General features: G+C 37.1%; 1 protein-coding gene across 2 annotated transcripts; it reads right to left on the bottom strand.

Moving 5' to 3' along the window:
• Nucleotides 1-147114: 147114 nt before the first annotated feature.
• CDH9 (cadherin 9) lies at nt 147115-247212 on the bottom strand. 2 transcript variants are annotated; one of them, XM_074576147.1, is made up of 12 exons: nt 246939-247212; nt 216244-216559; nt 192336-192630; nt 172575-172694; nt 170130-170297; nt 166066-166253; nt 164395-164648; nt 162267-162403; nt 160767-160888; nt 151573-151690; nt 151226-151477; nt 147115-147957 (listed from the first exon to the last, which is right to left on the bottom strand). In XM_074576147.1, the coding sequence occupies exons 2-12, from the start codon at nt 216472-216474 to the stop codon at nt 147470-147472; spliced, it is 2373 nt and encodes a 790-aa protein (XP_074432248.1). In that variant the 5' UTR covers nt 216475-216559; nt 246939-247212; the 3' UTR covers nt 147115-147469. The 2 variants fall into 2 exon arrangements, with proteins under 2 accessions (XP_074432248.1, XP_074432249.1); XM_074576148.1 differs by lacking the exon at nt 170130-170297 and having other exon boundaries at nt 246939-247211.
• Nucleotides 247213-288358: the final 41146 nt, after the last annotated feature.

Here is a 288358-nt window from a genome sequence, read left to right as displayed (position 1 = left end):
ATCAATTTTCAGTTAACTGAGAGGGGCGGTAGGTAGGATTAACTGGGCACCATTGCTAGAGGAAGAAGGAGTTCAAGAGAGTGACAGAGGTAATTTAAAATCATAAATGACGGGAAGGTCAGTTTAAAGATGTATCAACTTCACCAATCTATATGATTTTCAAAGAACAGAAATTGAAGAAAGAATGTCACAAGAAGTGACTAAGTCAAATTACTGAGTATGAGAACTAAAGAACAGTGCAACTGTGAAAAGAGAATCAGAAAGTTGAAGCATAAACCAAAATGCAACAAATAATGTACAGTAACTATAACAAAAGAATAATTTGATATGCATGCTTAGAGTAAGGGAAAAGTTGAGACTGGTCCCCCCATTATGTGTGGTCCCCCCATTACATGTAGGAAATGGTTCAAGAGTAGTCAAGAATGCTTTTTATTATTATTAAGCTTTATTTTAAATGTTCATTTATAAGCAGATGGCTAATGTAAATGCAATCCACTTTGAAAGGTACAAAGATGAAAGAATAAGTTAGAGATTACTCACATGGTATTTTTGACCATTGAGATCTACTATAAAATACTTACAGGATCATTTAAGTGTCATTCATAATTTTGTATTATGGAAATTGTAGGGGATAGACATATCATAGAGTCATAGAATACTTTAGATTGGAAGGGACCTTTGGAAACTGTGTTGTCCAGCTGAGTCTTAAACACCTCCAAAGATGGAGATCCTACACCCTCTCCAGTATTTGATCACCTCACGGTGAAAAAGCTTTTCCTTGTATCTAATTGAAATTTCCTGTTTTGAGGCTTAGGCCTGTTTCCTCTTCTGCACTCACTGTGCACTTCCAAGAAGTATATGATTCCACCTTCTCCATGTCACCCAACTTGGTGGGTGGGAAGAATAGCCTTCTCTTATTATGAATGAACAAACCCAGCCCTCTCAGTCTCTCCTCCTTTCAACGCCATCTCCCGTAATGTTCTTCTATCCAAGTTAGGACATAACAGTGGATAACAGTGAACAACTAAATGGTTAAAAAATGGGTTGTATGGTCAGGCTCAGAGAGTGGTGGTTAATGGGTTGTACTCTAAGTGGAGGCTGGTAATAAATGCAGTACTGCAGAGTGCTGGTCTGGGACCTGTTCTGTTCAATATCTTTATCAGTGACCTGCCAGAAGTGATGGAGGAGACTCTAATCAAGTTTGGAAATTGCACCAAACTGGGGAACTAGTTAATACATTGAAGGGCAGGACTCAGCCTGGAGGAGACATCGTCTCAGGGGTGCTTAAGAACACCACCCCAGTACCCATGAGAGAATTACCAAGAAGTTGAAAGGGGTCTCTTCCCAATGATGCAAGGTGGGAAGATGAGAGACAGCGAGCATAAAGTGAATTCAGGCTGGTTATAAAGAAACTCTGAGAACAGGCGGGCAGTGGAGTAGGCTGCCCACAAAGGCTGTGTGGTCTCTGTCTCAGGATGTTTTCAAGACCCAACTGGATAAAGCCCTGAGTAACCTGCTCTGACTGCACAGCTGACCCTACTTTGAGCAGGGAGATGGACTAGACAATTCGTGAGGTCCCTTCCAGTCTGCATTTATGATCCCATCTCTGTATATGTGGTTGAACTCCTTTAATACAAGGACACACTGCTGACTCATGTTTAACTCATCCAGCAGGACTTCCAGGTTATTTTTTACAAAGCAAGAATACAGCTTCTTTTAAAAAAAAGGGAGAACAGGAAGAAGTACAGATAGAGATCCTAAAGTTTTATAAAAAAATTAGCTTAAATTTCTGGAAAGATAATAATAAAATCTATGTGTTAATATTTAAAAAAACATAAGTAAGAGACAGCACAGAATTATTAGGTATTGTACTTATTAATGATTTATAAGAGCATGGAATAAATTATATGAACTGTTCTGTATTTGGACAGAATTGTATTGTTTAATACTTTCCACCTTATTATTTTTCCAGCTAAAAAATCTCTGTTCTCAAAAATTTTAAAATTCCATCAAGAAAATGAAATTATAGCTTTTTGACCGCATTTCTTGAAGAATTATTTGCTTCCTACAGAAGAAAGCCATATTGTGAAGATGCTTTCTATCAAATAAATGACAGGCAAAAAGAAACCTCAAGCCTAGTTTTATGGATTTTTTTAACTTTTCGTCTAAGTGTTGGATGTATATTTTTCAAAAATATTTTGCTTTGTTATTGTTTTGTTTCATTTCTTTTCATGATGGATTTCTTTGTCCAGCCATTTCTTGTGTCATATGAGCTTAAGATCTGTCACTGCCTTATTGAGCTGGACACTAAAAAAGCTTTCAGTTCTGTCCTCACCTGAGAAACCTTTTGAATGCATTTGTGCTCTATCAGTATATCTCTTAAATTCTCTTTCTTATGGATTTCAATAGTGAATCTGTCCTGTGTCTGTGTGCAGCTAAGGTTTTAGTGGCAGCACTCAAGCGCTTTGTGTTCTTCCTCCTTTCCATTTCTAGGACTAAATCATGCAGGATTGATTCCTAAACAGTTAGAACAAAGGTATGTCCAGTGCCCAGAAACTCCTAATAAGTCAATGAAAGTGCAGTGTGAAGGACATAAAACATCATCAAAACTGTTAAAAACTGAAGCTTTTATTGCCATTTTTTATTATTACTATGGCTCTTTCCTGTAGTAAATTAGAGGTCAAAGTTTCAGAAATACACTGTAATATGAAACAAATATTAGTCAAACAAGCCATGTAAAGTAAGGCCCAAGTATGAGCCTCTAGAGCTGTAAAAAAAGTGCTTTCATGGAGTTTCCGTAAAGGATTTCAGTGAAGGTTGACGGGAAAGAGACTGCTGAATGGTTTTACAGATAGCAAGAGTTTCTTTTTTAATGCAACATAAATTTTATTTTACATGTCACTCTTCTCCAACTTTTATTGTTTTAATAACACACAGGGTGAGATTACCAATGGGATTTGTATGCTCAGTTCTCATTAATTTTAATAGGAACTGGTCATCAAAACCCCTTAAGCAACCCTGAAAACATCAGCCAAAATTTCCTGCTGTGTTTGAGAGCAAACTGCAAAATCAACAAAGCCCAGAAAAGCTTTCCCAGTTGAAAATTTGTGAGCACGTTTACTGAGTTTCCACAGCACTGAATTGAGCATAGAGAGAAGGCTGAATCCCTTTTCAGGGCCCTGACTCATGAAGAATGCAAACAGAATGTAACAAGCACAGGTAACACAAAATACGCACAAAGCTGAATTGTCTTCCCCACTGCTCTTGAAGCATCTTGCTGTATTTGACAAATGCAGAATGCTTGAGAGTAAATGATGAATGTGTTTGAGGTATAAAATAAAGCATCATCAGACAAATTTAGTAAATCAGCCTAAGTTTTAATTTGCCACAGTGAAATCCCTGATTTAGCACTCAAGATTTTAATGGGGCCTCAAGAGCCTGAGACTACATTGAAGCCTCACTGAAGTCTCTGATCATTTGGTAGCCATTAAACTCAATAGGCAGCCTTCCGTAATTCCAGGGTATGCTGCATCAGGTCACTGGGTTAAGATCTGCTTTTACTAGATACACCAGCTGCATTAATAAAGTATTTCCTCTCCATGTCTATAATAACTCCATGTCTATAACATCATGAAGTCATACTTTCATTAATGTATTGTATCCCCTCATCTCTGGCTACTAGAGTTCAAATTAAGGTTCCTGCGACAAAATAAATGAGAATGTAAATATAGTAAATAAAAATTATGAATCATTTGTCTAGAGCTGAGATGGACTTGTTTTGTTTAACATCAGACATCCTCTCAAAATGTCCACACATACTTTCATGTTATTAGATTGGTAATTCATTGCAGTTCTTTTTCAAAGTAAGAAAATCAAAAGTAAGAGTTTTCCCAAGATATGAGCAAGTGTTTTGAGAGCCAAAGATATCGACATAATAAAAATTTGTTATGATAATAGTGTTCATTATTCATCTCCTTCAATAATTCTGTGGGAACGTGTGACAAAACTCATATCTCTCTGTTTTCTTACTTAGTGGAATTGCAAATCTCAAACAGTAAGTTTTTGCTAGTTTTAGAAGGCCAGGTTTTAGTCAAGGGATTAAATAGGAGTTCTTGTAATACTGGGTTCACATATTTTTGTCCAAAGAGCTCTTAAATTTTTTAATGACTCTGTATATCAAATTAAATTTTTAAAAAATCCAATCCTAAATAGATTAGCATTTTCAGAATTGCCACATTATAGAAATTGTGCATCCTGCTCTATTAGTTTTATATTGTCTTTAATTTGTAAATTTCAGTTAATATGTTCAAGTAAGCAAGCACCTAAAATATGTTGTGCCGGAGAAGTTACCTTTTTCCACTAGTAAAAAAAGAAAACAATTTTTTGAAGTATCTTTATAGTTTACCATGGAATACAGAACTACCAGGATTATCAAGGCCACAAATCTTTAACAGAAAGATCATGCAGTTATCTTTCCAGAAAAAGTTAATTTGGAATCTACTCTTTGATAGCTTGATGCCAGTCTTCATCTTCCTAATGTTACATTTATTTTATTTTACTTTCAGAAGGGGGGAGGGGAGGGGGAGAGAGAGGCGAAGTGTAGCTGTGTTGTGTAAGTGAAATGCAAGGGAAGTACCACCTTTGTAAACAAGAAACTTGTGATGCCATATGATAATAGATTCCATTTTCCACTTTTAGTCAAGCAGCTTCATTCTTCAATTGATTGCAAAAGTGCAGCAAAATAATTTTTGCTGGCTGTATCCCAAGTCTGCTTTTCTTGAACCAAATGTGGAAGGCCTGAATGAATATTTTGCTTTAAATAATTCTGGCCTACAGATTGGCATAAAACCAGTAAAGCCATTAAATCTCTCCTTGATATAATCAACTGTCTCCATCACTACTGAAAGTTCTTATTTCTGCTGAAATCTGTTGTCAGATAAACTAGAAGCACAAAATTGTATCATAAGTATCTTAAATGCAACATTTTAAGGACTAGAATGTGACGTTGAGGCTAAAGACAAAAGTCAAGGAAGAAACCCCCAGGAAGATCTAGGAGGGATCTATCCAAACACTGGTTTTCGATGAGTAGTCTGAGAAAGTCTTTGGCCCTGTGATTACTCCTTACTAAAGTCTTGACACTAAAGGCAAAATTGGACATGGAATTTCGCAGTCATAATTACACCTGTACTTGCTGAGTGAAAAGCTAAACTGGTATTCAGACATGTAACACTTGGATTCAGGACAGCTCTAAAGGATTATTCCCTTGGAGCAGAGATTATGGGAAAGGACTGGTTCACAGCCTTGCTAGCATGAATTAGAGCAAATACAGGCTTTTCATCAGGTGTTCCAGGGCTCAATGAGAAATGGGCAAAGCCTTGCTGAAGATCTTCCTAGGTTTAACATGTTTACCCTATGTTGTAATACTCTAGATCTGCTCTCATGAAGCACGTCAATTTTCTAAGGGCTACAATCTAACTTCTACAATCTACTTCTTAACCGACAGTATCCTCGGTGTCTTCAGATGTGTCCTCTTTCCCTTCACTTAACTAATTTAAGGCTCTTCTCGGCACTGCAGCCCCATTGTTGAAGTTGAATAATCATATTTAGGAAAGTCTTAGGTTTTGGTATTAGACTGCTTCTCAGCTTTGATGTGTTCTCTATCATGGTCTCGACATAGCATTGACTACAATGCTTACGATAGGGAAGCATGAGGGATGCTTCTGATTGCCTGTTTTATGCATTTCCAGATCTTTGTGCCTCACCAGCAGATGTGCGTGCAGTTTGTAGTCCCCCAAACTGTTCAGCCCATTTGAGAGTGTCATGCAGTTGAGAAGCGTTATGCTTTGATTTATAAAGACAATAGTAGTCTGTTTTGAGACAGCAGAAACAAATTAAGCAAAGTAGAGGGAGATTGGGGGTTATTTACTTGTCGTTTCTGTCAAAAAAGCATAGCTGTGAAAATGTAGTGCATCTGACAAAGTGTACCATTATTTTTGTTGACAAAATGCAGAATGTCTTCAGTCTCATAACGAATAGATTTAAAATCTCTTGGAGACAGGAGTTACAGATGGACATTGCTCATCTCCTCTCCTTCTTATGAAGAAGATATGAACCATTGCTGTCTTTTCCTGAACTCAGGCACATTTTGTGCTTGACTTCTGTTGTCTTTACCAAAGTGCAGCAACAGAGAATAGCATAGCCAGAAGAAGAGCTATCTACGTGCTACCTGTGCATTTTATGGCTATTAAAAGAAACTTGTTCTTGCCTATTGCCCCAACCTATCCAAAGTACATGTCCAAAAAAAATATTAGAAGGAACTTACTGAAGTCATTTGGACTAAATCCTGAGCTTCTGAGCCAGAATGTAGTAGATCAAATTATCAAGGCTTATTTGTAACCATATGAAAATTCTGAACTCCAGAATAGAGTGGATTTAAATGTTACCGATTTAAACGTTTCTGAGAACTATCTGTCATTCTTCAGGTTAGTGAAAGTTCCCGTTGGCGTGGTGCGATGGTTGCTAATGTTAAGAAGATATTTTTTATATAGATTGTTGAGTTGTTCCTTTTACCGAATGTTGGTAGGAGATAAAATAAGGAAAATAGTAACTTTTTAGCCTGTGTAGAATAGCAATTCCTGCAGAATTTATCTCAGCCATTTGGATTAGTGAGTTCTGAGCAGGAGCTTCTGCTGTGCTATGTCCCCCCGTGGGAAAAGATTCCAGCATACACAAACATTTTGCCAGAATTCGAGACTTTATAAAAGAACAACCAGAAAACTAACCACTGAAAAATCTAAATGGAATCCAGTTCTTAACTTTTTTTTTCATAGCATTAACTGAACCTCCTCATCAGGAATGTCACTGTATTTGCACCACCAACTATTTTTAGACAGGGACCAGCCCTACCACTACTTTGAACATATATCATTGTGGATTTCAGAATGGCTACACAACTATTCCATATTGAAAGAATAAGAAACGACAAGCTGAACAAAACCGTGTTTTAAAGAAAAACTTGGTTTAAAATTACATAGCGGCACAAGTTACGTGACTTTCCTGAAAAACAGAGCACTTGAAATTCCTAGGAAATTCAAGAGGTACAGCGAAATATACTCTACAGCCGAAAACCATGAAAAAACTGGAAGGTCCCACATTTTAAAAGTATATTTTCAGAGCTCTCACAGCCCTCCTGGAGCCCTGCGTTAAGCAGTTATACTATTCCTCATTGCTGGCTTGAGACTTCTCTTTTAAATTAACTTTCCAGAATGATTTAGTGTCTAGAAGCGGTGTTCAATTTGGAAAGCTTCATTTGCAGGTTTTCCTGATCAAACAACTTCAGAGTATGTCTTTGGTCCACTTTTGCTTTTAATTTACAACTTACCAAAATTCATGTGAGAGAGATTGTGTCCTGCACGGAGATGCCCCGGTGCCGGCGGCGGGTGCTGCGGGGCGGCCCCTGTGTCGCCGGGCCGGGGCTGCCCCGTGCCGGACACAGCCGGTTCCAGCCGGCTCCAACGGCCCCAGCGCAGGGCACAGCTGAGCCCCTCAGCCACGGGCGGGCGCCGCGGGGAAAGCCTGGCTCAGAAAGGGCAAAACGCTGCCCGGCAGCCAGGGCTGAGGGAAACCGGGTGAGAAACAGCCCTGCGAGCCCCGAGGGGAGAGCGGGAGGAGGGGAGGAGGGGCTCCGGGCGCCCCCGCGGAGATGCCCCCGCCGCCCCGGCAGAGACCCCGCTGGGGCGGGGGTTTCCCTGCAGCCCCTGGGAAGGGCCCGGCCTGGAGCAGGGAAACGTGTGAGGAGGCAGGAGCGGCAGAGAGGGGCTGCCGTGGGCTGACCGCAGACCCCCATTCCCCATCCCCTTTCGGTGCTTGGAAAGAGGAGGTCAAGGAGTCGGGAGGGAAGGAGTGAAGGTGAGCCTGGGGAGAAGTGAGCGGCACAGGGAGAAGGGGTTTTTATTTTTGTCTTTGTTTCTCATCATCCAACTCTAACTGGGAATAAATTGAAATAATTTTCCTCAAGTCAAGCCTGTTTTGCCTGTCACGGTAATTGGTAAGTGATGTCCACATCTATATCTTGACCCATGGGCTTTACCAGCTTTCTTCCTGTCCTGTCTGCTCTTGAGTAGGAGGGTGAGAGCGGCTGGGTGTGCGTTTGGACCTTAGCCACAGTCAGCCCACCAAGGTTAGTCAGATCTTTTTTCTGACTGAACTTTATTCTCAGACAAAATGGCAATTTTTGCTGTCAAAAAATACTCATGTATTATATTGTCTTCAAGCAATCCAAAGTAGCAAACATTTCTGTGGGAACCATGTTTTTGTTCCACACATATAGTAATTTTAAATCGTATAATAAAGGAATTTGTTCACGTTTTGTTCAAATAAACTGCTGGCTTTTCTAAAACTTTATTACTTTAGTGAGATCAACATTTCACTTTGTCACTCTAATAATCAACTTGGAAATATATGTCTTTGTAGCTAACCTGTTCTGATTTTAATGATTATGAGTGCATCTGTCTTCCACTGGACTTCATCAGAAGATATAGAATCTGAATACTTATGAAAAAGAAAAGATTGGGTTGAAAGGACTCAAGTTTTGTAGCTACGTGTGCAAATGTTAGAATAAATAGCTGTTTGTGAATGACATCAAAATATTAGCAACTATTGTTGGACATCTATTTCAAAATTTCTTTATGAAATTTCTTTTTATTATTTTATGTTTATTATTTAGAGACTGAGTGAGTAAGACTCGCTTTTTTTTTTTTTAGGGAAACATTCTAACCAGATAGTGCTTTAGCACTTCCCACAGGACTTAGTGCAGCCTATTACACTTATTGGCCCCTCACAGTAGTCCTACAGTGAAATTTCTGCTGTGTCTTTTCTATTGCAAGAAATGTATTTTTTTCTGAATGTGTCAGATGGAAGAAGGCTCGTGTCAGTGTGAATTTCATTTGCTCTTTGAAAGGAATGTCAAAATATGGTAAAATCAGGAACATAAAAGACCAATTAAACAAGTGCTTTTATATTTTTCAGATCACTGCTTAAAATTTTGGGAAGATTCACTGGACTTTGGACAAGGTCTTGAGTCTCAGGTAAGTGACAGCCTGAAATGCCACTGTACAACAGAATGAGTATGTGAATTTCACCAGCAGTAGGAAAGCAAAAGTTAATGAGGAGGAACCTGTCATGAAAAGAGAGCTACCATGGGTGAGAGCAGCAGCAGAAGAGTTGACACAGGGCCATGACACAGTCAGGGGTTCCTGATTTCCATCATGCTGAAGCTAGGCAGAGAAAGAAAGCAGCTGGACTTCTGTGTGTGGCCTTTCTTTCTGAGATTTTACAGGTCATTAGGGGATAATAGTACCTTTAAAATACATGACCAGTAGGAGATAGGAGAGGCTTGCTTGTTGAAACTTCTGTAATTGCTCACTCATGTAGGGTTCCTTGAAGAAAGAAGTGGAAGGAGTTTTGAGGTAGCTGACCTCTCCTTGGAGAATGGTTTGTTTTCCACGGGGGAGTGCACAAAGAATTATCTTAGGAGTAGTGAAGTGAATACATAAGGATTAAAATAAATCTCTGCAGTATACGGAAAACTAAATACTTCGTGCAATTCTTACTTTTCACAGCCCACTACCGTTCTTAAACCTTATTGTATATTTTGCTGTAATGTTTATTTTTTTACTGAGATGCGTAGTAAAGTGAAATTATAGAAAGAACATTATTTCTTTGAAAATACCAGCCTACAGTTTTCTTGCAGGTTATAAGAATATTTCAGTTCAAGTGGTGAAGACTGGTCTGATTACTGCACTTAGGAGCTCTTTCAAATGAGTATTAGCTATAGCTACTAAGAAAGATCAGCTCTTTGGTTTTCTGCTCTACAACTATGGAGGAATTAATGTTGTCCCAGTAACTTTGACATTCATACCATTTTGTACAGATATCATTTTATATTGTTTTGGGATTTCATTCTCTCTGTCTTACAGCTTGATAAAGAGTTTTGTATTAAAAAGGACTTTAGCACATTCTTCTCTTCCTTTAGGTTGCAATCACCAGGGCATGCGTTTTTGTTTGGTTGTGGTTGTCTTCTGTGCATCACCTACTTTTTTCCACGCAAATCATTAGTCTTAAGTATAGATTCCACAGATATATGGCAATCAGTGGCAGTGATCATACACGTGACAAGCCTTTATTTTCCCTGAGTTGGCTCTAATGTGGCTGTGTTTTTAGCTCACCTTGGGTAGTCCATTGGGAGGGTGTAGTCTTAACAGCTCTTAAGGTGTTAATGTAATTATTCTATGCAGCAATTCAGTAACTGTGCAGCTTGGCTTCTCCTTGAAACCTAGGCTAAGTCTTCAGCAGTTCACCTGAGAATAGATAACTGAAATTGATGATGCACTATGGATTCTCTGAAGTCTCAGGGTTTTAGACATTAAGGTGCATGTTTGTGGTTGATAAAGATCTAGAAAGAAATGTGACTAGAAGAGTGCCAGCAGGATCAAGACCATGATGATCAATGAAATGAACAAGAGATAGGATGTAGAAATCTGTGAAAGAGAGCTGTTAACAAAATAAGATGATCTTCAGGATATCTCCAAGGGAGTTAGCTCATGGACCTTGTGTGCTTTGTAAGTTAAAGTATAAAGATGAAAAGCAATGAGACTATGACGACAAAAGCAAAAAAAATGGCTAACACCTGTCTTTGCCTCCCTGCTATGAGATTTTCATATGGAGAAGGATCATGGCATTTGAAGGTCTGAGATTAAATGAACTGGTGTGTTACAGACCACACTTTAAAAAAATAATTGTCACATTAAATTACAATTTCATTAAACTCTCCATACAACAAAGTATAATGTGACAGAAGAACTCATTTGTCCTAATTTTGTGTGGTTAGAAATGAAAAAAAAAAAGATGAAAAAAAGGATTCTTTTTCCTCAGAATAAAAATTATCAAACTTTAGATAAATTAAAATGTTCATAATGTTTGGGGTTTTTTTAATTCTAACTGCTTGGATTCTCATTTTTAATATAATATTTCATTTTTGAATAAATATAATTGTTTTTTTTTTCTGGAACTTGTTCTTGAATTTTACTTTTTTCTCCTTTATATCCTCTTTCCTTCCCAACTTTCTTTCACCCCAGATAAAAGAACAATTTGAAAAGTTTGGAATGTGGAGGGGAAGAGTGGCTAGCTGACTGTTACAAGAAAACCAAAAAAAAATCTACAGATCTTTCTCAGAAATCCATTGAGCAAGTAACAAATCTGCATATTTAAGACTCTGTTCCTGAAGAAGGCTGGATTATGGCTTTACAGAATTTTCAGTAGATAGGTTAGGCATTCAAGCACTCTAGACAATCTTACAATTCGTTCATTTACAGGCATGCTGTAGAGAAATTAATTGTTTTATGTCACACCTAGAATGTCAGTGCTAGTTGTGTGGCTCGTGGATGACTGTCACAAAACGGACTTGAGGCCTTTCTGATGTTTGTGGGAGTTTTGCCATTGACTGCAGTACAACCAGAAGGTTGCTCACAGCTGTTACTATAGTGATTGGAACTTATTTTTGTCTGACATTGTCAGAGAGTCCTTGGAAGTCTTGTTCCAGCTGATTTCCTATATGCAATTTGTGATGTTGTTGTGATAATTAATAATGACAATATTGCTGATCAGCATTGCACCTATAGTGAGAATTCTCTTGGCTTTTTTGTGTGTTGTATGACTTAAATCCAGTATAAACATAGTGAATAACCTTGAAAGTGATAATCAGCACTAAGACAATAGCCTTTGTCTTTTTAGAATATCAGATCTACAAAGCTTTCTCTGTCAGAATATTTGTAAGGCTAGATTCGAATAAAAACTTATTTTGAAATCCTACTGGAAGTTTTTTCCTGCTTTGATCAAGGAGAATATTTACATTGAAACAAACAAATAAAACAGTCCTTTAAGGATTGGTTCACTAAAGAACTTTTGTTGATGCTGTTGATCTTATTAAGAAAACAATAATGAGGGAATTAAGGTTGAACGTACTACCTATATTGTACCTAAATGCCTCATATTCTCTAATCGCTAAGCTACCTATTTTATTCTTTCTGAATGAGATGGAGCTCCTACGGATAAAAACACTATGTAATCAATGAGTTAAAAGAGAACATCAAAATATTGTAGGAGATGAAATTCCAATGATAGTGGTGTTTTCAAACTATTTTCTGGTTTGTCTAATTTTTTTTTTCCTGTGCAGTATAGAGAGACACTTGTGCAGATCTGAGAAAAGTTGTATGGTTTTCCAATGAGAGCAGACACATCCTTTAAGAATGTAGTGAAAATTGTATGACACATTTACATGTTATTTGAAAATAACCTGTTACACTGTGACCAGACTGTATTATGGAACTTGCGTAGAGGGACAGTTAAGGTTAACTTTTTAAATTTTAATCTGGTATTTCTCTTTTAGAAACACTGATCAATAAACAACTCCCATACACTACTGTTGTATTTTTTTATATACTGATAATTTCCATTGGGTGGAATGTCAGAACCACTCCATATGTATGTAACTATGTTGCCCTCTTGTGACCAGCTCTCTAAAATAAGAAGCCATAGACCACTTAAAGAACACAAATTGATTTAAAGTAATAATAAAATGAATTATTGATAAACTTATGTCACTTTTGCATTTCTTTTATACTAAACAGAACAAAATTTTTATGCTTTCTAAACACGCAGTTAAATATCTATCATATGTATACTGTTTCCGTTCCTTTCTGATCCTAGTGTCAGGTTTTGTGGTTTTCTCTTCACATCTCACTGTCCTTAGGTGCCTTACTAATATAAAAAAACAATATTCACAACCAGGTAGGAGCATTTTATGTGTTGACTATGATGTCAGGAGATTAATGTTCTTTTTATTAAATATGTATGTGTACACGCTATCAAGCATCAAGTCATTCTGGTTTTGGTCCTTTATCTCCTATGTTTCAGATACTGGTTGTTGCAAGTAGGAAAAATCACAGTGAAATTAATCTGTCACTCATTTCGCATGTAAATCTGATTAGGTTCTCTTCTGGGCTTTGTCATTTGGTTTTGGTTTTGTTTTGTTTTTTCTTCTTATATACCACTCATTTTCAAATTGATTCCATTTCTTTTGATGAATATATTGCTCACTTGGGTTAGTCAGTATCTCTTAAAGATTTCACTTAAGAAGGAATTTTAAAATGGTAACTTTGACTATAGCCAAGTGTAACTGACTAGTGAAATGACGGACTAGTTATGATAGATGGACCAAACTCTGAAAACTGAGAAACAGAACAATTAATTGGATATTAGGAATAATGCACACATTGTAAACACAGATTGTAAACATCCTCTGAAATTAGTTACATCTTCAGAAATCCCAGATGTCTTTTCATGTTAAGCAGAAGTCATAAGCAATGTCAGGTAATTTTCTGACTTCCTGTAGTATTTTCCGAAGTTTCTAGACACAACTGGGTCTGTTTTAATTGTCTTGCTGTGATTCAGAGGTTGCATGAGAAGACAGACTCTTATCTTACTGTGTGTTATGATATGAAGTGGTTGTAACTCTTATTTACTTTAAAATATTTCATCCGTGTCTAATGTGACCATTCAAAAAATATTGAGTTTAAGACAACTAAATTGGAGGCACAAGGGGAGGACGTGCATGTGTATACACACTGACATATGTAATGCTTTGGATGGTATTGACCTCTAAAAACACCACCGTGTTTGATACAGAAGACACTGGAAATCAAATGTATCTTTCTCTTTATAGGCAAATACTTAGGGGATGAAGCTACTGGCCTAGAAGGCTGAAACATTCTAGCAAACTACACTTTCCTTAAATAAGGATGACTCTAAGGGAAATCTGAGCAAATTAAGACCTGAGAGTTAATTTACCTATAACGGGGATTAACTCCCATTAGACTAGAATTGGTGAAGCCACCCCAGGTTACATTTTAATTAGAATTTTTTTTGCAGCTTTTACACAGAGAATGCTTGATTAAACAATCTGCTGTAGAAAAGTATAAAATCCTTCTTCATTGTACTTTGGATTCACTCCTTAAATCACAAAAATATACAGACTCGAGATCTTGTATATCACTCTCTTAATAGTTGAAAGGAAGATAGTAAGTGAGCATATTTTTTTTCCTACATAAATCTAGATACAATAATTTCTAAAGAAAAAAAAAAATCCATGATTTAGAAGGCCAGAACTCCAAGTACCAGGTAGCTGCTTAATGCTGCTTTTCCAATCCAGGAGAAAGGTATTATATAATTGCAGTGGTGAAATATGGGTATGTTATCAGTTTATTTGGAGTTGGACCCAGCAGCATCACCGCTCGGGTGGACAGAGTATCTCTCTGCCAGCAGCTGAACTGCCCTCTCTGTGTTTTGAATGAACGCCCTCCATTTCTCTCTGAGGCAGCACAGGAGAGGGCGTCCCTTGATCCCCGAGGCTTTCAGGAGCACACTAAGCACAGTAAAAGTGTGCATCCATCACTGTCATCTCCTCCCTTGCTCCTTGACAAATAGTGTAGTGTCTTCAAGGCTTTTGTTTATTCTGTGAGTTTGCCTGCTTATTGGTGCGTATGCAGGGAGTTGAAAGGCAAAGCCCTTGGCCTACCTTTACTTCGCGAATTACCATCACACCTATGGAAATGGTGGCTTTTGAAAGCTTGTGTATTTTTACTTAGATATCTTATTACAGTGTTCCAAATCACCAGAATATCTGGAGCTAGGACTTTAGACAGATAATCCTAGCTCAGTTCTCTGCTATCGTGACTACTGCATAGTTTTGCACAGGCAGGTTGAGAGGAAATCTGGAAATCCAGTAATACTAAAAGAAAGTAATCTTTGAGATGGAGGGCAGAAATTAAATGGCAGAAAGTGTTCTCTGCAACACTGTGTGGATTCTGTTACAGGACAAAATTGTGTGAATTTACAGAGTAATAGGCAGGATATTATTTTAAATCTTTCCACAGGAACTGTTGGATAACAATTGTGTATCAGCATGTTATTACGTTATGCTAACATGTAGAAAGAAGCTTTTTTCCTTGGAATTTCTCAAACCAATAGGAACATTGAAATAATTTTATGGTTAATTTCAACAGTTGTCCTTTTGAATTTTTCTTGGTTGTTGGTTGATTTTTTTTTTTTACAGTTGTCTTCATCTGATACAGTGGTTAATGAATGAATATAGTATTCATGTGTTTCAGATTCACCCAGTTTGACAGAGATCTTTAATTGTTCATGTATAAAGTGTGATACCTGTGGCTTAGAATAATACAGTCTAGATATAAATATAAATTTTTATAGCTTGAAGAAGTCCTCCTATAAACATCTTTATTCTACCTCAGGAGTATTACAAAAATTTTGTACAGTTATTCATAGTTTAAGTGTTTAAATGGAATCATGCTGAGACAATATGAGCCATTGTTATTATTTATATTAAATATGGCTACTCATGCTGCCTCTTAATTGGCTTTTATGTGGGATAGAGAGAGTTTACAATAATTAAGATGTAAGTAGGAGTAATGGGTAAGCCAGGACATGCCTACACATTACATTAGCTACTTTTTAAAGGTTTTACTCAGTTGTAACTTGTGAGCTTAACTTCACACAAGTGAAGGGGTTCAAGAAGGAAAAAAAAAAAGATACAGTAATGAGAAGGATCATATAATAGAGAAATTTTGGAGGATAGCAGAATGGAGGTGTTAAAAACTGGGAGGCATGTGAAGGAAAAGTATTTAGGAAAAGCAGGTTAACAAAGTGGAATATATGATATAAATGGACATGTGATCATTTTATTTTTTAATTGGTCTGGGTCATAGAGGAAATAGTATACAACTGTATAAGAGCAGATGTAGCGGGGAAAAAGGATTCTGACAGCAGTTTTGGTGGTGCAGATTTCAGTTATGGTATATGGGATCTGAAGCTCAGGCCTGACTTTACTGTGTTCCTCAAAAAAGGTACCTTAGATTCGCATACAAGGAACACTTTGCTAAGGGTATATGCTACTGTTAACTACAGAACGGGTGTTATGGACCTGCAGGACAGTATAATCTGGGATAAGAGTTCACATTTCCCAGCCCTTCAGAAAATCTTTTATGCTCTCTTAGTGAATCTGTATTTGTGCTCTGTAGAAGCCTAAAATTTATATTTGAGCTCCAACTGTTACATAAAATTGCAAGCATTGTGTGTGATAATCTAAATTAATTTCTGCTTTAGTCCTTCAAATATTATTTAGAAGTTTATATTACCAAAAGGCAGTTGATTTAGAGGACATTGCCTATGAGAGTTCAAAGCACGTGGCATGATTCTGTTGGGATACGATAATTGCATATATTCTTACAGATGGTTAATTTGTTCCCCAGTTGAATATTTGGAACTGAACAATGTGAGTTGTGCTATATCCTATTTGACTTGGAGGCGTTGAGATATGACACTTTTCTGATAGGCACAGTAGATGTTTAACTTATATAAAATGTGCCAGGCGGTAGAGTTTTAAATACGTGTGAGACCTTGGAAAAATAAACCAATTATATTTCTTCGCATACAGAGTGTAATTCTTGTCTGCCTGGTACAGCTGGAGAGTGAGAAGGAAAGATAGTTGTATGCCCCTTTTCCACACTGCCAATGTCATGAGTTTCTGGGGACTAACTTGTACTTCAGCTACAACTTAATGCTAGTCTTTTAAATACTTTGTGACTAACTCCCAATTAGCCAAGCAGATTTTGCTCTGGAATCCCTTCCCAGTCACATAAAAAGGAAAATGTTAAGTGAGTGATCTGAGCTTTATACTGTATGAGAGATTTCACTCTCAGCATGTGACCTACAATAGGTATGCAGAGTCTTTCATCAAATTATCTGTCAGAGGAACTTAATGCTCATTATTATACCTATCTTATTGGTGGCAATGTTAACGGAAAAAGGAAGCTAAGGAAACTTCTTATACAAAATTCGGAACCAGAAAATGCAGTAGAATTTAAGCCACATCTGTTCCATGTTAAATTCTAGACTCTGCTAAAATAAAATGCATTTAGGCTTTGAGAACACAAATATAACTACACACAAGAGACTAAATTCTTTTGTCCTTGTTCAAGCAAATCCTACCCCCAGACTGAATTGGGAATTTAGATTGAGTGAAGACTGCAGAATTGAGCCCTAAAGGAATATGGTTTACTGCAATAAAAGACACAAGAGAGTTGGAATAAAAATACTGCTAGCAACATGTAACAATGGAGCAACATTACTTAGGGAAACATTCAAATGGGATGGATTAATTAGAAACAAGACTTTGATCTAATACTTAAGACAGTATTTATGTTCAATGTAACCTATAATTTGTATTACCTCAACTCTGTCATATACTTTTTCTATTTCCTAAATAGCGTTTGCCTATCCTTTACCACTCATGAAAGAAAATGTTTTGTGCTGTCAGCATATTTGTTTGTTGTTAATAAAAGATTATAACTAAAAATATAATGATGTGTCAAACAGAACTAACCCTCCAGAGAAGCTAAGCAGATGGAAATAGTGTTGTGAAAATGAATGCATTGTGATTCAAATCATTTGCTTTTCCACCACAAATTATCTTTAAGTCCCACCCACAACATAATAATGATGAAGCATAACAGGGGCAAGCTTATGGATTGATTCTGCTATCCTTTACATTTGTATGAAACCTATGTAACACCATTTGACATCAACAGAGTTATTTCAGATCTACAATAACATAAATTAGGGCTCAATAAGCAGAAAATGAGTAAAGCTAAGTGCTTGAAGTACATTTTAAGCTCAATGAAAGGTCTATTATCTCACTGATGAGCTCTATCCAGTTCCAGTTTAAAATCTGCTAGCTCTCAGAGAAAGATATGGATTAAGACTGCTTTGAAAACAGATCCATATTCATTTAAGAGACACTTTTAATTTCCTTTTTTAATGCATATTTTCATATTCATAATATCTGAATCTCTTTTTTGCATAGTTTATTCTCAAGCAAATATTTGTTAAAATACAGGAAATATTTGTGCTCTAAGACATTATTTATTTATTTTTAAGTATAATTGAGTGTTTAGGTTGAATTTGCAACAAGAAGACTGCTCGATTTTTAGTATTAATCTAAAATGAATTCTTCCATGTGAAAACCACTAAAGTATATACCCATTATAGCATTTATTCACAAAGTTAAGGAATCAGTCATGCTAAGTATGATGTTTGCATTAATATATAGAAGCTAACTGCAACTTCATTTATACGTTTCCTAACCTAAGAAACCTTCATAAAGGAAGGCTACTTTTTTTTTTCGTGGAAACATAATTCTGCCTTTCTTGCCAGAGTCATCTAAAATCCATTCCTGTGTAGGACTTATAAACATGGGCTTTGGTGTTCATGCAGAGCTCTAGTGAATAAAGCTCAGGGAATTATATTGAGCACAATTTCTTTCAAGAGCTAGTAGATTCCATCTTTATTGCTTGATATGTCCATTTGTTCTGACATTTTGCTGAGTGTTGCAAAGCCAAGCATAAATTATTTTCAAAACTGCCTTTGTTTCTTTTTTACGGAAACTTTTAGCGCTCTCTCCACATTTCCCACTCCTCTTTCTCTCAATGACTTTTAATGAAATTCCTAATTGAATTCTGAAACTTTACTCATTAATTCCAGGCAGATGTAGCTACAAGACTTATTACAGGAAACTTCAATGCTTATGACATTGCCATGGGGTGAAGCCTATAAAAAGCAACTCTCACGTAAGTGAGGCCTGAACTCCATCCTACATCTGCCCACGATAAAGGTTACTCCAGTATAAAGAGGAAAGAAACAAAGAGAAGGAAAGAATCAGGAATGAACTTTGTTAAATAACCATTAGCATCATTACCTTCCTGTAACATCATTTCGGTGTGAGGCCAAAGAGTGATAGTAACCCAAGTAAGAACTGCTGGTTGGCCTTAGGTATGGGGAAAATCACAGAAATAGTGCTGTGGTTACATGGATAGTGGGGTTATTTGTCATTTATGCTGACAATATGTTTAAAAAAAAAAAAGGCAATAAATAGTTCAAAAAGTAGCCCCTTCGGGCAGGTTGAATGCATTGCCTGGTGTGGAACTGCTCTGGGCTGCCAGCCAGGACTTGGAAACATTGAAGTGATCTAAACTAGAGATCAAAGTTCTAGGTTTTGTCTATGTTTTTGGTTTTAGAAATGTATGAATGCTGCAGGATAAAAATCTTAAAATAAAAAATTGCTATTCATGTTTTAAATCTATTCTGCTTAATAAATCAAATTTAGATTAAATGTCGTGGAGCGGTGTGGTTCTGCTCTTGTGCCTCTCCATCCAAATTTCCCTGTGAAAGACATTCTGTCCTGATTGGGAATGGATCCAACCCTTGGTAAGAGAATTAGACTTGTATTGAGGCAGGATCTTTTCCTACAGCCAGTCTGCAGAAAAAGACTTTTAAAAAATTTACGTTCACAGAGACCTACTAAGATGAAGAGCAAGGTCTACAAATAAGGATTGAAACATTAAATGGCCCTGATCTCATTCCACTATAGAACGAAAATAAGATTAAATCTTTCTTTACTGCTGAGTAAAGTTAGAGCTGAATAAAATCTTTTCTGATAAACTAGAGATAATTTTATCACCTTTAAAGGTGATAACGAGAACTTAGTTCTTTTAATTAAAGATCTTAAATAGAGGGGCATAGCTGGTGACTTACTGGTTTGGACTAATCAGTTGATAGACTGTAAGAGCTTTATTTATTTTAATATTTTATAGTAAATCTTACAAAATTCAAAGTACGTGTTTATTAGCAAAAAAAGCAACTTTGAATATTTTCTCTCCCTTGCAACTATTAACATGCAAAAAATAAATATCCTTATTTGGTTGTTGAGTTGCCAAAAAAAAAAAGAAAAATATGTACCATTTATTCAAGGCTTTGAATCACCTTCACTAAGCAAGCAACTGCTGTTCTTTGAGAGAGCTCCCAGGCATTTATTATTGCCCCTCTTCCAGATGTTACTGTTCTAGTAGTAGAGTCAGCAGAATGGAGTATGTGGGGGTGCTTCAGCTGTTCAAGTTTAGTTCAGCAAATTAGCTTTAATCTTTGATTAGGGGACTTGGGTCAAGAGTCTGGGCTGAGAATGAGAGTTTCTTCAGGCTTAGCATATGTTGAGTTCCTCCATAAAATAAGAGTTTGTTATGTAGGTACTGCAATGTCTTAAACTTCTGCAAAAAAATCACCAGATCTCTCCTGTCAAAGATCTTAGAATTTGGTGACTAATATTTCTGTCAAAATTAGCTTTATCAGTTTGGAGTTACTTACTTTTTTTTATTTGGCAAAATGATCTTGACTTTATAAGGTAGAGCTGAAACAGTGTGCTTCAAGGATGTTCTTCCTCTCTTCTCAAGTTAACACAGGTCTTTTTGAGCTTCAGGTGTGGCCTGCTGCAAAGAAATCTGTAAAATAACTTCCTAAAGAGTTGTCATCTTTTGTGTGCCTGCCTTCTCTGTTGGTGCTGCTGCCCACTGAGTTTCCTTTACTCATCTGCTCTACCTCCTGGAAACGTGGTTATCTTACCATGCTTCAGATGACAAATCAAAGAAAGAGTGTAAAAAAATCATTTTATTTCCTGGAATTTACACGGAATTTTTCAGAGTTGGAAGGGACCTCTAGAGATCATCCAGTCCAACTCCCCTGCCAAAGCAGGATTGCCTAGAGCACATTACTCAGGACTGCATCCAGGCGGGTCTTGAAAGTCTCCAGAGAAGGGGACTCCACAACGTCCCTGGGCAGCCTGTTCCAGTGCTCTGTCACACTCACCATAACGTTGTTTTTTCTCATATTTGATTGGAAATATTTTTTTTCCAAAAAAATTTCCAAAAAATTTTATGGAGTGCTAAAAAATGTTTGAAGCATTGTTATCAATTCCTCATCACTACTTTGCATTTCAGTAACATAAGAAAGTAATTTACAATTACTGTTAGAAGTATGCATACTCTACTATACAAATATTTATGTGTAGAATAGGTGTACTGGTTGAAAACATGGGTACATATTAATAGAGTGGCCATTTAACTCAAAAAGTTACAATTGTTTAGCATAACAATGAAACGGAGGAAATCAGAGCAGCCCAATCCAATGTGATCTATTCAGGACTTAATAGGGTATGGCAGTTCTTACATCCCCATATAGCAAAGAGTGTAAACCAGCAATAAATGCACAGCGTGAAAAGCTCATCGGTATTTCCAGATGGTGTGATTATGGTGGGTCTGGAAGTTCTGCTTAATTGTCTATGTAGGCAGTTAGAGCAGGCAGTTAGAGATAAGAGGAAGGCTTGCTGTTAGTAGTGATATAGGTCACTACTGGAAATTTACCACATTTTTCCTCCCTGGATTGTTCAGGTTTAATCATGACTTGATCACAGCTGCTGGTTATCTGCAATGTAGTGTATTTATTTATTTTTATTTTATCATAGAATCATAGAATCATAGAATTGCTGAGGTTGGAAGGGACCTTTAAAATCATCGAGTCCAACCTTTAACCTACCCTGACAAAAGCCACTTCTAAACCATGTCCCTAAGTGCCCCATCTACCCTTTTTTTAAACACCTCCAGGGATGGTGAATCCACCACCTCCCTGGGCAGCCTATTCCAATGTTTAATAACCCTTTCAGTGAAAAAATGTTTCCTAATATCCAATCTAAACCTCCCCTGACGTAACTTGAACCCGTTTCCTCTCGTCCTATCACTTGTCACCAGGGAGAAGAGGTCAGCCCCCATCTCTCTACAACCTCCTTTCAGGTAGTTGTAGAGGGTGATGAGGTCTCCCCTCAGCCTCCTCTTCTCCAGGCTAAACAACCCCAGCTCCCTCAGTTGTTCTTCATAAGGTTTGTCCTCCAGACCCCTCACCAGCTTTGTAGCCCTTCTCTGGACACGCTCCAACACCTCAATGTCCCTCTTGTAGCGAGGGGCCCAAAACTGAACGCAGTACTCGAGGTGGGGCCTCACCAGTGCCGAGTACAGGGGGATGATCACTTCCCTAGTCCGGCTCACCACACTGTTCCTGATACAGGCTAGGATGCTGTTGGCCTTCTTGGCCACCTGGGCACACTGCTGGCTCATATTCAGCCGGCTGTCAACCAATACCCCCAGGTCCTTTTCTGCCGGGCTGCTTTCGAGCCACTCTGCCTCAATCCTGTAGCGCCGCATGGGGTTGTTGTGACCCAAGTCACAAACTTTATATTAAAAGTATAAAAACTTTATACAAACTTTATACTAAAGTAAGTTTGCTAACATATTCTTTTATAATTAATATAAATAGTAATATATTATTTTAAATTAAATAATTTTTAATAATAAATGATTTAATAATAAAATTGCAAATCCACACTTGAAGTTTTGTAGGAGGTGTATTTTCAAGAACACTAGAAGTTAACAGGAAGTAGTCCAAAAATTCTTCTGCCTGTACTGAACTAAATTAATTCATATAGTATTTCTGGGCATTTTTAACTATAATAGATGCCCATTTCATAATTGGTTAATGAAGGTATTGTTCTGTAAGAGAATAATTATAGAGAATAATTTTATACATGCTGAAAATATTTTTGATGTGTTTAATTTGTTGAAAATTTTAACATAATTTCACAATTTTCCTTATTTGTGTACCTACCTCAGGCTATCAAATGCAACTCTTAGAACCGGGCTCATTTTTTGCAAGTTCCAAAGAACAGTTAGTAATCATTGGGCTCTCAGTTGATTTCTGTAGGGAAAAAAAGATTAGGTGATACTCAGTACACTTTCTTGATGTATAATTGTGTATGATCCTTAAAGAAAAATGAAAATGTTAATCCATTCCTTCATTATAGAATCATAAACTACAGACAGCTCTGGATCACTTTCAGCTTTCCATTTGATCATAGCATTTGTTGCTAAGATTCAAATATGTAATATAACTCCTACTCCAGTTGGATTACCTTATGACTATAGCTAATCATCCCCAAACCATGATTCTAAGAGTTTGTGGTGATTGGGATGCTCTATTGATAACGTTCACTTTCTCCTGACTTATACTTAAGCCAAGTATTTAGCAATAGTTCGCTATTAAGTCTGTGAAGCATTAAAACTCTTCCTTCCTTTGTTTGTTTGTTGTAAGACAATGTTCAGTCAGTATTGCAAGCACAGGGTGCTTGTATTAAGTCTATTAGCTTGCTGTTCATGTAGCAACAGGTACTGGGAATGCTCGGTAATATCTTGGTTTGTGACTTGCAGCCGAATAGCAGGTTCAGTTGTCATCTCAGGCTTTTCCCTGTTTACACCAAAATAAGCTCCTTCTTGCATTCACTGTAATTTTCTTCTCAGCTCGGTCTTTTAGCCTCCATTTGCAGAGTGCGAGACCTGTAAGGGCTGAAGTTCTTCCTCTACCTTTGGCTGTGTTGTGAATTACTAAACACGTTTTGCCAAATTAAGAAATTTGTCCTGCTGTACTCTGAACATACTTTTTTCCTCCTGCGTATTATAAGGTTTGTTACCAATCTAAAGGGCAAAATCTCTTTTGTCCAAAGTTAAGATGATTTTTGCATGATGTTGAAGCTTGATGATATTTTCTGGTTTATAATGCCACTGATCTTTGACTAAATTCTCCAACATACTCTTTCACACCAGCACATTTTCTTGGTCCTATTTTTCAATTCCTTTCTTGAGGAAAATCCTGGTTTCCGAATTCTCTACTGCTATACACTTAGTGTTTCAAACATGAGAGAGAAATGGTGCAGGGTTCTTTCTGGATCTCGGTAAGAAGGGCCGGACAATAAATGGTTTAATAAAGTAGGTGTTTAAATAAGATAGAATAAAAAGAGGAATATAGGTATCAAGCAGATCCTATGTCCCTTCAGATGCTGGGCACCCTCCATGCATGCAGCACTGGATGGTCCACAAATGGATTTCCCTAGAGTGCGCTGCACAGATCCCATCCACAGAGAACTGTCCTCCATTTTGGTCATTTGAGCTGTATATATAATTTTCTTAACGAAAACAACTCTGGTACATCATTGGTGCTGTCAAACAGGATGGATGTTTGCATAGGAACTTCTTGCTGCACAGTTAGATAAAGGCAAGGCTGAGCAGGTGGTGTAATGGCTGGTACTGAGTGTGTGGCAGCTCTGCAGGCTCCTTAGTTAGAACGAGCTGGCTGAGTTCATCCTGTGGCCAAGAATTTGTGCAGCACAGTGGAGACCTGAAGGTCACCCTGGACATAGAGCACAGCCCAGCCCAGTGCAGCGCAGGCCTGTGCCTGCTCAGGTTAGCTGTGATGTGGATCACTGACTCCTCCACGTACAGCAGTCTCCAGATCAGGATGATTACGTTGCACCCCGTGATCCACGTAGACTTTACTGTTCCTGGAGATGTTACAAGTTACAGATTGTGTTAGGAAGCTGTTCAATTAACAGAAAGTTTCCTGACAGGCTGGGATGTTATCTCTGTCGTAACGCCCACCGGTGCAGCACAGGCTGGCATGGGGCATGCCAGCAGGTTCCCCTACAGCGACTGCTCATGCTAACGTACTCAAGCTCTAAGTAGCAGGAACAATAGAGAAAAAATGGTCTGTTCAAGGTTACTAACTCCTCAATACAATGTCTTACACAAGGTTCCCAATACAGCTTTTGAGGAGGAATCTCTTACATAGCATTTCCTCCCACACCATACTCTCTAGTAACTTTAGATTTGTACTTACAGTATAAGGAGTGAAGGCATCAGTAAGAAAAATATATCTTTAATAAGGGAACAATGATTGTAATGTCTCCAACCATATAGGGGAAGGAACTGCAGGGCTATCTGAGAAAAAAGAATTAAGCAGAGCCAGTAAAATATTTCTGTGAAATGCTTTTCTGTTGGAAAATCTTTCTTCAATGAAACAAAGTGTGGGAACATTTGCAGAGATGTTCTTGTGGGAACATGTCAATTGCAATAACTTTATTCCTGTGGCAGGGAAAAAAGAGCAGAATGGTAAATCTGAAACAGCCTGTTTCTACATGTTTTGCTTGAAGTATATAGATTTCTCAAACTTGAGAACACTTTCAAAATATTCCTTTGACTATCTAAAGATGAATCGGTACTATTGTCAAAATTGAGGAGTAACTGTATATAGCTTGCTCTTAAATTCACATTTTCAAGTGATTTCAAAATTATTCTGTTATGTTCTATTGTCTTTGAGAATGGTTGAGCAGGCATAGATGTTGGTTAGACAGAATTGTGTTACGGTAAGTGATGGACAGTCTCAGAAGGTCAGCTGTTTTGGTTAAGTTCAGATGCTTAAGCCAAAACTTGCCATACCTCCTCCTAGACCTGTAAAACAGGCCAAAAATCTTACGTCAGCAGGCTCGCAAGAGCCATTCAAAATGTGATATTAAAAACATATTTGACTTATGGAGATATGAAAAGTGAAGACACCACCTAATAGAAAGTAAAAGGGGAAGAAAATAGGTTAGCCCAAACATGTGGTATACTGACAGAAACGTCAACCTATTCTTCAGCTTTCTGTATAGGAAGGCTCTCAGCAGTTGTCACAAAACCAGGCAAGAGTGCGGATATTTTCAACATGACGATAGAGGTGACACACTTGCACAATGCTAGAAAGATGGCTGTTCCTAGCCACATGGAGACTGTTAACACCAAAACTATCTTAGTGCTGTTGGAAGAGTTTTCTAAATACCTTACAAAATTGAAGCACAGATTTGAAGCTTTCTGCAAAAGAAGGCACTTTTTGGGGTTTTTTTTGATTATTTTTTTTTTTTATTAGCCAACAAGGAAACTGGGATGTAGTATTAAAGTATGAAGATGACATTTTGAAGGCAGTCCAGAGAAAAGCATCAATGAGCAGGAGGGCAGAGAAACTGGAGAAAAGATTAAAGAAGGAATTTATAAATGTGGTTAGGTATCACCAATGTATTCTTTACATTCGCATCCTTATAAAACAATATTATCTCAAAGCTGCCATTACAATCATTTGTAAAGGAAAGGCTTAGTATACACCTGATGCATGACCCTTTCAGGTACTCATTTTAGTAGCTTGATTTTTTTTTAGCCACTCTGATTTGTCTGTGGATTTGCAAAACTGAAAAGGAGCCTTTCGTACACCGTGTCTTTTCTTAACATGTCCCTGTAGGGCCTGCCTTAGAAATTATACTGTGGACAACTCCGTGGGAGGTATGTCCAGCAAGTAATGCCAGTATGGCAATCCTGCGTGAAGAAGAGCTGTCCTTTCCCTCTTCACTCCATCAACTGCAATCTTTGCACTAACGTTCAACATTAATTTAAAGACTGGAGTGATACATATGTGTAGAAAGCTTCTAATAAATATTTCTAGATGAAATATTAATGCCGCATATGTAAGTACAAAAACCAGAGAGGCAAAATGAAGCTTTAAAACTCTGTCTGCACTTCTGCAGTACAAGCAACATGGGAAAAAAATTACTTATCTGCTTTTTAACATCCCACTGAGTACCCCCAACATGTGGTATCAGGGGTTTTGGAAGGAATGTACAGGCATAAAGGATTCTCAACAGAGAGTCCAAGTAATGTTTCACACCACTTAGAGCCCTGAAAAAGCCTGCATAGCACGGATGAGCTTTTGGGATTGATGAAGGTATATTGTCAAGTGGGAAGCAGACTAGACTGATTAAAAGGTATAAATGTGGCTTCAAGTTTTTCTAGCTCCTATTTCCTTATGCATGTTCAGTTCCAATTAGGTTAGTGCAGAACTTTCCTCACATGTATTTGGAATTAAACATGAATCCAGTTTCACATTTGAGGTAACTATTTACTGAATGTCTCTGTGGCCTTGCATTGTAAGGCCCAGGTCAGACATGGCATTTCCGATAAAGAGCGTTTTTAGAAAGAATCATAAATGTTCAGTTACGGATTCTTTTGATAATGTTGTACATATAATATATAATTCCAAATGAAGTTTCATTTGTAGTTTTGTGGGTTTTTTTTCAGCACAAATTAAAAATATTAAGCTTTTTATTCTTTATTTCATATTTACTTTCACCATTCCCTTGTTCACTCCAGGCTCATGGCATTGACTTCTTTACCAAAGTGAAGAAAAAATATCTAGCAAAAGGAAGGACATTCAGATGCTCCTTTTTTTTTTTTAATTTTTAATTAAACATCAAAATTCATAAGCTAGCTTATGTGTAAGGACTTTCTAACCAGATAAAGCTTTCAGACTCCCACTTCTGTATGACTTTTTAGCTCTAATCGTTTGTAATAAAGTGATTTTTACTGAAGTGCACCACAATTTTATTTTAAGACCTACTCAGTTCATAAGATATGTATGTTTCCTACCTCTGAAAAATCGATGTAAACACATCAGCTCTGGCAGGTTGTTATCAATGTTTCACAGAACTTAAAATCAGCCTAAAAGATAACCTTCCAAAACTCAGAGGAAAAGACACACTTTCAAATTTGTCTGTCAGTCTACCTCAAAGGAGACAAAGCCGGAAAAAATGTCGTTAAATGTGATGGTCTCCTATGATCTATTTCGAAAATTGTGTTTCCCATTGGATAGATCTTTTATCAGAACAAGACAAAGCTTTATGCTGTCTTGTCTGACAGTGAAGCACATACTTTATACAACTTGCTGCAAGGGTTATCTCATTTAAGCTACTCTGTGATCAGTAACTTGTTTCTCCCATGGGGCTCTTCAAAGGTGGCTAGTACCCAAAACATAAGAGGAGAAAATAAAGCATTTGAAACTACTTTTTTGACATTTTTCTGCATTGGTTCCATCTCTCTTATGTCTTACATGTGGGGATCAGAATTTCAAACCACCCAGAATCTAGAAGAGGCCAGTCTGTGGTTCAGCACATTCATAGTTTTAGTACATTTTGTAAACACACCTCTTCATTATGCATCCAAGGTGAAGCCAGAAAAAGGCACTTTGGGATTACATTCTTCAGGATGTTGGGTACCAAAGGAAGTCAGACTGTAAAGAATCTTTCAAAATGTGTAAGAAGTAGGATTCAATGTATGTCCCTGTTGTGTCTCCGAGGAAAATTCCTTAGCATAATATTGAATAATAAGAAAGCTGCTTGTAATTTAATCCATCAGAGTACAGTTGGACCTTAATCGTAAAAAAAACCCCAAAATTAAGCCAGACACTCCTTTGTTCCTGGGCCACTCTCAGTGGAATAATTTGGCTTGTTTACTCCAGAGATGAAGGTTCAAGAAATGGGGCAGAAGGGATTGTTGCACTTATACATTGGTGGGGATGAGGGGAACTGGGTTATGCCAGTTGTGTCTTTGTAATAGTAGTTGAATAGTAGTTTAATAGTAGTTTGAATAACAGTTGAATGTTGCCAGAAATAACACGCTTCAGCTGATGATGATCAATCCTGAATAATGGCTGTATAGTGGGAAGAAGTCTGTGGAGTCCCAAATAATATGAGATAATTTACAATGCTCTGGAAGCATGAGCGAGTCTGAAATGAATGAGAAATACCTATGTGTTAATGACACTGGCTTGAGGCTTTCATTCCAACTGAACTGCCTTTAGGACTTTAAAGCCACCTGTGCTATAGGGTACAGGATCACATTTCAGGACCTTCTGGACATGTTTGACATTCACCGCACTTTCCAGAGTCTAGATGGAGGGTATGGGAAGCTTTGCAGTGTAACAGGTGGTGCACTGGACAAATATCTCCACAGTCTCTCCTTTACTGTATGGAATTTGCTTCTTTCACCATTAGAAAAAGATCAAAATAACTGAAAATGAGGCTGACTCAAGGTAATTAAAGACTTCTACCAAAACAAAACAATCTCATTTGCATCATTTTTTGTAGTACACAATTCTGTGAACCTCTCTCCTCTCCTCTCCTCTCCTCTCCTCTCCTCTCCTCTCCTCTCCTCTCCTCTCCTCTCCTCTCCTCTCCTCTCCTCTCCTCTCCTCTCCTCTCCTCTCCTCTCCTCTCCTCTCCTCTCCTCTCCTCTCCTCTCCTCTCCTCTCCTCTCCTCTCCTCTCCTCTCCTCTCCTCTCCTCTCCTCTCCTCTCCTCTCCTCTCCTCTCCTCTCCTCTCCTCTCCTCTCCTCTCCTCTCCTCTCCTCTCTATGCCATATCATCTTTCTCTGTGCTATTATCTTCAGTTTTCTGCTCATTTCATTTTTATCGATACAGTGTAAAATTATCAGATTTAAGTACCCATTAGCTACTAAAATTTGAAACCAGCTACGGCACAAAGTAAAATAAAATATCAGAGTCTCAATTTTCTTCTCAGTGCTAGTGCTTCTGGCAATCCCATGTGAGCTGTTAGTATGATGAATAAACATGCATTGAACTGGTTCATTAGGGTGGAACTATAGATCTCTCCTGATGTTTCCTTTATTTTTGAAAAAGAAGCTTTATTGTTTCTATATATTTGGCTGTTACAGCTGTGATGTTGCGAAGTAAAACAAAGTGCCATACAACAAAATGCTTCTGCTTATAGAAAATGCAAAAATAGGAAGCAGAAAAGATAAACATGATGCAAATTGAATGCTTTATCTTGCTGATTGCTGGGCTTATTTACTTGGAGGGAAATTCTTCCATAAGTTGTGGAGTTACAATGACTTGTTGGAAATATGTTCTCATCAAAATCACAACTTAATATTTAAAGATTAAAGACAGTTTAATATATGTTCTCCCCTGGAATCAGATATGATAGTATTACTTCTTTATAATATCTATCACTCCCCATCTGAAGCTGTCTGAAGCATTTTAGTCAATTGTGCTTCATTGCACATCTACAATGAGAAAGTTTACTCCAGCCATTGGGCAGGTGGAGGAACGTTATGGACAAACATTAAAATGCCTTTGTCTGAACATTCACTGGCAATATCCTCTTCATTTCAGTGATCTTTTTCATGAGGAGTGTCCTATGGCACTGCTTGTCTTTGAAATTAAAGTAACATTTTTGGGTTTTTTTACAGCGTTAGTAGATCACTATGAAGTTAATTATTTTGATTTATGTAGTGCCTAGATAGCCTACCAGATGCATGAAAATCCCACTGTTTGCCTGATCCATGCTGAGAGTCACTACCTCAGACAGCTTATTTGTTCCAATTAGCCAAAATAAGTTTGTGAAACAGGAGAAGAAATTTTCAAAAGAAAAATAATCCCCTGATAGTTATAGACAGGAAATGCGCATGTCCAAAGCAGTACAAAAAGTTAGCTCAGTAGCCTGAGTCCAAAGCAGGTCCCATTATTCTCAGCTAAGCATTCTAGCAGAAGATCACATGTACAGATTCCAGTCTTTTTACCGATGTTTTGAACCAGATGTTTGCCAACGTATGAAACCAGTCATACTCTCAAAGCAAGAGGTATGTAATTTTTGAAAGTCATAAGCATAACCAATATTTGAGGACAATCTTGTATGAGTATCAATAAGGACAAAATGTTACCCGATCTCTTTTTCTTTCCCTCAGATAAAAAGAAAGTGAGAACATAGTCTGGCTTTTCAGTTACCCGTAAGTGGAATTACACACTATTAACAATGCTTTTGCTACCTAGGACTTTATGTAGTACTTCTGCTTTGAACAGGGATTTTTGGTTTGATACTAAAAATGCCGTACACATTTCCACGGCAAGGTATATAGCATTGCTGCCAATAGAGGATATATGTAGCTAACATGCAGATGGATGCATCTGAGTCTTGGTTTCTGTATTTCCGTGTTCTTCATATTATTCTGTAGAAAGATATTCCCTAAAATGACTGAGCAGCCTGCTTCAAATGCTACAATTCTGCCAGAACTTTATAGGAGATTCTGTAGCTATAGGCCAGTATTCAAGGTTGTTAGTGAACAAACATTCACTCTAAAGTAAGAAGGTACTGTCCTTCGTGGAAATTTTCATCCTCATGAGAAGTAAAACTGAAACCTAATTGTGTTCCCTGTTGATTTTGTAAAAAGTTGTTGTTTTTTTTTTTTATTATAGGAAAGCCCAGCAAATTATCTGCCTCACAAATTCCAATTAGACAGAATTATACCACCATTCTACCTAATTTTTCACACATAAATCCTGTTGCAGGTGGACAGAGGGGTTTACCTTTCTTTGACTTAAATATTGTATGCTATATGTTGTATCAGTCATTGTGCTTCATTCCAGATATACGTACATTTTAGCTGATGAAAGAATACTTCATTTATACTTTGACCAGTGCGCCAGGCTGATGAAGTGCTCTGTCTTTTTTTTTTTTTTCTGAAATTTTTTGGTTGAACATAATAACATTTTCACTTATATTTTTATTTTAAAAATATTTTCCACAAATACATAGAGAAATGAACACAGAATCAGAGAACTGCTTGCAGAACAAACCAAAAGCCAGAAGCATATGTTGATAAAAGTTTTTCATTTCTGAAATCATTATAGCAAATAAACAACTGAAATACAGTACAAAACATTTTAACATCCCACTCTGACACTGCAAAACATCAACTGAAAATATTCATATGTACAGTTGCTGTATAATTTTTTCCTCTTGATTATCAAAACCAATGTTTACAATCATGTGATTATAAGCTTATGAATGCCAAAATGTGTTACTGTTGCACTGGATTTTGTGAAGGCTCACTGTCCAAGAGAGAAGATCCTTTTAATTTCCAAACTGAAAGTCTGTTTTTGCTATTTCGGCAACTGTAGTGAATTTATGAGAGGACCAAATTAACAATTTAATCTTGATTGTAATAACTTCACAATAAAAAAACCCTGTCTTCATCAAGATACAATGATCTTTAACAATAAAATACCAAAAAAGGATCCTAATATTTGGTCTAGTGAGTGATATTGGTTTGTCCATTTCACCACTATTTCTATAACTTCTGCAAACTCTTGTAAATTGACATTACATGCCTATGAGTTTGGCTCATTAATGATTGTTGTTGACTATTGAAAACCAAAACAATGTAGAATCTGGTGTTTCCAGCTACATTAGTATTTATAGTTTCAGTTCTAAACAAGTTGCACATTCGGTCTTTGATGACTGGGGTGATGCGGGGTCAAGTGACACAGCTTGATTACAGTATTTCAATAGAAGGTTTATTCAGATGTGCCTGGAAATTGTAGGGGAAAAAAAGCATTTTAAAAAGAGATTACAGTTTACTAAACGGTATGCAAAAATGAGTATGATTAATAGGAACAGTGATGGAAAAGCTTTCCAAAAAGTTGTTAAGCACAATCATACCAAATACTCCTGGTTTACAGCTTACAAAGTGAATTGCTATGAAATGCAAATGAAAAATCCTGAGAATCAGAGTGTAAAATCTAAAATATGACTACTGTGACTACTTAATCAGTGCACAGCTTGTGCTCCAATTAAGCACAACATTACTGTTCAAAACTTTAAGATCATAAACAATAGCATCCCAAGAGTGTCTAATAAGCACTAAAATAATGACTGCAATAGTTTTCCAACCCCTGCACCTTCTTGATAAAGCTCTTCCTTTCCATGACTAAGACTTGTTTCTGCTTTTCTGCCTTTTTAATTTTACTTCGAACATAAGGTAATTCTTGAAACACAGGTAAGGCAATACACTGGGGAACAGAGGGTAACCTAATACTTCTTTTTAACTTGCTTTACAAAGTTGCAGTTAGAACAGAATTTTTTCCTGTGCCAGAAAATCAAACATTATATATATGCCACTTAAGTCCCACTTATCCAGACAAGAGTTGCACAGTACATAGGTCTTACTCAGGGATCATTTTCACTTTGAGTCTGCAGTCTTGGAAGAATTATTTTCACTTTGCAGATTCCATGTAATCTCATTATCTTCAGGCTAAACAACTAACATCAAAGAAAGGTCTCTGTCCCCATGTGAATGAATGGAATGGACTGTGAAGAGAGATGTTGGCTGCAATTTTATTACATGACATAGAAACACCTTCCCTGGATATGCAGACATTTTCCCTGCAAGCAGATAAAGGCAGCATGCTCCAACATTGGGACCCACAACATAGTAGAGGGTATGGCTTGAGCAGCAGCTAGGAAGAACTCCTACATTTTGTTTCATACACCTTGTGGCAGCTTCTTCAGCTTCCTATGCTTGGCATGTGGGATTGACCTGGAGAGAAAAGGTATGGTGGGCAGGTCATGAATGAGTCATGGCAGGTCATGGGCAGGGTGGCTGACACAGCAGAAGGCTGTGCCATCGTACAGAGAGACCTGGACAGGCTGGAGAGTTGGGCGGAGAGGAACCTAATGAAGTTCAACAAGGGCAAGTGTAGGGTGCTGCACCTGGGGAGGGATAACCCCATGCACCAGTACAGGTTGGGGGCTGAGCAGCTGGAGAGCAGCTCGGCGGAAAGAGACCTGGGAGTCCTGGTGGACAACAGGATGACCATGAGGCATCAATGTGCCCTCGTGGCCAAAAAGGCCAATGGCATCCTGGGGTGCAGCAAGAAGAGTGTGGCCAGCAGGTCGAGGGAGGTCATCCTCCCCCTCTACTCTGCCTTGGTGAGGCCGCACCTGGAGTACTGTGTCCAGTTCTGGGCTCCCTGGTTCAAGAAGGACAGGGAACTGCTGGAGAGGGTGCAGCAAAGGGCTACCAAGATGATTAGGGGACTGGAGCATCTCTCTTATGAAGAAAGGCTGAGGGATTTGGGTCTCTTCAGTCTGGAAAAAAGACAGCTGAGGGGGGACCTTATCAACACTTATAAATACTTAAAGGGTGGGTGTCAGGGGGATGGGGCCAGGCTCTTTGCAGTGGTGCCCGGGGACAGGGCAAGAGGTAATGGGCACAAACTTAAACATAGGATGTTCCACCTAAACATGAGGAGGAACTTCTTTCCTTTGAGGGTGGCAGAGCACTGGAACAGGCTGCCCAGGGAGGTGGTAGAGTCTCCGTCTCTAGAAACATTCAAAACCCGCCTGGACGCGTTCCTGTGCAACCTGCTCTAGGTGACCCTGCTCTGGCAGGGGTGTTGGACTAGATGATCTCCAGAGGTCCTTTCCAACCCTACCATTCTGTGATTCTGTGATTCTGTGATTCTGTGAGTGAGATCAGGCATTGTAAGCAGTGCTGGACATGGAGGCTTCTGGAAGCCTAGACACAGGAGAGACCAATAGAAACATAAAACATCTTCCAGCTTTCCCACTAATGTCACCAATGCATAACAATTAGTTTATAGTTTGACGTGTATACATTATGGAGGATGAAGTACTGTATGTGTAGGCTCTCCTTGCCATCTTGGTTTTAGATTTAATATGGCATGGGTATTCCTTACAGCAGGAAGACAGTTATTTGCAGCGTGTTGCTGATAACATAATTTTTGCTTTGGCCGCAGCCAATTTCTCAAACAAATACCCTACACAAGCCAGGACATGTGGAAATCTCATGAATTTTGCACTTACTACCAAGCAGAAAAGTATATTCAAACACATTTTATTTTTTATTACTGTTGCAAAGCTTTCAGAAGAATTGAAAGAGGTCTCTTTGAAAGATTTCCTGTCCCACACTGTTGTGTTGTTGGTCCTTTTACACAAATTAGTAGGAAGAGAAAAACATAAGCAGACTTTCAAGAAAAAAAAAGAGTTTACCATTTTTCTAGGTCCTTTAGAATATATTTCAATTTCAGAAAATGCTTTTTGAGGTGTAGTAAAACCACAATTGAATTGAAATAGTTTTTTCAAGGTATATAAAACTTATTCAGGTCAACAGAAGGGCCGTGGCTATTTCAAGTTAGTTAATAAGAAAACAACAAGAACCACAAACCTCCCCTCTGCACCCTTCTGTCTGTAGCACTTGTGTTAAATGTTAGGCCAAGGCAACTGTTTTTTGCTTGCAGACATGGGAGAATAGAAGCAATCATAAGGAAAAGAACCGTTGAATGAGAACAATAATTAACAAGAAAATATGGTAATAATATGTCAGTTTTAATGACCTACATTCCAGCAATAGTAGTTATTATTCTCTTTAGAAATGGAAAAAAAGAGGAAGGAGCAATCCTGATCAAGGTCTGGACATAATCTGGAGTGAAGCAAGTTTCCACTTGCATTAGACCAGAAATGCTCTCTATATTTTTAATGTTGTCCTCCAACGTTTGTCCAGTCAGCTATCTGCACAGTGCAATTGCCAAAAAATACAAGTCAGTACCAGATAAAATAAATGGGACTATCATTGAGATCTAAAGCATTAATACGTACAGGTGAACACTGATAAGACCCCTTCCTTTCAAAGCAGGGAGGAGATTTTTTTATTGTTCTGATGCTGGTTGTGCTGGAGGAGAAATAAGGACAGAGAATCTGAAGAGCTTCATCTTCAAGAGCTGCTCTTTAATTCTGGAGCGTATTTGATTTCGAGGCTGCCTTATTGGTAGCTTGAGTAGCCCTGACGTTGTCATGTTTTTCCTTTCTTCCTGAACAGAAACTGCCTGTCTTCTAAAAGGTAGAAAAGGAACTAATTCTGCCTCAACCACTGTCTGCCTTGTACGTAGCTAGAACGGAGGAAAAGAGAAAGGCTGTAATACTTCCTGCCCTGCAATGTCATCCTGTGTGTGAATGAAATGGCAAAGCACTAGGAAAGCTTTCTTGCACAGCGTCATACACGGTTACACATACACCTTTTTGGGAAAAGACTTGCCAAAGGACAGGTGAACTTCCAGATATATCCATCTTCCTGATCCACTCTAACATTTGTGCTTTTACCCATCTTAAGAGCTGAAATGAGCTAGCATAACCTCAATGCTAATAATAATACGCAGGCAACAGAACAGGTAATACATCCCATTATTTTAATACTACTCAAGTGACTAGTCCTTTCTGCCCTACAGTACTTTTTCAGATACATTAACCAGGTCTAAGAATTGTCTACTAATGACTCAAGTGGTCATCGATAATTTTATTCCCCTTTCATTGTAATATTTCTGCTATTTTAAACAAAATTGAGCCACTGGGTAGCAGAATATGTGAAATAATTGCGTTCATAGAATTGGAGTATCTGAACTTTGTTTTTAGAAAAGTAGAATATGGATCTTGAAAAACACTTCAAAGATACACTCTGAGACATTACCATGAAGTCTAGCACAAGAATACTAACTTAATTAATGTTTATTTGTAAATAATGTTTGATTTTACTCATAAATGTTAATTAATTTGATTAATCTTAGGACTAAAAGTCAATCAGTTATTTTAAACACAATGTGTTTCATGCTGTTCCTTCCGTAAATCTGGGATTTGGCTTGCATTTCAAGTAAAAATATTATTCAGACTATGGATTGTTTTCCCTCCAGGAAAAAATATAGAATATGTGTTGGTTGGCAAATGATCCATTGCCCACATAACTTTCTCTGGCATCTGTCCATTAGCTCAAAAGGAAGAATTAGCATTGTCCTCGTGCTTGGCAAAGGAAATTAATTAGGATCAGAAACTTGGTTGTCTCGACTATTACAGAGCTTCCACAATTACAGCATAAAAAATCACACAAAAAACCCCACCAAAATTCCATTAATGAAAAGAGAAGCCATTGAATTTTTTTTCTCAAAACCCATGTTTCACCCAGCCTACTCAGACACGAACAATATGCATGCATTCCATTCCTTTATTAGCTTGTGCCCAGTATCTTATATCTTTTGGTCAAAAAGGATGGCAAGCGAAGTGCAGATGTTGTCGCTCCTTCCAGATTTTACACAGGCTGAACATTCAGCCTTGACTCACATACATAGCTCCCCAAAAGAACAATGAACTGAAAGTGGTGTCCTCTGTTATCACCCAAAGGCGAGGATTCTTACTCTCAGCCAACAGAAGCAGCAGACTGCTGCCCTCTTCAGCAAAGAGGATGCAGGGACTAAACGGTGAGTCTCCTGAGCACCACCCAACCCCCACGCTACAATCCTCCTTTGGGTATGTTGCAACAAGCACTGGACTTCACTTCAGGCAGCGTATGCTCTCCAGCTCTGTGCACTCCCATCCTAGTAAGCAGAAAACAGCACCTCTGCTAAGGAGAAGACACTTCTCTTTATGAAATGTTCTGGTGCTCACAGCTTAGCTACGTTTAAATAAGGCAGGCAGTAAAATTTTCATGGGGATTTCTTTTAAAAAAATAAAGTGATGCATTGAGAAAGAAATTATTTGCTGGAGTGTCAATTAAAAATGAAGTTGACAATTACAAACAGTAGAGAACAAACAAAAGAATACAGGGTATTGAAGAAATGAGTTATTTATCTGACAGAGATTTGCGTAGGGGGGCAAGAAGTACAGCAGAATGAGCTGCAGTGCCATCAACTTTGACCCACTGAAAGCAATTAATGTGATACCAGAGTCAGCTGGGTTTATGACCAAAGGTAACCTCTCTGACCCAGTGAGATGAAAATAATGACCAAAATTTCTGAGGTGGTATAATAATTCAACTGCTAAATACTCTTTGAGGGACTGTAAAGGTTCAATTCATATCAAAGTCAGAGGAAACAGAGGTCATTTAGGCCTAGACACTCAAAGGTACTTGAGGGCTTAACTTTCCTTCCCCCCTGCCCTCAGCAACATTAATGCTTTTCTGTATCTGATCATCAAAATCATGTGAGATTAGGATCTCTAACATCAGTAAGATTTTATTAGCAAGTAGTAAGCAACAGCTTGACTACTGTTGGACAGGTAATAGGAGACCTGTACCTGATTGTTGTTTGTGTATTCATCAAAAAATGAAATGTGAAAAATGACCTGTTGGCCAACGTACCATTGAAATGTCTTATATCAGAGGGATGAAGCACCTCTTCTATGAAGACAGGCTGAGAGAGTTGAGATTGTTCAGCCTGGAGAAGAGAAGGCTCTGGGGAGACCTTATAGTGGCCTTCCAGTACCTGAAGGGGTCTTATAAGAAAGATAGGGACAAACTTTTTAGCAGACCTTGTTGTGATAGGACAAGGGGTAATGGCTTTAAACTAAAAGAGGGTAGATTTAGAATAGATGTGAAGAAGAAATTTTTTACAATGCGGGCAGTGAAACACTAGAACAGATTGCCCAGAGAGGTGGTAGATGCTCCATCCCTGGAAACATTCAAGGCCAGGTTGGGTGGGAGTCTAAGCAACCTGATCTCATTGAAGGTGTCCCTGCTCATTGCAGGGGGCGGGGGTTGGACTAGATGACCTTTAAAGGTCCCTTCCAACCCAAACTATTCTATGATTCTGTGATTTTGTGACTAAGCAGAATTTGTTACAGATACAGCCCTGGTAGTGACTAAGCTATATCAAATTCCTGTTCTGAAAATAACTTCTGTTTTTGGAATTTAAAAATAAGTTAATGTGGACATTTTAAAATTTTTGTGCTCATACAGGGACAATATTTTCTGTTCTACCATTGCATTGCAGTGTCTTTTCTTTTCTTACTCTGTCCTTCAACAAGGCCTGTCAAAGAGGAAATGTGAAAAAAATTCTGATCTATGGAAACCACTGTGTACTTGGCACCAAGTATGTAAGTGGAGGCACTGTGTAGAATCCATGCCAATCAGTTAATCTGTTTTTCCTATTTAGGGAACACAATGGACTTCAGAATCCCTTTAACTAAACTTAGGTTTGAAACCTTGTTCAAGTGTCTCACTCATTTACAAGTGCTTTCTGAATATATTCTGCTTCCAGATTTGTCAGTGGTAATTTCAAGTCATTTTGTTTCCTTTTCCTTTTGTTTCACTCTCTTTAAAAATGGTTGTCACAAGGAAGCTTGTAGAGATGATAACATATTTGCAGTTTATTTTGAGACCTTTGGAAATAGAATTTGTTTCTCACACTAATTCACATTCTTTCTCTTTTATACTTTCTACTTAAGAGATTCACCCAGTTACATATTTTTGCTGTAAAAATCCTCATGAAAGTCAATGGAGCAAGAGTGCTTCAGGGACCAAAATTTAAAGATAATGCCCCAAACTTAGGGACTTGGTTTCTCCAGTGATACTTGAAAATCTGGTGAATAAATTGTGTCTGTGGACTCTTTGCTGGTGTAAAACCTTAGCAAGATAGGACCTCCCTGACAAAGCTGTAACCTCCTCATGCTTAACTGTACAAATAAGGCAAAGAGAAAGTGAATGAACAAGACTAGTCTATTTTTCTTGTCAAACCAGAGCTCTGCTGTACAACATCTCAATTTTTAAATGTTAAAATGGCAGCTTATATTGAGGACAGTCAGATGTAACCAAGATAATTCAAATGCATTAGTTATCTGAGCTTATGTATGAAACCAAACCTAAACAAAAATGCCCTGAAACATGCTTAGATACATATATGCACAACATCTTTGGGTGATGAAAGACAAAGAAGCATTTTCACATTATTCTTGCACTGATCTTGTGAATCAAGCAGGCTAATCACAAGTCAGAATTGCGGTAGGTCTCCAGGTCAAAGCTGCTCGCAACAGCTATCTGAGCTTGGGCACACAAATCACTTCCTTGTGGTAGTCTGAATTTGGACATGCATGCAAGAATTTTGTTTTAGAAAAATCTTTTTTTATTCTTATTTTTAGCACAAGAAACATAGAGAACAGCTTTTCATTGCAACATGTTCATCAGTACTTCTTAGTCTAGGTAAGAATTTCTCAGGGCATCCAGAATTCCCCCATGGAGCTTTTTCTTTCTTCCATTCTTTGCCTAGCCAACTGCTTCACTTCTTCCTTAGCTAGCCCCATAATTTGAAAAAAAAGTTGGAAAGCAGGCAGTCATGTTTCTCAATATACACTTTCTTTTCTGCCAAAAGAGAGAACAGAGTCTATACTCACAAAATAATCAGTGAAAGCCCCTTTCCATTATATCTCATGTTTCTGGCAGGTGACTTCTGAACGCTCTCACCACCTCATTAAAAATTCTCTTCACCGAATTAGTTTGAAAGAAATGGTTCGTCTTTGTTGTCATCTTTTGGTCAAATACGCTCTGTTTCAACACGTGGTCTTCAAAGGTGCTGTTCTTAAACCGAACACAGTAATTTCTCATGCTCCCCTTCTCAGTCTCCCATTCAGTAAGGAGGCAAAAGTCAGGAAAGAGGACAGATAATGTGATAGAGTTCACAGGTGAATATAAGAGTATAAATACAAAGAGGCTTATTGGCAAGTCAGATTCTTTGAAGAAAATCCACGATATCAGCATAGAGAAATGAATATGTTTTGCAAACAGTCTGCAGTAGAGGTATCTGCTTTTACAACATTGTTAGAGACTCTGCTGAATGGATGTTCTGACTTCTGCAGTAAAAAATGTTACCAGCATCAAAAACTATATTTGTGTATGAGTATATAGATCAAGGTTTACATCAAAGAAAGCTGTGCTTAGGTAATTTGTTGTATTTTGTCAAGGGATATGGACAAACATATATTTTGCTTCTTTCAATGCTAAGTTAGCGCACCATAGTTAAGTAACAAATAAAAACCATTATTTACATCAATTTTTTTAAACTACTTTTTTTTTTGTTTTTCCCCCAGAAAAGTCAGGTGGGCATATCTTTCGAACATTACGCAATCTGTATTCATTAGAGTACACAGATTAGTTTCTGCAAAATGAGGTACTTATTCAGCTGGCAAGAAAGTAGGCAAGCTTATAGAGAAATTAAGGAAGATGGTGGGATGCTGATAGTTAACAAATACAGGAAGATTTGGAAATGAAAGTATTGGGGGAAAACAAGGGGTACTTTCTTTTACACAGTCACATTGATACAGTGTTTTAACCATTTGTGTAGGAGCAGCATAAGTCAAAATTCCAAATTTAACATTTCTTGACTGTTAGTTGTTACTTCTTGTATTTAATTTTTTCCCACCTATTTGGGTGGCAATGATTTAGGGTAAAAACAAAGACTTAAGAACCTGAGACTGTATTTCCAGTTGAATTACACACAGGAAAAGGAAGCCTCAAAATGTGAAGATGTTATTCAGTATTTTATTTACTTGTTTTATTTACTTTGTTTGCATTTTTTTTAGCCAAGCATAACTAACATCAGGGGTATTTTTTTTTGTTTGTTTGTTTTGTTTTGTTTTGTTTTTTTCCTAATATTCCAGTTAGCTTAACTAAGGAGCAGAAGAGCAGCTCCAAACATCAGAATTTAACAACTTCTTAAAATGTTTCAGGATCTTTTTAGCTTTTTATTCTAAGTCAAAGATTTAGACAAGATTTCATAATGAGCTAGTGAGAAAAATAAATCCTGTCAATATGTGTTTTTCTATCTTCAGCTTTTTCATAACTTATCAAGGACCCAAGAACCTACAAACCACTGCTTATAGCATTAGAGCCGATTATTCATATATTATCCAGTAAGCTAAGTGAAGAAACCATAATATTGCAAGAAGAAAAGAACTCAGATTTTGTATAAAATCTGTTGTGTTTTTATCATTGAAATTGAGTAATTCTTCCTTTTCACTTGGAATTTTATTATTTTGCTAAATATGTGTGCATCTTAGAAGACAGTGGGGAACAATGAGAATGACTTATTTTGTTAAAGTATTGACAAAATGAGGGAATGATACAGTATTGTAATTGCACTGCCACAACAGAGAACAGTATTATTTATGATATGAAAGCAAAGGTAATGCGTTACATTCTCTCCCTGCAAGCCTTTTTCATAGATGTAATTCTCTCATTGAGAAAGGCAAAGGTCTGACTTGTGTCACGAAATTCAGCTGTGATGTTTCCCCTTTTGTAATTTTTTTTTTCCTGTAGTTTGCGTTCAGAGGAGATAACTGCCACCCTTTTCAGAGTAGGATAGTAGGAAGCAATCAATATTTCCAAAAAAATCTTAGGGAACATACTGCTTTTGTGTGTTTTGTGTCTTTTGATACTCCTGAAGAGTGTTTGTTCTCGTCAATAATCTAGCCAGAGACTTGACCCTATCATTCCTTTAAAATGAATGACTTCTTTAATTCCTCTTTTCTGAGCACTGTTGTGTGAGAGCAAACGCTTTGGGTATATGTGTTGACTGAAAAGGTTCCCAAAACTCAGAGCAAAGGAACTGCTTCTTGTTGTTTGCTTTGTGACATGTTCAAGAAAAAAGAACTTTAAATTCTTTGCAAATACAGAGGATTGAATAAAAAATAAAGGACAAAAACAGTTCTCAAAACACCTAACTCCACATTCAATTTCTTCCTTAATGGAAGTAAACTGCAACCTAATCACAGGTATTTTAAAGAGGAGTTCTTCCTGTCCTATTGTGCATTGACCCAATTGTGAAATGCTGAAGCAGGGTAAATTAGCACAAGTAGAAAGCTGCTGTTATGTAGACATGCTGCTTCTAGCACCAATCTTTCTTATTTAGAGTTACCCAAGATACTACTGTAAGGCTCTGTATTGTGAATCTTAAGAAACCACTTAGCAATATCAAAATGAAAAAAATAAAATGTATTTAGCACCAGAGGTATTCTTATATCAGAACCTTATCTAAATGTGATTTTTATGTTAAAGGTTAAGGTCAACAGTGTCAAATCTGATTTCTCAAAACTGCCTTTCTGAGTTAAATGGGAGAGGCAAAAATTTCGTATCATTGAAATAAAGCTATCTGTATTTACCTGTCTGTAATCTGCATAGTGCATGGCTTTCTTCAGTAGGTAGAAGGTAGAATTTCCACTAGTACAGTGTTATACTATTATAAAAAACCTCTTTTCCTTTAACATATTGCTTTTAAATATGACAGAAACAAACAACTGTGTCTGGAAAACCATTAGATGATCACTCTTGCTCTTCTTTTCTCTTAAGTTGGGTGATGTCTTCCTCACTACCAAAAAATTCTCAAAGTTTAAATGGGATTCTGGGAGCCTTCATCTAGGCAGTTAGGTTAGGAAAAGCCTTTTTTAGAACTAGATATGGGGGTTTGTTCTCTTTGTGCACATACATAGATTGTAGTGGAATGTTTACTTTACTAATAGATAACTCAGGAAAATTATTTTTGTGCATGTGTGTCTTATACCTATTTAATCAGAGGCAAGTCTATGAATTTCAATTTTCCATAAGTATTGCCCAAGAATGTACCATCCTGTATCTAAAACAATATTAAAAATCCATAAAGGCTGAAAAATCAAATCAACATCTTACAAGGTAAAACAGAGCTTCCAAATGCATCTGCTTTGGACAAAGCAAAATTTTCACTGAAGAGTGGTTTTCCACCAAATATGCCTTTGAATGATTTTGAATAGATCTTGTCCAGCTTTCTGCTGAACTTTCCTGAGGGGATGGGTGCTATAAACCATGAGTTATGGACTTTACGCAATCTGTTTGTAGATCCGCCCCTGACTCAAGAACCCATGAAGCTGCAGCTTTGCTCCTTCTGAGGCAAGCATCCGGCATGGATCTATCTCTAGTTGGATTCTGCAGGATACCTGTCTCTAGAGTGGCCACACCTGATAGATCTTCCCGCTTTTACAACATTTCTGTAGTTCTGCAGTGGCCTGTTGGATGCTCATCAGCTTAACGACTGTTAGTAGCATGAGAACTGTCACGATCTTTAATTTCACCCAGCACTTACAGTATCTAAGGAGTTTCTAGTTCACTGAAAAATTACTTCTGTCCAACTTAAATTGAAACCAAATTAAAAAACAGGACAAAATAAAACACACTGTAAACAATGACAACTGTATCAAAGTAAAAAGTCTTTTTAGAGCAGCTATTCATAGGAAACAGTGTTCATATGATCACTTTTTTTTTCCAGAGTGCTCTAACCTCATTCATCAGATGAGTGTGGCTTTGATGTTCTTATTTTTTATCTTCCCCTTCAATATGTCATGCCAAACTTCATTTAATACACATTACCCAATCTCTGCACTGAATAAAAATATATTAATTTTCTCCCAGGAGTTTCCATAGTAATCTTATTGAAAATTTTTAAAACATTAATGACTGTTTTGTTTCAAAGTCCGTGTAGTATGGGTTGGTATTATTATTATTTCAAATCCATTGCTAGGAAACTGGAGATTCAAGACACCTGATGTCAAAGTCACTAATTTCTTTCAGTTTCCTAATATAAGGTATCCATATAGAATCTGATTTCTTTAAAGTTCCTACTGTTGGTAGTGCACAGAAACAGCAACAAGGATATTAGGGTATGGAAGACAACTCTACCATCTAATTTAACTGTCTAGGTTGTCAGCTGATTTTCCATTGTCATAATATTGTCATAGAACCATAGAATCAAAGAATATCTCAAGTTGGAAAGGACCCATAAGAATCATTGAGTTCAACTCCCTGCTCCTCGCAGGACTACCTAAAAATAAACCATATGTCTAAGAGCATTGTCCAGACGCTCCTTGAACTCTGACTGAATTGGTATTGTGAGCACTTCCCTGGGGAGCCTGTTACAGTGACCAACCACGCTCTCAGTGAAGAACTTCCTAATGTCCAATATGAACTCCCCCTGACGCAACTTCGTTCCATTTCCTTGTGTCCTGTTGCTGGTCATAGAGAGAGGAGATCAACACCTTATGCTGCCCCCCTTGAGGAAGTTGTAGACTGCGTTGAGGAAACCCCTTGTCAATACAGACCAAGTAGATCCTCCAAAGAGACAGAAGTCTGAGCATGCCTGTTTCCTTTGCCTGCAACAGTTATTCTAAAATGTTTGAGTTTATACTATGTTCACTTTCCTTGATAACACTATGTTAACTGGTGTTCAGAGAAGTCCACCAGTTTCTGTAGAATATGTAAGTCAAAATCTAGCTACGTGCAAGCATTCAGAAGGTAAGAACATATCATTATCAAATCACGCACGAGAGACTAAGTGATTTGGCATGATAACACAAGCCAAACAAGGCTTAAATCCAGATTTTTCAGGATAGCACCTAATCTTGACATTGAAAGTATTTTTTTCATTCGTCTGCTTCACATACTTCACGCTTTTCAGTGTCTTCAGAAAAGGAGGCACAGCTGATCCAGCTCAATTCTCTGTACAGTCCTTATTCATTGCTGAGTACCTTACATCCAATTCACAAAATAAGCCAGGAATTCAAAATGTAGTAACAGCCTAGAGATAGGCTCAAGGCTTTAAAGGAGACAAGCAACTAAAAGACTGTATGTGTGATCTGAGTTCTAAAATTTAGAAAACTTCCCAAACAACCTCAAAGGTGCAAAGGCCCAGACCCACATAAGTGACCACCTCATAAGTGATCGTAACCTTCCTCATCTGCTGTAGCTGCGTAAATCCCAGTAGGCCAACAAATTCTTGCTAGGGATACTGAGGTACCATACCACTGGGTTCTTCCCCCTCCAGTCTCAGCTCTTCATTTCTGCTTCTTCCATTGGTTTAATCTGTTCTTTCATGGTTATTTGAGTCACTCTCCTGCTGCTGGGGTTCCAAAGAAGTACAAAAGCATTATGGATTTAATTACTAGCCCTTCTCAATATATGAAAAACTAAAGTTCTTTGACATTTGAAAGCATTTTTTTTCTTGGCATATTCTAGAAAAGGTTGCAAAGAGTGTTATTTTCCACAGAAGAACAAGATTTATCTATTTTTTCCAGTCTTTTCATTATTAAAACCTCAAGAAAAATCACTGTATCTTAAAATAGATGTAATCTACTAAACAGAAGCTTTTTTAAATTTCTGCATCTGAACCTGCAAGCATTGTTTTTGTGTATAAAAACATGATAAGACTGATTATAATAGAGGGAATTGTTTAGATTTATGGCCTTTGAAGCAGTTTTGTGAGCTATAAGGGCTATCAAAAATGTGTACAGCTGCACATGATTTAGCAATTAGCAGTGTCCAAAGCATCTATCTCTGGCAGATGTTTCAGAAGCTGCTAATTTTAAATTGCATCAAAAAGAATTTTGCATGTGAGAGAACACTCAGATCTTGTGAAATATAAAATGATGAGCTTAACTTTTAAAGTGTTTTAAAAGGATTTTTTTTTAAATAAAAAAAGTGTCTGAATAAGCAAAAATCTGTTATGTCAATAGGAAAATTAAGTAAGGATGTATGTTCATGCTAATCAGTGTTTGAATAGTGGTTTCTTTTGGTAAATGAAAGAAATATTATGCTTTGAGGCTTTATATACTTGATTGATGTGTCTATCCCTAAACACTGTAAAGCATCTCTGTGATTCTAAGTCTGACTCTTTCTGAAGTATACAAATGTTTGTGAACATTACAGACAAACTTCAGGCTCAAATAATCATTTCAGTCTGTCCTCAAGAGACTGCCTATAAGTCTCATGGGCTATGACCTTTATGCAAGAAATAAATGAAAAAGAAAATATTTCTACAACTTGAATTTCCTAATGGTAGTAAGTTTCCTGAAGGTTTCATAAAGAAGGGAAAGATGTTCTTACTTAAGTAGTTGCATTTTATTCCAGTGTCATGAGGCAACTTCCATTCTTCATGTGTACTTACCTATGAATTTTGACATCGCTGCTTGCTGGGTTAAATCCAACTAACATTAACAATGTTAAACAAGGTTCATCAAGGCAATTATACAGTAATACTGCCAGAAAACAACTTTAAAAAAACAAGTTTTTATACTCCGGTGAGTCTTTGGAGCTTCTGCTAATTTATGCTAAACTAGCTACAGCACTATGTATGAAGCTAACATTTTTATGTACTTTAGGGCAACAGCAAATTCTGAAGTTGATAGTGTATAGTAAAATATTTACTTTTATTTTCAGATTTTTTCAGGACATCTTTAATGATAGGACACGGGGTAATGGCCTCAGACTGAAAGGAGGGTAGATTTAGATTGGATATCAGGAAGAAATTCTTTACTGTGAGGGTGGTGAGGCAGTGGAACAGGTTGCCCAGAGAAGCTGTGGATGCCCCATCCCTGGCAGTGTTCAAGGCCAGGCTGGATGGGGCTCTGAGCAGCCTGGTCTAGTGGGAGGTGTCCCTGCCCATGGCAGGGGGGTTGGAACCAGATGATCTTTAAGGTCCCTTCCAACCCAAACCATTCTGTGATTCTGTGATTCTGTAATATTTTATGGCTCCAAGTATATTATTACAGTTCAATACAGGACATGTGAACATAGAAATCAACCATTTTCAGGTCAGAATAAATGGCAGGAAATAACATCAATTTTTTTATATACAACCTAATTTTCAAATTTTTGACCTGACTTCCCTCTGGATATTAATTTCTGAATAAGAGAGGAGAAGGGTAGGAAGAGTAGAAGAGAATTAATTTCAAAAGGATTTAAGAGTACCTTTCCCTTATGAATCACTAGTATTGGAAAAGTGTTACCTTAGCTCTAGATTGCGTCTTTCTGAGGACAACCTTTAATTCAAAGAATTGTGACAAACCATTTGACTAATTAACTTAACAGTGTTATATTAAACATGATCTTTTTTTGAAAACTGGCAATTTATTAATTTTCTTCCTGTTGAAAATGGGCCTTCTGACCCTGTTAACAGGACACTCAGACCATTTGTGTTAAACCTTCCCTATCCATTCTTTTATTAGCTATTGTAAATTTCACATGTAATATGGTCTGTAGATCAGGTTTATTTTCTAATATAGTAGGCTGCCAGCAAGTAAAAAAACAACCTCCAGTATAACCTATTATAGAATCATTATTATCTATCTGTCTGTTTGCAAAGGCAATCAAGTTCACACTTAGAATATTTGGTCACTTTTGTATTTATTCTGGTTGATATGTAATGAAATTAATCATGTTCAAGAGGTAAAATGTATGTTACTTCATATGGGATGTTCATTAAACATATTATGATCAAGATATGGCACATTTAATTTACACTTTGATAAATCAGAAGTAATTTTATTTTAAATATATGAATTACACTGAGGTTAACCCAGCCCCATGCATAATTCAGAGCAGGGAATTGTATAAAACATATGCAGTATGAACAGCTCGTATCTTTAGTAGACTGTGCATGGCTTGCCTATGCAAAATGTTTTATTTTACTTCTGTCTCCTTAGCTTTTGTCCTGAGTTTGCACTTCCATTATGCTTTGCTGTGTGCTGTCTTCCAATATGGGGAGTGAAAGTGAGAAACAGAAGCTTAATGGACTCTGTGCACAACTAGCACAAGCCTTCAGCTGCAGAGTGGATAACGTTAATGGTAATCCTTTGGCTCTGGTAAGAGCTCTCTGCAGATCCACAGAAACCTTAAGATAACCTTACTAAAGAATATCTCTTTCATCTTTGTTCTCTCACATGAGTTGCAGAGCTTCTTTAAGGACCATGCTGTCTTTGGTTATGACCCTTACAGTTTAGCCAGCCTCTCCAGAGAAAAGGTGGTAAATAGAATTATCTAAAATGTCAACAGGGGATCTACAGAGCTTCCTTTAAAAATACAGAATATAGAGAAAGTGGTATTGCATGAAAAAATCCTAAAGAGATTATGCAATTTTCTATTAAAATATGTAAATAAGAAAAAATATTTAATTAAGTATATTAAAACTTTTAAATAAAGATAGCAGTTAAACTTGCAAGGCTAATTTGAAGGCAGTATTTTGTGTAGACCTGCCTCATAGGTCTTTGAAATCCCAGAATTGGTATAATTTAAACTCTGCTTTCACCCTTCAGTTTTTCAAAAGCATCTATTTTTTGCTTGAGGGTTTTTTGGTGTGTTTTAGAGGGAATTATGTTGTCCTTCATTGTCTTTTACAACACTTATGTTGCCTTAGAACCAGCATAATTTTTTTTGTTGTTTTCATTTCATATAAAAATATATATATACACATTCTGCTTTAATTTGAATGTTAGACTTAAGAATATTCAACATATCAAAAGAAAAAAAGGGATATTTTGCTGAGCTCCTGACTTATAAGAAAACCTGTGAATCTTCTTCAGTTTTCCTGTGAAAACTGAACACACCTCTTGCTATAATCAATTATAGCAGTGGCGTCAGGCAGGTTGCAACACAGATAACACTGACTAGTTACTGCAGCTACAATAGTGTGAACTTTATAGCATTCTCATGCAATTGTGTGAACATCTGCTTTTATTACTCTTCTACTTCCCTGCTTTTCAAAATGCGAACAGTTTTTTTCCTATTATGTTCTGTACTGAGCAAAGCCATCAATTTTAAGCATCTTTTCCACATTTGCTGCAGAATGAAATCATTTTCCTTTCTCATCAAACAATCTGTATAATTAGAGTACTTTATAGCTATCTGTATCAAACAATTAGTGTATTAATTGCTGGGGGTTGGACTATACTAGTTAGCATGTAAGCAAAATTTTATAAATGTGATTACATTGTTGAAAGTGTAACAAACAGGAATGGCATTTCTATAGACAATGAATCCTTTTCTGTAGAACCCAACAACAAAGCTTTCTGATTTTCATTATAGATAGTCAGTTGTTTATCCTCAGGGAATATTTCCCTTTTCTATATCTCAAATTTTCTCTTTAGATTTGAAAGGCCTAATTCTGATCTGGTTTATCTAGGTTTTATTCTAAAGGAAATAAATTGATTTCAAAAAAGTTGATCTGTATTTATGAAGCCATAGCTGGTAGCTTAATGTGTCCCAGAGTCTTTCGAGCAACCTCTGAAGGTTCACTGAAAGTTAGACTTGTCTCACTGCTGTGGTTCCTTAACAAGATCCATAGTAGCAATTTGTCTGAGTTTGTTGACAAGTACTTAGCATATTATTCTAATCATTAGGGGGTTTAGAACGTGTCATGTGTGTCATGCTTTTGTACGTACAGGGTCTGTTAGTTAAACTGAGCGGGCCGTATTCCGCTTTGAGAGAGTTATTCTAGTCTTCCCTTGCAAATTTATTAACAGGTCCATCACCTTCCAAAAGTGTGAACTGTGCAGTCTCACCTGTGACAGGTCAGGTCCACAAGCAAATACTCTTGAGACAACACCTTTTGCTCACCATGCTGATAATGTCTGATTTTTAATGCAGAAATGCCCAGCTACTCTACAGTAATACTGTGACTGGCTTATGAAGAGAAAAAAAGTGTATCTGTCTGTCTTTATTGTGTCTGTTTTCACTGTATATACTTTTTAATTTTTAAAAATGAAATTATCTTGTTCAATTTGAAATATGGAATACATTAAACATGCTAATATTTATTTATCACAGAATCACAGAATCAGAAATGGTTCAGGTTGGAAGGGACCTTAAAGATCATCTAGTTCCAACCCCCCTGCCATGGGGCAGGGACGCCTCCCACTAGACCAGGCTGCTCAAAGCCCCATCCAGCCTGGCCTTGAACACTTCCAGGGTTGGGGCATCCACAACTTCCCTGGGCAACCTATTTATGTCTTCCTGAGTTAGGGACTGGCAAACTGGAGCTCTTTACCATGTGGAGTGGAGCTCTGCAAAGGTAGTGTCAGGCAGGAGAGCATAAAGGATACTGTACTCCTCTCTCTACCTCTGTTTTGATCTCACAAAGTGTGACAATTCAGCTCTAGAGACAGGTAGGTGGCCCCACAAGCAATCTTTGCTGTGGGACCTAAAAACATTAAGCTGATGATGCAGATCCATGTGCCTTAGGCTCTGCATTGAGATGAGGCAGAGTTATGTCCTATGCTTTCTTGCTTGATGGGTTCCCATGTAGATGACATTTGGGTGTCTAGGTTAGATAGAAATTGTAGAATATTCAGAAAGGTATTAATCTGAATGAAAAAGGGAACAGCGCTGTGAAAGATGCAGAGAAACAGACCTAACCCAGAGGGAGCACACAGTCACAAGGACTCTTACAAGCACAAATAAAAGCATCTGATAGTATGCAGTGATATAAAAAAAATATTATCCTCATTACATTTAAAAAGAGACTGATACAAAACTCCTGTGCCAAATGCAAACTTGCTCAAACTAAAGAGAATCACAGCATCTGACAGAAGTCATAGTGTCGTGGTAAAATAAATAAAAAATTAGGTTGAGAGGCACGTGTCTAAAAGAAATGTAATTTGGAAGCATTTGCATCATTTCATGAATCCCTGCAGCTGGACACAGTAAGCAATTTGATCCTCGGCAAATATATGAAACCCCTAAGGACATGGTCCGGAAAAGCTGTTCTATTAAGATATTGGTCACACTTAAAACCTTTGTTAACTTTATTTTAGGATTTGAAAATGATGGAGTCACCCAGCCTCTGAATTTACTCAATAACTCCGCAGATGTCTTTTTTTCCCCCTATTTTTGTCAGTGAAGCAAATGGGACTTAAACACAAAAAGCAAACAAACAAAAAAACCCCAACCCCACTGGGTTTCATCTCATCACTTTCATGTTGTAAATCTTAATAAAATATCACATTAAAATCTAATTTCAGGAAGTAGAATGTGTCCATTTAACAGAAAATGTTAGTAGAAGTTATTAGGAGATTATACCTGAAGCACTAAACACCTGACTAATGATCCTGTGTTCTTGGAAGTATTTCTTGTGCCAGTCAACGGACTACATATATATTTTGTGGAACTAGCAAGCACTTACCTGCTTAAAATTGACAGGGTTTATTTCTCCTTGCTTTGTATTGTATAATCTATCATAACCAAAATACGTACTGTGACCAAAATATAATAATTTGGATTTCCAGAAGGATTATGTCCTGATGCCTAAAACAAACAGTAATCATTCTGTGTTTGGTTTTTCTCTGTGTCATTGATTTTTTATCTTTATCTATAGTAATAAAAGGTATTTTTAAATATATTGATATTAAAATTAGGAGCCTCAGCGAAGTCATTTATAGAACAGTATCTGTTAGGCATGATTTAAACATTTTGATGAAATGTTAAAAATGACTGCCAGTCTGGCACTCAAAGTAAACCTGTACGAGCACAGCAGAACTAAGTGATCACACAAGGCAATTTCTTGACTAAAGACAACTTTTAACAGAAAAAATATTTATGAAACTCTATGCTTGTTTTTACGTTGCTTTGAAATTGGCCAGTGAACAATAACAGAGTAGGAGAGCACACTCAAATGGACGGACCTTTTCTTTAGGAGTCATGATGAAAAGTATTCTAATTCTGTGGGAAAAAGTAGCAACTGAAAGTGAGACAAAACCCACCAATATTCTTGGAAAACTTTCGTCACTTTTTTTTTTTCAACCATCTGTAATTTTTAATCTCTATGTTAATAGTTTATAGGGCAGTGCAGAGCCTGGGGTCTTCTATCAGTAATAGAAAAAAATCATATTTACCGGACTACTAGCCATTAAAAGGTTTCCTGGAGGGACTTCATTCTTTAAGTTAATATGCTTCACCTGATTAATTATCAATAGAGAGCATTATTTAACATTTTATGTATTGTTCAATATTTTAAATCAAGATAGAATTTATGTACATTTTACTTTATGTATATTTTATTTTATCATGTGTAGTTTACATTTTTCTGTTCATATTTATTTCAATTCTTCTGTAGGATCTATGTAGCAAGGACCTCCAACACATACAAAGAGTCATTGATAAGTTCTTCCATAACACTTTGGGAACAGCAAGAAAAAAAAAAAGATATTTTCTGTCATATCTACTGTGCAGTTGAAAATATTCTCACCATCCCTAAACCAGACAGAACCATGTGCTCTTATGAAAACAACCTTTAGTTGAAATTAAAAAAAAATAGGTTTTTAATGCCACATGTAACTTTATCGCATGATACTTAGAAGTTCTAAGTTAACTGTACAGTTAGTGATAGCATTTTATAGTCATCATGACTATAATAGCCTAATATTTGAGACTCATTCAACAGCTTTTTTTTAAGAATTTCATTGTGTACTGCCAAGATCAGTTTTATGTATATAGCTGTATTAAAAGTAATTTCGTTAATTGCATGGCATAACTTTTTTTAATAGAATATTTTCTATTATTCCCTTCATGTTAATGATGTCAGAATGTTTAATATTATTTGTCTCACTGGTTTCTTTCCTTTGAATTTTATTGGAAAATTATTTTGAAAACCATTATTCTTAGGAAAAGATTCCCACCCATGAAAAAAAAAAAGAAAAGTGGTTTTTTTTTCAAAGTATACGGAGTTTGTGAGCTGTGTTTGGGTTTGGTTTGTTTTTCAACAGGATTTACTATGCACAAACCACAGTCATAAAAGCATATAATGGCTTAGTAAAAGCACTGCAATTTATCACAATAGAATTCTGTGTCCCATGCAAGTAAAATTTTATTACTGCTGAGTTAAGAAATGAGTGCTCCCTACCGTATTTCACCGTTACCTATGATTCTGTTTAAGGAAAGCTGAATTACTGTTATGAAAAGCAGGAGTTGGTAAGTCTCACGACAGTAAAAGAAAGCTAATGCTACATAGATTCTAAATCTTCCTCTCTCCTCTACACGAGAAGTGTGTTTCTAAGCTGTTAATTTTGCACGGTGTCACAGAAACTTCACCATACAATTCTGCACCTCTAGACACTGCAGAAGGTAGTACACAGCAGATAGTGGAAAGTAAGTAGCTGTCTAGACTGTTTGCAGACAAAGCACAGAAGACGAATATCCTTTTTATGGAGACAGAGACTGGATGCAATCAGAGAATAAATGTTTAGTTCAACAATATGTAGAACTCTGTAGTTAAATTTGGAAACAGGACGTACAATGTTTCAGTCTAATGCCATCATACAAAACATATCTATTTTTTTCTGTCCTTGCCAAACTAGACTTAGTGCAGTTCTGTTGTGCTGTGCAAATTTCACAAGGTCTTAAGACCTCTCGATGGAAGCTATAGAGGTCCTTGTTAATAATTTATGTTCTAGGAGATGTTTTAGCATACAAAAAGTAGTTGGGCTTTCCTGTTCTAGATGCTAAAAAGTACTTGATTGTAAGGGAGACTAGGAGAGCTCATGGAAAAGAAATCTGTTGGGGGTTTTATATATAAAAGTGCCATTTCTTGCTAAGTACATCCCTGAGCTACAAATTGTTGAAAATTGGGAGACCACTAAACAACTCCAGCATTTTCTTTAAGAAGGTAAGGAAATACTTACAGGTTTCTCTAAACTGCAAGTGCTGGGCTGGAGCAACTTCTGGTCTGTCCCCAGGACTATCCTCCTTACATTGTTATTGTACTTGAAAACCCATATGAAATAATACTATCGCTACATTTGGACTGATAGATATCAAAATATATTTCTTTCTGCATAGATGGCAAATGGAGAACAACCATCATTAAAAGTAACCACAATCCTATAAAAATTATTAGCTCTGCTCTGCTTTCCTACACAGATTACAAACCAGTCTGAAGAACATCCCCACTAGACGAACGGTTGTCTAGAAGCAATATTAGAAGAAACTTCATCAATAATTCGGACAGCCTGAGTCTTGAGAAGGTTTTGTATTTTTGTATTTGTAAAGAAGGAAGGTGAAGCAGAAACTTCCCTTAGTAAGGTTCTCAAGTTCATTATCTGCGATACAGCAAGTATTATTGGTATGGCTAATTCTCACAAAGTGTTCTTATGAGCTTAAACTGTGAGTTTGAACTGAATAGTTACATGTGATAGTAGTGAAAATAAAAGTGCACAAACTGACACTGGTAATGTTTTAACTAAGTATAAATTCATACTTGTGTTTGTCTGCCAGGCCATTTCTTCCAAACCAACTTAAATTATGAATTTACACCCTGTTTACCTCTCTTCAGTAGTGAAATTTTTCAGACAATGCAAGGCACACAATAATTGCAAAGTTCCTTTCTCTGCTTTGTACAAAAAAGTCAGTGTAGTGTAAATTCACATACTAGCCTACTACAGTTAACTTGTTTGTATGGATTATAGTTGAAGTAGCAGAATTTTCTCATGTTGGCAGGTTCTGAGTTTTAGTAAAGTTTCAGAAAATGAGTTTCTTGATGTCCAGAATAATTCAAAGCTTAGTGAGGTGAAATATCCCTACAGATCTAAACCTCGGGAAGTCAGGCCTCAATACCTAATTGGAGTTACCCCAGCTATTTCAGGGAACATAAAAATATACAGTCCTGATTAAGTAACTATTTTTCCCAGCTGATATAAAATTGAATTCAGATCTTGCCCCTATAGGAAGATATAGACTGTGCAGGTTTGATATAATTCAAAACAATAGTCCTGTAACTACCAACTGCAGAATGCTGAGATACAGAAAATTTTCTTCCCTTTTGCAAAAGTTGTGTGGATTTTTAAAGGGGTTTGGATAACTCCCAACAAAAAAAATATCGATAAACCTGCCTTTAAGATTCTGTAGAATTTAGTACAGAGAAAAGTTTCTGTGGCAATTACGGCATTCTAGAGAATTATAGATAAGTAATATCATTAAATTGTATATGAAAACACTCCCATAAATATATAGTGTAAGTACTATTAAAGGTATTTTGCGTGAGGGTATCACTAAACAGCTGATTTTGCAAAATTCCTTACGGTTCAAAACAGAAGGATTTTTAAGTTTTCCTTGCTGTTCAATATTACTGTAGACCAGTGAATACAATTTCTACCACTCCCAGCAGAAGCTGCAGGGCTCTGAGGGGCAGAGGGTCAGTGGTGAGGGGCTGGCCCAGTCTGGGTGGTGCTGGCTGCCCTGGCTGCCTGGGGGTGAGGGACTCTCAACTCCCTGGGGTGCCCTGGGGCTGGGTGGTACCATTGGTGGTGTGGGCTGTGCTGAGGAAAGACAGGAAGATAAACCTAAGCAGGCCCAAGACTGAGGAGGAAGGGGTCCCCATCACGGGCAGAGGGGGCCCCTGGGTGAAGTACTTGAGACACTGATGGTTCACTGAGGAACACTGGAGCTGCCAACAGCGGGACGCTGAGGGACAACGGAAGGGTGAACGTCACACCAGAGAACAGGGAGGTGGTGGCAGGGCTTGCTTTATTTTATTTTTAATAATTTTAAGGGCATTGTTACTATTAAGGTTTTCATTGTCAATGGGCTATGGGTGTTAGTACTATTGCAACTGGATTAATAAAGAATTTGTTAGCTTTTGATTAGATTGTCAAAATTAATTTGACTAGCTGTAAATTCTTGGCTCCATCCCATACCAATATTTTCAGTATAAAATTATGTCTGGTTTATCTTCATATAATTATTTATTTACAGTTATTTTCTTAAGTGAAGTATTCTTAGTGGGTCTAGTGCTTCACATAAAGAATTTTCAACTTGGCTAACATATATTTAATCTGAGCAACTGAGTTTCTACTGTAGAATACATGCTTTCATTTTTTATATATATTTAAAAAAAAAAAAAAAGTATCACAGATGTTCCCTGCTGGGAGACATACCTTCCTAAAGTGCTCATTTGTCATGATGGGTGTTTTATGGTTCATGATGAGGAAGAATGTACGTTGTCAGAAGCATCCAGTTGTGTGGGCCTCATCTGAGATACCCTCTGGCCTTAGTCAACACATACAGCTGGTTACATTATTTTCCAGTTTATCCGGAAGCTAGAGGAAAAGACAGGATGGTTAGACGCTGTTTTGCAAAGGTAAACCTATAAACTTAGATACCTCTCAGAAATTACTGCAACATTATTCGGTGAAAAAAGAAGTCAAATTATTTCATGGACACATTTTCACTTACTGTGCTTCCCCTCCCACCCCCCTTTCCCCTGTAACAGGCTTAGCAGGCCAAAAAATGGCAATGAAAACAGAAAACGTCTAAGTGACACAGGGACAGAGGAAACTGTAAATACAGGGTTCCTCAAATGTGCAGACAAAGCCATTTCTAGTGCTTTTTCAATTTTGTTGTAAAACAATTAACAGGGCAGGCAAAAGGAAGAACTGCTCCAAACAGAAAATCTTTCTGAAACAGGAATAGTTGGGATTTTTAGACTTCTTCAGGATGCAGGCAGTGAATTCAGTAAAATGGAACGACTTAATTCTGTTGTTTGGAAGAGAGAGGACAGAAGGTTAGGCTGGAGAATTAGATATAAAACAGTCAAAAGGGATGATAGTTCTTTCAAGTTTGCAAGAAATACTGTGACCAGAAAGTAACAAAGAAGGTGGTATTTTTTTCTCTGGCACTTTTGGTAATAAATATTCCTATTTTGTCTTTTCATATCTACAGATAGTCTTTGCATACTCTTAATTTGCTGAGCTAAGACAAAATATTTAGAACATGTTTCTTTCAGCCCAAATTAAACATATGGAGCCCATATTGCGAAATATTATGTAGTGCAAGGTGCACACATGCTAGGTGTTCATTTGTGAAGCTTCTCTGGACAAAATCGTGGTAAACTGTTCAGGTTAAACTAAATAACACTTAGTTAAAGCCATTAATTAAAGTTTTCAAGAAAGTAATTCAGTCCTTTTTCAATACGGGTAGGTGCTTCTGAGATATGTTTCCAACTATTCTTAAAATTCTTCTTCCCCTGACCTGTAACTCACACTCAGAAATTCATAACTACTTTCAATACAATATTTAATTTACTTTTGCAATGCACTACACCATTTGGAGATTAAAGTATGTTATTAGAATTCTAGAATAATTTAGGTTGGAAGGGACTTAGGGAAGGCACGTGGTCCAATCCCAGACTTTCAGTGAAGCCACCATCAATGTAGTTCTTTGGAGTATTGTTGAATCAAGTTTGTGTCTTCCACAGTCTTTCTGGGCAGCTGATTCAGTGTTTGATCACTTTCACTACCTGCATTTTTTCCTAATATTTAGACAGAACTTTCCGTGTTGCAACTGGTGTCTTCTGCCTTTTGCCCTAGAGGGGCAAGTTGAAAGAGCTGCCAAATTGCAGTCAACCCGTTAAATCTGCAGTTCTCTATTACGCAAGTAAATCCAGAATTCTATATAGGCATAAAGTTTTATTTCCTATTACAGTTAACAGCTGTCCTAATTAAAATAACAGCTTGCTGGTATTTAATTCACATTAAAATTAATAGTAAGAGAATTTCAGCACTTCCTGGAGGTGCACCTCTGGCTTTGGTTTCAGTAGTTATAGACAATAAGAGATGCCCCCATAGTCTTCTTGTCTTGAGTCTGGACAAATGCAGTTCTCTCACCCTCTCCTCCCATGTCATGTGCTTGAGCACTGACCATGTTAGTCACGCTTTGCTGGTCTTGTACCAATATGTCAATCTCTCGTAGATGGAAGGCCGAAATGAGACATAATATTCCACATGTGGCCTCGTAAGGGCCAAAGAGCAAGAAAAGGGCCATTTTCTTTGACTTGCTGCTAGGACAGTCCAGCATGTACTTAGTTTTCTTAGCTGCAAGGGTGCACTGCTGGGGTGACCCTGGACCCTCCTTCTTACACTCCTTGAAGATGGGCTTGATGTCTGCCTGTTAGGAAGGAAACCTCTGCAGGTAGGAAACAGAGGCAGAGAAAGCTTTATTGACTAGGTTATGAAAAGTCATCAAACAGTGGCAGGCTTGCGATTATAGTCTGTTACTTTTGATTCCTCAGCCTTGGTAGAGATCATTTGAATAATTGTGGTGGGTTGACCCTGCCTGGCAGGTAAGCCCCCATCCAGTCACTTGCCCACTCCCCGTCAGCAGGATGGGGGAGAGAATCAGAAGGGTTTTTCTCACTAAATTGAGAAAAAACCCCAAACCAAAACAACTTGCAGGTTGAGATAAAGACAGTTTAATGAGTGAAGAGGAAAGAACAAAAAGAAACAAGTGATGCAAAAATGATCGCTCACCCCCAGCAGACTGAGGCCCAGCCTGTCCTTGAGCAACGGCTACTTTTGAAAAACGTCCCCCCGCCTTTTCTTGCTGAGCATGATGTTGTACAGTAGGGAATATCCTTTTAGGCAGTTTGGGTCAGCTGTCTCAGCTGCGTCCCCCCCAAAACTTTTGCCCACCACCAGCCTATTTGCTGTGGGGTCAGAGTGAGAAACAGAGAAGGCCTCGACACTGTGTAAACCCTGCTCAGCAGTAGCTAAAACATCGGTGTGTTATCAACACTGTTTTGGTCACCAGTCTAAAGCATGACACCATATGGGCTGCTGTGAAGAAAACTAACTTCATCCCAGCCAGACCCAGAACAATAATCTTGGCCAACGCTTCTATGTTGATGGTTTCCCATCCTCTTCTCTACTTAAACTATTGTACTGGAAAAACACTGTGCCACTTGCTAGACCAAATTTCATGATGCAAGCTTAAAATTTCAACTTTTGGGTGTATATCTCTGTTGATCATCCAAATGTTCGTAAGATTGCCTGTCATGTGTCATGCCATAGACTAAAGAAGCCAAAAGCTGTCATAGGCTGATAAAAAATTTCCTCTCAGCTGTTCTCTCTCATTGTATTCTGTGTCTCTTCTTTTTTTTTCCTCTTTCCCTCAGTAAAATCTGTCTGCCAGGCAAATAGAATCAGAAATTTACCGGCATCCAGACAGCTGATTAAAAGAACCCTGGACTCTCACAGTAGAACTACATCTGCTGAATCAGCAAACTATGGAAACATAAGCCGTCATCACATGGGAAAAAAGGAAAATCTGAGGAAGGTACTGCAGATATGTACCTCATGGAAGAGCAGTAGAAGCCCAGTCTTATTTCTGTGCCTGAACTTGGCAAGTACCCAGTGCAGCATGGAAGAGAAAAGAAAACTGCATAACAGTCAGAGACTCAAAAGTAGGGAAAGAAAAAGAAAGAAAGAAAGAAAGAAAGAAAGAAAGAAAGAAAGAAAGAATCAGAATCAGCATAGAATCATAGAATTGTTAGGGTTGGAAGGGACCTTAAAGATCATCTAGTTCCAGCTGGATCCTTAAAGATCAACTAGTTCCAGCATGCTCCAGACAGAGGTTCCAGAAGGATTCTGGTGGTCTCTGCATGTCTTCAGTCACACATCTCTTTCAGTGACTTAGCCTGGCTGGCAGATTGCAGAGCAAAATTTTGTAATTGAGTTTGATCTTGACTGCAGTTCCACTAACACGGGTGTGCACTTTTCTGTTTAGTGTTATTTATTCACTGACTTTTATTTGGTGTGTTTTATTCTCTTGCTATTAATTTTAATGTGAATCAAATACCAGTAGAGCTGCCATTTTAATTAGGACAGTTAACTATACCAGTAAATAGAACTTTATTCCAATATATAATTGTAGATTTACTTGTGTGATAGAGAACTGCAGATTTAATGGGGTGACTGCAATTCACAGCTCTTCCAGCTTTTTATCCTTTGCAGTGTGCTTAAAGTCTTTTTTTTTCCTGAAGTTTCATATATTCCAAAATAACCCAGAAATTGAAATTCAGTGCATGTCTTTCTGACACAGTGTACTTCTGTGTCAGAGATTCTTGCACGAGCTTGTAGCAGGCTGGTACAGCTGCATCGCAGGAGACTTCAGCTGTGACGCAAATGACAATAGGGTCGTGTCCCTGTTTTGAGTTAAATGAGGGGGCGGACTCTCAGGATGAATTTTAGTAGGAGAGTAACATAATTTTCAGTCCCTGCACAGCAGCATAGCTTTATTTTTCTTATATCTAGCCCATAGCTCTGAAGTCTCGGAAACAAAAGCCTCACCTAACCTTCCTAGTAAATCTACACCTGGGATATGTGCTGTGTCGGGGCAACCCCAAGCAGAGGTACTAGTTTAGGCCTTGAATTAAAACCATTTAATGTGTCACTTAGGCAGATACATTGCTGTCATTGTAAACAAAGATGGGAACGTCTGCACAGCACTCTATCACTGCAGATGTGCTCTCTGTTTCTGCCATCTGAGAATTTTTTCCTATTTTCATTGCTATTTTCTACCCCAATGTCACTAAATGACAAGTAAACTGAAAAATCAGAACTTTTGAAAATGTTTTGAAAATGTTTTGAAGAGACTGTCTTTGAGAAGGCTTAATAGGATCTAATTTTCACAGCGAACGTGCCTTTGGTTTTGTGTATTCAAAACCATTAGCAACTTAGAAGGTCAAAATCTTTCCTCAGAAGCAGTCCTGTCACTGAAAATTGAGTTGTCATTTGAAGTGTCCCCTCATATGTAAGGTTCATATTGCTCCTGTTTGTCACATTTGTTCATGTTTGTCATATTTGTTCGTTTGGTTCATATTTGTATATAAAATTGTATATAAATATACAAAATGGAAAAAAAAACCTAGACCAGTAAGAGTTTATCTGAAATACAATGTTTCTTAGACTCCTGAAAAAAGTCCCTCCCGTGAAATATTGAGCGTCCTCATGAAATACTCATTTCTTTTATTCTAGAAATATGAGTCCTCATGAAATACTCATTTATTTTATTCTAGAAATACGAGTACACTTGCGAACAGAAACAGAATTGGCTGTGTCAGTCACAGCTTAGGAAAATAAGGTATGAGGACACAGAACATATCGGTAAGATCATAATATAGGAAGAAGAAACAAGAAGTATGTGAGCAATGCCTTGCAAGTACAGAATACATCATGGAAAGTCTTAAACATAGTGTCCATTTTTAACTTAACAGTGAGCAGTGCGATTCAGCAACAAAGTTTCTGTCCAGTGGGGGAGCAGAACTCTCCAGATGTTAGTAGCATTATTTTCATGTAGATGAACAAGTGAAATATGAATAAGAAAGAGATTAGCTCCTTATTTTGAGAAATTTATTTCTGAAGAACTTAAAAAACATTTTTGACTTGGCTTTGTCTGCTTTATCTTCCTAATATTTCTTACAGTTTTCATTAGTATTGATTTACCTTTCCTTATACAATTTCTCTTAATTGTTCTATTTAGCCTTAAGCTGTGAGAGGCTGCGTAAATAAAAACAACCTACTGAAACAGCAAGAAGAAAAAACATAGCAAGAGAGGAGTAAAGCTGACATGGCTTTTAGTAGGAATATTTTAAATTGAATTGAATTGTAGAACACTAGAATGAAAAGTTGAGGAAAAGAGTGTAAGCAATTTTTGACTCAGTTTCTCATCTTCGGATGAAGTAAAATACATTCAAAATATTTTAGCACTAGGAAAGTGTTTTAAATATTTCACTAAGGTTTTAATGAAGTAAATATTGTACCTTGTAAGTCTATTCATCATCTGCAATATGATAATTTTGAGTTCACATAAATCATTACTAAGAAGAAATTACTACTTTAAAGCAAAATTGAGATAAACGCTTGTGTTTAAGGAGAGATACATTACAATCATAATGGAACCTGCTACCACAGTTTCTATATTCAGTGATCTCTGCAGAGAACCAACGTGTATGACAATCATCATCAGATTAGAATGAAAACTTAATACAACACTACATAGTGGTTCAGTTCTGACATATTCTTATGCCACAATCTGGTACTTAAAACAAATGACTGATTTATATTTTAATACTTTTTTTCTTGTGATAATACATTATATCTATAGTAGGGATCCTTATGATCTCATAAGAAAGCTCATTTAATCCTGCTGGGACAAAATATTAAAACAAATTATGGCCTATTTTACTTCATTTTTTCTTGTAATCGGAGGATGTGATTTGTGATACCTTTTTGTGTTCGAAAGGATGATTTATTTTAGCTTTGAAGTAACTGCTTGGAAAATAAAATTACTCTAACTTCATTTAGAAATATATATCCAATTCTGTTGTTGACAGAAGGCAGCTATTATTTAAGAAAGTCATCCTTAATGAGAATGACAATAAAGTTAGAAGGTTAACTGTTATGAACTTCGCTACAAAACAAAGAAAGAGTTTTTATATAAGTGAAATTTTGTGGAATATGGGGTAGAAACTGATCATTCAAAGTAATTAATAAAGAATAACATGCTTTCAATATCAGGAGAGAATTTTCATTTGGTTTGGCTTTTATAGAAAGCTATCTTTTATTGATTAATTGCTTATTAGAGAACCATTGTACCCATGCTTTACATGTAGGTTTAACAGAATTCAAGTGAGTAATCCCTGTAGATATTAGTGTAGGTCTTCTTGTGTGTAGAGGAAGGTAAGTGTGTATTTAAAGACGGCAATCCAACATAGCATATAAATTTATGTTTTAAGAATTTGAACTTTCAATATGTGCTTCAGATCAGAGGTTGTGTGGGTAAATGCAGCCTGCATTATTACTGCTGTGCATACTTACACCTACCTGGAGTCCCACCTGGGAAGGATCACACTGGAAAATTCAGAATGCTCCTGGCGAAAGCATTATTGTTTATGTTATATTGCATAGGGTTTTAAGCCATTTTATTAGATCTAACTTATTAGGAAAATGTGTTTCTGAAGTAGACTTCTTTGGTATAGTTGAAAACAAAAACCTATTAAAAATTGGACAAAACCTATTAATTTTGATACTGTTTCAAGGCTTACAACATTTTTATTAGTTTAAGTGTTTTTACATTTCCATAAAAAACTCCCACACATGTTGTGTCTGGTAAGTTTAGTGCTGTCCTTCTACAGGTATGCCTTCATTGTGCTGAGTGGACGTTGGTCAAGAAAATAGTATAACACAGAAACAATTGGAAAAAAAAAATCATATGCCACTTTGTAATTTTTCCCCTCCTTAAATTTAAATAATACAAAGTTTAGTATGTATAAAACCACTTGAATGCTGCAGGCATACGTTTTTAAAAGGCAATAACTCAGTGTTATTTTTGAACAAAACCATATAATTTGACCAAAGGATTTAATTCCTTTTTCACATGCTGTGGAATGACAGCCAATTTCGACCTCTCTCCGAAACTCTCCATGACAAATCCATTAGAATCACTGCGGCAATGCTTTCAAAGGTGTATCTCTAGCCAACCAATCACTCTGTATCTTCAGATGGAGATTATCAGAACGACTCGATTTGAACATGGACTCTTCCCAGCCGATGATACCCATTAGACCTGCTGGACAAGCATGTACTTTCAGCTTAATGACTGCAGCCATGGCCCATCTCAACAGCTGGCAGCTGCAACCACCTGCTCCACTTAAGACAGTGTCTGCGGTTTACTCAGTAACGGACTGCACACCCAAGAACCGAAAAAAAAAAAGAAACCAACCAGTAAATTTTTTTTTATTGTATCCAGTTTATGCTGTTCCACTTATTTGATGTAGTCTTCTAAGAAAATTAAACATCAGAATTAAATATATATTTTATAATTAAAATAGTTAACCCTCTTATTAAAGGAAGTATATTAAAGTAATGAAAACAGTAGTTCAGTTACAGAAATTATTGAAGATTCAAATTACTGAGGAGGCAAAACTGAGTAATGATATCACTAATTAAATCAAATGTCTTCTCTGCTTTCCTCTCTGCCATTTCCTTGTGAGAAGGGCTTTCAGAGGAGTTCCCTTTTATAATGTAGGACTGCATATAAAAAAATTGTACTGAAGTATGAAAAGTATGATAAGTAAGGACTGTATTTGGCTTTTGCTTATTTTAATTCAAAATCTTATCAAGGAGATTATTTTCCTATAAAACAACTATACTGATACTTCCATTTAAAAATTCTTCCACCTAGAAGAAAAGTGATACTTGAAAAAACACATGATATTCTCTCAAAACCCAATGAAATTGTTATAAACATTATTCGGAACCAGTCACATCATATTTTCCACTAGTCCTTCTAGAAGATAATTACTGTTTAGTTGCTCTGCTTGAACGTGAGTGAGCTGTAACCTGCTTCAAGGTCAGCTGTTGGAAAGAAACAAAATAATAACAACGCTCAATTACAGGCCTCATTTTCTCCTCCCTAGAAGGCCAAGTCTAAGAACATCTATTTTGAATATTCTGAGTGTTGCATTCATATATTTATATACGTACATACATACACACACATTCTAATAATTACATTAAATTCTAGTTTTTTATATATATGAAGAACATTTATATATATATATAATTTTATTTATGCCAGTCAGCAAGAGATTCATTTAAGAAAAGCCTGTCAATATAAATAATGTGAGATAACTACTGTAAACTATACACGTAATGAGAATTGTAGTATTTAATAATTGACCAATTTTATTTAATAATAATTTTAACATAGAAATACAGCGATTTGTTAAACTGGTTTATAAAGGTATTAACTTCAGCTTTTGTAAAAAGATTGTGGTAAAATGAAATTCACAGAATCACAGGTGAATTGTGATCTGTTTTGTAAGAGCCAAAGTGTGTTGTATCTACAATTCATTGTTAAAATCTCTTTCTGTGTTGGTTTTTAGTCATTTTGCACTTTCACAGCATCAGTCTTTATTGTTGCTAACACTCACTTTTACTACGTAAAATTGAAATATTTCGTCTTCATTGGTACTTCATACATTTGAAAGTTCACACACTTAGATATCTGAAGAAGGAAATGCTTGGAATAAGTAGGTTATCTTTCAAAATGCAACTGTTCTTTGAGATCCATGATTTTTCTAACACACCTTAAAAAAGCAGACTTTCATTTGTCAGTCTGATGTAAGCACTTGGTAGTAACAAGCATATAGGCAAGCTGGACTGGAAGAGGGGTATACATATCATGTTAACACCATACTAATTTTGCTTCATTTTTGGCAGCTCCTATACCTGAAACAGCATCCTTGCCCTAGTGGCCAGCTATGTTTTAGTCTCTCCATCTTTACACTTAGCTTATTTTATTTAGCCTTAATGTTGGCCAGTTGTCTATTCCTGCTTTTTAATCATGACATTAAGGTCATATACTTCCAGAGACACCTGAATGGTGATAGTCTAGAGATTAATAACACAGATACAGGCTGTAACACTAAGGATGAAAACTGGGAGTAATGTAACACATACATGCTTACTTGTTCTCCTTGTTTCCTTGTCTCCTTGTCTTTTCTGGTGTGCTTGGAAGAATTACTGCTTTAAAATCTAATATATCACATGGATTTTTCTTCCATATAGGTAAGATAAATGAAAAGAATTATGATACAAAAACCTGCAAACCAAATGTATTTTCTTATGATATGATTCTTACTTATTTTTCTATTCCAATAATCATCTATTAAAACCAGATGATGAAAAAAAAACCCATATTTAAATACATACACAAACAGTCTGATTTCAAAATATCCACCAGCAACTACTGACTTCTGTGGGAGTTAACAGGTATGTGGAAAACTTGCACCAAAAAAATTGCAATCTCAGTTCTTATTTTTGTCCCATCTTAAAATTGACAATTTCAAATACTTATATTTTTCTAGGAAAAAAAAGTTCAAACATTGCTTTAGAAATTTTATGAAATTAAGCTATTTGCTTCTAACACATTTTTGTATCATATCTTTCTTGATAGGGGAACATTAGGGAACATGTACACAAATTTGACGTGCATAAAGCCGTGGGATCTGCTGGGGTTCACCACAAGTACAGAGAGAGTGGACTACATCATTGCAAGACCACTCTCAATAATGTTTTAGAAGTCACGGTGACTTGGGAAAGTTCCTGAGGTCAGGAAGAAAGCAAAAATCACACTTATCTTCAAGAAGGGCAAGAAGGAAGATCCAGAGAACTACATGCTGGCCAATATCACTGCCAACCCTGGGAACGTAGTGGAGCAACTAGTCCATTTCTAAATGTCCCTAGTTTCCCCAGATTAAAAGGAAATCGAGGCCAAGTGCTGTGGGGAGTGAAGGTGGTCAAGCTGCTTTGGAGGTGCCTGACCCTGAGCAGTGGGCACTGGACAGGCCAAAGCCCGTGCCTGGAGTTCTACACGTGGGCCTCTGCATCCTCGCAGGGCATGGAAGTGCTCGTATCTTCTACCTCCTGAGCGTATTTGGAGGTGTCGCTCTTGCCCCGGTCCTGTGTACCCACACAGAGCAGGAGCTTCTTGGACAGAGCTGGAGTTGGAGGTCTTGACATGGGGGTGCTCACATTATCTGCCTCGTGGAAACACCTGCACTGCTTCATCTCCACAAGGCAAGGAGCTGCTGTGCTCTCCTAGGGTGGCAGGAAAGAAAAGGCTGGAGGCCCTGCTATTCCTGGAGGGAGAACACCGACCTCGTGTCTACAGGTGGAGGCAGTACTTTCACTTCATGGGTTTATGGATGGAATCGAGGACCCTGCCTCCTGGGGGCATCCATAGTGGAAGCAGCCCCAGAACACCTGGCACCAAGCTTCCAGCCTCCGCAGAGTCCAGCTTCCACAGCCTTATGCCAGGGCCATTGTCCTGTGGGCCCCGATGACGACGACTCTTCACATTTCCCTTCACAAGACCATGCTTGCCCCCCTGCAGGCTACATGCTGTCTGCCTCTGACTGCGGGGACACCTTTGCCGACCTCATTCTCCACCTCATCTTCTCCATCATGCAGCCAAGGGAAGCAGTTGCAAGTCTGGGCTCAGGACAGCCTTTCTCCTATCTCCCCCCAGGCACGCCAGGAAACCGTGGCCTGCACTGCACACCCACAGGCACACACAGCGCAGCATGAGCCTCGAGCAGGAACCTCAGCTCCAAAAAGGCCGTGTTTGGCATCCTGCTTAGAAGAAAGAGTGAGGTCCCTGGAAAGGTCACAAAACCCAGCAGAGGTGAGGCCCCACAAGGAAGTAAGATCCAGTCCCCTGGTCACAGAATGACCAGTGTGGGCCACCCGTTGTCTCCTCCAAAGCCCCTTACGGCACCCGGTGCCTCTGCAGCTTCCAGGCAGCTCTGGCACAGCCCCCATGGTCCCCAGACAGCGCAGGGCCCAGGAGCAGCAAGGGCAGTTCTCAACCCAACCAATTTTAAACTGACCTTTAAAGGTGGGGTTTTTTTCTCAGACTAATGTATTGGTTTGTGTTTGTCAATACTTCCTGCCAACCAAACAAAAAAAATGCAGCTTAACAGTGTATTAAACTTTGCTTTCTGTTAACTGCATCAAGAGTTACAATTCTTCAGAGGGAATAACACCCAAATAATACCCTTTTTCTAAAAGGGGGAAATTGCTTTCAAGTTAATACCTTAAAAAACATTAAAAAACAAATGAAAGCTCCTGAAGGCTATGCTATGGTAAATATGTACCAAGCAGCCTTGAATTCCTTTAATAGTGCCTTTAAGAGTGCAACTATCTATGAGTAACTGAAGTCAGAAATCACACTGATGTTTTAGTTACAATGAGAGAGGTATTTAGGTGAAAATAAATCAAACTTCAATAAATATAGAATCCTTAAGATACAACAGCATCACTTCCAACTTCTTCTAAAAACTTTTCTAAATTCTGCTTCCCTAGCTGATCTTCTCTTTGATTCTGATAGCGTGGGTTCAATGACACAACGGTTAGTAACTTCTCATCTTCACAGAGGTCCATTAAAAATACCAAGAATGTGTAATAACTGTAATAGTACACACAAAGGTGTTGCTCTGCCCTTGTACATTCACGCAATTTATGTTCACTATTATTTTTAAAGGAAAGAGATATATTACAAACCAGCTGCATTCTAGCACTTGTAGTCTTCAACAGTAGTGTCCTGTTTCAGATGCTTATAGAAGACTTCTACGATGGACACCGTTCAGCTGTGACAGTCCCATGAGCAGCACTCATAACTAAGCTGTCATGCACTGTTTAATATTAGGGTGTGAGAGAAAATGATTTGGTAGGAGGGTTATTTGCAAACACTTTGTTAAAGAAGATTGCTACAGCCCATTAGCTGCAAGCAGCTGAGCAGATGAAGAATGCCCTACGCAAAATCACATAATAATTATATAGCTAAACGACTATACCTATTATGTAGCGTGTGTATAGTTGTATCATTGATAAGGGAAAATGAAATAGCAAATCATCTTTATGCATAGATGATTTTATATGCTAATCTGCTATTTATGGAGCTCTAGTATTTGATAAGTTTCTGTATTAAGCTGATTAAGGATGTATTTTTAAAGGTGGTTTTGAATCTGAAGTTAGGTGAAATTCTTACTTCTTCTTCCCAGTTTGAGCAGGTGAGTGATCCAGGTACAGCAACAGAAGTGTACATTTCAATGAGCAATCACAGCGTGAGTAATGATTAGCCAAAAGCCATAACAAACAAGTTGCAAACAGCCTACAGGGCACAGCTGACTTGTCAAATAGTTTAGCATTTATTTAAAGTTAAGATAAAGGTTCTGATGAATTGGGATTGATTTGTAAAAGGCCAAATGAGTTTATTTTTTAGTGAACCATATGACTACTCCACAGGTGAAAGTCTGCAACAGGATTTTTGCATCTTCTGTTCAGGGTATACCTCATACTTTTTCCTTTGCTTCATAACTAGCAGAAGCAAGCGGACAAGTAAGTTGGACTGTATAGAGTAAAAGGACGTCCTTTTATTTTAACTAACATCATCATTAATAATCTAAGGTAAAATCCTTATAACGATATTAGTCACTATGTTCCCAAAAAGTTAAAGTCTGTGAGGAGAAAACAAGATGTATTTTGAATTTCTGCCTTTTCTGATAAATACACATCACAGGCAGAAACGGGATTTTCGTTCATGTTAGTTAAATGAGCACAAAAGTACATTTTCACTTATTTTATACATGTATATTTGTAGAAATGTGGATGAAAGTGATTTTTGGCTTGTCGTATTTTTAGCTCTGTCTTCGTCTTTGGTGTCAACCTGACTGTATCGCCTTGACTAGGTATGTATCCTTCCAGCAGTCTTTCAGCATCTCATAGTCGTTCAATGTATACACTGAAGAATGAAGTTCTGAAACTGTGAGGAGATATAGATCATGATAGATTTCTAATCAGAATGTTTACGTATTAAATGAAAAACGTTATTAAAATATAGATACAGGGAAAAATGGCTGTCAAATTAAAATAATTCATAAAATACCTACAAGGTGCAGGTTTTCACCCCAAGCCCCTGAATATTTCTGCATTACAACTGAAGTAATTTTTAAGCGATAGTCTTTACTACAAACATCTCTAATTTTTGCACTTGTTTAATGAGTTATAAATATGCACTAATACTAATTCTAATCATGAATTCTTAGTGCAGTATAGCTATGAATACATATTTATAAGGTCAGTGATAGAAAAAAAGGGGACAAAAAATGCAGCTTTTAGGTCACACGTATGATATTTTATGGTTTCCTAGCTGCACAGCGAAGACATGCATTTTAAAAAGAATTTTTTTACTTCATGTTATTAACTACTGATTTAAAATGAGTGTGTTAAACACATGGAAAATGCAGTCAACTTTGCACTTTCTCACTTTAGCCAAAGATAGTGTTAAATTTTCCTCCCCATTCTTGTGGAATTTTATACTAAATCTCTTCTTAGGATAGTCATCTTCAAAAATTAAAAGACGACAGTCAATTGCTAGTTCTCAAAATTCCTGAGATGTCTGTGGCTGTGAGAAGAAGGAAGGGTGAACAGGACAGTAAATCCTGGTTTTGTTACGGTAAGGTAAAACTGGGCTTTACTTTTGTCTTCAGTATTGTTTAAATCACAGTAATATAAATACAAGCAAAATTTGGTCCTCAGTTCTTTGGGAGTATCTGCTTTGCAATACCTGTATTGCTGATTACCTATTTTTTCCCTTTATGGACAAGAACATAATTTGTGATTTCCAACTGATAATTATAGTGTCTGGTAAAATTTGTGCTGACTTTAATTATTTTATGTTTACACTTTAAAATGTGATAATTATTCCATGTGGCTAACCCTACTGCCAACTTGTCCCACCTGCTTCTTTTGTTTACATATTATGAAGCCTACGAGTGAGCTCTTTTCCAAGCAAGAAAGAATACTGTTAAACAGCTTCAGTGAAACAGCAAAATACAATTAATGATATTGCACTCTTATTTCATCCTTGATCTAAGACTCTTACAGCACTTCATAAAATTTAATTGAATTTCACATGGAGCCTCTACAGTGAAATTACTTGCTTAAAGTCACACAGGAAGTGTATGGTGGAATTCGTAGCAGGATTGATATCTGACTGCAAGTCTCATGCTTTTGAAATGTCACCAAAGCTGTAGCCTTGTGAGAAGTTCCACTTGTCGAAACACAAGAAAATCATGATAAGAAAGCCTCAATGCAAACAAGGCAATAGTTGTTCTTCTTTACAAAGATCTTTGTTTTTCACTCTCATTGCCCAAAGTCAGAGAAGTTCCTACGTCTTGTTCCTATTCGCTTCAATTTATTTCACTTCTTCCTTTCCACTCTGCCTTCTCCTCTTGTAAAATGTACTAAGTTAACCCTTTTTCTCCTCCAGTCACCTCTCAGCTTTATATTGATTCTGAACTCTCTCATGCATTTTCTTATTCTTTACTCAGCCTAGTAAATGGTCAGTTCACTTTCTGTGTGGTAGCACTGATAGTTGTGACTTTCTAGGTCCATCTTCTTTTAGCTTTCCTTCACTCCAACAGGAGTGTACACTTGACCTCATCTTCCAACTTCCATCAGTCCAAGGACTGCTTGGTCCTTCTGGACTGTCAGTTCTTCATTATCCACTGAGTCATCTTTTGAAAGACTAATTTTCTTTTTGGGTAACATTTTTAAAAAGCTTTTGGTGAAGAAAATGAAAATCAACTTATCATAAAATCTTTTAATCTAAGCTTAAAAAGTCACATACATTCATTTGTAGCTTTTGTTTTTACTAAAAGGTGCCAATGTGGCACTTGTCAAAATGGAAACACTACTCTGAAACCCTGTCCCCTACACCTTTAAGAGATGGTTTTCCGTAGACTCCCATTGCACTTGGTTTCTCACTGTTCTTTGGTTTTGATACAGCACTACTAGTGAATTCTTTTCTTTCAGTTCATTCCTCTCTTTGGCTTTTTCCATAGGTATGGCTGATTCTCTTTGTAAGTAACTATGTTTTATGTCTTGACTTTTTCATCCTTTTTTTTTCCCCTTTAAAAACTTGTTTTGACAAACTGATGATTTCCAATATCACCTTTCCTTACACTTACAGAACTCCTTCACATTGAAGACCAGACAACTGTCAGGAAAAATCCACTTTATGTATCTGCTCATACCTTCTTCAGTGTTGCTGCTTCCATGTGTACTATGTTACTTAATTGAATTTCATAATCTTATCCCTTGCTGATTTCCCCTATCCTTTACTCACTTCTTATAACTCATTCCCTCATCTTTATCTCTCTGCACATCATTTCTACTTTTCTTTTTTCCTTTCCAGAATACAGTATGGTTCCCCTTTTCCCCTTTTATCTTTAATCTCTTTCTTTCTTTTTGCTCTCTCTTCCTCAGTGGAAGCCTGCTTTAGTTGCTCCATTTTCCGTCCCTCACTATCAAAATCCTTTCTGCCAGAACAACCTGACCTCATAAATATTTTATCAAAATGTCCTCCAAGTAGAAAAAACCCCATTGTATTCCAACAGATTAATCCATACCAAGACTTTATTGTCTTATTATTCAGCCAACAAAAATGCTATGCCTTCTTTTATTCAAAGAGGAATCATAATTGTTCTGTTCCCCACTAGCCAGACCTCTAAAGAATAAATTTTCTTTTTACTTGCATTATGAGACTTGCTAAAATCTTGAAATGGTCAATGCTGTCTTTCTTTTCCGAACTTTTTTTCATCTCTCCTAAAGGAAACTGTAATTAAAAAAAAAGATAAAAATCAACTTTCTAAATACCAGGTGTTTAAGGAGTATTGAAATAATTACAGAAAGAGAATACAACAGCTAAACAAATCTCAGTGATTTAAAAAAAAAAAACAGAATAAGTCTGAAATTGCCATTTTAGCTTCTTGCTTCGATGTAAGTGAAAGATACCGTGTAATAGAACTACTCAGAAATAAAGAACCTATCACCAAATTCTGAAAATGTAACTTTTAGATTCACAGTCCTGATTAAATTGTGCTGTATATTAAAAGCAATTTGGGATAATGAATGGCAAAGCAATTTTCAAAAATGCAGAAGAACCTAATGAAAAGCCAGAATACCCTATGTAGCTTGCACCATTTTCACTCCTGGGTGACTCCTTTGAGTGACTGTGTAAATGGGAGAACAGCTGAAAGCACAGATATACCATTCACCCAGAAGATCTATACCTCCTCAATACAGTCATTGTAATATCCTGAGCCACCGGTGCATAATGAAGAATCTGAATGAGATAGCATAGATCAGTTTTTGATCTTCTGACTAACCCTAGTCCCAGTCATAATGGTTCATTCTATATATGGCCATGTATTTTTTGAAGTGCTTGTGGATATTAGTTATTATCTTGGGTATACGTCTCCCATTATATTCTCAGTTTCATTTTTCTTACATTTCATGATCAGCCATGCCACCAGTAAATCAGATAACACTTTAGGCAACATTTGTTGCCTGAATGCAAAGTGAATCTGTTTTAGACTGTCTTAATTTACATTTGAATTCTCAACTAGCCACAATTTACCTATCATCAGTCACAAGAAAACCAGAATATTTTACCATCTTTGATCAGGCCATATAAACAGGTTAACTGATGTCTTTGTCTAACCTTCCACAAGTGAAGAAGTTCTCTGGGAAGCACCATAAAACTAAAATACACATCGGAATATCTAGGGTAAGATAAACTTCAGCAGGCTTAGAAACAAGTAAAATTGTATTTTGTTATAGTCTAAAGACCAAATTTGGTGTCTGATATATTGTGTGAAAGTAAAAATATGTTCAGTCCAAGCACTTCAGAATCTTAATGACTAATTTGATCTTGCCTATAGAAATAAAAGCAAAGGACGTGGGTGAAAGTGTTCCATTTAACATGTGCTTAGCTACTATTAAATTGAATTGTTAAAAATTAGATGCATCCCCTGGGCAACATTACTTTAACCTGAGAGTTTTTGTGCATTATATTAAGAAAATTACATTAGAAATGGTCATTTGCCTGTTCATACCTCAGTGCTGCGGTACATGCTAAACAAAATAAGTGTTTTATAGATCTCTCTGAGTAACAGTGCAAGAGAAGGAGAGCAGTAAGTAAGCTAAGAATAAAAGATATGGGTCAAATGTTATCTCCTCAAAAAACTGCGTCTACACACGTTTACAGTTTATATTTCTGACTTTCTATGAAGGAGCTAAGTTACCCAAGAAGCAAGGTGACTTTGCCTGAGCAACGCTCAGTGCTTCTACAGCTAGGCTGTTTCTAATCCTGAGCAGGTTCATTTAGAGTTAAGATACAACTGCTCTTGCAGGGAGCATATACTCCCTGCAACTTGGCAGTGTTCACTGTGGAAATACTGTCCTTGTCTAAACATTCATCACTGTATGAACTCAGCTCCTCCTAAGGATTTAAAGATAAACAAAAATCACAAACGATGTGTTTACCTTCTGCTCCTGTCTTGTGGATCTTACTTTGGCTGATAGGCAGGACATTTAGAGGCTCTGCAGTGGAACTGTCATTAATGCATCATCAGGTTTTTCTGTTCTGTCTTCCCTCCTGCAAACCACAACGATGTCAGATCAAGCCCTCCATTATTTTTCAGTTACCTGTAAATTTCCTAGTTCTTTGCTGAAAGCCTCAAGCACTGCAGTTGTTTTGCTTAAAAATAAAAGAATAAAATTGCCGGTGCTGCCATAATTGTAACAAGTCAGAGCCTTAACTCCCTAAATCAAGCAAGCTGCATTCCCACTGAGTTGTGACACCTAGATGCTTGAAATGTGTTTCTGAAAATAATGAATACAAATCCAATTGTAGCTACATTTTATTTTCAGATAGTATTTTTGCTGTGTTGCTGCACAGTCTCTCTACTATCAGAGAGACTGACCAAGACAGATGTCATTCATAGTACAAATAATGTAACGTGAATATGAATGGTAACACCAAAGCTGAGCTATAGAGTGCCATAGGTAGAAACTGGGGTTGCTTCTAATTTTAAGCTTAAGGCAAGTTGGCGTGGCGTCTTTCAAAATATGTTGGCAAGGGGTCTTTCAAAATGTGTTACCAGTTGTCCAGTCCCATAATGAGGAGGGCGCAGTCTAGTAAGATGGAGAAGCAGTTAAGGCATGATGAGTAGCACTGAAAGGTGAAGGACTAAGGGAAGGTGATTGAGATACTCGAGTTCCTTTGTATATTTACAGTGCACTCTCTTCTCATCCTGCACCTTTGGGTCTCACCAACACATAAAGTAATTAATTCCTCAGGCTTTGTGCTTTCTTTTTTTCTGATTTAGTCCAGGCCTGAATTCATCTCTTAACTCGCCAAAGTTTCCATAAGCTGGTAATGGATTCTCAAATGTTGTGGTAATTTCTTGCAAATAGGCGAGCTCCTGAGATGACCGGGGACAGCTTAGGTGACCAGCTTCAGAATCATCTCATTGTAAGGCCTCTTACCTTGGGAAATGCAGAGCAAAACAGTAAATTGCCAATGACTCTTTTGTACAAAAGCCAGTCAGCAGCAGTGACAGCTGCACAAAAGCTGGTAATGGCTCATTACGGAGTTTGGAGAAAATGGCATTCTTGAGAACTACATTGCTGTACAACAATAAGGGCAGACAGAAGACATTTAATAGGATTATTTTGTGTTCTTTGGTAGCAGGCTTGAAAGAAACATTTTGTCTGAAAATGTTGTATATATTCACATATGTGTTTTGGGGGATATGATCACAAAATATTGTCAGACAGCTTGGCACCAGTCCAGGTGATGAGTTTGAATGTCTCACCAGGCTTAGACTAAAGAGTTCTCCCAGCCTCCCCTTTCTCCAACCAGCTGCGTAGAAATGGGAATATGGCCACTTCAATACCAAAAGCAGAAAGATGTATTACCAGTAGTATTGCTCCCTTGTGTGCCCTCAGTTACCAAAATGTCGCGTCTGGATTGTGATATCCTGATGGGTTTAACTTTCTGTTCCCTGTGGAGCTGAACTACTAATGTGTACGATGCAGCATCCCTGTATGTCAACAGGAACACTGCTTTAGTAACGTTCAGGGAAAACCCTTCCAACCACTTTGCCCACCTTTCTTTCTTTTGTTCCCTTAATATTGCATTCATTCCTTGTTCTCACTGCCTCAGACTCATCCTTTTTTCCTTGGCTATATTCTGAAACACTCCCCATTCCGCCTATGAAGAACTCCCTTGCTCTCAGTGGCTGGCTGGTACCCAAACGAAATGTTTTCTGTGTCCTCAGAACTGATGCAGACAGTACTTCGGCGCAGCAGAAATCATCAATGAGGCGCAGGAATTACAGCTCCTCAACATCCGATCCCAGAAACGGGACTAGTCATAATGTTTTCCCTTTTGCATTTTCTTTTTTATCTATTTAACCTTGTCTTTCAACATTTGTATGGATCCTGGTATTTATCTGATAGCCTTGGTGGCTCCAACATTGTTTCAGTGAAATTGAAGCCTGGTTGTAAAGAGTTTGCAGTAGCATTCTGTGGCGCTCAGATGCAAAACAGAGTGACTTGGGGAAACATCGATTTATTGCCAGTTAAAGTGGACTAGGACAGTGAGAAACAAAGCCACATTCTCTGCATTCCTCCCTTTTCCCAGGCTCAACTTCACTCCACCATCCCCAACTCCTCTACCTACTCCTGCCCAAGTGTCACAGGGGGATGGGGAATGGGGGTCTGCGGTCAGCCCACGGCAGCTCCTCTCTGCCGCTCCTGCCCCCTCACGCGTTTCCCCGCTCCAGGCCGGGCCCTTCCCAGGGGCTGCAGGGAAACCCCCGCCCCAGCGGGGTCTCTGCCGGGGCGGCGGGGGCATCTCCGCGGGGGCGCCCGGAGCCCCTCCTCCCCTCCTCCCGCTCTCCCCTCGGGGCTCGCAGGGCTGTTTCTCACCCGGTTTCCCTCAGCCCTGGCTGCCGGGCAGCGTTTTGCCCTTTCTGAGCCAGGCTTTCCCCGCGGCGCCCGCCCGTGGCTGAGGGGCTCAGCTGTGCCCTGCGCTGGGGCCGTTGGAGCCGGCTGGAACCGGCTGTGTCCGGCACGGGGCAGCCCCGGCCCGGCGACACAGGGGCCGCCCCGCAGCACCCGCCGCCGGCACCGGGGCACCCGCACCCGGCAACACATTCAAACGTTCAGGCTAGAACTAGGTAAGGAATAAAAAATATTTCTCATGAAATATTCTGAAAAAGACACTGAGATTTTCCTGTTCTGTGGGGATTAATCTGACTACCAGTCCTCAACAGACTGTCAGGCAGAAACCATGACCAGGGATGTCTGAACACCTGAGTTGATATTACCTGTCGGCTCCTCAAAGAACCTGAGTATTTGTATGCATAACGTCTGCCAGACAATATGCCTCAATATACGTGAATCAAACTTTTGGTTTTTAGTTCTTAAGAAATCCTTTATCTAATTATGTGATTAAAAGGTACAAGTTTCCCCAGCCCCAAGGCCATTGCCTCAGGGATTATGAGTGCACCTGTGAGCCACACTGTGCAGGAAGAACGATCTCAAAAACCTGTGTAGATGATAGCAGCACACAACAATATGGGGCAGCCCTTTTCACAGGAATACATTCCTTTGTTGACTACTTGCTCTCTCTGCTACAATGATCTCCTTTGGATTATTTTCTTTTTTAATCTTTTTGTTCGTGTTTCTGGATTTGGCCATTGAATTCTTACTGAACCAAGTACATGCAGTCTTAACCATTTAACAACTGTAGCTGCTAGTTGTACTCTTTACCTAATGGGGGTAACTGTCTTTTAGTATATTATGTTTATTTTCTCTGTGCCTTAAGAGCCAGTATGCTTTAGCACAGAAATGTGCCTTGGTTTCTTCCAGTATTGATGAGTGTTCTTGTCTGAATGTAAGCATGCTTTTTTCTTTGTTAAAAAAAAAAAAAAAGAAAGAAAAGGGGGAATTGCAATAATTTTATTCAGTATTGAAAATATTACTTGCAGGACAGCATTTAGGTATATCACATCATAAGATTCTTCTCTCAGGCGTTGTTTTTACCTTCTGGGATTGTTAGGTAAAAAAAAAAAAATACAGTCTTCCAAACCGCAGAGTTGACAAAGCTTCCCATTTTAATGTAGAAAGCATTTTTACCAAATAGTTTATCCCATCTGGTTAGTTTTATATTCCTTACTGTGCAAATGTGCTCACATTAAACATTTATCTGAGAAGAAAAAAAAAAAAAAACAAACATAGGAACTACTATAGTAATATTGATGTAACATTCTGGACTGAATGACCAGTAGTTGGTAAGGATATTCCAGAAGCCTCACAGATAGGATTTATGGAAGTGGCCATCCAGAGAAGAGTTTCTTTTCTTGGTTCTTAGCTATTCATTATTTTCCTAATAGTGCTTATAAATTTGTTTAGGTTCTGCAGCAACACTTCTCTGTGCATACGACAAGGAAATGAATGACTGTGTTAGGGAAATATCCTACTTCACAAATGAAAGTGAAGACAAGCGTTACTCTGCTCCTCCTCTGGCAAGTAACCCAAGTCAGAAACTCGTTCCCTTGACTTCTTATTATGAGCAGTTATTTTTTCTCTTTGAAGTAATCACCAGCTGATAAGACGTTGCGTTCAAAGGCAGCTCTATAGCGTATGTGTCTGTGTTGCAAATAGCACACATATTACTCACTATGTTAATAATACTGATAGACTCCTCCTGCTTTCAGGGACACAGCAGCAGTAATAATTGCACGGCAGCTCCTTTCAAGTACAGATCGGTCCTAGGTTATCCACTGGAGAAAGGACAACACTTGGAATATGTCATCTAGACTAGCAGATTTCCAGCTGCAGGAGTCACAGGATGTCCCATAAGGGCAAAGGGAGGGTAGGCATACAAGGGACCAGTCTCTCATTCTCCTGACCTTTTCACTCCAAGTAAATGTTACTGTAATACTGATGGCAATGGAACAATACAAGGCAAGTAAGGGTAAAAATGGTGGCTTGGATGTCCTCCCTGTGTGCTGGGAGGGAAAGCAAGTAGAACTTTCCTTTCCCTGTTCCCTGCTTTGTGTGGCCTTGCTGAACTTTCTTTTCTTCACACAGCTTAAACTCAAAGGATGGTTCTTGGATTGACCCTTTGAGAGTATTTTTCATTGTCCCTTAACTATGTTGCTTTATTCATTTATTTCCAGTGCTGTGCGTGCGTGGATGAAAGTGAGGGAAGTTTTCTGGCACCCTCCTGCTCAGGATTTTCACTTACTAAGTTGTCAAGACCCATAACTAAGCTGCTAAATTCTACTAAACTTTTCTGATCCTGTTTCTGAGATTTTAATGTTGTCTTGAATGTAATTTGGAGAAGACGAGTGAATGTAAGGGAAGTTTATATAATAGTTTTGAACAAAGTTATAAGTTAAATGGCTAAATAACAATGGTAACTTGATATTAGTGTATGAAAACTTTTATCACGAATTATGAATCATGTCTTATAATATTCCTTGAATTACTGGAGGTGTTCCTAAAGGGAAGATATATAATAAAAAGAAAAAATAATGTTTATTGTTTAAAAAAAGGAGAGGCTGACATCTTGTGACCTGTTATCTCTCCATAGATCACTCTTAATTCATATTATCAGTCTGAGAACTAGTGGATTAGGCATTACAGCGTAAATTGTATCTCTAATTTGGGAGAAAAAATTACAATATAGCAAACTATTAAGCAAAGGATACTAACAATGCAGTATCAAAACTATTCAAAAGCACTTCAGGTTCTGACAGAAGTTGGTTTCAGCTTGCAACCAATGATATTGTGGAGAGCGGGCCTGACAACTATATTGTCACTTTGTGGGGTGACTGACTTCCAAGTTACAGGTCAGGCTTTGCAGAGTCAGGTTCATGTGTTCAATATTTTGACAGACTTCGGGATTGTAAGTATTCTAGATTTTTTTTTTTCCCCTGCTGCCATTTCAAAAGAGAAAATCCCAGTGCTCTTCTGGGTGCTTGATAGCGCTTTCACTGTTGTCAAGCAAGTTTCAAATATATACACGCATACAGATTTTTCTTAACTGCAGTTACACTGTGACATTCAGGTTAAGCTTCTGTGATGAGGAAATGGTTTAGAAATCAGTGTGTTTCAAAGCTAACCTTCTACCATCATTATTTGATTTGGAAGGACAGAATAAAGTCAGAAAGGATTAAGGCATGAAGGACGTTATTATAAAAAAGAGGGTGGAGTAGAAAGGATAAATCTAATATACCTGCTGGGAAATCCTGACTGTTGGAAAGCGAGATTCAGATCAGGAATGGTTAGTTCCAACAGTGTCATTACCAAGTTTTCATTCTGATCTGCAGAGACCAAGATCCTCCTTCAGTTGTCACAAGATTTGGTAGGTAAGAGATGGCAATTTCACTATCACTGTGTTTCAGCACCCTTAGGTAAACCTCACCTGGTCCCGTGAATTTTAGTGTACTCACCTTCTCTAAGTAGTTCTAAACTGTTAATTCTCCCACTTTGGGGTGTCTCTCTCCTCCGCAATTCATGCCAGGACCTTGCCTTGCAAATTGTGTTGCCACCTACATGGGCACAAGCTGAGGACAAAGAGACGAACTGTCATTTTTTCTCCTTTTACATCTGTTTTCTATCTGCTTAGGTCAGGTGCGTGAAGACAAATTGGGTAAAGAAGTGCTAGGTACTGCACGCGTACAAAGTATGTATGATACTTTTCTAATTTGCTGCTTTTGTCTATGTCATATTTTGATAAATTGGGGGCACTGTAAGGTCTGTGTCCCTTTTTGCTGTCCCAATTTAGGCTTATGTATGACCACTGTAACACTTCATCTCTGAGTCATTTTGTTCAGAAGACATTTAACATGAGCAAAGTAACTCTGCAAACAGGATATGCACAGCTTAAATTGCAAAGCAATTATTTAATGGCTAAATCACAGAATAGGTAGTGAGAGCTAATGAGCTATTACACTAACTGTTAATATTAAAGATGAATCTTTGCTGTCCAAGCAATCATCAGACTGATGGGAAGGGGTCAGCTTCTGTTACTCCTGGGAATGGGCTCATCCTCAGCGCTGCTGAGTTGCTGTCTTACAACTCTCTGTTTTTTCCTTAGCAATTTGTACTCTTTCGCGTTAGTGCTTTTCCTCTTGAATCCTTGTGCACTTAACTATTGCTCTCAACATTGCTACTTCTTTCTGCAGTCTTACCTTTCTTATTTGGATACCTCTGATATATAGACTTCACAGCTCTCACAACTTAGCATTTCCTCAGAGGGCTGAGCCAAAGTTACCTAGCTATACTGTATCAAAACCAGAACTTAGCTCAAATACAGTTGAACCTTGGGGAGGAGTTACACCACTGGTTCCTGAAGAGCTTGTAAAACACCAAAACCACACTTGCTTCCCCAGGAAGAAGAAATGTTGCGTTAGATGTGCAGATGGCTTTTACTATATGGACTCAGGCACCCATATATTGGTGTTACACAGAACGTGATACCAGAATTCCTGCAGGCTTGCACCCACAAACAGATATCTCTATGCTGACACCCATCCATTTCTCAGCCTCTTACTTCCACCAGCTTCCCATAAGAGGTCGGAGAGCAAACAATATAATTTAATGCAGCTCCAAGCATCAGTAACATATGAAGCCAACACCAAAGCAGTCTCATATAAGAAGGCAGGTGATCTCACTTGCCTTAGGTCATACTCCCACCTCCCCTCCAGGCTCTCCTTCCCCCTACGCATAAGTGCTCTGCCAAATAGAGGGGTTAATGGGGGCTGTGCTGTGGCAGGGGATCTTTATTGAGTGTAAAAATGCAGTTGGCTTTTAAAACCATAAAGGAAAGTATTCTGTCTGTCCCAGGGAGTCACTTTTTCCTTGATAGCATAACGCAGTTCTGCATGAATTCTACTTATCTTTCTCCCTCTGCACAAAGCAAGGAAGCAGAGTAAATGAGCCGTGGAAACTCAGCCAGTTTGGGGAATTTTAAGAATTCTTTTTTTAGATGAAGATTTCAGTGCCCACAGTTTCATATGTGCTAAGAAGCTTTACTAACAAACGAGTGCTGAAGCATGACCTGCATGTCCCTTTTAGGTCATCAGAGCCAGAATGATCTCAACCCATTTAGCTTTCAGGTTATGCATCGGTCAAGTGAATACTTACTTTGAAGTCATTTCTGCTGCGAAGGTTAAAGGTTGACATTTGCAGTTATGACTTGCATGTCCCAGCTTTACACTCCCTCCAGTATCATAAAGTCAGTTTTCAAGTTTTCACCATAAGCAACTGGACACATTTTTAACAGTTTGGAAATAATTATTCTTCCATTTCTTTTTTTTTTTTCCCTTTGTTTTCGGTGTTCCTTTGTTTTAGTGCTTTCAGACTGATTATGAAGATTTTCTGTAAACAAATAATTAATGATACTGTATTTTAATTTCACCTGTTTCAGGGTGATATATCTGTTTTCAGCTAAAAGATGCATATTTTCAGCTGATTTTCATGTATCCATAGAAATTCTATTCCAGTGAGACCTTACAGTTAACAAAATCAGCCTTTTTTTTTTTTCTATGCACTAGTTAAGAACACCAACTAATAAAACAAAAAAAAATATCTTTATTCCAATCTCCTTTGTCAATTATGTGTTCACATAAAGATCATTCAGACTACTTGGGACCAGTGTAGTGGTAAATGACAAATGAAACTTTATGGCAGTCTTTCAGTGGTGCATGTTAAACAGACTAGTACAGAAGCTGTAATATTCTCTGTTACATTACAGTTAATTCACTGCCAACTCTTTTAGTAAGCATTTTTTCTTCTTTCTTTATTTAAATTCAGACAAGATAAATTATTCCCTCTTTATTGAAGAAATAAAAATCATTAAAAGAATTGACAAACTATGATACATTTTTATGTTTATTCCTCCCTGTCCAACTCATAAAAAGTTATTTAATTTACTTTTCAAATTAGGGCAGTATATTTTAGGGCTGATGTGTGGGTAATTCTGTAATTTCAGACTTGTGCAACATTTTTATACATACAGATATACATATATATTTCAGGAAATTTATAACTGCCTTAAATCAAGCACTAACAAACTCGGTTCATGTACATTAGAATAAATAATAATAACTGATTACAAAAACTAGCAGAAGTATAGGCAGACTATGATGTTTGGTGATAAATAGAAAATACTTAAACATAACGGAAACTACTTAGCAGGTTTTTTATATATCACTTGTCACTTGAGACAAAGCCAAGGCAAGAAGAGTCTTCTAGCTCTCTCCTATTTGTGTTGTAAATTGATTTTAAAAAAATTGAAATATCCTGAGCACTGTCTCTAGCTGTCTGTCTGCTCATTGGAGTGTGTTTGTGTGTGTGTGTACGTTTGTGTGTGTGTGTATAAAATAGTGTGTAAACACTTTGATTTGACTGACTTTTCCAGAAAGAGAAATAATTTTTGGAATAGTAGATATTACTGGAAATACTGTCTAGTCTTTTATTATTGCTACAGATTTTGCAATTGTCTTACAAATTTTGACAGCTAAAGGAGGAAAGCCAGGAAGCCAGTTTGCCAGATTTCTCTCTGCTGCTGCTGATTGTGATGAAGGTAAGATCTACTTACCTCCAGGTTATTAGTTTGAATATAGGTCATACTGGTGGTGACCTATGCCATGCTGCTGCTGGTTTTCATCAGACAGCCTGAAAGTGGTTTCTTTCAAAATCAGGAGCTATACCTGTGAGTATATGCTTAAAGCTTAAATGGACATGAGTCCAGCTATCCTTAAATTTTGGAAGCTTGTCCTTCCAAGTTAGGTTTTGAGGTACGTTGACGTTGTGGGCATGGCTTTACACTAATTACACTAATTACTACCAGTGTTTGCAATTTCTTTTTTTATTCTTTCTTTCTTCCTTCCTTTCTTTTTTTTTTTTTTTTCAATAAAAAAGGAGGGACAGCTAAACAGTGGGGTGTTTTCCTCCCTCTGTCGTCTTCTTTACTTTCTTTTCCTCCTCTCCCCCAGTTTGGCAGCAAAATCATATAAATAGATTATGAGCTCTGTTCAAATGTAGTGACCAGCTTCTCTGCACCATAAAATTAATATTCTAACTGATGGTACTACCTTTGGCTTGCTCGATGGAGATGATTGTAAAGAAATTGGCTTGGATGACTGACTGTGCTTTCACTCCTCTGTGTCAGCTAAGGACCATTAACAGAGCAGTATAAGGAGGTTTGTGCTTTGAGTAATCAGACAAATGTTCAGGTTCTGTCACCTTTACAGAAACCAAGGTACGATCCAGTAGGAGCAATGTTGTCTGGACTTCCAGGAAAGTTTAAAAGCCATGGGGTTTACATTGCTTAGCTACTTTCAGTCAATCCTTGTGTAACTTTTGTTGCTTTCTGTCAAATATTTCTATATCGTAGAAATGGAGTACAACTTCATAATGGACTATACAAAAAAATTTAGGAATTTGAGTTGGATGCTACTAATATACAAGCTCTGTCTGACACATGCAAATGCTAATTCAACCAGCCACATGTCATTCCAAAACAATAAAGTGTGATTTTATTCAGAACTCATAGAACTTCATGTGTTTAGGGTGCAGAAAAATAAATACGAATAAAGAGCTGGAAAAAAAAATACCCTTGGCTGTAAACAAATGTCTGATGATGTTTTCTGCAGCATATCATGAACACTGATGAATCTGTTCTACCTGTGCTGTTGATTAACACTCTTTTGTGAAGATCGGTGGCCCCTGACTTTCTGTAGTGGAGCAAGATTAATTCTTAGCAGACAGTATCAGGTCACGTATATTAAATGTGATGGTGATGAGGCACTGTAAGGAAAGAACAGGAAAATCATCTTTATCATGACTGTTGACAGCCCATCTCAGTGCATTTTTAACAGATTTGAAGTTATAATCACAATATAGGTGACTGAAGATTTTACCTCAGTAACATTTTCATATTCTGAAACAGTTACAATGCTGTTATAGCATGCTTGCTTTTGGTTTTTGCTGTAACTTCATCTCATATTCATTAACCCAGGTTACCACTGGCCTTTAGCTTCTTCAGGGATGGGTGACTACTTCAGGAAACTGGCCGTTTAAAACTAGAGTTGGAAGAAGTGTTTTATCTTAGATGTGCAACTCTTTGTGTAAAACTCAGTTTTGAAATAGAGTTTACTGTGACGGCAAATAAAGAATTGCTCAAACCTCTTGGAGCCCTGCACAAAATTAAAAAATTATTTATATGATACTCAACTGTTGCAGGTACAATTGCTTAGCATGATATTCAAGACAGCTACCTTATTCTGTAAAACTGCTTATAGGAAAAGTGTACAAGAAGTACAGTGGATACCACCTGTGACAATAACAATATTTCTAATTTAGAATGGCTGAAAATATGCCTTTCTCAAGATGATCCTAAAATCTTGAATTCTTGTCCTTTATTATTAAAAAAAAAAGTCTATTTTTGTCTAGAATTTTAGATATGCAACATGAAACAATTATCTTGTATGCATTTTGTCACTGGTACACGATTTTCCCTGTCCTGTTTTAAGGTGTGGCTTTGGAAACTTTAGAGTTTTGGGTTTTTTGGGGGTTTTTTTGGTTTTTTTTTTTTTTTCTAACACCACTGCACAAGAGCCCAACTAGGGAGCCCAACACCAGCCAGTGGTCTTACATCAGTTGGTACGACCTGGGGACCCAGACCCAGCAACTTTTGATTAGTACACAGCTTGAATATACTGGGTTTAATGCTATTTGCAAGTGTACTTATAAAAGGCCACACTTTTTTTTTTTTAATAGTTTAAAGCTAGTTCAGGTCTGTAAAACAATCACTGAAGTAGGAATCACTGTGAAATTGTACCAATCTAAGCTTGTGAGAGACAAACAATATTTCAATGAAATTCAAGCTCAAGGAAACTAAGTCCTCAATAGCAGTTTACCTCGGCAGTCACTTCTGAAGAAATCTTCAGGGGTATTATGTTTACCTACATGCTCCACAGGGAGAATACCTTTAATCAGATAATTTATACTTCCACTCTCAGTTCTATGGCTTTCAGACCACTAACAGCGCAATGTGACTGTATTCAGAGGACATCCTTGATTGCCAGGTATGTTTTCCAGAAAATGACCACTGAGGTGATGGAGGAATGCAAATTTATTTCTAAAATGCTCTGAAACATAAAAGAGATTTTCTTAGAGATTTTTTTTTCTTATGAGAGGTGATGTCTAATGTCCAGCACACAAGAATTCAGGCACTGCTGTAGGAAATATCAATACAATAACCTCTTGGCAAAACAACAGAAGTAGAATTCTGTCCTACAATTTACTAAATTCCCTGGTGTCACAATGAAAAAATACAGTCCCAGAAAGTATAATTTGCATTTTATTACAGGAAAATCTTGTATAAAGTGTGACATTTATGAAGAGGTAGCTGTGGCACAACATTTTACTGTTCACAAAATCTTACAAACCAAATTACAATGTCACAAACTAGTAATTTTAATGTACCAACCCTTCTGATAAATAACACGCAAAGTACCTTTCAAAGTCTAGCAACGAAACTATGAGAGCGTTTATTATATAAACAAAGGGACTGACCCAAAACCTACTCAGTTCCATGGGTGCCTTTTTGATTAAATTTATTAGGGTTTTGATCAGGCCTGTACTGTTAGAGATATAAATTATTTTTGTTTCAATGTTAGTTCACAATGAATGATGCAACTCTACAGTTATGAACTAAATGGACTTACTGGACTTTTGTAGTTAAAATCATAACTGAGTAACCTGCATATATCTATTTATATATATATATAGTGTATGTATAGATTTGATAGATAGAAGTATTAGTGATCTGAGCATGACGAAAATGGTATGGAATAAGGGGTGGAATGTCCTGGTTTGAGGTAAAACAGAACCAACTTTCTGTTCAAGTAATTTTTAGTTCTTAGCTAGGCCTCTTCTAATTCTGTGAAATTAACAGCATGTTGTGTCTAAAATGATTTGTTCAGAGTGATAAGACAAACTGTCTTATTACTTAACCATCTTATCACTTATTTGCCTTATTATTAGGGGAATATTCAGGACATGGAGCCCTGGCTAAAAGTTTGGATACATGCCATCATAGTAATGAACTGTTTCAGTATACCTACTATTTCTCTGTGAGGTCAATATAGACCAAAAGCCTATATGTACATCATATATGAGGTTTTCTTGCCAGAAAATGCAATAAATAAAACCCCAAAGCCAGGTCTCTTCTGCTTACCTTTCTGCCTTTAAGTGACCTTGCACCATTCCCTCTCTCTCTGTGTTGATGGTGCGTCAGATTTGCACTGATTTTAGCGGAACAATTTTTTTCTGGTTCCTCAACTGTGTTGGCTTTATTTTGAAGACAGACTATTTGAGTTAGGGATTAAGTTTTGCTGCATGTACATATTTACTACAGTAGAGTACCTCTAATAGCAAGGTTCTTCCATGCCCTTATTGCATAAAGAAAAATAGAAGTGTAAGGAACCAGAAGGTGCTAGTTACCTAGGGTTTCAATTTTAGGGGGGACTGAATGACTTTCTTGTAGAGTGCGCAGTTCCAGAGTTTACTTTAGCCCTCCCTTCTTTTGACCACAGGGTGACACACTTTTTTATACCATGACTAAGACACTATGGCATGTGAACATGTACAGGCAATCTGGCAAAATAATAGTAATAAATTTGTCTTTTAGCTTCAAACTGAAGAAATAATCATAGTTGGCATTTTTAGCTATATCTATCATACATGTAATGTAGGAAAATATATGTGGAAGACAGAAGATATGCAAGTTGGTTCCTCAGGGAAACTTTAAGCAGGAATTTCTAATCCATCTGAGGACAACACAACTGAGAAATCTAAGCCAAAAACCTATTTGTCTAAAGAAATCTGCTACTGCTAGAGAGTGGCACGGATTGCTTAGATAAAGGTCACATAGTTTCCTAACTTGAAAGCATTTCTCTAACTGCTTTGCAGTCTTTGTTGCTTTTGTTCAAACTGAAAAAGACTTCGTGATTTCATATTTTTTGGTTGAAGACAGTCTGCAGAACTGCTCAATAGAGGGTGTTAATACTTTTAAGAAACAGCACTGCTGTCAATAAAATTTAGATGAACACAGTTAGGTCATTGATGGGTAACATAATTCAAAGACTCAGCCTCTGTCAGTAAGGAAGAAAGGTGAACATGAATCTGTTTTATTTTTAAAAAAATATGTATCAATATCTTATACAGACAAAAAGTAATACAGTAGTAATAGTACATAAGAGCTGTTCTGTAGTTTTCAAGTTTAGAATTGAGCAGATATAATTGAGCAGAGGTAGGGTGGGATAAAATTAAGAAACTTTTGCGTAGATTGTAACATAATTTGAAGGTCTGTGAAATGCTGGTGGCATTCTTGGTTGCGGTCATAACAAAAACTGAGATCCTACTCAGTCTTAGGAATGCTGAGTATCCCATATGTAAAGTACTTCTACTGTTTGCTTGGAGAAGGGATTATGTGAAGAGAAGATACGGGAAATGTACTTGTCTAATTTTCCACTGAACTCTGCTTGGGATACCAAATACATTTTGGAGGAGATTATATTATTATTTTATTTTATTATATTAATTTTTAATCTTCTGTTTCAGTCCTGAGGTAAAAATGTTAGCAGTGATCTGCTTTAGATTCTTGTGTTAATAGAAATCACCAAATATTTCAAAGTGAGATGATGAATGTGAATATATCGATTTGTTGAAATTATAAAGGTGGTAATTTTTCTGTAAAATAAATTTTCAGTAGTCCTAGCATTCATCACAGGAGTGGAAAAAAATGCTGAATAGTACTGCTGGAGGAAAACATTTCTTCTCCAAAGTTTGGTCTTTGCAACAAACCTATAATTCTGTGCCATGCCTTCCTCTCTACTCTAAGACTCAGAAACTCATCCCCTATCTTTAGGGAATCTGAGTCCATGGCGCCCACTTTCTAGGGAAAGTGTGCTAAACACTAAACAAGGTATGCTGGATGAGGTATCATATTCATGCCTGTTGATATTGTCTGTTTGGAATGAATTGTTCTTGCATCACAATCTGGAATTGAAATATCCTATTTTCCTATTGTCCTGATTCTGAGGCTACGATTCTCTATCCTCTCACCTGAATGGAAGTGCTTCAGGTAATAAAACATAGCTCCAGCAGAAGAGGCTGATGGAGAGTCCATTTTGAATACCCAAAGTCTTGGAAGATACTCTTCTGGGACGGGGGGGGAGGAAAAGGAATTTGAAATATTCTTGTTGGTAATAAATGATATTTCATTATTTTCAGCCAGGAAAACAAACAAACAAACAAACAATCAAGGAACAAAAAAAAATAACTAGAAGAGTAGAATTAAATTTGTTCATGATTAATATTATTTTGACTACTTTTGGATGCAGCAGCTAGACCCCCAGAAACCTATTTTTTAAATAATTTTGAAAAATAGTAGCTCTTTAGCTCTGTTTACATTTGCATATTGTCCTGTCTTACATTGCAGTCTCTCTCTTATGCTGCCAGATTTCTCTTGTTAATGTATTTTGCTGTTAAATACACATACTTATTTTCACTCTTTCCTAGAGGGTTTTATAGGAATATATATATATTCCTAGAGGGAATTATAATATTTGGCAGAAGTGTCAGATGTGTAAGGACAGGCATTAACGACTCCTTCATTGTTCCTGAGAACTACCTAAAACACTTATCAATGAGCTCAGAATCTGAAGTGCGAAATACCACTTCCTTTTACCGATGATCCATATTCTTTTCTAACGTTATATTTTACTCTGTGTGGAAATACTGGTTTATTACATAGTAATGCAGAGAAACATATGCACATGATGCTAAAAAAATAGGATCATGAATAGATCTTTTTCACTGTAGCATCTCTTCATCATAAAAAAAGCCTCTTGAACTTCATTATAATAGGAATATAAACCATTTTTGGAGTCAGATAACCTATTCCATTTTTGAAGCCAGATAACCTATTCCATTACATGTTGTGAAATAAATGATGAAATTCTTCAGGTGAAGTAACATTCTGACAGAAAGTGGAAACTCTCAGACATTTCAGATGATGACCACTAATGCATAAGCCTTAGGAGGCAATCAGAAAGAAGACATTATCCTTCACACTTTAGACAAAAGCTTTTCAACACTATGGTTTTGATTATATCTCTAAAAAACATTACATGAAATAAATAAAAAGACTTGTCATCTACCAGTATGCACAGAATTCAATATGCCAAACACAATACAAACTGAGTTTGACATTAGAAAAAATTGAGTGTGACAGCTGCAGTAGTTATATCTTGTAGAAGGATGTGTGTGCTTGCAAAGACTTTACATCAGATCCTGGTTGGGAGCTGGCATTTTCAAAGGTCATGAAGCTCCTTAGCACCGTTCAATTACTGCACAAAGGGTACCACTGACAGTTTTAACACTGTGGTTAAATTAGCTGAGCACTAGCAGAGACAATCAAACTTTTGACAGGAATGGTTGGATGGTATCTGTATATCACAAAAAAATTCAAATATCATATTCGTGTAACCTTGCCCCTCCCCGATTTTTATTTTTGAAAGACAAAGAAAAGATCAGAGAACTATTCGGTTGTCTTGTAGCTTGTGGAGGTATCAACACTCATAATTTTTATCAGTGCTTTGCACAAATATAGGTATTCAGTGAGGTATAAGGCAAAATCTTTGATTTTTGCTGTTTTTTGTTTTTGTTCTTTATTTTAGTTGCTTTCTTCAGAATGAGTAAAGTTCTGATCAGACTGTATTGACATACTCATACTGCTCAAAACACAAAAGGACCAGTGTTGTTCTGCTGTTTACAAAGGCACGTAGTTTGTTGTGGCTTGTCCTGTAAACATTTGAGTTGAAATTATGATTCATCTTCATTTTTTGTAAGCGTTCTATGAATTTACACTGTAAATTGCTAGGTTCATTGATCAGAAAGCCATCCTGAGCTGTTACAACTTCCAATGTGAAATGTGACAGAATTTCAAAGGCAGGGGTCAGGCAGAATGTTTTTACAAGGAAAAGAGAAAAAGAAATTTATGGAAATGATAAAAAAAATATTAATAGTGGTTTCTACTATATTTTATGCAGTGTGGTGCAAAGGGATATTACCAGTTAAAACAGATTGGTGTTATTGGTATTACATTGGTATTCATATTACCTTGATATTGGTATTACTTTGTGGTAGAAGGTTTTTTCTTAAGGAGCCTTTTCTTATTCTTTTTACTGTCATTTCTGTCAGCTGAAGGAAGAAAGTCTTATTATCAAGATTATCTGAGTTTGTGTAGTTGATACAGACAAACAGAGTCTTTTAATAATGTCTGGGAGTCGTCATTTTGTGGGTAATAAGAAACACCACTGCTTTTACTAACACCAGATGTAATGCAAATACATATTCATGTATTTGTAACCATATTAATGATGGTTCATGTGCACATTTTCACTGTGATCTTTAATATTGTTCATATGTGTGTACATTCTTGCACCATGCATTGAAGTGACATAGGGAGGTCTAGGTGAATCTTTTAAAGTAGATGGCAAACATAACACCATAATGCAATTACTGCTTCTGGGTAACGGTTTACACAACCGCACTTGCTTCCTCTCTTCCATTCATATCTATAATTAAGTATGTACGCATGGTTCGAAGATACATGCATGTGCACTTACAAGTGCCTACACAATACAAATTATAATCAACACTTTGAAGGTGAGGATAGCCATTTGTCAGCTTTTCTGCATGGCATACAAGTATAAAGTTAATCCCCTGTCTAGGCAAATTGGCTTCTTATTTCTGATGCTTTCTATTTTCAGTATAAAGATTTGGTTTGTATGTGTTTCTTATGTGCATAAAACTCTCTTATTAATTTTAATACAACCGTACAGAGTACAAACCTAAATGTATGCACAGATAGGGGGTAGGATACAGCATTTTCATAGGATTTATAGTAATGAACCTAGCCATTACAAATATTTAGCTGGGTGTTTTGAAGTATTTTATATTATGCCTGTACACCAATGCATGCAGCATGGGGAATAAACAGGAAGAACTATAGATCTGTGTGTGGTCGCAGGGCCATGGTCTCATTGCAGTTACAGAGACATGGTGGGATAGCTCGCATGACTGGAATGCTGTCGTGGATGGCTACGTACTTTTTTAGGAAAGACAGGCCAGCCAGGTGCGGTGGTGGAATTGTTCTCTATGTGAGAGAGCAACTGGAATGTATTGAGCTCTGCCTAGGAGTGGATGAAGAATGTGTTGAGAGCTTATGGGTAAGAATTAAGGGTCAGGGTAATATGGGAGACACTGTTGTGGGTGTTTTCTACAGACCACTGTATCAGGAAGAGGAAGTCAATGAGGCCTTCTACAGACAGATGGAAATTGCTGCACAATCATAGGCGTTGGTTCTCATGGGGGACTTCAACTACCCTGACATTTGCTGGAAAGACAACACAACCAGGCACGCACAGTCCCAGAGATTTCTGCAAAGCATTGACAATAACTTCCTGACACAGGTGGTGAAGGAACCCACAAGGAAAGGTTCTTTGCTGGACCTTGTGCTGACAAACAAAGAAGGTCTGGTAGGGGATGTGAAGGTTGGGGGTATCCTTGGCTGCAGTGACCATGAGGTGGTGGAGTTCAGGATTCTGCATGGAAGACACGGGCCAAAAAGTAGAATTACAATCCTGAACTTCAGTAAAGCTGACTTTGGCTTCTTCAAAGACCTACTTCAAGGAATCCCATGGTCTAAGGCTCTAGAAGGAAGGGCTGTGCAAGAGAGCTGGTTAATATTTAAGCACCACTTCCTCCAAGATCAAGATTGGTGCATCCCTAGGAGCAAGAAATTAGTCAAAGGAGACAGGAAACCTGCACGGATGAGTAGGGAGCTTCTGGAAAAAAATCATATGGAAGAAGGAAGTTTATAGAATGTGGAAAAAATGACTGGCCACATGGGAGAAGTATAGGAGCTCTGTCAGAGTATGCAGAGATGCAACAAGGAAGGCTAAGGCCCACTTGGAATTAAATCTGGCAAGGGATGTCAAGGACAATAAGAAAGGCTTCTTTAAGTACATCAGCAGTAAAAGGAAGACTAGGGAAAATGTGGGCTTGCTGCTGAATGAGGTAGGTGCCCTGGTGACGGAGGATGCAGAGAAGGTGAAGTTACTGAATGCCGTCTTTGCTTCAGCCTTGCTGCTAAGGCCGGCCCTCAGGAACCCCAGACCCTGGAGGTAGGAGAGAGCCTGAAGTAAGGAAGACTCTCCCTCGATCGAGGAGGATCAGGTTAGAGATCATCTGAGCAAACTTGATACCCACAAATCCATGGGCCCTGATGGAATGCACCCCCAAGTACTGAGGGAGCTGCCGGATGTTGTTGTGAAGCCACTCTCCATCATCTTTGAAAGGTCTTGGAGAACAGGAGAGGTGCCTGAGGACTGGAGGAGAGCTAACGTCATGCCAGTCTTCAAAAAGGGCAAGGAGGAGGACCCGTGAAACTACAGGCTGGTCAGCCTCATCTCCATCCCTGGGAAGGTGATGAAACAGCTCATCCTGGATGTCATCTCTAAGCATATAGAAGAAAAGAAGGTCATTGGGAGTGGTTAGTGTGGATTCACCAAGGAGAAATCGTGCTTGACCAATCTGATAGCCTTCTACAATGGAATGACTGGCTGGGCGGATGAGGGGAAAGCAGTGGATATTGAATACCTTGACTTCAGCAGGGCTTTTGAAGCTGTCTCCCATAACATCCTCATAGGTAAGCTTAGGAAGTGTGGATTAGATGAGTGGACAGTGAGGTGGATTGAGAACTGTCTAAATGGCCAAGCTCTGAGGGTTTTGATCAGTGGCACAGAGTCCAGTTGGGGCCCAGTAACTAGCAGTGTTCCACAGGGATCAGTGCTCGGTCCAGTCTTGTTCAATATATTCATGAATGACCTATATGAGGGGACAGAGTGTACCCTCAGCAAGTTTGCTGATGGTACAAAACTCGGAGGAATGGCTGACACAGCCAGAAGGCTGTGCTGCCATTCAGAGAGACCTGGACAGGCTTGAGAGTTGGGTGGAGGGGAACCTAATGAAGTTCAACAAGGGCAAGTGTAGGGTCCTGCACCTAGGGAGGAATAACCCCATACACCGGCACAGGTTAGAGGCTGTAGAGAGAAACCTTGGGGTCCTGGTGGACAAGTTGACCATGAGGCAGCAATGTGCCCTTGTGGCGAAGAAGGCCAGTGGTCTCCTGGGTTGCGTTAAAAAGGGTGTGGCCAGCAGGTCGATGAGGGTCATCCTCCCCCTCTACTCTGCCCTGGTGAGGCCGCATCTGGAGTACTGTGTCTAGTTCTGGGCCCCCCAATTCAAGAATGACAGGGAACTGCTGGAGAGAGTCCGGCGGAGGGCCACAAAGATGATCAGGTGAATGTAGCATCTCTCTTATGAGGAAAGGAGAGACCAAGTCTGTTTAGCCTAAAGAAGAGAAGACTGAGAGGGGATCTTATCAATGCTTATGAATATGTAAAGGGCGGGTGTCAAGAGGATGGGTTAAACTCTTCTCAGTGGTGCCTGGTGACAGCACAAGGGGCAACGGACACAAGCTGGAACCCAGGAAATTCCATCTAAACATGAGGAGGAACTTCTCTACTTTGAGGGTGGCAGAGCACTGGAGCAGGCTGCCCAGAAAGGTTGTGGAGTCTCCTTCTCTGGAGATATTCAAAACCCACCTGGATGCGTTCCAGCCCAGCCTGCTCTAAGTGACCCTGCTCTGGCAGGGGGGTTGGACTAGATGATCTCCAGAGGTCCCTTCCAACCCTTGCCATTCTGTGATTCTGATTCTGTGATATTTGTGAATGCAATAAAACAGAGAGATAAGGTACCATTTGACTGGACTCTCTGGAGTCAAAACAAATCAAAATTATATTTCGGTAAGGCATTCCAGTCCATTATAAATTTATTTCCTTTCGTATAGTCTCTTTCTCTCCTATACTCTCAGTAAGTCTTGATGACCCAAAAGCTCTCTTTCCTAGAATTTTTTCTACTCCGTTATGAATTCAGTGTCCCTTTTTTTTTTTATGTTCCTACCTCATTTTTACATTTTATCCTCCCTATCCACATTTTATATTTCTGGAAAACATGAAAAGATGAATGCGTGTCTAATCTCACTGTCAAAAGCTGCAGGTTTTACTTCAGGTAAAAATGTATCAGCGTCATTCATGAACAATGACCTGGGGCTGCTGAAGACGCTGAGACTTTAATGGAGGCTTGAGATAAAATGTAGTGGCTTAGCTGCTGTGTGAATTCTACTTTTTGTTGTAATTAAGTAGGTTAAGATTCAAATTCACTAGTTGCCACAGACATCACTGTTGGCTTTTTGGGAGCTCTCTCTTGAAACTGAATCCTTTCATCCTAATGGATCAAGTAATCCTTATTGATATGAGTTCCTGATCTCTATAGCAATCACAACTACACAAGGAGAGATGTTTCAGAATATCCTTGCTGAGGATAATATACGTATGTTTTGCTAAGACATTAAGACAAAGGTACGAAAAACACATAATACATTTTAAATTTTCAAAACACTAAACTGCAGAAAAGTATAGAAAGATGCGTGAGCTAAAGCTTTGCTCTAAAAATAGAGTAAGGCTATTGACATGATTTTCTCTAAAACTTCCAAACTTCTGTTTGCCATTCTTTATTCTACAGCTCTGTTACTTGTCAGTGAAAGTATAAACACAAAAGTTTCTAAGTTTATCTAAAACACAAGTCATTAGTAGCACTACAGCCACTTTTTGAGTTATGGACTGTTCCACTGCTGTTAGTATACAACTTGATAAATACATATATCCCTTTTTTAAACATTGTGCCAATTTGCTAACGTACTGTGCCAAGGTATCCAAATCTCAACGGTTCCTGATCAGTACAGATATGCATTAATCTCCCAGGAAGCAGAACAAACAATTTCTCATTCAGTAGTATTTCTAAGCGTAATAAAGAGCTACAGTGTTTATGGTAGAGAAAAGATTTGTGAAGCTCAAGTCAGTGATCATTCAGATGAAGTACTAAGTTTCTTGCTAGGTGTCTTGTAATTATCCTCTGAAACTTATCACGTCCAGAAATAGACTATTCAGAGTTTAAAATCAAGTATCTTCAAGGGATCAGATTTAATATGGCCTTGGACACCAACTAAGGTTCCGTCTTTTTGAAGTTATGGACAAATGATGAATAAACAGTAAGAAAAATATTTTGGAGGAAAAGGTGAGTCTGAGAAAAACAACCATGTGTCAAACTGGTCCTAGAGTGAGGGAAGCAGAGATATAAATGCAACATGTTTGGTCCAAGAAAACCAAAATTGTCTAGCTCTTGGAATTTGTGGTCTTTTGATACATCTCTCTGAAACACATTTTGTTCTGAAAGACAGAAGGCATTACGATGATGGGCTGCACCATAGTAGCAGTGTATGAACAGGAAATGCAGAAGGTGAAAGGAAATAAACTGCCCAGAAACAACAGTGCTAATGCAGTGTGCCAGGAAAAGCTGCCTGTTACTATGCTCAGATAGTGAAATTTGCTAGCGTTCCCTACCCATCTTTCTGACGAGAGGAATTGCAAGATCAGAGGAATTGGGGTTTTGAACAGTAATGTTGCTGATAAGATCAGTTGGCAGCCAAGCACAGTACACTTAGGTTCTTATGCACAAGTAGTCAAAAGATAACGCAAATTCATGTTCCATATCTCCTAGCAGTAACCTCAAACCCCAATGTATGTATATAACTCTGGACAATTTGCTGTTACCAAAGATATATAGTCTGATAAATAACACCTTTTAGAAGCATCCTAGAATTTCTGAGTTTATACAGAAATGTCCATTCTCAACTGGATTAGACATGACTTTGAGTACCAGGAGGAATCATAAATTTTAACTATTGAAAACCAAGCAAATTTATCTTAAGAATTTTGGATGTCCTGGGCGCAGCACTGGGACTTCTGCTCTCTGCACAGGATGGATGAACTATATGCTATGCGAAAAGTAGAAAGTACAGTCAGTTTCACTGTATGTTCTGCACATGCTCAGGACCATTTTGAAAATATGCTCAGTAGTTGTTTTCCTGGAAGTCTGAAAATCCACTCTGCTAGGTATTTGGAAAAATGCCCAGTTACAGCAAAAAATGCAGAAAAACCCTGTGTCCCATAAGACTGTCTTAAGGGATATGGAGTTTAGTGATATACAAGAAATCTCATTATATGGGAAAACTAGCAATGGTAACTGGCCAAGGACTCTTGAAGGACTTTTCGAGTGGTAGGGGAATGGGGCTGGTTGATAAAAGCCACATTATTGGGAGTACATAAAGAATTAAGAATTCTGTACTGGATTTCAGACACTTTCTTAGTTTTCAAAGGATGTGTTTCTAAAAAAAAATCTGGTTTATCAGGGAAACACCCCCCCCCCATCTCTTTATGTAGGGACCAAAAAAATTCCAGTATTATCATATTTCAGAGATATTTTGTGAATGTTACCATAAACCATGTCACCATCTCAGTGATAAAAAAGGCATTAACTTTCAGTATATCCACTCAGCTTATCACATATCCTCAGAGAATCAGCTGGCCACAAAGGTAGTGATAATAGTTAAGAAAGCAACTATAACCTTGACATTTGTGAAGAGACTTGGTTGGTCTAAACAATATGAAACTTGAAAAGATACATAGCATTAAACTTTCCCATCTGTTGTGAATAAGTATGAACCAGGTCTCAGAATAAACTGACAGATACTTTAGATTTTGGTGATGTGTTTTTTTTTTTTTTACATAATTAGAAATTGTTACTTTAAAAACTTATCCAGTGTCAAAATATTGGGTGTATATGATGTTTTTCCCATCATGAAATAAGCAGATAAAATAATATTGATAAAATAAACAGCTACTGCTAACAGTGTGCCTATGAGTAAAGAAACATTCTTTGAAGTTTTTTAATAATGAACATTTTTAAGGAGTAAGTATGGAGGTAGCGATTCTGAGAAAATCCCATGTTGCATTCGGAAGTGTTGGAAGTGGTACCCCTCCAGCCTTTGTCCCAGGATGCAGAGAATTATTGCACAGTGTTCCAGCTACAAGACCCTGTCACTTGTGGTGGCTCGGAAACAAAATGTATTAGAGTGACTCACAGTGGGGTGCCTCCGCTATTGGGATAGTGTTTTGGGATTGCATTTGTTGTTTAAATCTTCCATAGACAATCATTAAATATTGCTTAACTTATTACCACTGTTAACAATACTTTTTTACTTGAAGAAAAGAACAAAACCGCTGCAACCTGCAAAAAAAAAAAAAATCCCTACCATCTTCTTTTCATTTTCTGCCCCCCCTTGGCCCCCCCCCTGCAACATCTCCCCCAGCACTTTGTAAATATATGCAGCCAGTAAAGAGGAAAAGAAATACAGAAATGACTGACATCAAACATAACTCAATGTTCAATCAGTGGCATATCATGCATATTGTGTTAACATAGATTGTAATTACTTTCTCACCAAATGCTATGCCAGATCTTTTCACTGAATAAATGCATGCATGTGGTGTGCCATCATTCTATCACTGCCAATTTAATAGGCATCTCTTTTGAAAAGAGAAGAAAAGTGAAGATATTTAAGTCATTTCTTTGAATTTGCCCTTTTGGTATTGAACAGCTATGTTTGCTAGGGAACACAAAAGTTTTTATTAAAAAGTTGTATAGAATTAACATCTAAAATGATGATGAATAGGAAGGAAAAACAAGAATCCTGAACCCTAAGAACCTCTGACAGTACTGGGAAATTCAATTCAGTTTGCTAGGAACACAGAAGAATAAGAACAACACAGATGGGATGAGCTTTTTCGTTCTCTACACATCCTTTTCTTCTTTTTCTGCAAAAAAAAAATTAACATTTTGTCTCAACTCAGTACTGAATTTTTGTCGTAGACTGTTGCATATCCACTTTGTCTGGAATCCCTCCTCAGCTGAGTGTGCTATTTTCGTTGTATGTTCTTGTGAAATAATGGTCAGAAACTGTGAAGATAAAATAATATTCAAATGCTAGTTTATGAGATCTTAGAGCTGACACAGCACTGGTGTGTACTACTGCACATTAAAATATATTGTGTCCACAGGTGTGTAGATTGAACTGTATGAGAAATGTGACACTGCAGCATGAGAGGGCAGTAAGGGAGTGAAAATGAACAAGAGAAACAGACAAAATGCTGAGTATAACATGTTAAGCTACGTTGTTTGACATGCTATAAGCTAGCAAAGAACAAAATCAAGTGAGCTTGGAGACAAACCAGCAGCAAGCTGAAAAACAATTTCACTTTGACAGTTTCTGAACAGCTACAAAACCACTGTCGGTTCTGGTGCCTCTAACTAGGATTATAGGATGGATATCAGTTTTCTATGAATTTGTGAGCTAAAGGGAAGAATCTGGGCAGGAAGGGAGTGCCCCTACTGAAATGGATACGTAAATAAATTAGCTTCATACAGAAAATAGGTTTTATTTAACTTGAAACAAGGCTTGTGCATGTTATTTCAGGCACTTTCAGTAGAAGGAAAGACAATGGAAATGAAGAGTCTAGACTTTGAGCTAGACGAATTTCTGGCTTTTTTTTATTGGTCTAGTAGTTTGGTAACTCACTCAGATTGTGGAAGACAACTTTCAAATCCGTTCTGTGTCTGAATTTCACAAAGGCTTAAATTAAAATACTTTAGGATATTTTGGAACAGGGGTGCTCTCCCTTGATTTTGTTGAAATTGTATATTTCATGGAACGCTTAACTATCACTTTAAATCGGGACATGCCATTCAGATGTCCACTTAGGTAAATGGCTTATACATTAGATTGTAGAGCTTGATCTTTGATGAAAATATTGGAGTATTCTATGAAAAGTGCAACAGCATCTAATAAAAGGGAATGGTAGTGTCTCATACACCAGAACTCAATTTAGAAATATGACATTAGTTTGAGAAGGTGCAATTTGGATTCATATCTCAGAAATCTCCAATAATTGAGGGAACTAGCTGTATAATGTTCAAAACTGCTTATTTTGGAAAGTAGTTTATTTCCTAAAAAGCATTTGCATTTCTCTCACCTAGACTGTAATCTGTACCTCCAACTAGTTCTGAAAAAGAGGTGCCACTTTGAGGTTCAGTCTTCTTCATGCTTGAGCTAAAGGAAATAGGTGAGATGATTGCTGGCTGTTAAAAAATACGCCTTTGCATGAGGAGTTTTTTAAAAAATCTAAATGTTTTGTTTGAGCCTCTATTTTTTAATATATAAAGAAAAACTGTGAAAAATATCTGCTGTTTTGTCTTTCTTTTCAAAGACAAGATTGAGATACATTAAGGGTAACAGAAAGGGATTAGGAATGGAGTTTTATTAAATATGAAGTCAGGAGAGACCCTAGTTTCACTTCCTACAAGGGAACAGAAGGTATTTCCAAGTAGTATTTCCAAATTTCATTGTTTCGCAATGTTATTGATTTTCATAGAAAAGTAAAAAATTTCAAGTAGGAAACCTTGTGAACTCTTGAAAAGGAAATGATACATTTTCCAGTTAAGTATTGCAGAGGTAGCTTTAGCATTCTGAGGGTTTTGAGCCTTCATAGTTTCAGGCAATGTAGTGCCCGAAGAGCTTCCATGGTTTCTTCAGTTTAATGGCATTAATTGCCCTGAAAAGTGAGGATATTGGTAAAAAGCTCCCCTTCATGATTTCTTCTCTAAGCCCATAGCATTTCTCAGGATCTGTCACATAAATATTTATTCAGTTTAAGGATTTCTAAATATATATTTTTTTGAGAAGAGAACATTCTACATTGAAGGAAGGCCACAAGAAATGGAAAAAGAAAATCTCATAAACAATGAGCATAAAAGCAACAGATAAACAGGCATTAGCCACATTAGAAAAACACACTCCAACCATGAATGAAAGCACAAACATAAATTAAAAAAAAAAAATATATCATACACAATTATAAACCAATATCTTGAAGAGCTATACTTCAGAAAGCAGAAAGAAGATTTAAATGCAAAAAAAATTACTCAGCCTCATTAACCAGACATACATTTCATACATTTATATGAAAAAGGCTGAAGTCAAAGCAGGAATGAAAAGGAAGATCAAAATCAGGCAAAAGCTTTTAGATAGTATAAACACTGTCTTTGACTTTTATTATTAGTATTAACACTGACTTTAAGTTTTTAATTTGTCGACTCAGAATAGGTTGTGGGGTAACTGGTACAATGCTTTTTATTTCCTCTGTTATTTTTAGCATAAGCTATTTTCAAGCTGATTAACTTCATTTCTCATTAGTTTGTAATTCTTTTTTTTTTTCATAGTCTGCTTCTTTTTTAAGTGAACTATATTATTCTATTTATAGTCTTTCAGGAAAAACCTGATACAAGTTGAAGTGGTGTAATTAGATACCTGTGAGCCATATGTAAGTAAAGAAGGAAAAATAAATAATATTTTCCTGCACAATTTTGTCTATTATTTATGTGAGTGCAATGAAAGGATCAAATTAGCAACTGGATGAAATTAGTTCTTAGAATGTATATTCATTTATCCGAGAAGCACTTAGCACTCACTGAATAAAGCTAAAAAGAAAAACCCATGAAAATTCCCAAAGAAATATAAAAACTACAATGCACACCTAATAGTAATAATTTAAAAAATCATGAAATACACTTGTGATTCACCTTAGAAGTTAGTCTGCAACACTTAGCATCTGTGTCCTGAATGATTCAGTGTACAAATTAAATTGAGTCTGAAAACACTTCTGTCCTCTTAGCTCTCAAATTTGTCTTGATGCTCAGCTATCAACTCAGATTTTCAGTCTTTATTCAGCTTTTTTGTGTGTTTTTCTTTTTTTTTCGGGGGGGGGGGGCTGTGTGTAAGGAAGCCTTTAAGATCTCTAAAGTTGTGTTAATTGATGAAATAATATTTATATGCAAATGAATACTACATGTAAAAACTTAGGAAAAATTGTGGAGCCTGAGTAATTTTTCTCTTTGTACTTTGTATCAGTAAATGCCAATGGAAATTTTTAAACCGCAGAACCAAGCAGCGTAAAATCCAGGAAAAAGGTTTAACTACATCTAGAGCAAAAATGTGACTTCGAACATCATTTCTTTTGGTGCAGTCTGGTAGGCGAGGGACAACAATTTGCACACCCTACCCATCTTTCCTCTACTGATCAAGAGGAAGGAGAAGGGTGAGCTACCAGACTGCATTCTTGTTCCTTAATATTATTTTATTACTGCTTTATTTGACTGCATTATTCAATACAACAGGTATACAATATTCCTCTCACACAGCTGTAAACCCTCACAACTGGCCACAAAATTTGGTATCAGAAGGGTCCCTTAGCTATTTCTTTAATGTTGGGAGGTCTTAGGGGTTTTTTTCTTCTAAGGTATTGATTGCATATGCCTTCCTGAACCTTTATATTCCTCCATAGATTCTTATGCTTTAGTCTGCCTCTTTTTCCTCCACTCAAGTTTGTTATCTCTATTGGACTTAAACATTAGTTTTAAGTCTATTTAGAACGCTTACAGCAAATCCATTAGTTGAGTAGTAAATAAGCTAGTGTTGTCATCTCTGGAACTCTTTTAAGATTTGAAGCATGTCTGCCATTTGCTTTACATAAAAGGCAATCTCAGTTGTTCAAAAACAAGACTACAGATAACATTGATTCTCTCCGAGGCTGATGATAAATGTCTGCACTAGTTTCAGTAGTCCTAGTGAAAGAAAAGAGCCTAGATAGATACATGTTTTCTTCAGGAACAGAGTCAACATTCTTGCTATATTTTGGGGTTTTTTTCAACAGGAATTTAATGTTAGTGAAAAGTTCTTGATTGACAGTTCCAAAGAATGAAGTCCTCCAATGCAGTTACTCTAATAAAGGCAATAATGCCATTAATAATATTGTAATCTTAGCTGTGTATCAGGCAGTTCATGTGTTCCGTTGCCCTAGTTGTAGTATAGCTTTAATAAGAAGCAAACTGTCGACTGATAAGAGGAGGGTATTATCCCTCCCATTTGCTGATGAAGAACTGTTGAACAGACAGAGTGAAACTGCTTCCTTGGTTTCACAAATTAAATCTGTGGAAAACCCAGGGATTGAACCTGTATCTTGATTTGGAATCCAACTGGGATTGACCCAGGTGACAAAATCTTCCTGGTATCCTGCGGCATAATTTAGGCAGCTGAGCACATATTATTCCTACACTGCCAGTGCTGGGTTAATTTATGGAGAGGTAGCTTGCTGCATTGATGTAAAGTACAGTTCCTGCAACAAAAGGTAAAGGATCATCCTTATGGAATCAGTGGTAAAAATAACAATGGATGTTGATCGAAGTCCATTAATGATTACTGAAGCAAATATTCATCAATGAAAAAAAATATTCAAAGACTCAGTAATCAAGACTTCATGATTTTATAAGAGGATGTTCAGATCTCCTAGAGGGAGAAGAAAAATCACAAAAATGTCCACTAGTCAGATCCATGACTGCATGGTATTGAAAGTTTGATTTTGTGATTGAGGTACAGGTGGTGTGTTCAAGACCAAAGAAGCTAGCCACGTATTGTCCCTGACTTACCTTTGGAATGGACTAAGTCTTGTAGACCTTTTTAAAAAGAAATAGCCACTGATTTGTTTTTTCAGCATCATACATTTGAATTTGTGCTTCTATAGTAATCTTCTATTCTAATTGTGTAATCTTAAAAACAGTAGATATATTATACAAATTAAATTTATCATGACCTTTTCTGTATTACAAAGCGAGCCAACTTGCTCCCTCAGCACTGTTTTGTATTCCCCTACTTTTGGTCTCCTTGGTCTAAACTTTGCACCAGAGACTGTCATACTCGTCTGTTGTATGATACTGAATTGGTTGTCACACTCCAACAAATAAGAAATCCAGCAACCCTAAGTTCATGCAAATGATTACTATGGCATAATTTATCAAATTGTTTGACAAACATTATTCAGCCAGGCCTTATGATAAGCAACACTCATTTCTTGAGTCCTAATTATTTCAAAGGTATAAGAAGCTGAGTTTCCCATAGCAACATGGGAACAATTATACATGTGTCATATAATGAAGCATCTGTTTTGGAGTTTAGGACTTTTTTAGAATCAGTAGCAAAGAAAATGGTTCCCAAGGATGGGTAGAAGAAGATGCATCTTGCTACTAATTTGGCACAAATGGAAAGGTTAGGCTTTTAATTGGTTCAAAGAATAATTTGGACTAAGACAGTAAGAATAAAAGAGCAGGTCCTGAGGGTGCTGTTGCAAAGAGCAATACAGTCTCTAATTTTGTAGTAATCAAAAGACGTTAAAACAGAAATAAACATAGCTGTGAACAATCTGTTTCTCCTCAGTGGGCTTACACCTTAAACCTCAATCCACTGAAACTGTTTTCATGTGACAAGTATTTCAGAGCAAACACACAGCAGGTGCTTACCATTGAAGTTTGAAGTTGACTTTTAAGCTTTCTCCCAAAGGAGCAGCAGATTGTGGTTCTGCCTTCTGTAGGTTCATGGGAGGTAAGAAAGAAAGCAAGCACAAGAAATTTACTTCATTTTCAGGTGTCCTGCAGAAGAGCTAACCTTGGGTGTGCTAACTTTTTCAAATACTGTTCATGCAAATTCCATTTGAGGTGAGCATTACCTAGGAGGAGGCAGAAGCTTGTGCTTGTGGATGGGCCCAGCTGGGTGAAACAACAACCTGTAGAGAAGGGCTCTTCTCCAGGAGCTCAGGTGCCAGGATACCTTCTCGCTAACTTTTTTTTTTTTCCCTAGCTTGCTTTCAAACTGTTCTTTTGCTCTCTTTAGGTTGCCCCTTTCTGGAACGAAGTGCTCCAGAATCAGAATGGAGATATTCTTACGTGCCTTGTTCTGTATATTACCTAAAATCAGTTATGCTAGCCAGAAAGATATATCAAATTTTCAGCCATTTCCAGGGTAGGTATCACTGATACCATTTTAAAAATCATTCCTATGCATTAAAAAGCATTCCTAATCTTTAAGGCTTAAACCTTTAGCACATGAAAGTATTCATACAAAATAGATTGGAAAACATTGAAATTTTCAATCAAGCCTTTTCTTTCAGAAAAAAAAATTGATTTTTTTACTGGGTTGTTTTTAGTAGGAAATGTTTACTTTGTTGGAAAGCGCTTGAAGTGTTTGCAATAAGAATTTTCTAAGTGAGGAAGAGATTAATTTTTTTACTCCAGATACAATCATTCTCTGCCACATTGACTTACACAAGAGCTAAACAAAGTGGCATCTTTTCTCTGAGTCTGTGTCTTAAAACAGAGGGATTATTGGTTGAAGTTTTAGCAGTTACAAGGCTGCAAATTATAGGTAAAAGTCTACATTTTATTTTGGATTCAGTGAATAGACAGGTTAGCGTTCATGGTTAGAGTGTCATGGACAGAATGCCAAAATCATCCTAGATTGCATAGGAAGGTAAGTGAGGTGCTGCATTTAGAACCACTTGCAGCTTTTTCAGTCCTGTTCTCATTCTTGAAACGGTGTTGCAACAGCCATATCCTGTGTCTCCTGACCACAGGTAGATGGATTATCTGTTGCTGATTGCATGCAGTATTGCAATGCAGAACTTAAAAAATAAAATAAAAATCTAGAATTATGAGCTCTGATTAACAGAAGGCAGCCTCCCTTAACCAATGGCATTTTCTAGTTCTTTTCATTCCTCCGTACTAGCAGAAAGATATTTTTACCATCTTTTTTCAGTGCCATTCAGCAGGCTTTTTAGGGCCCTATATATACAGAGCAGTTCATGTGACGTTTTTGAGAGTTGATGATTGATACCCAGATATGAAATTGGCTGCCTTTGGTCTGCTCTTGATGTCTTCAAAAACTGCAGACTTCCCATTCTTCCCCATACGTTCCCGTTATATATTAAAGGCTAAGAAAAGAAGACAGGTGTATGAGAGAGAGTTTTGTTCTTTGGCTTATGTAGTATGTGTATGGACACTTCCATAAGAATTGTGGAGCCATGTGGATAAAACACTTCTTCAGAGAGCTTTTGTTGTAAAGCCAGTAATTGTATGTGTCAAGTTTCACTTCTCATTTGTCATTCTGTGGGCTTTACTTTAAGCTTCCTCCTACTTGCTTGTCTTGCTATTTGGTAAGGCAGATACTAATTTGCTAGACATCCAGGAGGGTGCTTATCAGTGGCTATGAAGACTTGAATGCTCTCTTAATCTGATACAGTGGTATGGCAAAGTTGTGTAGGGTTTTTGTACCTTAGTTCCCCAGCTGTAAAATGGAATTAGTATCACTGCTTTGCTTTAGAGTGCTGTTGTGAAGACAAAATGTTAAAATCTGTGAGGTATTTAGTTATTATAGTAATGAGGGTTCAGAAACATATGGAAAACTAAGACAAATAGATTTCTTCTCTTTCGATGTCATTTCTTTTATCTTTTGTGATTTTTGTTTTTTTAATTTGAAAATAAATGAGATGAAAGTATATGTTTATTTTCTCTGTCTGAAAAAATTAGCAATACTCACAGACGGGTGTTTGAGCGTATATACAGGCAGATAAAAAGAGAGAATCACCAAAGATTAACCTCAGGATATACAAACCTGCAATACCCTATACAATACCCTATAACCTGTGGGACAAGTACAGAGATATTTTAATGACGCAATGTTACTTGGCAGTAAAGCCATAAACCCTATGGCAGTACTACAAGTCCTTTTATACTAGGAGAAGCAATTTTAAATCTCAGTGATTCCTTAAGGAACTGACTATGCAAATAACAGTCCAAACTTACTTCATTAGAGCCCATCCTAATTAGCATAGTTTGTTTTATATAAAAGTTATCCTTGGTTGCAAAGATATATATATATATAACATACTTTAGTTAATGTCTTCCTAATATAGCAAGACAGGTATAGTATATGCTTTACAAGATACTTATTTTTAGCAGGTGCCTAGTCTACCTTGCTTATGTGATAAAGAATTATTTATGCAACATAAAGTACATAACTGCTTTGCCTTAGATAACGTATATGTTCATACATTGTCATGAAGTTACGGAAAATTATGCTTTGCCAATTGTTAAATAAAAAATAAAACACCTTACCTTCCATTTGGAAGAACAAGGAGAAAGAAATGCAAGAGGAGCTCAAGGGCACTAGTGCAGGAAAGGGTGGAAGGTGAAGAAAGAGGACTGGCAAATATGATTTTGCTTTTTATTACCTTTACCAAACCTAACCCAGCAATAAAATAAGATTGAAAGTGTGCCTCTAGAGTAGAGAGAAATAATTTGGGGAAAGTTTGGCCCTATCAGCTTCTATTTGGTTAAAAAAAACCAACCTCAATCAATTTGTGTTATAAAAAGAATGGTTATCCTATCCCTCAAAAGCAAGAATGTGGAGATGAAACAGAACACTGATCTTGCTTGACTTTTTGTGTTGTACCAGTTTTTGTGAAGGCCTTTGGACGAGTGTCATCTCAATCATATCCCACAGTTTGTATTATCTCTTTAATAAGGAACATTAGGATCATGCAGGAATATCAGTCAAGTAAAATTTATTTTATTATGTGATCCAGGAAGAGAATTTGTTAAAAATTCAGCTGTCTGGAAGATTGGTTTAAAAAAAAAGGCTCTTTTTCTGGTTGTCTTGAGATTGGCATGTAGGTTTTCTTGCATTCATATAGGTGACTTGAATCTAAATGCATCATGCTCATCGTGGCTTAACATACTTGACTTAGAAACATGAGGTGCCATTAATGCCTAATTATTCCATGATGGTGAAGTGGCTGAAGATTTTGAATGAGCAGAATTGTGTTCTGCAGCATCTTTGGGACGACTGTCTTTCTACGATGACAGATATTCACAATTACAGTTGAGACTAAGAATATATATTACATTTTAACATTAGGATGTATATTTTGAACAGTGCAGGGAGAACTTTTTTCACTGAATCTTTTGATCCAGTGCAATTATTAGAGGCATCAGGAACAATTCAGAACTTCCCAGCGTGCATGTGAAATTGCCTTAGGATGAAGTAAAATAGTTTTTAGAGTCTTTTTCATTGGTAATTGTTCCCTCAGATTGAATTCTTTCTGCATGTTGAGACAGAACAAGCCCCCGGTTCACCTAAGGGGACATTTATTCCCTACTAGCTCACTGAGTTTCATCTACCCTCTGGTTACCTCCCTGTGCTTGCCCTGAGTCAATTCACCTCACGTTGCAGAGAAACCGTGCAGTTATGCGTTCAGGAGGGCCACGGTCAGCTTCCAGCATTCCCTGCACTGTCTCTGTAGCTGGAATGGCCCACTGCCTGCCTGCCCATCTACTCTGGAGCAAAGGGGATGAAAGACAAGGCAAGTACAGGGCAACAATAGATGCACAGGTTGGGCTGGGTTGGTGTGGTTTGGCCGGCAGGGCAGTTGTCGTGTTTTGTGTGTGTAAAACTGCACCATTAATTATTTTTTTTTCTTTTTATTCACTCATTAAACCTGAGCACCACCGTAGGAAAGTGATAATTTCTTTGGATCGGATATTGGGAACCCTCATTTTGCTCTTGCATCTGATTTCTGAACTATTAGCTTTGAGGCAAGGTAGTGCTCTGTATTTGTATGTTTTTTCTTGATTCTTGTCAATTCTACTAGCACAGAAATCTGTCTGTCAGCTTTTTTGATATATTGAGCAGTTTTTAGTAAAATGGTATTCCAGATGTTATAGAAATACATATATTAAAGTAGGCATGTCATCAGATTTATACCATGCAATTCTCTAATCTAGAGCATATTTTGAATGATATAATATATGTGAATTAATATTGAATGTCTCTTTTCCTTTATGAGATGTTAGCTAGTTGATGTGATGCATAATATCTATGTAGGAGAACTGTGTTCAGGATCCCATTATGTGAGAAAATATTTCATCCTTCTGTCTTTATCAAGACACCAGTAGTCAGCAAAAACTGGTAAGCTGTGCTTCAAAATGTCAAATTAATTTGTGGAAGGGGCAATTTGACTGTGTTACAGGCTATCACTTTGGAAATTGAATCTCTACCTTGCCTGTTTTACTTGATAAAATGTACTTTTTCAGGCTTTTTCCTAAAAGGTCTCTTGAATTTTCTGCTACATACCTTACTGGGTACTCAATATGTGCCTCCCTTGAATTTGTTGGTTTATTTGATAAAGGAGCCTTTTAAATAGATGGTATATTTTTTGTTACTATTCAGACTTCAGAAAAGTGCATAGAGATAGATGTGCAACTTTAATAAATGTTTATGAGTAATTAATTAACATGCTATAACACTGTTGAGATTGAAAAATAGTTTTCATCAGGGTGAAGTCAATGATTCTCAGTCAAGAAAATCCAGATAAAGTTAATGAAATAGGTTTCATGCATTTCTACCTGAAGCTTCTTTCTTCAATGGATCTTGATACTTTTGTATTCAAGTGTCCTTAACCAGATCCTTTGAGAATCATAGTGGCCCTAGAAAAAGGATTAATGCGTTTTAGTGAATAGCATGAACATGATAAATTCTCTCTAGTGATCCAAATACTTCTAGATTGTAACTCTAAAATAACTGATGGCTGCACGTTAATGGCAGAAGTCATAAGCGTCCTGGGGAGTACTCATAAGGGGTTTTCATAAGCAGTTGGCTGCTTTTGGAGTTGGGTGAAATCCTTCCCAGTTGTCTCGTTCCTGACAGCTTTCCACATGTAAAAAAGAAAAAAGCATTAAGAAGTCCCTTTTGAAGAAACTTTTGGATTTTATTTTTTTTTTTTTTTTACCGTAGTAGAATAGGGCTGAGAAGGAGAAGGAGAAGCATATCTATCATGGAACTGTTTAGTTCCTCTCCTCTTGTTCTGATATCCATCTCTAAGACGGCTCTTCCCTCTTCTCTTACTATTATCAAAGGCTATAATGCATTCTGTCTGACAACTGTACTGAAAAATAGAGAGAATTGTCAATTTTGCTCTTAAGTTATTTCTACCAGGTTGATACTGCTTTTATGATTCTGCATTTTGTTAAATATTGTTTTTTCAGCACTGTTGTCCCAAGGCCAGTTTTGTTCTTGGTTCTATAGAAAATCTTAATGCATCTCACTTACAAATAAGACCCCTTAAAACAATAATTAATCTGAAGTTTTGCATGAATCCGTGTACTTCACTAGCTGAACATAGCATGTGACCTAGTGAATTTCTTTTTTTCATTTATTTTGATATCATGACAGGAGAAAATTGATATGTTTTGGTCTAAACTTGTGCTGGCACAGAGATGATGTCAAGAAGTGTGTTAATGTTCATGCTTGTTATGATAATCCTAAATAGACGTTGTAATAACAGCAAGATGTTTACATAATCTGAAAAGCTTATTTGTTTCAAGGAACTAGTACACTAGCTTTTACATACTGGTATTACTAATAACGTTAAGCTATTACTGTATTTTTCTGGCAGCTTGTGACTGTGGAAGGCCTTTATCCTGGGGGAGAGCAGCCATTTGAATACGATTGATGAAAAATCCAAAGTGATAGTGTATGACAAATTGCATTATGGTCTTTTTCATTTTACAAGTAAATAGATTGTATAAGAAACTATAATTTTTGCCTTACATGCAAAACAACCTCATTGTAAATGTTTAATTTTAATTCAGTCATGAAAGCTTGAATGCCAGCTCAATGGCTATGTAAATTTCGTAGAGTCAGAAGTTGGAAGCACTGATTACTGGCCTTTGTGCTTACAGCTGACTTCAGAATTGTTCAATTCATTATGCTGTTTTCACAATAAATCCCCATTAGCAAAGATGTTACCAAGAGGCTTGTCATGCAAAATGGCATCGGGCGTTTTCTCTTGATTAAGATGAGGAGTCAAGAAAGCTGACCTAGCGATGAATCTCTGACACCCTCTGTGTTTAGAGGTCCTGGCAGTCCTCTGCTGATTAAATTCTTCTGTAAAAGCATCTGTCATGTAAAAGCATGATTCTGTAAGATTTCAAATATCTTAATTCCCCTTGGTTTCTTCAGAGTTCCAATTTTACAGTAGTGACTTTACATAAAAAGGAGGAGATGGATCAAATTGCTCTACTGCTTGCTATATGTTCAATCTCACAGAATGCATCTTGCATGCTGTTGAAAAATCAGTGCCTTTTGCTAACTAAAGCACCTTTTCCTCCATCTTTTGCAATGTCAGAGTTCCATTACCAGAGAGTGGCCACAGTATTGGTGATTTTGCTCCAATACAAATAAGATGTGAATTTGTGAAATAGTAGCAATGCTTCTGATTTAATAGATTTCCACCCCCACCCTCCTAAATTCTAAATGGCTGATGAATGATAATATATTACATCTTTCGGGCTCTTTCCTTCTCCTGGCCCCTGACTTCTTCAATAAAAATACCACAGACATCTTTAACACTACTTACTTCAGCATACTTGGGAGAAAATAAATTTGACAACTGGAGAAGTCCATACAAAAAATCAAAATGAGTAAGACAAAATATCTAGATTAGTATTTTTTAATGACTGCTTCTGTTTTGCTAAATATGAAAAGTAGTCTACATATCTAGTGACTTGAAAGTAAGCAGGGTATGATAAAATCTGAAGATAGATTTAAAGAAAACATTTTTTTAATATTGGTTTTGAGAGCTTCTTTTTACTTATTTTGAAGTTTTATAATAGATACTATATCATGTTTTGAAGCTTTTGTCTGCTAATAGAAGGACTAGAAACTTATTTTAGTTTCAGATGAGACTGATGTAAACACTTTGTTTCAGTGAGCTGAGTTTTTAGGAAGAACACCAAATATTTTGAGACTTACAGTATAATTATTGGAATTGTTGATATTTTAATCAGGTTCAAACATAGCCTTCAGCTGCTGTCAAGTATGCAGCAAGTATACAACATACATTAAATCACTGATGACAATTTCCCAATGCACTTCAGTGTTGAAGAATCAGAGGTGTTTTCTGCAAGTGAAAGTAACATTATTTGAAAAGCTACACGTTACCGCTTAGAAGAGTTTCTTCCCTAGTCCCTCTCCACTATCTCCACTTGAGACCTGTGAAATATTTAAGGAAGCACCATATATATCCTTCTTACTTGCAATTTAAAAGACAGTACAAGAATTTAGAAGGAGAAAAAAAAAAGCTAGTGATGGTGTTAGAATCATACAATCATAGAATTGTTAGGGTTGGAAGGGACCTTAAAGATCATTTAGTTCCAACCCCCCTGCCACGGGCAGGGACACCTCCCACTAGATCAGGTTGCTCAGAGCCCCATCCAGCCTGGCCTTAAAAACTTCCAGGGATGGGGCTTCCACCACCTCTCTGGGCAACCTGTTCCAGTGTCTCACCACCCTCATGGTCAAGAACTTCTTCCAAACGTCCAGTCTGAATCAACCCATCTCTAGTTTTAATCCATTCCCTCTAGTCTTACCATTACCTGACATCTTAAAAAGTCTCTCACCAGCTTTCTTGTAGGCCCCCTTAAGATACTGGTAGGCCACTATGAGGTCTCGGAGCCTTCTCTTCTCCAGACTGAGCAACCCCAACTGTCTCAGTCTGTCCTCGTAGGAGAGGTGCTCCAGCCCTCTGATCATCCTCGTGGCCCTTCTCTGGATGCATTCCAACACGTCCTTATCTTTCTTGTAGTAGGGGCTCCAGAATTGGACGCAGTACTCCAGGCGGGGTCTCACAAGAGTGGAGTAGAGGGGAAGAATCACCTCCCTCAACCTGCTGGCCACGCTTCTCCTGATGCAGCCCAGGACAGGATTGGCTTTCTGGGCTGCAAGTGCACACTGACAGCTCATGTTGAGCCTCTCGTCCACCAGCACCCTCAAGTCCTTTTCTTCAGGGCTGCTCTCAAGGCAGTCACTGCCCAGCCTATATCAGTGCTTGGGATTGCCCCGACCCAGATGGAGGACCTTGCACTTGGTCTTGTTGAACTTCATGAGGTTGGCATGGGCCCACCTCTCCAGCCTGTCAAGGACCCTCTGGATGGCATCCCTTCCCTCCAGCGTGTCAGCCGCCCCACACAGCTTGGTGTCGTCAGCAACCTTGCTGAGGGTGCACTCTATGCCACTGTCCATGTCGCTGACGAAGATGTTAAACCAGACCGGTCCCAGTACTGATCCCTGAGGGACTCCACTTGTCACTGGCCTCCACTTGGACATGGACCCATTGACAGCCACTCTTTGGGTGCGGCCGTCAAGCCAGTTCTTTCTCCACTGAATTGTCAAAGCCATCAAAGCCATATTTTATCAGCTTGGAGACCAGGATGTCATGTGGGACAGTGTCAGAGGCTTTGTTCAGGGCCAGGTAAATGATGTCAGTTGCTCTCCCCTTGTCTGATGATGTTGTGACCTTCTCATAGAAGGCCACCGGGTTTGTCAGGCACAAACCTTGTTTGTGTTGTGAGACAGGGCAGAAGGTAGAAAAATAAATTGTGTTGTGGGAATCCAAGTCATTGCCTTAAGAGTAGTGTCTTAAGTATCTAAAGAGTCTAAGAGACACTACTTTCCTCTTTCTTTTTTTAATTCACTTTAGCACATTTCACATGCCCTGAAACTTCTGTTTGAGTTAACTTTTTGACTCTGTGCCAAACATTTGCCTTTTAACTCTAACGTTATCAGCTTTCAAGTTAAATATGATCATAAACAGAAATATCACCATCTGTGGCAATGTCATTCACGATAAAGATATTGTCAGAAAGGATGTGGAAAGACTTGCTCATTCTCTTGTAGTAATCCAATAGTATGGGGGCTAAGTCATGCACTAGGGTGGAAGAAAACAGTTCTGCCAGATTCAAAGTTTTTATCTTGGTTTGCCACTTCCATAATGTATTTCAGGATTTTGGGGGTGGAAATCAAATGTTTTCTCTCTCTCCTTTTTCTTTTCTTTTTCCTTTTCATCCTCCATTCGCTCTGATTCCCCACACCCCTTCTTCCCCCGAAAAAACCCAAGCACATAAACCTACAACTCCAAAACACCCCTGAAAGTGTGTTTGGTGTGATTTTTTTTTTTTTGCAAGGAGAAAAAAAAATAATGTGTCAAGTTGTGGATAATTTCTTCAGAATCAAATTTCTGTTTTCTAGTCAGTAGTATTCCCTTGTCCTTCATATAACATACAGGAATAAGTAGTTCTTGCAAGACACTTTTCCTTTAACATGAGAATGGAACTGTTTTATTTATTTATGATCCTGTTCACCCACTTCAATCAGACATATATGCAGCCATCCTGTAGCTGAAACCACAGTTCATGCACCATTGACAATTGCTCTGAGTTCGTGGCCACTGATTTGTATAATTTGAAGTCACACTTGATGGTCCTTCAGTTTCCCCTCTGAACTGGCTCCTGGGGTTGGGTTGCCTGTGGCTCTCAGTGGGTACGGTGTGTCAGCCTGCAACACATCTGTTATTCCTCTTTCTGTGCACGGGATTCATATTCAGACCTTGTGAAACAAGATGAAGGATGACAGTTCATCGTCAAGGAGCAACTGCAAAAGTATTCAGTTCAAAGGATACTGTTAAACACAACTGCAATTCCTTTCCAGTCTTGTTAAAGCTGCTCTCTTTTTACTCTAGTTCAAGCTATGTCATACGAAGGATTACTAGCTGTGCAGTATTGATTTGAAGTGTAATAATGTGCTTGAAGATTCACTTCTAAAGCTAAGATGAAAGCTGAGTATTTTCCCCAGTGTCAATGGCAGCAGTTATTGTGGTTGTCCATAGGCTAAGGGTGAAAGGTTCAATTCTCTTTTTTCCATCCAAATCTCTATCAAAACTTTTATGTCAACTGTGCAGAATCATGTTGTCCTTCCTTCCCTTCAGAAATACTGTGCAATTCCTGGATGCTCTTGTGTGTGTGCAGTCTACGACATACCTCAGGAGAGCAGCTATCTTATAAATTAGGATTAAATGTAGCATTAATTTTAAAGTAAAGTCATTAGCTGTAGGTGAGTTACACCATGAGTTCTGTTTACACGGTGGAGCATCACTTGGAAAGGTCATTGCAATGCAGCGCATGTTTCTTTTGGCTCTGCCTTATTTCTCATTGTTTCAAATATCACCATTCCAGAAAGAGTGGCTAAGTATATTTTAGTTGGTAGTTTTCAAAAATATACTGTTATTGTACATAAGCAAGTTTGCTTAAAAATTGAATATTTCTATAATATCTCTGGGCTGGAAAGTCTCACTGTACTCCCAAGACGCAGCTCCAACTGTGAGTATTACTCTTGCAAGAAGTAATTTGGTTTATATTCCACTACCCTCCCATGGATTTTTATTTTTTTTTCCCCTTCTCCGTGTACCTTTCAGAAAGCTGTTTCTGGATTTCTACAAGACATAGATTATAAAGGCACTGATTATAAACTCTTAACCTTTTTACTTGTTTGTATTCAATGTATGCCAAGTTGATCACTTCACCTGCACTGTACAATTTAAAGTCTCTGTGCAAGATAACTGTTTTTGTTTTCTTCTCCAAAGGGGTTTAAGTTTGGTTTCCTAAGGCACTGTGGTTATCTGCTCATAGTTCTTCTGTCAGTAATTTTTGAACTCTTTAATTGTAACCAAATTTTAGATATGATTAGAAGACAGAGCTTCCCCTCACCTTATCAGTAACCTCTACTTGTGACAAAAAGGCAAGTAGCAGTAAAAAGCAGCTATTAATTTTGGCAATTAGCCGTTACCAAACACTCAGCTTCTTTGGCATCCTGAGGGACAACTCTATGCTTCCCACAAGCCATGGTATGCTTATCTCTGGCAGCAATGTAGTTCTTCAATCACAGAGACAAGGAATTAAAGCTAAAGCAATGGGAAGGAAAACTAAGGAAGGAGATACCTCTGGGTAAATGAGCTTCATCAGTTGAATGGCATTTTTTTGGTGACATTTCTGTCAGACGTTTCCACTCCCTATACCTATGTTTGCTATAGATTCTAGATCCTTTCTTTCCTTTAGAAATTTATTTTTTTATAGCATTTATTTCCAAAACCCCTCCATTCCCAGCCCCAATATTTGCCAACTTTGCGTCAGTTTCCACAGTTCCACTTCCATCCAGTCTCTGGTTAATTTTTTTCTCTCATTTTGTGAAAATCAAAATGGTGTTGATTGTACAGTCTGACCAATGATTTTACGTAAATTAATCATGTCCCTAACTATTCCTAAAATGCATCTTGCATTTTTAGACAAAAAGATCATGACAGCATACAGGCTTTATTGGGACCTTTTTTTTTATTTTACTGGAAATCTTGAATTCAATAAGTTCTGAACAAACCTGAATTCTTTTTTTTCAACTAACTATTGAGTCAGCTGAAGCCTTACTAACAATTTCTGCCAGGCTTGCGAAGTATTTGCATGGACTTTGAAAACAGATCAGAAGAGTATTCTGCATGATTCTCAAAGTATGCAAATGTTGCCTTTAAGGAATATACACATGAAGAAAATAATTTCCTTTCCATAAGAGAATATTTCCTGTGTTTCACTCTTTTCTACAAATCATTGACTGAAATTCTTCTTATTTTCTCCCACAGTAGGCTCAGAATTCATTTTCATTTGTTTCTCTTTATCCTTTTCTCCCTTATGTCCTTTTTTCCCCCTCTACACAGAAATCTTCTCTGCTCCCTTATTATATTCCACCTCTTCTGAAGCAGAGAGATATAAACAGTTTCAAATATATTCAGTTCTCATCGCAAATGGCCACAAGGGAATATAAATTAATGCAGGAGTCAGGCTAGAGAAATAATAAAATTAAATCAGTATAAAACCCCTTCTAAACTAATAAACAACTTAAATTTCTGTCCCCCCTGTTTTCCATCATTAGACCTAAAAACAAAATCTGGATTAATAATAGGCGAAATAATAGCTAAAATATGGACTTCTGGTATCAAGGAAGAAAAGACCTGTTATGTCACTGATTCCTTTTAATTTCCTATGCTGCATAGGTCCTTGTTGTATATTGTCCAGTCTCATTTAAGTACCTTCATAGGAGTTCTTTGAGGAAGAATGTCCCTAATCTAAACGGGGCAAGGTAATTCTTCCAGGGTTCAAACAAATTTATTTTTGCTTCATATCATGGTTTTTTTTTTTTTTTAATTTTAAAACCAAAAATTGTTGCTTGGTTTCTAAATACATGCTAGTCATCTTAACGTTGTTTAATAGAGACAACATTGACTTAAAAAATAGTAAGTAATGCTGTAGATAGTTACTCCTATAATTTTTAATATATTAGTCCACACAAATTAATTTGTAACTTCATTGTTTTGGATCAAGGTCAACCCAAATGCTTTATTTAGAATTTTTGTAAGTAATTAACACAAAGGAAACCACTTCTTCTGTGGGCCAGTTAAGAAATAGTTCTGGTTGTAGAATGAAGTCCTGGGGCTCTGCTTAAGCCTCATTGATTTTTAGTGGGAGTTTCTGGACCGTTTGAAAGGAAAATAGATACCTTTGAATGTTCAGCAACAAAGAAGCAGCTCCTGTCTCTGTGTTACTCTAGTGACAAATGCTGGCTGGCTTCTCAGCACAAAAGGAAAAAGCTCTTTTAATAGACAGAGCTCATACTTGCAATTCTGATGCTGCCAAGCTTGACAAGGAAAATCCTACCACCTCCACTTTCCCTATTGCTGGTGTCAGTATGGGTTGTAGGTAATGAAGCAGTGGATACATTGTGAATTTCTCCGTACAGAGGTGAAAATATCAGGACTCTGCTTACAAAGACAGACAACAATTCCCAAGAGCAAAGTAAAAGCAATCATTGTGGCATAAAACATTTCAGACAAATCCAGTGGAAGTAAGAAACGACTGTTACCTACCATTCCCTTGTGGTAACAGCATCAAGACTCTTATAACTTTGCTAGTTCAATATGGAGGAGTTTCTCAAACAAATGAGGAATGCGGGGATTTCTTATAAGTAGTAGAAAGTGCATTGAGTATTATAGAAATTGCTGGATTGAGGCAAAGTATTGATTTACACATTGTTACACATTAAATCAGCGTGGGCAGTGTACTAATAACAGCATCAGCAAAGTTAGGCAGCAGGACAAAGCAAAGATGTCTACCCTCGTTGCTGACTGTTGGGACTATAGTCCTGCAGCACCATATTTGCATCCAGCCTCTCAAAGCTGCTGGTAGGATAAGAGTAGGAAGAAGCTGCCGGTAAAGGACCAGTTGGTACCTTCTGCTGAGCGTGGAGAGAAGATGGAGTAAAGTCATAAGAGGTCTCAGAGCAGATGATTTCGGTACACCTCTGACTTCGGTAGCAAAAGTGACGAGAGTTTACAAAATTAAAACTAACACAGTCTTGCAAACCACTCATGGCTTCTGTTTGGGTGGGGTTATTTATTCTTTTTAATAGCTGAAATGGGTTGTGTAGATTTAGTGTCACATGTTGTATAATGGAAAGAAAGCAATGTTGGTCTCTAGTTAATCTGGTGTTAATCGTAACATGTAATGGGATGCTGTTGACCCTAATAATCCGTAGATGACGCAAAGTGCAGTTTGGAGGAAGGAGCATTCCCTGATAATGGTGGCTTCAAACGATGGAGCGCTTTCTCACCCCTGGTCACTCCTCTACCAGCTATTCATGCTCATGCTTGAAAGCTTATGTTCCATTTACAACTAGAAAGGCATATCCAAGCACTTTGTCCTGTGCTGCTTTTGAATATTAAATCGTATTTAAATCAGCAGATCTTTTTTATTTCTTTAAAATACATTCTTTTCTGCCTGAGTGTAAGTACATAAGAATCTCTGTTCAAGTCCCTTTACCTCTATGACACTTCAGTTTATGTATAGAAAAGACACTGTTCAAGAACAAGTTTCTTTCATGTTGAGTCTTTGTATACTTTTTATGTGCTTCTACAAAGAGAAATAGGAAATCAACTTGCTATACTGCTGTAATAGCTTTTAATTCCTTCATTACATAGTGTTTTTCTTTTTAATTAATTTTCTGTTAAGTATCATAGTAAAATCTCTTTACTGAACAATGAAATATAGAAACATAGCACACAATTCATGAAAGCCTCCATTTGTTCAGTCCCATACAGCTATACAAGTCCACTGAATTGCATTCCATTGTATCCGTTTGACTACTACTATCTAAATCAATTTACTGGAAAGACGTTACAGAAGAAAACATTGCTAAAAAAAAAAAAATAAAAATCACCTCTGTTGTGATCACTGCAACTCGTTTACTGGTTTGCTTAGCGACAAAGCAGAGGAGTAACATCATTGTGCTCTTGTCTGGGTTGCAAATGTCAGGCTGCAAACAATTGCTCTTATTGGATGTGTATCTATCTGATATATTTTTTTATATATCATGTATGTATCAAGTATTATGACAAGTTTTTAGTTGGTGAATCTGCATGAATTCTAAAAGATATGTCATTTCAATGCACTAGTTCTCTAAGCTCAGTTCATCTGCTTTGCATATTACATCAAAAAAACACCACAGATTTTTTTACTTTTAAAGATTTTTCTTTTTAGTGGGACATCGGTAGCACTTGATGTTCTTAAAGGTCTTTTCCAACCTAAATGATTATATGCATCTCTGTGAAGATATTGGTTTATGTAACTAAAAGCACTTCAATATATAATTCAAACTCAAATGGATAGCTAAACTAAGAGCAGGACTAGCACGACTACTCTTTGTAACATTTTCTCTAAGCTTTTAGTACTTCCAGGAATTTTCTCAATTTCAGCTACTCATTAACACCTTCATAAAAGTGATACAGGTTTTTTTTGTTAAGAAAGGGAAAAAAAAATCGTAAACCCATGTAATTTCTGTCATAAAAATAGAAACAACACACCCATTTCTTGCTGCTTCCTGAAATCAGAGTGATGATCCATTGCAGAGGCATAGTTCCTAGCCGCAAGTATTCAAGGTGTTCCTTACAAACTAAATTTGTATGACCGTTCATGCAGGGAGCCATGAAATTCCAGGAGGGTAACACAAAGAACAAGGGCACTCAGCGTGGTTTTCACAGCATTCTTGAAGACAGACATGAGAGGACGGGCGTGTGAATATTAAATTTTAAAAGCCTCTTATAATTCAGGAAGCCTTTAAAACTATAAAAAATTTAAAAGGATTTATAAAAACTATATATATATATACAGTCTTCAAAAGAGCTTGAAATATGTTTGGAAAGATCAAAGAGGAATATCTTACATTATCATATGATGGGGGAAGGAAAAGGGAGGTAGAGGAGAGAACAAGTGTCTGGAGTTTGATGTTACAGGTGAAGAACAGAACTGAGGATAAAGGTCTGCTTTTCAGTCTTATCTGGCTCACACTGTTTGCCGTCTTCACTTTTTATATCTATCTTAGTGCTACTTTGAAAATTGTAGAAGGAGGTGGAGTGTGAAATGTCTGAATAACCCATGATATTCTGTGGAAAAGAAATGTGCCAGTTTTAGTGCTTGAATGGCTGTAATTACCATATTGTGGGCGAGAGTGCTGAAAGCTTAACATTTCAGTGAAGTATGGTGGGATTATACAATGCAAGATGTTGGTATGTACCTATATCTTGCACATGATATAGTGTGACATTACAAGCAACAACAGAACACCCGTTGCCTTTAGGCTAAAAAAGTATGTGAAATTTAGGTCTTTTCTAAAGGGCCCTTTATAAATGTTGCATGCAGTACATTGCGAGAGGCTTACACACTGGCACTTGACAGTTCAAAGAGTTCCCTAGTTTTTACTATGGTGAGTGTGCTCCCAAACTTGAGATTCCAGTGCCCTCCCTCCTAAGCTATTACAATATCTTTCAGGATATTCAAGGAGCTATCCATGAAGCCTGCACCTTTCCCCTTTTCTCTCGTCTTTCTCTTTTTTTTTTTTCCTCTTCTTTAAGAGATGGTGTTAGATTAAATTTAGTTCAAGTTTTAAATTTACGAAGCTTATCTTAAAACAAACAAACAAACGAACAAACAAACAAAAACACTAAAGAAACCACACAAACCCCACCCCCGGTTAATGTGAAACAAAACAATAATCTTACAACTATAGTTAACGTTCTTGTGTGTTTGCAACTGAAATATTACACTGTTGGCTTAGTGCTGGAAAGAAATTAAAATTAACAATAGTTTAAAAAAAAAAAAAAGAAATAATCTACGTTCATTGTCCAAGTAGGTGGTTGTAACTAACCCTACCCCAAAAATCACAGCGAATTTATCACTGTAACTCACTTCTGTGTACTGTTTCACTTTCATTTTGTTGTTTTTTCATGGATCTTTCCATAACTATTGGTGGTTTGTCCTCAGATAGGTCTCCAGATTTTCTGGAAAACAATTTTTTTCTCTCCAGGTTATCTTCTCCAGAGAGAGAATGAATTTCTGTGGTTCAGAATTTAATTTATCTCAAACACTTGCAATCAGTGCCAATTGTTTGTACTCTATTCTGCTAAAATAATTGTCGCCTCAGAAACCATTGCAATTCCTGCTTCTTAGTTTTTTCTACATTGCCACTTTAAACTCTTCTGTACCCACTTGTTGATTTTTTGTCTTTGAAGGTCTGGAGTCTTCCTGCAAAACATACAGAGGCCATCAGTGGGGTGCCTCTTCTCCCACTGCCTTTTGCACCTGAAGTCACATAATGGCTATTACCACGTACTGCACTATGAGGATGACAGATCTAATTTGGCTGTGGTGGCTGCTTTTGAGCCAGGCTCGTTTGGTGGCCTGCAGTGAGAAGCCAGGAACAGTCTAAAAAGCTTTTTGAGCTTTTTTAGAGACAATAATTGTGTGAGCTAAAGGGCTGCTTGACTGATTTATTTTATTTTTTTTATTTATATGAAATTGTAAGTAAACACATAAGGAACAGAATCCAGTTGCTTCCACTCTCTGTTTGAAATTACTATATATCAAAATTAATTTACCTTTAAGAGCCATATTTTGAGATTTTAGCATTATCAGAGAATGGAAATGAGTAGCTTTGCACCCATAGATGCCTTATACACTTAACATGTCCGTGAGGCCTTTCCATGATCCACTGAACTTTTCCAAGAGAGGTACATTGCCTTATGATGATAAACCATTTATTTCCTCTCTCTTTTATATTTCCTCTCTCTTTGTGTTTAAGGTTTTCTTACATAAAGCTACACTATTTTTCCCCAAGAATGATCCCAACTTATTTTACAAATTGAATATTTTTAATTTATTTGAACTATTAAGCTATTAAATAACCTCTGAGAATAGGTACGCGCACGTAGAGTTCTATATTTCTGTCTGCCCTGTGAAGCATGCAGAAGCGCTGCACATCATATTTGTTAGCTCTATCTTGAATTCTTTCTGCAACTAAGACTCCCACTGAAGCCATCAGGCAAGTTACTTTCACAAGGAATGCACACTCCTACTCAAAGTGAATATTTCTTGTTATAGACCAAGCCAGGGGATGCTGAGGGAATACTTAGTGTTGCCTTTAAAAGTTATTGTAAAGTTTTGAGTCTCTAAGCAATAGTGTTACAGGAGAAGAGTAAGGGTATGCAATGTACAATAAAGCAGTGTTTCTCTGCATAAGCAAGCCAATTCACTTCTCATCAAACTCCTCAAAAACAGAATATAGGATGATGATTTATGGCACAAAAAGGAGATTGTTTTTGTAAACAAATAGGCAGAACAAAGGAAGCAAAACAACACGCTCCCTGCATCAAGGTGTGGCTTCAGCCTTTAGTTTGACGAGTCTTACTTGTGAAGCTGACGCACTAGATTTGCTCACTTATGTTTGTTTCAGTCAAATGCTTTTCCTTGCTGAACGTCCTAATTACCAACAAAGACTCCTATCAGTCTCTCGATCTTTCTGTCCCAAGTTACCATTTGCCCGTTTACTGTGTCCACATAGTGTTCTGTCCTAAATATTCATTCATTTTGAAACTTGTGAAGTCAAAGTGCATTACTGAAACAAAAACTATTGAAATATTTTGAAATCTGAAAGCCATTTTGGCCTTGCCAGATCAGAATTGGTAGTTGCCATAGTAACAACATCGTGCAAGGGGGAATTAAGCATCATTACAATCATTCGTAAGTATTGAATAGCTGCTCAAAGCCTTTCCTCTTGGCATATGGCAAATCAAATGGTTCATAACTTTGTTGTAGCAAGGAGACAACCCGAATGGCTTTTTTTTTTCTCTCCCAGCTCACTCTGAGGGACAGCAGATTAGCAGCCTTCCCACCAGTAACAACCAGAACAACAAACTGTAGTTCAGTGAAAGGTGGTGTAGTGCTTAGGAAAGGTAAGGAGAACTTGGCTTTTGCTCGTGGAACTTCTGTTGAACCAAATTCCTGTAAGTAATATCCTTTAACTGCCTATGAAGAATGAAAGATAATGGAGAATGTCTTCACTCTATTAGCACAATAAACTGCATGACCTTTTGCAGAGTTATATAACAGTAGCTAGTGTTAATATGACACCAATTGATGTTAATCAGCTAAAAAAAAAAAAGCCCCCTCCCCCCCAAAAAAAACCCCAAACCGAACACATTAATCTCAGAAAACTTGTGAGGGAATGTTTTGCTACCACATATCTTTCTCTTTGTTTTAACAAAAGCCTAACTGTTCACTCTGTTAAATATATTGGATAATGTTGGCAAAACCCAACACTGAAATATTATGGAGGATGTAGCTTGGCAATCTTACAAAATGAGTAAGGAAATAGGGCAAATCCAACACTTCTATTCCTATAAACTTTTCAGTTTTGTTCTAAACTTTTCCTGTCCAACAAGCATGCTAAGAAATTTTAAATACTACTTTGATATAGTGTCATCCCGTAAAAATTCAAGAAAATCACTGTAGTTTTACAGACAGAATCCTATGTTGATGAATTCCATCATTCCAAATGAAAATTCTATTTTAATTATACAGTTTGGCTGTTATTCTCTACTTGTATTTACACATTTTACGCTTTTGGCCTTCTGACTTCATATCCACAGAGCGAAAGAAGTACCGAATGATTTGTCTTTGTTTGTTTTTGTTTTAGTGAACAATTAATTTCTTGCCTTATCTGAAACTGTCATCTAACCTTGGATATTTTTTCCCTTTCTTTTTTCCCCACCATTCGTAAGGAAAAGAATGAATCAGTAGTGACAGCTGCTACATTAGTATGTCCTCATGGGAAAAATTGAAAAGTAATATAGTGTGTTTTGAATAAAGATAGTCTCTACTTAATAGCTTTTAGAAAGAGTAAGGACTTTTTAATAGCTGCGACCATTGTCCTGTGTCACTGGTGTTTGAAACCTTTGTATTAGAATTAAACCATACGTATGGAGTACATCTGGCAAAGGACTTGGGTGCCTTCTAGTTAAATGTTGTAACTTTTAGGTGTCTGACATTCATATTATTATCCGAGACCTCAAATGAGACATTGCCACCTTCTTTATTCTGCTTTGGGCACATCCCATTTTCTGTTCAGCACTTTTTTCTAGAGGTAGAGGGGAGAAGAAGAATGAGTGATTCTTACTAAATAGATATCGCATTGTAGCAGACAAGTTGAGCATTCCGACGGGTAAGCGTGAAGCCCACATTGCTTATTATCTACATGCCTATGATCTACGCGGTGCAGAGAATTTGACATGCATTGGAGGTGTGTGGCTTGGCGTGCATGTATTGATTAACTGTGCAGCACATATGTGGAGACTTTGGCTCACTCTGAACTTGATGAACACAGCGTGAAGGCCTTTCACAGCACTAGAATGCACAGCTCCATGAAATACAAATTTGGGAGGTCTTGGTGTCTTCCACATCTGCTGAGAAGGCAGGCTCCTGTTAAATGCTCTTTTATGGAACTGAGCAGAGATCCCAGTTCTCTCCTAAAAGGTAGCTAATGGTGCTTTTTATGTGTGTGTGTGTGTGTGTGTATAAATAAAAGCTAACAAAGAATTTTCCAGGCTGCAAGGTCAGGCCATGTGTCCACTTTCGAGAATTGCCTGTAGTGAACCATATGTGTACCTTTTATCTCCTGCTCTAACCAAAAAACTATTGCAGGGGTGAGAAGAGGAGATGAGAGTAGTTGGAGACAGTAAGTTGAATGGGAACACTTCATTCTTATCTTTAAAACTCTATCAGTACTGGTCTAAAAAAACAAAGCAAAACGAAGTGTCTTGAGATGAAGAGAGCGCTTTGAAGTGAGTATAGTTGAACAACCTATTCTTTTAGAGCACCTATTTGAAACAAGGCAAGCTCATATTCCTATCCCTGCTCTCAGAACCATTTCTATATTGTTTTCAAATAGTGTTTCAAGTAATTCACAAAAAAATCCTTGGATTAAGGAATGCACTTTATGATTGTAGCCTTTGCAGTCAGGATGCCTCACAAAAGAGGTGGCAATGCCTAATATCTACTTAAGATTTATTTTTATTTTTTTTTTAAGGCTCTTGATATCATACCTCTGAATGACTAAAAGAGAATATCAGGTTAACTACCTGCCACCTCACATCAGTTCGCAGCACTGTCCTGCAGTAATGTCTTCTTTCCTGTATTTTCCACTGCTTATGCAAAGCTTCTTGGAAAGATCATTTCTACACCTGACATATACTGAAATTAGTATTCTATAGATAGAGAAGTGTGTAATGTGCACAATATATCATTTACCTACTGTAGCCTAAAGAATTGGGATTTACTCTGGAAGAATTCTTGAACAAAGGTATCTAATGGATATGCCAGATCTATCTGATATAGTAAATAGATCTGTAGGGACAAAATTGATAATTCTGTGTTCAGTGCTTTTTCTGCAGCATTCAGTAAATAATTTATGTGACAAACATTAAGTAATGTCAGTATAGGAAAATGTGAAGTAACTCTTCCTTTATGAAGCCAGCTGTGCCATATATGAAATGGGAGGATAGAGAGGGTCCTCTGGGGAGAGACTGCGTAAATAGCAAATAAGTACTGTATTGTAATGCATAAACACTAGGGGAAAAAAAATAGGTTCGGCAGGCATACTTCTTTGTAGCATTTCCTGGCTCTCCATGAGCCTGACTTTCTTACAAACTAATTAGCAATTTCTGTAATCTTCTAGTATGATTTGTGTTTCAGTTGCATATTATGATTATAAAGAAAGGGATCTTATGTATATATCCATTAATATTACAGTTTTACTGTTTTTAAACAAGATGAAATAAATACAAGGATGTGTGGTTTTGTGCATTCCATGATACCATTATAACCTGTTAACTAGAGCTAATAAAATACTGCAAGCTGAATATTCAGATGAATTCTGAGTGGTTCCAAGTTCAGGCACATTCATGAACCTTTCTCCCTGTTTTTACCTGCACAAGCACGTACCGCACCTGTACTTCAGTAAAAGTCTTGCATAAATGCCTGCCTAAAACATCATTTTCTGTTGTGTGTTTATTATTTTTCTGCTTCAAAAAGCTGTAGTCAGTCAAAGACCAGGAACAGTACTAAATCATTCAATTTTATTTTTATTGCATGAATGTAAGACTTTGACTGTGACCTCAATGTCTTGTCTCTTCTTACAACACACTGTAGCAGTGATGATTAGTGTCCTGACTTAGATTTGTCACAAGGATCTGGAAATCAGCTTGTGACCCATGATGTGTGGTGGAACGCAGGGGAAATGTTCTGTGGGCCCTCCTTTGACTCAGACATAAATTGGTTGAGGTTGTTAATGTCTCATTGAAAGAGGGAAAATTAAATATAAATTTGGAAACAAAGCACACAATATAACTGATGGAAAACCAAAGCAAATGTATAATGATGACCTGCAGGCAGAAGCTGGTTTTTTAAGCCGCTGGTTATGAGATCTAATATTCAGAGTCCTCGTTCTGCAAAGGGATAAATTTCATCCTTTCCTGAACACCTACAAATACTGCAAATATTTTCAGAAATTAGAATTTGCTGAAGAGTGCTCAGTAGAGTTAGATGTTGCAAAGTATTTTGTTAGCTATATGATTTTGTAAGGATTGGTGGGCAGCTTGTAAAACTTACCTTTGAATTGAATAATTAATGGAAGTAGAACATTGAAAGTTCCATATAACTAGTACTCAGTCAAGCTTAAGAGAACTGAATGCTGAAATTGCGCTAAAACTGACTGGAAGAAAGTCTTAGACATAGAATGTCAAATCTCTTTACAATTACAACAAATTGTTTGGGTAGTCATTTTCTTTTTACATTCCACAGTTCACTATTTGGGAAACAGGGAAAATGTTCCATACCTAAAAAGTCAGAGGCAATGAAATAATGAAGAAATTGCTTTAAAAAACAAGCTCTGCAAAACTAAAAAAAAAAATCGAAACCCTAAGACACATGGAATGAATTACAGAAAGAATAAACTGTAGGTGATGGTACCAAAAGCAAAATCTACATAAATATTTAGACTATTGGCTATATACTGTTGTTATTTATTTAATGAGATTACAGGTACTACTGCCTACATGGTATTTATCAATTTACAGAGCTGTTTGTCACTGTATAAGTAAAGAATATTATATATATTGTAGAGCAGTCTGAAATAGTTTTCTTTTTCACATGGATAGATTTACCTACATCTTATTTAAGAAGGTAGAATAAACTGTTTCCAGTTGAACACGTGATCTCTGTTGTCTTTGTACTAGCAGCAGTTGCCTTTAAAGTGAAAATAGTTCTGTTATTTTTTTTTTTCATTTAGTACAGATGTTTATATATATTCATCTTTTTTTTTAGAATAGCTTGAGAATTGCCTTAATATGTCTTTTGCTAAAAGCCAAGAAAACCTTCCATATTTGCTAGTTTTATAGTATGTGTGTAATGGAAAAGAGAGCACTGCTTTCTCAGAAACATGTTATTGATTGGTGTTTATCAAAATCATTAATTTAGTTAAATGTCAGCAACAAATTTCTGCTAGATTAATGGTTTTATAAAAAACCTGAGAGGACTTAATATTCACAGGGACAATCAAAACTGCATATTGATTATGGCAAAATTGCTTCTCAGATATTGATAGGTTTCTAAAAATATTTAGATTTAAAGTTGTTTGAAATCTGAACCTACTGAGTGTTCAGTATAATGGTGGAGTACATCTTAACACAAATACGAAAATTCAATAAAAACTGTGCTGCTATTTGCATTTTTTTCCTTTATTTTTAAAGCACAACAACTTAATTCATTAAAAACACCGCAAGTAAAGTGTAACATTAATGTCTTTATCTAGTTCTACAGCTGTCAGCAATACTGGTCATAGTTTAATCAAAATATCAGTAAAGTTGCTGCCACTTAACTAAGTAGCCCAGAAACGGAGATCTTGTTTTGCAGTGTGTATTTATGTCGGTCATTTTTAATGTGTTACTTAACAGAGGAAGCAACAACATAGTTAGTCTGTTATCCATGGTTTCAGAAGTGTAGCAGGTTTTCTTTCATCTTTTTACTGTTTTTTTTTCTTCTAGTTGATAATAATATTAATGATAACGAAACAAAAATATGTATTGTGATTGATCTCAGTAAAAACAGACTGTGCCCTTCAACTGTAAAAGGTGATTTAAGATTTCACAATATCTGAGAGTATTCTCACGGTGCTTTACCAATAAACAAGAATTTCCTATATGCTACTCCCTTGCTTAGTACACAGAAGAACTTGCTTGAGCATGAAACTAAAGGCATTTTTTGTCATACCAATTCTAAACTTCCTCAGTCTTTTAAAAAGTCAATATTAAGCTGTATGTAAAAATTGTGTAACTTCACTGTAATTATGCACTCAGGTGGTAGGTATTTTCCTTATGTTCTGTATGGTGCTTCACAAATGGATAGTAAACATTTAATGTATTTAATGTGTATAGGTTTTGTGACCTTTAGTTTTTGATACTGCCATGAAATGACTGGCTTCAGAGAGTAATGTGAGATTTTTTTATCAGAATCTCCCACGGGTAAATCCTGTGAACTCCAAAACCTTCTTTACAAGTCTTTGAAAAAGACAAGGAAATGAAATAGCCCGCCTTCCTGTGACTGATTCTTTCTGTACCTTTCCTCCATAGCTCCATCTTCCAGAAAGATACGAAGAGCTTGCATCCTTTTACTCCTCACCCTCCTTCTTCTTCTTACCTCTTTTTCTCTTACTTGCTTTTTTTTTAATTTCTTTTTTAACTTAACAGTATCTCACATACACTCTTGATTCTGGACAAGACAAGAAAGGTCAAGAAGAAAACAATGTAACGCTGAAGCAAGCTCTCCGTTAGCCTCGGTCACTCTCGCATCGTGGTGCTCTGGGTGCTGTGTGTGTTACAGTACCATGAATTTCTCTAATGTTGAACTCCTGATTTTTTTTTAGAGGGGTGTGAAATCTATTGTTGTTTTTTACACCTCTTAGAAGTGCTTTCTTACCCTGAAGCAATTTATTTGCCCAGATTCTGTAAGGGTTCTGCTGTGGCTTCTATAGAAACGATTGTCCCTGAAGTAGTTAGTGTCCTCTTATTCTCTGCTAATGAAGAGTCCTCAACCTCATTTCAGTACTCGGCATTGTTGATAATCTCATCTTCCTGAACTATCTCCATAGCAATCCTGGTTATCCTACCGATCTAACCCATTTTTGTCTTTTAAATTTGGGTGCCTTCTTTGTGTTGATAAACCTTCTGTTTATAACATAACAAGGTTAGATTTGTGATCTTCCATTTTGTGTGTTCAGCCGTACAGTCTTCCTCTGTTTCCTTGTCTGCATTTAATAGGTTGCCAATATTGTTTTAAAGTAATGAATTCTAAATGATTTGCTACGTATTTTATGGAGAGGAATACCAGGTTACAAATTTAATTACTGGCATTAGATTTTTACTGAGACATGATTTCACAAAAGGTTTGACATCTTTGTGAAAGAATATGCATATAAAGTAACACAGTTATATAAAAGGCAATTACTTAATTTTTTAACAAATTGAAAGAAAAACAATTATTTTAGCATAGCTGTGTTTAAATGATTGTTGCAAACCAAGACACTGTGTTTTCTATTTTTATCTAGATGCATTGATTTGCTATGATAGAATAGACTTTGTGGTCATAGTGCTTTTTAGAATAAACTGTCTCACAGTAACATTTATGATAACATAGGGTTAGTAACTTTAGTGGTTGAAAGAACAAATGCTAGCAGTGGTACAAAATCACCAGGGAGGCTGGAGGAATTATAGCTGAACCAATAAGTACTAACAAAATTATTAGCACATCCTTACATCTACAATCTTTTCCTGGTGTACAGGGAGACGTTATCCTTTTTAGTAGAGAAAAAAATTTAATTTTCTCTAATATTTAAGTTAATCCAAACCTATATTGAATAAAGATTTGGTGAGGGGGGGTGTTTGTCCACATCATGCATATACAGAAGGACATCATTCTTTTCTAGGGATGACTGCAGAAAGATTTCACAGGAAAACAAAACTTAGTATCAGCCTTCACTTAAGAAATGCAGATTTCATACCTTTTTTTTTTAACTTCAGAAGAGTCAAAAAGTTATGTAGCACAATTAATTATGGATGAATTTTAACTAAATCTTAACTACAGTTTAGTAAAGATTCAGAGTATGTCTACGTTTAACATATGTATATTTGCATTTCAATATAATTTGACATTGTTTCTAAACTATTAGCTGTTCTGTGAGCATAACTGATTAATTAGATGGATTCTAATGACAAGACTAAGCATATTTTAATACAGAGATATGAAGTAAAAGGTTTGATTAACAATTAAAATTGCAAAGTATCATCTTTCATTGGAAACATGGACACAGTTGATCTTTGAAATGAGGGGGAAAATGACATTAATTTCAGATTGCCAACGCTGACATAAACAAAACATGTTTTCTGATATATTGTTATTGGCCTGGAGGGAAATAAATCCACTCAAGGAAAGATGCTAAAACCTATAATTCGGATGAATTCAGAATAAACTACCATTTATTTTTAAATACATTTGCTGTAAGATAAATTATCATACATAGTGTATTTTGATATGTTCAGTTCTCTGCATCGAAGTGATTCATGAATGTTTAGTTGTGATAACCATTTGTTATTTTGGAGTCAGAATAAACTCTGTCCTGTCTGTATACTGGAAAATTCTGGTGTCTTGAAGACCATGAGTACAAAGAGTTTGTATATCCCACTCATGCCAGGCTTCCTCTGGTTATTTAGCTTTAAAATCTTGTCTTGAACTGACCTGAGGATCACAGAGATAGGCAACAGCATTGAATTAGCACTCTGAAAATAATTCTGTGCTCGTTTCCAGTGGTGAAAAGCCATTGGCTCCACAGCATTTTTGCTTGGAAAATTCATATCCTGTCAATCATAGGTAAGGAAAAATTGACAATGGAGACTTCAGAAAATTTGCCACTTCAAGATGTAGTTTGAGTCAACGCTTGTTTTTAAACATTTTTTAAAAGCACGCACAAAAAATATGTTGCATTAGCACAGTGAAAACGTTCATTTTATTCAGCTAATACGCTTCTGACAGTGTCAGGTTCCCTCTCTAACCATTAAGTCCACCTACCAGACAGAAGTCAACAGAATCTTTGCTGATAACCTGAAGCAGTCTGTGGAAGAGAGAAGTGGCATATAAAGCTTACATGGCAAATACAAACCAATACCCTTTTTCTAGGAAAAGAGATGCACCTAGGAAAGGCATAGACTATGAATGCCGAAGGACTGTTTGTGTTTTGAGAAGCGTAACTTCTGACCATGATGTAACCACACTGTAAATTGGACGTACTTGCCTAAGTTGCATGGTGTTATCTAGTAGCCTCCTTTGGCTTTTATCATAATTTTCATACAAGCTGCTCCAGGTGGGCTGAACAGCCCTACCAAGTGCAACTACATCCTTCTTCAGCAAGCTGGGGAGCTGGCAGAGTGGAAAGTCGTATCCTGCCAAATGTCTCTGAGGAGCACAGCGGCACAGTGCATTCTGCAGTGTATTTCTGAGGTTGCCTGTTTATCTAAATATTCATTCAACTGGAGAGCTGTATTGGGATACAGTATCACAGATTCCAGTATGGATTCTGGTAAAAAGTGTGTGTTGAAAAAAAATTACAGAAATAATTCAGAAGGGTAGGGAAAGTAAAAGTCTTGACTTGAGACTAGGTTAAAACACAGTAACTTATTGAAATAATCTAAATATATTAAATATAGCTTGAAGTTGGTGTTTGAGATCTTGTTAGTGTTTTTCTGCGTGGCCGTTTCATTGATGTATTTGACAATGGCAAGTTTGCAAGCATGCAGTGCACAGTTCAACACTTGTTTTTCTTTAAACATAAGTGTCTGTAGTTATTCAGTGACGTCCTATGGAAGATAACTGCTCTAGAGTTTTCCTCATGACCATTTAACTACTAACAAAAATCCTATACTGGTACAGCTTCAGTTTAGAAATACATATTGCTGTTAAACTAATTTTGTTGCTTGTCTAAAAAGATTTCTGTAGGGCCACATTAACAAAGCATAGTATTAAGGAAACCTTATCTTCTTTGACATACTATAAAAATCATTGAAAAACAAGTAGGAGCTGACAATAAAAACTTAAAAACTTTTATCTATAGCTATATGTTTCCTGTTCTTTACTAAAAGAAACTTTTGAAGAAATATGTTTTAACACAGTTTTGTACTCTTTTCTATAGAGTAGGTTTCCAACTTGCTATACAAATAGAGCATAGTCATCAAGCAGTATGTTTATGTTCCAGAAGAAATTCTAATATTCCTTTAGGTGAGAAAATTATAACAAAAAGTACATTTGAAAATGTCATAAGAAAAATTTAGGAATAATTAAAAATGTATATGTCATAGGTAAAACTTCATTTTAATAATTTATCTTAATTTTATGTTTGGCATGTTGGTTTCACTGAACATTATTCCAGGTAGAATAAAATTTAATGAAAATTAATGTGTTCCATGTGCTCAAGTGGTAAATTTCTTATTTGAAGCTAGAAAGTATTAAAAAAGACCCAGGAAATAGGCTTGAAAGTCAAGGATTTGGCTTCAAATATTCAGGTGTCAATATAAGACAACAGCAACAAAACTGTTGTTTTTTGGCTGTGTTTTGGCTGTGTGCTGAGACGATGCCTTGCACATCTTTTTGCCCAGCTTTCAATGTGGGAAGCTCAATAGTGAAGAAATAATCCATGTTCTTGAGTGTACCTTTTAGGTTCTGCTTTATTTTCACCTTCCTCCCCAGGGGCGCAGACTGTGATCCAGGGCATCTAGGGTGCCCTGGCTCTCTTTCTCTGCATGTAGGAGCTCATCCTTTCTTGTTGTGAGGGTTGGCAGTTTTGCCCGTGGGTGGTATTTTTAGTAACCTTCTGGGTGGCAGAGGAAGTGGGACAGAAACAGGAGCCAGTCAGAGAACCCTACACCTGCTAGCATTTTCCTACAGGAAAAAATGAAGTGCTCTTCCTCTTCCTTTTTTTTTTTTCTTACATTCTTCTATTCTGTATGTATCCCAGTATGATAATGTCAGTACATCAAATATACTTCAGCATTGTATTATACAAAAAATGGGAAAGAATAAAGAAAATGTCCACATGGGAATGATAATATTTGTATATGAATGTAATGTACAAATGTGTATATACTACTGAGATTTAAATTTCCATATCTGACATATTGGTGATTTGTTTTTCTTTGATTACATCCCAGGAAGCAGCATGAGAAATGTATGCTGTTAACAGCTGATACATTGAATGTCATGTTTAATAATTTTCAAATATAATCAAAATATTTGATATTTTCTTGTGCTTTCTTCTGTATAATGTTGAAATTAAGGCCAATGAAACACCATCTTTTTTATATTCCTTAGGAATGCAAGAGAACATATAAATGACACATACTGGGCTGATTCAAGCATTTTGCTATATTAGCATAAACATTTCTATTTGAAAACACGCATATAAAAAGCACAGTAGGATTTAACATTACCATGCCCCAGAGGGCTTATGCTTATGTAGCAGTGCTAGGAAATGAGACCCTTCTTCCAAAACAATAGAGTTTTGCTCTATAAAGACAGTTTGATAAGGGTATTTTGCAGGTATGCAAGGGTTTGCCAGTGAAGAAGCACTGCAGGACCAGGTTCTGCATCTCAATACTACGTAATAAAAAAAGGAATCTATGTACAATTATTTAATATTGTAGATGCCACTGCTGTAAAAGAGTAATACTGACTTCGTAATAAGCTCTTCATTCTGTTTCCATCCCTTATACCTTAGCCAAATGGTTCTCTACTATATTATTATTTGTTCTTCTCTTGGTTAATTTAAACTGCAACAAGTAAACGAGCTTCTACATTTTTCCTGGGGAGATAATTCTCTGGTTTAACAAATATCAGTCCTCGGATATTGAATTTCCTTATAGTCACTCTGTACATCCCTATTCCTAATTTTAAATGGAGTACACTGTGTTTTTTAAGAGAAGTATCTTATAGACCACACCTGGTATCTAGACTTTTTTCCGTTGGTCTTCTCAGATTTGAATGGTACATTTCTACTGTGGAAAGCTGCTTGGTTTTAAAGGACACTTCTTGTTTTTCTTTATTTTATTTTTTTTAAACATTCTGTAGTTCACAAACAGGCCATCATTGTCTGGTTTATTTCTTAACCTATGCAATATCACAAGAAACTTTACCTTTTGACTATTTTTTTATACCACAAAATCTTCTCCTTCCTGCCGCTTCCCTTTTCACTCCATAAGTTCTCATTGCAGAACTGTGGGTGATGCATGAGCAGAAAAGGGACACAGCCTGACTTCCTGCTTCCATGCTGTGCTTGAGGCACAACTAAGAATGAAAACAATATTTCTACTAGGAGACTGAGCAAATATGATCTTGAAGTCACTGGCAGTTAATAAATTTGGAATCCCCATTTTTGCTGAGCCATTTACTAGGCTAGGACTGTATTGTCTCTTAGCTATCACAATAGAGGTGTAAGTTCACATCTTAGAAGGAGAAACTGTGCTTCAAATTATTTTGAAGATACTACACAAAGTTCTTAAAACAAGAACAAGCTAGTTTAAAAAATAAAAGTCAGGTTTGGGAGTTACTCAACAGAGAGCCTGTCGTTCATTTCAGTGGCCGGTCCGGCCCAAACCATGACAATAAATAAAATATTTCTAGGATCAGCAGCTGAAAGAAGTTTAAAAGTGATCACTGTTGATCCAATGATCGATAAAACCAATTTACAAATTTAACATTTTCTAGTTTTGTGATTTTCCCCACTGCTAAAACCAATAGCATAATGCAAGCACATAACCAGACTTCTCGTTAGCCACTTCCTGTTCTTGGTCACTGGCCACATCTCTGACAGTCCACTGTCTGTCCCTTGATCTGTCTTCCTTAAGATGTGATCAAAATGTTATATTTTGATTTTTTGCTCATGAATTTCCGTTATCTTTCATCCTCCCACACATCTATCCTTTTTCATGTTATCATTCTGGTATCTGTGTATCTTTCTTTTATGATACATTTTGATGTTTCCCAAACTGTAATATGAGATCTATGATCCACAGTAATTAGTAAAGAACTTGTGTATAAATATTCTTCTTTTGTCCTGCTCTTTCTCCAAAGGTCTGTTTATTGTATGAAAGTAAAACAAAAAATCTATTTTCTATGAATTTTTCATCCTTAAGCAATTAGTTGCCACAAGGATGCTTTATAGCCTCTAAGGAGCATACTTAGTTTTTCAGGAAACTGAAACAACATTACATTAATCATCTGTGAATGAAATTATATGCTTCTAAACTTCAATAAGTTGCCAATGCCATTTAACCCCCAGCTTTGTTGCTTTTTTCCAAATTAACTATTCAAGACCTATTTATGCATGAGAAGATAGTCAAATGACTCTAAAAAAATAAATTTAAAAAAGTGTAAAACTTGATCGCATAGTTTTTTGAGAAAATCAGGTAGCAGGCTTAAAGCAAGTGCAAGCTCAGATCATAATTAAATAGAAGCTATTCAAAGTATAAATGGAATCAAAAGAAAATTTAAAAGCTTTATGGAAGATAGATCTATTAATGGCTATTAAAATGGTAGTCTAGAATAGGGCAGGATGAGTATTGAACCAAGCTCTCTTTTATTTATAGAGGCCACTTGTTAGAGCTTACTGGTGTTGCTGTTACACAGGGGAAAGAATACATGTCCTTCAGTAAAAACAAACAAACAAACAAACAAAAAAACCCACCAAAATAGCTCTTTTATATTCCTGGAATGAGAGTGAATCAATCTTTCATAAATGAATGTAGAGAAATGGAACATTTAAGATAAGCCAATTATTGTCCTACAATGCAACTCTTAGGAAAAATAATAGTGCCCCAATATCTAAACCAACCTGAAAGAGCTGAACTGCTGGAGGAATCTGTTTGTGTGTCAGGAGGAAGAGGGAAAGAACATCAGTTTTCTGTTTGTTCTGCTTAGAGTCTGCAGGTTTGGCTGCTAGCGTGAACAGAAGATTAGTAGCAAATCAGGTGCAGCAACAATATTCTGTAGAGCAGAGTCACATCCACAATTGCTTTTGCAGTTTTACTCAGAGAGAAAATTAATATTACAAAAATAGAAGGCAGCAGTACACTGATGTATGTGGATGCATATTATGTAACAGTGAATCATAGCCTCAGAGACTGCAAGTGAAAGTCCTAGGGTTAATTGCAAAAGATGGGGAGAGGACAACGGAGGAAAACCATGAGGCATCAATGTGCCCTTGTGGCCAAAAAGGCCAATGGCATCCTGGGGTGCATCAAGAAGAGGGCAGCCAGCAGGTCGAGGGAGGTCATCCTCCCCCTCTACTCTGCCTTGGTGAGGCCGCACCTGGAGTACTGTGTCCAGTTCTGGGCTCCCCGGTTCGAGAAGGACAGGGAACTGCTGGAAAGGGTGCAGCAGAGGGCTACCAAGATGATTAGGGGACTGGCACACCTCTCTTATGAAGAAAGGCTGAGGGATTTGGATCTTTTCAGTCTGGAAAAAAAGACGGCTGAGGGGGGACCTTATCAACACTTATAAATACTTAAAGGGTGGGTGTCAGGAGGATGGGGCCAGGCTCTTTTCAGTGGTGCCCATTGACAGGACAAGAGGTAATGGGCACAAACCTGAGCATAGGAAGTTCCACCTAAACATGAGGAGGAACTTCTTTACTTTGAGGGTGGCAGAGCACTGGAACAGGCTGCCCAGAGAGGTGGTGGAATCTCCAACTCTGGAGACATTCAAAACCCGCCTGGATGCGTTCCTGTGCAACCTGCTCTGGGTGACCCTGCTCTGGCAGGGGGGTTGGACTAGATGATCTCCAGAGGTCCCTTCCAACCCCTACCATTGTGTCATTCTGTAAAAGAAACTCAGGGGAAAATTAATTTCTTCTTGAACGTGGTAGAACATGACAGTGTTGTTCAGACCTGCTGATAGGTGCTACATAGGTTCAATGATTTATATATTATGTAGATGTATGCTGCCTACATTTATTTTTTTAAGAAATGTATACTCTCTGTCAAAGGAACTTTGTGCAGGTTCATGATGACATCATTCACTCACGTCACACTCCATAAGGAAAGGATATGGTGCTGTGGGGCAGACGGCTAAATACTCCATCCAAATCCAAAATAATTTGCTCTGGAGGGTACAGAAAATTAAATCTGAAGCTGCTAAGTATAACGTGATGATCACTTTACCATGTTCATCTCAAAGCTGGGTAATGGTAGGACTAGAGGGAATGGATTAAAACTAGAGATGGCACGATTCAGACTGGACGTTTGGAAAGAAATTCTTCACCATGAGGGTGGTGAGACACTGGAACAGGTTGCCCAGAGAGGTGGTGGAAGCCCCATCCCTGGAAGTTTTTAAGGCCAGGCTGGATGGGGCTTTGAGCAACCTGATCTAGTAGGAGATGTCCCTGCCCATGGCAGAGGGGTTGGAACTAGGTGATCTTTAAGGTCCCTTCCAGCCCTAACAATTCTATGATTCTATGATTCTAAATCACTGAAGTTCTATCAATGAACTTTAATTTTCATAGGTGTATTCACCCATGTCCACAGTGTCCTGGTTCACTAGGACACTTGGAACAATATCGTCACTAAACTAAACTGCAGGAATCCACAAAATCATTCAGGCCCGATTCCGTGATGTTGTTGCAATTTGAGAGAGTTGCCTGTAACAGTATGCTACATCTGAGCATTACTGAGAAGCAAGACTTGGATTTTGATGAGACCTTTATTGAATCAGAAATGTAACTGACTTTGGAAAAATGAAGGTTCAGAGCCAAGTTTTATGTTCTTGCTCTTGACTTTTGCCATCCAGGACTGCAACCTGACAGTTCAGAGTTCCCATCTTTGGCAGGATAAACATGACATGGCAGGAATTTTCTTACAGTTCAACATCTAGCTCCTGTAACCCACTGGCTTCATGTAAGTTGTGTGCAGTACTTTAAAGAGCTGCATATATTACAAAAGCCACAGGATAAATTTTTATTTAATTATATAGTAAAATTTATTTAGAATATGTATTTAGTATGCATATGAATTGCGTACTACTTTGTTGCAAACTGGTTTATCTAATAATTTCGAACTGGCTGCTTTCAAATTATGCTCTTCTGCCTCTCTGGGCTGACAGTCCTATCCTACAAAATTCAGGCAGTATGTTGCCCTACTGGCTGAAAAGTGAGATTAGAAGAATTTTTCTCATAAACTGATTTGCCATATTTATGCACATATGAAAAAAGTGAATTGAAAAAAGTATTAATTGGCAAATGTCCCTAAATGTAGCTATAGGGCATGCCAGCACATCTACCTTGCACATGTGTCTCAACAAAATACTCAAGATTTGCAACTTATAAATGAGAACTTCTGTTAATAAACAATTTAAAAAATAATTTGGCATTGGCTTAAAAAGCTTATATTGCAGAGTGGTGTTGGAGATTTTTCTAGTCTTTGTCAGTCTTGATGAGAAGAGATTCATAAGCCTAAAAACTTGTCTGGTTTTAATAAAGCAGCTAATATAGTTGGATAAAATATACTACCTCTCTCCTCAGACTTTCTTTCTTTTACAAATATATAAATCTTTTTTATAGGAAAGTCCCTATTTGCTAGGTAGAAAGTATCACTTTTTTTTCCTCTCTACTTTATGTAAGACAGTATAGATACATAGTTTTTGTAAGACTATTTAAAAATATGTACAAAGAATCTTTCTGCAGATTATATACACAATATACAACACTATCTAACCCTTTAACATTTATTTAAACCTGCTTTATAGGATTGTTAGGATCAAGGTTTTAATTTACGTGCAACTGTCTGGTTTAAAACATCGAAAGAGATTTCCTTTATATCACTTGAATACATGTTTAAATTACGTCAGATTACATCACTTGTACAGGCGTGTGTTTGTATTAATAACGTAATGCAAACCTCATTCTCATTTAATTTTTAAGGGCTTTTCATAAAATCAAGAGGAAGACCATTAACATGAGGGCTTTATTTCCTCTAAGAACTTGTAGTGTGTGATTTCTTGTAGTACTTTGCAATGGGTTTGGTGTTGTGAAATACAGCAGCACGTCACTGGCTTTGGAAGAAAAATGCAGTGGGTGAAATCTGGCCCTTCCTGGTAGTGCTGTGCAAAAGCTGGCTGTAGAACAGTGCAGGGCTGGCCGAACATCAGTGACAACAAATATTCTGGCACTGTTGCGCAGGACGGCTGAAAGCACTCAGCCATGGCACAGAGGAAAGCGCACTGACATTGCTTTGGAAAAGATCAAACTTCCCCCTTGGACAGTAAATTGCAGATGGCAGCATATGTGTTAGCAGGTGGGAAGGCTGTTTACTCCCTTTGGCTCTCACTCTGGGTCCTGTTGGATGGTTCCGTGCCGCTTGGTGTCTATTCTGTATCCTAATTTGAGCATTAGTTGAAAGAAAGCCCTTCACTTACACAGGGGATGGGGTTGAAGAGCCTCTTTATGTCTTGTTTTCTCACTGCATCTCTGCTGAGTGCTGGTCAGGCTTGTTCCTAAAGATTTGTCATTAAATTACCAATCTGAAACTGCTGGGGAAAACGCATTTCTTTTCAGCAATCAAAATCTAATGTCTCATCAAGAAATCTAATGGAAAGGCATGGAAGAAGTCCTTAGAACTAAAAAATAATTAATTCTGAAGGAGTGGAGACCAGCTGGTGTCAGGTGCTACAACCTGATTTTCTTCCACTGTCTGCCCCTTCTGTCCCACTGTCATATGCTTTAAGTGAAAGATTAACTTTTAGGTTAAAACTACTACTTTGCCAAATCTGGGTATGTTCCTGCAGTTTTTAGGGCTTACTGCACATTTCTTTGTCTCTCCTTTTCACTTTGTACCTGGAATTAAAAAAGCTGCTTTCGTTCTCTTTCCTGCATGAAGCAAGCCCGGGAAAGCACCTCAACTCTCCTCTTGCAACTACCTTGGACTTTTCTCAGAAACGCATACTTACTAAGCACAACCTTAATTTGGAAGGGATCTTTGACTCACGGTGTCCCATGGAAGGGCATCTTCCCTTAAGATGTCTGAAAATTTTGGGGCAGTAAAAGCTAGTTAAAAGCAAATTTTCTGATCAGTTTAAGGAGTGAAGGTACATAAATTAATGCCTCCTAGATGGTTAGCTGTCCTCAAGGCAGTGTGGCCTGTGCAGAGAAGAGCAGGCTTCTGCTCCCATCTCCACTACTGTCCTTCTGGGTGTCCTTGGGGAAACTGGTGCACGAGTAAGTGCTTTTCCTACCTGTAAAATGGTGATAATGATACTGACCTTCTTTGTAAAAAGCTTTAAAAACCAGACATGAAAAGCATTATATAAGAAGTAAGTATTATTATCGTTGCTCCTAGCAACTAGCAGCCTGCTTCCTGACAGCTGCAAGAGCAATTCTCAAGTAACAAAAATCCCAGCCCTAATTTCCTTCTCACCATTTTTACTTGTGAAACTCTAGCTTTCACCTCTTCTTCCAGCAGTAAGTGCCAGATGTGTACTTATGTGATGCAGTGCCTGGGAGGGTCATTCTGCCTCCTGCTGCTGGAGGGAAAGGAATACTGTAAGGATCCTGGACCGTGTTTTAAAAATAGGGTGGTTTTTGGATCCTGTGCTGCTCTGAAGATATACTTGCACTACTCTAACAGGTCGTAAACTGCTTCTAATGGGGTCTAAATGTCTACCAGTAACTCAAAAGGTAAATTGAAGGAGAGAACTATGAGCAGTGAACAACATTATTATCATTTTACTCCCACCAAAAATCAAAATCTGTGTTTGTGCAGGCTTACTTTGTACAGCCCGTCATTCCCCTGTGAGAAGTGATGGGAGAAATGCTTGGCACATTGACTCTAAAAGCAAATGCTTTTTAAAATTATGGAGTTCATTCCAAGCTCTATGAAGGTATATTAATATGTGTTATGACAGGAGCTGTGTCAAATTCCATGGTAAAATGAACAAAACCAGGAATATGCTCATATTTTAAGTAATAGGACTGCTATGAAAATGTATTTCCTGCTAAAATAGTGCACACCAGCAAGAGGAAAAAAGACATTGAAGTTGTGACAAGACACTGTCACTTCTTCGGCTTTTACTGGTGATCTGCAATTTGCTAAAAAGTATTCTAATGAATTTTGCTGGAGTGGGCGAAGGGTGTTGCAGATTTTTTTTGCTTTGAATGGGGATGGTGGGGGATGGGGAGTAAAATGAAAGAAGTAAATGTTCCTGGTTTTCCTATGTTGCATGGTGCCCTGTGACAGCCAGTGGGCTGATTCCGCACAGAGACACTCACTTCCCCTGCAGATATAACGTCAACATGATTTCTTTGGAACACAGGAACAGTGGTATTCACTACCCTCTTTTCTGCAATTCCCTTTCTGTGAGATTTTAACGAAGATGCAAAATCCCAAATTTGGAAGTGATTTTTAAGTACAGAGTTCAGGCCAGATCCCTCCTAGTTTGAATTATGATTCATGAACCGAAACTGAACTAAAGTGTAGAATATACCCTCTAACAGCAGGATGCTAGAAAAACATAAAACAATCTGTAAAATCAAACTGGTTTATGTCCTTTGGTTTGCACGTAGTTGAACGTATTTTGTGTTCTGCTATGCTTTTTTCCTCTCAGGTAGGCATCTGTGTTTAAATAGAAGTCATACCTAAGGGTTTCTGTTGGTTAACCTTATAGCTAATAAAATGAGGGTTTTGTATGTGCATATGTATATACACTCACCCATACATATAGACAGACAATCACATGCATACAAAGTAATGTCCACGTTATGGTCCTAAAAAATGCTTCTAGAATTCAGCTCTCCCCCATTCATCTTCCCATAGCAGAGGCAAAAGCGTTTGATTTCCCTATTCTGCTTTTTTTCCTTTATTTTTCTTTCTGGAACTGCTCAAGTTCATCTACAAATTCAATTGTAAAACATAAAACGTAACAATACTCCAATATGCAATGACCCGAACACTTGTGTGTTCTATCTGTCTGCTTACCACAAGTGAGGAGTGAAGTGTAAATTTAAAATACAACTTTCAGTGTAAATTAGACCGTTAGCAGCTGAAATGCCTTTGATAGAGCAGAAGATGTTAGTAATGCCTGTTGTACTAAGGGAAAGTTTTATATATGTTTTTTGTGTGACTATTCTATTCTGAAAACAGCCGTTTCATGAAATCGCTAAAAATTTTAGGCATGTAGATGTGTGGTGGTGGTTGCAGTCAGGTTGCTTGACCTGGTGTAATAAGGAGTCTGCTTTGTCATTTCACTGAAAGATGCAACCTTCAGTGGGAGACTGTCTCCAGCATTATTTTTTTCCTGATAAGGCTGTTTATCAGGATAAGCTTGAACTCTATGACGATGTTACACAATTCAGTTAAAGTGAAAAGAAATAGAAAATACATAAACATTAAAAAACAAGACCTTTGTCATATGTTCCTGGTCTTGGTTGGTTTTGTTGTTTTTTTTCTTCCTGAATTTCCTTTTTTTTTTTTTTTCTTGTAACATTCACTTGGAATTTTTCCGTGTTCATTTTTCTTCCTTTTCACTCCTTTTTATCAACTTATTTGCTCTTAATCCTGGGGAGACCCTATTCAAAATCGATTTAAGACTCTGTTCAGAATGATGACTAAATCAGAGTCATCTCCCACAGTATTTCCTCAGATGTGAGTAATTTTATCTTGTCTAGTAGTCACAAGTAGTTTTCCTGCAAGAGATCACTAATTAGTCTTGTACATCCTAAGTGTTTCCAGCTACTTCTTCTTTGGAGTGAAGCACGACAGATCTGAGTCACAGAAAAGTAGCTCCTTGGTGAGATTAGCATAATAAAAAATGACCTTTCTCCTTTCTCTTCAGGCTCTTCTAAGGTCTCAAGTGCTTGCACTTCCCAGTGAGATGTGTCTGAGGTCTGAGGCAATCCCATGGATCTGGAACTTTGCTAAGCACCGTTAATTTCACAGAGAATGAAGACATGCATAAACATGAAATGCCCAGCAGTTCTGTGCCTCAGATCTCTCACAGAGGGAGGAATATCTGCAGAAGCATCTCTGGAAGAAGTTCTCACCTCTCATCCCTCTGTTTCTTTCCTGATGCTTAACTAGTATTGCGTATCCCACTGCATCAGTCAGTACTTCTGCCCAGCATTGAACCAATATTGTTTGCCTATCCAACTGAAGCTTGGCCTTTTTTGTTAGACCTTTGTCAGTTATACCCATCAATGTCACTAATCTTAAAATACCAAAGGAAGCTAATAACTTCATCGGTAACAGTTTGTATTGGACAACTCAAAGACATTATCTATGTCAGCTCCTTCAGCCATGCTAGGGTAGTGGTATCCATGCTGGACCTCACCCAGTTCCTCTAAATGTGGACCTGTGAAACCGACAATAGCCATCAAACTGCAAGAGACCTCTCAGGATCTTCTTTTCCTTCCCTATATCTTTAGGAGTCCAAATACAATGTAATAGTGGGATCTAGGTGTGATGCTCCCTTTAGGGCTTACAGAAATCATATAGCCATTGTTTCACTGTTGGTTAAAAGGAGATGTCTTACCAGTAACTGGACTTCAAAATGAGTTGTCCACATACGTGTTTATTATCCAGTCTCCTTTCCTTCTCCCCCCAAAATCCTGTTTATTCATTGAACAATGAGCTTTGCTAATATTTATTTCACAAAAATATTGTTTAAATTATCAAATAATTGACGTACATAACTATTAGTCTGAACTTATTACTGGAAAATAGAAGTTAATCAAAGAGTGACCTGAAGTTTTTCTGCCACTTCTGTAACTCAACAAGGTAGATTTCTGTATCTGCCAATGCTACGTAAGTTCCTGTTGGTTCCCATATCTGGCCCTCTGCCTGTTCAGAGGCATAGTAAATCTGACATTTAATAACTGCAGTAACCACGAGGACATCCAGAGTGTCTGGCCAGCCAGCAGCCTCAGCCTCTGCCCCTTTTCATCTCAGAACGTCTGCCCCTTTTCATCTCAGAACGTCTGCCCCTTTTCATCTCAGAATGTCCTCAGGTTTTGAAGGTGATACACCAGGCGTTTTGCAGGCATAACCCTCTAGCATTTGGGGTGGGCAGACTCAAAGGCAGTGCAGCTGCTCTGCTGAATACCCATCTCAGCAAAGGTGCATGCCTCTGTCACAGGTTAAGGTGGCAGTGGTACCCTTGAAGATATGGCTATTGCTGTGCAAAGGGACTCCTCCATGAGAAATGCCCTGGGAATCAGTCTGGCTTATGACACCAGAAGAAGCGGCTCATCCTATCGCGTAACGGTTGTCACTCATTGGTTCTATTGTATAAAATGTAATTAAAAAGCCCCCCCAGAAATTCTCAATGGAGGTACACAGATAAAAAAGGTACAGAATGAAATGGACATATCACAGTAGTTTCCTCCATGAATATAAATTCTTCATCTGCAATGTCCTATTTACTGTGTTGTTTCAGAGCTAAAAGAAGATTAATTTTTTTAAAAACAATTGTAATAGAAAAAATAGTTTCTGCAATCCATTTGAATGAACAAGCCCACATGACTACCAGTTAGGCATGTCAAGTGATAAACTTGCCAGACAGTTGTAGTCATTTTAAGAATACTTGAATTTTCTAGTAATTTTGAGAAATTACTTGTTTTGCTATAACAACTGTGTGAATTTCTGTGAACTGTAAATCCATGTAGGTCATCTTTTAAACATATATTGCTGTAAGTGGTACAGGGTTCCTAGGATCACTACTGAAATAATAGGAAAGCATGGAAAAGTCTCATTCTCTTGCTGAAAAAAAAGGCTAAAGCTCCCTGTCTTTGCTTTAATGGCAGTGACTCATGGTATGAAAAAACCTAGAGTGAGAGAAGGGGGATGCCATTTTTTGATGATCTTCTGGAGTTTTCGTTCTTCCCTAAGTACCATAGTGGTACCATGACATAATGATACTGAGGACATGCCTCTGTGAGGTGACTTCTACAATACCTCTTTTTCCTTTCTGTCACTCCTTTCTGCGAAAAGGGGAAAAAAAAAAGATAAATGGCAATACACAAATAATATTATTTCTATGTGGAAACTATAATTTCTAAATGAAATACATATGTCTTCAAGGAAGAATAATTCCTCACACCCTGTTTCCGTCATCTTGCCTTCACCAGTAGCCTCTCCAAAATCAAACTGGTACCCTTTGATACCAACTCTTAACATCTTAAAAACTTACTCAACTCCACTGACATATACCTTGTCTGTATCTGTCCTTACTTGGGGACAGATGTATTTTCATTTTCCTCTCTCCTGCCATTCTACGTCACTGTGTGGTATTCAGATTTCTGATGACAATTTACAAGACTGCAAAAAGCTCTCCTCGTAGTCCAACCTACTGTGTTTGTCACTGAAGATGAAGTTTGGGTGTAAAACTTCGGTAAGACAAGCAAGTTTTTCCTATATTCTTGTTTTGGTTTGGCTTCTTCTTTTTTCCTTTTTCTTTTTTTTACCCCCAGTCCTTTATCTTCAGGGAAATAGTTCTTTTATCATTCTTTTTTTTTTCTGCTATCCCATCTTAAGGCAGTGCTTTAAAATTATGAAAATTGCATTGTAAGACTAATGCATTCCTGTGTACTTTCACTTTGCCAGCCACACTGTTGAGAACAAACATTACATACGTCTTTTGCTTTCACTTCCAAAAGACACAAGAAAGAAATACGCATTCTAATGCCATCAAGCTATGCGCTGATGTCTTGTTACTACATCACGTCCATGCACATGGCTGCCACATGGCTGCGGGTTATTTTGACTTTTTGGTGTCACTGAAGTTTTTTGCTTGCAACATAATGTTGCAGACCTGACATGCAGCTCACCATGAGCCGTTCAGGTGCTTGTTTTGAGCCCCAGGCCCCTGACACATACCCACCTCTCTCCCAAAACCAAGGAGTTCATTGTCAAAAAACTTGAGATGCATCCTTGGGCCTGGCAGAAGAATACAGCAGAGGGATAAAATAAATAATTGTAAAGAGATACTTTTGAGAAATAATCTGAAAGTCAACATAATAGAGAGGAAAATATTAGGCAGGAGTGTGTTCCTGTATTTAGGTGAAGTGACCTTGTGTATAACCTCTTTAATATCTTTTTGTTAAAAGATGAGTGAGCGCCTCAGTAGTCCACATTACATTGCCAATGTGTATCTTAAGTTTCTGTCTGAAAAGATCTGAAAAATAACTAAGTAATCTAGAGAAAAGCTTAAAACATGATTATTTTGGACATCTACATGCACATGGTTTTCTTTGAAGTTGATATTAAAAATGGAAATGCTATGGACAGTGTACCTCCTTTATTGTTGACATCTTTGATTCTTTTTCATACATGTCAGGTTTTTTATTTTTCTAAACAATGTAGATAAACCTTGAAACTCTCAGGTAGACCACATGTGATCCAGGGAAATTCCTCCTATCCTGTGTTGTGAAAAAGAAAAAAGTGCATTGCATGCATGGCATAAAAGCTGATCCAGCAAATAGATTTTAAACACAAATATATACTTGAAGATTGACACTAACGCTTTAGAAAATATGCAAATTTATGCACTTCTTTGAAGGAAGAGAACACTAGCATCTTTAATAAAATATTAGTTGGACTTTGTTTTTATTGCTTGGCTAGCTTTGATTTAAGAAGAAGCTATTAGTAACATGTCTGATTTACCTAACTGCCTCAAAACCCCAAAATAAGATTAGAATACAAAAGCCTTCCTTTCATTATTGATGGTTGCTTAATTATTCCATTTTTTTTAAAGCCATATTAAGAAAATTTTTTAATATCTACCAGAATAAACCTTCATGATTCCTTAAATCCCCAGACATGTATCTATAAAATCCTCTCGCAGGTCACCTGTTCATATAAGAAGGTAAGCGGGGGTGAGTTTCACAATGGAACTATATTATTATGCCATATAGTAATACACATTGCAAGTCAGACTGCATTTATTTATAATCACTTTTTCAAAATAATTTTTCTTTTTTCTACACTGCATTTGCGTTACATAGCACTCTCTCCATATTGTTCTTGCACAGTACATTTCAGCCACTAATCCAATATAAGAAGATGCATTCAAAAATTAAGTATTGCACAATACGCAGTTCTCTTTGTTCAGAAAGATTGGACAGTTTCTTATGATTAACAAAGTACATGAGTAAGTAGTGTTTTTATAAATACTAATTTATTTAATAAAAATACAAAAATATAAATATACATATATAAAAATATCATGATGAGTCAACACACAGACATTCTTTAACTCAAGAAGTATGACAGTAATATTAATCTTTTTTAAAGTATATTTTTGAGATTATGTTACAATGCAGGTGCACGCTGTCCCAGCTAGTAGGAAAGGTGATGCAAAGCAATTAAAAAAATTAAGTTTCCATCTGATTAGTAAAGGCACAAAAAGCCTTTTATTGTCTTTTCATTGTCAATTAAAACCTTTCATCAGAGGTTTCTAGGCAGAGAGGGTGAATTATAGATTTTTTAAAATCTAAATCATTCATATTCATTCACGTTGACTTATTGATTAAGCAAACCCTTACTAAGACAACACCTATTTTTTGTAATTTTTTTATTCCCAAGAGAGAGTAGGCCACTTTATCTAGTAACATAGACATGAATTCCACTAACACTGACCAGGTCACAGATTACTGTCTCAGTCTCGATCACTGTCCTCTCCACCGTACATATCTGCCAGTTTTTTAAATCGAGGTCCCCAGTCACTGAGGTAATCGTAGTCTTGGTTGCCCTCCGTGGTAAGTGATTCCAGGGAGCTGAGTGAATTTGCTATGGAATCATTTCCTTCGTAGGCATACGTTGCTAATGAATCATAGGGAGGGGCAGCTGGGTCTGAATCATTTTCCTTTAACCTTCTATGGATAAAATCTTGGACATCAATGTTTTCCCAAAGAGGTGCAGTCTGTCTTATCTGAAATATAGTTTCTGGGATAACATCTCTTCTCATCTTACTTTCCTCCCTCGCTTCTGGATTTCTCAGCGCACCAATGTCAAAAGCCTGTGTGTCTTCTTCCCCACCTCCTTCATCGTTGTAGGTCACAATGTTGTCCCGAACATCATCTTTTGAGATGATCAAGGGTTCTTTCTTCCTCTGTCTCTTGAGAGCCGTAAACAAGACAACTAATACTGAAAGGAAACAAAAGGTAGATGAAGAAACGGGTAGTTAGAAGTTAAATAAATAAGCAAATATTTTGCATTATCTGTTGGACTGGAAAAGTTTTAAGGCTGAGATGGGATTTTTAGTAGGAAAATGGTGATAAAAGCTACGCCCAAGTTGAAGCTAATAAGGAAAAATATTAATGATTGTACAGCAGTCAAAAACTTATGCTTTTTTAAACCTATGGGAGAAACTATTGAAATATTATATATTTGAAATAGATATACAATTAAGCTGAAGTTGAAAAGCAGACAATGTCTTACAATATATCATCCTACTAGGGTATGACTTTGATTTTAGTTTTGTGAAGTACCGCCTTCCTGGCAGTCTCTAAGGGTCATTTTATCAAATGTAGTTCAATCTCCTTGGCAAAAGTAATTCACACTCTTGAAAGCTAGTGATTTAGGTATTCCTAAGTGCCTAATTCACTTTTGAAAATGGGATCTACAGGGCTTTCTGAAAATAAGAACTGAAGACCTTCAGCTATCAATATTATTGACAAAACTATTTTTGGCTTCAATGACTGCAAAAATTGAAATCCAAACTTTGCTATTAAATGTTTCTTTTTAAAAACATGATCCCCCTAGTTTAAGAAATGTTAGTTGAACAACCATTCCTTTTGGAGAGGTAAGGATTGACACCAAAATGAATCTCTAAAGAGGGAAATGAAAAACTGAAGTTAAGGTTTGTACATACATTCTGATGCCTAAATGTTATTGATTTCAGTAGGAATTCAATGCTTAAATGCATTTAAAAATCTGACCCTAGCTCCACTAGCTGGAGTTAATAGAGGAGGCCAGCGAGATCATCCGTCAATGAGACATAACAGTGTTTACCAAACCACACATTACAGCAATTCTGAGCATGTTTGTTGAGTCTTAGGAGCAAAGTTTTTACTCTAAATGACTTGAGTACTGGTGAATAAAAGGGAAGATAGGACATGCTGTGGGTAGAGAGAGGGAACCGAGATCTTCCACATGCCGGGGTACAATGCTGTGAATGTAAAAGCTGTTCTGTTTTGTTTGTGGGTTTAGTATCTGTACAGTAGCCATTCTTTTCAAGTTTTCTGAATGCTAGACAAATAATAATCCACTTAGATAAGTTTAAGAACTTCATATACAAGAGTAGGGCAGATCACTAAAAGATTATTTTGAAGAAGTATCTTTCACACCTGTGTACTTAATATGTCCCTCATATTTTGGGCATGATGACACCAGTTTACTATCCTAACACACTTCATAGAATCACAGAATCATAGAATGGTTCGGGTTGGAATGGACCTTAAAGATCATCCGGTTCCAACCCCCCTGCCCTGGGCAGGGACATCTCCCACTAGACGAGGTTCCTCAAAGCCCCATCCAGCCTGGCTTTGAACACTTCCAGGGATGGGGCATCCACAGCTTCTCTGGGCAACCTGTTCCAGTGCCTCACCACCCTCACAGTAAAGAATTTCTTCCTGATATCCAATCTAAATCTACCCTCTTTCAGTTTAAAACCATTACCCCTTGTCCTATCATTACACTCCCTGAGAAAAGAGTCCCTCCCCATCTTTCCTGTAGGCCCCATTCAGGTACTGGAAGGCTGCTATAAGGTCTCCCCGGAGCCTTCTCTTCTCCAGGCTGAGCAACCCCAACTCTCTCAGCCTGTTCTCATGGCAGAGGTGCTCCAGCTTTTGTTGAACAATTAAATAAGGTGCCAAGAACCACAGAAGCTGTAGGCTAACAATTCTGTTCAGATGCTCTTCAGCCTTATGCTACTCTGGCTTCAGCTATGTCTGTAGTGCTAAGCAGAGCAGGGTCTCTGCCCCTGGGGCCAAGAGACACAATGTGGTCACACTTGTTTTACACAGCACTGGTCCCTGAGCCTGTTCTGAGTCTCATGTGCTATCACTGTGTTCCTAAGGCACATTTTGATTTTTGTTTTAAGTCCAATGTTTCTGTACTAAAGCGTTGCAGCCAATTGGAGTGATGTTTTCATAGTGAGCAAGTAAGAGTATGTGTTTCATGGTACACATTTCATGCTCTGTGTTGGGGCATGAAGGGTGTCTTTGATGGCACAGAGCTTGTTGACATGGTGTTAAGAACTATGCAAGGTGGAGAGCCAGATCTGGCAGAGTTTGAACCATAATTATCTGCTTAAAGTGGTGCCCTGCAAGTTCTGCTGCTCAGATTATGCCTGGGCAATGTCCTGGGGAATCCAAGGTGGCTCATGCTGAAACCAGGCCAGTAGCGATGCTTGAAACTAAGCAGCATGGACAATCAGTTTGTCAGAGCTCAAGTACCCTCTATGCCCGACAATACAAATATAGTTCCTACATATTACTCCTCTGCTAACAAACTCTGTGGCCTTCTGACTATTTACCGGAGGTAGCTTGAATCCAGTCTAAAAATGAAAAAAGTGATCTCCTTAGAATTACATAAATTGACACCTGTAAGCTTGTCACTGCTCCCTTGGCAAGCTGAGTTTGCTAAGACAGGTAGAAAAGGAAAAAGGTTTTCCACGGAGTATGACTGGAAAGTAGAGATGATGGCACTTTTAAGGAGGCACTTCTCTGGTAAGCAAAACAGCTTTTCTGATTTTAACACCAGGTTGTGAGCTAGCATTTATTCTAGTTTCTTCATATATCACCTCATCTTTCTAATGCTTCTGCTCTCCAACCACCCTTTTAACTTCTGTGCTCGCACCTTGTTTAATCAGCTGCTCTCACTACCACTTGCAAGCAATTGAACATTTCTATTCTGTGCTTTTGAGATAAATATTTCCTGAGTATAAAAATTACAAATCATTCATGATTTAATAGCTAGTATAATTGATAATTTTTTAATCACTGAGAAACTTATCACTCAGCTTCAGGAGTATGATTTTAGAGTTCTGGATCTAAATGAAGAACTGTTTGTAACATAAAACCTTACTTAAATGAGCATGGTATCTACAACTGAACCTAGATTTTCAAATTTATTTCATCTAAATAACATTGATAGTCTCATTCTTTTTGCATGTTCTTCTGAATGGTAATGATGACAAACAGCCCATAGTAGCTCCCTCTCCCACTGTCCTAGCTCCTTTTCCATCTTAGAAAACAGTTGGTAGAAAAAAAAAAAAAAAAAAAAGACAACCTCATTAGGTATGAAATATCATTCTGTAGGGTCATGTGAATACAGGGTTGAAGAATATTAGGGGTCTTGAAGAGATCAGACCTTTGCCTAGGCAATTAAACATCTCATCACAGGTACTTGCCTAGCAGGATAATGATGCAGAGGAGAATGGCAACCAGCGCCCCGGTGCTGAGGCCAGCAGGGAGGAGCAAAGCCTCCGCGTTGCAGGACTGCATGTTCCCCCGGCTGTCACAGGCACACACTCGAATGGTCAGCGTGCCAGTGCTGCTCTGGATTGGGTAGTCATTGTCAAATATTATGATTGGCAGGAGATAGGTACTCATCTTACTACGGCTGTATCCATTTCTTCTTGTCATGATTCCTGCTGTGTTATCTAGAATGGAAAAGCAGAAAAAATAAATGTTTCTGGATGACTTTTTATGTGATATTGGGTCTGGGGTGAGGGGCATTGTCCTGGTCAGCAGTTACCTTTGTTGTCTACAATGGAGAAGTTTGGATGAAGAGCAAATTCTGGCACCAACTCAAAGAAAAATTTGTGTCCTCGAGGAGGCTCATCTTTGTCAACTGCACTCACAGTCTGTATCAGCTATAAAGAAAACAGCATTTCATGCCATTTTAGAAATCTTGTGTTTGAAATAAGGTCTCTGCTTTTCAGATCCAGTAAAAATCCAGTGAATCTCTATCTAAAGACACAAACTGATGTCCCAAGCCAAATGTTCCCCACATAAACAGAGGAGAGGTTACAGTAAGGAAATTGTTGGTTTTTTTTTTTTAATTTTTTAAACACATAACAGAGGATAAAAAAGGGGCCAGTCCTCACTGCAAGACAGCCGTGTGCTTTGATTTGTACGCAGTATCTTGCAGTGATACAGAAACAATTGCCCTTCTGAATAAGCCATAAACCTCCTGTGGCCTCATGTAGCAATGACACAGAGTAGTGTGTAAACCAGTTGTTAAGTGGGTCTAATTCCCAGTTCACCTCATCTGCTCCTGGCAATAAATTGGAGTACTGCACTGGCAGGATTCTCGCTTCTCCTGAGGTAATAAAAAGAGATGCTTTACTCCCTCCTAAATCGAAACCTCTGGCTGTGGAGCTTTATAGCTGCCCTAACAAGGCCACCCAAGCCCAGCTGGGAAGGAGTAGTAATAGTGCCAGCGTAGGGTCAGAGTAGAATGGACTAAAAAGGAGGCTTCAGCAGTACCTCTGGATTGCACAGGCTTTCCTGTTGCATCAAAAGATGTGCCAATATCTGTACTCATGTGTATGTAGACACACATATACACTAGCAATTTGACTCTTTTTCTATCTATCTGTTGCTAGACTGATATATAGACGGTAAGGAAAACAGCTGCAGAACTGAGGAAGGAAAAGCTACCTGGGAATAACTGTGGTTTGTGAAATGACTTGCAGCAGTGAACACCATGCCAGGTTGCGTGAGTCGTAGTAACTCTCCAGCGGGCAGTATGAATGACCGCTATGTCCTTTGCACTCCCTAGTGAGTATCGCACTGGAGCGGGACCCATACTCCACCTTGGCTTGCAAGGACGTGTTCGAGCTCAATCACAAGATGACAAAGCTTGGTGGCATGAGAATGGGAGTAAGCTTCAACTGAGGATTCTGCAACTCAGTACAGGCGAGTTCCTACGGCACCTAAACTTAAAGGCAGAAATAGCTCAGCAGTCAGACTTGTTTCTTTCAAAGCCATGAGGGAGCCAATGCCTGTCTTGAGGTTTTCAAGTGTTTCTAGTGTGTAGGGTGTCCTGAAATCCCACAGACATCAAAGCCACTTGTTATCAAAGACTTACTTTGCAGCTTGTTTTTCTGATATTTCCAGTGAAAGTACAGCATGACTTCTTCAAGAAATACAGTAATTGAGAAGTAACACTGATACGATTTTTAAGCTTTGCAGCAATCAAGAGAGGAATGGCTTTTTCTTATGTACTTTATCTGAACATCGGCTTGAGTGCGACTTGAGGATACAATTAAATTTTGGAGGGTATTTAGCATCTCTCAGGATGCAACACTGTATTAGACAAAAATAATTATAGGGCTACCAAAAATACTGAATTGCTTTTCTTACTGTATCATTCAGAAACCTGCTGCTGCTAGTGCTTTACTGCACAATGAATATTTGGCCCACCTTTTCTAGTTAATTTTGGGATACTTTTATTACAGCTAATAATATTAAGTTATTTAAAAAAAAAGAAAACCCAAAACAGTAGAGAAGGTCTGGGTCTGGCTCATTCCTAGCAGCTCCTTCTGAAACAAGCAAAAGCTTTTTTTTTTTATCATTTTCTTTATATTTTTAAGGCATTGAGGAATTTGAAAGGTAATTTGTGAGCATTCGCCTTGTACAAGAGGACATGACTATGCTGAAGGCAGGATTATACAGTTTTTCTAAGTGTGATTAGAATAATAATTACGTTTTAAGGTCTCTTCACTTTTAAAGCATTTGCTGATCATGGCTCTTTAGCTTTTTTTTTTTTTTAAAAAATATTAGCTGTTTCCCAAGATTAGCCTAAACCCTGCTTATGGCAAAGTAGGCTGTTCAGTATGTTGCTGAGTCTCTGATTATGACAGCATTTTCCCAATGTTCCACTGCTTTTCTCTTTGCCATAATCTGCCTCTGGGAGTGACAATACAGAAAGCAAGTCCAGGATGGTCCTTAATTTCAGTTTTTCGTTGTTTAATGCAAAAATTTAATATTGCTACCAAAAATAACTCCTCTGATAGGACTAAAATACCAAATTGAAATGAAAAAAATTTCCTATCACATTTTCACAAGTTTGAAAAGAGAGAAAAAGCATAAAAGTACCAAAGGGGAGAGAATTAGAATAAGTGATAATATTTGTGCACTTACTTGCTGAAAAACTCAAGAAAATATCCTGATATAATAGCTACCAGAAATTGCAGTTGAGTATCTTGGGGCTTTTTGAGATGTAATCAGTGGGATATTTGTAGGATCTGGATTTGATTCCCTTCATGTGCAAATCACATGGAAGAGGACAATTGTGCCAGGCATAGAGGAACCTAATTACATTGAAAACTTATTGTTGAGGGTAAGGCTGAAGAAGAAAAATAAGAAAACCAACTTATTACCTGCTCTAACTATTGGCTGCATAAATTCAGAACCAGCTGTTCTTCCACCAGGAAAGATGGGAGAATAAAAGAACAATGAGGAAGGATGATTGCAGGTGAATTTTTCTAAATGATGAATAGGTGAAAGGAAATTAGAAATGTTATCTAATTAAGGGTGGGGTTTTTTTCAGTTATACAGCTGTAAATAACAGAGAATGATGTTAAGGATAATCACTGCAGTAATGAAAGAGATGTGGCTATTTTTATTTTTAGTATCACAGTTATATGAAGAAATTTAGTACTGTTTCGTATTTCATGTTTTGTAATTTCATGTTGGAAATGTATTCTTCTGGTTTGAAGCAGTTATGGACATTGAGTTATGATCACTCTTCACCAGGAGTTCAGAGAAAGATCTCTGACACTGTAAGATTTAGGAGGGAAGAGTTATTTCAAAAAAATGACTTTTACTCAAATATGTTTCAAGCATATCAGGCTTAGAGAAGATAAAAAGCATTCCCATTTTTTTCTTTCTTCCATAGTTTCCTATGTCAATGAACACAATTTGGAAAATACAGCGTTATTGTCATTATTTTGAGAGTTGTGTGTGCACGTGCATGTGCACTTTTGTACATTTAAAGAAACAGTCTCATACACTTGGGTGGATCCTGTTGAGTAAATTCAAGTTTTTAGGGGCTACTTGTCTTTGAGGGTACTGAAAATTTAAATTTAGGCATTGACATAATTTTTTGTCTTTGCACTCAGTAAAAGTGGTTGTAGCAGCTTGACAATGTATGATGAGTTGTGAATGAGAAAATATTCCCACTGGAAAAATTTCTTGAAGAATTTCTTTCATAATGAAGCCAGAGATTCTGTTAAAGAGTTTTGAACTATTTCCCATTGGCATCATTTTTTCAAATGGGGAAATGGCGTGATTATAATACTGTTTTGTGGTGTTTTGTTTTTTTTTCCTCCTGGATACTGTGTTTTTAAGGCCATGACTTAGCCTGCAGTCAAAATTGTGATCGTAGTTTATGTTCAGGCTACTTTATGGCTATTCACACTCATCTCTGAAAAAGTGATTAGGGATGAATAGACTGCCTAGTAATCTCTGGTACATCCCTAGACGTAGCCTGATCTCCAATTTTCTCCAAGCTGCTTTAAAGAGTAAAATCTAGGTGGGGGCATTCTTAAACAACAAAGGTCACTGTGCACTTCAGAGCATGCCCTTACTGTTCCTCAGGTTGCATTTGTGGACACAGAGAGCTGCACAAGGAGGAGACTTGGGTCGTGGGCTCAGCCTTGCGATTGCCTCTAAAAGGCATATAGGAACCGTTAAAGCAAACATTAAGCTGGCACTGCTTTTCAGCCTGTGATGGCTTGGCATGATATGCAGATAAACCTTAGCTGCACATGGGCTCCAGGATACACCTTTTAAAAATGCAGCAACATGCATCAGACATATTGAACAGGATGAGGTCTATGGGTGGACAAATGCAATATGTTTTCAGGTTAAAAATTTCTACTAATAAAACAAAATTTGAGACAAGTAGAATGTCTGCAATGTAATCTGCTGCTGCTTCTTTACAAAAAAGCAGCGTATCCATGGTTGCTATCATATTTTTAAACCTTTTTTTCCAAATTGCTTCTTTTAATATTCACTATAAATAAGACAGTGAAAAATAATGTCTCTTTCACAGGTATTTAAAGATGGTCTGCTGTTGTAGACAGTGCCTTTCTGAAGTTTTATACGAATGTAATTGTCATATAGTATGAAAATTGTACTTCTAGTCTCAGAGAAGTAAGACCACTGGAGACAGATATTGTTAAGCTAGAGATACGGTAACAGCTGCTGAATTTTGTTGTTTCTTGCATGCAATTATAGATATGCACAGGAGCAGACCTTCAATCCACTTGAATCATTTGCGCTTTCATTCTTGTTATATTATGCTCTTAGTTAAACCTGGATATGGTACAACAGAGAAATTTCTCAAACATCATTTATCTACTTTCAGCTGCTTCTGAGATAAGACTTAAAAAATATCACTAGGCACTTGAGAAAGGAATATTTGGGACATTTTGCTGTTTGTTTTTGTCTGACACTTTTTTCAGAAGTGGTATAAGAGAGAACAGAACAAATCATGGATCTTGGAGCACTGGCTTTGTCAGTCTTGAAATTTATTAAATTTCTTTTGTGCTGCAAATATTTCTCAAGGAATCTGGAAAAGTCTCACCACTTTGTCTGCAATAAACTGTGAGAAAAAGCATTTGATCTGGTAGGGCCAATCATTAACTAATCTTGAATGTACTAATGACAGCACAGTGTAAGTAGGTGGGATGAAGATTTTGTAGAAGGTTTCGAAGTGGCTACGTTCCTCTAGAAATAATAGAGTTCAAGTGTCCCCGCATAGAAGTGTGTCAAAATCAATCCAACTGTCAGTGGATGCCCATCTTGTCATTTTGTGGCTTGAGTGATCACACGTGTTCAGACACAATTATAGCCTATACATCTGTGTGGTGGTAGATGCAAAAAGCAGCCTCCATCACATGTGTGTAAGCTTGAATAGACCTTTGATCTTGATGTGTTATGTCTTAAGAAAAGTTCTAAAATGCCTGCCACTTAACAAAGCTTCATGTTTGGTAATGCAAAACAGTTTGATTTTCAAGTCTTGGCTCTGTTCCACAAATGTGTTGGCAGTTTTAAAGCAGGACTGAATGCTGATCAGAAGTTGCAAAATTATCCCTTGAACTCCAATTCTTACTTCAAAAGAGAGAGACAGACTGTTAGCACGGGTCTCTCACTAAATCAAGCCAATAGGTGTCTACCTAGAGAAGTCAACTACAATGTGTAAGCAATTTGTGAGTGATAGTAAGCAGTGGCGACATGAAAAATGTGATCTTGGTCTGCTCCATCTAAAAAGGCGGGGGGGGGGGAGGGTATGGAGACTAATGAAAAGAAAAATCTACCATCTTTCTGGGAGAGGAAACAAACTGTTTCTCTGTTCTGATGTTTGAGAGCCCCTGAATGGCAGGAAAGAATATAGCATCAGTGCCAAAAAGCCACGCAGGTTATTTTCTTAAATATTATTATTGATAGGTGTTGAAATTAGCTGAATTGTTACTAGCAAATTGTTCAGTTAAATCAGTCTCCTTTTCAAGTAAATCTTCCTGGTTTCCATGGAGAGGACTCATCCTCTAATCCATCTAAAAAGACCCAATTAATTCCTGTGACAAGGGCATGAGAGAACTTGTACCAGAGCCTTGCCCACAACAGTCCCTGGGGCTCTCGCATGCCATCAAAGGATTAGGGATTTCTAAATTGTGTGAGAGGAAGGCCGCGTCATAATTTTCTTTAGCCTGTGTATTAGCCAGTGGAACAGAACTTGCATGGTGACAAATCTGTTCCAGCCTAACGAACGTAGTTGTTTATGCACCTCTAGTGATAATGTTTCTCCCCCATTATACCATTGTTATTTGGAGGCAGGAGAGGAGGAGAGACTCTATAGGATTTTCTTTCCTCTGAGCCTCCTATGGCTATCTGAAAAACACAGTGAATGCAGCCTCTAATGTCTGCTCATGTTGAGAATGAGTAATGTCACCTGGCAGCCGAGAGCAATATTTGATCATTCTGACTGCTTCCTGATGCACCTGAGATTTAGAGAGTGGTGTGATTAATAGCTGGGCCTGATTTAAAAAAAAATATTTAAAAATTAACTAAACGTATTTATCTTCTCAGTCTGGCTGTCCTTCTATGGGCACCAGGTGTAGAAGTACTGCTGTGATGTATCAAGAAGCAATAATGACTCTAATAAGACAGCTGCTTTAGGTGGTCTCTAAAATAAGGTGGAGTAGTACTAAATGAACACAACATGATTCTGTATCTTTATTGTATCATAATAGGACTGCTAAACACCAGCAGTTCTGGAAATACAAGTAATATCTGGAATTTAGCATCCTTGGCTAAAATATTCAAGTTTGTATCTCTATCTTCATTGTTATTTTTAGGCACCAAAATAAAAGTATTCTCAGGTACTGAAGGTAATCTAAGCCTTCTAATAAGCTATGCTAAGAAATACTAAGTCAACTATGTGTAAATGTCCAGATATGAACTCAGATGCCTATCTTGAGGAACTCAGTTGTTAACAAACAGAATAACAGTCTGGTTCTCTCATTCTTCTGCAGCTACACACTCAGTGCAGACTGTCTTTCTAGTGTTTTTGTGGATTTTTTTCTAATTAGGGAAAATAATTCCTGGAATTACGTCGGTACGCTAGGTGTAAGGGAGGTCTGAATAACAATATGCCTATCGAACGGACCTTTGTCATCTCTGTTGTTAGAAAAGCACAGAATTTATCAGAAACGTAAATGAAATTTTATACATTAATGGATATTTCATCAAGTATGCTAGACTAGATGGAAAGTAGTTTAAGGAAACTGACAAGCAGTGTGCTTAGATTGAACTTGGTTCAAATATATGACAAAACTTGTGTTTGCTGGTTGATAAATTTGCACAAGATTAATTTAAATGAAATCTTAATTTGTGAGCTTGGAACCTTTCTTTGTATTATGCAATTAAAGTACATTAATCACTTTGCTATCATTATACTGAGATTTTAGGGTTTATTTGTCTCAATTTCATCTTGTGCAAAGAGATTTTGTTGCACAGACAGAATTTAGGTCATATGCCAGCTGTTTGAAATTAATGGCTAGAATTATCTGAACGTATTCCACCTGGAAACACAGCTTACAAAAAAAACTTACTTAAAACAAAACCATGAGGGTACAATAACCAGAAGTTTAGGGATTTTTTTTGCTCATTCTATAAGGCTTGAACTGTATGTATGTGACAGTTTATGTCACTGGTTAAGACACAGTGTTCTGATCATAAACCTCAGTTGTTTTGAAAGGTGCTCCTTGTTCATTTTTCTGATATTATAATTCCTTCCACTGTTTTAATTTAATTCATTACTGTCTTTGATATGCATATTCCTCTATTTATGTCATTTGCATCAAAAATAGTAAGACTTTCTTGAAAAAGAATTAAAAAAATGGTCAAGTACGTCTTCAAAGCCAAGTGATTTCACTCAAAGTATCCTCTGTCTTTCTAACCCTCTTACTTAAATTCTAGTATTATGTGTAATGAATGAAAAATAAGTAGAACTGAGTGCAAACTCCAGCAACACAGTGTCCTCTTTTTCTCCATTTTTTTAGTGTTGGGGTTTTTTTGTTTTTGTTTGTGTTTTTTGTTTGTTTCTTGGTTTTTTTTTTCATCTGTTAAACAATTCATAAAACATCATTTGAATTTCAACCGGTAAATTGCATGTTCTTCCTGTGTCTAGACTTCTGTAGGACCTGAAATTTGAGACTCATCTCAGGTACTGCTACTTTTAGTGCAGCCCCCGTGACTATGTTAAATGCAACACTGGGCAGCGACCGAGGTAAAACATGAGCATGCTTCCTGATGTGTATCGTATCCTGTAAAGACTTCGAGTGCTGTATGGTCACTGTGCTCTAAGGACAAACAAAACATCCTACATTCTGATCCTTTCCATATACTTTCCATGAAGTTATCCAGTTTTGTTTGGATGATGTCAGCATAAAACTAGCAAGACAAAAGGACAGACCTAAGCTCTCTGCTAGAGTGGGAACCCACTCAGATTTGTGCTAGCAAAAATAAGGATCTCAAGCTTTTTCTTCCACGCAAAAATGCATCAGTCTAGAGAAGAGGCTCATGCACGGACTTTAGGCCCATGCTTGAAGGACAATCTAGAGGTACCTAATCTGCTATTAAATCCAATTCTTTGGTAAATACTTTCAGAATGAAAAATCAGCAAAATATGTGTCTTTCTTCTCAGGATTTAAAACTGAAAGTCTGACTGGCATTAGCATGAATAGATGTCGGTTGTAGCGGCAGTAATATTAAAAGATTTCTGTAATGTCCTGCCTCTGATTTCCGTTGGTCTGCCTCTTTTCTCAGTTCCCAGTTATCACTTTATTTTCTCTACAAATCTTGTTATTGTCTTTTTAGATTATTACAGAATTGCTGAGATGATAGATGGTTTAGAAAGGGATATACATGAGCTTTGACCAAATTCAACTCAATTCCAAATCGAAGTTTAACTTACAATGGAAACAGTTGCATTATCTTTTATTTTTGTAAAAGTTAATTTTTCACGTCTCCTTTAATGAAGCATAATAAAAGATTTTGCTGCTTTGTGTACTTGAAGGTGTGGCTACATTAAGTAAGGCTTTGAAAAAAATCCAGAAAGAAATGGAATTATCAAACAGCATGAAGGGTTTGGTAGCATTATGTGTAACTACTTCTGAAAAATATTGTCTGATATTAGGAATGAAAAACCACCTTAAAGTACGATTTTGTATTATATGCTATGTTATTATGGCAAAATCCTGCATCTTCTATGTCCTCAAACCCTTTTTGAGCCAACTGGTAGTTTCTGTAGAAGGTAGGGAATAAAGAGGCTGGGTCAGTTTGCAGTTGTTCAAATTAAGATATGTTGAAATCTTCATGATGGTATTCCAGGATAGTTTCATTACAAGTTCTTCAGTAACATAAGTATTGGTTTACCTGTCCTGCTTTTGCGTTTTCACAAACAAATGTTTCATAGTATTTCGCAAATTCTGGTGCATGATCATTTATGTCTAAAATCCGAATGAAGACAGGTATCTGGCTAGTTTGTTTTGGATTATCTGAAACAAGAAAATTATTTATATTTCAATGCAAAGATTTACAGTCTATGTTTATGAAAAGATCTGGAATTATCTAATATATTTTTTCCAATAGACATTAGAAATGTTCATTATCTTGATTATATTAAAACAATTGTATTTCATTTTCTACTGACATACATTCCATATGCATAAAAGCCCCATTAATATTTGGAACAAATTGTTCTATTATAGCATATATATTTTGAAATAATACAACTTATACTTAAAATGATTTGCATTAAAAACAGGTCACTGAGTTATTATTGACTTGTATTTCATACATCAGTGCAGTAAATGATTCATTGCAAAACTGTTTTCTGAGGTCGAGCTGACAAGAACATTTACTTCTTCGAATCAGTATAGTGTTTAAACAGTGTCAGTCAACACCACCACACACAAAAAACCCAAACCAACCCAAAGTTGTCCTTTCTTCCCAAAATGTAAAAGCCAAAACTAAAAAAGGAGATATGTAGATGTTATCATAAATTGGTCTTCACAAACTTGACCTCCAAGCTCAAGTTATCACTGCAGATGAATCTTGCAGAACATCTATTGAAAACTGAGACCATATTTGACCAAAAAATGAAAAAGCATTTATGAGGAAAAAGTATCAGTCTTTCTGAAAATGCAGGTACAAGTCATCTCTCCATAATACCTGACTCACAGACGGTTAAGCCCGTAGACTCCTGGGGAATTTATAGGGAAAATGAAGGAAGGGAAAAAAATTGTTCCCTAGAATCAGTGTCTCTGTTTCCCCTCTGATGACTGTCAGCTGGAAAGAAAAAGCAGGCAAGAGACACCCAGATCTAAAAGGTCCAACAGAATAGTAAAGAATCCAGGTGAATGACTTAGGGCCCGGGTTTGTTTCAGACACGGAGGGGAAAGAATTTCCCCTAATCTTGGCTTCGAATGAAGCCATTTCCTGAGACAGTTAAAGCAGTTGAGGTAAAGCGTAATTTCTTCCCCTGTTTACAGTGGTCGTTCTGACAATTTTTCTGTCATGAACATCTTTTTTTTCCAAAGATTTTCCCAAAGACTTAGCTTAGGATAAAGCCAGTGCATCACACCTGCACAAAATTATTTGCTGGGAATTCTGAGGGAACCAGTTAACTTGTCTAATGTACACTGCACAGGGTTTTGTTGAGCTTGAGAATTCCAAATTATCTTTTCAAATATGGGAAAAGATAATCCTAAAGTAGTAAATTGAACTTTTAGAAGTGCATTTAAAGATACTCTGTCTATTGATCATATCTGAATAAGGGCAAAAATAATGAAACAAGATAAATCATAGATACTGTAGAATTTCAGTCTTTTCTCAGTTCTAATGTTCTTCAGAGATAAATGATCTCCAACTTACTGATTTCAGTTGCTATGACAGTGATGTTGTGCCAGGGAGTTTCTTCCCGGTCAAGTGGCTTTGAGATGAATAAGGATCCATTTCCTGAATAGATGTTGAATATTCTGTCAAGGTCAGTGTGTCGATCCACAGAATATCTGTCAAGATACAGTATAACTGAGCATAACTATCTCCTGTTACATTCTCTAGTTTAGCTCACAGACACTTCTAAAACTTTTCTAATTTTAACTGTAGTTAATCAAGAATGTTTTCTTTACAATTAACCTAAGCTTTCATGTAGCTGCCTGAGGAGTGCAGTATGTTACAAACACTGAGAAATATTTTTTTAAGACTAGTGAGTGGGATGAAGAGCGAACTATTTATGTAAGCAGTTTTTTAGATTGATATTTGAAGTTACATTTTAACTTGTAAAATGAATGCTTGAATAACAACTAAAAGTGGATATTCTTAGATAATAATTTGCAAATTAATTGTTTATTGGAAAACTCAGTCATCAAAGGACAGATATTGCAGACACAATTAAGTATCAATTTACAAAAAGATATTTTTGAGATAGAATCATAGAATTGTTTAGGTTGGAAGGGACCTCAAAGGGACCATCAAAGACCCCCCTGACATGGGCAGGGACACCTCCCACTAGACCAGGCTGCTCAAAGCCCCATCCAGCCTGGCCTTGAACACTTCCAGGGATGGGGCATCCACAGCTTCCCTGGGCAACCTGTTCCAGTGTCTCACCACCCTCATAGTGAAAAATTTCTTCCTGATATCCAATCCAAATCTACCCTCTTTCAGTTTAAAACCGTTACCCCTCGTCCTATCACTACATGTCCCTCTCCAGCTTTCTGGTAGTTGCCCTTCAGGTACTAGAAAGCTGCTATAATGTCTCCCTAGAGCCTTGTCTTCTCCAGGCTGAACAACCCCAACTCTCTTAGTCTGTCTTCATGGCAGAGGTGCTCCAGCTCTCTGATCATCTTCATGACCCTCCTCTGTACCCTCTCCAACAGGCCTGTGTCCTTCTTGTGTTGGGCGTCTAATTTTTATGTTCGTGTGGTTCTGACTGTGCAGAATGGCTTAAAATGTAAAATGGCTCAAAACCAAACTCCTATAAAGGCTCCAGTCATTCTTAAGAACTCCTTACTTAAGAACTGTTTAGGGAAACAAGACGTATTTAACTGGAGGCGGCCACACAGTGGGCAGTGGGCCTTTCGTGAGGAGAGGAGAGATGTCACAAGGACCATCAAAATCACCAGAAAAAGCTTTGGATTAGTTGTTGTTTAAGATGAAAGTTCTTAAAATCTTATTTTATGACACTTGCTTTTGTTGTGTTCTTTCCCAGCAATGAAAAACTTGGTTTACAGGTGTTTTTTAATTAGTCCAGTGGTTACCAGTCACTATCAGGTTAAACTGAGATTTTATACATAGCTTACTTAAAAATATTTTATTTTCTTTCTCCTCACACACCTCCTACCCCAAACCGTACTGCTGCAGGACGTAACAGGCTTGTTCAAAAATGCAGAAAACAGATTTCCTAATCAGTTGTATGGTAAATACACAAATTTCAGTGCTGTGTTTGTCACTGCAGATAATAATAGCAGACAGCTAAGAATTACAGCAATTTCACAGCACTGAACTTTTACCTCTAATTGTTCTAACTTTCTCACAATCATTTCTTATTTAATATCATTAAATAGCTAAGCTATGGAACATGGTAGACAGTGTTATGTCTAGGGAATTATGATGGTAGAGAAGGCTGGCTGCTATCAACAAGCAGGGAGCACAGAAATACAATATTTTGAGTATTTTACATAAATTTGCTATTGGAAACGTGGTATAAAAGCATAATCTTATGAACAGTTTGGTGAAAATACTATAACATAATGCTAGTTAAATGCTGACCTCTCCTTTCTTTTTACCTGGTACCTATAGGCTGTTCTTCAGAAGTATAGCATACATGGTTAACTGTGTTTGCCTTCACAAGCTCCCATAGATATTTCTCTCCTTGACACTTTTCAGTATCCCTTATGGGCTTAATTACTCAAGTGGCCCCCTATTACATTGCACTTTCATCAGACTTTGTGCATGAGGCTTAACCCACATCTAAAGCATTTTATATTGTGGAATAGCTTACTTTATTGCATTCTTTGTTATATCTGGATCTTGGGCTACAACCTGCCCAATAATGCTTCCTTCCTTGGCATCTTCATCTACCTCTATTAAATACCAGGGTCTGCTGAACACTGGAGGTTCGTCTATATCTTCCACGGAAATTTTGACCAAAGCCGTGTCTTTGAATGGCCCCAGCTGAAGAAAACGAGGATCAGGATGAGTGTTGGTTGCTTCCACTCTTAAGGTGTATAACATCTTGTTTTCAAAATCCAGATGCTGTGGAGCAAATAATAACAATAATAATAACAATAATAATAACAATAACATCAGCAGCAGCAGCAACAACAACAATGACAATAGTAATAATAACAGCAACAATAATAATAATAAAGAAAATGGTGTCACTTTACAAGAAATGCGAGTCGGTTTTATAAGGTTAAATTAGAAATACAGGTATTTTTAGGAGCCAAAGCTCTAAAATTTAATGCATCATAGAAAATATGAAGTATATTAGGGCTTGTTCTAGGTATATGAAAATAAGGAGTATTATATATCAGCAAAGCAATTATGATCCCTCTGCCTACTACTTGTTGAGATTCCTGGAAAACCAGGAGGAGTCAATGTACAGAAAAACAGAAAGAAAGAAACAGGGAAGTTGGACTCAATCCACACGAAGGAGTTGCTGAAGGTCTTACTTGTCTCTTCTCATTGGTAGGAACAAGAACAATTATCCCAGCTCTTAAATGTTCTCTGTTCTATTTCCTTTTTGTTTATTCCTCCTCCATTACCATCTACCCTTGCCTATTTTTCATCAGGAGAAACCCAAACGTGTCCCTGGCCTCCATGTTCAAGAGTGAAAAGGAAAACTACGAAGTCTGATTTCCAATCTATGTGACTGACATTTATATTATGCATATCCATATATGCATCTGTATATATACATACATATGTGCACACATATAAATGCATGCACATACATGAATATACATATGTTTCCAAATATATGTGTATAGATCTATATTTTATATATATATGTAGATAATAATTAATTGTTACTAGTATGTTCGGTAAGAATAGAACCAAAAATTGTATTCAGAGTTTAACAGTCTGAACACTAAAAAGCAACGAATAAATCTGTCAAGGATGGTATTTTGAGTTAAATTTCTGACCACATCTTTGCTCTTCAGACTTCCATTGACATAATATGTGACAACTTAAGTTTCTCCAAGGTTGGACTTAAACCAAGACAGATTTTAGGTACAAGAAACTTGACTGTTGGACAGATGAGAAAGGGACAGTTTAGCCTTGGAGGTGTAAGTTCATCAAACTTCAGGTGAGCCTCCACCCCTTATGAGCCTTACTGCAGCATTCAGCTGACAAACCCCCCTGTCAACTGAACACCTCCAGGTTTTCACAGACGTAATTCAAAAGTACTGTGTGTGAGAGTATATATATTGAACAGACAGCAGCCACCGAAATATTGCTTTATGTGAAGTGACATGCCAGTAAATTTCCCTCGAGACCTGAAAATAACAGATATCTGCTGGAGAAAGTGAAGAACAAAACTAATACAACAACTCCTTGGCAGCCTGACCCCTTGTGAGATCTACCCTCCCTTCCCCTTGAAAAAAGAAAAATAACCGTAACACCTGGAGAGCTAAGTACATATAAAAAAGAGGGAGAAAAAATAAACCTTTTTGACAGTTATAATCCCTTCCTGTGTGTCCTTGTCAGTGACGATATCAAACATGTCTGATCCATCCCCATTGGAGATGCTATACTCAATCTCTGCATTTTCACCCACATCGGGGTCATTGGCTTTAATTCTGCCAAGAGGAGTCCCAGGTGGTGCAGACTCAGGAGAGCTGAACTGGTAGGTGCCTGGAAGAGTGAAATCAAGCATTTATTATTTTGAGAAGCTTTGTTCTTCTTGAATAACAAACATCTTCAATTTCACCTGGATTTTTAAGTAACTTGAAGTTTGAAACACTCTTAGAAAAATGTTGTTAGTCATCACGCTAAACTTTAAAAAAGGGTTTGGAGTTGATTGACAAACTGTCACAAAAATTTCGAGTGATTCTTCAAAGCCACTTAGTACTGTGCTTTTAATGCCTTTTTTTTTTTTTTTGTTCTTTAGCTATAAGGAATAGAGAAGCTTAACAATAAGGCACCAGCTCTAACCTTGATTATTTAACAGAATAATAATTTTTTTCCTCAGCTTGCTATAAATGTTCCCAGATATATTTAGAAGTTGTAGGGGATTTTGGTTTGTTTTCTCAAGGCTCAAGAATTGTAGAAACCAGTGTGGATCTTGGAAAGAGATTAAATTAGAATAGCGCTTTTTTATTTATTTATTCTTTTGAAAAATATATTCAGGATTTGTAGGTGTTCTGTGTGAAAGTAATTCATTCATCCATTATTGGTAATACATACTAAAGAGTCATGGTAAAGAGCAGTTGGATGCATGTTCATGTTAATTGCTATATTTAAATGAAATGCAGATACATTATGACTTTCTTTAATTTACTCTGCACATACTTTTTGTGCTCTTTCAATGGTTGGTTTCATTTAATGTTTTTATAATCAGGGTTTAATAGAAATAATTCTGATTACAGACATTTTAATCTTGCCTATGTGTATGAAAAGTGAATTTATATGTGTTTTCTGACAATATTTGCAACAGAAATCTAATTATAAAGACATGCTGTTGCAGAAAAAGTATTAATCAGATGGCTTTTTTGACCAGTCAGAACTACACAATGAAGACCTTTCATCACTAGAAAGACACAAATGTTTCTAAATCAGTATTTTCAGTTATTTGCTATCAAGAAAGTGTAAAAAAAATAATCCGATATATTCAACATTTAACACATGACATTGCAGAATCTGATGTTTCTTTTGATCTGTTTTCTCATGTAAATTAATATTAATTTACTGAGTGAAGTAGTAGCATTGGAAAAATACCTTAGGAGTCTGACAAAATTAGCACCTGATAAAATGCACGATCCTTATTTGAAGGGCCCAATAAGAACCTGTATAAATGTATTGACTTGTAGTGAAGTACAGTCAATTATCTTTCTTACAGCTAGCCTATTTCCTATACTCACATGTCCTTTGCCTTCTTTTAAGACACTTAAAGGGTCCTGAAGGTTCCTCTTGAGTAAAGGAATATACCAAACATCTGAGTGCTGAGTTTCTATCCCCAGTTGTACAGACTAAGTACAAAAGAGTGTCACTGTAAATACCTTATATTTATATAGATGTGTAACAAAATGGAAGCTAATGCTTGATGCTAAATTATATTTACTGTTGCAAATTCAGTGTTGTAAGTGAAAAATCAGCAGTAGACTGCTTGGCTGCAATCCACACAGACTAAAATGCATATTATTCCCTTAAACGAGGCTGAAAATGGGATGAAAGTTAGGATTCCTGGCAGCTAAACCACAAGTTTGAAGGCTTGTTCAAATTCAAGGGTTTGGAAGGTGAGCCAGAAATACTGTAAGACCAGATTTAATCATGCTACTTATGACTTCATCCAGAATAAATAACTCCCTTGAGTGCTTTTGCATCTGAAAGCATTCCTTTTTTTTTTGTGGTGCTGTGTGAGTGCTAAACATTTTCGGCATGCGAGATGACTAATTTGGTTTAGAGTACAGCTGAATTCAAAATGTGTAAGGTTTTCATTATGGTGCCCTTTAAATTCAGTTTAGGCCTATGTCTTTTAACTGTCTGTGATTCCTTTCAGAAAACAAAATAAAACATAAAATATTTTCCTTCTTAATGCAATTTGAACAACCAGTACTTCACAGTGCACTCTGCCATTTTCCTTTCTTCTGTCCCTCTGAGAAATCAGTCTTTAGTTCTTCAATACCTTGACATTAACTCCTGTTGGTTGCATTTGCAATTCACTCTCTGCTTTGGGCCACATTTTCATCTATTGTTGCCTCACATAAGAGAAAATGGAAAAAAATTGTTTTTGGAAGGAGCAGACTTCCAGAACCAGAGAGTTCTTTGAAGGTATTCCCCTCTTTATAACTACCTAAGAAGAAATCAAAACCTCCAGATGTCTCCCTATGTTTGATTTTCTAGGAAGTGTTGAAAACCAACCTGCTGAGGAGAAAGAAAATGAGAGGGAAGGGTCATCAGCAAAATGAAAATTGCACCATTGAATATATCCCACAGCAGGTCTTCTATAGCCCATCCAATGTGTTTCAGTGATGTTCAAAGTAGAAAGCTACAGAGAATATTGTTTGAGGCATCAGATTGTGTACATTTCTCTACAATTACCAAACACAAAGCTTATTGAAATATTCAGAACTTCTATAGACTTCAGGCATCAGCTAATTTTGAAAGAACATCAAAAGGAAAAAAGGCTAAAGAGACTGAAACCCCTAAGTTATTTTGCAGTCCTATGCATTCTTCACTCTTTATTTTTTTGATTTAATTTAATTTAATTCACCAACAAAGTTTACAATGCAGCGTGCTGCACTGCATGCTAATTTAGGTTCAAGAATTCCTATTTGCCGAAATATTATGGGCTATATCATTTTATACGCGTTTAAGCAGTATCCCCTCCTGAAGTCAAACAGGAAGGTTGGTTAAAAATTGCTGTTCAAGTTTGTTATGTGAAGGTGATTCTCAGCAGGTAAATTCTGAATGTGAATTCAAATTATATTTTATTTATGAGGACTGCAGCACTTCCCCTCCCCATTTTTAAAAAAAGCAATCTGTTACCATAAATAGAAATAAAAAAAAAATATGCAATTTCAAGAATCCTTTCTCCCTCACTGTCAGAGTTTTATAATATTTTTTAAAGTATGTTCTAGGTTGACCTGTTTATACTATTCTGAGTGTACTTATTGCCATGGCACTGAAGTGCTTTTCAAGTTTCTTCAGGCCCAGGAGAGTGTTTTCTAAATCAGCTCTGTTTGTTCAGTCCTTGGTGAATCTGTAAAAAGAGCCAGTCAGGTCCCTAATCAGTGCCAACAAGCAATTCAAATTTTATAATGTGGACATTTTTCCAATAGGCGCTGAACTGAGGCTGTAAATTTCTTCTATTCACAGCCTATCAAACAGTTATCAGACACTGATTATAAAAATTCGGGACTGGATTTAAATCAGTGGCCTATGATGAAAGGATCTGTAGAATGCTGCTGTGAAGCCGTCTGTATTGTGCATCTTTCTGTTGTTTTCAATTTTTTATTCTACAGAGAAATTTTAAGAAACTTAATTGTGTCAAACTGGTCTAGATTATCAAAATCGTTCAACATTAAGAACCGAACACAGATTACAAGTACCTAAGCCAGATGCTTAGAGTTCCAGCAGAGTACACCACCTGACCAACTCTGCCTGTGCAAGGTGGTACACTGGAAAATTTGCTGATGTATTTGCTTGCCTAAACACATGGAATGAAAAGTGTCTCCAAAAACTGAACCCTAGATTTTATAATTAAATTCCTCTAAAAACTTTCAAGTCCCTGCAGTTACCCTACGTTATTGTTACAGCTCACATTCCTGTATGCAAAGTAAGGATGGAAAGTTTATCACTCCAAGAAATATTTTTCTATCAAAAAAACGGAGTCAGAGATTATTTGCCTTAGTAATGCTGCTATATAAACAGACACAGGAGTGGGCCAGTATTTATACCAAAAAAAAAAAAAAGAGAAAAAAAGAAGATCCCAGTTGGTGACACTGAAATGGCTGAATTTAGAAAAATTCTGTTCTTTGAAAAACAACAGAACTGTTAGATGCTCCATACTCTGAGGGAAGCGAGGTGGATTGTCATTGACATCAGTCAGCGTGATGTTCACAGTGGTGGTCCCTGATAGTCCTCCCATCTGGCCTCCCATGTCTTTGGCCTGGATGACCACTTGATACTGTTCCCTGTTTTCTCTACTCATGTCTGGTAAAGCAGTCTTGATTATGCCTTGGAGAAGAGAGGAAAAAAGAAAGACAGAGAGGTGAAGGAGAAGAAGCACCACCCACTTTAATCTCAGTTTTTAAATGGATTAATGTAAAATGTACTGTGTAGATGTTAATCCCTAGCAATCAAAACTAGATATACTGCAATAAAACTTTCAACCTATGGCTGATATCATATTAATTTAAGAAAAAAGATAAATAAACATAGCAGAGACATTATTCATTGTTTGTGATGTGCTAAACTAATTTAATTATTCTTTCAATGACAAAAATATATTTTTTGAATTAATGAAATTTTTTGGCTACTATCCCCAGTTATAATTTTAATGCATTTTATAGTCTCCAGCCCTGGTGAGGTTTTGGTATTATAGCACAAGGCCAAACTCTAACATGCCCTGGATTAATTCTTTTGGATTGTAGTAGATCACAGATTTTAATGCCCAGTGATGGCCAGTGTAAGTCAGCTAAGGTTATAGCTAATGAAAGAATTGGACAAGACTGTAAAATTAGTGTTGGAAGATTATTTTTAGGTGTCCGATTTCAAGAATTTCATAAATGTAATTTAAATATCTCAGACTTTCGTACAGCACACAAAAAGAGTAGGGACCTCAGGTGAGAAAACCAAAAATCCCATAGCCTGAGTGGAGAAGTGATGTAAATCCTCCTGGGATCTAGACCCCTAAAGACCTTTTCATTAAAGTGGACACACACAGGCAGAGCTTTTTTTTTTTTTTTTCTTTTTTGTATTTACAAGGGTGGTGGCTTTGTAAGGTTAAAGTGATGAGAGCTTTCTCTTGTGAAGTTGGAGAATTTAAATACAGCATCCCTTTTTGCTTGGAGAATTCACACCCCTGCCTTTCCTATCTCAGAAGGCGGCTCTCATTACAAGCCCAGCTTGGTACGGAAGCTATATTTTTATGCAAAAGAAATAAAGCAACCCTGGAAAACTCCTACTCCTAGAGACTCCTAGAGAGAGAGTGAAACAAAGAAAACAAAACCTCTGTAGTCTAGTGCTGGTGGCATTTATGTCTGATCCAGGATTACCAGGTTCTGATTACTGTACCTAGGCTTGTTAATATATGTAACATTGAAAACCAAATTGGATAAAAATGAAAGATAATACCAGAACCAAAGATGAGAGCACAGGTCTCCCCCAAACCGTGTGCCTGCCTGACCACCTGCTGTCATCAGTTAATGACCATGTGGTACTGGTCCTGTTTCCCTGCTCGTGCCTGGTAAAGATGTTTTGAGTATGAGATTGGAGAAAAGAGAAAAAGGAGAGAGATAGCAAAAGGTGGAAAAAACCTAGGCAAATCGTTGTGCTCCCTTTTAAAAATGTAGCCATGTGACTCTCACCATCCTTTTGATATAATGCCCTTGCTGTGTTTAAAAAGAAATTGTTTCAAATTAGCCATCATTTGAGTATGCTCAATGGACTAGGAACTTCGGTGATTCTGGGCATGTCTGTGCTTAAATTCTGGATTCTCAAAATAGTACAACTTTGATAACATGCAGGAACAAACTGACACAATGCCTGCTAAATTTTACATGTATTAGGATTAGGTATCTGAAGTGGGGAGGGAGGGTAGTGTTGTTTGGTTTTTGAACACCAATTTTGGATTACAGATATCCAAAGTTCACACAAGGTTTTCTTCTTTGTGTCTATCTCTTATCTAATTTCCTGCATAACAGTGAAAAGGTTCACCATTCATGCTTTACAACTTAAAAGCATTAGTGCTTTTTGCTTCAGTTCTAATAGCTGTTGGAATCAAAGTGCAGTTTCAAAAAGCATCTTGAGTTAAAAATTGTCAATGGTTAAAAATCTACCATGAACTTTTAGAAATAATTAATTCACCTTTGGGGATTTTTTTTTTTTTTACCTTATAGTCTGAAATTGTCTAGCTCCTTTTTTCTTTTCTTAAAGACAAACAGATTAATTTCCCAGAAATTGCTGTAAAATAAGCTTTAATACTTTCATGACTCTTTGAACCCTTTGCAAAATTCTACAACCTTTCCGAACTGTTGACGTCTACGGTTAACATTCATCTTCCAGAAGTCTTATTCATACTAAGCAGTTCTTCTTCTACAATAATATTATTTTAACAAAAAAGGCATACTTTTATTGTGATTCCAATTTCCATTAAGAAAAAGCGTATCAGCTTCTTGTCAAGTCATATGATGCCATATGCCTATTACAATATTTAAATTAAAGTGAAAAGCATCTTGATCCCTGCATTCTGTCTCTGTCATTGCAAAAAGTAAGACTGAATGAATTGCTAACCTGTTTCTGGATCCACGGAGAAATATGGCTGTCCCTGGAGGATGCTGTACACCACTTTGGCACTGTTTCCATAGTTGGCATCATCAGCATCTGTGGCTGTCACTTGAATAACAGATGTACCTAAATGGGTACCAAACAAGTAATCAGAAGATTTCAAAAAGGAACCTACTTCTTGTAAACCACATACAATGGTTTCAGTATTGAATTCAGTAAAAAATTGAGCAGTATCAGGTGGACAAATCTAGTGATATCCTACCCAAGCAAATAGTAAAGTCTCATCTTCCTCGTGACTAAAACTAAAATCATTATCACTTAAGATTCATGCTTCAGTTAAGCATGAATAAATGCATAGGGATTGTCACGTCTTTGAACAGAGCATTAAGTTTTTCTGGTGATCAAACTGGTTTGAATTTTGTTCTCTGATAATAACATGACCTCGGTTGAAACTGTTCACTTAAAAAGTAGGTAACTGCCATATGAAAAGTACCATTGTGATTCTTAAGTTTGGCTTAATCGATAAACTAACCTAAAGAAAATTCCTCATACTGATTTTCTGCTTATGTTCCAAATATTTGAACTCAGACTGAATACAAAATTTTGTCTCATCCTAACTAATTTTTAAGATGCTTTTAAAAAATTAGCTTGGTATTGCAGTAAAAAATTCTGTGGGATTTTTTTCTCTCTCAATCAAAGTTATCCGCCTATTTGGCAAAAAATTGTTTTTAAACAATAATTATGTTTTTTCAGCATTCACTTATTTTGCATGAAAATGGCTTACTCATGTCCTGTGATCAGAATGAGGAGAATATAGGCTCTATGGGATTAAGAGCTCTGTGGGCCAATACATTTGTTGTAGTTTATGGATTAGACGCAAATGAAAGCTTCTGTAGAGCCTTCCTTATAAGATATATAAGAGGAAAAAACAGTTCTTCGCAGTCTTTTATTTCTAAGCAATTTTCAAGATGTCAGGATACATTTTGGTAACACAATCTAGAGCCTAGGTTGGAAGGGACCTTTCAGATCATCTAGTCCAACCATCAACCTGACCCTGACAAAAACCATCACTAAACCATATCTCTAAGTACTATGTCTACCCGTCTTTTAAATACCCCCAGGGATGGTGCCTCAACCACTTCCCTGGGCAGCCTGTTCCAGTGCTTAATAACCCTTTCAGTGTAAAGATTTTTTCTAATGTCCAGTCTAAATCTCCCCTGGTGCAGCTTGAGGCCGTTTCCTCTTGTCCTATCGCCTGTTACTTGGGAGAAGAGACCAACCCCCACATCTCTACAACCTCCTTTCAGGTAGTTACAGAGAGCAATAAGGTCTCCCCTCAGCCTCCTTTTCTCCAGGCTAAACAGTTAGAAGTGTTAGAAGGTCCTTAACAGTTAAAAGGTCCTTAACTCCTTGCCAAGGACAGAGGGCTGACTGAGAAGAAGATTTTTACCCTATTTTTGGCTGGGTGTTTTTTATGTATCTCACTTTCCTTATAAGAAAAGGGTCTAGTGAGCATTGTTCACCTAAGTGATATCATTTCCTGCTCCTCTTTTTCTTCACCCTCAGCCTCTCTAGATTGAAGTTCACCCGGATAACTTGCAGCCAAGTATCTGTCTTGACTATAAATTCAGAAGATGTTCATTTACCTGTGACTAATGGAACTGAAGTGAATAATCTCTACTGTCACTTTTCAGTGTATAGGAAGGATTGGGGAAAGTAGAAATTCAGAGTAATCAAAACAGATTTATGAAAGCACATGTTATTATTATGTCCTGTTAGATGCATCTTTTTCTCATAGTACATAGTACCACTTTACACATAACAGTTTTATCTACATAGTAGTAACAATTCCCACTATTTCAGGTTATCTGAATAGCATGGCAAGAAGGGAGGAATACTTCTTTCTCTGCAACAAACCAGCAGAACAAAGTTGCAAAAATGCTTTGTCACAATTCATCTAACTCTGGAGAGGATTTTTGCCATCAGCAATCTAGATTACTTTTTGCCTGGTTAAACAGTTAGAGGTCATCTGTGTGCCAAGCTAAGCTGTAAAGATAATACTTAAGAAGCGAATATTTAAGGGTTTAGTGAATATTTATTCACTGAAGAAGTGAGTATCTAAGGGTTAGCCACACACACTAACGGTGTCCAGCAGAACTGCGTGTCTGGATAAAGAATGGACATTTTTTTGGGAAGTGTAAATTTCCATGAGTCCTATCTGCTTTCAGAAAAGCAAATAAATTAAATCCCATGCCTTCCCGAGACTAACAGGGAAAGGAGAATCAATATCACTTACTAGCCTATAAAAAAAGTAAAGGTCACCAGTAGAATTATATGTTTATACTGTGTGCCACTGTAGCATCTAGGAGTTAAGAATAAAGGGAAATGTCCATCCCACCTTCCCCTCAAAAAACCGCAAAGTATCTTCATCAGGAAAACATTTTGCTGTAGCCTCCTGATCTAGGCACTGTCTTAGGACTGACATGGAGTATGGTCATAACAGCTGAATACACATTAACTTCTTTTTCCTGGCTTACTGTTTTGATGAAAAAAAGAATGATGAAGCCTGTTTTGAGAATCGTTTTTTTGTTTGTTTTTGTTCGTTTGTTTGTTTGTTTGAAGAAAGACATTTCAGAGCTCAGGGCAGTCTTTGGGAAATTTTTGTCTTTGTCTCATTTGAATGTATATATTTGTTTACTGAGGCTCAAGTGCCGTACAATTATGGTTGCTGAGGACAGTATAGAAGCTGTAACTCTACAGAAACTTTGGAGGTCACTATCAAGTAATTCAAGTGGATCTTATATAGAATTAAATCTCATTATAGCTTGCAAAATAATGGTGTTGTCTTTTATTTGTTGAATTTTGTACAGTGGTGAAAAAAATAGTGTTGTAACACCTGCTGCTTCCTAGTAAAATGATAGTACAATTGTGAACAAAATTAACAAAAGTGTATCCTCAGAAAATATATTGCCAGCATGCAGTTCACTGTCTTCTCTGACAAGAATCTGCCGTGTCATAAAGGAGGATCCTCATGGATGATAAGCAATGCTTATGCAGCTTTTTTTTAATGAGGAAAAAGACTTCTCTTAGCTTTTGGGGTCCAAAATGAAACCAGGAAAGGCAGTGAAATAAAGGAACTCAGCACTAATTATGAAGTAATTGGTAATGAGGCAAAACCAGTTTGGACGTTTTTAATTAAAGACAACTATGCCCTATCCTCACCCCCACCTGGATGATTCCCACAGAATCTGGATGTATTTATTCACTTGTTTATTTATAGTCAAGGTTACCTCACAAGCAGCCTTTTGCTCACATTTGCCAGCAGAAGTCAGCATGATTTAAAATACTAATCAGGCTGCTAGGTTAGAAATTAGAAGCACCACACAAATACACCACACAAGCCAACTGGTGTGAAAGATGACAGAGAAAATGTGACTACAATTGGAGACTAAGGAGTAATAACATCACTTTTCTGCAAAACAAAGTGAACTTCAATCCAATCCTACCCAGCAAGCCTATCTAAATCTCTAAATCTGAGCTAAATCTCAGAATGCTCAAGAAGTGTGCAATATTTTATTTTCCTTTCTTTTATCTTTTTTTTCTTATTTGTTTTGTTTTGATGACTTCTCAATACTTCTTTCACACAGCTTGCAGATTGTTTTGTTGTCTTTGTCTCTCAAAGATTTTCTCTGTGTCTGCATACAATGAGCAAGGAATTTGCCAAGATTTTTGAGTGCTGTAGCATTAGAATTAATTTTTTTCCCCTTTTTCTTCTTTTCTAAGATGTGTTTGACTCAGTAAACTTAAGCTGTTTGACAACACATCTGTGATCGATGGGGTCTTAATGTAAGAGTAGAAAAACGCAGAGAGATAATTGTGAAGATAACCTGAGAGAAGACAAATCTAGACTTAATCTGTGTAAGTAGTGTCTCTGTGTGTGTGTGTGTTTGTGCATGCTTATGTATGCATGTACGTGCATGGGAGAATGTGAGTCCAAAAAGGAAAACGGAGTGAGAGAGAGCATCACCCCATATCTAGGACAGTATAATTCTGTGTCAGAACCGCGTCCCACTAGCACAGATTTCCAGAACTCATGAGAAGTGAGACGTAAATTTAAAAAAGCATTTGAAATGAGAATGCTTTTCTGAAATATGTTTAAAATGCTTTCTATTTTTTTGTGCTATTCAGTCTTTGAAAGGGTCCCTCTGGTATAATTCGGTCTCCTAGCACGATACCAGAGTGCATTGCAAAGTTGGAGTAAATAGGTTGCAGAGGACTGCTGTAGTGCAAAAGAGGTCTTCCGCTAGATGAGACAGGCACAGATTTTGCTACCTTTCATGTAAAGTTATACTCTTCAGCGTGCAACTCTTGTTCCTACTTGGCTCCTTTAGTTGACATGAATTAAAACAGCTTCTGCCAGTCAGAAGAATGTATCTGTGTCTATTTGAAAATGCTATTTTTACTGATAACTTTTTTCTGTAACCTTCATTCTGAACAGTAATCTCCAGCTTGGGTTGAGAAAATGAGCAGATTATGTTGTTAGCATAGAATGTTTCAAGATTCCACCATGAACACCAGATCAAAAAATGACAGAGTGATTTAAATATCATTCAGAACCATGACATTTCTTTTCCAAAGGGAATTCTGTAACTTCAGCATGCATTTTGAGTTTGACTCTGACATTTTTTATGGAAGTGGAATTTCAGATAAATTTAAACTTTTAATTTTAAGAAAAAAATAAGCTGCTTGGTTTAGGCTTTGGCCTTCTAATATAAAGTTTTCAAAAAGTAATGTGGAAATTAAAACCTGAAAAAGCTGAAATGGTGTTTTTTGCATTAGTAGATGGCTTCCTTTCTATTTTTTCTCAAGCCAACTTCTGTCAAAATTAGCAATTATTGAAAAGTTCTAATTTTTACAGGGAACTTTTGTGTGTGTGTATCTAACTCAGTTTAAGAGAGAACTCCATTCAAAGCAGAAAGGCTGTTTCATTTTCAGAAATAGAAGACCAGCTGGGGTAAGTGGAGAGGCAGGAAGGACTTTATGTCCCTAAAGGAGAAGCTCTTGTGCTTGCTTCCTGTTTTCAAGCGCAATGACAATCTGCTGTTCATGAAGTTTATTCATGGAGGGAAGATTTTAGAAGTGGATTACTTTTAAAAGCTGAAAAAAGTTTGAGAGCGCTCTGGAAAATCTCTGGAGACAAAATTAGGAATTTTGTTTGGTTAAAAGCCTAAAGGAGATATTAGACAGATAGTTTGCTCAGACAGCATGGCTCCGAGGATTATTTTAATGCGGACATACTATGGAGATGCCCCTGCTGAAGACATGAGTGAAATTTTAAGTGAGCCACAGAAATGTTGAGAGGTATTTAACCACATTTGTTTTTGAGAGCAGGTTGTTCTCTCTGCACAGGAGTCTGTGCTTAGGCAATGAACTGGAGAAATTATGAACTAGGAGCAGTCATATGGCGCTATCGAAGCCTAAAAAGTTTAGGAACCCATAGAATTCACCACCAAGGATCTCATTACCACATCAGTTGGACATTACTACATCACTTCAGACTGCTTTCTGTACAAGGGGCAGAGGTAAATGAGGTTGAGATATGGTTTGAGACGGTTGGTTTGAGATATGGTTTGATGGTTGAGATATGTTTTGACTGGAAGACAACTCTACCTAGAAAGCTGAGAGAATAGGGAACTGCAAAGTGAACTTTTCTCTTTTTAACATGAGCACAATTTAGTGGAGATTTCACTAGACTGCTTTTTCTTCAGTTGATAGCATGAAAGGTTGATAGCATGAAAGATTTGTAAGAGCAAAGGAAAGGAAGAGTAAAGGCAGAAAAGGAGCATCAACAGGTAAATAGATAAATGATGCAAGCTAGAAGATGAATAAATGGGCATGGGTGAGAAAAACAAATAAAGCCAACTTTGGACAAATAAGGAACCTGAGAAACCAGACTCAAAGAAGCAATAACATGACACAGGAAAATTAAGATGGAACTTAAAATGTAGTTCAGCCATATATATTAAGCAGAAATATATAAAAAAGAAAAAAGAGAGGAGGCAAAAAGGTGTCATAAAACAGAAGGTGCAATATTTCATAAAATACCTTTAACCAAGTTGGTGATTTTTAATAGTCCACTGTGTAGGTATGAAGTGAAACTTAATTTCACTTGAAAACATGCTGTCTCTGATTTTTGTTTATATAATCTCACAAAATGGCTGATTGAGAAGTCGGTTGATGTGCTAGCTCCTGTAGATGGGTACTGTACCTTTGATTTTTATCTGCCCACTGATCTCCTCTCCAAGAATCACAAATTTTGCACCACTGTGGTGTAAATAAACAGTCACTGTAATCCCTGCTAATGCGTCTGGAAGTAATTTATGAGACGTACAACAAAATCGAGCTATATTGCATGGTATAGCCTTACTTCTTCCCTCGGAACTACTTCTCCTCTCCATTTCACTTCATACCAGCAAAACCAGATGGACTTTACCACCCATTCTGCAAATATGAGATATTATTTTTGTGCAGCTTTACTCCGGAAACAGTCCCTTGTATTTCGTTAGCACAAAGGGGAAATAATTCTCATCATTTCTTGTGTGTGTTGTGTTTTGATGTTTTGGAGTTTTGTTCAACGCTTCCTTTTCTGTGACAAAACGAAGTTACATTTTAGATTGTGTTATCACAACTTGCATTAAAGAAGGAAGTTCGTGCTAATGATTGTCTCACCACATTGAAAGATGCAGTGTGACTAAACGACTCTGTCTTTAATCTGCCTGAAATGCTGCATGGGGTAGAGGCTTTTGCCAGTGAATACAACACATACACCATTGTAACATAATGTCTGAAATTGAACTGGAAAAGAAAGGCTGAAGCTGAACAAAGCCTCCAGCCCTCACCCTCCCACTGTTCAATACCTTGATACAGTAACTTTAGTTTTCCTTTGGCGGTAATTGTAACTGTGAAGTGCATCGGATGCCCTGCATGAGAATTTGAAAAGCATTATGGATGCAATAACAAGTGGGAAACAGTAAAAAGAATTAGAAGCAGTTTGGAGTATTGGTGGGTGAACAACTCTGTGTGTGTTTATTCTTGTGGGAAGCTTCTTTTTCCCCTTCTCGCCCTAAAGAAAGTCACTTCTGAAAGAGCAACACTGGTGCCATCAAATGGCAGTGATAAATAGAGAAAAGAGTGGTCAGAATCTTTCAAGTGTTAATGTTGACTAGTTTTTAGTTTGCTTTTTCTAGCAACTAAAGAGGTACAGTATAAAGTGATCTGCTATCCATAGTAAATGAACTGCAGCTTAGAAATCTTTTCATTTTGTTCAACATGCTGTACATACTTACAATTAAAAACCACACTTCTTTTAGGCAGAGAAAGTATCTGCAGTCTATGTTCAAAAAGAAATTAAAACCAAAAATGAAAACGATGAATCACAAAATCGTCCTCAAAATTTATATTGAAAATAATGATGAAACTCACCAGTAGCATGTTTCTGCATATGGAGCTGCTATGCATATGGTAAGGTTGTTCCAACTAGAATTAGTTGCTAATGAAACCAATATGTTGAAGGAGCAACAAGTAATGCCATAATATGTCAGTTAGTTACCCTTTCTCTGACCACAATGCTTTTACAAGAGCATGTGGAAATAGGCCAGCTTTAGGTACTGACGGCTGCCATCCATGGCAGTCACTCACAGGGACTCCACTACTTGTTTCCTTTTTAAAGATGAGCGTTAGTGATCTTGGCCCTTTGCCCCATCTTAACTTCTGGAATACTCCAATAGAGAGAAAGAGCTTTCAGCTGTTTTTATGATAAACTTAGGAAAAGCTTGTCCCTGTTGATCCTACTAGGAGAAATAGTAGTTTGTTAAAGGCTGCAACATGGTTATCTACTGATTAAAAATCCCAATTCCTAGCCAACAGTTCCAACCAAGTTTTTAGTTCTACTTATAATTTTGAATTTACAAAATAATGAAGTAATCATAGGGTTGTTATTTCTTCATTACTCTCAGGGCCCTTGCTTCCTGTAGCACAGCTTTAAGAAGCTTTCTGTTTTGCCCTTTTATTTGCTCAAAAGAACTTACGTGGGGTCCTCCATAAAATCTCTAAAGGTTTCACTTAAGAGCAAAAAAGCAAGCTTAAAATAAACAGTTTTCAATAATCTCCACTTTTTAGAACTAAACTTTGAGTTTCTTATGTACATGCCTGTACAGTTCTGTATTTTACAATGCAACACAGACAGGATTATGAATTTTTTGGTAAGGAACAAGTTAGGTTTCTGTACCTATTTTTCATTTGCTCTCTTTTTTTTTTTTTTAGCTTGGTTTTTGTATCTCTTTATTAGATTTTGAAGAGTCTCTTTAATATGGATTTCTGTCCATGTCAGGGAACTAGAACCTCACTCTCATTTGCATCTTCAAAATTCTTCTGTAATACAAGTAGATTAAAATCTTTACAGAGTTTCTACCTTTTGCCAGCTCTGCAAATAGGTGCCATTTGAAACCGTATGTGAATCTCTATTATGACCATGGGAATGTAGTAAATTATTATTAAGACAACAGGCTGGCCTTATATTTATTTTATATGGGGGCATTTTCATTATCTGTGGGAACTCCCATTTGGGTAGTGATAAAGTCTGTCTCAATAAAACTGTGGAAAATAGTAATTTTCTATGAAAATGCAGTAAATGAAGATATTATTGGTAAACTCAAATTTACATTAGTTCATAATATATGATTCATGAAAGCGTCTTGCTTCTGTTGTGTTTAGATACTGTGGATGTAGTCTCTGGAAATGACAATAAAGACCTGTAATTTGGAAGAGAAATGGAAAACGTCTGGTTGAAAGAGGTTAAAGGCATTGATTCCAAATTGCTTGTTTGGAAAAAACTCTAATTTCCAATGGTTTAGACACTGGGGTGTCTAGGTCTCAGTGAAATTTAATTGAACATATGCCCTTAAATAGTTTATCTTCCTCAGGTAGATCCATATATATGCGTAACCAAGGTATCTTTTAAAATCTTATGCATTAAGTCAGTGAGTATTAGTCTTCCAGACCATGAAATATAAGACTCTTTTTTCCTGTTCACTGTCTTAACCACCTCAGTGTGCTAAAGAGGTGGCTATTACTTAGGTGTCTTTTTCACAACTGTCACATATTTTGACTTTATGAGGAAATAAACCTTTCGATTTTTTGTTTATGTCTCCAGTATACTGTGTACATAGCCTTATTTATCATCGGCTATTTATCATTTGCCTTGGAGCAGAGTGAAGTAAGTGTTATTGACTTGGCTTTCTGACAGGAAGCTTTGATGAGAATTTGCAGTTTATTGGCAGCAACTCTGTTAAATGCAGGATACTCACACATGTGTACATACTTCAGTGGACAGACAGTTGGGTTGTTTTGGTTTGGTTTGGTTGGTTTTTTTTAATTACCAATTAAGTGTGAGCAATATGTGTTTTAAAAACAAATAGATGAACAACTTTCATAAGGAATAAAATTGATACTTGCACAGATCTTAATTGTGCTTGATCTTAATTTCACAGTGTTACATATTTATGAGGTATAGGAAAACGCTATTCTGGAAAGTCTTTTGAGGCATCTGGTTAGACAGTAGAAAATGAAGTAAATGTTAGCATAAGGATTGCTGTCATTCTGAAAACTTGCAGATGTGCATTTTGCTAGATATTAAGAAAAATACAGTGATTTCCATAAGAAATGCTGTAAGATATCTTGTTCCATGTACATGTATTCAGTGGGAATAATATAGAGTCGTTTTCAAACAGGCAGGAGATAGACAAGACGGTCCAGGAGAAACTTTTTCTTACCTTCATTTTCTCTGTGAAGGCTGTGTATGACACAGAAAATTTCCAAAATAACTACATGATTGGCAAGAAATAAAAATGGTGACATATAATAGAATTCAAGATGAATTGTTAATTGAACAAAGAAGAACACTTATGGAGTAACTGCCATTTCTAGAAATCATCTTCTATGTTTCTAGAAACTTATTATCAATTCTCATATCTATTTTCATGATTTAATTGAGAGAAATGTCATATTTTATCCCTGTAATATATAAAAACATACATATCTATTATGTATACACATACACATATATCATGTATAGGCACATTTTGAGCGAAAAATTTAATTAAACAATACTGTACCCATTACGGGCAGACATTCATAGTCCTTCCGTCTCAGTGGAGACCCATTTGATGGTGTCTTTTAAGGAGAATACTGCACTTCTTTTGTGGTAGTAATGTTCCTTTCCTGACCTTGCTACACTTAGACTGCTGGTGTGCTGCAGCTAAATCAGTTGTAATAGAAGTATTCCTAATCATTCAGATTCACATGAGATAAAACTTTCATTTCTCAGTAGCTCTACTAAAACTGAAGGTTAGGGGTGGAGGGGAATAGCTCATCAAATGAGCTACACAGGATAAATAAAGATGTAGGAGTCTGGACTTCTCTTTTGTGATAGATCTGTTTGATGAGACTCTTACCTCTTTGGAAAACTGAAAATTATGTCAAAACATCTTTATGTACATTCTACCGTGTGTGATACATAGTTACTTTAATTTATATTAGAAAAAAAAGTTGTTTTTTTTATCTTACACCCAAATATGATCCATTGTATCATATGTGCACATTTTGGAAATACTTAGAAGTTATAGAGAAATCTGGTGTGGAAAAAAACAAAACCAAAACCAAACAACAAAACAACCAAACCATCCTGCCTTTGGGTATCACTTTCAAAATAGATGCATGCATGTGTCAGCTTGATTTGAAAAAATAAACCTGACATTTTAGACTTAGATGTGTAACATCGGCAACTAAAATGTATATTCAAGCATTCAAAAGGCTGCCTTTTCTTTTGAAAACAACTGAAAAGCTTCTGAGTTCAGAAGATTAGACTAAGTAAGAGTCCCAGATATGGTTTGATTTAACAGAATAAAAAAAAATCATATAAATAAGAAGATATAAATTGAGAAGTAAATACTTCTCAATATAATTTGTAAATTTCTTTTATGGCTACACGTAACCAATTCTCAAACAGATTTGACTTACATCTAGTTAATTTCAATTCCTGACTTAGATCTGTGCGTTCAGCCTTCCCAGCCTACTACAGATCCAACATTTGAGAAATCCCATTCTCAAAAATCACTTAAGTGAAGAAAAGGGTTTCTTTTAGACACCTAAAACTACACGAGTATCTTGACTACATAGTGTCCGGAAAGAACTCTGCATTAGCATGATATAAATAGAGACAATAATATTAGCACTTTAAGAGCAGTTCTGCCCTTAGACAACAGATTACCTCCTCCCCACTACTAACTTGTTTATTTTAATGTCTGACATGTTTTAGTTTTAATAAAGGATATAACATGCGTATGCCTCTGTTTGACATGTTCCTTCTGATAAAGACACGGGTGTTCCTAATATTGGTAATGTTAATTAGTCCCAGCTATTTCAGTCCTTAGGACCATCAGTTCAATTGCCACAGGCTGCAACACGATCACATAAATGTGAGAAGGGGCTCACTGCACCTGTTATGCTGTAGTTTGTCTTAAAAGAAGCAAAATTATTTGGTGTCTGGTAGCTGCAAGAGCTCATAAGGGAATAAATTAGGTCCCTGTAAACTGGCAACATGTATTTACTGTGGCTCTGAAAAAAGGTTGCACATGGCTGTGAATTGTAGCACAGGTTTATATCAAAGGACATATAAAGAGTGTATGTTCATATCAAGAGGTATATATACTAACTGAAGCATCATGGCGGTTCCTTGATATTTTCAGAATGTCAATGAAATTTTTACTTTTTAGTTGTGAAGCCATGAAAGATGAAAGCACCTTGGATAAATATCCTATTGGAAGGAGAGCATCTCTAACAATGCAGAACGTATCCCATTGTACTGCACTGCAGTGAGAGCAAAAGTGCTGATGTAAAGAATTCAGGCCCATTATGCTTTTGTTCAGAGATTATAGTGTTATAGCTGAAAATCTACTGAAATGAAAGGAAGGAAAATGGATACATCAAACAATCTTTAGTGAAAGTATGATACAGGAACTTTTAATGTAAATTTCAAGCTCTGATTTAGAGAGGTCCAGGCCTCCAGGTTTTTTTGTTTTGTTTTGTTTTGTTTTCCATCTACACAGATAATGGGAAATAATACATTTGTTGCAATAAAGTAGCCAGGCAAACAGTATTGCATTGGATCATTTCAGAGAGATATAAAGGGGAGCCACGTTTAACATAGCCCAGGCCTGAAAATTCTACTTTGCAAGAAGACTGTCACTCCAAGGGTGCTGTGATGCCTGTTCCTGTAGTAGCTGAACACATTCTGACACATCTATGCTGTTCTAGTCTTCCACTAATTGGTGGGAAATTGAGACATACAGAGATTAAATGAGTTTGTGGTCACCTTAAAACTACATCTCCAATGTTTAGGTCAACCAGTTTACAAAGCCTAAAGTCTCATATAGTGCTTTAAAAGTCACCCATCCTGTTTACTAATTGCTGCATTTGAACTGCTGTCATCTTATTCCTTCCTACAAGAAATAGTTTAGACCAGCATGTCATGAAGGGCCAGCAGGTGGAGGTTTATGGGAGCTCAGAGGAGGTCACAAACTTGTAACAATGAGTAGACAGCATCTCAGTTCCCATGGGACAGAAATACGGAAATTATTTATACCTACCTGTGTTTACAGAAAGCACTAGCTATTTTTACTTGCTGACAGTACTTCTATAAACCCCCCATTTCTTCTATCACCAAAAGCGAGCGGTAACTCACAGGGGGTGCATAGATGGTTCTGATTTTCCGGTGTCTTAATAAGAAAGCAAACCTCCCCCGCCCCAAAAATAAAAGACAAGAAAGAGAGACTGAGGAGTCATGTTTAGAAGATATGAGGATTTTGCAGCTGAAGAAAAATGAATACATCAAGTTATTTTTTAGATGAGGTTAGATACAGCTGGACGAAAGTGTCTCTTCTGCTTTTACCTGCTATACTTTGCATGCTCCTGTCACCTCCCTAGCACCAGCTCTGACATCTCACCTCATGTGATCTGACCCAGGGAACAAAAGTAGCAGAAAAGGAATATTTACCTCGAACAATCCATTTTTCTGATGATTTAGCTCTTAAACTTTCTTCTTTTGGATTTAGAAGGACTGTGGGTAAGGCATAAGACAGTACAACTAGGAGCAGAGAGATCAAAAGAAGAAAAAAAGTGCCACTCCTTTTGGCTGTAGCTTGAGATCTGCTTATCTGCAATGTTAAAATGTTCTGTCAATCTTAAATTTGTGAAACATTCAAATTCTTCAGAAGTACTGTTTTGAATCTTGTTAAGGCTGATTTTTGTCCCTCAATTTTTCTGAATATGCAGTGTCTCTCAATGTTTTCAAGTGTGACTTTAATACATTCTGCATAAACTTTAAAGAAACTGTGATATTTCCGATGATTTATGAGGAATTTCCCAAATTTTATAAACATGATGTTTCCTCTTTACCGTCATATATAAAACAGATATGTATTAGTTTTTATGTGATTGCTTATATTAGTTTTTTAAGTGTTTATGTTTTCTTCAGTCACTAACAAAGAATAAAGCAGTATCACTAAAGGGTAAAAGTATTTATGTAAAAATAAAACTAACAAAGCTCTGAAGGAGAAAAAATAATTTATAAATGCAGTGTTTACTTTTAATTCCATACAATAGGTTTGGTTGTTGAATAGACCTGTACAACAATAATCTTCCCAAAACGTTATTGTTCAAAATTAGTTACATTGCTTTTTTGGCTCCTAAAAGGAAACTACTGCTTTTCATTTGGATCAGAGTGTATGTTTGTTTTTTCTCTTGAGATCACACAATCATGTGGGAGTCTTGTAAACTCAGATTTTCCTCTGAGGATAGATTCCTTCTGTGTCTTGAAGAGCCGAAATGTCTACATTACACATGATTTTGTTTATCTAACTGAACACAGGAGAAACCTCCGTAAAAAAGTAGTAATTGTAAGCGGACATTTAAATTTTACAGAAATTATAGACAGTAATCACGAAATAAGGTCCATGCAGGTAGATCCTAACACTTAAATAACGTCCAGGTTTAAGTCAATGGAGCTGTACAAATTCAAAATAACCTGATTGTAATATCAGAGCTCTACTAAGTTCCTTGCAGAGTAGGCCTCCTTTTTGCTAGGAAAATGCTGTCCATATTATATACATAACTATATAAATGATAGAATAATTTAAGGAAAAAAATAATCATGAGCTAAATAAGATTCTTTTGACATTCCAATGGTTTTCTTTTTTTAATTGGAAATAAAAAGTTTTAAAACACCCCCTCATAGTCTTCTGAAAAAGTTCTGCCTCATGACAAATACAAAATATTTATAAAACATTCTATAAACTTCCTTAATGAAAATGTATTGTAAGCCTATTGTAAATAAAAGTGCTATGCATGTATCTAACAGAATGCATGTCCAGAACTGACAAAATCCCCATAATACCCCAAATTTCTTGGGAAACTATATGTTTATATTTATATATTTATATTATTTATATTCATATATTTATATATTTATATTTTTAACTGTTTAACAAAAAGAGGATTTTGCATTTTTCACCTTGATGGTTTATTTTAAGAAAGTATTATGAGGCGTTGAACTCTCATTTTATATTTTCATCTTTATTTTGTAGAAATGTATTTTTTTTCATTATGAAGTCTTGTATAAAAATAATAAAGAAGATAAATAAAAAATTATTAAAATACAGCATTTAAAAAAGAGAATCTTATGCAGACTCTGACAGTCATAGAGGTTTTGAAATTCATTAGTTATAGTGGTAAATGCAAACGGAAATATAGGAAGTATTCTACCCACAGGATTTCTGCCATCCTGCTTAGTATGACTAAAAGGAATTCTAATACTATATTTTAACTGCCGAATCTAAAATATGAACTTGCAGATAAAATATTTATTTGAAATATATCTTTCTCTTAAAGCTAACTCAATAATTCATTTTAAAATAGATTATATGTTAACAATTAACATTCTGAATTTTTTCAAGTCAGCAAAGTATTTCATGAGATTTTGGCAAAGTCAAGACAGTCATTCATAGCTTTTTTTTTTAAGCATCTGAAACCAGGGAAAATATGCAGAGGAGAAAATATAATTATTTCCTGCTGAAATATGAAAGATGAGAGCTGCCTCCATTTAGTCATTTACACACATCTGTAGATTAATGCTTACTGACATAAGCAAATTCAAAAATAGAAAATATGATGGTTACTGTATTTGGTTCTCTCTTTTTTTTTTTTTTACTGTAAGGCCTACTTGTTCTTGTAAGAGCTTCCTATACAAAATAACAGACTGTTCTTGAGAAATATGTTTGTGATTATGTGATGCTCAGAATAAGACGTAACTAAAACTAATATGTATTTACCTTCTCTGAAATTTCCTCTTATACTATTTCTAAAATATAGTCAAATCAGAATAGATCATGCTTCAAACACACCTGCTTTTCATTGTGACCAAGATTGTATCTTACAGCTTTGGCATTCCATCAATTTAAAATTTTGAACATCTTTTGTTCCTTTACTTTCTAGATTATGTTTTGATTAAGCTTTATGCTAGATCTATCTAGCATCTTTTTCTTATTTTTTTGAATTATTTTTTATTGAATCAATTTACCTAGTCTGACATAAAACTCAGGATTCTTCACGTCAACTCTAGCACTCTTTAAAAATATAGCTACAGCAGTTATTATCCTACGGTTCTTCAGTATAGTGGCTGATTTTAATGAGAAATTCCATGTTATTGAGCTTTAGAATCTCTTAAACTAACTTTCTCATTTAATTTTTTGAGTTAATATCACTGTGAGCATTTAGCATGATCATTTCCATAAAAGCTATCTGAAATGACACTGCAGTCAGTTCACTTCAGTGGTTTTGATTGCTTCCAGTACTAACTTTGCTACACAGCATTTTAGGTATACCCATAATGCTGTTGGAGATATAACTGGATCCCATTTAGGCATAGCAAGGCTAATTTATGTATAGCTTGATGGCTGCAGTGTAGATATTACAACACAGGACTGGCGCAAACTAGTGCACAAACAAGCCTTCATATTTCCCCCCAGACTTGGATAGGTTGTGCTGAAAATCCACGACACGCTTTCACTGTTCTTGCTATCAAACTAGTTAAACAAGAGTGAGGTTTGCCTACTGGTACTGAAAATCACACATTCTGTCAGAGGTGTTGACTTATCATTTTCCTTTGTGTGCTCTAGACCTAGTTATTCCAAGAAACAGCCAGTAACACAGTGAGAAATAATGTAGTATGATGTATCATTTGAATAACAGATACACACGCAGCTGGAAGCATTGCTAGTGATGATTTCTCTTCAATTTCTCATTTTCTTGAGCTTTCAAAAATCTCTGCTGTCATATTTTTTCAACTTGGCAAAATAATAAATATAATAGTTAAGAAAAAAATATCTTTTAAGACATAAAACTGGGAGGAAGTGAAGGATGGGAAGAAACTGAGGTTTCCCTGCAAATTTTTGACCTGCTCAGCATGAGTATATCCACTTCTTAAAATGCATATAGTGTAGTTGTATAGTTGTTTCTAGTCAGATAAGTTATTTGGTTAGGTATGCAAGAATCTGTGTATATATAGTTACAACAAATAACCTTCATCATCTTAAGTATTCATGCAGGTAATGCAGGACTACGCTGACTTTCTAATTTGATGCAGTCTTAGTAAAGATGATCACTCTATTCCAGGGATTCTTGCTTTTATTATTCTTATATCTTCCATTTGTTATAGAGGAACATACAGAATTAAGGGGCTCTTAATCTTTTATTCTGAAGTCTCCCGTTTTTCTGGAATGCACTTTTGTGATCTCAATCTGCTTTCTTTCTTCCTTACCTTTTCAGTATATTTTCAGTCCTTTTCTTTCAGATGCACTTACTTTCACAGCAGCGATAACCCTAAATACGCATTGGTCACCCAAGGTCACTCAATAACTTCTCAGTTTGTTCTTCCTTCATGACTTATTTTACACAACCCTCCCACCTCAAATTCCATTTTAAGTTCTGAAGTCCAGAAACAACTAAAAGTTTTTGGCCCTACCTCCTTACTAAATTTAGCTTTTGGACTTCGATTTGACGCTTACCTAATCTGTGAACAGCAATACATCCCAAAACCACTGAAGAGATTAAGCGTTGAGGTGTAATGAACCTACTTGCATAATTGACAATTCTGTAAATTTGTTATGTTCTGCAATAAACACTACGTTCAGGAAAAAAGTTGCTTGGACTGCATGTCCAGACAAAAGAAAAGCTAGTAGTTGTTCACTAAATCAAACCTATTGAATGAGGAATAAATACAGCTGCTTAAATGCCATTTTCGTAATGCATTGGAGATTTTTAATGAATGTCTTAGACACTGTGGAAAGTATGAACCAGGAGCTACTTCCACAGCCCATTGCCAGGCTGTATCAGTTTTGAGTTTAATTTTTGTCACTCTTTTTTCTTCTTTTCCCTGCGTTTTGTCGTATGCGCTGCCTAGTGCATGTTTGCTGGCTTACATTCATATAGCTTTCTTTTGTGTGGATGTTTCAAGAGCTACGCTACCTTCATTCTGTATTTCATTTATACTTTTGTGTGTTTTATGGGGAGGTTTACAAGAGTACCACTTGCTCACCTGTAAGTTGTATTCCACTTATGGTAAGAATCTCACCTTTTCACTTCCAAGTTATTTTCTCCAGTTATGGCATCTGCTTACTGGAGGAGTGGGACAAAGGGATTCCAAGAAGGAACATATTTGTATATTCCTTATTTACCTATATGTACATCCTGACAATTGAATTAGCATTCCTATGACTGACTTCAGAAATAAAGCATTTCTGCTTCTTGAATGGAGTGATCTGGATTTGGGATCTTATTCTCTGCTACCTTAAGAAATTAAAAAACTACTTTTATTTATTGAAATTCAAATGCTAAAAAATTGCTGATCCAGTGTAGTTTTTATATCCGCAAATGCAAATGTCAACAAACCAAAGCACAGAATAACTCAGATACCTTTTTTGCCTTCATATGGCAAGCTAAGGGGCTTTTTTTTTACTGTTTAAATTCTTTTCCTCTAATTCTTTCTTCACAGTAAACTCACCTTTACTTGTGTCTTTTATGGACACCTTCTCAGCTTAATGGTACTTATACTATCATCATCCTCATCAAATATAGACATTTCATAGACTTAAAATTTCACAGGCAGTGCCAAAGCACTGGATCTTCTGTTCTCTTTTATTCATGCTTTTCCATTGACTCTAATGAAGGTGGACTAGGTGATAAGGTTAAACACGGACATCATACTTTTATCCTATCTGTTCCTATAGAGTTTATTCCTTACAAGTATATTTCAAATTAAATATGACAGGTGCACTGCCAACATTTTTCCTTCACAGATTATCAGCAAAGTAAATTCTGAATGGAAAGGATTTCTCTATTTTCCATTTATCTTTAAAAGAACCATTCTTGGACTCTTCACATTATACCTAGTAGTGTAGTTATTCCCTTCTCATGATTATAAAAGAGACTTATAAAATAGAGTCTTGTTCCATTATACTTCTGCTACTGCTCTGAGAGATAATTATTAGCTTCTGGAAATTATTTTGCAGAGATACATATTAGTCACAAGTGTTGATTGGTATTTTATTGTCTCTTTTAGCAATGCCGTCATCCAGGGCTGATTTTGCAAACCGTTACAGTAATTCAAGATAAGTAAATAATTCTTGAGAATTTATCTGTCAGTTGTTTCCCATAGCCTATGTATTTTATGCTTACTCATCTTATGAGAGAGACCATCTCTGATGAAAAAGAATGGACCACCAAGGTAATCATGATAACTTCTGATGAATGCGTGCTAGTGAATATTATCTATCACTTTATATCATTTGAACAAAACTAAGAGAATCCTTTTCCTTTGATGCTATATTTCTCACCTGTCTTCTTACTGTCACTCCACATTTTTACTTTGCAGTGCAGCAGTTGTGAATAGCTGTAAGTTTTTATTCATGAAGAAAAATTATTTTTTAAAACAAAGAGTTATTTCTTTGGGGAAGGGCTTCATATGTTAGATATCTTGAAAAAACCCAAGCAGACAAATCCATATTAAAAAACCAAACCAAACCAAACCAAACCACCAAGAACAACTACTACTATTAATACCAAAGAGAAAAAAAACCAACACAATCCCCCCCCCCCAAAAAAAAAAAGAAAACAAACCAAAACCAAACCACCAACCCATAACAAATTGTTAGGTATTTGTAGGAATATATTTTTCATCATTTTGATATGTTAATTGATTTACATACTTACGTGCTTAAAGTTTTTTGTGTCTAAAGGTACAGAAAGATTTGCTAAATCAGACTTCACAAATACAAAGAGGATACATTATATGCAAGTGATATTCTCAGCTGTGGCAAAACTATGTCCTAACTGATAAGACAACCATATATGCTACATTCCTTGGTGATTCTGGTGGGCTTAAAAGACTAAAGGGTAGCTTATAGGGTGGAAAAAAGATTAAAGAAACAAATAAATAAAAGCAGAAATGAGTCATTTATGATACATTACTGGCAACAAAAATCGTTCCATGGCTGTTCACAGAAGCTAGTATTAAGTGCCTCAAATCAGAAATTATTATTAAGTTCCCAATCTACTCAAACCGATTTGCATTTTACATAAGGATAAGTTTTTACCTACCAACTCCAGCCATCTCCGGAATACTGGCGGTGTACATGTCCTTGGTGAATTTTGGTTCATTGTCATTGATATCGTGGATTTTAATGATAAATTCAGACTCTGGCTCCACTTGTCTTCCAGTTTTTCTGTCTATAGCCTTGGCACGTAGCACATACAGGGACTTTTCTTCTCTGTCCAATTTCTTTGCAGCATGAATATCTCCTGTATTTTCATCTATAATGAACAGACTGCCAGCCCCATCTCCTGTTAATATGTATTTTAAATTTCCATCTCCTTTATCTTGGTCAGTGTGTAGCTTCAGGGAGGTAGAAAAGAAGAATTCTATAAATATATGTATTATTATTACAGCCCAAATAATTCAGCATATATGGATAAGTCTGTACAATCTTGACTATAATTGGGGTCAGTAGTGGTTATCTTGTGTTTCACTGTTGGAAAAATTGCAAATTTAAGAGTCACACACAAAAAATAGCTCTAAACAAACTTATAAGGACACATGTAGAATATATTGGAGTAGCATTGAAAAAGACCAACTTGAAACAAAAAATATTTATTTGAATAGTCTGTCCAGAAACTAGCAGAAGTCGCCTTTTTGAATATGACAGGGGGTGTAAAACTCATAAGTTTCTATTTGCAAAATAACACTTGTCTTCCCATTTATTGATTGCTAATAAGGCAACCATTTACCTTGCAATAACATAGAAGAAGTAGGATTTAAGGATTACAGCTTCTGAACTTCCGCAAATCACTTCTAAATGTTCTGATTTAAGCAACTTGTGTTGCTAGTTGTATTTTTTTTTTCCGTTAGGAACATCTCACCTCTGTTAATTGCTTCCTTCCTTCTAGTCCTCTCCACACAGGAGAAATAATTTTCAAGAACACTAGGAGGTAAATTTTCAAAGCATCAAGTGGGATTTAACAGTCCTTTTCCTACTACACCTCTTCATAAGAGTTCAAAACTGTACCCTGTGAACTTACAGGCACTGATTAGTTTGCCATATAGCACCATTATGAAAAAGTGCCTAAAAGCAAAGCCGAAGCAAGACATTGAAGCTGACCCAGGCACTACAAATTCTCACATAATACTCTTTTTCAGAAGTCTGAATTTCCTCTAATTTAATTTGCAAGGACATGCAGTTCCTTTTAATGAGCATCTGTGGCATACTTTTCTCAGATATATGCTTACAGTCACATCTAGCTACAGATCAGTCACCTGAGTGCTTTTCAAATGTGGACAGAAAGAATCTTACCCCAGCATTTTTATATATTTTTTTTATTTCTCTGATTAGAAAAATATAGTATATCATCCACACGAGAAAATATTGTTCAGTATCAGTAAAGGTGTTACTCCAGTCACTAGAGCCAGATAAGTTATTTTATGCCACTTCTTTCCTTGTTTCCTTGTTTATGTATTCCTGGCAGTGTTTACCTTCACGTTTCATAGCTGAGTCATTGCATTTTTTTATTACTCCACTGTATGAAGAAGGATTGTGGTGGATTTTCTTAAATTTCTTTACTTGGACTTTTTCCTCAAGTTTAACACTGCAGCCTAACACTAGTCGTCAAATGTGACCTGGTTATTGTTATGGTCTTCTAGAGGTAAGACTGGACGAGATGACTATCCAAACATTTTTAGCACTTAATATATTCAGTGTATATCTGTAACAAATATCTGAGAAAAATATTAAGGATTGCATACAGTGGCTTGAAAACATGATATACAACATGCACAGAGAACTCCAAAAAAAAAGTCCCTGTCAACTTGCCACCTTTACAGATAATACAGAGGAAATAAATTTAAATATTGCATGGGTATCTTGACACAGAATGTGGAGCATTATGTAATCAATATACAAAGTTCATGAAAATATTTGATTCGTATTTTCATGTTTGAACTTATTTTCATATTTGATTCTTATTTTCAGGAAAAAAAGAGTAGACTTATCTGTATGTCTATGTATATGTAAGTACAAAATATAGAGTATTTCTTTTGGTCAGGTGATTCTGTCTTGCACCACACAGGACAATTTATTGTCCCTCAGAAACAGTGCACATTCATTCTTATTGAGATATTCCTCACCTTGTGGCATAAATATAGCTTTCTCCTTTTGTCTTGAGGTAGAACTTTTTGAAATATGCCAAATAAGAATCAGACCTCAGGAGTGATGACTAGCACCTGAAACTAGTTTTCTCATGAAGACAGGCCCGCCTGCTTCTTTTTGAGTCTTTAAAATGTCTCCTGTTTAAAACGTAACACCTGTTATGATGTCCTGTGTTATTACAGGTCTCCTTAACATCCTCAGCCAGCTGGCTGGGGGAGCAGCCAGGTGAAGAGCTGTGTCTGGGAACTCAGTAAGGGGTCAATCCCATGGGTCAGGAGAAGGGAAATCACTTAACATAAGGCATTAGGGAGGCTAGAGTGTCTGTGAAGATAACATCCTTCCTCAACACTGAATATAAGGAAGCACTTCTTTAGTCTCACACAATAGTCATCACTGACTAAACAGTAATTTGTTAAACTGTTTATAGTCCTAATGTTAGTCATGTAAGTGCTTACATTAGACATGTAGGTTACCAAACTGAGTAGCTGCACATTCTGTCCTGTGTTTTTTGTATTTACTTTTTGTATTTTTGAAATAATTTCCATCAGTCTCCCTGGGGCTTTTGTTTTTTTCCTGCACATGTATATACTCCAACACACGTTGCTATTGATAGGAATTTATTTAACTTGCTTATTGTTATATGAATTAAACCAGGCTCTGGTCCACAGGTATTATCTCCATAGCAGCCTGCCTGGCAGATGGCCAAGAAAGACACTTAATTTACAGGACCCCTGGTCTTTAATTGTCAAGACTGCTATGCACGGGAAGAATGGAATATGTACAGAGACTGGAGAAGTTTCCCACATTAAAAACAAACAGCCATTACCGAAACAAAATATCACACAGTTCTGAACTGGAAAATAAAAGAAAGAAGGGGGTAAGGGGTAGAATGAGACTTATATTGCTTGTCTTGATTTAGAACAGAAAACAAAATTCTTAGTTTAAATGGGCATATATTCTATACATGGAATTGTGCCAGAAAAACTAAGTACATATATGCATTTTATTGGAAATTATATCTGGAATTTTATTTTAATATAGTTTTATTTGAAAGTGTGATAATAATATAGTTCTGATTTGAAAACCTGCTAAATGCTTTTCCCAAGCAGTTCTGCTACCCAAAGAATCTTTCAGAGACTGTAAACTGACTTAAAGTTAGCACTTTACTTACTAAGATTGAAAATTTTCCTATATGAAATTTTTTATTCCTACAAAATCCTCCTAGACTTGGAGAGCTGGTCACCTGCTGAAAAGAGGTCCTACATGCTAGAAGAAGACAGATGCAAATGAGTAGCAGAGATCCAGGCAGTGAATGTAAATAGTGTTAGCCTGCCAACCTGATTTTGATTGCTCATATGAGCAATTCTGCCGGTAATCCAGGGTCGACAACCTCTTAAAATGGGGTGACAATGAGCAAGTAGTGGGAGCAGTGATCTTTTCTGTGCTAACAAGTAGTTCCGGAAAAAAGTCACATCTGTCCATTGCCATTCCCTTACCCTGCTCCTCCACTATAGATAGATCCTCAGAGAACAGGTTAATTTATTTTATCTGTCTGCTCAAACTATCTACAAACATGTCAGGTAGCTCAACCTGTGATGGGTATTTTAAACTTCCTGCTTATCTCATGCTTCTACCAAATGATAAACAGAATTTTCAAGCATTATAAGTTTGAGAATATAATGTGATTTCCTAGCAATGAAGAGTTCCACCTCCTATTGCCAATTTACTATTAGCAAGATCACTTGAAGTACAGTTGCAAACTACCACTTATTCTACATGTAACAGTTTCTAATTCCTATGTATTCTTTGTTTTGCACTTCACATTTGAGGAACCTTCATTAATCTGTGAAGCAATTTTATGACTTCGTAGTTTGTGGAAAAAAATGGGACCATTTTGGTATTTAAGAATAAATAAAGCAAACCATTATCCAGCATCTTACGGAAAAAAAAAAATACTGACTGTATAAAATGGAACAATGAAACCATTCTCTCACTGTATTAGAGTTATATAATTACAAACCATGCTTTTAATTTAGGAGACAGAGTAACTGCATGAGATTGTAGATGGTTATGCAAAATAAGTATAGGGACTTAGACATTTGTAAAAAGATATTGCAATTTAATTTTAACCCATCTATAGTCTATGTTTCTTTATGACTGGTAATCTATAAACTGCTTAAATATTTTGAATTTATAATATAAAGTGTGATTTCAGCTTTTCAAATGTCAGTTGTTCTACAGAGACGCTCCAGAAAATCACATGCAAGATATTTTTACATACAAAAATATATTTTACATGCAAAATATTTTGTGGATTCTTTTTTATTTAATTAGTAATCTCTTTATGCATGTGAAGGAGGCTCAGATGTTCAAACTGGAAAAATAGTATGCATACAGTTGATCTGAAGTAATCTTTGACTGCTGTGATTTCCCTCTACATTTTACAGACTCAGCAGGTCTGGGGGGATCCACTGTTGACTATCAGCAGAAAGTCATTCCTGTTGAAATATTTTATTTTGGTTTACTTTACGTGATCCTTTTTCTCTCTTTGAGGTGGAGTAGTTTAGCAAACAAAAACTCTATATGGGTGGGAAATGAACTTGTCAAATGTGTCCTTTTTCATACCATAAATTGTTCATTCTGCAATTTCTGTGAAGAGCTGGCAGGTCAGAGGAGAACCATGAAATACATTGATAAAGGAAAGCAAAAAAAAAACAAGAAAAGAAACAAACAAAACCCCAAACCAGATAATATAGTAGATTACTCGGTATATAGTGACCACACCAATAGAAAATGCCATTCCCATTCCATTCTGTATCCAGCATCAATTAATCTGAAACATGTTGGAATGACGACGTAACTTAGAAGATGCACTGATGAGTATCTTGATTTCTTAATAATCTTTTGCACACATTTTTTCTATAGTCATCCATGTGGCTGGCTAAACACGTTCTCAACACAACTTTTCCTGAGGATCATCAAAGACAAAGGCATTGCTAATGGTTATGGGAGTGACAATTAGCTATTTCTGTAACAATGTATGTCATAAAATATGAGCATATTTATAAATGCGCTCTCAATCTTTTTTCTTTATTTACATAGGAAAAGTGTGCATCTCAAATTAGCCTGTCTATCTAGTTCTGTGAAAGTGAATTTTTATGTGATGTGATAATTGAGATCTTGATGTTCTCAAAAGAAATCTTGACATAAATTTTCATGGGTCCCTGTTACTGTAATTTCCAATAAGTAAATGAGTAGGCAAACAAGACATTATCTCAGAGTTCCGTAGCATAATTCTATTTCCCCTAAATTAAGTACCTTGCTCTTTTGGCTTACACTTCACCCTCATGTCACCCTCACCACACTCAATATTTATCAGCAAATGGTGGTTATAACATAACTGCCTGGTTTCATTTGACTATGCATTCTTAGTATGTCCAAGGTTAACCACAACTTCTCTCAAAACTGCTATTGTTATACACAGTAGAAAAGACACCAGCATTCTTTGGAGGTAAAAGATATCTCATAGATTATCAAGTTCAGCGTTTGCTATGAAATGGCAAAAGAAAACATAGAGAAAAAAGAAATGTTGCCTTAGAAAAGAGTTCCTTAAAGGTCCATGTTTAAAAGTGCTTGACTGTTTCTTGTTAATTCAATTTTAATTTACTAAATTTCCTGTAAACTGTGCAGCTGATCTGATTCTCTGCTCTTTGTAATAGGGAGTAACTGTTTTCAAGTTAGGCAGGCACGTAATCAGTGGAAGAGGGGAGAATCGATGGACACAGTTAACAAATTATATGGTAATATGAATGAATTTTCCCCATTTAGAAGGAAGAAAATGCCAGACTTCACTTAGATTTCATTTTATTTGCAATTTATTTCTGTACAACTATTGTTGCAGATTAAAAGGGGAAAAAATTTAGGACTAGGGAGATTGTTATCAATAAATACGGCGAAAACATTTATTTGGTTGCCTAAATTCAGAAAGGTATGATCACTCTTGTGGAGAGGGATGAAGGCAAAGGAAGGATGAAGACACATCAAGGAGAGGGTAGATCCATGTCTACATTGTGGTACCTACTGTACTAATGCTTACAAATTAGATGCTTTACAATGTGCCTCTGTGTCATGGTATAGAAAAAGGACTATTACTACAGATTTCTTACCTTCACTGGCTCCACACACACAGTTATCTCCAGCAGGGGAATCCTAATATCCCACGGTCTTCTGTCTTAACCCTATTTGCCTGCAAATGCCTTCTAGAAAGTGTGAGCAATGTTCTTTCAACCATTCTTTCAACCATTCAGTACTTAAAGAGGACTCATAAGAAAGATGGGGACAAACTTTTTAGCAGGGCCTGTTGTGATAGGACAAGGGGTAATGGCTTTAAACTAAAAGAGGATAGGTTTAGACTAGGTATAAGGAAGCAATTTTTTATGATGAAGGTGCTGGAACACTGAACAGGTTTCCCAGAGAGGTGGCAGATGCCCCCATCCCTGGAAACATTCATGATCAGGTTGGATGGGGCTCTGAGCAACCTGATCTAGTGGAAGGTGTCCCTGCTTATTACAGAGGGGTTGGACTAGATGACCTTTAAAGGTCCCTTGCGACCCAAACTAGTATATGATTCTATGATTCATTCCTTACTTTTTAAGTTAAGGTATGTTGGGGGCTTATTGTGGTCAAATGGACTCTTCTTAGTGTCACTAGATTGGTACATCTGCATATTTTAGTGGGAGATGAAGAACATGCTGATTTCCATATTGTTGTGGTGAAACTACTACCAGAACACAAGTGAACCTCCTCAAGGGTATATTGAAGATACAAGACTGCATGGAGCTGCAGTCGCAGCTAGAACGCAGATGTGCATGGGGGGAACAAAGGGTGCAAATACAGACTTTTGAAGTTAGGAAGCTTTTTTTTCAGATGTGTCATAAACTTACCACATAGATAGGAAGGTGATTGATATCTGACCCAAAGGACATGGGCATGCCCAATCCAGGCCCAAATGCCTGAAACTCTGAACCCTTTAACATCCTGGTCACATGTAAGAGAGAGAGGAGGCTCCTATCTCTCTCAGCTATTTTTATTTGCTCTCCTCAAACCAGGACAGGGAGGAATGGGGGGAATATGAAAACTTGAGGCTTTTCTTGGCATGAGGAAGCAGCTCCAGGTCCCACAGGTTAGATATAGCTTTGGCGTGTTACCTTTCTTCCTGTGTTCACTGTCATCGGGGTTGCCTTGTATATTGTGCAATACTGCACTTGGGCGTTCATCCTTACTTGCTATTTACCATTGGGTGTAAGTAGAAGTTCTTTGAGCAAAATTCCTACAAATTACATTAGAAAATTTTAATGTCCTTACAGTATTTTTTAAATTCATCCTGTACAGTTGTGAATGTATTTTCATAACTTCTGTAAATTTGTTATGATAATCTAAAGGGCTTAATTCCTCTTTCATATTATAGTTGCATGAAGCAATTTATAAGGAGTCTACTCTGCTGCAGTCTCCTCTGTTATTTCTTTCCACCAGTAAAGTTAGGTTGTATTAATATTTACACAAAACACTGAAAATGCTAATAGTAAGTTTGTGTATGCCTTTATATGTATTTTAGATGTTTGGAGCAGCGGCCTGTTGCATGCTCTCTGTTAATTTTGTCTGGCAGAGGGTTTTGTTTCAGTGAGTGTAATTCAAAGGTCTTTCCTAAAGGAGGACGTTAGGGTTTGCTTGCTGGGTTTTTTTGTTGTTTTTTTTTCTTCCAGTTGCTGGAAGCATAACAATAAAACATAAAGTGTAAATGGTGTTAGTTATTTTGGTTTGAGGCTATCACATGTCAGCAGGGGAAACTTGGAAGCTATAAATGACAAAGAATTTTTTCCCTCTGTGAAAATGAAAGCTGAACCAAGAATTACATTGGTATTGTCTTTTTATACCAAATGCATTTCTGTTTAAGGTTTTGCTAAACCATAATGCAGCTGTCCAAACACATCTCTGTTCTTTTTAGATTTCATGTGCAATTTATGCTCCAGATGGAAAACATTCCCCCTTCCCCCCAAAGTGCTGTATATTCAACCTCTTAGTTCCTGGTACAGTTAAGGTGTTTTCCATATGCCAGTCACAATTTTGACTTTGCTACAAAGTTTTTTCCTTGAGTTTACCTTTCATAACACTGCTTTCTTTATGGCTTAAGGCAAAAGACTCAAGCCATGTATAACTTCAGATTGAAAAAATTTTCCGTAAAATTAACATGAAGAAGCATTATATTAATGGTTTGACACCTAGAAAATGGTGAGTTTGGGCTGTAATATACCCAGACCTACTGACTCTGGAAAATGTTTAGGGAAAATGTAATAGACTGTACATGGCACAAACAATCAACTTGGCAAAGTGTCATTAACTGTCAGATTTAGTATGATTCTTTCAAATAGGCTTCTATCTTCTTAAATGGGAAAGTGATAAGCATAAATAATAAGCAATGGGAAGGAACAGGGAAGCTGTCCTGGTTCCGGTGGGGATAGGGTTAACTTTTCCTGGTATTCCATGCCATGTGAGCCACGCCCACCCTGAGCTGCCGGGGGAGGGGGCAGGAAGTTGCTGCTTAAAAGCGGGCTGGGGCGTCCCGGGTCCGGCCGGTCGGCGAGTGGCGGGGAGCGGCGGTTCCATAATCGCGTTTGTATATTCCCCTATCCGTGTTGTTGTTGTTTGCCTGTTCCCTTTGCTGTTCTGTTGAGCTGCCTGTGTCCCAACCCAAGAGTCTTGCCTTTTCTTACGATCCTTCCTGTGTTAGGAAGGCACGTGCGAGCGGCACGTGGTTCTTTGTTGCCATCTGAGGCTAAACCACGACAGAAGCATAAACTATTCAGGTGTGTCCAAAGTGACCCTTTCAGAAATGAGAGGAAAAGAAAATTTCTGTACTTTTAAGATTCCTCAAACTTCTTTTAATCACAGTTTCTAGCTAAAGCTCCGGGGCTGAGGGAAGAAACATGCAAAATACTGGGAAACACAAGCTCATGTGTATGTTACTTTTACAAAGCCGTGTACTTCCTTACATAAAATTTCTATTCATATATGATAATTGTACTATGCTATTTATTCTGAAGCTGTGGCACAGAAAAATATTGAGTTTTCCAAGTCTACCCACTATGTATTAAAGCACAAATTGATTTGACCCCAGGAAACTTGACGGTAATTATCACTCTAAGCTTACTCCAAGTAGAAAAGGTTATGCATATAGAGGTGGGAGAGAAGACAGTATTTGTGAAGGAGGATGGATGAGCGTTATATAAAACAAAATAAATTATTTCGTGCCAAAAATGCAAGAAGTGTACTTGAAGTAAGAGCTTGTAACATCCCCTAAAATCTCACAGAAGATATGTTGAGTGCTAGTGACAGGTAGGATATTAACCAGTACCCCAACTGTATGATTTCAGACCTCCAGGAGAATTACAGCTGCTAAGATACAGCACCACCAGCAGCTTAGCCAATATTCTTCTTCATTAGCATTTTAACTAATTAAAACTCTAAAGATATCTTAATAACCGCAGTAGTTCTTCAGTGTGGATTGCACTAGCAATATCTGCATTGCTTTAATTTATGTGTGTCTAATCAAAAGTTTTATATATGTGCTAAATGACTATGTATTTACCTGACTTGAATTTGTGACATTGGCACAAACTTCTTAATTAAACAACCAAACTCTGTGTGTGATGGTAACCTAAGTGACTGTATATTAAACAAGGCAAATGACATTTACTTTCCTTATCTTCTGTTTTCCAGCATCTGGCTCATGTGTTCAGCTGTCTATTGTTACAAATTCTCTAGAGAATTATATTGTGAAAAACACTGCTGACATCAGCTGCAGGTGCTGATTTTGACCTGGTAGGTAAGGATAAATCTACTTTTCATTCAGGAATGCTTCAGCAGAATTCTTGGTAGTCTTTTGGTTCTGCTGATACAAACACAGTATGGGGAAATTCATTCCCTCCACATATATCTCCCCATACCTAGTGGGCAGTCCTGGAAACCAGAGCTGTTTTCTCAAGTGCTTCTTTCCCCTGCATACCCTCTACATCTCCTGTGCCCTACATGCTAGGTTTTAGTCAAATCTGGGAAAGTGGTTGCGTTCTTCTGCACAAAGAATTGGATTTCAGAGCACGTAGAATTTGTTTTTTTTTTTCTTCTCTCTTTATTCTCCTGATCAACAGTTGGGTTGCAGGTTTTCAGCCTGATGAAAAGAGTCAAACTGGTTTTTTATGGTTTGCCATACCATGATGTTTGGCTGTTCCATAACATGAGATACAGGTTTACAGAAAGCGACTATGGTCATCAGTTACGTCCACAGGTAAGAAATTTTCACATCACAACATCAAGCACTGTCACTTTAATCAGTCCCTGGAACAGGTGGTAAATCCATCATTATTTTAAAGGCTTCACAATAAGAAAGGATATTTTTCTCATAGATTTTTCTCTCACCAGAAACTTCTGAGTGAAATCTGTCTCTGTGTGTGGTATCTTTTTGCTGTTTCAGAGGCATTCAAAAGGTACTGTAGCTCCAAAAGTTGTGCACAGAGATAGGCAGGAATAAAAGCTCTGGCCCTGAAAGCAACATGAGTTCGTCATATGGATGGATTATCCCTTACCCTACACAGGAATAATTGATCTGGGCTCAGCTCCATAATAATAAGCATATAAGAAACACTCTAGTAGGGGAGACCAATGTTTTGTCTAGCCGAGTACTTTATCTCAGAGGTAATAGGAGATGCTGGTTTGAGAGAGCATGCAAGTCTGGCCACTGTAATTTTTTCCTTTTACACCCCCCACCCTCCCGGCCCCAGCATCTACAACTGTCAGATTAGAATAGAGATCTTCTTTTTGTTTTGATTTGTTTGATGAATCTGATGTCCTTGAACTTGTCCAGTTACGCATTGCCCTAACTTTGGACAAGTACTGTATTGATTGATGTTATACCAAACTGACAAATGTTACACTGTTTCAAGTTGTGGGTCATCCACAATATCCTGAAGAATACATCCATAGCAGGAGTATTTTATTACTCTTAGTCACAATTTTATGTGTGTGTATATATGTGTATACATGTAGGCAGATGCCTACAGATAAAGGTCAATGTTTATCAGAAAGTCACACAGCATAATGCAAGAGTAATCGAGTAAGATGTTGAGATGCGAGGCAATATGATCAAAGAGTCTTTTTTGGCCTAAAATATGTAAACAGGCTTCCAGGTTTGCAGCATCAACCAAACAAAACCATACTGTCAGCCTGCTGACTCAAAGGAAGCAGATCCCAAAATGTGCATTTTTCCTAAGCTGTTCAACTATATGGCGTTTCCAGAAATATTCCAGAAGTTATTTACTATCCCTAAAACATATTTATTTTTACATGAATTCAAATCTAAGAAGTGGTGAGTTTGAGTTTCATGCTTGATTCACAATGATCTCTACCACAAAGTTTCAAATCATGATTTTAAAAGATGTATTTTTCCTAAGATACTGTTTTGCAAACTGATAAATATCTTGTGGACACTGTACACACCTCACAAGAAGAAATCTGTTCATTCCTCAATACGCTTTCAGAATGTGATTGTTAAATGGTTACTCTTTAAATACCTTAAATGTTTATGTAAAACTAAACTTTCAAATGAACAGTAGTGGAGGGTTAAAGCATCACTAAGGTCCTTTGCTACTGCTTATTTATTGGCACAGTTAACCAAACAAAAAAGAAAAACACAGGTTTGAATTAATTTAAAAGTATTGTGCTGTTTTTCTATTCTGCAGACTGTGCTGGAAACGTAAACTGCCATACCAACCAAAGGGTACTCAGTGAAAGTATACCATCTCGTGTCTTCCTCAGTCTGACTGCAATTCCCCTGCCCCGTGACTGCTCCGAGACACACAGGTGCATGCCCAACTCTTGGTAAAATATGAGAAGTAAATTCTCAAAGGTGTGTATATTAAAGCATAAGGTTTGAAATCAGGATGGGGCATAATAAGCACTAAGCCTTGAGTCTTGTGTTGTGATAATGTAGCTTCCTAAGTGAAGCTATTGTTTCAAGAAGAGTATGGTGAAAACCAGTAGTTAGGAAAGAAATATTTAGGGTCCTTTTTTTTTTTGCTTTTTGTTATTTGTCACTGATTACATATTTATTGAAATTTGCATTACCTAATTGTCTGGTTCATTTAAACCTTGTTTCAAAATTAAACATCTTTGGAAGGTCATCACTACAATGATGGCAAAGACAAGGTGGTGGCTGGAAGAGTTATCAAAACAACTTAATCCTCCTCTTGGCACAATAGAACCTGGTAAGTGTAATGCCATTTAGAGGGGACCTGAGACGGGCTTCAAGTTCCACATAAAGCACAGACTGATTGTACCTGTCTGATTAAGCATGAAGCCAAGATAAGGCTGCCTGGGGCTTCAGATGAAAACTCCACGAAGGAGAAGTAGCGTCTGGAGAAGCCAAAGCATAAGGTCCAAACCAAGCATAAAGCCCTGCAGATCAACGGTGTTGCTCTATCGAGGGTATCTTTAATTTAATAGCTGAATCTGCAAGCTGATCAGATGAAGTGAGATTAACATGTAGACATTAGACAATGCAGGAGTTATTTAAGAGGGATTTTTTAAATTTTGGGGTTTTTAGATTCTCAGAGAAAATATTAATGAAAAAGAAACCCAGCAGGAGGTGCATAAAGAATGACTTAAATTAATGTTAGTTTAACAGCATGGATTGTCAAAGTGTTTGCATCTGGTCAAAGCAGATAGAAATCTGAATGTATCAATGATAATTTTGTATTGACTTTATAAAAAAAAATAAGTTTGGAGGGGGAGGGTGGAACTGGAATCTTCAATGCTTACTGTGAACAACGCAACACACAAAACAAAACTGATTGTTTTGCTAATTATCCTATGACTTCATCTGGAATAAAATGTTGACCATGGTCTTGTTGACCATTTGGAGATAGGTTTTAAGATAGAATTTAAGGTAGAGATTTTGCTAATATTCAAAAAGAGGGATCAGGAGTGCTTTTTTTCCAAATGTTTTTCACTCTAGCTGTGTGCTGTTCTTTCTGCCTTGATCTCTTCAAATAGATACGTCTCATCTACCTGTTCTCATTGACTGTCTCTGTGACCTCAAATCACTGTTTCAGCAACTCTGTTGCAGTTTGCTCCTCAGAAGAACAGATATTGTGTCATTGTCTGCCTCACCACAGGTACTGTTCTTTTATTTCATTGAATGGTACTTACAGAAGTAGAATATATTATTAATAATCATAGCATCATCACTATGAGGGGTTTTTTTTATCCTTTTCTTTCTTTTCCTCATCAGAGATCAACATAAATCTTTTCTTTTTCCTGAAGAGAAAACAATGTTTGATACCTATATACACACACATATATTTTTTCATAGCTTTTTAGACACATAAAATGATTTTAAACTTTGGGGTTTTTACGCTGTTTCTTTTTCTTTTACATGCTTTGACGTTAGACAAGATTTAGCCACCTGAAGTACAAAGACAATTAATTGCAGTACCAGTAACGGAGTGAAAACAGAATGGGTCATTCCTGTTTCCCTCCGTTAACAGTATTTTTGAAGGACTACAGAATTTCTTCTGGGACAGATTCAAATTTTGCCCTTCACTTCATGCCTTTCTGCATGTGATTCTAAATCTTTCATATGGAATGGATGGGAATCAGACTGTGACCTCTTCCACTTCACTATTACTAACCTCTACAGAGATGAATGTATTTTCATGTTCTGTGAAACTTTGAGAGACAGTTAAAAAAAAACTTGAATGATTTATTTTGCTTTCTTGCAACAACCCCACTTCCATTTACTTCAGTGACAATAAATACAGAAATACTTGCTTTCATGCCAAATTCCTCTTTACATTTATTTTATTGTCCACACCATTTGTTTATATCTAATTAACATAGGCTTAAATTAGATATACATGCTTATTTCTTTCACTCGCCTGTGTTACGCAGAACATACAGTAACTTTTTCCATTTTTTTTAAATTATTGATTTAGAGGATCTCTAGTCTCAGCATTCTAAATGCAAATGCTGCAGTGGTGGAGAGAAAAGGTAAGAAAATACTTTCTGTATTTTATTTTTCATTTGTTAATTCTGTTCTATCAGTCAGCTACCTGACCCAGTTGTATTTGAACATTTAATGTTCTGTTACCTCCTGGTATTTGACAGTGTTTATTCATCACAAATGCTTATTAAAAAGAAAAATATGCTTACTTCCACAATCCCTGTAAGACTGAACTATCATAAAAGCAACATTTTTTAAAGCTTGTGTCAGTAGTTGCAACATTTTTAACAGTGTGATATAGTAGAGTTAATTCCACTTGAGCTGCATAGAACTTTCTTGTAAGAACCAAATTTTTTTTCAATATTTAGAAACCAAGACTTCATCAGAAATATGTAGCAATAGCTAAAAGCTGAAGGGGCAAAAATGGCTACAGGTGGCGACACCAGTCACAAAGTTTAAGTTAGGTAAACGCATTTTATGAATGCTTGAGTAGAAGTATAACAGTATCCCACTAAATACTTCCGTGGTTGTCATTGTTATGTGTTAGGAAAAGTTAGAGCAATCATTCGTGTCGCAAATTCACTGTTCACCAGGTAGGTGGCTATTAAATATTTAGTTCTGTTTCTTCCTCCTTTCCATAGAGTGCCTTGATATCTTATTCAATCCAATACTTCCAAGCCATGTTTCCAAGCAAATGGCTGATTCACGGCTGTTTTCATGATATTCCAGAGCTTTTTTCTAATACTGTGTGGGAACACCTCATACACAGACATGTTCTGAGGAAAAGCTTTGTTAGACGAGTGTTGGCAATTACATTTTACAGATGGAAAAAATAAAGCAAAATGTACATAAAGCAAACATTTAATCAAATTTTATTAATCATTATTTCCAGCATTATCAATTATTTTTATGGCAGCGTTTGGGCTAAAAATTTATTCTTGTACTTGAATCGAATACTCCAAAGACCTCTTTGAGATTTAATTAAAGGTTCTACAACTTAAACAGAGGGGGATCTGATGTCATTTCTCCTGAAGTTCCTCTATGGAAATGGAGAACACATTAAAAAAAAATAATCTCTTCAGTTAAGGTTAAAACTCATTTAATATTGTCAGCTTGATTGTCATTTCCTCACACTCCCAATTTGACAAAGGTGTTATGATGGCTTCCATCTGAAATGGGCGTGCTTGTCTCTGAAATGTGGAGCAAGATAGGGAGGAATTTATAACTTCTGAAACGTTTGTGGAGGCTAGAATGCTTTCTTACCCTTTTTATTGCACACTGCTGTGTAAAAACAGAAAAGCGAGATTTCAGCAGAGTTTCTCAACTGTAGATTGACATAAGACAGAGCAGAAGTTAGCCCAGTGTGTTTGTGTTGCAACAGCAGTACATACAGCAAGGAATTGACCGTAGTTATGTATTTCTATAACTGATAAGAGATCACAGATTCCTCTTTTGATTGATATCCAGCATAGTGTTAAATTGACTGATTACATTGGCTAGACTAACATATTTTTCAGGGTGAAATGTGTGATAATTTCTGCAATGGACAGGATTTGATGTATCAGACACGTACAGGAAGAAAAGACTTGCTGTTCTTGACAGTTGCTTGCTGACAGCTCCTCTGTTTGTCTTCAAGGTGACTATTCATAAACCTTTCTCCAACAGACAAGATGTTGCACAATACCACCCTCTGATGCAGTCAAATTGACCTTTCTAAGTAGTCACATATTGATTTGCTCTCATAGGTTTTGCATGCTTTTTATCACCAGGCTGGCAGGTATCAGTAAACCACAATATAGTCAAAACACTTCCCCTTTTCAGAATCACTCCTATGATGTAATCAATGCAATAAATGTACAATATCATGCTTCGTATCTTGTGAAATACACTTTCCTCACCTTCCAACGTTTTCATGCACAATAAATGATTGCCTGATAGTAGCTTGTCTGCAGATTGCCACTGATCTAATCTTCTCTTCCCACAGGCTTAAAGCTGCAAGGCTGAGAAATACCAGCCTATGAAGTTGTAATAATAAAATAGTTCTATTCTACAAATAACAATTACCTATCGTGGAAGGTTCCTGATCCAACCAGATCTTTGAGGCAGATCTGCTTAGGCCTTTTCGCATAAGGAGATTGCTAAGACCAAGAGGCTTTTAAGCTCAGAAAAGCCACTTTTTACTAAAATGGAAATGGTATTTTAAACGGCAACTGGAAGTTACCACTGGAGACCGAAGAGAACTCCATTCTCCATGCCCGCTTTGTCTTTAAATCAGGTATTTTGACTTCGAGCCTTTTTTTTTGTTAGCTTGTCAACACCCTCAATCCCAGCAAACTCCATATTGGGGGGGTCCTCCATTCTTTGGGCCCCAGACCCTCGTTACTATTGTCCTGGCCCACCCCACGGGTGCTCTGAGCACACTCAGGAGATCCTTGGGGAAGGGGATCTGTCACTAAGCAACAGCAAGCATTGTAGTGAACAATAAATCAGACTCCACATCGTAGCTTTGGCTGATATGTTGGGTATTGGTGTAATTTTTCCACACCTGAGAGGAGAAGCATGGAGGGAGAGAGGGAAAAGTGAAAATAATTTGGGAATTATTATTGGTTTGCCTTTATTGAATTGTCTCGTATTGGCTGTGGCTTTAAAAGTAACTGGGTAATTTTTCAGGTGCCTGTATTTATGCTATGGATGACGTTGTCACTTAGCCTTGCTAAATTCTCAAAAATTATCTTATAAATTAAGCACAAAGGGTCTATAAAGGCACATAGTTGTCAGCTTTCTGCTGCTTTTTTTTTTTCAACTTGAAAATCATTGCATACTGGATGTTCTGTCTCGGGAGAGGAGAGGGGAGGGGAGGGGAGGAGAAGCAAAAAAGGAAGGGCAAAGGGAAGAAAAAGGGAAAGGGAAGAGTTTGCAATAAATAGTTTGAGGATTTCCTCATTTCTTATGTGTTTGTGTTTATTCTTGATGCAGGTTGTTGTTTTTTTTCACAAGCAGTTTAGCTGATTTAACATTTGAACTTGAAAAATACACACAGAATCCTTGAAAACACAACAGCCACGGACCTAAAGAGATAATCTGTGCCATCCTCCTGCCTCCAGATGGGATCAGGGTGGAGTTTCTGGCATGTGTTTTTTCAGTTTGTCATGAAAACCTCCAGTATTAAGTTAATCCTGTCTCTCCAAGTGATCTTCACCTAGTACATCATTGTATTGACTCTCTACCATCAAAAAGCTTTACCTGATGTTGAATGTAGATCAACCTGATGACAATATGAACCCAACTTCTTGCCCTGAACATGACAAGAATTTGAGATTATATTTTTTTTAGCAGTCTTTTATAGAATCATAGAACAGTTTGGGTTGGAAGGGACCTTAAGGATCATGTAGTTCCAAACCTCTTAGTTGAAGAAACAGAAGCTGTCAGGTCTCATGACATCTGCTCTATCTGTATCAAACAATACAAACTCACTCCTGTTATTCATGTATTTGAAGTCTCTGATCATTGCAGTTGCTTTCAGAAATGATTCTTTATTTTGTGAAATATGATGTCCAAATTTGATTGCAAAATTCTAGCTTAGGCCTATCAGTGCAATGTAACATTCAAGATATTTTGCAATTTAAACTGCTTATACTTGGGTTAAGCATGATATGATTAGATCTGTTCACTATTTTTGAACCTTCAATTAAAAATGAATTTAGGTTGTCAAAAATGAGAAGCTGTCTGTGCTCCAAAAGAAAACAGTCCTATTGTTTTTGAAAGATGTAGCATTTTCACTGTGTTCTTCCCTGGCCCTCCATCCTTCTTTTTAAAAGTAGCAATCAAATTTTATTAAAAACTTTTCTTTTTACTATTTGTGGCACAAGTGAATCAGTAAGTTATCTCAGATACTCTAAAGGCAGTATTAAGATCAAATTCAATACATAAAGAACACAAAATTAGGCAATTAATAAAAAAATATTTTTATGGCAGATGAGAACATTATGTTTCAGGATGGAGAAACTAAGGTTATTCCAGAGTTTGGCACTGTGGCGTTGTCAGAGCCAGCTCAGTGGGTCACCCATTTAGGCCATAAGCTTCTTCCACCCAATTTGCTCAGAGCAGAGGCTGAGAATGGCCAAGACCTCAGCAATGTGTTGAGAGGACGTGGATGAACTGGGATAAGACTAATGGAGTAATGGCTTCACTGATCCCATTTTCTGACTTCTTTGCTGCTTCACATATTAAGAGGGAGCCTACTCATGACTTCTGTGATGTACCAAAGGCAGCCAGCAAAGTAATGTGAAATAATATTTCCAGGCATGAGTACATTTTCAGTCTATGTTTACAAAGAAATACTATCCAATTTCATTAAATAAGGGAAAAAAACCCATATAGTATAATGGGGCAATTGAGTGAAATTTTGTGTTAAATAACAGCAAGTCTGGTGAGGTTGGTAATTTGCTGACACTTCTTGAATAGTTACATGAAGTTCCTTTAGTCTTCTCTCTCTCTTTTCTTATAAGGCATACTGCTATAGTAGGCAACCTCACTTGTAGATGTCTGAATATTTGTAAGTGCAGACTACAAGAAATATAGTTCCATTTGAATATATGTTGTACCCCGCCCCCCGAAAAACAAAACAAATCCACCCTCTGAATATTTTTCTTTTCACTTTATACTTTTTAATAAGACACACAGGCAAATGTTATGAATCAAACTCACTGGTTAGCTGGAGGTAGAACAGAGATTTTTCTTCAGTTTGCATCCAATTTAAATAACGCTGATGACATGCAAAGCCTAGTTCATTTCTTTTTATGGAAGTTATTAAACAGGAGGTTATTCATGGAGCAGCTCATTTTGAGAAGTGACATTTCTTTTTTGTTTGATTTTGTATATCCACCCTTAATATGAAAAAGAAAGGTTGAAGGTGGTGTAAAAAGTGTTTTTATTGTTGTTGTTTGTTTATTGTTTTTAAGTTCTGTGATATGACAGGTGTTTTATTGTACAGTTGATGACTGGGTCTAAAACACATTGCATGGAACTTCACACATTATCTGCCCATCAAGATTAGCTCACTTTGATTAAAAAAGTGCCTGTATGGTATAGGGAGAGACTAGCTTTCATGAAAAAAATGTAATTGAGAGACTTAGAAGAAGAGAAAATCTCTTGTCTCTTGAAATCACTTAAGTGTATTGTTGCAAAGCGTAACGGACTACATTTTCCAAAATGGCTGATGATTTTGATTAGGACTATTTCTTCCCACCTAGGGATATTTCATAAGGACTGGAGTTAAAGAGGTGGGATATTTGGCATTTTGCACAACTGATGCCCATTCAGTGGGTATCAGGTAAGTTATTTAGAAATGGAAGCACATAAAATCAGTATTAGCTTTGGAAAATAAAATTAATTATCCCCAAAGGGCTACTTGGTTAGAGCCTTCTGTGCATTTTATTAGCTCTTTCTTTAATTAATGAACATCATCCCCATCAATACTTTAATACTTCCTAAACTGCATTCCTATATTTTAGATTATTATATCTTTGGATAGTTTGTTTAGGGAGTGAGTAAATTGAGTAGACTTTTCTCATAGAAGGTCAGTGTTTTAGGTTTCATTTCTTAGGTTCTACAGGGGGCTTAAAGTTAGTAGCAGCTGAGAAGTCGGATCTATGGCTATAGAAACAAAGGAATGCCACAGTATGACATACAGTCAGGTGTTTTACTTTCTCAACCCCTTCATATTTCACAAAAAAATGCCAGTTGTATATTTGCCTTTAAAAATAAACTTCTCTCATACATTTAACTCTGAATGATATATTGTAAAACACATTTTCTTTTTCTTTTTTGTGAATTCTTAGTATGCAGAATGAGTTCTATGATTCCCCCCTCTACGTCCTCTGAAAATTCCTCGTGCTGATGATCCCATTGAGATATCCAACATTCCCCCAAGGCAACAGGCATCTTGAAAGAATTTGATCATTTTTGTGTCTTAGAAATTTTATTTTTTTTTTCTTAGACAATTTTTTAAACAGGACTCTGTGATACTGTTTATCCTACCTGTGTCTAACTGAATGTTTCGGTTGCAAACTCTCCAGAGCAAAGTTTATCTCCCTGTGCATTTTTTATACAACACCTAGCATGATGGCGCCACTGGTTTCTCTAAGCATTTCCTGAATATAATTTAAAATGGTAAGAAATCAAAGGATGTCATAAGCAGTTCTTGCATTGTTGCAGGTACAAGTAATAGGACCTAACAAATTTAAGTACTTCCTATGCACTTATTTTTTATGCGTGCACGAGTACATGAGATAGATGAGAAAGATGTGTGATGGATATAATGTAGGTTGTCTGGATGTAACTTGACTCCCATCACAATCACAGGGAAATTGTTGTTCATATATGCCCTGTTCCTGAGGGGTGGTTGGTGATTTAGGTCTGTTCTTTGAGTAATATCTTTACTACAATTGTTCTAGCCATCAAGCCTTTTGGCAGCTGTTGAATGCTAGCTTCCTTTGCTCATCAAACAATATTTCCTATTTCTGATAAGTGCATTAGATGCACTTGCACTTACTGGTGTCCATTTTACATCACCTATCATCACTACCACTGCCTTTGTCTAAAAGCTATCTAACTATAATTGGGAACATAAACGCTGTTCTAGCTGTTCAGAGTTGTTAACACTGTATTACCCCAGTTAACAGTCTGGGAGACATGCACCAGATTTGTGTGGAGCTGGGCATTTCACCTGCCTTACAAGTACACCAAACCTCTTTTTTAGTTACTTCTTGTCAGAGGGTGAAGCCTACCTACAAGCACCACTGAGATGAATGAGACCGTGACTGCGTCTGCCATGTCTAACTGCTGAGACTAGGCTGGTACGTGCAGGAAAGAAACAAAAAAATCAGGGATAATGGAGCTGTTAACAACTTTCCATTCTTAGAAGGCATTTCTGAAGGAGACCAGGGGGTGAGAGTAACCCTGGTAACAACTGCTATTTGGACTTAGATATGGGGAAAGCGAGCATCCTGGGGCTACTTGGCTAGTGGGGCCATTGGCTTCTGACAATACAATTTTAAAAGCACTACAGCAGATGAAAACCCCTCAGATGTGGGGGAGAAACTCCTCCCTCCAGGGACCTCTGACACTGAGCAAGGCCTGTGCACAAGGCAGAAGTGCTCTCATGGGGGCCAGAGCACCAGACAGGAATTGGACAGTCCAGCGATCAAAGCAAGTGTCCAACTCTCATGGGTCCCTGATGCTGGTGATCCTATCCCACTGCCAACAATAGAATGCACTCATAACAATATAAAGCATCAACAAAGTAGCATCACTAACAAAACACAAACAATGCCCTAACAGATAAAAATTGTTTGAAAACTGAACCAGGGAGGGAAAAGTAATTTTTTAGTATTACGGCTATGATCCCTTAGAATTTTATTTCCTGACAAAGTTTCCTAATTCAGTTTATTTAATATTTAGTACAACATTTGTTATTCTAGCCCAGTAATCCATCTGCCTGTGCATATCCATATTAAAGAGGGACTGGATAAGAATACTTGCTATGAACTAGTCCCCATGGGTTGGCATAAAAGTGCTCTCTCTTCACACGTACCAGTGTGCTAATTACCATCACTTTGAGCAGAAGAATACTAAACCTGAGATTTAAGCCTTTCTCAGAATAATATTGTTCAAAAAAGTTGTTGCTTTTTTTTTCAAAAATAAAAAAGAAATTCCTTAGCTGACTTCTTGTTGTAGCAGCTCCCACTTGGTACTGTATGTCACGTGTACCTAGGATAATTTGAACTAACCGAAATGGATTTACTGTGGTTTTACACCACTGAGGACAGAACAATGATCATTTTGTCATGTCATAAACTGTTCTAAAGTTAATGCAACCCTATAGAGTTTATCACTTCAATCCAACTCAATCTCTTTGGAGTACTGGGTAATATTTGGGGTGATTTCCATCTTTTTAGAGAATCAGTAATGCTGACTCCTCACTCAGGGCCTCCGTACAATATTTTGCAGTGAAATGTGAAAAATCTTAACATGTTATCTGAGTTATAAGAAATTAAGCATCTCGACTGCTGTACAGTCATTCGTTTTCCGTCCTGGACTTAGGTCTATGGTAATAAGGTCCAATGGCTTTTAGTTAGTTTGGAATAAGTGCAGAGTAAGTTCGCCCTATTGCAATATATCAGGTAGGCATTCCTCATGTGAAACAGTTGGTGATGACAGTCTTGATGTAAGCTTAATTTATTTGAAGTTTTGAATGCCATAGATGGTTTGGAGTCCATTAATCGATAGCAGTGGGACTGAAACTGGAATCAACTCTTACTTTTGATACTTACTTCTCCTCTATGACAGCTTTCTATTTTTACAAAAAAAAATATTTCTGTGAGACTAGGTAGAACTTACAGCTATGGAGATCTGTCTTATTGTGTACCTTATTGTATGTTTTCCTGGCAAATTCACTCAATACTAGAAGATACTTCCAACCATATTTTGTTTAGAAATCTCTCTGTGCAGTTAGTGCACTCTTTATTGAAGATCTCTCTGCCTACAACAAACCTTCCTATTTACGCACTGACAAACAGATCTAGCAATAGGATTATTTGGTCTCATATTATTTCTGCTACTGCAAGTCAGAATTAATTTAATTGAAAACAGAATTGTATGGGTGTAGTGTTCATATACACGAGGATAGAATCAAGTTCATAGTCACCATGGTTGGCTTCTTTGATGTTTGTTTCTTAATAAAAAGAGATTGTTTCCATATTTTCCAGAAGATCACGACTCCCATGACCAGAGATATTAGCAAATGTTCAAAACCATTTTTGGGTCTTTTATTTAAAAATGTCTCAATTCGTTTGGTAGTTAGGCACCAAAAACAGAGACATACCTGACAATCTGAGCTAATGACAGCATTGTGGGTCAATGACAGAAACTGGAATGGATATTTATTTAACTTAAGATATTAAGATAAACATTTCCTTGATTTGTAAGTCATTCTGGGTGGTTGCTGTGTGTATTCTAGACTTCTACCAAGATTGTTTACTTATACCAGACCACAAGGCAGATCTGCAAATGGCGAGACACCACAAAGGACTAAAAATATGGAAAACTTTGAGTTGTATGTTATCAGAAAAGGTAGGACTGCAGACAGCTGGAATTTAGAGGTGCTGTTGTCAGCATTAGCTCATGTAGGTAGGTCTCAAAGAATGGAAGGTCTTTTGAGCCATTAAGTAAAGACCTCAGTTTATTGCAGAAATGATGAAAACCAGATTATTTTTTTTTTTCTTCTCAAACACTTTATCTGTACTTGGACTTGTGCATAAACAGCAATTTTATTATTAATAAATAGGATTTTATATTTCACTTGAGGAACCACACATCCTAGTGTACCGGCAAATGCCACAAGGTAGATGAATGAAGGCATAAATTCACTATTCCCTTATCTAATATTTATGTTTAATAGTTGAAAACTGGAAATGATTCAATGATAAATCTTGCATGGGCATATGTAATAAGAAATTGGAACATTTTAGTCTGAACAGTTTCCTTTTTTTTTTTTTAACTGAACTACTTCATTTCTCCCACAATTTTGAACAGTCACAGAAGCCTCAGGTGGTCCATGATGTGCTTTGTTTGACTTATATGAGAAATTGGGACCATTGCTTTATAAAAAGCAAAACAACTGCGGTGAAGGAGGGATAATATCACGTGTGTCAGATGCATCACCTGTAAAGAATCCTTTAAACTCAAGGCTTACCTTGCCCACGTATTGAGTATCTGGACCTGTGTACTCCTCCAGTAAGAAAAATTGATTCCACATCCAACCACGCTTGGTGCGGTGCAGTGTTTTTCCATCATTCTCTGACAATCCTGTTATCCTTTCACTGCGTGAGTGCTTGTTAGTCCTTTTTTCAGATGGCATCATATGAATCGCATGAAACATACAGCTCCAAAGCAAAATTGTCAAGAAGGAGTAAGTCCTCATCATTTACAGAGATGCTGCTAGCCTCCACTCCTCTAATAATTCACCACAACAATTTTTTCAAATGTTATATTCCTCTTGTAAGTAGGACCTAGGGGATGGAGAAAAGTGTTTGAGTAAGTTGCAATAATTTTGTTTCCCTAAGGACATCGGAAGCAGGGAATACCAATAGCCTAGTGGTCACGACAATAACCCATGGAAATTACATATAACCATAAAAATAAAGACCAGTTGCGTGTTTGAAAATTTTCTTGAAACAATTACGTGTAAGAATTACTCAGAGAGTTTTAAGTCAAGTTCTTTAACGTCTCATTCATCTTCTATTTCATGCTCTCACACTGTATATAGACATTAATTTAAAACACAATCTAGGTAAAATACTTCTTCATCTGCATATGTTAGCTACAAGCATCACGACACAGCAGAACAGCACAAATAGTAAGAAACCTTCCAACTTAATCTCTCCCAGCTCAGCCTGATGCTATCCTCTCTTACTATCTGTTCAGAATTCTCTGCAAATCTGAATTTTCTGTTACTTCATGATTAATACAATCCCATCTTCCCCTTTGCTAACCCCTCATTGTTCAGAGGATCCGCTTCTGTTTCTGCATAAAGGAACTCACAATATAAGATAAAATTTAAAGTAGTCTTGATGCCTTCAAGAGATTCCTTATTCAAGAAAGAAAAAGTACTTGTCACGTAAGTTTTGGTTCATAGGAATCCTGATGGTGTTAACAAAATTCTGCATTTAGGACAAAATTCTGCATTTGAAATGTATTTTATTTTTTCCCCTCCTGAATGAATGGGAATTTTGATGATACAGAATCTTATTGTTAATATTTTTTTTCTGAAACTGGCACTGATATTTTGTGTAGAAGTTTGTAAACAACATTTAATCAAAACAAAGAGGTTTTTTTTAAACGATACTCTTTATTTAGCAGTACAATTGAGGTCCTGATGTCCCAGTCTTTTCCATGACTTGGGTTTCCTGGTAAGCCTGCTTTTGATTTAAGATATCTTTAGCTGAGTTGTCATTGTATATTACAGAAAGCATAGAAATATAATTCAGCAGCAAAAGTATCGTTTACTTCGGGAATCCTAGTTCATGAGCGGTGATAGTAGCATGAAGACACAACACCCAGAAATTTTAGAGTAATGAAATTTTGAATTTAAAAAAACCAAAACACATACATACCTATCCTCCTTTCTCCCACAACCCAACATTACCAGCAGCTACTTTTGCTTTGTGGGGTTTTTTTTAGAGTAGGGAAAGGGGGTCTTCTTCTGTATAAAAAGACAGACATTTTGGGAAATAAGATGCTTTTTGTGAAAATTATTAGTCAGCTGAGAACACAAACTGTTTAATTGAAAATATTCAGTGAACTGTACTCTAAAGATCTTAATGATTAAATGATAGAATTGTGCCCATGTGTGAAGTTTTCCTTAAAACGATGATATTCTGTATGGTCTCAGGATCTTACCTAGCAATCCTGAAGGAGGATCAAAGTCTTAGCATTTTAGTAACTTCAAACAGAGTTTTAGCTGATCAAGAAGTGAAGGCTTGGAATATTTATCACTTTCTAACATCATGCTTAAAAAAAAAAAAAAAGAGAACAATTTGATAGGTGTCAAATTTATGGAGATCATGGTTACAATGCAGGAAAACTTAATTTCTTTTACGTCTTTATTTTAACTGGAGAATCAAAGCACAAAGTAAATTCTATTTGCATAAAATCACGAATGTACATAGATCTTGGCATACATCAGTGTATGTATTTTCTTTGAATTCTGTAGGTATACTCAAAATCTTGTTTTCTCCCTTGTAATGCTCAGTTGCATGCAGAGGAGTAAGGGGAACTCTCCTGTGTTTTATTTAACACCATTAAATTTTGACAATAACTGGAAAACACATTGCATACGTGATGATCGTGTCTTGTGATTGAAACTGGGTGCATATCAAAAGAAAAAAAAACCACCTCATCCAATCTTTTATCCATGTCTTAGTCTGATGATTCTATTTCCCTGTATAATATAGACTGAAGTAGTTTATATCACTGAATAAAGCTATTTATCAATAGAGAGCATAAAACATGATCATCCAGATCCTTAAATCCAGCCCACTGTACAATCTGAGGCAGATTTCAGAGCCTCTTCAGACTTTATGAATTAGATCCTGGTTAAGCTATTGCAAAATGAAAGTAAACAGCAACAGGAATTACTTTTGCAAATACCATACTCAAAAGGCAGATTATCAAGTTTGTCCAATGGTTCTGAAGTCTCTTGTTTCTTTTTGAGATATTCTTGCTTGATGTATCCTCAAATAGTGCTCTTCCACAGCTGCATTAAAACACTTTTTGTTGGACTCTATTTCAAGAATTCATCTTATATACATTCTGAATGATAACATATTCAAATATTCATATTGGTCAAATGTTGGGTTTGATTGCTTTTGCTTTGTGTATGAGTGATATGTTGCTACTTAACTATTCCAATACATTTTATTTTTTTATATATTTAAGGTCATGAATTATTTATTTCTCAAATTTCTTGAACATAACAGCTCTTCTTCATTAAAATAAAACAAACCAGAAGACAACAACCAAAGCTACACACATATTTGGCAAAATTTTAACACATAATGAATCTATGAAACTACTAAAAATGCTAAAAATATGTTTTGCAATACCTCCAAGCATTGGAAGACTGCTGTGAAAGATGTTATCCAACAATGTCAAAGAGTTTAAATTTTCTCTTGAAAATGTCATTATTTCAAAACTTAGACAAATTTAACACTCAGATGATTTACTTTGTTTTACTCTGGTTCACTTTTGCTTTTTCAAAACTACACATTTTTAATTTCCTAAAATTGCCTTCATTCATTTCTGTTCAAACACAATTTGCCATACTCATTCTTGCCGATGATACAAAACTGGGAAGAGTGGCTGACACAGCAGAAGGCTGTGCTGCCATTCAGTGAGACCTAGACAGGCTAGAGAGTTGGGCGGTGAGGAACCTAATGAAATTCAATAAGGGCAAGTGTAGGGTCCTGCACCTAGGGAGGAATAACTCCATACAGTGGTACTGGTTAGGGGTTGACCTGCTGGAGAGCAGCTCTGTAGAGAGAGACCTTGGAGTCCTGGTGGACAACAAGTTGACCAGAAGGCAGCAACGTGCCTTTGTGGCCAAGAAGGCCAATGGTCTCCCAGGGTGCATCAAAAAGAGTGTGGCCAGCAGGTCAAGGGAGGTCATCCTCCTCCTCTACTCTGCCCCGGTGAGGCCGCATCTGGAGTACTGTGTCCAGTTCTGGGCTCCACAGTTCAAGAATGACCGGGAACTGCTGGAGAGAGTCCGGCGGAGGCTACGAACATGATCAAAGGAGACTGGAGCACCTCTTTTATGAGGAAAGGCTGAGACCTGGGTCTGTTTAGCCTAAAGAAGAGAAGACTGAGAGGGGATCTTACCAATGCTTATAAATATCTAAAGGGTGGGTGCCAAGAGGATGGAATCAGGCTCTTCTCAGTGGTGCCTGGTGACAGGAAAAGGGGCAACAGACAGGAGCTGGAACACAGGAAGTTCCGTCTCAACATGAGGAAAAACTTCTTTACTTTGAGGGTGCTAGATCACTGGAACAGGCTGCCCAGAGAGGCCGTGGAGTCTCCTTCTCTGGAGATATTCAAAACCCGCCTGGATGTGTTCCTGTCCAGCCTGCTCTAAGTGAACATGCTCTGGCAGGGGGGTTGGACTAGATGATCTCCAGAGGTCCCTTTCAGCTCCTATAATTCTGTGATTATGTGGTTCAAATGCATAAGATGTTTATACTAGTCTTTTCTTTGTACTCAAAGAAATACTTCAAGGTGGTCATTGGCGTATGCATCTTTTCTTGTAGTCAGCTGTTCAAGAGGGTCAGGGGTTGCATCTGGTAGACTCAGAAAGTGTATTTTTATATTGAAACAAAGGATTCTGGTGTAGTCTGGAAAAGTAAGAGCAGCTTCCAAGGGAGAACAACGCATGGTACACAGATGCTCTGAGCCTGCTATAAGAAATTATTTCTGTAAAAACACCAATTTTTGAACAGAGTTTTTTTTCTCAGAGGAATCTGAATTCCCACGTTCTGCCCCAGCCAGGGCAGAACATAACCTGAGATTGTTAAAATGTGTGTTTTTCTGTGTAGTGCTGCCCTCTACTGATTTTCTTGCTAATTAACAGAAAGACCTACAGCGAGGAAAGACAATATACTTCATGTCAAGGATATTTTTGTGAAATGAGGAAAGGGGAAGGGAAGGGAAGAGAAGGGAAGGGAAGGGAAGGAAAAAGATATAGGGCATTATATCCCACTCTTGAGTTTTACAATAGTTGGACGTTTTGGATATAAAGAGAGAGTTATTACTCTGGATCAGTCCAGATCTACTAAACATTATGGTAAAGATTTAATCTGATTTCTTCTAAGAGGAGCAAAAATCTTAAGCTTGAAACCAGAGAGAAGAATTGTCATGGGGTTTTTTCTAAGTAACTGATCAAAATTATATATGCAATCTCTCTCACGTTACTTCCATTCCCACCATTTACTCTAGTACAATGGTCAACTTACTGTTCTTGTCAAATGATGGAAAGTAGTTTTCTTTCTAGTTGCATTGGAAACTGCTTTTAAGGTGAGGTGTTCATGTATTAAACATTTTAATGCCCAAATTGTGGAAAACCTGCATTCTTTCCCCACTTCGCAAATCAGAGGACCTGAGTGGAGGCAATAGGTGATTTCTATTTTTAAGGTTTGAGAGATCTGTGTTGGTAGCCTAGAAACATTAGTCTCTCCTTGCAGTACGGACTTTGATATCAGAATCCTACAACAGTTCCAGGTAAATGAATTATCTCTGTATGAAAGACATTATTCTCCTGAGCACATTAGTAACTGGAAAAATGTATCTTTTAAAGTCCTTTTGAATGTAAAATATTCTATTTAGATTCTTCAGGTGTAGTGTGAAATAAGCCCTGCTGGGATCAATAGCAGGGATTTGTTAGCAATGATGCCAATTTAAATATTTCTATAGCAATTGCCATGGCAATGTTTTTAATTAGTGTAGCACAGTCACTCGCAAGCATGACATGAAGAAAGGCTAACCTTCGGCAACTTGATAATGTATCCCACACTAGTTTGTTTCATTTGTTAATAGTGAAGTAAAATTCTGTTCTAAAAGGAAAAGGCTGTACTGCTCATGTATAGCTAAAAATAGCAGAGTTTACTGCAGCAGCAGTGCTTCATATTGTGATCACCAATCTTTAAATAGGAAGGAGGCAACTGATTTTCAGGATGATCCAAACAATCTGTAAAACTAAAACATATATTTTAACAGGATATAGCAAGTATAAATCTCATGTAGTCGGCATGCATGGTCTCATTGACTTTGTCTGCCTTTCTTTTGAAAACAAAATATCTGAATGTAGCCTTAATCTACCTAGCCTGAATACTAAGAACAGTGAAGCTGTAGCAACAAAAGGCTGTGCTACAAACTGCACACTGCCACCGATAATACCAAGACTTAGGTAGAGGCTAGGTCTGTGCCCCTGTAGGTTGACTTTTATTACTCCCCTAACTAATTGAAGGTAGCCCAGGTGTGCATACACAGGTTTCCCTCTGACTGCAGCACTCAAATATTCTCTGAGTGCAGTCATCCTACAAACATGAATATACACTGTGGATGTATCATTGATGGCTGATTTTCAAAAAGCAAGCTCCTTTTGTTTTCATCTTCCTAATTTTTTCCTTCCCTCTCCTCTCTTCATAGGTAAAAATGGGGTTGGGGGTAGTATTGAAAGGATTAAAAGAAAACAGCCAGTGTGTGTCTTGGCTGACCTCCTGTGCTGAACCTGGAAGAATCAAGAAAGGTGTTTTCATCTATTTCTATGAGACCTGAACTACCTTTTGAGGGATCCCCAAAACTCAAGGGACAGATTTTGGACTGATGAACACCCATTCTTTGAGTACAAGTACTCATATCCCATTCAGGCACAGAAATATGGGCCACACTAAAAAAGAAACACTTCCCCACTCAGCAGCTCATGCTGCAAACCTTTTGGAATAGATTTTCAGAATCACGTTTTTGGGGTTGCTGGTCTGTTCAGCAGTATATACAGTGGAGATAAGCTCAGCTGAAAATTTTGCCAGGAAACAGCTGAAGGCAGTTCTTTATGTTTGGGACACAAGTGCAGGTTACCTTAGCTACATGAGTCAAGGAGTCACAAAAAAATAAATTTAGTTTTAGAGAATGTGAACTAATAGCAATTTGTATTGGAATGCCTGCTGAATTAATGTCTTTAGGCAAACCAATCTATGGCTTGTAGGTGCATTATAAGAAACATTTATCTTGCTGTGACAAGAGACAGTTAACATTTATTTTAGAGTTTTGCCAGCCTCTTGGGCATGTACATTGGAGACACTGGTCCAAATTCAACTCAACATGGCTCTCTATAGCAATCACAGTGAGTAACGCCAGTCCCTCAGGTGGGTGGATCTGGCAAGGGAATGTGTTGATTCATGTTTGGACAATCCCCACTGGCAAAGACTTGTGCAGAGACACAGCTGTGATTTAAAGCAACTGTCCCTGGGCAATGAAAATACCATCTGCCCTTCTCTGGAGCAAGTCTCTGCCGAGGTGCAGATGAAACTGTTTCTGGACTCTTTCTCCCCCAGTCATTCTTCTGCCAGCTAGTGAATGAATCCTGCAGCAATTCCAACCAATCCTCTATAAAGGCCTCTCACTTGTTAGCAATGGTATTCAATGAAGCTAAAAAGAGACTTTTAAAATACCTCCTCCTGAGGCAGCAGGTCACTGGATTACAAAAGCAAAATGTGTATTTTCACATTAAAAAAAAAAAGGAAGACCCTTTTTCTCCAATAATGAACCTTTTTACAGGATCTTCTTTTCATCAGCATGAGGGGAACTAGGAAATATAGCACTTGTAAACCCTTAATGCAGGGCCTTTTGAAGATATTCTTTTGATCTTTAGTATCGATTTTTCTCCACAGGGAACACATTTCACTTTTATCATGTAATGAAGGGGCATTATAAGTTTTTATACCACACCTTATTTACAAATGCAACACATTCATCACATTCATATTTTTTAAAGAATAGCTTTCACAGACAGGAGGAAAAATAAATGCTGTCATTAAAGCAAAATTCTTCTTTTTTTCCCCTTTAAGATTGTCTCAAGTTCTGTCACTCATAAACTGGTTGGCTGTACTTTGCTATTGATATACTGTAATATTTAAGGCATTTTTTGTTTGGGTTTTTTTTGGTGGTGTTGGTGGTCTTGTTGGGGCTTTGTAGTTTGTTTGGGTTTTTTTTTTTTGTAAACAGTATTGCCCTCTATCTGCCCAATACAAAACAAAGCAGTATCTGGAGGTGTAGGCCCCTATTTTTCAGAGACTTCAATTCTCATCGATCTCTCTGCATGAAGCAGATAAGATTCACCTATGGCAGCACTGTTAATGACAGGACGTACTTACCAGTCCTCCTGACAACTGGGACTATGTAATTTCAGCAAATGCCACTTTTTTGCTGCTTCATTATGCAGCAGTCCACTCTGGTCACACAGACAGGTCCTAACAAAGCAGTCTGAGATTCCATGTCAGATGCCTCCTGCTTCTGCATCTCTCTAGAGCACAGCATGGGCCAGGATGAGAGCTTGCTAAACTCTCTGAGTCTATAGCTTGTACAGTGGCCCAAGAGGTTGTTACAAGCCAGAATTTATTTGAATAATGGCATCTTCAAGCTAGTATTTCCCAGATTTTTAAAAACCATTAATGTTTCACATCCTCCTTTTTTTTGGTTTATGTATGTCTGAGTCGTTAGAAATCTTGTTCCTATAGAAAAGGATCACGAAAATCAGACTTAATTACTGCCTGCAAGGGAATATACATTCACTTCTCTGGACTGGAAAGACTCACTTGCTGACCAATTAAAGGCAGTTAGCAGATCCGGACTGGTAATTGCAGACCATTGTTGCTGCTTCCTTCCTGAAGGAACTGAGCAGGCGCCGAATGCTGTCCTTTATCAGAACTCAACCCCCTTTATGCCCTTCTGCTGTCTCCAAGGGGATCACAACATCAAGTCTCATTCTCAGAGATGAGCAGACCCCTTACAAGCATATGAATTTTTGACCAGAAATAGTGCATAGGTTTAACACAATTTTTTGCTATTTGTTATCTCAGTTAATCTTAAAGGAATCTGATGCAGCTGAGGCTTCAGCCTTTATTTCCATAATAAACACCCTAAAACAACTACAAGTGGTAATTCTACCACTTACAGGAGTAATACAGATCTCAGAAATAAAAAGTGCAATGACTTTCCTTTTTGTTATTTCTAGGTCTGAATCTCTTCCTTAAAACCAAAAAACACCGCCACCACCCCCAAACAACCAAAAAAGCCCTTCACTTGCGTCTCATTTGACTTCATTAATGCAAGACAAATGCAAAACATGGACAAATTTGAAATAAGTGTAATGAAGTATTGCTTATTCTGTTCGTATCCTGATAGTCCAAGATGAGGAGGTCTTCAACAAGCAGACATCCACAACAGTGTATAAGCATTGAGAAGCATATAATGATTTTTCTCCTGTATGTTATCTCAGTCTCCAAATATTAGGTATTTAGTAATCCCTAATAGATTCTCTTTGTCATGACTTTCTCCACTTTTGCTTTGAAACCATGTAAGTTTCTGGGAGCCACAACATTCTGCAAAGAGACTTACAGTTTAACAGTCTTGTGAAAAGAACAAACTCTTTTGTTTGTTTTTGAACATTGTAACTGACAGCTTCATTAGACAACCAGTACTGTCATTGGAAGCCACAATAAATAGCCATTTTCTCTTCACTCTGCCACTGATGAATGTATAGACTTAAATCTCCTTCAGTTGTCTCTTCTCCAAGATGAAAAGTTCTAAGACTACCTGCTTAATCACTCCTTGTCTGGTAGCTGTGCCAGACTTTTGATTGCACCTGTAGCCCTCCTCTGAATCTCTATTTTTTGGTGTATCTTTTGAGATTGGTGACCATAATTTGTTGCAATATTCAAGCTGCAGGATCTTCACGCATATATAGACAGAAGCTTTATCACATTCTCTACTTAATTTTGTCATGATACATGGCATTGTTTGCTTTTTTTGACCACTGCAGACCTCTGGGCTAATGTTTCCCTGTTATTATCTATTGTTACGGTATGGTGTTCTTGCACAATGGCAGTAGTAAGACATTATTTTAAAGGTAAAATCTGGAGTTTACCATCTGTGTGGTTTTATGTAATTTCATAACACTTTCACCATCCATCATTTTGTTGTCCTCTCACTGCACAAATGTCTATATAGCAAACTACTATAGCTATTAAATCATTGTAAGGGAGAGACTGGATGGCATGGCAAGGCTCAAAGCCATGTGGCTAAACTCTCTTCTTCTCTCCCTTGCTTCCCTCCAAACCAGGGTTACCATGTCCGTATCATTTATGAGAAATCACCCAGGGCTTTGTCCTCAAACGCTGACAGGAATTTTGTGGAAGAGTGCCAGTTGGCACAGGCTAAACTGATGTTAGGGACTGTAATAACGGTGAAATGGTATGGACAATTACATTGCAAAAGCCAGTTTCCTTGCCAGGTGAAGTATATTAGTATAATCATAGTCATAAGATCCTTTTGTAAGCTTTTGCAAAGGCCCCTCGGCTTTATTATGCTGAATGTCACTTGTGAAGTTTTTCACCTTGATATTCAAACCTGTTTTCAGTTTATTTATGAGTATGTTGAACAGTGCTGGCCCTAGTACAGAGCCCTGTGGAACACTACCACAGACCTTATTTCAATGTGGAATCTCATTATTTACTTCTTCCTGCTGGTTCCTGTCATTTAATCAATTACTGATATATGCAGGGACCTTCACTTCTAGCTCACGGCTACTTAAGAGCTTTCGGTGGGTGACCCTGTCAAAAGCCTTCTAGAAGCACAACTAGATCATAACAAAGAGGTCAAAGATATCCATGTGCTTGGCTAACTCTTTCACATGACTCGAATAGATCTGTGAGGTAGGACTTCCCTTTCCAAAAGCGATACTGACTTTTCCCCAGTATGTCATGCGTCCAACAATTGTATTATTTTAAGATCTGCTAAGAGTTTGGGCCTCAGATTTTGTCCCTGTGACTTGTACAACTGAAACTGTTTTTTGTAAGTTGGCATCGCATTTGAAAACTTGAAACCCTCAGATATCAAGGAAGTTGAAGTGAAAGGTTAAAGAAAATAATGAGTATTTCACCAGTTCCATCACTGAGATTTTTAAGATTCCTGATAGTATATGTGAAGTCACTGTCATTTACTAAAACTTGAAATGACACTGTACTTAAATTAAATCTTCTGATGAATCCCTGGCTAAATCAATAAAAAAATTAATAAAACAATCTGGCATTTAATCGTTGAGAGTTTATAACCCTTACCGTTTTCTCCTGAAAACTGTGACGAACCACAGAACTGCGTAGCCACAAGCATAGCATCAATAGTAAAATTTTTCATGAAACTTCCCAAACAAGTTCTCAGTTTTTAATTATAGCAGTTTGTTAAAAGCAAAATGTTTCCCCAGCCTCTGATTAAATGACAGAAACGGTATCACACAGACACATGGCACTGGATGTTGGGTGTATATGCTCTTCTAGTAGACCCCCTTTCTGCTATTTGTTTCCTAAGGGTTTATACTGTCTCCCAAGAGACAGTAGCCCAGATGTTGTCAATCAAACTCCCTCTGGTGCTTGACTGTCCTTCAGAGAAGCCCACCAAGAACTCAGATCAGTAGCTCAGAGTTTGGCTTCAATGCTCAATTTCATATTGAAATTTTGATTACGTCAAATCTTAAATCCCTCTGGGGAAAGAAATCCTCTAAAAACTAATCTTTTTTTTTTCTTCCCCCTTTGAGGTTTCAGGATTTTCTATAGTATTTCTTGAATTTTCCCTCCTCAAATTTCCAACATTAGTGCAGATTTTATATATGGTTTATTGTTGCTACCATGATAGGCAACCAAAGAAGACTTCAGACCCATCTGGAACTGAGTCTAAAGATGGGGAAATATGTCATCTGCATATGTATTTAATCATTTAATCATGCTCTGATGAGACTGCAGTTGTTATTGCTGATACCAACTGTTTTATTATTTGGTTCCTTTGTTTCTAGCAACCAGAGACAGAAATAACTAATCTATTTCTCTTAAGATAGCAGTTAGCTTTCAAATGATATGTGATATGTTTCCTTTAGTAAAATCTGAACCAGACTTTACAGTTTAATAGTCTGTATCTCAGTATGAATCCCCAGAGCATGCAAATTTTTATGTGATTTATTTGGATTAGTTCAAAATGCACATAGTAACTTTTAGATAACATTCCAGAATTATTCCCTATATTTTCCTGCCCTTTTCATTAAAATTCAGTAAGAAACAAAAGATATAACTGCATGAAACCTTGTATATGGTTCCAGTTTCAGAGTAAAGAGTAGAAATATGCCTGAAAAAAATTGATATAACAAAGCATTTGTTTATGTTGTCTGCTCTAGTATTTTTTGTTTAGCTTTGCCTGAAATGGCAGGGCATAGTCAAGCTTTAAAACTTTCTCGCATGGGCTCAAATGTCCGTGACTGTCTCCCATCCTTCTCACATTTCTAAAAGAGGATGGAAAAGGGTGTATTAGGGACCATAGCTGTGTTTGGGCTCCATACTCTTAAGACAAGTCATAAAATATCTGACTTCACAGAAAACAAATTAACTCAATCACATAGCAGGAAAAAAGAAAATGCATAGTTGATCTGTACATAGGGATGTGCATGTCAGTCACTTTCTTTTTGATCTTTTCCTGGTTTATGTAGGAAGAGATATTTTACAAGAAACAAAGCTATACTTCCTACACGTGAATTTCCTCCCTCTTTTTATCTTTGTGACTCTGCAATCATTATTACAGCCAAATTTTAATTCACTTTTTAGTAGTATGGCTGGGTGCACACAGTATCAGTTAGTGAAACAGTTTAATTACTACTATCAATAAAGCATGCTAAAATGCCCTTTTTTCCCCTAACTCTGAAGAACTGTCTTTATATGAACAACACACAGGCAGTCCTTCATGTAAAGAATGTACCTTCATCTAAATTTTGTTACTACAGTGTTAATTTTAAAATAAGCATTTTATAATAACAGTTACTAATAAATAGAGTGAATAATAATGATCCAGAATATTCAAATGTAATTGTCCTATTGATGTTGTGGATGCTGTGAAGGGAAAACATACTCCAAAGATATAATTAAGATGGGAGTAATGATAAAACAATTTTAAGTTAGTTGATATAAATCCAACTAATTTTTAATTATATAGCCTGACATCTTCATGAATGTTGAAGAATGCCTATTTTTAGTAATAGAAAGTGCTAAACAAACCCTGTAGAACAATTCCTTTATAAACATCGATATTTTATATAAAGGTAATAAAACACAGAGGAAGGATTTTTGAGTGAAATAAAGTCTCTCTTCTAGCTGACACATTTGAAGCCATTAAACAGTGCTAGTGAATTTTTAATGAACAATTTTTGCCAAAATTTTATTTCTAGTTGTCTCACAGCAGCATACATGGAGACATGGAGAAAATCAAACCTGTCGTGTAATGTGGAATTATGCCTAGATAATTTCTGCTTAATGTAGAAGAATAGTGGTAAGACTCAAACACTTGTTAAAGCAAAATCCAAATTCAGAATTAAATGCATCTATAAAGTCAACACTGTTTGATTACTAGTTTTACATTGGGAAAAAATATTAAACCATAGGAGTTTAGGCTCTGTCAGGATTCACTTATTTTGTGTCAATTGATACCTTTTAACATTTTTACTCCTTCCTCAGCTTTCCCATCTATTAAAACAACTTTGATTTTACAGGATTGTTTTTTTATCTTCTAAAAATGTTATATGTCCTTTAATTCTTCAAGGGTATGTTCAAAAATTTCCTGAAGCCAATGCATGTAAGTCAGTGGACTTTCAACTAGGTCACAATTACTCTGAAGATTTTAAAAGAGAAACCCAAATGACCGTTTATTTTGTTTTCCACTCATGGTTCCTAATGAAGTAATAATAGCGTAAGAACAAAATTTGTTCCTTTCTGGTCCCTTGTACAGAGAGTAAGTTAGTTTAAGTGCTTTCCATCAACCTTCTGTTTATTTTTCTCCTACGTTTTGTATTAACAGTACTGCTAAAATAAGGAGCAATCCACGAGAGAATTTTATGTTCCAGTTTTTATAGGTACTTGATAGACTAATGTTTAACGTATGTCAAAAATATTCTAGCTACAGACCTAGCTGGGAAATGCATGTCTATTTCTATAGAATGTAGAGATCTGCAATATAACTGCATTTTGCAAGAAACTCTAGAAAAAGCTTGTTTTTATTCACTGCATTTATTGCAGTTAAGCAGGATCTGGGGGAAAAACAGAGACACTTGTGTTATTTTTTTTTGTGTTAAGGACATGATGAGTTTTCTTATTATTGAATAGTAGATATGTGCTATCCAAAAGAGGGAGCCATAACATTATACTATATCTTTCCACTTTATGAGACAGTGAAACTGCATATATTCTTTTATTCCTTTTTCTTAATTGTACTTAAAGATGATGTTTGCTCTGAGATTTTTTTTGTTTTATATGAATAAACAATATGGTTCAGAATTAGATAATACATGATAATAATCTTATTGGAGCTGAGTGAAAAGGTTGTACTAAAATCAAATATGCTTAAACAAGAGAAAAACATCCTGTCATAAAAAAAAAGGTAAGATTAATTTCTCTTGCTTTTGATTCCACTACATCCTTTTTTACCAATTTTGAGCAAATAGTTTAGTCTCTCTGTACTCATTTCCCACCTTATGAAATGGAAATACATATATAACTATCAAGAGGAGCACTTAAGGTATTTGCTAAACATACCTCGATTGTTTGTCTCTGTAAAAAGTGAGTGTGACATAAAATACCACTCTTAATAACCAATGAGATGCCGAGTTCTACGAAACCTTTCCTTGGAGGAACACAGTACTCATAAATGCATTACCCGTATTTTGGAAAGCATGGACTGGATTGCCTTCGTTTCTGAAAGGTCAGTGGACTAGGAAGTATCTGAAGGAGTAGAATAGAAAAGCAGAGAGTGATCAAAACTGCTTTACTTTTGTAATGTCTTCAGAGCATTCTCTTTGCCTCTTCCTGGTAGTTCTGTGTACCACGTGGGGAGTCCAGCACACACCAGTAATCCTATGCAAGGAGGGACTTTTGGTATTTTTGGCATCAGAGAAGCATTGATAGTTGTTCAATCTTTTTCTAATATTTTTGAACTGAAGTATAGGTTTGATTTGCAGGCTTTACAAAAAAGCTCTCTTGCTGGTTTGGCTATGACCATATCTCATTTTTTGGTAGCTATGTAATTGGAGGAAAGTAATATTAATGTTGATATTATAGACCTATTTGGTAAATGAGAAAAGAAAGGCCAAGTTAAAACCCTAGAGATGCAAGTTCACGTACAAATTCTATGGTTGAAAGCATATATGTTCAAATATATATGAAATTATATCTGAAAAGTATGTGAAAATATATGTTAATCCTTGTATAGAATGTGATTTTTTAAATTTACTTCTAGTATTTTTCTTTCTTATTCCTAAGTAAAATTAAACATGATAAAGTACAATTAAACATGGTAGCCTACATACCCTATATCATCTAAACCATTACTTTTTTTTTTTTTTAGTGAAATGAACGCTGAGTAAATAAGAAAAGAGTAAGGTAACTGTAGGGAAGGGAAAGACCAAGTGTACTGAGGAGCAGAGGAAAGAGAAGAGAGAAGATAGAAACATTTGAGAACAAAAAAGCTGCAGGAAATGCAGATAAATGTTCTTCAGAGAAGTGTATAAAGTTAAATGTGAGCATTCCATTCACAGCATATATGTGTTAGATAAAGTTTGGCTGTCCATTAGAATCACTGTTTTTAGTTATTCAGTTCAAGAAACGTGGATCTGACTTTTTCAGAGCTGCTGAGTATCAGCAGGTCCAGGAATTTATAACTCATTTTATAAATGCTCAGCAACTCTGAAAACAGTCTGTGTTACACTGGATCTATTGTTTCATCTATTTTGAGATCCACTAAACTTTTCTGTCCCTAGCTTTTTCTTCACTACAGATATATGTAATAGCAGTACTTTCTTCATGTGTTTTAATAGCCTCTGCTACTTTTTGCAGAACTTCAAAGATACACATATCTGGGAATAAGCATCATTCATATAAACCAGTATTTACCACACTCGTATCTGAACTCACCAAACAGTTTCTACTGCAATATAATATAAAGACAAATTTTAGGAAAACTTCTATGTTATTGAGGTTATGATAAATTTGAAGAGTGACTCCACTGTAAAATACACAAGTAGGACTGTAGAGAGTTGGGGGTCAATCTCTTCTCCCAAGTAACAAGCAACAGGACAAGAGGAAATGGCCTGAAGTTATGCCAGGGGAGGTTTAGAGTGGATATTAGGAAAAATTTCTTCACCAGAAGAGTTATCAAACATTGGAACAGGCTGCCCAGGGAAGTGGTGGAGTCACCATCCCTGGAGGTACTTAACAGATAAGTAGATGTGAAGTTTAGGGACATGGTTTAGTGGTGGTTTTGGCAGTGTTAAGTTAATGGTTAGACTCTATGATCTAAAAGGTCTTTTCCAACCTAGAAAATTCTACGATTCTATGGCTGCAGATTTTCTGAGAAAAACAATCAACTGAATAAAGCACAACAGAATAAATGTTCCACCTTAAAATAGTTTAGCTGAACAAAGCATCTAGGCAGTTTCTTCACTCTGAAATTCTTTAGATGGTTTTTGCTTATCACGTATCTCTTTATCACATAAGGTCAACCCAGCCTATGATGCTCCTTGTTGGAACAGCCTGTGAATTTCCCTCACAATAATTTGCTCCAACAATACATTTGAACTCAAAACTTGAAAAAAAGAGAAGATTGCTTACAGTTATTTATGTTCAACAAGTTGTTACTATTATTTCTTAAGAGTTGTTCACCTTTCATAATTCGCTCTCATTACCAGTATTTTTACAACTTTCCTGTAAAAGAGAACTTCTTTAGTTGGTATATTTTAAAATTTATGCTTTTCAGTTTTAGTATCAATATTTCACAAGCTTTTATTATATTTCCTCCTAATATATAAACAGCTTTCAACTTCATCACTTCTGTTGTTACAGGGTATGCTTTAGTAGTTAATACGAAATAATAAAACCGCTTTAATTATTGAAGACCTTGTTATCTAATACAAAATTAAATACTTCATCTTAATTTCCAGATAGAACCCCTTCTACTTGTGTTATAATGAAAGTGACTAATTTTGCACAGAAGTTAATTTCATAAAGTAATAACAAAAAAATGTTTTCAGTTGCCATTAAGTCATCATAAAAGAAATTATGAGCTTGAGGTTAAACCTGTTTCTTGATCTTTAGCTTTTCCTTTTGGTCTCGATGATTAAATAAGAAAATACTTTTGTTAACTCTACCTTGTGAGTGCTGAAATTATAACAGACAATGCACTGAAAAATACACTAGAGGTAAAACTTTCCTCCTATGGATGTGAACCTTATGAGTGTAACTAAAAATAAAAGTGCTTACTCCAGCCATATTTTTACTTTCTGTTTACCCTGCTGGCATTTGAAAATATGTTCACATTTTCTCCAATTACGTTCACTGAAGTTCTTTTATATGCCATAAGTCTAACTTTGAATACTCCATTATCAAGTCAAAAACATTCTTACTTTAAATGTATTTTTTTGTTTTAATGATGTAAGTCCTCTGTCATACAGTGAATTATGATTAACACTTAATTACTGTTTGTTTTTAACACAGCTTATATCTGTACCTGCACTGAAAAAGGTGGTCTTAATAAGAATTTAAATACTTCATAGTTGGAATTCCCAATTTTTGGTGATTTCTCTGTGACACATGAAATTATAATTTTGTTTTTTTCTTTCTGAAAGCCAATGTATTCTGGATTTTTTCTGATGTCTTTATTTCGGTATAACTTTTATTTTGGCATGCATTCAAGGCTTAAGTGTGGTAAGGCACTCTTTATTTCATCACTTACACAGGATATTATTTCAATAAGCAATTAATGTTTGTAGGGGTGGTTAGTTTTTTTTTTCTCTTTCATACATGAACTGTGGTTGCTCTGCTCAGGTGTGCATAATATTGTTCGTATTTTTTTTCTGTTCTAGTCTTGCAGGAAATTTTAGAACTTTCTTCCAAGACATGTAAGTCACTAAAACCATTCTGCCAGCTTCAGTGGCTTAAAATTAGGGTTTTGTCGCATTTCTGTAGTTCTTCTCCTTTTTTCTGACTTTAGTCACTTAGTGTCTCTGTCTTTTAATGACATTTTCTTTAATGATATATACATCTTAAGGCCTTCTAAAGCAATGGCTTCTTCAAAACGTGTTACTGATATATACATCTGATTTTGATTTTTTAAACCAAAGATTTCCTAGCCCTGTGTAAAATTTCTAAATCTGTACTGCATGTTTATATATTGTTCCTATTACTCATTACTCTAGTATAACTGTTTATTTTATCTAATAAAATAATTTATTACTTTTATAAGCAGTATGTTCATAGTATTCTATTTATGCCATTTTAAAATATCCTGAAATTATATTTCAATCTCATTTTGATAGCTTAACAAGCTATAATTTCCCTTTCTCTCCCAGCCTGTGCAGAAAGAACCTTCTTTCCACTATCTGGATTTTCCTCTAACTTTATCCTCCGATGTATCAGAAATCAGTATTTGTTGGCATTTTTCAATACTTGTTTCCTCTGACATTTACCTTGCAAGGGACATGGAGTTATTCCACCTATTTGTTTGAATACTGATGACTTATGTGAAGAAGATAATGTATTTGTTAAAAATCATTATCTAAATATATTTTTTTTCACATATTGTACATAAATTGCTTTGTCATCTACTCCCATTGTATTTACATGCACATTACACAAATGTGGACTCTGCACACATAGCTCCCCTGTGGAGGAGGAAGGATGTGAAGAGATTGGAAAGAAAAAAATTCCTATAATTTAACGTTAGTTCTGATTGTACAACAGTTGACCATTTCCCCCCTAGTTTGGTTGTGATTGCCCAGCCTGTGGGTCTGCTGTGGGGCAGGCACTTCAGGCATTCCTGAACGAGCTGGTGCTCAGCTGCATAGTGCATTCTGCCCTTTCTGTCCCTTTCAGCTCTCAGGTCCTCTGCTCTGCTTATTAATGGCCGTGACCGTGTTTCCTCCCTTTATAAAGATTGAATCTAAATGTTACCGATGTCCATGGGAATATTCAGCTAGGCCATGTTGAGCTTTCCATCAGGACTATGTGCACTTCTATTGTTTACCTGGAGCTTATACTTAAAGCTTTCATAGAACACTTTGAAGTACTTTGTTGTAATTACTAACTGGTAATTGGTAATTTCTGAGGGGCACCACATGAATACCAATTTAGTTGGTCTCTAATACAACACTGATCTTTCAGTTCAGTGATAGGGAGATAGAATGATATTGTTACAAAGACATTGCATATGATGCACTAATATTATTTGTATAATTTTCTCAGGTTCTTATATTTCTTCTTTAAGGTTTAATGTCAGTATTTTATTCTGTGCTCAATGAGAAAACCTGTTATTCAAGTTAGTGCATTTTTTTTTACTGAACGGTAAGCTATGACTCTGTTTATACTCTCCTGTTGTACCAGAAATTTAACAGGACTTCAAATTCAGTAGTAAAATTATTTGGTTATTCTGATCTCAGCTGAAGTCAAAGACAACTTAAGCAATGCAGACTTATATCCATACAAGTTTCTGAACATGTTAATAGCTTCATTTTAAAACTGGAATGGTTAAGACTTCTCATTTTTAAAGCTGTGTTGTCTGTGCCTTCCTGCCTATTTGCCTGTCCTTCAGATTAATTAGTGATATTAAAACCACGACAAAGTATGAATAAAAAAGTTCTCCACTCTCAAACCCTTTCACAACCTCTCCCTTTGTGTGTCTACAGTATTTTCAGTATATGAACACAAGGTTACTTAGGCCACATATCTTTTTTTAGAAACCTTGAATCTGTTGAAAATACAGTAGACTAATATTGTTCTAAGTTGTTTCCTTTTTGATTACTATGGTTTACAGAAACTATAAATATTTTCCATCAGGAAAGTGGGATTCTGTATGAAAAAATTAGACCTGCTTGTAATTGGCATATATATTTTTGTATGGGTCTCTTAGAAATAAGGCCCTTAAATGTCTGCAGACTCACAGGGTAAAAACCACTCACTTAAAACAGTGTATCCCAAGCAAGCTAGGTAGGGTTGTGTTCTTCTATGAGAACCAGGTTCAGGGTCTTTAACTTACAAATGGTAAACTGACTTTCACTTAAGTAATAGGCAATGTTTTCCATGTTGGGGGAATGCAGAAATATTATTAATATTTCTAATAGTTAATTATTACAATTTTTCATAGGCAGTCACTATCAGCGGACATAAATATGGTAGAAGAGTATATAACTCGCAGGTGGCCTGATCAATGACTGCCCTAATAGGATGACAGGCTACAGTTGTCCAGTGGTGTGGGTGCATGTACTTAGGCCAGGTTGGACCCTATGCTAACCCAGTCTCTGGCCTTTCATGGAGGTCTCCTAATGATGGAATACAGACATTAGTGATTGTTAAGACCTTCTGGGTCTTTCATTGTTTGAATATCAATAAAGTGTTAAGACAAACATGATGGTGACATTAATTCTTTTGGACAAGATGTCAGTGGGACTTGGAGTGAGGGGAAGGATCTTTTCCTCCACTTGTTAAACCAGTGGAGTAAAAAGAAAGGACTTTTTGACTGACACACCACCCTATGGTGGAGGTTGCCACCCTCTTTTTCCTTGATTCCCTCAGAATGAGGACCACTCAGAAACCTCTGTCCCCTTCACTGTCCTCTCTTCAAATCAGCAAGTCTCTCTAACCCCACAAAAATCAGTTGTCCTCCAGCTCAAATCACAGCAAGGACACAGCAAGGCCAGTTGCTCCAGAAGGCAGTGAGGCCGGGCCCTAGTGAGGGGTAAAGAGTATGAGAAGAGATAAATGTTGGAAATTTTATGATACTGCTATCATTCTGGCAGATAATAATTTTGGTAATTGGCATCATGTAAATTAAGATTCTGATGGGATCTTGAGGTATTCCTGCTCACTAGCAGATGCACTCTATGAAATTATAATGCACCTGACTCTCACTAGTAAGTCAACTCCAACTTTTTAACTACGCTTATTTATGCCCATTGATACATATATATACACATAAGGAAAGCATATGTATGTTCTTGTATTTAAATATTGATTTTTTTTACACTGATTATGTTTAAATTTCTTTCACATGTATTTCATAGAACTTAGGACAATAAACGAAATGAACACTTCTTATTAAATTCTCAGTGAGATAAACTGCAAATTTTGACATCTATTTGTAGCCCTAATGGATATGGCTGGCAAAGTATTAAGATATATCAATTCTCAGACACAACAGTTTAACATACCATATGGTAACATTCCATTTCTTGAGGAAAAAAAAAAAACAACCACATTACAATACATGCTGCCTCCAAAGATGAACATTATTATATTTCAGGGTAAATAACAGTTCTTCATCTTTTGAATGGGATAGTGCTGTTGTCATCCACACTTGAGAAAAAAAACTGCTTGTAAATGAAGTGTAAATGAAGTAAATGATTTCAAATGCTTGAAAATGTAATTTTGCCATATGACTACCATTTTATTTATATCTTAACACCTACAATTGTCTTTTTTATAAGTAGGATAAGGAATTCTATATGCTCTGCAGCAATCCTGAAAACATTGTTCTTCATTCAACGTGCCTTAGAATTAAGCACTACAGAATACCCAGAAAGGAAGGAGAACATGTCTATATCTTCCTTGTCCTTCCTGTCCTTCAGATACCTGATAGTGGCCACTGGGAGGAAATCTCTGTTTAAAAGGAGCATGCTTACATCACTTGACCTGTCAATTATCAGGATAAAGCTAAACTTCAAAAGCAATTAAGTAAAGTAGGAATAAGAAGTCAACTTTGTAGTTGCATTCTAAAGGGAAATTTAAACAAAAGTTATCACAGGTACTGCTTTGTCTACCTTGGGGCTGATCATTTAGATGACCATACAGTAAGGCTGAACATATTCCGAAAACTGCATTGTAGCAACAAGACTCCAGGTTTCCTGAATCTTTGCCCCTTGAGGTGAGAAACAACGAGACAAGCTGAAAACCCCATTTTGAAATAGCCACTTACATTTTCTGAATGTAGGAGTTTTGTCAATTCATGTAATCAGGTAGAGTAAATACAGATACTTCACTGAAAGTAATCAGTCATACCATATAATTGTATTACAGTGGTTTAGTCATCAGTTCCTCTTTCAGGGAATTCTTGACTCAATACAAAATTATTGAATGAAGTGGAAATTGTTTCCTGAAAATCTTGAAAGAATAAACTGAGGCTGACTGGTTGGTGGACCCTGAGAACTACTGGCCAGTCAGCTTCATCTCTGTGGCTGGTACGACCATGGAACAGAACCTCCTGAAAGACATGTTGAAACACATGGAAGACAGGCAGGTGATTAGGGACTGCCAACATGGCTTCATCAAGGGCAAATCCTGCCTGATTAATCCAGTGGTCTTCTACAATGGAATGACTATATCAGTGGACAAGGACCTGCAGATGTTATCTACCTGTACTTCTGTAAGGCCTTTGATATGATCCCTACAACATTCTTGCTACTAAATTGGAGAGATATGGATTTGATGGTTGGACTGTTAGGTTCATAAGGAATTGGCTGGATAGCTGTGTCCAAAGAGTTACAGTAAATCGCTCAATGTCCAAGTGGAAAACAGTAACGAGTGGTGTACCTCAAGGATTCATACAGGGACCAGCACTGTTTAATGTCTTCATTAGTGACATAGACAGGCGAATTGAATGCACCCTTGGCAAGTTTGCAGGTGACACCAAGCTGAATGATGCAGTTGATACACTTGAAGGAAGGGATGCCTTCCAGGACAACTTTGATAGGCTTGAGGAGTGGGGTCATGTGAATCTCATGAGATTCAACAAGACCAAGTGCAAGGTCCTGGGCCTAGGCTGGGATAATTCCCAGTATCACTACAGACTGGGGGATGAAACAATTGAGAGCAGCCCTGCAGAGGACTTGGGGTTACCGGTGGATGAAAAATTGGATTCGAGCCAACAACTTTAAACTGAAAGAGGGCAGATTTAGATTGGATGTAGGGAAGAAATATTTTACAATGAAGGTGGTGAGGCACTGGACCAGGTTGCCCAGAGAAGCTGTAAACGCTCTGACATTGGAAGTGTTCAAGGTCAGGTTGGATGGGGCTTTGAGCAACCTGATCTAGTGGAAGATGTCCCTGCCCATGGCTGAGGGGTTGGACTAGATGATCTTTAATGGTCCCTTCTGATCCAAACCATTTCATGATTCTATCATTGTTGTTGAGGTAAGCAGAGCAGCTCTTTTGTTGTATTTTCATCTGATTTTTACCAGACGAGGTCTGCTGTTAAAGAATAGAAACTTGAAATGCCCTGCAGAGTTGTCCTCAACTCTGACCACATATGCGTCTTACCTTACCTGATATTGGCTGCAACATATACCACTGGAGACCTTACAATGCAAGTACGTGCGTGGTTTTCATGACACTGATGCTGTGCACATAAAAACATATTTATTTGTATATTTATATTCATATTATTATAGAGATAGAGATATATTTACAGAGATATTTTGAGGTCTCTAGATGTCTTTGTCTCATTTCTATCTCTAAAATGATATCAATATTGATACAGATATAGATAGATGTATGCACATATACATGTGTGTGCATTTTCATCACAAGCAATGAGATTTCAGGATTTTTTTATTGCCTACTAAACTCACAGGCTGACTAGCATGAAATTTAATTAGTGCTAATCAACTTGAGGTGAAGGAAACAGAAAATTAATGTGACTAATTTATTTTGCATTCTACAGCAATGTCCCCCTATTTATGTTCCTTAATAGCATGGGGTTTTTTTGGATTTCAGCTTTCAGTCTGTACAAACTAATGATTCTGACGCTATTTGTACAGAAAAGATATAGACAAACTACAACATGCATTTTAGTTCCATTTGTATTGTAGCTGCCCACAGTAGTGTATTCAAAAAGAGCTCAAATCAAGTAATCCATAACCTTGTGCTGGTTTATACAAATCTTTGTTCTGTTTCAGTTTTGTGTGTCCAATTTTGAAGCTTTGGAGAGGAAACCAGCCTTCCTTCCTTCCTTCTCCAGAGAACTAGTGATTCTTTCTACTAGCTTGGCAGGGTTTCTTCTAGTGGCTCTAGGCATGTCCTTTATCAATTACATTGGGTTACTGAATGTGTGTTTCTGCCTGGCTTTGTATTTTTTGGGACTCGATGTGTAGGGAAGATCTCAGTGACATACACAGCACATAGCTACTGTTTCAAACTACCTGCACTTTCAGAAAAATGTCACTTAAATAGTTATCCTGAGTTTATACAATTTTCTACCCATTAAAAAGTAGTGAAATTCTTTCTGGATAGCAGGTGAGATCCTCTTTATATCATGAGATCAGAAACTTTAATCCTATGCTGCTTAATCCTCACAACTCATTTTAGTTCTGTTCAGCATTCAAGCTGCGAATTTATGCTGCTCCTAGTGTGTTGCACACACAGATCTGTACACAAACTACACAGGAACTATCTGCTCATATACGCAATTGTTAGGAAATTTTCAGATGTATTTTTCTTTGAACTTGCCGTTACTGAGTATATCTCTTGAGTAATCAATGATAACTAGGGTCCTGTGTCTGTGTATGGCAGTGCAGTTCACTATTTAATCAAACAAATTCTTACTAAACATAGTACTTAAAATCATTTAAAAAATGTCCCTACTCTACCTATTCTGAATGTGCAACACTAGGTATGTTCCTAAACCATTATCTATTAGATTCAACCTTTTCAGATCTATGTTGGACAGTATGAACTGTTGGACGCATCTTCTATTTTACTTATTGTGTCTTCTTTTTGCCCAAAACATCAATCTATGGTGAAGTCTAGTCACTTCGTTATTTACTCCCCTTTTTTCCTTCCCTAGTGCTTTTTTCCCCTTTCCTGAATGAAAGCTTCTGGGAAAGGTTCTCAACCAGTAGTTTCTTTGGCCACTTGTAGCTGAGAGCAGCAGAGCAGCTGTACCAACTTTTTGGAGAGTTTCTTCTCTTTAATTGCTTTTAAAAGTAGTTAGAAGTACACTAAACATGACAGAGTTTTGTGTTTTGAAAGTCCTGTTTGCTGCAGGGATGGTTTGCCATCATGAGTAGTGAGGAGTTTTCGGTAGGACTGTGACTGGAAGATCAGGCAGCACCAGAAGCTTGGATTTTATTAAAATGTAACAAGTGGCATTAAAACATTACAATCCCCTGACTTGAAGTGATATGTGAGTTCTCAGCCTTGATACTACTACTGCTACTACTAAGCAAAGAACAATATCTTCAGTGTCATAGATAAAGAAGTTCTAGCTCCATGAAGGAAAATGAAGAGATTAATTAATTTTCTTTAGAACACAAGCAGTTTACTTAATATCTTACTCCTAGAAAAGATATAAATGCAATCCAAAAATGTACCTTGATTAGGAAAGAAGGCATCTATCACACAAATTTAAAAATATTAGGAGCAAGATCTAGCTCAATTGCTGGTAATCTACAGGAAGCCGATAACAGCAAGGAATGAAGAGTCTACAACAATTTTTAAACATATTTCCATTTTTCAACAAGTCTGAATTCTCATTAGAGGTGAAATTTCCTTTTACATTTGTGAAGCAAATGTAAGGTTTATTGCAAATCTTGCAGGAAATGAGAAAATATTTCCTGTAACATAATGGTTTTATCTTTACTCTGAGGAAAATATATATTTTTATCAGATTGAATCATTATAAAAACACAGATTCAGCACTCATTTTTACTCTGGGTAAGGGAAATACGCAAAAGCAATTTCACTGGCTTCAGTGGGACTAGTCTTATTGCAAAATGTTAGTCATTCTGAATAAGGGTTCGAAAATGTGGCACAAGCACAAAGGGCTCTCCTGACAAATAGTTTAAACAACTGCAATAATTTCCTTTTGAAATAACTGTGTTTTCCTGTGTTTTTTTCTGTTACTACAGAGGCAGAATCATTCCCATGAGATTTCCCACAACAAACACCTATGCCTTCAAAATCAGAAGAACTTGTTTACAGTAGTTTCCCACTACAAAACTTGATATTTGAGTCCATTATTATAAAATACTATGATAAAGAATAATGCAAATGAAATAAAAGTATTGTGATAAACAACAAAGTAAGCAGGCAAATTCAGCCAGAAAGTAGTACTGCAAACTTAAGCAAACCCATATTAATCTATTCCTTTGAGAAATATTCTGTCATTTTTCTTATAATTTGCATGAATTATGCTCAGCTTTATGTCTGTATACATGTATACATACAATGTATGTATATGAAGATTTCTGCTCATGAACTTGGGCTATTTTGATTTGCTAAATTCAGGTGTGAGTAGTTTACTGGTACCTTCTAATCACATATAGCCTGCATCTGCTGGATTTTAAAATGTTATTTTTTGTTTGCACTATGTCTAGTTTTTCTTTCAAAACAGAAGTAATGGGATTAACTTCACCTTTATCCCCAGCTCACACCTTTTTTGCTTTACCTCTTCGTCATCTCCTCAGGAGCAAATATTGAGTGATGGAATATGGAGGAAATAAGAACAATTATTTCAGTTAGATCTTGAGCTGAGGATGTTAGATCATTATACTTTCAAAATTTCCTTTATTGAACACTCTTATACAACCTGATGTTTTATTGAATTCTTTTTTAAGAGGTGACAAAGTATAAATGTCAAGTTCTGCACCACTGATCATGAATGTAGTTGATCATAATTTTCTGAAATTAATGGTTAAATCCAATAAGGTCTGTATATATTGCTAGCTAGGTTTGTATACATTATTAATTGCCCTAAAATGAACTATTAAAAATATGCAAATTGAGATAATATCCTTAAGAGAGTTGTTGTGTATTTTATCTAAAATGATGGAAAGGCCTTCTGTTTCCTTACCCAAATATAAAAGCATTATCCACATTCTTCTCTATTTCACAGTATCTTTTTTTGGCATCATTTATAAAAAAGCATGTTTTGAATATGGACAAGTAGTTTAGGAGCTCTTTCTCAACATACTTACATACAATGGAAAAATGCTTTCAGTATTTCTTTGAAAATTGGAGTCTCTAAGCAATGATATGCATGGCCCAACACTGTAATATTCTTCCAGGCAGAATTTCCATGAAGCTGGTGGTTATTTCCCTTGAATAGGGTTTGTGAGGGCAAAGCAACCTGAACACCATTTAGCACCTAGAAAATGTGTACTTACATAAACCTCTCTGACATTTGCCTTGTCATATCAGGAGATTCTAATATGTTTGTATGAGACAGGGAAAACTGAATCTAACGTGATATTTTCTTGATGTTGCTATCACTCTTACTACTAAAAGGTGTGAAATTTAAATATAGAAATTTGCATTTAACTGGCACAGAAATACACTGGCTATTACTTGAGGCATTCCATTTTGCAGAAATATATTTCCAGAGAAACTTTCATGGCTGTTTATGGTATTGTTTAAGTATTCAAGGCATTTATTTTTATGAACATCGGTGCATTCATACAGAGAAATTTGAGGACTGGAAAAATGGAGGCCCTGTTCTACCCCAGGCTCTGACACTGAGTGAATATTGTGGAATGAAGATTATAAATACCGTACTTCACTTCCTATCTTTTCTTTAATTACATTACATACTACGCATTAAAAAACTATTTCTAAAACATCGTATTTTTGGAGATTTCTTGTAAGCTACTGGATATGTCCAGCATTTTATCTTTTTTCCTGAAGTTAGTAACATTTTCCTTGAAGTAATGAAAGCCCAGTTTCACTAGGATTTTGTACTGCAAACACATAGTATGATCTGATCAAGATATGTCTTTCCTGTTCAGTCATGCTCAGCAAGCAGGCCTCAATGCCACTGGGTGTTTTTTTTTGTCACGTGCAGTCCCTGAAAATCAGGACCATAAGTTGTCTTTTGCCATTCAGCAATTTCCTATTTGTTTAAAAGGCAAAAGGAGGAAGTTATTAAAATGACGCTTGACTGCTTTTACAAAGACTCTGTTCATTTCCCTTTGTTTTATTTTCCTTCATCTCCCACTGGCTTTTAGCAAAATTTTTGATTTATTCCTACAAATGACTTTTTATAAACTCTCTCACTCAGATGCAGAATGCAGTTAGCTTTCACTCAGACATCCTATTCATGTTCAAATATTTGTGTTTCTGCAGATAGCATTTGCATGTAACACCTGCTGCAAGCCTTAGAAATTCAGAAGGCATTCTGACACGAGTGGGAGATGCATTTTTGTCTAGGCTTTTGCTCCAGTTGCGTTCTGCAGTAAAATAGCACTGCATGAAAGAAACACATAAAATTATGTATCTATATTGTCTTATATCCAGGTCTATAAAGCCCAGTTTTCTTATAAGCACAAGATTTGTGCAGGAATTGGGAGAATTTTTAAATGGTGGTCATTACTGAGTTTTGGTTTTCAGTAAGACCTTACTGTATCTCCAGAACAGTTTGCAAAATTGGGAAAAGAAGGGGAGGACGAAGAAAATTAGAACAGTTCTGTATTTTTGTTTGTCTCTGAAAATAAGTGCAAGATTCTGTGTGTGCGTGTTACACTATAATTGATGAAAATTCTGAGGCGGTAATTGTTCCTTCATGTGTCCTGTTATCATCAGGCTTTGAACAGCCAACAGGAGACATCAGTCTGCCTTGTTTTATCTCCTGAACAAACTCATCCTCAGAGGAAACTGTCAGTCTTGTTACTTTCTAGCTCTATTTCACAACGCTTCTGCCAGTAGATTCCCTGCAACCCATGTTGTGCAACTTCAGAAACCACGTCCTGATGCCAGGGCACAAGCGAATGTCAGAATTAAGTTGTACGGTTCTTTCTGTAGGCATTGTGGATTTAGGTTATTACATTTTGTTTGGCAGATAAGTTGAGGAATTAAATCATCCTCATTGGCTGATCCAAGGATGAGAGAGTGTCTCTGCCAACGCCATTGAGCTGCCGCTGAGATCAGCATCCTTGTAGAGCAGCAGCCAGGTGAGGGGAGAGCGCAGCTTCCTGCGAACCGGCTGCTGTCCGGAGGGGAGGACAGCCTTTTTGGAATGGTGACTTCTGCAGACAAGTGTGAAAATGCTGAAAGCCTGAAGCACTTTTACCATGGAGATATACAAAGCATATGGCAAAACTGTTTCTTTCCACATTTTCTCTCCAAACTGCATCTCCAAACTGCTTTTTTTGTGTTTAGGTGAGGCGTACTGGTTACTTATGCAACAAAATTTTTCACAATAATGGCTGCAAAACAGCCTCTGAAATGAAATACTATACTTTGTTCACATGTTTATTTAACACTATTTAGTATATGAAAAATTTGTATGGTTGAAATCACCCTGTCAAGTTTAAAAAGACTTGACAACAATTTTAGGTACAAGTTTAGTATGTAGTACTGATAAAGTTACATTTCCTCATCTAAAATTAATCTTGTTTACCTAAATTTAAAAAAACAACAACAAACAAACAAACACAAACCAAGAGTTATTTCTTTGACAGGCATTTGGTTCTATAACACGACATTGTAAAAATTTTATATTTTGCTAATAGAAAATCACATTAGCTGTAAGCATATTTAATTCTATCTTGAATTTATATTATTACATAGCAAAGAACAAATGACAGGAAGATGTATTTTACCTGTCAAACTGACATATAAATAACGGTACACCCTTTTTAAAACTAACATAGTTCTTCTATAGAGTTCTTAATAATCGTAGAAAAAAATATAACTAAAAACTTCTAAATATTTAATTAGTCCATTCTCAACTTTTAGAATATAAATTAACATCTTAGATGTGGAAAATGACTTGGAAACAATGATTTTTAAAGATCTGTCATTAGCAATTTCTATCATTACTACCAATATTATTTATTAAACAAATCTTTTGATCCCATTAGTGAAACTATTGCAAGTATTACGTGTGCCTTTTTATACATATTTGTCTTTACCATGAGAAACTAGTGTAATACTCAGCAATCATACATAATAGTGCTCTGATTTAAGTAAAATATAAGTTTTGTCAGTGACTTTAATCCGAGCAAGACTGATACATTTGTTGTAAATTTGTCTGCTGAAAATGGAACTTATCTGAAGAAAATGCCTCTCTATTTTCTGACCTACTACTTAAATCTGTGAGAAGATGAGTGGTTACTGTATGCATATTGCCATACAACTGCAAGGGATATCGATTTCTTTGTAGTTCATATGCATCATTCTTTGTTTGAAGCTCATCCAGTGAAATTGAGTGGATGTGACTGCATGTTTCTTGCATGTGAAAAGAAAAAGCAAAATGTCATTCATTGGGCAATTGGTTTGTGCTGGTTACTTCAAAATCAAGTGGTCAGTTCAACCTTTTTTGGTCTCTGACCTGCTTTCTATGCTAGTCTCTGATTATACGTATTAGACTGATAAGGTTGTTTTGTAGCACTTCTGGAAAACAGCCTTACACTTTCAGCCTGTTGACTTTGACTTACTGCTATGAATATCCAAAGGGACATCTCCCTCAGCTCTCAATCTTTCTGAAACCTGAGCTGACACTTCTCCTTGTAATACATACAAAAAAATACTGATTTTTCTACTTCCACTAAAGAAAAACAAAACAAATCATCGGTACTTCATTCTTATTAGTAGTAAAGACCTCCTCCTTTTTCATCCTTCTAACTCTGTTTGTTTGGATTAGATGTTTTTGGTAAAAACAAATGTGAAAGAAAGAAAAGGAACATAGTTTCTACCTGGACAGGTGAAAAAGCATCCTGCACAAAAGTTAGGCTGCAATGTTACTGCTATATTGCAGTAAAAACTGAATAACGTCAAATATTATTGCCAAATAGCATACACATTGCTAGCTTTCTAATATGCACAAGCAGTTGTCATATACACAGCAACAGAAGTTTAGATATCAGCAATTCGGTACAATTATTTTATTTCTGAACTGTGTAAAAGAAATCTCCCCAAAGTGCTCTGCTGACCCTGCCCCCCAACCCCCTCCCTAAAAAAGTATCTGTAAGGCACCTTTAACGTTTTAGACACTTTTTAAGCAAGCGTCTGCTCTTTCGCTGTCGGCAGTTTCAGTGCTAAAGAAAGCGTAGCTACTCACCGTGCCCGGCAGCGTGAGCCCGGCTCTGTCCGCCCGGTGCTGCTTCTCTACCTGCTTCCTCCCTTCTGCCTGTTACCGTGTCTCCAGCGCTGCGCGTACTTGCATCTAACTAGGGCTCCCTCCCTCCCAGCATCACTTTTAAGTCAGGCAGGCAGGCAGCTGAAGCCAAAGGGACTCTCTATCTGATTGGTTTCCATTCAGTGCCCCCGATTAGTAAGAAACGTCCCTCACTGAGGGAGATGTTGCTGCTGATGGAGCCGCAGTGCTCCACATGAGGAGGTTTGGGGCTGGTGCGGGGACAGAAGGACGGCTTTGCCAGCCATACAGTGATTTGCAAGTGAATGCAGTGGGAGGGTTCAGAGAGGAGGGCTTTGTTAAGGACCCTCTTATTAACTGAGGCTTAAATACAGAGACTCATGCTACAAACTCAGTTTAATCTGTTTTCAGTTTTAACAATACGGGGAAAGGCATCCCCATAACCTGTGAATTATCTGGAGAAAAAATTTACTCCCTTTATCTCCACTAGCGATACGGTGTCATTTGTGTGCACATACTCATTGAGGAATGCAAAATTATCCTATACGTACAAATGATTTTAAGTTGAAAGGAGGCAAGATGTGGGAGATTTCCCCCTGTACGCAATAGGTTTACAGCGCTAGTGTTGCTTGCAGCTATTGATAATGGTTGGCTTGTCACTGTACCTGACTATAATACAGGCCATAATACAAAGTTGCAAAGTTTCAGGAGTTGTGGCTAATAATGTTCATGTCATTCACAGAAATATATGGGTTTGCCAGTAATGAATTTCCTGTTTCTTGGTGCAGCCTGCTTGGGTACAAGTACTTACTGCTCCCTACTATGTCACCAGATGTTCAATATTACAGAATATTGTGGTTTGCTTGAACTAGTGTCTTCAACTGAAGCATAAGATGTAGCCTATTAAAATGGGAGAACTGGAGTATCATAAGATCTGATTTTGGATCTGCTTTTTGTGCATTTTTGTGGGTTTCTGGGTACTAATGACTAATGCAGCCACTGATGTAAGATAAACAATTGCAACTGGAGTTCTAGGAACTGGTACTTTGCAATCACTTTTTGTACCAACAAACACTGAAGACGGATTTCATCTGAGGTCTGTTGTGGGCACCAATAGAATAACATGAAATGCTGCAAAGTGTAGTTCTCTGGGCTTGTAGCATAATTAACTTAGTACCGAAATTTCCTCTTAGAAAGACAGATCATGAGGCAAGTTTCTAATTATGAAATATCATTAGGGCTATGGGTTCAGTAATTGGGGCAAAAGGAGAAATCTGTTTATTCTGGCAGAGAAATCTTACTATAACAAAAGGAATGTTTACATCAAATAGCCAATTGAGAATCCTAAGTAAATTACTCCTTTTTCTTCATGCTCTTATTATTGCTTTAATACTACCATTGATGAGCTCAGCAGGCTCATATTCACAGTACACTGTTTCTAATGAGAAGCATTTCACCATTAGATTCCATTTAAAATGATTAAGGGATTGATGCAATTCGTATAGACATCAGTCAGAGCCTTTCCATTGATTTCAGTGGCAGTTAAATTGGGCCCTGAATGAACTAAGTCTTCTCTGAGAATGCTACACATCCATTAAAACAATATTTGCATATGTGTAACGGAGTGCAGAATTTGGTCTAATATTTTGAAACTCAAAAAGCAAAATCTGAACCCAGAACAAAATCAATTACTGTACCTCAGCCAAAATGTATAAAGCAAAATTTTAATCAGTATTTTCATCCCACAGTCAGTCCACTTTAGCAGTGGAGCAAATATTTAGTATAATTTTTGTCTCAGTAATTACTTGGGAGAGTAAAAAGAAAAGCTACAGACAGGTGCATGTCTCCGATGCCCTACGGTCCCAGTGCAGCCTTGTATCTTGGGGATCCTAAAAGATATTTTCTTAATAGGAAGATGTCCGGATCATAAAAAGGCACGAGTAATGGCTCTATTTTTTAGACCGTATTGGCTTTTTTTTCCACTCGTTTGGCTTCTCTTTGGGAACATTATGGCTACTCTAATCAATGTTAGGAGACCAGCCAGGTGCAGAGGAATCTCTGAAACTGAAGAGATGTACAAAACATCTTTGCACAATACTTCCTCAAGCTTTAGAAATCATTATTCAGTGGCAGCTAGAGGACTGGCCTCTGCTTTAAAGGCAGGCATAGATCTGTTCAATACCAGGCAGAGGATGCCCAGATAAACAGGAATGGCTCTGTTTCTGTTGATGCCATCTACAAGCTCGTAGTAAAACAAGCCATGTTATTTATATTAGACAGCATAATGCTTGCATAATGCACATATATTTTTCATGGTGTGGTAAATATGTCACAGTAACTACCACAGGGGAAAAAATTGAAATTATGTGCTATACATTCACAAACAAGAGGCACTTCTAATGCAAGCAGTGTTGCATGATGGGGGCAAAAAGTTTTGCGATATATACGGCAAATGGAATATATATCAAAAGTAGGCCAAAAAGGAAAAAGCGTAGGTGTGACAGCAAATGGGGAGAGATGGGTGGAAATCTGAGGCTGTGCTCTGACACACAGAAGGCTACTCCATTTAGGGGAGGAAAACAAAATGCTCCTTCTGAAAAAGAGTGGGCAGTGGAAAGAGATATGGAAAAGCAGAAAGCGCACCAAAAGGGTAAGGCAGGATTGTTTTTATTGCAAGACAGGCCATACTTCAGTTTTACCTTTTATGAAGTCTTTTTCAGAATCATGTCTTTTCTTTTTTGACCCCTATTCATCTTCCTTTCTTTATGTTCCTAAAGATTTGTCTGCTCGCATCCATGGGAAGCAGTGATTACACACCCAATCGTCGTTGAAATTCTGAACATTTCCTTGTTTCACAGAGGCTAAGATCACTTGGCAGTGCATGGCTGGTTGCCATGTTAAATCATTCTGAGTTCAATCACTTTCCCATCATTTTTTTTTCCTGACGTGTTTACACTTAACTTGTTTAGGCAAAACTAAATGGAAACAAAACTTAAGAAGAGGAAAGGAATAATCTATTTTTATCCCTAGTTTTTTCCACCTATATCCAATCAGCAGATGATGTCTAGAAATCTGCCAGCAGGACTTTGATATTTTATGCAATCTCTTCCCATACTTCTGATAAGCCAAGGCAGGCTGGAATTCTCACAAATCTGTGTTCCCACAGATGTCCTAGGGTCTGTAAGGAAAAACTGATCTGGAGTTTGGTAGCAACAACTTCCCTTCAATATGCCACTTATATGAGTTTTTTCCATTGTCAGAAATGTTAAATATTTATTTAATCTTTTTCAAATGAGAAACTCTATGTGATGCCAAAAAAGAACAGAGCTGAACAGAATGGAACAATCAAGAAGCACATAAATAAGAAAAGCTCCCCGAGATTCACAAGAACAAAGCTAACAGTTGTGCAACTTCAGCTCTGTTCAATTTCACTGGAGCCTTTAAGACCTTGAAACATAAAGAAACTGGATCAAATAATTACCACGAGTTGAAAAACTAGTTCTAAACACATCTGTATTTTCACTTAGTCAATCATTTCAAAAGAAGGCTATTAGCTTCCTTTCCAGCTTTTCTCCAAGCTTTCTTCTCTCTTTCTGTGAAAGACTTTAAATGATTCATTTGTTAAAGAATATGATGAAGTGTATGACTTTGAAACGTTGTGAGAACATTACTAAATCAGACCTGAACAAGCACTAGATTTTGGCTGCCCCCCTTTGATATACATAGGATAGGGCATAAGAGAGAGAATAAGAAATCTTCTGCTCCTTTACCACTTTTGAACCTCTTCCTTTGGTACAATTATGCAAGGAACAGCCACTCTGTCTTGTCTGAAGGCGAATTACATTTCTGTATATGGCTCCAGGTTCCCAAAAAAGACATGAGAGGAGGGAAGATGTGTGCGTGGGAGCGGAGAAGAACATGTAACAAGACCAAAACATGGTAAGAACAATTAGACATCGCTAAACTTTGCGCTGTTAGAAATAAAGCAAGTTTAAAACACATATATAAGGCAACTCCGTGCCACACAGATCATTGGATTAGGCTAACATGTCTCCAGACTCATTTGTGTTTCTGTTTTGAGAAATACAGTGGTAAAAGCTTTAGTTAAGAATATATGCAATAATCAGTTTCATAGCTTAATCTGTATACACTGTTTATGGCATTTTTAAGTAAATTAAATTAAGTAAAGTAAATTTGAAGTTTTCCAAGCTTGGTAAAAACCCAGTGATTTTTTTTTTCTTAGGTAGTTGGCACAAAATGATTGGAGTTATTTACATACACAAACACACGAGTATGCATATTTACATGCATGCACACCTTCTCCATTTATTTCTATGAGAAAGTTTGTTTATCTCAATAAGTCAAGATTCAAATATAATATTAAATTAACTTGATTTCATGGGTTAAATAGGTAGAAAAGCATTTTTAGAAATCCCTGGCATTTTCAAATTTATTAATTTGTTTTGAATTAATTATTTTTGTCATCCCTAAATCAGTGCTATTGATCACTTCTATCTTGGTCTACAGGCACACTGTTTCGAAATATTAAAATAAGATAAACCTGAGTTAGATTTTGCTGAACTGAGATTTTAAAACATCAGGCAAGGTTTTCCAGCAGCAAGGCTTTAAAGTTTTCTCAGCATTTAATCAGTCCAAAGCTGGTGAAGATTTTGAAAGTACATAGTAACCAATGTAACTATGTATAAAAATTAAAATGTTCTAATTTTCAATCAGTTTACCAAATTGGTCATAGAAGCATCATTTATTGCATACGCAAAAAATAAAGTGCAGTATACTTAAGTAGAAACAATAAATATTGGATGGACAATACTAATACATGAAGAGAAAGTGAAGATAAAGTCATGTACGTGAAACTAGGCTCAGTATCAAGTCATAACTCTTTTATAAGCTGATTTATTTAGCACTTTATTTTTCAGTCATATATAAAAAATTTTTACATGGATAATTAGACCTGGTCACATTCTTTAACACAGATTTTTGTCATGGAAATATTAGTTTACTGAAACTATTGACAAGTATATGTTGCTTCTTGTTTATTTCCTTTATCATTTCTTTGGGGAGAAAAGTGTGAGCATATGATTCCTGCATGAGATGAAATCTTTCAAAATTATTTAAATGCATTGTTTTGATAGATCCAATCCACATAGATTTTCTGGAGGGTGTTTTTTTTTTTGTTTGTGAGGTTTTGTTTGGATCTCAGTCTGCAAAATATTTTGGAGCTGTTTTACTTGAGGACAGGAGTTCTTATTTCTCAGAAATGTGAAAAATCACATTGAACAGGAAATTTCTTGACCTCCCTGCAGTAATTATGCAATTAATTGCAATAGCAATACACTTTTATGAGTGTACTTGTGAAAAAATTAGCTTCAGCTGCAGGGGTGAAATAATCAAGTTAAATATTTTTTTGGTACAGGAAATAAAGTTAAGGAAATAATTTGATGTGGATATCCCGAATCCATATTCTACTCAAAACAGTATAATCCTTAACTCTAAACGTTAATAAAATAGGTCTTCTTAAATATTAATAAAAATATGCGAGAGTCCTGACCAGCCCAAGAGAACATATATTCTAGCACAAGGTGGAACTCCACATATGCTACTTACAGAACAGTAGACCATATCTACAATGGTGAAGTACCTTCTAAAGAAAATAAGCATATACATAAAAACCCCCCATGTCATTCTTTTTAGAAACTGTTCTACTCCCATGGGCAGACATAACCCACACTCACTTTTGTGTTATAGAAACATCACTCTGATGGGCCACAGCAAAGCCTTCATCTTAGATCAGACGCATCGATCGGAAACTGCTCCCACCCTCATTTATGTGTACAACACACACAAAGAAACTAACTGATCAACTAACTACCTAACTGTTTCAGGGCAACAATGGTAGTCCACTCGTTTGTTCAAAAGAGACACAAGCAAAGTGCTCTGCAGTGTGAATGTCACCTGCTTGCTACAGAAACAATGAACCCCAGGCAGGGCAGGTGCACAAGCCTATGGTATTTGGACTGGTACTTCTATGTAGATGTATAACTTAAATTATTAAAATTTATTTGCAAATATGGCCCATAAAAATTATAATATTAAAAAAAAATTAAAAAAGAATGAACTTGAGTGGAATTTTTGAATATCAGTAAAATCAGTGATTTTTAAAATAAAATCATATACTTTTCAAAATAAAAATAAATAATGTGGTATATCTGACTTGCTAAGGAACAGCTAGAAAGTACTTTAGCTTCAGACAAAATTTTCATCCTTAATTCCATAGCTAGAGTCCGTATGAGCTTTGTATGTGCATTGAAAAATTTATCAAGACGAACTGCTAACCCTTCAGTTGCCATTGCTTCATAAGCTTGATGCCTAAATTGTTAGCTTTCGGTGTGTGATATATGACAGTTGTGAAGAGTTACGGAAAAAAAAAATTGTGGGAGGAGATTTGTTTTCCTCTAACATTGAAGAATAAGCTGACTTCGAATAAAGAAGATATCAGAAGCAGCAGCTTTTTTAAAAAAGAAATAGAGCTCTGTCAGATGATGTTTTGTCCCTTGATATGACAAGGTAAAGAACAATCCCAAAACTGAATAAATTGACTTTCATTCTTTCTACATTGGGATAAATATACATCCATAAATAAGACTATTAACAGGGATCTTATTCTGTCCATGTAGAATATTTCCAGACCTCTCCAATGTTACTTTCTGCTTATGGATGTAAAACAACGCATAAATGCATAAACTTCACAGCCATTGCTGTCCTTGACCAGTTTGGCACATTCCTATTCTGTTTACACCAGGTTATTTCGATGAGCTTCTTCACCTTCTGTGTGGTAATACTCAAGTTCCCTTCCACTACAGTCCTTGGAACTCAACCAAATCTGTAATTGTGCTGTAATTGGATCTTGAAATGGAATTAATTTCACCTATTTTACTGGTCCAGAAGTTAGGCAGCCACTTTAAGCTGTTTCGTCTATAATCACTGGAAGGAGAAAGACGTCTCCAGAGGAAGAATCATCCCATTTTAAGATAGCTGTCTGAGATATGTGAAGAAAATTGGAGTTGCTAAGCAACGTCATCTGGATTTTTTTTCCCTTCTCTCAGCTGACAATGGAGGGAACCCTGATGAGAAGCTCAACTATTTGCCTAACTTTCAACTGCTGATGATAGGTGAGATGAATCCTGTCCTCAAATTCCAGCACTTGGAGTTCTGAAGTGTATATGATTCATCATGCTAGTTATTCAAGATTCATATTTTCCCCTAAGTTGTTGTTAAAGTATGTTTCTAGACATCATGATGAGGAGGAAAGAATGCAAGTACAACTGAAAAAGAAGGCAAGAAAGAAGATTTTAGCATGCTATTATTTGTTCAAAAGTATGATGGCCTCTCACTGTTTTCTCAGAGCTTGGCTTTGTAATCATACAATAGAACCACTTAGGTTGGAAAAGACCCTTGGGATCATTGAGTCCAACCATCAACCCCACTCTACAAAGTTCTCCTCTACACCGTATCCCCTAACACCACATCTAAATGACTCTTAAACACATTCAGGGATGGTGACTCCACCACCTCCATGGGCAGCCTATTCCAGTGTCTGACCACTCTTTCTGTGAAGAATTTTTTCCTAATGTCCAGCCTAAACCTACCCTGCTGCAGCTTGAAGCCATTCCCTCTTGTTCTATCGCTAATTACCTGTGAGAAGAGACCAGCACCAACCTCTCTACAGTGTCTTTCCAGTAGTTGTAGAGAGTTATGAGGTCTCCCCTCAGCCTCCTCTTCCTCAAACTAAACAGTCCCAGCTCCTTCAGTTGCTCCTCATAACATTTATTCTGCAGGCCCTTCACCAGCTTTGTTGCCCTCCTCTGCGCTCGCTCCAGCACCTCGAAATCTCTCTCATATTGAGGTGCCCAAAACTGGACACAATACTCAAGGTGTGACCTCACCAGTGCTGAGTACAGGGAGACAATCACCTCCCTACTTCTGCTGGTCACACTATTTCTAACACAAGCCAGGATGCCACTGGCTTTCTTGGCCACCTGGGCACACTGCTGGCTCATATTCAGCCGTTTGTCAATTAGAACCCCCAGGTCCTTTTCTGCCAGGCAGCTCTCCAGCCACACTTCCCCAAGCCTGTAGCAATGCATGGGGTTGTTGTGGCCCAAGTGCAGGACCCGGCACTTGGCCTTGTTGAAGCTCATACCGTTAGAGTTGGCCCATCGATCCAATCTATCCGAGTCTCTCTGTAGAGCCTCCCTATCCTCGTGCAGATCAACACTCCCGCTTAACTTGGTGTCACCTGCAGACTTGCTGATGATACACTCTATGTCCTTATCAAGATCATCAATAAAGATATTAAACAGAAATGGTCCCAACACTGAGCCCTGAGGGACACCACTTGTGACCGGCTGCCAGCTGGATTTAACTCCATTGACCACCACTCTTTGGGACTGCCCATCCAGCCAGTGTTTGATCCAGCAGATTGTATGCTCATCCAGGCCATGAACCGCCAGTTTTTCCATGAGAATTCTATGGGGAACAGTGTCAAATGCTTTTCGAAAGTCTAGGTAGACAATATCCACAGCCTTTCCCTCGTCCAATAATCAGGTCATCTTGTCATAGAAGGAGATCAGGTTTGTCAGGCAGGACCTGCCTTTCATAAACCCATGCTGACTAGGCCTGATCCCCTGGTTGTCCATTATATGACTTGTAATGGCACTTAAGATGATCTGCTCCATGACCTTCCATGTTACCAAGGTCAGACTGACAGGTCTATAGTTTCCCGGATCCTCCTTTCTGCCTTTCTTGTAGATGGGTGCTACATTTGCTACCCTCCAATCCATTGGGACCTCCCCAGTTAGCCATGACTTCAGGTAGATAATGGAAAGTGGCTTGGAAAGCACGTCTGCCAACTCTTTCAGCACTCTTGGATGTAAAGCATCCGGTCCCATAGACTTGTGTGCATCCAAGCAGTGTAGCAGGTCACTGATCACTTCCTCTTTAATTGTGATGGCCTCGTTCAGCTTCCCCTCCCTGTCTCCTAGCTCATGAGGCTGGGTGCCCAGGGAACAGCTAGTTCCACTGCTAAAGACTGAGGCAAAGTAGGCATTGAGCACCTCAGCCTTTTCCTCATCCTTTGTGACTATGTTTCCCTCTGCATCCAATAAGGGAGGGAGATTTTCCCTAATCCTCCTTTTGTTGTTAATGAATTTATAGAAACATTTTTTGTTATCCTTAACGTCTGTAGTTAGGTTGAGCTCTAGCTGCGCTTTGACTCTCCTAATTTTCTCCCTGCATAGCTTCACTACATCTTTATAGTCTTCATGAGGGACCCGCCCCCTCTTCCAAAGGTCATAGACTCTCTTTTTGTTCTTGAGGTCCAGTCAAAGGTCCCTATTTAGCCAGGCCAGTCTCCTTCCCCGCCTACGTGTTTTTTGGCACACAGGGACAGCCTGCTCCTGTGCCTTCAAGACATCTCTCCTGAAGTATGTCCAGCCTTCCTGGGCTCCTATATCCTTCAGGGCAGCCTCCCAAGGGATTTTGTCCAGCAGTCTTCTGAACAGGTCAAAGTTTGCCCTCCAGAAGTCTAAGGTGTCAGTTTTACTAACCCCTCTCTTTGTTTCTACAAGAATCAAAAACTCAATCATCTCATGATCACTGTGCCCTAGATGGCCACCAACCTTTACTTCCCCCACAAGTTCTTCCCTGTTCACAAGAAGCAGGTCCAGGAGGGCACCTTCCCTCGTCTGCTCACTTACCAGCTGTGTGAGGAAGTTATCCTCCACACATTCCAGGAACCTCCTGGATTGTTCCCTCTCTGCTGTGTTGTATTCCCAGCAGATATCCGGGAGGTTAAAGTCCCCCACAAGAACAATGGCAAATGACTGCGAGATTTCTCCCAGCTGCTTATAGAAAGCTTCATCCACCTCACTGCTTTGGTTGGGAGGTCTATAGCAGACTCCCACAGCGATACCAGCTTTATTGTCCCTTAACCTAATCCAAACACTCTCAGCCCCATCATCACTATACTTGATTTCCAAGCTCTCCTAGCATTCTCTAACGCACAGGGCTACTCCACCGCCTCTCCTTTCCTGTCTGTCCCTCCTGAAGAGCTTGTAGCCATCGATTGTGGCACTCCAGTCGTGTGAGGCATCCCACCACGTTTCTGTGATAACCACTATGTCATAGTTTTCCTGGTGCATCATGGCTTCAAGCTCCCCCTGTTTGTTGCTCATACTGCGTGCATTGGTATAGATGCACTTCAGATGATCTAACTTTTTTATGAGTGTGGGCCTCATTTCCTACCAGACCCTTCTCAGGTGCTTCCATGATCTCTAAACTTCTATCCCGTCTCTCAAATGAAATGCCAGAGCGAGAGCCCTCATTAGTCCACCATCCTTCAAGCCCTGGCATGCCTCCCTCGGGTTTATTCCTGATGGGCCCGGTTATCTCCCCTTCCCCCCTAATATCTAGTTTAAAGCCCCGTCAATGAGCCTTGCTAACTCCCGCCACAAAATTCTTTTCCCCTTCTGGGACAGGTGCATCCCACCTGCCACCAGCAGGTCAAGTGACTCACATAGCAGCCTGTGATCAAAAAACCCAAAGCCCTGACGATAAGACCAGTTCCAGAGCCATGGGTTGACCTGTTGCCTCTTCCAGTTAATTTCCTCATTCATGATTGCCACTGAAGGGATAGAGGAGAACACAACTTGCATTCCTGATCCCTTAAGCAGCCATCTCAAGGCTCTAAAATATCTTTTAATTGATTTTGGGCTCCTTCTACCCACTTCATCATTACCCACCTGAAATACTAAGAGGGGGTAATAGTCAGAGGAGTTTACTAGGGCAGGAAGTTTGTCCAACACATCCCTGACCCGTGCCCCAGGGAGGCAGCAGACTTCCCTGTGAAGTGGGTCAGGATGGCATATTGGCCCCTCCGCCCCCCTCAGTAGAGACTCACCCACAACAACGACCCATCTGCTTTTCCTTTTGGAGCCAGTGGTGATGCTGGGTCCATGGAGACTTGGTATTTCTGACATTTCTGGCCTGAGTGTATCATCCTCCTTTCCAACAGCCAGTTCCTCCTGCAGGACTCCATACCTGTTCTGCAGGGGTAACTGGGAAGGTGGGAGGGGCCGGGAGGGGATTCTCCTGCTTCCCCGAGCAGGGACCTGTTTCCATTCCCCCCCTTCTCTGAGATCCCCTCCTACTGCCTGGTGACAAGAGTGGAGGGGGCCTCTGATTTGTGTGGGGCCTCAAACTGTTCCCTTTCTCTCAGGGAGGGGGTCCCCCAGTCAATCTCTCTCACGTTCCCTGATACTCCTCAACCTCTCCACTTCTGCCTTCAGCTCAGCCACCAGAATGAGCAGATCATTTACCTGTTCACATCTGACACAGGTGTTGTCTCCGCTGCCCTCCATCGCAAGTGCCAGGCTCCGGCACTCTCTGCAGCCAGAGGCCTGGACGCCCACGTGTTTGCATGGGGGCTCTGTCTGGGTGCTCACAGCTTTTCTAACAGCAGCCTTCGATCGGGTAGCAACCATGGCTGGATCTCTACAAGCAAGTGACACCTTGCAACTCAAGGGTCAGTTGGGGTGAGCACCCTGGTCCTCTGACCACTTAGAGGGATTGAACTTACCTCGTGCACTGGCAGAGGCTCGGCGCCCTGCCATACAAGCTGCAGCCAGCTGAGGCACCTGCCGGGGCACGCGCACACACGAGCACTGGGTGCTCTGTGGCCAGGGGCTACTCCCTGCCCTCCCTGAGGCTTCTTATAAGCTGGTGGCTTGATCAACCAGGGGTGGCGCTGTCTCCACCCAGGCTTACTCAGCAGCCCGCCCACCGACTGACTGCCCCCAGCACAACCCGAGGGCTTTTCCTGGCTTCGAAAAATCCCAAAGAGAGCTTTCCGATGGCCCTTTTTGCTGCAGGTCCCTTCCCCAGCAGAGTCTTACCTGCCCTGAAACTGGTCTCCATGGCAAATGGAGAGGCAAATGGAGCAGCAACTGATGCTGCTCAGTTACAAAAAGGTATCTGTATAGACCATACTCTATAGACCATACAAATGTAGCAATACTGAGAGAATAAGCAGTGCTATTGACCAGTTTGACCTGGTCAAACCAATCAGGTTTAATGTATCCATAGATAGATTCTACTAGTCATGTGTGCATAGGAGTCCACAGATGATTAAGACTTTTCTAATTAAAAGTATTTTAGACTAGAAAAAACAAGCAAATGACAATAAAAACCAGTTTGGAAATGCCAGTAGTTTACAAGAAAACATTTTGAATTGTTCAGGGTTTCACCAAGGCACAGTCAGGAAGTTAATAAAACCTCGTTTGGCCTTTGAATAGTTCTTGGGGAATCAGAGAGTTTCTGGGCTTTGGTAGTTGATACAGCTTTGAGGACTCAGCAATAATAGCCTTGGAGATAGCAAGGCCTAAGAGTCCCAGGCTGGAGCTGTGGTGCTGAGGGAAACCAGTGCCCATGCTTTGAGCTGGGATATGTGGCTTAAATGACAGGCAGTATTCTCTGCAGGCAACTCTTCCTGGTGCCTTGTGTAGGCTTCCCCAATGGGAAGATAGTTTAAAGTACATGAGGAAACCGCTTGACTCATGTCTTTTAAAAAAATCAGGCCATTATGATATTCTGAAGAGTCTGGGTTTGTTTCAGAATATTTCGCCCTCTCAATTTTTTTAATTATTAGAATTTCTGACTTTAATTTTGTTTTGAAAAAAAAACAACCCACCCTAAACTATTTAATAAATTCTGTTTCAGTCAACTTTAATAGTGTTGCTCTCTCTAATAGGAGAAGAGGAAGAGAGAGGATGAATGTTGTGCTCTCATGTTTATATGCCTCTTCTTTTATTATATGAAACCCTATGCCCTGTTTATGGGACTATGATCTGCACAGTGATTAATTTCCTGGCCTTTATTTTCATAAAGCCATGAATGATTTAATGTGAAATTATCTTAACTAGAAAAATTATGTGGCTTCAAGTCCCATGTAATCAGTTTTCTCTAATCAATATGCTTTTTTGGCATATCCTGCTAACCACAGCAGGATAATTTAAAAGGAGAGCCCCTTATGGAGAGCTCTGTGTAAGATCAACCACTCTTTATAAATACAAGAAGCAATACTGTCTAGATGATATTGAATTCCTGGATATTACCAGGATGTTAATGGAAAATCCATAACCATATTCTGTAAGTGGACACACAGCAACACCTGAACTTACAGAGGTTAGGATAAAAATGCTATACTTTTAATTTACTTATTGTTTTTACATGACCTGAAATCAGTGACTGTTTTCTATTGTTTTCTAAGCACCTTAAGTTAGGTACAGAGACAGGAAAAAGATAGCAGAAGGAAGCATATCTCACAAAAAGGATAAAAAGAAAGGAGACAGGTAAGAGAAAATATATTAGATAAATGCATCCAAATGTGAGGCTTGATCATCTAGTTACTTTTGTCTAGTACAGCATCCAAAATTTATTCAGAATCAGGATTTATTCAAAATCCAAAATATATTTGCATGTTAGTGAAAAACAATATGCAGTGCTCCAAAAACGTATTATCCTAAGAGGTACAGAACTGTTCAAGCTTCAAAATATTGTCCTGGAGTGAATAGGTATCCTCTTAGGATGAAGGCCAGATGGAATAGTGGAATACTTTGTTATTGAGTCGCTGTAAACAGAAAATGGTCAGATTACTTCAGCAGATGGAGAGCACAGTGGTGTAGATGTAGCCAGCTATATACACTTGTGTTTGAATGAGTCTCCAACACTATATTGTGACAGTTGGTCTTTATTATTATCATTTATTTCTATTTTTGTCATGAATAGAGGGCTTTTGTAGAACTCGGGAACATATTATTCTAGATGCTTTGTAAGCATGCTATAAGACAGTGGTTTTACGTTATTGAATATACAGTTTAAATAGCCTAAAACCTCTTAATGTGAGTGGAAGGGATGTGAAGGAACAGTGCATATGAAACTATGCTGAAATGACTCCTCTCAGTCATACAGCAGCTTAGGGAAGGGATGGGCAGACTCAGCTCTCCACATTCCCCCTTGAGTGCTGTGTCTCCATACTGCTGATTTCAGACCACTTTACAGGAACTTGTTCAAAGCTTAATTGTGGCCACATTGCCCTGGTTAATGGGAATGGAATATGCACCTTCTGCTCTCAGACACGTCAGTCAGCACTTCAACAGTGCACTGCCTGCCAGTTGAGCAACAGCAGTTATTGCCATGGATAACTTTTGGATTCTTCTGATTTTTTTCGGTTTTGTTGTTTGTGGGGATCTTTTTGTGTGTGGTCTTTTTCCGGTACATCAAATGGATGACCTGCACCTAGGTGAGGGTTTTTGCCTCAAATGGTCATAGATTGTCAGACCACCATCTGCAAAAATGTAGCATACTGTCAATGTTGAGCTATCTGCCATCTTGTCAGGAGGCTTTCAGTATTTCTCAGCTCTAAGCGTTGGATTCAGTGGCCAAAAGACTATGACACACATTGTCCAGGAAGCTAAAGTAGTGATAAGACTGCTCCATCTGCTTGTGCATTTTGGCCAGTTGCAAATCACAGCACTCACAAGAACATATTCAAATCCTAACAGCTTCTCATTTCTTTCCCTTTGGAGCCATTCTCTCTCAGAGACAATTAATTACTATTGCATTAAAAGAGTGCTCAGAAGTACTCCCCATACCCCCAGACCAAACTCATGAAGTCAGATACTGGAATTAAAACAAAACACGTCCAAAGAAATCACTCTGAAAAGATGAGCCAGACAAACTACATGGTAGTATTTCTGAGCTTAGCTATTGTGCACATTGCTTTGAAAACTTTGCTTTGGAACAAATAAAGAAGAAAATTTAAAATTATAGTTGCATCATCTGAAGCAGTAGTGAAAATTAAAAAAAACCAACAAAACAACCAAGTCAAACCACCTTTCTTGACAGCTTGGGCTAAAGTATGGAAATAAGCAATACAAACTTAAATGAATGTCTTGCAATAACTAAGCTGCCAGTAACAGTTTTTTCTCAATTTTTCCACATTTTGTCAGCAAATATCCTGTAAGTAAGAGGACATAATTTTCCAATAGACTTAGTTATATCTGAATACGGAGTGTGTAATTTTGATTGTAGAAATATATTGTGGTAAATTCAAATATTAAGACCTCTGGGTAAGATTTCTGAGTAAGAATTATTATTGCTCAAGTTTCAATAAGGATTTTTGTTATAAAGCTTCAATGACAATGTTGTTGAATTGCTACCAAGAAATCATTTTCATTATAGGCACAACGATTATTGTATTGTTTTGAGCATGAGCTTAGCTACTTAGTGTATGTGTTGTTAACAGTGAATTCTCTTCTATTCTCTCAAGCCAAGTCAAGCAGAGAGCTAAGGCCAGCGTAGCAAGGAAATCTGCAGGTTACAGGCCCTCATAGCTGATCAAACAGATAACAAAGAGTAAATGTCTTTACTATAGTGGTGTCGTTTTACTGTTTTAACATAGGGTTTGCTGACTTTTCTACTGCAAAAGTAATTTTGCAAGCTTATCCAGTTGCTTAGAAAAATGACTGTGAGTAACACTGAGTTTGAGTGTAAGAACTCAGGAGTTCTTACACACCTATTTTAATGCCTATTTTATTCTCAGTGCATTCAGCTTCAGCCACAGTGTACCATTAACAATTCTCTCGGTATAAAATATGCAGATTCAGTCACTGACCTGATCTTACCATAATGTCAATCACAATTCTTCTTTTCAGAGGCAGATATGGGTCTTACTGAGAAGACTAAAAAGGAGTAGCCACCCTTTTGTTGGCCCCTTCAAACCAGAGCACTGGTGTGATCCCGCCTCAACACTTGATTTCCTGTTACTGCTCCGCTCTTTTCCTCCTTCATCTGAGAAGTAATGACAGGACTTTCACGCTCCTTCCCAGTATCTGAGCCCTAAGCACCGCTTTGCTTCCCTTTAGCTTGAAACCGTATAGTTTTTAGCACACAAAACCAAACTGTTGGAGGGCTGTTAGAAAGGGAGCTCTGAATTAAAAGAATTTCCTCTGCAGTATGACTCTGAAGAGCTTGTATTGTAAAATTAATTCTCTCCTGCTAAGCTACAAACCTAGTGCAGCCAAAGGGTCCTTCATGTCAGGGAAGAAGCAACGATCTTTTATTCCTCAGACCTGTGGACAGAATCAATAGAGGGACTAGCTTACCAGGGCCTGCTGGATTTCCTTGTTGAGCGTAAGTTGCATTCTTTTAAAACTACCCTCTGGGATTTTGTTCAAGACTCTTAAGTTCTAAATTATTTGTCTTGTTACCTTTCAGCTTATATACCTTCTGCCAAGCTTCTTAAAAGATTAAACTCAATCTGCTCCCCTTTCAAGTTAGGGGCGTAGTGAGACTAAGAAAAGAATTTGATGATATTCTACATGTCACTGATTAGCTTTAAACTATGTATTATCACTTTTTTTAACCACAATTCCACTCATAATCCTAATGAAAAAAGGAAAATAATATAAAATCCATCTATGTGCAACTTTCCCCAGGAACAAACACTGTTGTTTGCATTAGGGGCAATGTAAATCCTAGAGAAATTAGACCACTGCTGAAACTCAGTCTGTGCCAAGCTGCCTAAAACCGTTTGTGGTACTGTAGACCAAAGCGAGGTCTCCTGGGAAATGGCTTGATGTGTCAGAAGAAGCATGTGGTCTGCACGCACTACTGTTCTGGAGACATTAAAGACCTCTGTGATAGATTAATTCAGCCCAGATGCTATGCCAGCCTCACTGTGATAATTCTGACACATTTGCCTTTACCCCAAAGGAGAGCCACACTCATTTACTCAAATGTAATTTCTCCTCTGACTGACGGTTGTTGCATTTAGAGATTAAAAATATCCCAAACCTACAACACTTCAGTTGTTGACATTTTAGCACTAGCAGCAGGCAATCATAAAGCCTCAGATTAATAGGGCTTCAGGGCAAATTTGATTTATTCTGACAGTTTCCGTTTCATTCTGGTGCGTACCTCTGTTGCCATAAGGTTTGCTTTCATTAATTTGTTTTTAATAAACAATTAGATTTTTAAGGTACAAAATGTAAATAATAAACATGGGGTAAACATGGAAATAACTGTCAACAGATGTCCACATTCTTTAAAAAATAACACGGTTTTGTTTTTCTGAAACACACTTAAGGAACTGTTTGATTAGGAATTATTATTATTACCATAACTAGCATGTGCTAGTCATGTCCTAAATATCGCTTCTCCCATCTTTCTCAGAACGGATGTATTTTTTAGAATGACAAACCCATGGAAAAAAATATACTTCAAAAAAGTATGGAGTCAAAGTAGATTTTAAATAATTAGATAAGAATATACTAATCTTCTGATTTTCTCTTTTTTTCTTGTTTTTCTGGGGAAGCCTTGTGTCTTTAGTTTGTGTGTGATGTTTCTTAAGTTTCTCATCTTCTTACTAAGGAGAAATCGGTTTGCCATGGCTGTCTTCTGTGTAGATTTGGGGATCGAGTAAATAGAGTTGACTCTAATAGAGATTACCCTAACATTTTTAGCTTTTTTTTTTAATCAAAAAAATCTTAATTAAAAGCCAATGAATACTTTAAAATAAAATTACAAAAGTGCTTTAAAGCAACCAGTGGGGGTTTTTTATCCTTGTTCTCTATGCAAGAAACAACATGTGAAACTGAACTGAGTATGGACTGAAGGATTAATTTTATTTTGGGGATTTTGATTTTTCTGCCCTCATTTTAGATGGGAAAATTTTTGACACATCAAAAATTCTCAAAGGACAGGAAAATTGTTTCCTGACAGCTGTACTGTTACAATCAAGTTTGTATAGCTTCAGGCTATAAATTAAGATATCCTTACAACTCTTTGAAACTGATTATGGCAGAATATTATAGAATATTTTTCAAAGTAGCATGGAAAATTGAGTAAGTATATTCATACTAAATGAATAAGATATTTTAAGTAGGTGTTTAAAATTAAACGTAAATTTCATGTCATGATGGTGTTATTATTTAAACCTACTGGATAAGGCAATACAATAACATGTTTTTCTTTGCCACTGAAAGATTAGTACATTCTCCTTTTTATATGTACTAGTGTTGTCAGTGTGTCATTATCATCTTTCCATCTAATTACTTATTTAAGATAATAATAAAACATTGTTCTCACATACAAATTTATTATGAATTCTTGCCTTTTTACACTCAAAACAGCCTTTTCACACAACACAAGCTTCAATAGGGGAAATAATGCATGGTAGTGAAGACGGACTGAGCAGTGTTTTGTGTGGTGAGCAAGCACATCATACTTTCGTATCTCTCAGTGAGAAAATTCAGAAGTTTTGCAATGTGTGTATAGGGGGAGTTGATTTTTTGTATTTCTGTGTTCTTTTCAGTCTTCCAGTACTTCAGCAAATCAGGTGGCACATTTCAAACAGCATCTGGGGAGGTGTCTGAAGATATCGTGTTGTGATGTATGATGCACATGATTTGGCTTTCAGGATGCTCATGGTGAGAACACCCCTCAAGGATGGCAAACCTGTATAAAAACCAGAAGGAATCCAAGTAACTCAGCAAGATCACAATGCAAATACAGCAAACAGAAAGAGCAGAGAAGTGCCAGAGGAAGCCATCTGTGGCAAAGCAAGCAGTCCATGAACTTCAAGAACCATTAATTTATTTATGAATTAGTGAAAACTTGATACTTACTAAACTTTAAAGAGGCAACTTGACACCCAGTTCTTTCTTGAATACTCACTGGTAAATGCTTTATCGCCTAAGGACGATAGGATGTTGTAACACTGTTGTGGACTATAGGGTGATACAAGAAGTGCATTCCCCAGTTCAACGGCTGGAAACTTCCTCAAACGCTTTGATGTGTACTCTGACGGCAATGTGCAGAGCAGTTCCAGATTCCTTGAAATACCAGTGTTGCAGCCTGCTCTTTCCATCTGTTAATCACATTCCTGTACTGAATCCTTGTTCAAACCACCCCTTCTTTTTACCAAACACTGGAGCAACTCATCTATAATATTCCTAATGTTAGGAATATAAAGCCTAAACCATAATGATAGCAGTCTAAACTAACATAGAATGATTTCAAGATTCTGATTATATGAGCCATTTACCTTCAAAATGTTTGAAAGTTTTGGTTAGGTTAGTGTCATGGTTTAACCCCAGCCGGCAGCTGGGACCATGCAGCCGCTCACTCATTTCTCCTGCTTTCCCCTAGAAAGGGAGAAGAGGGAAAAAAGGAGCTGAGCTGAGATACAGTTTAATAGAACAATAATGAAAAAGGAAAATAAGAATAATAATAATGGCAAAAGAATGTACAAGACGAAGTAATACAACACAAGTCAATCTCACCACCCAGTGAATTTGTTGCTTAGACCGTCCCAAGCAGTGATCATGGATTCTTGCCCCTTGGTCAACTCCCATTCATACACTAAGCATGACATCTATGGTGTGGAATGTTCTGTTGGCCAGCTTGTTCTGTCTATGCTCCCTCTCAGCTTCTATTGGAAGCTGAAAAAAGTCCTTCACTAATATAAGCATCACCTGGCAACAACTAAAACAATATACATTGTCACCATTCCTTTCATACCAAATCTGAAACACAGCAGCCACTAGAAAGAAAAATAACTCTATTCCAGCTGAAACCAGGACAGTTAGCTGGCAATTCAATAGTTAACCTCTTCAGAAATATATAAATATCTTGTTTACAGATATGTCAGATTCCCTAACTTGCTATCAAATGCCATAATGCCTTTATGCTGATGTTACCCTTCCCTCTGGTGTGACATCCCTATGGGCCACTTTTTACCAGTGTCTTTGACAGATGAGTCAAGAGATAGGGATATGGGGCTCTGCTGGCAATAGAACTCTGATTAATCCAATTATCTGTGATACAAGAGGCATGTAGATTCCCATCTCACTAGCAAACAATTTTTTCTCTTCTGTTCCTCTCACAGCATCTGTGACACTGCCTTCAGCTACCATTTCATTAGCCCAGCTTCCCTGTAATCAATCTGGAAATCAGCTGATGCTCTCTCCATCTACTTCATGATACAATTGCTCATAACTGGGATGGCATTGCTGAACTCACAGAACTGAATGTTTCAGTAGAAGGGACCATCTCTTTCTCTAAATTACATGTAATATCCCATGTTTTAGATAAACAGAGGGAGATGTTCCCTGTTACCTGTGGTTGCAATGTAAATCACCTTATAAAAGGCATATAGTGCGATTTCCATTGTTTGAAGAAATACAACGTGAACTTTTCAGTCTTGAACTGGCAGGTACACTTGAAAATATAAATCAGTTGTAAATGCATTTTAATTTGTCAGCATACTCTCATTGTTGTCCCTTATTCTGAATTAAACAAAAGATCCAGATAATACAGGTAAACCAAAAAGCCAAAACCAGCAAGGTATTTTTTGGTGTTCAATTTAGCTTTAAGTTTTATAATACAAATCCTTAAATTGTCATAAACATTTTATAACATTTTCTTCCAGAATGTCTTTGATTTATATTTGTCTGTCATTAAAATATTTTTATGGGACATTCTCAAGGAAAAGTAGGAAAAGTTAGAAGTACATATTAATATTTCCGGAGCAGAAATTATTATATTGATATAATTATCACAAAATCAATTCAGAAAACGTAGTGCTAAGATTTACTTTAAAAGAAATATAAAATGGTGTTAAAATATGCAAGTTGAGACTACAAAACTGTCAAAATTATATTTTGCAATGATGCTAGAGAGGAAAAATTGCAATGAATGTCTCATGAAAAGACCCCCAAAATTTTATTCATTACTCCTAATTTTATTTCCTGTTGTACAATAAAAAAAAAAAGTTGTTTAGTGGCCTTGATTATACATTTTATGTAAGAATGTGTTTCATTTTTTTTAAGATAACATTTCTTTATGAAAATCTTCTAAGGGACATTCAAACTTCCTGATCAAAATCCTGAGTCCATTGGAGCTCATGACAAATGGTATAGTGACTACTATGGAGCCAAGCTTTCACATCTTTCTCTTGTATTAATGGCTAATTTTTAAGTATGTTTTGGCTTTTTGTTTTTGGTTTTTTTGTTTGTTTGTTTTGTTTGGATATTTGGGTTTTTTTGTTTGTTTTTTTTTTTCACTTAGATCCCAGATTACTCATCAATGCTTTTGGCTCATTTTAATACTCTGTAAACATGTCACCATATCATATGTCACCACAGGACGTGTTCTCTCGGTTTGGGAATACATTTAACATAGGCTATTCTTATCTGGAGATAACTTTTTTTTTCCCCCCAAATAATTTTTTCTTTCCTTCTGTTTTCTCTCTGGAGTCAATCTTGTGTAGCCAAAGGGCTACACTGCAATAAGTTGGAGTATCTACAAAAGCTCCTCCAAAATAGATTTTGCAATAATTTTGTGGATGAGAAAGTATAGGAGGGAAGCTGGCTACATCTTTTTTAATCTCAAATGTTACGCTGCTAAGATAAGTTGTTCCTTTGACTTTGTGAGATGAGTCAGATGTATGAAGTTAGTCACATGTGTCCTTGCCAAACTGATATCCTTGAAGGCTTTTTCTCTACTTTATATTCTGAATTCTTCAATAAGGTCCGTTCACTCTTCAATAAGAATTTGGTGGGAAAAGTCGTTATCTTTACATATTTGAGTAACCAGACCAAATTCTAAATTTCATGGGCATTTTCAATTACTGTAATTGAGTTGCAGTGTTGAGAAATGTGTGAAAAGTTTTCTGCATCATATCCAGCTATAAACATCTGTTGCATCTGTCACGAAGTTTGGACCTTCTATTTTCTACTGACTTTAACTGTTACCACTCCAGTAACATCAGGATTTGCAACTGAGTGCGTTCATTCAGCAGAGCCAATCCCTGAACTCAGTGTGTGATTTTCATACAAAATGTGACTCTAATGAAACAAAATAACTTTGGGACAAGGTTTGCACACCAGGTAAATGAATTGATGCAAGTCTAAACAGCTTCTGTGTTACTGTTTCTTAAGGATTGCACAAGTTGACATGTTCCCTTTCCTTCCTCATTGAAAGTTAAATGCTGGCTTTTGTTATGTTTTCTGTGGAGCTTGGGATATCTATTTGAACACCTGCCTTGGTATTTTGAACGAAATTCACAATATGCTTCTGCCAGACACTGGGGCATTAGAAATGCAGCACTGAACAGAACACATCCTGTTATATTGTAAAAAGGAATTTAAAATGTCAGTTTACTCAGTCAGGTGAAAGTAATCCTATTCTAGGAAGTAATTAGAAGGATTTACTGCTATTAGTTGTCTTGGGTCAGGATGATTAGAGAAATAATCCTATTTAAATAAGTATGGGACATTATTGTTATCTATATTGCTGGGGTTTAAGACTTTACTGTCACTTGATAAAAGGTTTTTAAAAAACTACTCTATGTTAAATTATTTTATATAAATTAGAAGAGAAATCTTAATTATAATCATAGATTCCATTCTATATATTCCTACCTTAACCTACTTTTCCTTCGTCCTTCTCATTTCTTCTTCTGCTTAAGTTCTCTTCAAATTCAAATGTGGCTAAGGGACAGAGTTGACAGCCTGCCCTCTGTAAAGCATTATCTCATAACTGAACATATTTTATAGTAGTGTTTTCTCATTTCAGCTGTTATTTGAGCAAAGATGTAGTGCTTAATTTAGGGTTATGATTGTTTGGGTGGCAGCAAATGACACTAATTTTTTGGAGAGGAGATAAATATAGGCTGGAAGCACAATAAAAGTCAAGAAACAGGTGACCCAGGAATACTTTCTTGTCTTTAAGATGCTGCTGAAGCTCTGCACTCAGAATAAGTCTAACCTTCAAATAACTAATATAAAAAAGTTTTGTGTTTCTTTCTTAGTTCGAAGGAATCAAGTTACAGCAAAAGTTCAGTGAAAAGAGTGTTTTGTTGTTTAAATCTGAGTTATTAGTGTAAATTAAAGTATTGAAGGAGACAAGAGTTTACTTTGACATGTTTACTCATGTGAAAATTGTAAGTTAGCTTGTCTTGTCCTCACATTAGTTGAACCCTGTAGTGAGGCCACATAGTGCTTTGCTGGAAGGCAAGCAGGGATGCGGTAAGGTCTAATCATTCTTCACATTACACTTTATCCTCATTCAAAAATGACTTAGTGAAATAAGGGGTTTTTTGCTAAAAAATGTTGCTTGTGAGCTATGGAAAGAATGATACAGCCAATAGTGAGCCTGCTGGAGGCTAATGAAGGATTTTTTAGGTTTGGCATTTTGAGATGCCTATGCTTCTGTAATTATGCTCAGTTCATCCTACAGATCCTGGGTGTCTCTATATTTAATAGTTTTGTGAGGTTTTTTTTCTGTTTTTGAGCTAGGAGAAGTGACTCTAGAAAACTGACTACATGGTTTTCCAACTGAGTTTTATTCTAGTGTCTTTGGCTTTCAAGGAGAATGAAGCATTAAGTCCCTAGACAGTTAAAGAATAAGAAAGAAACTTCAGTTTAAATAGTCTGTCTTGATGATTTCCAACAATCCACATGTTAATTTCTTTTGACTACAGTTGTCTTCAGCATTCACATCTTTTATTTATTTATTTATAAGTAGACTTCCATGAATCCAATCAGGAGCCCAGAGGGCCTTCTTACATGAAGCAAAAGCTGTGAGGAAAAGCTAATTGCAAGGTAATATGTTACATAATTCTTGATCACCGTGACTTGAGGCATAGGAATGATCCAAGAATATACCTGATGCTCTTTTTTCCTTTTGATAAATTTTTGAAGTTGGTTATGCAGAACCTGAAAGAAGAAGAAAAAAATAACATTTTCAGTAACTGAGATAACATTTTCAGTAACCAGTCAGTCTTCAGATTCTTGAAAACCCCTTTCACTCATTTAAAAATAAAGAAAACATGCAAAGAAGTTTACTTACATAATTTCAGTGGAATTGAAACCTTTTGAATTTGATTCTCAGGCTGCTATTTCACCAATTATTGCTTTTGGTGTTTTAAGGGCAAGGCTCAATTTCCATCTAAGAAGCTTGTTTCAGTAACAGGTGAATTCTAAGGGCTTCCCAAGAGCTCTAGGGTAAACAGTATGAGTCTGACAGATCACTTTGTCGATAGTGCTGTAGGACTCTACAATGAACTTCTTATATTGCTCATCACTGTTTTAACTACATCTCTGTTTCCTTAGCTCCAGAGTTTGAAGTTAATAACAACAGATTGTAGGCAGGGAAGTCTTCTGGAAGATCCTGTTTTGGTTGGTCTTACTGTCAGGTCTTATTTTGAACTTGCTTGAATGCTTCGCACCTATATATTTCTAAGTCCTTATATCATGGTTATTCAAGAAGTGAACAATTTAGGACGGTGCATCTGGGTGAAGTATGCTTTTATCCAAAGTACAAAATAGGCAGATATTTTTCCACATTATGTTTTTTTTTTGTTGTTTTTGAGACTGTAAAATATGGGAAAAAAAATCCATCCTGCATATTTGAAAATATTAACCAGTTTGAGGAAATTCTCCACCTCCTTACTTAGATTCTTTCTCCAGTGATGGATGCTTTCACTCTGATTGGTATCTTATTGGAATATTCATTTTCTACATATATGTCATGTTCCACCACACATATGGTGGAAATGTGGTGCTATTTTTCACTTTGTTGTTACTTCATTTTTTATTTGCTTTTATAAGGTAATGCTAAAAGGCAATGCAAGTGCCTGCTTAATTCTCTTATGACTATTTATCAAACCATTAAAAAAAGTTGTCATCTAACTCACTCCTGGATTTCTCTAAAGAAGGTCACTTCCATGTGTGTTAAAGCTTACCTATGCCTCCTATTACTAGTGACTTTGCATGGTAATTCCAAGAGAGTGTTTCTTTTTCAGGTGACTGTGATTCTTACTTCATCCTCTCCTGACAGAGGAGATGTTTTCAGAAGATTCTTTTCAACTTGATAAGTACAAGATCAGTTTTATGGGAATAAATTCAAGGAATATGTCAAACAATTTTTGTAATGTTAGAACAAAGTGCTGGAAAGCTATACAGATATGATTGATCAGGTGACACACTTGTGGCTCATAAACTTAGTCAAATCTAGAGTTCAATTTTTTTTTTTTTTTTTTTTTTTTTTTTTACAAAATGATGATTGTGGAAACTGAAAGGTTTTATAGGTAAAAGGGATAGTGTAAATGAATTTACCGTTTTGAAGAAACAAAGGTATTTTTACAAGTTGCCCAAAAGGATCCTATAGTAATGATTTAAAAATATTTTTTTAGGATGAACATTATTTTTCCTTTTGAGTGAGATTTGAAATTTAATCAAAACAAAAATCAGGATTAAATTATTGATCTCAAACTGAACATTTTGAAAATTAAAACAGAATATTTCCTTTTTTTTTTTTTGCAGTGAATTGAAGAAAAAATTAAATGGAGAGAATAATTAATAAAAAATTAAGTTTTTTAAGTACTTTACAAACCTGAAGTTGATATTTTTTTGAAATATGAAACATCACTAATTTATTAAGAAGTGGAAAAATATTTCCTCTCTGACTTCATTTAAATGTTGAAAAATATGAAATGTGTATTATTGAAGGATAAGTTTTATTTGATAAATATTGGAATTTTTTTTATAATTATTTCCTTAGAGATACATGTAGGCCTTGTAGCACAGCTGTGATTTCTTCACACATGCCCATTATTGTATCAGCCTTTAAATTTCATCTTTCTATAGCTGTATTTAAATCAACTGTTCCTGGCTTGTGAGCTTGTGAGATCAATATAGCAGAACAGGCAGTATCTACCTAAATGGCAAATTTTCTAGTTCTGACCAGTTCTGACATTGCCAACTGTTAATTTTCTGATTAACATTATTTTATTGAAAAGATTGCTCTCATTTATATCCAATGACCTACAGAAGCAGGCTGTTTCAGGAAACAGTAATAGGCAGAGAATAGAGGACTTTTCCTTTCCCTAGCCCAACAAGGAGGGCAGGAAGGTCACAACATCACTGGTTCTTCACATGCAGGGAAAGTACTGCAACAATTTAAACTGACTTCCCCAGCAAGCAATAGACCAGAAAAATATTCGCTGTAGGGAGAGAAATATAAAGGGGAGAGGGAAATATTTTTTTAAAAAGGCTTTTAAGTATCGCTTTGCTGAAAACTTTTCTAAATTGTTTTCCTTCTAACTTTTATAATCTAGTGGGAAAAAACAAGAAGGAAACAACTGACAAAGCAGACAAAAGAAAACCAAACCATTTTGCGTTTTACTTTTATTTTTTGCTTTACAAAATATAGGAAAATAAGTCCAAACCTTAATATAGCCTTCAAAGAAAAATTACAATTTTTGACATCTCTATTAAAAAGAATGGAGGACAAAGAACTCTCACAGAATCTTCATCTTGTCATGCACCTTTGATCCAATTACACTATAATCAGTGGCAGGTGTTCTCTTGACTTCAGTGAAGGCTGGAGTAAGCCTTGGCTAGGAACCTGACTAATTAAAGTCTCATTGTACCTGGACTTTGCCCTCCAGCATTTTGATTCTACTTCCCTTCAGCAGCAGTTCCACTCTATTAAAATTATCTTAAAAGTAAGGGTTTGGTCAGCTATGCAGACAGAGTCATCAAAGAAATGTTTTGGTACTGTGGAAAGTGATTAATTGGGCAGCACTGGCCATCACACAATTTCAAAGATCATGAGTCAGAAAATTTTGTAAGACTTCAAAACTGAATAGGGTTTTTTGTGTTGCATATTTGTATAGAATGAGTAAGAAGCTGTTTTGGGAAAGATTTTCACTTGAAGAGTGCTAATTCATCTATTGAGTCACCCTTTTACACATTTCACATTTTTTTTCCTGGGTGGTTTGTTTTTTTTTTACCTTTATTTCTTTCTGCAATGCTCGTACAGCCTGATTCATCCAACCATCTTCTACTCATCTGTTCTTCCTTCTCATTCTTTCATTTTCTCCTCTTACCTCATCCTCTTTCTTCCCCTGATCTCTCTCATGATGATTCTGTTTTGCTCTCTAAGTCTTCTTGATTATTCAGTTTTTTTCTGGCTCTTTTTCTTTGCGATAGAAGCATGCATTCTTCCCTCTCAAAAACTCCTCCAGTTACCATTTTGTTTTTACAATAACCATCTCATCTCCATTTGCTCTTCCACCATTAAAGTCAGTGGATACACAGTATTTGCAGAGCTTGTCTTCTCACATTCTCACATTTATTCAGCAGGTTTCCCTGAACTCTTCTTATCTACCACCAGTATTTTTATTTTTTGTTGACAGCATCATCATCCTGAATGGCACTCAGTTCCATCTGAATATCATCATTAATTTAGAAATTTACTAGGTATTAAATATTTCAGTTTGTTCTGTAGAATGCCTCTAAGATGAGTCCTTTGATGGCTGCCCACAAAGCTAAACTCCCGTCTCAGAAACTACATCATCATACTACCTACCCTTCATAAATAAATAAATAAATAACCCCATTTTTTTCTGGGATACATATAAAATCCTGCTTTAAAGTTTATTTATTTTCTCTGTTATTAATCAAGGCCCTAAAAGCTTCCATCTTTTTGTTTCCTTTCTCTGGCTTACCTTTCTATATCTTTTCTAAAAGGGAGTTGCTTTTAAGGCAATTTTAAGGCAATCACAATTTTTCACTCTGTTATCATTCTTTATTCTCTACAAAAAAGTTACATGGAACCCCCGATTAGATTGTTATTTTGCTAAACATTGAAACAAACAGTTTCAGAATTCTTTATAAAGCTTGTTCTCCAACGTAAGAGAAGTGTGCTAATGTAGAGAATGGTGCTAAGTAGACAGGATGATTCAGTGAATTGCCAAAATTTGTGCAAATTATGTCAATGATCAAGTAGATCAAAACTTAAACAGGGAAGAACCTAGTCTGAAGAGATATCTATATAATTTATTTGGATATTGAGTTCAAAGAGGAATAAACTAGCCTGCATTTGGATCAAATGGGTATTCCATTGGTAAGAAAGATGGACAAGATTACCATATAACTTCTGTACTTTTTATTGCTGAAGCAAAAGTCAACCTCTCTTACAAAATTTATTAGAGGGGCCTGTCACCTTTTGTGTAATCAACAGTCTTGGCAAACTTTCAAAAAGTGTTTTGACTGTTCTATGAGGATTTTCAGATCTCATTTTGAAAGCTCTATAATTTGACCTATCATTAAATTTCAGTCATGTCACTGTGGTCAGGGATATGAAACTTCAGAGAAAATTTGAACCTAAATGGAAAGCAAGGTTAAGACTTATATGTGGAGAATTGTTCTTAATCTGACTTCAACCCTGCCTGACAGCTAGATCCCATGTCAATAGATATCATAAGGCCTATTTTCTCCAACAGTGGGAAACTTGTGAGAGCCATTACGTTAATGACATTTCAAACCCCTAAAGTTAAGAACACTTATAAATGCACATGTCCTCATGAGATACCCTTTCCAAACTAAAAAAGAAATATTTCTCTTTTACAATTCAAATGACCATTAAATGATAAAACATCTCTGGCTTCAAGTCTAGTCTTATCTTTAAATGTTAATTCCTCTCTTCAGAAGTTGAAAGAAGTTCATAATCGAGACTTGGACGTGTTAACTCATTGTCTATATAGTTGGGGTACTTTTAAAACACCTACAAGGTATTGAATCGTAACTCCTATTTGCAGGAATCACTATGGTACTTGGGAGATCAAGAGTACAGTTTTCTGACTACATAAGTGACTGAAACTAATACATAGATACCTTAGGAAACACAAAAAATATTCTCTATGACTATGGAAAAAAAATGAGAATGTATCTGGAAAATGAAGCAACATTCAAAATTATCCAGAACAAGCCATGCATCATAAAAATATTTGTGTATGGAATGATACCATCTTCTGTTCTCTGTATGCATCTCATCTTACAGAAACATAACTTGTTCAGTCCCAGTGTGGTGGATTTACCCTTGCTAGCAACTGAGCACCCACCAGCTGCTCGCTTACTCCCTGCTTCCAGCAGGATGGGGGAGAGAATCAGAAGGGCAAATGCAAGAAAATCTCATGGGTTGAGATAAAGATAGTTTAACAGGTGAATGAAAAAAAAACCCAACACAGAAACCTAAGAAGTGATGCAAAGATGATCACACACCATATTTCGCCCAGCAAGTCTCTGAGCAATGGCTACCTTGGAAAAACTCCTCCACAAGTTTTATTAGTGAGCATAATGGTATATGGTATATGGTATATACCTTTAGTGAGTTTAGGTCCCAGCTGTGTCCCGTCCTAAGCTCTTGCCAACCCTCAGCCTACTCACTGCAGGGACAACGCAGGAAACAGAGAAGGCCCTGATGCTGTGCAAGCACTGTTCGGCAATAACTAAAACATAGGTGTTTCATCAACGCTGTTTTACTCATAGACGTAAAACACAGGACGGTAGTCTGCTATGAATAAAGTTACTTCCATTCCAACCAGACCCAGAACCCACATAACAAACAACAACCAAACAAATAAATAAATAAACAAACAAACAAAAATTAATTGTTAAGAGGTAAGATTCCTTTGTTTGGTTTCTTTTGCTTTTAAAATAGTGATATTCTTAATATCATGAATTCATGGAGGAAAGAAATTATAAGCATAAGCGTTTAGGAAACCTTCAAATATTTCATAAATCAGTGTCACAGTTTAACTCTCAAAACAAGTGCTGCACCCCATCAGATCTTTGAAGGAAAGAAATTTCAGATATATAAATCCTTGAGGAAATTAAATAGAGAGATAATGCAGCTGACATAGCCAGAGATTCAAAAAAGGAATTTTAGAACATGATTTTCCAATTTTCCACGTTTTATACTTATTTTTAATATCTGTTAGAGTGAATATTTCTGTTCACCTCAGCAGCAGGGAAAGCTGCAACTCAGACACTGAAGTCCATTAACTTAAAAATGTCAATTTTATACGTTAGTTCCAATGTTTATAAAACTACTTGTTTCAAGGTTGGGGAGGATATTATCACAGTGTTGCAAGCTCATAGGCAATCATGGTGCTATATCCTGAACAAGCTGCAAGCAGCAGATGAGTCTCACTAATACTTCAGTGAAAAAGAAATCTTAATAAACAAGCTTTGAGGTCACAGTGACATATGTTGCTATCAGCATGTCATCATGTAAAATATTTAAGTTGACTCACGTCTTCTAAATAAATCTCCTCAAAGCATAAGACACAAAGGAAGGTTTGATTATGCCATGTCTTCCCAGGGTTAAAAGCAACATAACCTCGCACTAATATAGTCATGCAGACATTTCTCCAGAACTAAGAATGACCTTACAGGGGAGATTAATCTCTCAGGTAAATGTTGTCAGTGTAGTCATTTAGATTCTACTGTAAAACTAGTACAGATAAGAAAGCATTTCTAAAATATAATTGACCTGTCCTGTCTTAATCGTTTGACAAATAGTGTGGTCTTCTGGTCACCAACTGTCTGTGGTTTCTTGGATCACCTCCTTCCTTCAGGGGCACGATATTCTCTTTAGGAGGTGGAGGAGATATATCTTAAGCAGAAGCTCAACCATCCCTTTCAACAGACATGTCTGTTCTCCTTAGCACCTATGTCTCAGTTTTGTTTGTCCGCTGGGATGTAGGCTCTCAGTGATGCCAGAAAAACTGTATTTCCTGTGGCTAAATGCACCACCACTAAAGCAAATGAAGGAAAAAGACCAATCTTAAAAGACTGCAGAGAAAACTGAGCTACATTACAGGAAAAAGCCTGAGGAGATAAAAATAAATTATATTGACCAGAGGCTCGTCGGAAAAGGAAAGAAACACTGTAACTGTCCATGAAGGTCTTAAAGCAGACCAGGAATGTGACTGAAAAAGGGAATGGGGAAGAAAAAAATGTAGGGACCAAATGTGAGCTGAGTGGGGAATGACACAAGCTGCCTGGGCAAAAGCATCGGTATGCGCCAGTGGAAACAATAAAAACAGGAAGAGGAGTTTGTGAGGCAAATGTGATGAGGCCCTGTAGCCGGAGAGGAGAAATGATGCTGCAGAGCAGAGCAGACTAAAACCAGAGTCCAAACTGTTCATATCTGAGACTACTACACGAATTTGTCTTTTTCATGTGTTCACGTATTCGCATGTTTTTAATACATAAGATGTATGTTGAATGAGGTTAAAGGTGAGAGAAAAAAGCCATTTTCTCAAAGAACAGGTAAATGTAAATCACCATAAAAAACCCTTTTGTTTTTATCTGTGCAGTGTTGATTATACATTAGGCTGCACCAGTGGTTTAAATAAAACTGTTTTAAGGAGTTGCAAGGCACTGTTATTTTCCAGGTGCCATCCTTAAAACCTTCCAGTCTAGCATGCAAAAAAGCAGAACTCTTCGAACAGCAGCTAAAGTCCGTAAGAATATATAAAATGCGGTATTGTGTTACCTGCCCTGAGAAGCTAGGTGTAACCATCTCAGATTGGCTGCTTTCAATGAAAAACTGCATTTGGCCTTAACCTTACAGTTTTCTATTTGCAAAATGAGTAATCTGACTGCAGTCAAATAAATTTATATGTGTTTGGAAAGCACTTATTTAGCTCTTGTGATGAACATCAGAGAGAAAGACATGTGGAGATTTCTTCCAGCATGGTTTGATTAGCAAACAGATCTAAGGCCACATACTGATCTATGCGAAGCGGTATCAAATAGCTTGTGATCAACAAGCCTTTTGAATGAAGTAGGGAAGCTACCTATGTAAAAAAAATAATCTGTGATCCAGTCTTAAATATTTCATCCTAATGCACAGACAAAAAGAGAGGGAATAAGGTTCTTTCATTTAAAGTCACTAAACTTTGAGTGTTTGAAACCAATAAATTCTAGAAAAGTTAGTAACTGCTACAAACAATGTTCTTACTCACTGTTACATATTAAATAAGGATATTGAAATCTCTCCGGTGAGATCTTTGCTCCTAAACCGAGATGCCTCTGAAACAGATACAGTACAAGCTTGCTTTGAAGTTTTGTTTTCAAAGAGATTAAGGAGTACTGTTTAAATAAAGTTGAATTTCTTATTGGTTAACTCCAAAATTCCCTAAGCCTAGCGCACGAAATAGCATTGAAAGCCTTGCTAAAGTCAAGCTAAATAGCATGAAATGGCCTCCACCCATGAATAGCTGAAAAGCAACCTTTTTCCATATATTCCTGTATTGAAGTTGGGATTTTGTGTTATGCGTGAGTAGAGAACTAGATAGCTAAATAATGAGTTGAATAGTCAGGCTCAGAGAGTGGTTGTTAATTGTTCTTATTCTGAGCTGGAGGTCTGTGACAAGCAACTATTGCAAAGGTCTGTCTGGGGCCTGTTTGATTTACTATCTTTATCAATGGTCTGCAGAAGGTGAGGGAGAGCACTCTAATAGTTTGGAGATGACACCGAAGTGGAGGGAGGGCACCACTGGGGACACTGAAGGGCAGTGCTGCCATCCAGAGGGACCTAGACAGACTGAAGGAAGAGGACAACAGGAACCACATGTATTTCAATGAGCAAATATGAGTTGAATGTCTATGAAAAAAAATTCTTATTTAATTATATATTAAAATTATTTGTTATAATTATATATTATGTGTAATATTTAGTATATTATTATTTATTATTAGAATAGAAATATTCTAGTTAGAATAGAAATTGCAGCCAAATGCTGCCGCTGGGCAGGAAGCACTGGTGCAAGGACACAGGATGGGGACTGCCTGGCTGGGAGCAGCTCTTCAGGAAGGGACCTGGGGGCCTTGGCAGACATAGGCTCAGCATAAGCCAGCAATGTGCCCTGGCTGCAGAAACAACAAGCAGCCTGGGAGATATTCACAGCAGCACAGGCAGGACATCAAAGGGAGGAATTATTGCCCTCTGCTTTGCACTTGTGAGATCACATGTGAATACTGTGTCTAGTCTAAGCTCTCAAGAAAAATATCGTACAAAAATGACATAAAATTTCTGCATTCAATACTTGTTCAATAAGTTTTCTTCTTTTTTGTTTTTTGATAAATTAAATCTGTAATGCCTGAGATGTTCGGTCTTCAATGAATAGAGATGACTGTAAATTATTCACTGGAACAACATTTGGTTCAAACAATGTGGGTCTATTAAGCTTGTAATCTTCTATTTGACAGGTTTTGCATCTGACGACTTTTTTCCCAACCCTTAAGGAGGCCTCTGAAAGATTTCTGGCATATTAGCAAATTAAGATCTACAGCCCTTTACCTAGAGTTTAATGAAATAGACATTTTTCCTTAGAACAGAAAAAATGTTCATGTCATCAATGAGAGCACTAGGAACCTTTCATTCAGCACAAATTAGAAAAATACCAATAAAAATTACACTTGTTGTGAAACAGGAGCCCGAGTCTTTGCCTGGCTTTTACTACACCAGTAGAACGAAGTGTCCTTTTGTCACCTCACTAAAAAATAGTTGTGTTCAGATGTAAGCAAGGGTCTTTATGATAGGCAGCCAAGACTGTTACTGAGAAGGCACACACCATTCATTTCCACATGCCAAATTTTAGAGGCATTTGGTATGTAAGTATCTCCATAACATCTTTCTGTGTTCTGCAGCTCAATGTCTGTGAATATTTTAGGAAAATATACAATACAACTGTTATTTCCTCTTGGCGCACTTCTAAGCACCACCTACTGCTGCTGTGGAATACTTTCTCTCACTACAAACCAGGGAGTCTTGCGTGAACACATGGGAAGGAAGGCACTCATGAAAATTTGGATTCCTCCAGGGTCTGTCACAGGTGTACTAGGATAACTTCATGCAGAGGGATAACTGACTATTTTTACCTCCTGCTCATTTCTTTATCCTTTTTCTTTTTCCATTGTAAGGTCAATCTATTTTATTTTGTGTGTGTGTGTGTGTGTGTATGGTTGGACTCGATGATCTCAAAGGTACTTTCCAACCATGAAGATTCTATGATTCTATGATTCTATATATGCTTATTAGGAATAGTTGTCTGTTGCTCTTCAGTAGCAATGTCATCCTTTCTCTCCACTGTTCCTACCTCAAGCATTTATTCCTTCAATGAATAACCAGACCAAAATTCCTTTTCTGTACATTCATAGAATGGTTCGGGTTGGAAGCGACCTTACAGATCATGCAGTTCCAACCCCCTTGCCATGGGCAGGGACACCTCCCAGTAGACCAGGTTGCTCAAAGCCCCATCCAGCCTGGCCTTGAACACTTCCAGGGATGGGGCATCCACAACTTCCCTGGGCAACCAGTCCCAGTGCCTCACCACCCTCACAGTACAGAATTTCTTCCTGATATCCAATCTAAATCTACCATCTTTCAGTTTGAAACCGTTACCCCTCATCCTATCATTACATTCCCTCCCCGTCTTTCCTGTAGGCCCCCTTCACGTACTGTGAGGCTACTAGAAGGTCTTCCCAAGCCTTCTTTTCTCCAGGCTGAACAACCCCAACTCTCTCAGCCTGTCCTCATAGCAGAGGTGTTCCAGACACCTGATCACCTTTGTGACCCTCCGCTGGACCCGTTCCAACAGGTCCATGTCCTTCTTGTGCTGAAGACTACAGAGCTGCAGGCAGTACTCTAGATGGGATCTCACCAGAGTGGAGTAGAGGGGTAGAATCACTTCCCTTGACCTGCTGGTGATACTTCTTTTGATGCAGCCCAGGATATGGTTGACTTTCTGGTCTGCAAGTGAGCATTGCCTGCTCGTGCTGAGCTTCTTGTCCACCAGCACCCCCAAGTCCTTCTCCTCAGGGCTATGTTGTCTTCATTTGCAGAAGAAAGAATCAGAACATTTTCCACTGTTTGTCTCATTACTATTTCACTTGTCTCTGGATAAGTAATGACTAGGCAAACTTCATTGTTCCTTACAATGTCAGAGGTGTCTTTTAAGGTGGGCTTGCATGAAGATATTAACAGAATTGTTTGATACTTTCAGATAAAGAGTGTTTCATTTAGAAAATGTCATTTTTGGAACTCTCTTCTCTCTGCAGAACAGAAACATTTGAAATTAAAAGGACAGACCAGAATACTCTCCTGATTACTTCAAGACATCAGGGAGTTGCCTGGGGTATTTGATAGCTTACAGAACAATTTTTTTATTATGTTGCAGGCTCACAATTAGTTTCCATAGCTCATTCCACCACCTTGCAAAGTTGTTACACCTCTGTGTTATCTAAGTAGCACTGCAGTGAATCTTATGTTTAAAAGAACTCTACATTAATTGAGTTCTGAATTTTGATAATTTTCATTATGGCAGTAAACTTGATATGCTTGGCTTGGATGTTCTGAAAATGGTACTGAGGTAGATTTTAAGAACTAGATATTTAAAATAAGAGTTTTTTTGCAGGTGTCCAGTGTATTTTTATAATTATACACACTTTTAAAGCTATTGCTTCATTCAGCACTGCAGAAGATAGTTTCACTCATTGCTTTCCCAAAGAAAGTCTCTGAATTCATTAATGCCATGTTCTTATTTGTTTTATTGGAAAATTAACTAGTGTTGATATGTATAAATCCACATAATACAATTTTTGTCTTATCATCCACTTAATATCTCAAGTTAAGCAAGTGTCATCTCATAATTATTTCATTTCATATTAATAATTATTTTATTTATGTATTTTTTGGCATTTTTTTCTTTCAAAAAAAGTTGGAATCCCGATGGAATTCCTTTATAATATGTTATTAAAGTCTTCTTATTATAAATTTATTTCAATTTACTTAAAATATAATTTCTGGCAGGTGTGTCTTAACCCTAACAGCTGTGATGAACCTTTTTTGGATTACTGAATAAATTTGAAATAACCCCAAACAATCACTATCCACCAATTAATGTGGTAACTCAGATACAGAGTAGACTATAACTATCTTTAGCTTTTTTTAGTGGTGAGAAAACTGAGCCACTGGTTACTTGTGGTAAAGTCTCAGGACACTTTTTAAGAAAATGGAGGTGTTCAGGTATGCTACCATTGGCAAATTCCAATTTCAATCATAGATTCCCAGCTACATTTTATTTCCCTTGGTATTTCAGTGTGGAAAAAAGAAGTTATTACTTTTATTTTTATACCTGCTGATTCTATAGTTTGTTTAACACTTTAGAGTGGTGAATGACACTTACAAATAGAGAGACAAGTTGTAGCCAGCCTGTGAGTGGGTTGCACTCAGCAGGTAGTGAACTTGGAAGTCTTCTGGCACCATTGCACTTTTAGGCAGGAAAAGGAACTGGAAGAAATGCAAAACAGCATCAGGACAGGACTACTGTCACTAATACTAAACTGTTCAGAAACCTTTAGCTGAGATTATGACATAAACTACCATCTTCATTTTCTGTGCTTCAATAACATACATTTGTGATTCCACTTAGGTAGTACGACCTCATAATTTCCTTATGACACAGCTGTGGTTTAGTGTAATATTCAGTCCATAAGCTTCAAATATGTTAAACATTCTTTAGAAGGCACATACACAATTTCTGGAAATAATTTAAAATTTCTTATCTTCAGTTACTCAGTGCATTAAAGTTTATTGATTTTTTTTTGGAGCTTTGTTTGTTTTTGTTGTTTTAAATTTCTCTGTCTTTCTGTTCTCTCTGGACAGGAATTGGGATGTTAATTTTTTTCCATTTTTGTCTTTTGCCTTAAGCTCCTTCTATATCTCACAGCAGAGCTGAAAGGGGTGAAGACAATATGCACAATTTTGGCATCTCAAAGAAAAAAAGGAGTTGTTTTGAATTTTAGTCTTTTTTTTTTTTTTTCCTTAAACCATCTAAATTATCTACAGCAGTTAAGGTTTCTGTAGGAATAGATTGGTCTTTTTTGGTGTAAAGTGAGTAAATGGTGTTTGGAGAATAACAACCATACAGTAGCATAAAGAATACATTTATTTTTTATTAGGCCATGTATAAATTCCTATATTATTTATTAACAGCATTTTACAAACTTTCTTCCTGCTTACTGTTTGGATCTTTTTTGACCCACCTAAAGCCCTCATACATGAATCTGTATTAACATGAGGTATTTACAAAAATCTCTATAATAACATAAGGTATATTTAGTACCTCTTCTTGTAACCAAATTATACCTTTCTATTCCTCTTTGAACCTTTAAAAAACATCCTACAAAGCAGTGAGAATCCTCTCCTCCCATTGCGATGAACATAGTATAAAATGATGCCTTCCTGACTTTGCAATCTGCTTGGGGAGGTATAGCTGTTGCCACACATCCCCCAGACGCCTGGTCCCACCTCAATGATTTCCTCTGTCAATTTTTTTACTTCAGTTTCAGTACAGTAATTCAGCAGCATTTTGAGAATTCAAGTTTGGGATGTTAAAATGGAAATGAATGCCAAAATTAAGTAAGAATTTACTTTGACACCTTTTGTTAATTTTCATATGTAGTTCAACAAAACTCTTGGGCCCAGCCTCTATCTTAATTGACCAGGATATGCAGAGGGCAGTAGGGAAATGTTTTAAGAAGTGTCTTGGTGGTTGAACTACATTTAGGATCTTTGTCATTATTTTGTACCTGTTGTTCAAAGGCATCAAAGAGATTTTTTGCTATAATGAGATTGGTTTAGGTATACATTATAGGTAACTGATATATACAATGACATGCCTAAAAAGCTCCATCACTTATGCCCATGCATTCATGTACATGTACATATGAGACTGTTCTTTTAAAAATATTTCTGCGTGTTTTTAATGCTGTTACTGACTTGATAGATAAAATCTAATTTGTTTCCAGTACTGACTTCTTATGAGAGAGCAAAACTCCTGGTTTGCTTTTGTTAAAAATATCTAAAACCTCACTGAATAATAGCTGTTACAAAACTCCTTTGATTTTACATTTTTCCTTTCACACTGTGTGGCTCTGTACTCCATTTCACAGGGCAATGCTCTGTTGAAAGCTGTCACTCTAAGAAGCAGTATGATACTTGTCAGTGATATCCAAAGAAGACTGAATAATATATACATATCTTACTTTTAATGTGTCCTTAACACATTGACTTTCCTGGCTGTAAGAGGTAATAAAAAGAGAATCTGCATAAGGTGAAGCATATCTCCTGCTGGGTGGCCAAACTGCATGAAATCTCATGCTTCATTAATGAAGCTTCTCATACCAGCTGGTCAATGGATCATGAAAATGAATCAGGAGTACAAGAGGGCTTTTTTTTTTTCCAGTTGTAACAGTCATAAACAATTATGAACTGCTGGGTCTTACTTTTTCAATACGTAATGATTTAATTGCTTTGATTTATCCCTAAAAGAAAAACAGTACAATGCTTAAAGCTGAGGGAGTGGGGAAGGCACTAGCAATCCATTTAATCAACAGTTTTCTTACTTTGGTAAGATACTTATACTGCCTGAGCTTAATTTTCTAATGTAGACATGACATTCTATATCATAATGCACTAATTAAATTCTTCCAGTCATACCCTACCACAAAGCTTTCACCTCTCCCCAAACTTAACACAATGATTTATCGTGTCTCTCTGGTTTTCTACCTTAAAGGAAAAAAAATAGAGGCTTTAAAGGATCCAGGGTTTCAAAGGAGCGTTCTTGCCACCTGCTAAAAATCCCTTTTTTCAGGTATTGCAAAGTCATCCCCACGAGGGTCTGGTCACTCACTGGTTACCTTTGAAACCTTTGATCTGCGTCTCAGAATCTACTGACAGAATGCCTCATGCAATGAATGGACCTATTGTAGGCCTTTATTGAGGAGTTAGGTCTTCTTCATTGAGGAGTCAGTTCCTGTGATGTATGTTCTAAGGCATAACTGCAGTCCAGAGGAAGATTTTCTTGAGAGCTCTCATGTGCCAAAAATCCTCCAACACAGAGAGAAGATGAAAGGAATTTCATTTTCTCCTTTGTACTCTATGTCCCTGCATGCAAGTATGTTTGACCATATGTCAGAAATTTATTTAATTACAAAAAACATTTCTCAGCCTCCACTCCATTTGTCATTGGAGCGCATGAGCTGCCAAACCACAGTAGACCTCTTCGTCTTGAATATGAACAAAAGCTCTGGAAACTCAGAGGGAAATCTTAAGATAAAGGCAAGGTATTAATACAAACACAAACAATATAGGATTTCCTTACATAGCTCAAAATTTTCCTTATGTGTTTCCTTCAGCCCTTGCTTGATGTGCTTCTGAAATAAAAGAACTATTCCCCTGTCAGTTACCTGTCCAGATTAGAGCACGTTTCTTCCCATATTGATCTTCTCCTAATGGCCCAAAATTTCTGATTAGTTTGGCTTCTCCAAACAAGAAAAGCCTAAGAAACTTTGCAGCTTTCCTTTGGATCATCAGCTGCTTCTTTTCTGTAACTAGTCAAGACAGCTCCCTCTTTCTGTTGCCTCAACTGTTCAACTGCAGGAATGACACTGTTGATGGAATGACATGGAATGTTGATGACACTTCCTGATGACACAGCCCAGGCTTTCAGAAAGTAGAAAATTACACCAGATTAAGGCTTTCACAGTAACAGTGTTCATGCGTTCAGTCCAAAGGTGTGCAGAACTGCCTGGGAAGGGGCTGAAAACTGACAGTGCATCATTGTGTATACTGGCCTACTAGTAGTCTGTTCTGTGATTGTCTATCATTTAAATCTGGTCTCCTGTGCAGATCAGTGTGAAAGAAAACCAGTTCTAACATTCAAAGGTATTGAGTCACTGAAAAAGGTATTTTGCAATGTTTGGACAGAGGTTGTTTTTACTTTCTGGGAAAAGGAGAGAGGAATCAACTTAATTATGTTTTGAACATCAACGATTTGATTTTGTCTTTTTTTAAATCTTTCTTCAGAGCTTCCTTTGGTGATCACACTTCAGTCCTGTTGAATTCAATTTCTGGAGTAGGATTTGCAGTCTCAAATAGTACAAGATTCCCTTGTCTGAAATCAGCAAAGGAAATATGCCTGCCACAAAAGAAAGAATAGCTTTTACCCACATTTTCTTTGCTTAACTCCAGCTATGTATATCTAAAGATGATAACCACCACATAATCTATGCTATTGTTCTTTTCTTCCCTCCTCTGCATCCTTAACCCTAAAATAAAGTTTATATCTTGTCTACTGAGGTTATAGGTTTATCAGTCTACGCCGTATTTGGATTAACATAGATGTGGGTTTTTTTTCCTTTTGGTTTGGTTTGGTTTGGAGAGATGTGCAGCCTGCTGTTTGTTTCAATTCATCCTTTTCCTCTGCTCACTGTGAAGGTCTGAATCTTATCATTTACCTTCCATATTGAAGTAACAGCTTTTCAGCCTAGCAATCAAACACTTGAATGAACATTCAGCATTCTTTTCTGTGTCTTACATGAAATAGAAAAGGCCAAGCCTGTTAATTCTTGTCAGCAGCTACAGATCTTTATAAGGCTGAGTTCTGCACTCAGAATCACATACTGAAAATGAAAGCAGCGGTTAATGTACCTTTCTGTTTTTACTATGAATGGAGAAAATAATAGCCAATATACTTTAAAGAAACACATTGTCAAAGATCAGCAGAAATTTTTGTGTCCGACTGATAAGAAACAGAAAATACACCTTTTTACTTTGGAATGATCTTGGAGACCTTCATCTTCCCTCTGCTTTTTTCTTGGTACCCGAAAACACCATAAAAAAGAAACAGTTAAAGAAGAAATCTTTGTAGTGAAACAGCTCCAGTAATTTCTTTAGCCAAAGGTAACTTTTTCAAACACATCTAAATGATTTAAAAATTAAACCAACTTTCACTTTCATTAACAGACTTAGAGGTAAAGGAGGTTAGCAAATGTGATTTAGACACTGAAGAGGCTAGGAAATTCTCAAAGGCTCAAGGTATTAAAGCTTCTATGTTCCTCAATATTCAAACTACTCATTGGAGTTATTATAAAGAATTTACCTTTTTTTACTGTAGCATAGTTTAGATATATTTAAAATATTGTTCTACATTGTTTGTTATTTCTGAGAATTGTGTAAGTTTTACTTTTTTGTGCATTTCCTATGGAATGAAAAGAAAAACATGATTTTAGTTTGCTTTCATGAGTGCTTCTTCCCATTAAAAACAAAAGTGTTAATGGAAGAGTGTTATTGATATTTTAATTTAAATATTAATTTAACATAACAATTTAAACAGCTGTTATGTTATTTTTAGAACACTGAGAGCATGAGCATGTCAATTCTGACTGTTTTGATATTTCACTGTCAGTGTCTTGGAGTTCTGGATGACCAATGCTTAATTTGGCAATTAAGTCTGTATTTAACCTATGGAAATGATCTCAGAATGTTGTTACTGAGCAGTTGTGACACTCCAAGGGGGCTTTGAATGTTTCACACTTTTG

Source organism: Larus michahellis, chromosome 2 (genome assembly GCF_964199755.1).
Source record: "Larus michahellis chromosome 2, bLarMic1.1, whole genome shotgun sequence".
NCBI lineage: Eukaryota > Metazoa > Chordata > Aves > Charadriiformes > Laridae > Larus > Larus michahellis.
The sequence above is the reverse complement of the archived record's forward strand: the minus strand, read 5'-3'. Positions and strand labels throughout refer to the sequence as shown.

Bases quoted from the DNA above. Each gene is read 5' to 3' on its own strand.
- CDH9 (XM_074576147.1), bottom strand. From the start codon at position 216,474: ATGATGAGGACTTACTCCTTCTTGACAATTTTGCTTTGGAGCTGTATG. The intron at 160,889-162,266 runs GTAAGTTGGAGA...TTCTTGTTTCAG, and splicing joins TGTCATAGCAACTGAAATCA to ATAATCCAAAACAAACTAGC. The intron at 147,958-151,225 runs GCAAGTACCTGT...GTTTCCTTTCAG, and splicing joins CTGCATCATTATCCTGCTAG to TATTAGTTGTCTTGTTTACG.